The sequence below is a fragment of the Dermacentor variabilis genome, chromosome 7, assembly GCF_050947875.1.
Source record: "Dermacentor variabilis isolate Ectoservices chromosome 7, ASM5094787v1, whole genome shotgun sequence".
Taxonomy (NCBI): Eukaryota; Metazoa; Arthropoda; class Arachnida; order Ixodida; family Ixodidae; genus Dermacentor; species Dermacentor variabilis.
In genome coordinates this window covers 144,815,960-145,101,345 of record NC_134574.1, presented here as the reverse complement: position 1 = coordinate 145,101,345, position 285,386 = coordinate 144,815,960, and the positions used below count along the sequence as shown (strand labels likewise).

Sequence of the window (285,386 nt, the reverse complement as noted above, 5' to 3'; positions counted from 1 at the left end):
TTTGTCGTCGTCGTCGTCTTCAGACGAGGATGGTTCGAATGCCAAGGTATACATTGTTTCAGGACACTGAAACAAACGTGATGATGACTGAAGTGAGCAGCTGCTCAGATGAAGACAAAGAGGAAATCTCTTAAAACGACGCCAGAAATGCATTTCTGTGGATTGAAATTGACGTGAACAGTGTTCCGCCACTAGCCTTCACTATTTTCTTTTTTTTCTGTACTCTGTAAGAAGTTTACTGTAAGCTTCCCAGCTGAGTTATAGTATACTGAGTGTTTTCGACAGAATGATCTGCTTTTGATGATAATCAAGGAAACCTGTTGGAAAGTGACTGTGTGTAATTCCTACTTTTTAGCTGTACTACGCCTGGCCAAAGCTCCCGTAGTCAAATGCACTTTAGCATGCACAGCTAGTGCGCTAGATACAAGAAATTTCTGTATATATATTCCTTTCAAAATTTGTGTTGATTATTAGCAAGTGGTTGGTGCACTTATACTATGGCATACAATAAATTTCAGTAAGCTACTTTTATTCATTTTATGGGGCGGTTATATTTTCCTACCTCAAGAACCTCCTTTTTATGACAAAGTTATTCATCATCAGAAAAATAAGGCACTTTGCATAAGAAATTTCTTGATAAAACAACATGGCTACGGGGTTAAATACATGTGTCGTGCTTGGAAGCCAAGCACCAACCACACTCCTTTATATATTGTGCTGTGCGTAGCAATAGTACATCACATTCGTCATGAGGCTTTGCGCTTGTTATTAAAACCTGCTGTGAATGCAGTTTGGCATACGATAATGAGGATGAAATGGATATCCAATAGGGCATACTTTATGCCACTATGCTGTTCGCAGTTCTCATTGCTTACCCAGCGTCCATGCGGCGCCCTGCCTGAACCTGCAGGTTCACCCGAATCCGCGGAGACCGGCTCACTTGAAGTTGAAGCACTACGAGTATGCGGGCCGCATTGTCAGCAAGTGCCTTTACGAGTCCTCGCTAGGCAGTGGCTACAGGCAACTAGTCAGGGCTCGCTTCTCCAGGTCATTCCTTGCTCAGCTCATCGGGCTCAGGGTTCATTACAAGGTAAGCCTCTCGTACTCCTTACTCGCACTTTATTTATTTTTTACTTGTCATTTCATGTTCAGGGTTCTTTCAGAAGATAGCACAATCTAGTGCATCTAACAGTTTCTGTGGCTAGGGCGCTGCCGCACAGTCTGGTTCAGTGTATTAAGTGCTAACCTGCACAATGGTCCAGTACAGTTCCAGTACAGTTCCAGTACAGTTCCAGTACAGTTCCAGTACAGTTCCAGCACAGTTCCAGCACAGTTCCAGCACAGGTCCAGCACAGGTCCAGCACAGGTCCAGCACAGGTCCAGAGTAAAGTAACTTGTACAGTGGCCGATGAAATTGCGATACATAACAGAATCCTGTCAGGCCTCCCACACGGAAGTCTTGTTCATGATGAGATTGGGAACGAGTCTCTTGTGCGAGAGCCAAAATGTTAACATTACTAAAACCTTTTGCAGTCAGTGTTTGTCTTCATCTTTCATCATGCATCGTGCCAAGCATGAGGTCATGCAAAGGCACTGATGGAATGCAAAGACACTGATGTGCTTAGGTTAAAGTGCATGTTAAAGAACCTGAGGGGTTCTAAACTAATGCGGAGCCCTCCACTATGGCGTCTCTCATAAACCCGGGGTCACTTTATGAGATTAAACTCATCTAATCGATCAGTGAATGCTTATCCACCACGGTGGCTCAGTGGCTGTTGCGTTTTTTATGCAAGTTTGAGGATTTGATTTCTTGTTGTGCTGCCAGCAGACATGCCAAGTGCCACCGCATTGCCTATACAGAGACGTGTCGTGTATGCATGTGGACTACTTCATGTCATTACTATGTATGATGTGTATGTTCAAATGCTTAGCTCTTACAGTGTGCAAGTTTTATTGCTACATTTCTTTCTTCATTATTTTATTGTTATTCTTTTCTTTATTAGACTTTGCTAGCTGTTTCACAAATAAATGTTTCTTTCTTCCTCCATTGCAAATAAACATTTATTTCTCTCTTTCTCTCATGGAAGCGTAAACACAAGGGCAAAGAAGGAGTAGGCAGCATCAACTAAAGTCAAGGCTAAAGTTTTTTATCGCCAGAAAAAAAAGTAATACATAATAATTAGGTGCAGTCATATCCCTAAAGTTTGTACAACAATTAGTAGTTGTGGTTCAGTGGCTGTGGGCATTCTGCCACTGAGCTGAGCACTAGTGAAGTTTTGATTCCTTGTCACCACAGCCGTACGCATGAATGCTCATGTATAATCAGGCTTCGATGCACGTTAAAGAAACCTAAGACAGCATTAATTCTGAGCCCACTGCTATGCCGCCCCTTGTAAGAACCAATGAACCTTTCCGGGATCAAACCTTGTCAGCTCTATGGACTACACTTTCATGTAAAAGTTGCTAGCAATGCATAGTGATGGATGTGTAACATTGTATGTGTACAACAGCGTGAGTGATATTTACACACCGCATGTGGTGCATTTGCTGTGGTGAGAAAAGCGGCAAGCAAAACTATCACTAGCAACGTCACCATGCATACATCTCTTTGCCATTAAATTCTTCCCTGCCAGTACTTCGAACAGGACGATCCAGACTTGTACGTGACCAAGATAAAGTACATTCTGGAGAACGACGTGAACGACATGGAGCTGTACTTCTCCGAAGAAGAGTACACCAGCTCTGGGCAGCTCTTGAAGGTGATGATCTTTGCTTTGCTTTGCTTTGCTTTGCTTTCGGCACTGTTGGTGAGCAGCCAAGATTGTGACCGCCGACGCATGTCACAGGCGTCTGCCTAGCATACATTTAGGATTTAGGACCGACAGACTGTAGCCCCTTCTCTGGCAAATGTCAACGCCACTCTTGGAGGATTTTGTTTTGGGTCGATCAGCCCATGTGAAAGCGGCGGAACTGAACATGCACCTGAGCCTGCATAAAGCGGAAGATCCAAGACTGAGATGAAGAAGTGCTTCAGCCAACAGTCTGGGAACCCACATTCCCTTCCCTCCTAATCCCCATCAGCGGCCTAGGGCCATCCCCTTCCTTAATATAAAGGCTTTATTCATTCATTCATTTTGGGTCATTTGCCCCACCTGAGATTTGCCACATTAGCAGCACATGTAGCGCTATCCATTGTGCAGTCTGCATGAATTCTTTCATTATATCAAAAAAGCGTTTGCCTAATCTAAATGGATGGTACAAACCATAAGGACATGCATGGCATTTCACCTAGTACAGCAGTAACTCGTTAATACGATCCCGTTACTTAAGATTTCCCGCCGCCAACGTTCGCGATCGAGAATGCAAGAAATGACCCAGTACAGTTATGTAACATTTCGCTTTCGAGGAAAACATTATCTTTCGATCGTCTTGCGACCGTATAGTACATTTTCAAGCTGCTAGATCCCATGTTAACAAAAGAAGGTGCGGGGTGCACGCGATTGAGAACAGTAGCTGCCTCCACAGCAGCTTTCCCGCAGTACTTGCCCACGCGCCCACGTGAAGATGCTGGTGTGTACCAAGTTTCTTGTTCCATCACCAGCAATTTCCTCCCGGGTCGTTGCAAATCGCATTCACAGCTATTGCCACCAACCCTACTGCAATGAGCATCTTCACTTATCTGCTTCACAGCACATGGGCCATAGTGCCGTTGGAAGTGTACTACACACTTTTAATAGGCGATAACCCAAGTGTGCCACTGTTCCCTTCTGTAGGCTGCGTAAAGTGAGTGTTGTGTATTGCTCTGGTGGCGTCGCGGGCACCACATTCCGGTGTCGCCCACCAGCTCGATTTCCTTTTGGCTTCCAGCCGCAGTCTGAAAACACTACGCGACAGGAGAATGAGAATGTGTGACTATGGTCACTTGGGCCCTACCAGCTTTACGTGCATTGGCGTCTCCTGCCACAACAATTTGCACTCAGTAGGCACATAAAAACTTCCTGCTAAAATTCACCACTCGAAGAAGCTGCTGACCCAGGCCGAATTCAAGGAGCATGAACGTAAGCTTGCCGAAGCCGTAAAAACAACCACGCGCGCCTTAGGCCGCTCGTGCCCCACCTGCTCGGCGCGCGTCAACGTCTCGTGCTGCAACGATTCGTGCAATGCTTCACATTACGTAGATGTCAACTGCAGTTGAGTCTGTCAGATTATTTTAGTGACTTCCGAGGGTACGTTTTCTCGGTGAGTGCATTGTTTCATGAGCTTTTTCTTTTTCCGAAAACTTGCGAACGAGGTTCTTCATGAATTTACAACGTGAATATGGCACAACGTGAAATCCTACTTACGTACACTTACCTACTCCATAATTTCCTTTTTCTTGATAAGTACCGTTGTTTCTTCATGCACAGACCACGGAGCTCATCCCTGGTGGCTCACGGATTCGCGTCACCAACCAGAACAAGCTCATGTACCTTGACGCGCTGGCGCAATATCGGCTGGCCACCAGCGTCCGAGAGGAAGTGGAATACTTTCTCAAGGGACTCAATGAACTCATTCCAGAGAACCTGCTCTGCATTTTCGACGAGAACGAGCTAGAGGTACTCATCTTATGTTTTTTCAATTCTTTTTTTACAATAGTTACGCGACCATTACTTTCATTATTTTGTCCTACCCTCTCAAGCAAACCCTTGGGTCCCATATTCCCTGTATACAATAATTCCACATGGTACATGGGAACATACAAGTTCTTATATGGGATCCATCCCTATATTCAATAATTTCATATGATATATGGATGCATGTAGGTTTTTATGAGATCCCAATATGCCTATATGCAATAATTTCCTGTGACATGTAGGAACACAGGGGTTTTATGTGGGATCCCCGCACCCAATAATGCTATGATATATGGGAACATATGGGTTTTATCTGGGACCCCATATCCCTATATATAGTAATTACTTACAATATATAGGAACACACAGGTTTTTATATGGGATCCCCATATATATATATGTTCAATAATTCCATATCATATTGTGGGAACGCTCAACTCACAAGTCCCCTGTTGTTTTCCCCGCATGGCTCTCATGTCTCCTGCATTCGGGCTTCTCGGCATAGCTAAGTGCTGGCGGCTGGTGTGATAGTAGATTAGTACGACAGATGGCATGAGTGTTTTGCAGCTAATGCCACCTAAAGGGGAGGGAAAGGGGGGTTCTCGGGTGTAAAAAGAAGTAGCCTGCCCCTCTTTGTCTTGGAGTCGGCCAGCTTTGTGGACATTTTACGCGCTCACTGGCCCTTTGTGGGACTGTCCTGCGAAAGGCTTCGGAGCAGGACACCAGAATGGACAAACACGATCATTTGAACGCGCCGCATTTCGCGTGACCGTACATGCAAAACATTCGTTGTAGGTGTCCTGCATGGGAGTGAACGTATTCCCTCGCTATCCAGTTACGGTGAGTCATACTTCCATGATTTGTCGTGCGCCCATAGGCATGTTCTATAAGTAATTCTGCTGGCTATATTTGTGAATAAAAGGCGCAATAAATGCCCTTGTGATTGTCTGCACTACTGCATTGTTCCTTTGTACCAACAGCACGTTTGAGAGCCCACAATATATGGGAACATACGAGTTTTTATATGCGATTCTCATATGCTCATATGGGATTATTGGATACAAGTATCAGAGGACATATTGCTTTTGACTTTTTTTTTCTGATATAGATATTTCCATAGAGTAGCATCTACTTGTATGGGCTATTTTGCTTTTGGCTGCCAGACCCAACAGGTTATAATATGAATATCTCCCTCTTGGACATAGTGATATCAAGTTAACACGTTTAGAAAGTGCGGAGGAGGGTGTTTGCGTGAATACTATTTTTACTCCTACTAAATGACCGTGACACTGTATATCAATCATTAAAACAAATTGCACTTAACATTGCTTCAGAGCCTACTGTGTATTTGAGATTGTCTACAGATAAAGAAATGCGTAATGTTACCACAGACATAGCGTAGCTCATATAGTGTAGATATAGAGGCTTATTGACGTGTCACAAGATAGGACATCTATTTTTGAATGCATGCATACTCGGGCTGCTTGTACTATCTGCAACATAGCACTGCGAAAAATAGAAGTATTCTGCACAAGTGCCTGCAGATTGGATGTCTGTGAGCAGGCAGGTAGCCAATCTGATCCATCTGTTGCTTCTGCTTAGTTTCTCCGTACAACATATAAGTGGCAAGAGTCGAAGTCAGCGCTTCCCACTGGCCACACTGCACTGCTTTGCACCCTAGAGCTGTGGCAAAGCTCACTTACAGAAAGCAAAAGTTCTAATACACGTTAGTTGGCAAATGACTCTAGCAGCTGTTCCTTGTAGCGCATGCCGGTGAAAAGTTCTACACATATTTGAGGTTCGTTCAAATCATCCTGCACTCATGAATGAGTTCATTGTGATTTGGTTCTTGCTCGGTGAATTGGTCCTTGTTTGGTCCACAAGCACCAGTTTGGTGCTTGTGCAAGGTAAGTCTATTCGGAACACCAGACCAGGTTGCATTGGTGAAAAAAAAAAATAGCAGGATGCAGCATCTCCTGAACTAGTTCAAGAAGTACAGGCTAATCACTGAACCTCTAAGGGGGAAAAAAAATGAAATAATCAAATATCTGTCTTATATTTTCTCTTGCACACCTCTGTCTTTGCAGCTGTTGATGTGCGGCACTGGCCAGTTCAGCATAGCCGACTTCAAAGCCAATCACACAGTCAGTGGCTTTTCTTTCGAGTTCAGAAAGGTAAGATGCCTTTTTTTTTTTTACTACCCTCATAGTGCTAAGGTTTCCACTACTGTGGCAGGTGGAATGAGCAATTGCTTCGCAACCTGGTTTGTTTGAACCGTAAGTGCGCAAAATGGTCGTTCACTTTCGGTTTCAAGCATCCCCGAGTATTCTGTCTTTCTTAGGATCACAGCGATGGTACACAGTCTTTTCTATTTTTTTCGTGTAGAAGTGTGCACCAGTAAGATGGTTAGAGACCATGAAACAATTATGATCATTTCGAGGCCTTTGTGGTTTAACAGACAAGCAATGAATAATGAAAACACAAATCTCCATTTCTGTTCCTGTGTTTTCTGTGAATCATTTCGCCTTCTGTCATAAGTTGTGTGGTCTTGTCATTTTGCTCTATCATTGCATAAACCTTACCTGGCATAGGCGAGATAGAATTTCAACGGTTAAAGTTGGTAATCAGCACTAATTAGTAATTTGTATATGTACCTTTGTAATTTTCTTTATCATTATTATTATCATCATCATTAACATTATTGTTATTTTACTATTATTATAGCCACAAGTGAATACTAAACTTTCGTAGCAATAGACGGAATTCAGAAACCTACACTGCTTTGCTTGCCTTTGGCAGTGGCCTTGTTGACTCTGCTAGGTGGACATTATTACCAGGCATTCCTCAAATAGAATAGTACATCAAAGCCCACTTTTGGTGTTACGGCAAGTTAGCTTCAACAAAGCACCACAAGTATCAGTTTATCTGTTTCCAGTCCACCAACTACGATTTCTTTCACAGAGGGCTGCGGGGCTAAATGTGTTATCTTCATTTTAAATAAAGCTCTCTATTTACCCCTCAGGCACCAAGCCTGAGCTGTACTTGTCCCAGCTGTTTGTGCCAGTATCACCATAGACAAACTGCACGCGTTTAGGATACAGCTTCTCCTGCTGAAACTTCGAGTTTCTTTGATGCTTTTGATTTCTTTCATTTTCATCTGTTCAGATAAACATTCTCAAACCCTACAAGCGAGGGATAATTTCTTGTTAGTGTTCATCATCATCATCATCATCATATTTATGCCCGCTGCAGCATGAAGGACTGTCCCAGCAATCTCAAATTACACTTGTCTTGCACCACCTGACCCCATCTTATGCCTTAAGATGATCTAATGTCATCAGAACCCCTAATTTTATGCCATCCTGAACTGCGCCTCCCTTCCCTTCGCATCTATTCTGCACGGTTGGTGTGGAGTAGAAGCAGAGAGTTTGGCTTCTGTACTCAGTGTAGATGCTTTTCAATAATTTCGGGCAAACATAAAAGATAAGTTACACTTGGCAATATAGTTTTCAAATTTGGATATGAAAAAGGTTATTTAGTGCATTTTTTTTTCATGAAAGGATTGGGAGTTAGAGGGTTAATGATACAGATTACATCTCCCTCAGATTTTGTTACAAACATTCACTTGACTGCAGATATGCAAGTACACTGTACTGACTCTGAACTTCACTGCTAGACTTCAACGATTCATTACTCCCCCACTACGAAATGCTGTGGGGTCAAACATTTAATTTCTATTGCTCACAGAAGCAGTATTCTATGGGGATCAGTTTCAGAGACTTGCTTTTGGCGAGACTCTACACTGGAAGTGTCGACACGGTCGACAGCACTCTTGACACCATGGAAAGACTTGGCATAGCACCAGAAAAATTTTTAAGCTGTATGTGCGGACACGTCCACTGCCGAGTCTCACGAAAGCGAAACTATCTCCGAAAGTGATTCCCCGAGAATGCCACCCCTGTTGTCATTAAAAAAAAAAGTACTTCGTGGCTCCCAAGAACTTTGTGCCAGGAACAAAGCCCTGCTGCAAACCTGCAGGTGCTGGACTGGTTCTGGACGGCGGTGTCAAACTTCACTGAGGAGGAGATGGCACGCCTGCTCCAGTTCACGACCGGCTGCTCCCAGCTGCCACCGGGGGGCTTTGCTGAGCTCAACCCACGCTTCCATCTGAGTGCGGCGCCCACTTTTGGCAGCCTGCCTACGGCACACACGTGGTAAGTCTTTCTTGGCAAGCTAACAGCTTGAAGGTCAACAAGGGTATGTAAATGGCACAAACACAAGCTTTGACCAACCAGCCAGTGATCAGTCTGGTGCTCTCCTCTGTGGTGTTGTCATAGCCCATTGCGCAGCTGAGAGACACCAAACCCCCATAATTTAATTAGGTTGTAAGTTGCCCCTTACAAGCATGTGCACATGTCGCTGTAACGAAGTTCTTTACAAAATGGAAAATTTGAAAATAGGCCCCTTTCTGTAAAATTTTAACAACCCTCCGTTTATTTTATTATAATCTCCTTTGTTGTATGTATACCACCAGGCTCAGCGCAATGTGTTTGAGACAAAAGTTGAAAATCTATTTTCTTTTTAGCGTAAACTGTAGCTTGACTTGTATTTCTATATCACTGGTTTTTCTTTTTCTGTGCACGTTCTTCTGCAGTGAAAGCGTGATAGAGGCGTTTTGCTTTGCAAAAGCTGAACAAGCGTGATGCCTTTGCCTTGTGCTAGAGTTTCAAATGGATTTAAGTTTCCATTAAGGCGAGTAAATCATCGTCGGCTGCATTTACACACATTCTGTTCCTTCTGGGGAGGAAAACACCACAACATCCACAGACTATGTCCCATCCATGGACCACATCTCGGCACAAGTGTTTAATGTGCTTTTTTATCATGGTTTTAATCGCATATCACTGATGTCATTTGGAAAAGCCATGTAGTGTGTGCAACAGACTATCTTTCTTGTGCACTTTACGTAGCTTATTGTAAGTGGGAGCCTTTTGCAATGTCATTTACTGCCTCAATAATCATTAGCAGCTAGTATCGTTCACCTTAGGCTTAGCTATACACAAGCATTTAAAGTGCATTTTGTCATAGTTCGAATAAAATCTTATTGAGGCATGTTGAAAAGCTGCATGTTGTATATGCTGCCTCTTTCCTGTACACCATGCAACATATTGTCAGCAAGCACATTTTGAAACGTCACTTGCTGCCTCCATAATCATACTAAATACATAACCAGTGCCATTCATCTGATGGCTCACCTGACGCACTCATTGCTTCCACAGTTTCAACCAGCTCTGCCTTCCCGACTACGACTCGTACGAGCAGTTTGAGCGGGCCTTGAGGCTCTCCATCAACGAAGGCACTGAAGGCTTCGGCATGATCTGATCTGCGGCTCAGAATCTCGCTCCGAAGCTGTTGTACCCGCCAAGAAAGCTCAGTGCGTGTGTGTGTGTGTTACCGGTTGTGAATGCGCACGACTTCGCCGCTGCATCACGGATTGCCGTGGTTGGTGCTACAAGAGGAGGGGCTGCAGAATTTGATGCCAAGTGTTGTTCCAACAGCGAAGAAGGCAACCTTGTTGGGTTTTTTCTTTCTTCTTCTTCATCTTCCTTTTGCATTTCTAGTAAAATGCAAGTTTTGGTAGTCAGCGAGGAGCGACGAGATGATGTCATGTGCTGTTATTTTTGGCTGGCACATCAACGAACGTACACTTGTGATGTGCCTTGGTGCTTTCATGTGCCGCACTTGTAAGCATCTCCTGTGTACAATTTTTTTTTTCTCGTTGTGTACTTTTATGCGAGCCCATTGTTGACGTGTCAAAATATGCAACGCACACGGCAGCGCCAACTTTTCGCCACAGTTCATTCATCGCTGCTGTGAGTTACTACGGCCCACTTTGTTTGTGCAGTGTAGTTTGTGGTGTCTTTCTGAAATGATTTCGTTGCCGTCAGAAGTGCAATTTGCACTGGACGGGAAACGGTACGAATGTATGACATCGTTATCTTTATTTTTTTTCTCGAAGCAGCATTTAGAGAGTCCAATAATGACATTCTATAGCTTCGTTGTGTACTTAAGATCATTCATTCTTCAAACACTCGCTGTAGCTAGAAGTTTCATTAAAACTGAAGTCATTAACTTGAAACAAGCACTGCAGAAGTGTGCCAGCTCCCCTAGCTCTAATACCTGCCAGACCTTGGCACATGCCGAATGCAAATGTTTTCAAAGTTACCATGGACTCTCTACAAAGTAGTCTTATAGCTTTGCGCAAGGAACTGTTAATGAACTTTATTAGGCCTCTTGAGAGGCACATCTTTGCAAGGCAGGTGATACTTAGGCAAGTTGTGTGTCATGCTGGACATGATGATGTAGCACATTATAACATGCCTTACCATTCCTTTATTTCTGCCATATTTTATTGTTATGCCATGCCATTGATTCACAATAATTCAAACTCTGATAATTAAAAGTTACGTTTACTCAATATAAATCTCAAAATTTGAAGGGGCTAGCCGTCAGCCTATGCACATTTAAAGTCAATTGATTCAAACTGGGCCTTCAGATAGTTTGAACAATTTGACTTCCCTTCCCAGGGAGGAACAGGGAAGCCAGAAATGGCTTTTCAGAGGTAAATCTTTATTCATAGCTGCATGAATAGTCAAAAGTGTGCTTGCGTTTGATTACCAGGACACCATTCACGGTGAATGGCGCGGCTACCTAGTGGTGCCGCCGACCCAGTCTCCACAATTGCAGCCATGTAATACATATAATAATATGTTAGCCTATGAATTCTAGATTCTTTTTTGTCTGTTCGAAATCTGTTTGTGTATACCTTTTTGTACAAAAGCTTGCGATTCTGTTGATGGATCGCATTTTACTTAGCTACAAATAATTCAGACAAAGGTTTTTGGTCCTTTAGAGCTTGAATTACCATGATTCAACTGCTGTATTTTTGTGGTGTTTGTGTCGACTTGCATCTAGTGCTTCATAGCGCACTCAACTTTTGTTCTCCACGACTCTTCCTAGTGTGGAGGAAGCGATTGCATTTCTGTGAGGGTTGGCCAAATGAAACCTGGATAAAGTGCAACAGTTTGGTCTGGCTTCTCATTCCCACCCAGGCATTTATTTCTGACAGCTCCAACACAGGCACGCTGATCGAAAAACAATACTGTATATTGCTTTTTTTTTTCATGTAGATATCCATATGTGAAACTGTGCCAGTTTTTACTGCATTACTGAAGTCCTTATGAGCTGCAAGTTCAGTAACAGATAACAGTATTGCAAGCTCGACCTCTGCCACATCCAAGTTTCATTTGGTCGGCTCTGATGTGTGTGTATATATATATATATAAAGAAACTCGCTATATTCCATTTTAGACTGCGTTAGGGGGACCACTCGATCGACTTTAACCAATCCAATCGCCATGGCGACCTTGTAGCATTCCTTTTGATGCGAACAAGAAAAAGCGGCTGTCTAGTCATGTTTTGTATGTCACGTTTTGCTGCAACTTCGATGTTGCCTTAGGTAAACTTGCTGCTAGGGACAGCCTTTTTGCGCTTTCTCCGCGGTTCCTTTTCCAAAAGCTATAGTTCCTTGCTAATTTAGTAAACCTCATGATCACAAGGGTGCCCTTTCATTGCTGCAGTGTGCCAACTTGGACAAGTTGGTTCTAAACCGAGACAGTCAATGAAAATTAAAAAATATAGGTAAGAGAAAGGCGGCCAATTTTAACAACATTGTGGACATCGTGCTGACAACAGGCCAGTGGCAAACGGGCAGCACAGATGCCTGCATGGTCCGTCTGCCTTCTGGCTGCTGACCTGTTGATGCTGCTTATATATAATTTCATTGCTGACTAAGCGAAAAAAGAAAAAAAAAAAGAAGTGATGCTGTACTTCTTAAGCATTGCTTCCTGGCCTCTTTCATGACAGATGTAGAAATTAACGCTGCTCAACTGGAAGCAGTTTCGCGAATTGCATTCAGAATTCGCTGAGCTGCAACAAAAGCTTGCTGTTCACAATACTAAACCATGTCTGAGCATAAAGCGTTGCACAAAAGGAGTACCGATAGAAAAGGAATTGTCTTGTTTCTGTTTCTTTATTGAATTGCGGTCAACCCAGTAATCGCAACATGAAGCCTCAATTCCTCGAGGGCGCAACAAATAATTAATTACGTCACCTTTAAATGCGACCAGTTCAAAACGTGCCAGGGGCAGCGCAGGTTCAGCCATCGAAAAAGAAGAAGACTGTTCCACGTCATCAGTACTACGATGTGGCGATCTCGTGGTACTGGACACCACTGAGGAAACGGAAAGAAACTGTCACCCACCCGACAGTAGCACAGAGCTACAGAGGAAACTTGCCCACCGTAGCCTAATGCTACCGTCGGATGAATGGGAATTTTCTTTTTCATGAACATTTCCTCCACCTTGTGGGATTTGGCAGAGCTAACTCGAGGAACACCACTGACTACACACGCGCACACACTACTACGGCCATGCTGCCGAAAGCCGAGTCCATTCAGCATTTGGTGGGACAAAAAGGGAGAGCCGGTTTTCCAGAATTTCCAAGAGAGGCACACAGTTAAAAGGGCGAATTTGCCAGCTTTCGGTGATGGTTTATCATATGGCCTTCAATTACTGTACCAGGCTGACTGGCACACTCTTGAAATGTGTGCGATGCCATGTGACCTCCACATCACCTGTCAGTATGCATGAATAGTCTTTTTTTTCGAGGCCGAAGCCACGCAGCTCTTGATGCACGTTTTGAATGGATTGCGTTGAAAGTGCTGTAATTGATCACTTGTAGCACTTTCGAGAAAGTGAGATTTCGTAAAGTAATCGTGAAGTCAACAGTTACTTCAAAGAGAAATAAAAAATAAGAAAAGGTAGGACACAAAATTCTTTGTGTCGTTATTCCTTGAACAATGATCAACACCTGGCAGACAAGGGAATCCTGAGCCTGGGAGCAGTGTTTCCGACAAGAGTACTTGCTTTCGTCAAGGCCTGACCTGTTTTCTTCGAGGCCTTGCTTATCTTCGTTGGGAATCCCCGACGAAGACCACTCTCCCTTGTCAAAACTACTTTGCTTGTTTGCCTGTCGCTAATCACATCAAGTTACCTGGTTTGGACTGCTTGACAATGCTACAATTACAGCGGGAGCCTCATGAAGCTGTTAATATGGCAGCTTTTTATTCCTACCATAGCACTTCCCTCATGCTTTTGTCTGAAGAATGCTTGATGTATGAAGGGAATACGAATCTGAGCCCTTAATCTACACACCAGATAGCTGCTTATCACTGGCCAACAGTGCCGTTTCATTAAATGCATTCTCTTTAAGACCAGCCTCCAGCTGAGATCACAACCAGCTACACATCTTGAATGTTTTTCTCCCACACAAGGTAACAGTGCGACATTTTCGCAAGGAGAGCTCCACAAGTTGCTTCTGATCGCGTCAAAGCTTTGTTTGGTGGAAATTGCACAACTCACCTGTTGACCCGCGCCATGTGTTGTCTTGTGCAAGTGGGACTTTCTGCAGAGTCGGTACAGCGCCAGAAATTTATATCGGAATTAGCGTCAACAAGCGCTTTAACAATGCTTGTGTGACAGTGGTGTTAGTATTGTTTCTACGTGGGTTACCGAGCAACAAGCCTTTAAATTTAAGCACATGGCATGCATAGTGGGCGCTATTATAAAAGGGGAATGCCTCATTTGCTGCCAAGATCATTAAAGGGACACTTAAGACCAGCGTAAATCAGTTTAGACATTTTAGAAATTATGATTAGGGAATTGGTATTTTTTTTTTTCGAAACTCTATTTTCATCTATTTTGGCATAGAAGTTACTGCAGAACAGTGAGCACCAAACTTCGCTTTGTTGAAGTGCAAGCCAAAAGCTAGGCACAGGTCTAAGCAGGTATGTACACCAGCAGACCCTCCGACTTTATAAAGTTCAAGAAATTGCTACAGTCAATGCCCAAAAATAAAAGATTTTGCTTAAAAACGTTGAAAAAGATGTTTTAGTACTTGTGATGTTGACTATTAAAATAATCCGCCGCCTCTGTTTTGTAGCAACGCTGCAAACAGGCACGCTTCTCAGTGTTGCTTAACAGGTACTGATAGGCTAGTTGACAATTTATGATTTAGTTAAACAGCACAATTGAGAAAAAAAAAAGAAAAACATGGACATGAAAGGGAAAAAAATGACGTGCACACATGTACGTCTTTATCATTTTTTTCTTGTTCGTGTCTTCTCTTTTTTTTTAAGTGTACTGCTTAGCAAAGTTTCACGAATTCTCATTATTCAGAGCTAAAATGATCTGCATCACAGGCGGACACGTTTATAAAATGGTGTGGGTGGCAGTTCGTGTGAGTGCAAGTCGGAATAGACGAGCGGGTCCAAAAAATTCAGCTTCGAATTATTGGTAGAGGAGTGTATCTGTATTTTTTTAAATATGCTGCCCCAGATCGGATGAAAAAAATATTCTTAATATCACTGACATCATACGACATTCGTAAACAATTAGTTTGTGAAAAGTCGCATAGAACGATGGACGAAACGCAGAAGGCAGGCAGGATAGATGCACTGAATAAGGTGTCCTGTCAGCGAATGCGTATTGTACCTTGTTCTGCTTGCCATCTAAAAAAATAAACTAGTATGCCAGCTCATCCAGTTTACTACTATTCTTAACCTGAAAGAAGCTCTTAAAAATCAGGTGCTTTACAATAAACTCGTAGAAGTTTGTCCATTGAAAGTTGGCAGCTATGCATTAGTGAAATGTCCCGAATTTGGAAGTGGGTAGTTTCCCGTATTTGGGTCACTTTTGGAGCAAGAAACGTTCTTGAAACTTGCTCTCTGTTCTTGCAATGCAGTGTAATCTTCCTCTACCAGAAAACAGTTAAGTGGAGGCGATTACATATTGTCAAATTTCGTGATGTCACGCAAGCTGGTGCACGAACTTCGAGGCAGCGTTGGCACCTGTCTATTGTTTCTGCAACTTTTGCAGCTTGCCGAGGCTCGTCTCGCAGAAAGGTCTTGCTATTGTGAACGTGTGGTTCACTAATGCAGCTTAGCTTAGTATTCCCTTTTAATGTCTCTTTAAACATCCTTAATTTTAGCAGTGAATAATTATCCACGACACCCGAATATAAGGGATACTTAGCATGTATCACTGTATAATGTTCCAAAACTTGCGAGATTAGGAGTTTGTATAATTATGGCACCCTTTAGGTTTCACGTAGTTGCATGTAGCCTGCGTGCAACTAATATTGTTTTATCTTGTGCCATTGCTACGTGGTTAGTAAATGATTATGCAACCATGTTTAAAACCACAGGATGTGAAGTGTCAACGACATGACTCACCTTTGTTGCCTGCTGCTTGTGTCGCACATACAGGTGGCTCCAGTGTAAATTATAAATTAAAAGCTTTCTGCTTTTATTTAATCCTGCATCATATGCCTTACACAGAGAGATTGGGTGGTGTTCATGCTGCATTTTTCTTTATGGCATCCACTCTATTACTCCAGATCATGCTTGGGTAAAAGCGTATGTTTTGCATATTAAACCATGTTTTACAATGTGTGTCGGTGTCTGCTGCACAGAGAAAACTCGCACGAATTTCACCATGAGGTTGCAGGTTTCGAGTTCCAGTCGTGACAGCCACACTTTGATGGGGGCGAAATGCAAGAAGGCTTTTATACTTGGGCTTAGGTGCACGTTAAAGAACTCCAGGTGGTCAGAATTAATCTGGAGCACTCCACTCAACTATTGCAAACCCTACTGTTGCATTGGGATTGCTGACGGCACAACGTCAATGTAACTAAAACCTTATCATTTCTATGCCACGTCCCACCCAGGTCATTCTCTACTGCTTCCAACTTTTAACTTGCTATAGGTACCTTTGACGGTTATGAAGAAGCACACTATGAAGCAAGTCTAGATGGAACCGGCAGAAGTTTGAAGGATGCTGATTGCCACAAGTCAGTCAAACGTTGGCACAAGCAATGTGCTGGCTTCGTGTGCTCGATTGATTGATTATGGCTTAACTTGAACGGGGTGTGGTGGGGGTTACTGATAGGCACTGTGGTAGAAAGCCCTGGATTAATTTTTTAACACCTCGGCTTTCTTTTTCTTTTTTTTTTAAACGTGAACCCAAGTCATTTTTTGCTTTGACTGAAATGCGGGGTGCCAGTGCTGCCTGGAATTAAACGAGCAGCCTCACGTTCAGCACCACTCACGTGCTCAAACCACCAATAGAGTACCAGCAAAATGAATCCTCACACCTATCGTTGAGCAATGTAACAGTTTTGTTGCTCCTAGAGGACACTAAAAAAAATTCTTTATGCGTTTTGCACACATAACTCATCCCTATGCATGTATAGTTTGCAGCTCCAATTACAATCCTTGAAAATCAAAACAAGGTAGTTCACAAGGGACATACTAGAGGCGTGAAGGGATCAACAGCGGTCGAAATGCTGGAGCCAATGTGTCGACAACGGACTCCTCTTCGTCAGGGCAGCAACCGCTTTCCTCGGCCGAGTGTTAATCGGCAGTGTTCATGTAAGCATAGCGCAGGCTCTCCTTTCTTCCGCCCCCCCTCAATAAGGTCGGAGGAAGAGAATAAGCTGGTGCAGAGAGTAGGGTAAGGGAAATGTTAAAAAAAAATGGGGCAGGGAGGGGGGGTCTCAGCAAAGTAACTGGCAGGAGTACTGCTATCGGTTCAAGTACGAGTGACAAGAAACAAGAAGGATGCACTGTCAGCACAAATTTAAATGAAAACACGGAAATAACTGATCAGAACATCTGTTACACCTGATTACATGGAAGTGCAACAGGCAATCGCTCTGAAGTCGATTTCCAAGCATGGAGTATACATTTTCGGGTCTGCAGTAATGTACTCTTACAAATGCAGGTGAGCCTGCAAATAGAACAATGCACTGTGGTAGTTTCGGAATAGCTTGCATTTGAAATTATGCTGATAGTACACTTAGCAGTTCAATCACAAACTTCAGTTTTCTCGCACTTTCCCTGGCTTTGTTGTCTACTGGCTTACGACTGTCATTAAAAATCACTCCTCAGGGTTCTGCTTATTCTCGTGTGAATGAATTGACATTTTAGTTCTTTATAGTAATGACGATACAGTCAAAACATGTGTTAATTTGACAATCATGAGTTTAACCAGGCGCTTATGTGCCAAACTAGGCCCGTGTTTCATGAGCGCTCTTAAGCAAATTTCGATGTCTGAAGTGAGGTCAGATATAAGACTTCAACTGTATTGGTGAAATTATCCAAAAACCAACAACATCACCAGGAGCAAAGCTTGGATCTTTTATTTTAAAAAAATGTTTGGGAAGGTCAGCACAGACAAAATATATATATAAATATATACGTCGGTGTGCCAGGTAACTTGTTCACTTGAAAACAAAGTGTCTCTTCAGACTAGATCTTTGTTGACAAAGAAAGAAAAGCTAAAGCCCCAGATATTTTTTGCCTTTCTTTAAGTAGCGACAAGCTTTCAAGCACCGCCGACAAATCTCTTTGGGAAGCGCATTCTGGCGGCCATGTTCTTCTTAACACTGTTCCCCCCGCAGTCACTTGCGCGCTGCTGTGAGCAAACTTCAGGGCAGGCTGAACACGCGCTATAGCGAACATGCCACGTTTCTGTGCGCATTTATCTTTTTGTCTTTTTCTTGTGCAAAGGATATCTTGTGGTTTGCGCGACCGCAACACGGCAGGCATCGCCATAAAGATGTGTTGAGAACGGGCACCGTCGGCAAGTACGGTTCACAATTACGTCGACAAATTTCCTGTTCGGCCTCAGCAGTGCAGTCCTAACCCGCTTTTCGGTTTGCATTTGATTATTTGGCCTCCTGCCTGAAACTTATATTTTACCTGTGCGGTGTGGCAGTGGCCATTGATGGTCTGATGCTATCTACGCGAATACACCACTTGAGCAGGTTAGGAGGAACATGGCAGCTGACAGAGGTAGATGTCGCTACTTAAGGAAAGAGTACAAAATCGAAGGACATTAAGTCTTGAAGGAGACAGTGCTGCACACAGCCATTGCCCCTGCATTAAAAAGAAAAATACTGTTGTTCTTTGACTCTACCGCGTGGCAGCATTTCGCCATAAATACTCGCACATGGAATTGCTTCAACCATAAAAACACTTTCCCAATGAGGAAAGCTTAATACTTTTTTTTGTTTTTGTTGCTGTTGTTGTTCTCGAACTGATATGTCAAAGGCATGCAGGCATGTTACACATTTCTTGCATAGCTGCCATTTAAAGAGATCACCTTGGTTGGCAACTTGGACCCGCATTGCACTTCGGCCCAGACGCGCGTTGGCAGCACTAGTGACTGACTGCAGAAAGAAGGCGTAGCCAGGTCTACATCCACAGCGTTCATTACTCCAGCTTTCCACATCGTTTCGTGCACACACACACTTTCTCTCAAACAACTTTGTGTGGAATGGTACGATTTCACACTGAAGAGTGTAAGTATCCCCCCAACTCCCCATTTCCAGGTTACGTATACAAAAACGACCATACCTTGTGCACCTAATACTACATGCAAAAGGTATAAGAATTCGGTGAACAAGGTTTAAGTCCCGTAGTGGCACGCAGGCTTGATACGTCGAGGCTTGTTGGATGTTCGTGTGGCTTTCTTCAAAGACCGGCTATGTGGAGGTTGGCGTCGAGCTGTTCCAAGTACCTGCGCATGACAGGAGCATCAACCGTTGAATGACTATGTGTTCTTGTGAATAGAAACAAATTCAGCATTTCTGAGCAAGTTTCATCGCCATTCATTAAGGCAGGTCGTTTGGCACGCAGCTTTGCATCTTAGATTAGGTTCACTTTGGACATACTAATTTGTTGTTGCTGCTCCAGACTTGTGAAGTTGTAAAACTTGTTGCATCAATTTTTTTTTTACTTCACCAATTTTTAGCGAATTCCTATAAAAATATGGCTCGTGTGATTACTGAGAATTGCTTTTTCTTATAAAACAAATTTTCGCAGCATCTTCATTGCATATGCATTTGAATGCGGACATCGCTGTTGGCCCCCGAGCTAAAAGCGTCCTCCGAATGGTAGTTGCTTAAGGACAAAGTTCTCGGCAAAGGAAGCCATAACCTGTCTCGCCACAATTGTGTGCACTGGAGCAGCATCAAGCTTGTGTCAGCCAGCCTATTAATTAAAGCCAGCCACATGAGGTGGAGGGCTCACCCACTGCACGCTACTAATCTTTCCGTGAAGCTTCCATTCAGTAGGTGTCGCGTAGAGGATGATATGCATTGGAGGAACACGTCTTCTTCCGGTTAATCTTTTTCTAGTTGGCTAATCATGCAATGCATAGCTGTAGAGGTGCTGCACAGAGTACAAAAACGGAACTGCGCAAAAATAACTTACTTTGAATTCCACTGCTCCACTCTCGCCCTCAGTATGCTTGGTCCGAACAAACTTGAGAGCTGATTCAAACACTGACTTGCCGCGCTGGACGTCAGGGCATTCTCGCAGTTCTGCGCAGATGCGTCATAGAGGATGCTCACTTACGCGCCAGAATACAAGGTGTTCCCGCAAAACTGTGTGAAGTCTTAGAGAAATACAAATATGCATTAAGAAAATTCAATGAACTGAGCATTGCTCACTGTCCTTGTGAGCAACTCGGAGCATTTTTTAACTCCATTAATTAACTAACTTCTAAAGTATCACTTTAAGCGCAACATCTTCAACAGAGAAGTTGTGGAGCTTATTAACAAACATCCAAATATTTCTTTTTTTCCGTATAATGGTAGCTGCTGTGGTTTTAATTTTTCTGGGTTGCAAACAAAGTGCGCGACATTTGAAAAAGTACCATATAACTAGGCGCTCGTGCATGGCGGCATCAGTACCCTCAAACATGCTGCCAGTGAATATATATATGCCCTTTATGGAGCCCTTTAGCTATTCTAAATAAATTCTAAAGATCGGCTCATTTTGAGACAAAATATTTCTTCAAATGCACACCCACCAGGCTGTAGAAAATGGGCTCGAAGAAGAGTTCAATGTGCAACTTGAACACTCGCTTTCCCACGCCTTTCACCACATTGGGGAGCTGTCAAGAACAAATGAGTGCACAAAACGCTGTTTGAGAACTACTTGGCAGTCGAACAGAGTATCGTAAAAGGTAGTATTTCAACACTGCCACATTATATTGTAAGTATGGAAAGTTTATGGTTACACCACCCTGCCTGCCAGTTTACAATTTCTTTCTTTATTTCTGCTTGTTCCAGTTGACCAAAATGTGACCATCAGAAAGAAGCCTACCAGATAAAACTGCAGAGACAGAGATGTTCACTGTCTACTCTGGTAATTGGACCATTCAAGAGCAGGTCCACCTGAACATGATTAGTATATTAATATGCCTCACCGCTCGTTGCTTCCACTTGGTGTGCTATTTCACTCCAGTGCCTCTGTTGTAATACACTTTAAACTAAGTCTATTGTATGCTTCCGAAGTGCTGAAAGTTGGGCAAGTTGGTATGCATTTATATTTAAGAAAGTTCCAAGCAGCATGAAAAAATGCAGACAAAAGACAGAGAAAACAGACTGGCAGCGCAGGTCCGTTTTTTTCCGTCTTTTCGTCCAGTCTGTTATGCGTCTTTTCGTACTGCTTGGAACTTTTTAAAATATGTATGTCTCCTCTAAAACACGCTTTTAACGCCCTGACCACAATTACTCTTACGTATTTCATAGAAACACCTGCGCAAACAAATGCTTTGTGATATGTTCATCGGCAGTTTGGCAAAACACCACAGAATCCTGCATATAATACAAACAACATTTTGAGGTAGCAAACTAAATAAAAACAACCTCTAATACGACTAAAAAACACTTTTGTTTTTGCTCATTCTACGATTAAGAAACACTTAAAAGACCTAAAATTTTAAGTACTAGAACATAATACGAGAAGCAAAATTGACATCTGAGAATTCAGGCCAATACCTTGCATTACATACAAGACTTGACGTACAAGGTTTAAAAGGCATACCCAAACCATCTTCAGGACTCTTCTTACATACAGCCAACTTGGAACAGAATCGCATCACTATAAGAATAGCCAAGAAGTTAAGAAGACTTGCCTAATGCATGCCAACACTGTTTATTTTTCGACCTCCTCCCCTTCTCCATTATCTTATGCTCAAAAAGGCTACATATACTAGTTTGCAGCAGTAAGGTGAACCCCAACCCATGTTTTAAGCCTCACCTGGCTGCACAATGTCTCCAGCAAAACCACGTGGTGTGCGTAATGCCTGTGTCTCGACGCTTCCGACAGAGCAGGCAGGAATTCAGCGACGCTCGTCGACACCTGAGGTACCTGGGACAGCTCCGCTATGAGGTGGATGCACCTGGCAGGGCCAAGAAACAGGAGTGGTAGCCGTCATCACATGCAAATCTCGCAAAGTAATGTCGGGAAGGCACGCACAATCGCGCAGACGTGGAATGAAAAGAAAACCAGAAAAGCAAAATTCGGCAACTGGTGTTGAGGAACGTTCCAACAAAAGAAAGTGCAGCCAACTAATGACAGATTCAACTGGTCAGTTCAGAGTGCTACAGCGGCTTCACGAAGGTTCCGTTAGCGGGAACTAAGCTTTAGTGTTTGCGTAGGCATGCTCCAGTGGCAATGATGAAGCCAGAGTATCTGTGTCCCTTTGGCTTCACCACAGGATGGATAACGTTTTCTTTATTGACGGTACCGTAAAGCTCCACTTTCCACTTTGTTCATCATTTCACGGTTTTCACTGCTGCCCTGTTCTGAGTGTTTGTGCAAGTGGGTTGCGTGTGCACCTTATTATTTTTTTTTCTGTTGTCATTTGATCTCTCGTTACGTATTAAACCTGTACATTAGTAGCACGCCAAACCTTTAGCTCAGCTAACCTCCCTACCTCTCATTAAAATTTCTCTCACCAGCATGCACATATTTTCACTAGTGGTTGATACTACAGTTTCCTTGCAGCACATTCTTGGAAAAGGCAAGTTGTGTGCACGACAGGTGGGCTATGTGGTATGAATAATGTAAAATGTCAGTGCACATTCATGAGACTATTGCTCTAGGCTAGAAGCCTGGCATAACCCAGCACCAACATTCTGAGCAACTTAGCCCACACGATCGAAATGAAAAATATTGTATCTTTTTTGGTCACTACTGTATATTGAAGTAAAGGGCAATAATAGATCTATATAATGAAGTAACTTTTGCTCCTCCCTCCTTTAACTTTGTTATGAGGTTTCAGAGTGCACTATTAAGCACAGACTCGTTGTTTTTTCACTTCTCAAGGCTCCGACACATTTTAAGAAATGTATGGAATGTGCACCATTGTGAAAACATACCCATCGGCCAACTCCCAAGGCTCCGATGGTTTCCTGTAGTTCCAGTCAGTTGGCAGCCCTGCTTTTGGAGTGAGACTTTCACATGAAAAAGCCTGAAGGAAAACGGAAAGGAAGAAGAGGCTGCGGCTAACTGTTGCAGCCAGCTTCTGTAAAGCACGAATTGCTCTATGGTACAGCATCTACAAACCAAGCATTCCACAAGGTGTCATACACAGGTGGCAGTGTACAAGGGGCAGTCAAAAAGTTCCTGGAAAGGTGGTTCAGCGTGCCAGCGTTACGACCTACGGCAATGCTTACCTAATCGCCTTCGAAGTAGGACCCTTGCGCCCACAACACACTTGCTGAATCTCTCCTACCACTGTTCGAAGCAGCGGTAGAAGGCTTGTTTTGGAAGCTGTCGGAGCTTAGCCATCGCATTCGCTCTGATGTCCTCCACGATTACAAAATGTGTCCCCTTGAGGTCCATTTTCAGAGTAGGGAACAGCGAAAAGTCACTTGGAGCAAGATCCGGAGAGTACGGTGGTTGAGGGTCGACTGGAATGTTATTCTTGGCGAGGAATTGCCGCACAACAAGCGATGTGTGGCTTGGCACATTATCATGATGCAGACACCACTTGCCTCGCCGCTTGTCCCGTCACTTCCTTCGAACCGTGTCACATACCCTCTGCAAAACTTGCAAGTAGAATTGGCCAGTAACAGACTATCCAGGTGGTACGAACTCGTAGTGCACCAAACTGTTGATGGCAAATAATGTAAAGAGCATCACTTTGAGTTTGAATCTGACGATGCATGATTTTTGTGGTCTGGGAGACGCTGGTGTGTGCCACTCCCGATGACTACTGTTTCGTCGCCAGGTCGTAGGTGAACACCCGAGACTCATCACCAGTGGCGATCTGTTGGAACAACGTCGGGTCCTGCATACTTATTTCAAACAGCTTGCCACCGACTGTCATGCTGCATTCCATCTGATCCGTGTTCAGCTGCCTCGTAACAAACTTCGCACTGGCGCGTCTCATCTTCAAATCGTTGCGTAAAATGGCATTGACCCGCGTGAGATACCCACTTCTTTAACTCCTCGATTGTCATTATTCGATCAAGGAAATCGGTTGTTCCACCTTGGCAATCATTTCGTAATTTCGGAATATCGATCTCTCACTGCACTCGTCGTCTTCTAACGTTTCCTGCCCTTTCTTAACGTGTGCAAAACAGTCGTGAACTGTGGTTTTCTTTAGTGCATTATCACCGTACACTTGCTGCAAGGCCGACAGCATCTCTAAAGCTGATTTTCCCAATACGCACATGAAGTTGATGTTCGCACACTGTTCGAACTGCGACACTGCGCCGACTGCCCACCACTCATGTCCAGATCACATGGTGCAGTGACACCACTTTGCACTGAAACCTGTCCAGACCCGCTCTGCCCATGCGCAGGCACACCCAGCCCCCTACCCAAGCACGTGTACGCTACCTTATTGCTCGTTCAGCATTAGTGAAGCAATTCCGTGAACTTTCTGACTGCACCTCATATAGTGTGTTATCTACACAACAATGGTACGCATCAAAGAGTAGAGCAACATGGCCATAACATCTGCAAAGCAGATAATACATTTCTGTTATCTATGCTGGGTTGACATGATTAATCTTTTCCAGCTTATATATATATCATCATCAGGCTCTTTTATGTCCAAAGCAGGACGAAGGCTTCTCCCTGCGATCTCCAATTACCCCTGTCCTGCGCCAACTGATTCCAAGTAGCGCCCGCGAATTTCCTAATTTCATCGCTCCACCTAGTCTTTTGTCGTCCTCGATTGCGTTTTCCTTCTCTTGGTACCCATTCTGTAACCCTAATGGTCCGACGGTTGTCTAACCGGCGCATTACATGACCTTATATATATATCTCCACATCCATCCACCATGGCTTCAAGTGATGCTGGCTAACACTTCAAGGGATGGATCTAGTAAAACATAAATACCCAAGTTAGTGGACAGATTGATAGCCATCATCGTAACACAATTGGTAGTGCAATGCACGCATAATGCGGAGGTTGTAGATTCAGCTCCCACCAGCGACAAGTTATCTTTTCGTCCACTTTCATTTGCCTTTTCTTCATTATTTTCTACATTCTAATTTCAACCACAGTTAATTTCTCCAATGATTTCCTTGGCTTCATTGTCTGTTGGCTTTATGTGGTCATGATTAACAAAATCGAGCCCCTCGGTTTCCCTCCTCTCATGTGTATGTATGTATCTTTGTGAGACCTGTTGCACATTATAAGTGCACGTATCTTTCAATCCCCTTCAAAACTATCTTGGCAGCAATTACGCAAGATATGTGTACGTATATAAAAGCAAACATTTGCAGAATTGTATGGAAGCACTTTGATCAGATGCCCGACGTCAGCTTTCATGAATATCGAAATTAATTTGATGAATGTTGTTCAGCACCACAGTCAACAAGAAGCAGTTGTGAAGTGTGCTTCGAATACCGTAACCTGACACAGAAATACAAGATACCGCATCGACATGACAAGCTGCCACATGACGTTACATCTTGAACGGCGTGTTTGGACAAAGAAAAAAACATTTTTGACCATAACCAACACAAGGAAACGGTCACTCACTCCAAGTACATGGAGATTGTACTCTCATCATCCGACAGTGGTATTTAAACAGCAAGAAAATGCTTTTTTTCTCATGTTCGTAATATACCCAGTCGGTAACAAGAACCAACTTGCAAAAGCCATTAGGTTCCTGACCTGTCTTCGGGCCTTGGGAGAATACAACACTCCTTAAGGCAGCGCACCAAGAACTTGCCAGAGAGACCAGAGGCACAAAGCGACTGATTGAGGCAAAGAACGCTGAAAGGCAAGGAATTAATGTTGTGTGCAGCGCATACCGGCTGGTTAGTGTGCAGGGCGGGGTCGTTGTCGTGAAGCTTTTTGATGGCCTTGATGCTAGGCGTACCACTACTCCCGCCGGAGCCCCAGCCCTGGATCTCCTTGTAGTGGATGCTCTCCGCTGGTTGCTTGGCCACGCCGGCAAGGCCCTCCGTGATTTTGGCCTTCACCACCTGAAAGGCTTCTTCGCCTGCAGAGAGTGAGCGCATCGCCAATTTTGGAGCTAAGCCTTTCTCGAGACTCTGGTTAGGAGACCTCGAGAGAGCTGAACAAGCATGCGGGTGTATGGGTGTATGGGTGTGTGCATGTGTGCGCAGCGCTGGCGCTAGAGATGAGTGTTTGACAGATGTCACGTATAAAAAGAACGAGCGAGATGTCTGGGTCAGAAATTTGCTGCAACCACTAAATTTGAATCTGTTGCGAGATTTCCAGGACAGACTAACGTGCAAGTTTTGGATTGGAGGTTGCATTACAATTGTGTATTCACGGTATGCAACCTCCTATTGCAACCAGGCAACACACCTGAGCCTAAGTTCATTATGCACGCAGGCGCGGCGAGTGATGTCTAAGTTTATTATGCACGCAGGTGGCGAGCGATGTGCAAAACAAAGAGGTGGGCACTGATGCTTCTTATAGCACATCGTACCTGTACACATCAGACGCAGACCAAATCCTTCCGCTGTTGCAATTCACTTTTAAGATCAACACAAACAGGATGTTTTTTTCTCTCAACACATTGTATCTTTCTAGCTAACATGTATTCCTGGTTACAATGTCGCTGTTAGAGTGTTTGCATATGTTTCCTGGCTACAGTTCTCTATTCCCGCGGTCTTACAAAATATATGTTTAGAAGCAAGGTTCAAGAACTTAATTATAAGTGAGGTTAAGTGAGGTTAAGTAAGTTTAAGTACGCACCGTAAGCCCTGACAACATTGGCAAGAGCAGCCGCAGCCCCTTGCCGTACTGACGGTATGCAATCTTGGAGGTTGTTAAAGAACAAAGGGTAGACGGTCTTGAAAGATGCCCTGCAGGGAGAGAGTTGTAAAGATGTGGCGGGACACACATTGGTCTCAACTTGTACAGCGGGTGAAGTGACTGTTGATACACTGAAACCCCAAGAACCTCAGCAAAAGTCACTCACACGCTCCTGCATTCTTAAAGGACCACTGACATGACACTTTTTACTTGTCACCTTTCTACATGAAATGGAAGTCTCAATACTATAAACCCTGGGAAAGATGCCGGTAAATGTCACAGCACCTTAAACAATTCGCTGTAGTACTTCTGTCCATAAACCAGTTTTGGTTTTGGTACCAGGAGTAGATGCATCATGATACACTGGCTTGCTCTGTTCATGAGATCCCTACGACTCCCACACGCGAGCTCAGAAAGAAAAAGAAAAATGCATGCGAGCACTCCTGTTTGTTTATTAACTTTTCTCTGTAGCATGACGTCGCGATGATGCCAACGATGCCAGGTGTCGCATTTCGAGACCCAACTTAAATATGAAATTGAAATAACTTATGATTTCCCAGCCTTTATAGTACAGTCGAACCTCAAAAGAGCAAATTTCTACTTGCAGCAAAAAACTTCGTTAAATCGTGACTTTCGTTAATTCGAGGTTTCAAAGTTTCAGCATTAAAAACAACTTCACAAATGCCCAGAGCATTTCTGGTGGATAGTATCTTGTCAGTAAGGCTTATAAACAAGTTGCAAGAAGGTTGGGCTATAATAGCGCGGTTATGAGCACCAGCACGTGTGGTGGAGATAGCGCCGGGAGCAATGCATCGACAGGGCACACAGTGTCAGAGATTTGCATCCACTGCGTCACTTAGTGTCGTAAATCTTGGACACTATAGCTAACCACACTTAGTGCTCGCAGCCGGCGCCTGCAAATTAAAAACGAAAGCATGAAAAGATACGAGTATTCGCCCTGAGCAAAAAAAAAAAAAAAGAAAGAAAGAAAAGTCACTTTTGCCAGAAAGGAGCATTGATGACGATAGCAAAGAGACAACTACACAAGGTAAGGTTCGCAGTTTTATCGGTGTCATGTGTGCTCAAACAAACATCAACAGATCTCACTCGATGACCACGAACTCGCAGTCGCAACGCAAGCGAGCGCTTCACACCTTGTCTTGGAAACTTGAGATTATGTGACTGCCGACACTTAATGCGTGGCAACAACAAAATATGTGTGACGGCACCAACCATTTCGACTCTTACCTTTGCACTTGCCGTGGAGAGAGCCTATGCGTGAGAGGAGAAGATGCACACATTTCTCCTCCCTTCCCCATCGTGTGCTTGATCACGTTACCGTGCGTTCACTCCCTCCCCATCCCTCTTGCGCAGCAGGTACTGTCAGGTCTGGCGTTTCTCTGAGCGCTGCGAGCTGCTGCGTGCCCCGCTACCTCTGCAAGTTGTTTACCAATGTGACAAATGGCGCAACGCTATTTCCTGCCTACCGTGTACCAGCGCAAGCACTTTGACGGCGGCTTTGCTGCTCAAACTTTTCACGCAGAAAGATGTTTCAAGTAAGTTTTGCCTTGGCCGACATTTTTATGGTTTTTTTGCTAGACGAACTAGCCATACAGGCTCCAAGTTCATGCTTGAGATGGCTGAAAACTTTGTTAAATTAAAACCGTTTCAAGGAATTACTTCATTAAATCACGAAAGAACATGCACGGTTTTCAATGCAAATAAGATCCGGAAATGAAAACAGTTCATTACACTGCGAATTTCGTTGCAGCGAGGCTCGTTATATCAAGGTTTGACTGTATTTGCAAAGTGTCTTCCTCTTGTGTAGAGAAATGTGTAATGGAGTTCCCACAACTTAAAACAAATATATATGCGTCGATACTGCTTCAAACACAACAATGTTAACAAGCCTCCACTACCCCTTGTAAGGTCGATACCAACATTCTCTTGCATTACCGACCTTGAAAGTAAGCTGCCTTCAGTTAAGTGAGGCACGAGTATTTGCATTTCAAGCTTAGTGTGGACCGAGACAAATAAATTGCAGTAGCCTGCTCATTACGGAGATCTAACTTCAATCAGTTGGCATCTAACCCTCCTTGAGCTGATACCAAAAAAAAGGAGTGACCAATGTGTCGATTCCTATGCCAGAGGTGTCAAAATGAGGTCTCAAACTTTGACTTCAATGACTAGGATAAAAAAACTCAGCAAGTTGGTGCATATTGATCTTGTGATTCGTGCAGTACTCAACAAAAACGGGGATAACAATGTGTCTTCTGCACTTCCTTTTCTGATGTCTTTTTCATAAGCACTGCACAGACTACAAGAAAAGCTTACTTCTTCCTCAAAACAAAAACGCTTACTTGGACTCTTCAGGGTAGCACAGCATGAAGTTCCCGCAAGCAAGACAAGCGGCTGCAAACATAGAAGGGGGAGGGGGGAAGAAAAAAAGAAATGATAATATATAAGACTGTTGTAGAACAGCACATAAGCTAAACAGGGTCTAGACAAATGCACAAAAGACTAGTGCGTCAAGCATACATACCATCCCGAACTGCCCAGGAAGGGTCTCGGAAGCAAACGAGGAGGGTTTGAAAAAGCCGGGATACATGTGGCCTCACGGCATCGTGAGCTATCTGAAAGAAATTCAGAAGTGGAAGAACAGCTGGTTTTAATTGGTATATCCGAGAGCTGCCACCTAGTGCCTTTAAAGGTGCTCAACACAGGCTCGGACTTCGGAGTGTGTCACCAATGCTCCCTTTTCTCTTTTTTCTTTTCTTTATTTCTTTTTTTTGCCTAGGGCACCAAAACCAAAGCAAGCCATATTACGGGGTTTAACGTCCTGAAGTTGCAGGTGGGTTATTACGAAGGATGCTGTCTCGGGTTCTTTAACATTAAATGTATATTTAAGTACACATGCGTTATTGCACTCCCACCTTTATCAAAATGCAGCCATTAGGGCCAGGACTCGAGCCCACGGCTTTGTGCTGTGCAGCAGAATGCCATAGCCACTGTGGTAGGTTCACCAAAACCAGCACCATAAAATCACAATAAGAGTGCTTATATTACAAAAACATGCACTGTGAACGCCCCTGAAATGAAATGACTTGTAACACTTGTGAGGAGAGAGTGGCGGCGTAAGTGGACGGAGAAATCTAAGTGAGGCGTGGCTGCATGTGCAGTTCTCAGAGGCTGCATGCGATGGTTGACTGTAGTTGCGAGAGAGTGCACCAGGTGGCAGGAGTGTGACGGAGAGAGGGGAAGGAAGACGTTCAGCACACATATACTTCACCACTAAGGGTGTTAATTTGACGCTATTTCTATATAAAAGGGCGACTTCAATAGCAGAGGTCTTTTTCAATGTCAAAGGTGTATTATACTACAAGCATTTCCCTGTACCAATTCTACACATTCCAGATTGCAACATCCATTTATTGACTTGGAATGCTTGAAAACAGGTCAAATATTCCCAACCTCACATTATTATTTGGTCTTTTGATTGATTGATTGATGGATTGATTGATGGATTGATTGATTGATGGATTGATTGATCGATCGATCGATCGATCGAGCGAGCGAGCGAGTGATGTCTCAAAGAAACACAAGGATGATGATGAGAGATGGTATTGGTGGTGGCTTCAAGTAATTCTGAACACCTCGGGTTTCTTAATACAGCTAAATCTAAGCTCAAGAGATAATTTTTGCACGCTGGCCACATCAATATGCAGCCTTGGTGGCTGTTGATCGAACCCTGTCCGTGTGTTGCAACAGATCGCCACAGCCATTTAGCCACCACAGCGGGTACTAAGAGTTCTGAACATACTCTCTACACACTACCAACTACCATCCTCATAGTCGTCTTTTTCCAAAGTGGTCTTGTCCGAGGACATTTGCTGACCACCTGCCGGCTTCATATCACTCACTATTTCAGTTACATTTAAAGTCACAGATATTGCGTGAACTTAAATGACATTTCCAGCTCAGAAAAAGGTGCAAGTAAATGTTTGGACATATTATATATGCACTATAGACATACATGCATATTACATATGCACACATGCTATAATCGGCACCACCATGCCGGTTGGTCATCAGTGAGCTGCTAGGCACAACTGCATGTGCTCTGGAATGACCGGTAAAGTCCATAGCCAATTTATGACTAGCAGGTTCTGGGACTAAAATAATTATCTGTCCTAGTCCATTAAGTTCCTCAGTTACACAACATGGTGGCAGCGGTGGAATCCAAATTCTCATACGCGAAGAGAGTGGCGCCTCAAACTAAGATGACAATGTTCACAAGCTACAACGGTGCAATCGCCACCCACACTCAGCTCTGATGCAGTGACCGTACCTTGGAGGCAAGTTCCGCAATGCAGGCGCAGGCTGCCTCCCGAACAGCGTGGTTTTCTGCAGCTGCCTGAGATATATAATAGTCGACCTGCATAGCAGACACAAAAAAAGTGTAAGGAGATATGCAGAAAGCCATCTCTGCATACAAGGAATGCAGTGTTTCACATTTCGTCAATGATACAATGAAAAAAGGAAACAGAACAGAAATGAATCAACTGCATACTGGTTGACGTCAAACCATCTCAGTCACAGACCTGTGAGAAGGGCTTCATCACTCTGAGCGAGTGCTAAGTGGGACTAGATATGTTTTATGACATTAGGCAGCGCCATCAGTCGGCTATGAAACAATGAACTGTGCACATAATGTGCGTGTTCTGGATACTGGGTTACTCTCAACACTTGGCAAGATAATTTATAACGTACAGAAGTCAAGACTGAAAGGCACTGAGTTATAGGCTGTTTCTCGCTTAATCGTTAAAGAAATTAAGGTTATGTTAGCTACAGTGCTTCAAAAAGTACAAGTCAGTTTATACTCAATGTTCTCCTAACGGCAAGCAAATGCTACCAACAAAATATCTGACACGGAGCTTCCTATAAGTACATTAACTTTTAAAGAAACACTACAGGTAAACATTCAACCTAGCTGGAGTAAGGAGAAATTATGTTAGAAAAAATATCTTTGTATTTGTTCCATGCCACGAGAAAGACTCAGTCCCATTGAAAATCAAAAACGAATGCAGCACCTCTCTTCCTCATGCCTAACAGCCTGCTGAAGGGGCCCTCGAAAACACATTTTAAGCCACATTCTTTCTGTTGCAGGTTGCTTTGACTGGTAGTTGAGAGATGCTTCTAGCACAGGTGAAAGAACCTCTATCTAAATATTTAATATTTTATTCACACAAGCAAATCACTACATCGCTGCCGATTGCATCATCCCCCAGTGGTGTTTGACAGGAGCATTTGCACAGTAATTGACACCACCAGATGCTCGTCTGTGATTTGTTGAGACAAAGCTGCAATAACCACTGCACTGCTGCAAAAGTGTCATAAATTAAAGATTTGGGTCGATTTCTGTTTGCTGTACTTTTTGTAACAGAAGCAGACACGATCATAAAATAAAAATAAAGACACTGCAGCTAGAAAATAAACTGACTCTGCATCCCGGCCCTGCGAAACAGGATGTCCAATGAAGCTGTTGAAAACCACCACAACTCCTGAAGGGGGTATGCAATGCTTTATTGCTTTAGAGTAATGGTAGTAATGGTAATTTAGAGTAATGGTAATTTTGGCGGCACACTGCCACTGATCATATTGCCATTTCATTTCCCCTTTGCCGCTCTTTGTATTCACGCTGTTCCTCAGGAGTCCTATGTGTTGCCTACCCATAGCAGTGCTGCAAGAACAATGAAGTCAATTGCTAGGCTGGTTCTTTTATATACAAAAGGTTAGTGACGTCATTCCCCACGTCGGAAGTTGCCATCGCCGCGGCAGCTTGCACAACAGTAATGTTTACCGGGAAATGTGTGCAGGGAGTGCTACATGCTCCGCACTGTTATCAGGAGCGCTTTATCATCAATTATATGGTTCAGATGCATGTTTTGTGCTTGCTCTTCATTGAAACGAATGATGTTCTGTATGTTGCATGTGTGATTCCAAAAAATATATCCACATTTCACTTCACATTGCTGAGTGCTTGAAGCCTGCTCCACCTCCGCCACGGGTCAGCCCGGTATTGCACCACCTCCGGGATTGGCGCACATTTTTGCCCACGGACATCGACGCGAAAAATGCAGACCAACGAGAGGCTAACAGCTTCACTGTAATACAGCAGGGTAATACTGTAATACTGCCATCTGCTCTTTAGCCTCTGGCCTTTCAGCGTTGCTTTATGTTTAACAGAAGTGCACACACTAGTAGCTTCTCGCCTCGTCACCTTGTTTAACATGCGCAGTACACTCGTGAGTGTTGTTAAGGCAATACAAGTTTCTCAGCTCAGCGCATTGTTGTTGATGCACATTTTTCTCTTGCGTTGCTTTGCCAAGCTGCCTGTGCAGGCTAAGAAGAGACCTTGCGCTGTCCCATGATGCTTGAACGGTAGTGGCAGTCGTGCCTCCAAGTCGTCATCATCGGGGAAGCTCATTACTTAAAGCCACCTTCCCTTCGAAGGTGAAAACAAGATAGCGTGGTGCAGCTCTACCTGGTTTGTTACCATAGTAACATTATGATCAGCGCAACGGAATCCGTAACCATAGAGCAGGCAACCATGGAGTGCCAACTTCTGTTATGTAGGAGCTTGGAGCTCTCACCATTGGCAGCGAGGGGTTATGTCAGTGGGTGAGAGAAATGGGGATGGGAGACTATAAAAAATTTGAGTTGAAGGCATGCATTTTTTTTTTCTTTTATCTTGAAATTTCTCAGCTGAATAACTTTGAACTGCGTGCTCCTATCGCTGTCGTTATTGTTGCATTTATCTCTCCAACAGTCTATCAACGCAACACGTGACCAAAACACGGTGGCTTTAAAAGTGTTTGAGTGCCCCTTTAAAGCAAGAGCTCCAAGAGTGGTTACATAATGCAGGAAACCTATGCAGTGCCAACAATCTCAGAGGCCATGTCCTGCCACCATTGGTGACTCGTAACGTGGTACAAAGAGGGCAGCGAAAACCACCTAATAATACCAACAGAGTGGCGCACAGTACGAGTGAATTCCAGTGGAGGAATATTTATTAAAAGTGAATAAGTTGTCTTTTTCTTTTTTTTTTCGTTTATAAATGTAGCGTAACTCGCTCATTACTGGCTATTCTCAACAAATCATGACACATAAATGAGACTAAAATGACACATATCAGTGAGTGCCGATTCCACACTTCCCGGCGATGCTACTCCTCTCACATTTACTTCTTTTTTTCACTTAGAAAAGTGCCATTTTAACCAAGATTGAAAAATTTTTTGTTTTGATTTTAGAATAGTAATTTGTCAATTCAGCTCGCCTTGTTCTTGGTGTCCTTTTAAAATGTATGACACATACTAACGATCATACCGTGAACTTGCAGCTTACCACACAAGCAATGTGCCTCTGAACCAACTCCCTGCCTTCTGTTTTGGCAATGCGACGCCATGTCTCCTGGGAGTATATCCGTACCCCATCAGCAGTGTAGTACCTGAAAAGCATGGTCAATTATGGCAACTGCAAATTAACAAAGAAAAAGAGAAAAAGTCGTGTTTTCAACAAATGACTTCAAAAAATACTCGTACATCTGCATGGTCCAACAAGTGTAACAATGTCTCACTGTAATGATGGCAGTCCAGCCCATCTAATCAACAAAAGTGACAACATTGCAGCATGCATACAAGATATTACCATGAAGGTTGCTTGGAAAGAAATTTACATTAAAATTTAAATTAAATATACATTAGAAAAGATTGCATGGGAGACAATGAGACTTTTTTTTTTTTTTTTTGGCAACACATCACTTAGGACAGCATTATGCACTAAATTTGCCAGGTCGAAGTCATTGCTTCCTTTCCTGAGTGACACGTAATCTTTTATGATTGGATAACAGCTAACTAGTTCCAATATGGCACAACTAACAAGCGTCAAGCGGTCAGTGTCAGAAACTGATGGTGTCACGATGAGCATGGATAAAGCTTTCAAGGTGGTTTCACCCCCTATCTTGTGGCTTTTGTGTCCTTTTTCACGTACCAAACGTCCACTGACTGTAACACTAACCTATCCCCAATTCCAGAAGTGTGGTCCATGAATCTAGGTTAACATTCCTCTTTTTTGTGTTGCCCCGAGGACAGCTACCTGTTAAGGCACATCTGGGGCAGGAGATCAGGAAAGAAGAGCTCGCGTTCCCTCTCGGAGAAGGACAGCAAGAACTTCCTGGTCGCCTCTGATGCCGCCAGCCGAACCTGCAACGCCGTCAAAACAGATGCTGCAGTTTTCTTCTTTTCCCAATAGTTCCCTCTGTCGAGATCAAAAAAGGAGACGGTGAGAACCACCATTCTCACCTGACTCCAGTTGTCGGCCAAACCAAGCGCAAGGCACTTGCTAATTCGTTTCCCATACTGTTTCGCAGCGAATAGGCTTTTCGATCCTGATGCTGAAACAGTGAACAACATAAGGACTGTTCAATGCTTCGCTGTTGTCTGTCATGGCAGTTCTTCCCTGCTCAACACGTTCAATTCTGACGACCACCAACTAGACCAAAGCCATGTCGTTTTGACATCACGGTGGCAGAAACAAAGTTTAGCGCTCGCTAAGTAAAAACAATGAAAGCATGCATCGGCTAAGGCAGTCAGTTGGTGATCTCAAATGCCACTGTCTTGCACCCGCTCATCTGAGAGCTTAGATGAGTTTTTTCTAAACTCTTGAAAGATTGGTGGGATTCGGTACACTGTGCTTGAAGGGCTTAACTCATCAGAAATCCATTTATTCGATGACAAGCTGAGAAGCAATTCGTTAAATAGGGCAGGTTGTAATAGACCAATTTGCAGTCTCAGTGAAAAGTTCGTGCACTCTGTTCTGGATTAGTTTTATGATGGAAACAACAAACGCTTGTTATACAAAGGGCTGACTTCACTGAACCATACTAGATGTGCTGAACAAATATTTGTTCACTTTAAAAGCATTTTAATTTGTCTATGCCAGTTTGTTATAGCCAGGAGCAGGGCTTATGGGTCGATAATCCTCAGGGACATCAGTTCCAGCAGAGGCTGATCGGCTAAGCCAGCTGAGAGAACGCCTGTCACTTCCTGTGATGGGGGTCGCGCCAGACGTCGGATCCCACAAAAGTGAAAGCATCCCCAAAAGTAATCGGCCGAGAATGCGGCCTCAGGTTTGACTGCGAAACAGATTAGCAAAAAAAATTGCACCGCGAGCGGCCATACCTGAACAACAGGTGACGAGGGATGAGATGACACAAAATGTTGTTTCGCGAACAAAGCGGCTGACATGTTGCACAGTTTTGCAGAGAAGTTCGAGCAGCGTGCTGTCAACGAACTCTTCAAAGCTCGCTCCACAGCCATCGATAACAGATTGGAGGCACCTGAATCAGAAACAGGAGCAAGTAGCATTCTCACAGGGCCTTGTACTAAAGGACATCATTGCGTTTTTACGACACAGACAACACTGTGGCGAGAAAGAGAAACTGAATATGCTGCACTGATATTAGGTTGTTTTAGCATGTCCGGTATTCGAGTAAACGCAAGCGGACTGGGCGTTTTACTGGATGAGTGGAGGTGCAAACGTAAACGGCTTGTGTGGTGCAGCCACCTGATCACGCAGAGCTCAATCAGACAAACACAGCTAATATCACAGTAACCAAATGTATTTTACTTTGCTCCTGGTGCAAATTTTCGGCAGCGGTGTAATCATGTTGTTGCCAAAAATTTATGCTAGCAAAGTAAAATATACTTCATTACTGTGATATTAGCTGTGTTTATCTGACTGAGCTCAGCACCACCAGTTGGCTGCACTGTGCAGGCCATTTATGTTTGTGCCTCCACTCATACAGTAAAACGCCCAGTCTGTTTGCGTTTACCTGAATACCGGACATGCTAAAACTTCCTATTATCTGTTTTCCTGCCATATCTGTGCATCATATATGTCATACAAGAAGTTATCAGTTACTGAAAAACCCTTTTCAATGTCTTAGAACAATGATTTGTTCAATGATGCCAGGAATCAATGCAATTGTATGACATTTATAACAAAAGACATTTTATATAAACGTTATGGCATTTTGGGAAGATCTTGCTAGTGATTAATAAAATGGTGATCACTTCATGATTATTATTAAAGGGTTCCTTACCAGGGCACATAGAAAATTTTGGTTATTAGCTGGAAGTTGCTACGTACCATCTAGAGAGTGTTCTACCACAATAATTTTTCAAACTGGTTTATTAGTAGCTGAGGCAGAAATATTTTAGTGCCAAGAACCAATGATTTCAGGAGGCGAGCATCACCGCCAACATAACACTCTCTCCATTTGCCCCACCTAGCCTCTGCAAGGGAAATTCTTTCCCTGCATTCTCCTATACTGGAGCTCAAAGATCGCGTGATGTATATATGCCACAGGCTCCGCTCCATATTTTTTCCCCTCCCTTTTTCGCTGCAAGGTGCAACTGCACATGCACGTCGCCTCGCCGGCTGGGAGTGCGGAGCCCGCGAGGAGAAGGGCAAATGGCTTTTGATTTGGAATTTCAGGTCTTTCCATGGTGCATAGCGATGTAATACTTAGCAGACACGATTATTAGCACATATTGCATGCACTGGGTTTTCAGCTCAAAATGACTGGACCTGGTGAGGGGCCCTTTCAGCACAGTTCACACAAACACTTCTCTTAATTATCCCTTGACCGACACGTGAAAAAAAAATATTAAGGAAATACACGGCCAGCGGCTGAAGATTGGAACGGCAGCTATGGTCAGTGTGGCAGGTCTGTCCACCTGAACTATGATAGCCAAAAAAATTCATAAAAATATGTTGACAAAAAAAAACGAAATAAAGAAAGAAAGCCTCTATGATGCCATAAATGTCCACTGAACCAACACACGAAAAAGGACAAGAAATACAGCAGGAGCGGAGGAGCAGTAAAATGGAAAGCCTGGCAGTCAAAAGTGCTAAAGATACAGCCAACCACAACTGTTCACGAACCATGAGATATGATAACAAGCTGAATGCCTCCAAGGACACAGAATGCAGCCTGGTATTCGAGGGATATATTAATCCTCAGACACTCACTTTCAGATACGTCCCTTTCGGTGTGCATTGATTAGCCGGATGAGCAAGATCATCGAGTCGATTAGCCGGCTAAGCAAAGGCACTTGAATCATCTAATGAGCCTTGTACTACATCAAATAAAAGTGATATTATCACCAAAAGTGATTGTCCAAAAGTGACCAGATTTCCAGGTCATACTTGTATGTGCTAACAAAATAATGTTGAGTAGTTTTGCTGGATACAGTTGCAAACTGCTTGTAAATTCACCATTTTGTTAGATCCTATGGTCCATAAACTATTGTGGTTTACTGTGCACATGAAACAATATGCCTTCACTTGGATTGCGACATCTTTACACCACGCACGTTATGACGCTCATGACATTTTACCTCTCTGGGCATCGCAAAGTTAGGCACAGCTGATACAAGCGATTTCTTATACCATGAGGCTTTTAACACATAGTTATGTTTAGCAAAGGCTACTAACTTTATGCTTGTCTCCAGGTGCCTCCAGCCAACAGTGTTCAGTAGAACCTTTGCAGCGCTGGATCCATCATGCTGAGCGAAACAGATAAGGTACAGATTTAACATCGAAGTCCAGGAAATTGCGTCAACCTCGCAATCAAATGGCATTCACAATCATTATCCTCAAAGCAACATGCAATACATGACTCGCAAAATGAAAACAGTTGCTTTGGTTACACATATGGGTGAATTAATGCACTAATGGATTTCACGACTCAAATTTCTATTTTTGTTATCGAACTGCAAGTTTTCTCTATATCCGAGCCGTTCATATTTCACTCCTTCAGCATCCCGACAATCCCGCACATCATAACCCCCTCTCGCTCCTTGTTCTGCAAGTACCACCAAGAATCATCGATGAATGGAGTGCCATACCTTTTTGACTTTTTTAACTTTGCTGAATCACTTGAAACTTATGTTTAGAATGTTTCATTCCAAGTTTAGTTCCTCTTTATAGTGATGTTTTATCATTCTTTCATCATTTATTTCCCTTCTAATGTTATACTAGTTTTCATTTTATTGTGTTTTTATATTTGTGCCTTGACCTTGCTGCCTGGGTCACAAAGCCCGCAGTAAAAGCTGTAAATACATTAAACAAAAAGCTGGATTTTGTATGGATGCGTATGCAGTTTCGTTTCGCAGCAGCTGTTTGGACATATTAAAAGCTTATTTTTGTTCTTTTGCGGGTGGGGATAGAAATGTGCTTACAGAAGACATGCTGGTTTCGGTCTTCGCATCCTCCTGAACGCTACCGGACTCCGACGGGTCTTTGTCCAAGAAGGTTTCGATGAGGTGTATGAGGTCCTTATGATATTTCGCGTACAGCTTGATGCCGTCCGCGGCGCAGAGGGTTCCCAATACGTGACCTGGATACAACGTTACGAAAGCACGGTGTTACTAGGATCGCGCGCATTACAAAAGTCGAGCAGCCACACGAAATGCGCGCACGCTCGGGACGACCGCCGATAACCGAAACTTACCGGCCTCCAAACGCACGCTAACGTTGGGGTCCGCCACCAACGAAATGCAAATGCGACCGACACTTTCGTCGAACAGCTCGTTGCTGGGCCGCTGGGCGGAGCGTCGATGTTCCACGATCGCCTTGGCGCCCAGGAGGGCGCCTATCGTCGATTCCCAATTGGATTTGTCGCTCTCCAGTTTGGCGAGCACGGCCGCTTCGAAGACGCTGACATCGGTGCCTTGCGCAGTTGTCAAATACCTCTGCGCCTCTTGATAGCCTCTGTCCCGTTCCAGCGAAGTCGGGCTGCACAGTAGTTTCAGCGGTTCGACAGACATCTTGCAGCGCCAGGGCCAAGGCGAGAGCACTGCGGTTCACTTTTTCCGCGTTTCAACACGTTTCGGGCACCTCAGCTGTTCAAAACTGCGGACCGAGAAGTCATACCAGTCAGCTCTTGCCAGCTACCATAACGCATACTGCGAGCCTACGAGATCCGCGCACCCGCGTACGACACCGCTGCATGCAAAAATATCCTAAATTATATCTTGTAGCTGAAAAAATACTCTATATCGCATTGCGGACGCGTTTGTATGTCATTTTCTTTTTGTTTGTGGACAGGTAATGTTTTATTTTTTTATCTCGAACTAAATGTTCCGAACGTCCGTAAAGCTGGCTGACTCAGCTGGCTGTAGCAGGCTGTAGTTGGCTGCAGAGTGGTAGATGTATGTAGCCTCAACAACTTTCTTCGGTTTTGAAAAATCTTTCGCTGCAGCGGCGCGATTGGGTCCGAGACTTCAGGTGCTATTTGAATCAATGGCGGTAGGCCGGACTTAAGAGGTATGTGTTAATTTTTTCCAACCCTTTAGCTCCTTCTTGGCCGCTCGCAAATCGTTTCAGAAGTCTCGTTAAATGATGGGCTTCCCAGACTGTGGCCCATCCATGGCTGACATCGCAATCGCGCCGCGGCCACCGGTTGTTTTTTCGAGTAACGTCATAAGTTAGGCCTAAGCTTGACGGTAGGCTTAGCGCACTCGTATTCGAATTCCCCCAACTTTTTTTGCGCCTTTTCGGTCGAGTTTTGAACCTTTTGTTTGCCACTGCCTAAGTTTCTTGTCTGGCCCGTTACCGTTACACCTGCTCTGCCGAGCATCGCGGGCCTGTTAGTGAGTTTTGTACCTTGCCGCTCTTTGTTCCGGTTTTTTAAAATCTTGTCTGCGACGGGTTCGGCTGGTTTTGTTTCGATACACGGGTCTACGCCTGTTTTGTCACTGTGCCTAGCCCCTCCTGAATTGGTACGGTCCTCGCTGTGGACTTCCGATGCGACGATTCCCGTTTGGCCTGGCAGTTTAACGCGGTGCGGACATCGACATCGGCCGGTGAGCCAGTGTCCGTTGAAACGTCGCCGTTCGAAACGACCCGACTACCGGCGTTTCGCAGACGGTAGAAAAAATAGTGCCGCGACCTCCTTAGCAGCGAAGTGTGCGCCGGTCACTGCCCTCCCTAGTAGCGCGTCCTTGTTCTCATGATTTATTTACGCAGACGACGTTGGAACATAGGGATATTGGCGCGCTGCGCATCCGTGATGCAAAGAAACGCATGCACCACCGTCGTGTTCGAAAACTGTGGTTGTTGCCGTCGCCCTGCTGACAGTTGCAAGGGTCAGCTTGCGTTCCTTCGGAGCTGACGTATCGTAACTGGACACGGGAGTTTTGATCGGGGGTTTTTCATTCGCGTCACGTTAAGAGCTCGTGCCAGACGCATTCCCGTCATACCGTCTGGGGTCGGGTCCGTTGAAAGGGTGAACCCCCCTTTGTGTGTTGAAGAATGTGTAGCGCTTTGCGCTTCCATCCCGGGCCAGTTAGAATCAGACAAATGTGAATGACAAATGCAGGGCTCGACATTGCTCAAACGGTTTGCCTCCTGATGGGTTGTGTGTTTTCACAGCTCGTTAGTTAAATGTTAAGTGAGACCGTTGTTCACTCCATTTGCAAGATTGCGAGTCTGTTAAAGCTTCCACGTTACGAGACTTCGCCTCTGATCAAACACAAGGGGTTGCGACAACAGCAGGATGTCAACTTGTCAAGGTGCCCCTAATGCATCACTCGCCTGAAAGACGTAAATGTCATGTTTCTCTCTATCTGCAGCATTGTTCACGTCATCGGCCACATACACGAGTTTCAAGTTTTGTTGTTCCACTGGTTTCATACTCAGACGTCCTACTCTAGTAACACATTGAGTGTACTCGCACACAAGTTACTGCGGCGGTAATGCTGAAGCTACAGAGGTAAAAGTGCACGCAGTTAGGAGCACTCCTGAAAAAGTAAAGAAAGAAAAACCCACTGGACCATCCGCATTACAGCTGGGGAAGAGAAACCATAAACATCTTCTGTACAAATAGTGAAATAGGAAAAACAAGTAACTGTGTCTTGAATTTGACTTGTTTTTCTGCTTTTCTTTTCTGAGCTTGGGCAAATGCAAAACCATTACACCTGAGAGGTTAAAACATGTTGGCAGGCTAGTTGGTTGGAATCCATGGTAGAGTGCATAAGCACGACTGGACGAGGACGTAGAGAAGTGCTGTGTCTGTGTATCTGTTTCTTTCTACGTCCTCGTCCAGTCGCGCTTATACACTCTACCACGGACACCTGAGAGCTAGGCTGACTTACTGTCTGCTCCAAGAAACTAAATGTGCCGCCAAATGCTGCCAGGGTACTTGCCACTGTAACGTAAGCGGGGAATCTCTGGCCTAGTAGCTTTCCCTTAAAACCTTAGGAAAGTTATCCATGAGAATGGTTAGCATATTGCCACATTTACCCCCACTCAGCGATATGAAGTTCTCGCCTCATAGAGGAAACAAGAGCAGAATTTCTAGCATGGTCATCACACATTATTCAGCAGTCTGTCAAGCTTTTTTCGATATCTTTCTTGGCTTAGCTGGGTATTAAGGTTGCCTCATGTGGTCCAGTTCTTTTTCCCTACGTAAGTGCATGAAGGCTGGCATTAGCTGAATTTGGTGTTTTCTGTGTGAACTCATTAATAAATGGGTTGCTGCACTGGGGATCTTGTGATTGTGATTGGCTGCCAGAAATGCAATTGCAGTTCTGCTTGGGGAGGATTTTATTCCTTCGTTCAGCTAAGCCTGCTTTTTAGCGATTATGGTCACTAATATGACATTTTGGAGAGACGAGATTATTGAGAACTTTCTCATACTTTTGACTAACCTTTCTGCGAAGTTTATTGTCCTCTAATTGAACTGGCTAAGCAAGTATCTGACAAGTCTTGTTTTTTCTGCAGTTTCATCTCTGCTTTATTCATTGACAGTATCATACTTCTTGGTCAACTTACTATATCGTAGTGTTGTTAGATATCCAGGGTATCTAACAGTTACAGCTGTGTGCTGGCTGTCTTGTGGAGCCTACAAGATCGGTTTTGCACATCAGTGTATAACCTAAGTAAAAAAGACACCAAATGGGATTATTCAGTTCAGTTGTAGCAACAAATTATGCTTCATTGATAACCGGATACCTGCTGTTAACGTGACGGGAGAATTTGCAAGCCTGAAGACATGTAAAGACGGGACACTAGTGGCAATGTCGCACTAATGGTTTGCACCAGCTTGCTTAGTTTATTTTAAGATATGTGGCTCGGCCATAGCTTATTCATCGAGTAGTGGGGACTGTGTTGTTCTGACAGAAACCAATGCTTAGCTTATTACGTTTTCAGAATTTGCACCAAAAGCACGGCCTCAAGTACGAAAATATACTTTGAAATTAATGGTTTGACACCGATAAACCTACATAATGTGAGAATTTCTTATGGTGTATCTTAAACCATAAGAAATTCTCGCATTATGCAGGTTTATTATGCAGAAATTCTCGCATATCTTAATTTCTTAGCACTTGCAACTGGCCGATGATGGTAATGACAACTTTGACAGAGTGCCGCTCACACCTCCGACAAAGCACAAAAAGGAAAACGATTGAAATACAATTGTTAAATTGTCCCTGCCCTGGTATCAGTGTAAAATTTTTTTGAAGTTTGATCTTGAGCTCCCGATTTTGATCTTCCACAGCAATGTTGAACTGCCAATTGAAATGAAGATACTGTTCTGAAAGATTATTTTTAGTTCTAAATTGAATTTACTCCTTTAGTGTCTACCTAACATGAAAGTTGCTTTTGTGCATGCTTGCTGGCTTTCTCACGTCAGTGCTCGGTCCCAAGAAACTTGCCATGTCTCTGTGAAAACACATCGTCTACTCCAGAAGTCAAATTGGCACACAGTAGATACAAAGCAGGAACCTAGCATTCATTTCTTGTGGCAGCTGACAATCCTCATGTACCAGCTGTTGAACCACTATTTTTGTGTAGTCTTTTAAAGGCCTACTGGCATAACATTCTCTTTCATTTCTCTCTCTCTCTCTCTCTCTCTTCGTAAGGGAAGGTCCAAATTCTGTAGACCCTCGGGGAAAAAGACATATGCAGCTGTCAGAACACCCTCAATAATTTACTGAAATGCTCATTTGTATTGACCAGTTTCTACTATTTCGGTGCCCAGAAGGTGAAGGTGTCATGAAACAACCTTTTGCTCCGCTCTTATGGCATACCTGCCAACTTTTACGCCTTTATCGCAAAATTCCTGATATGCATCGCTCATTCACAACTGTCATATTGACTCAAATATTTAACAATTTTTATTTTGCATATAGCTTAGGGCCTAAAAAAATTTAAAGACTTAATCAATTTTATGGCCCATTTGTTCAGGCATGCCTGCACATCAGTGACATCAGCTGATCAAACAAACATATAAAGGTTGTGTAAATATTTCGTTTAGTAAACTTCATAAACATTTCTGCTTAACTGTGGCAGAGATCATTGTTACTGCAACTATATAGATCAGAGTGTCCTTGATCCCTCAAGAACAAAGTCTGCGAATTTAATGAAAAGTAAACATATTGAATGATCAAATAATTTTAGTATTCAAGAATGTTTGGTATTTTTCTTGCTTTCCAATGTAGCGTTTTTCTAATTCTAAGGTTGGCAGGCCTTCTATGATCTCCGTAGCTGCCATGCAACAGCGCATCACGGTCTTTTACTCATTAGAAGCAGCAGCATCACATGTATTATCCTTATTGCTGCACGGTGCTGGTAAACTGCTGTCATGATATCGCAGTGTCAGTGGCACCAAGTCAAACATTTGACATCACATCCTATAAGCATTTCTGAACCTTCGTGCTAAGTGTAATCCTCTTACATGTGAGATGTGGTGAAGTTTCTGCAAGATCGAAAATATGTATGTCGGTACACCTTTAAGGAGGCCTCAGTCAGGGTGTCTACAATGGGTTGGGGGGGATCTGGTAAACTTTGGAACATTCAGCTTGGTTGCGTTGGATCAAGGAAATTGGTACCTGCAGCAGTTAGGGCCATTGTGTTTCCTACAATAACTACTAGGGGGAACTCACGCCCTAGTGTCTGCGGCAGCTGCAGGCGTAGGAAAGATGGGTTGTGCATGGACGTGCCTTTAATCTGTCCAGGCATCAAATAGCTTGGCGAATTTTCAAGCTCATCTTCTGCGAATTTTTGCTTCGTATGTGCCACAGTTTGCTGCGGTTATGCATATGGGGAAAGTCTCGCTGTCTTCAGCATTTCTATGATTGCTTGGAAATTTAGGCCGACAAAAGGCTGATAAAGCAAAGTAAAACAAAGCCCGCAAGAACGTTTGAAGCCACTAGCAGCAAGGTAGGACAAATCCATGTACAAACCGCTGTTGCCATAATAGCTGGACAATCGCTGCGCCCAAGTTCCCTCTTGTAAATTTAGTAGGTAACTATGGTTACGGTGAAGCTACGTAACCATATGCAATCTGCAAATAATGGTGCCCTTCGCTGAATTTCTGGCCGAGCCTAACTGTACGGGTTGTATTATCACGAGGCCAGAGTGCGTATAGATCTGATAGTGCATCCCACCTAATTTACTGTTTATTGGAGCAGTGATTGTATATTTTTTTTATCCATCACTGAGACGACAACCATAGATCCGCGCACCCCCACCATGCAGATCCCATCGCATCGGTCACCCTCGTTCAAGTTTTGCATCCATGAGATCGTAACACCACCTTCATGAACTTCTTTTTTTTTTCTTCTTCTTCTTACGAGCAGCAACTGACTGGAAGGGCCTTCCCCATCATGTCGCTGCCGTAACCTGCCCATCAATATTTTTGACTGCTCTGAACGCCTGCGTATTGTAAGCCCCACCGCTTATGTAACACCCCAAAAGGGGTCTTTAAGGAAAATAGTGATGTGATTATGGGCTGGCATGGTAACTTGGCAAGCCATAAGCCATCTTTTTTTCTTGCATCTGAGCAACCCATGTAATAGACTGCCAAGAAATGTAATTAAAAAACAAAACAGCCTGCAAAAATCCGTGCTACTTGGAAAGGCCAATGTTGTAAGTACACAAGTGCAGCTCCTGTATTTCAGTTTTGGGCAGCTCACAGGTTCAGTAGAGTCTGGTCGCTTGCATAAAAATACTATGATTTCACGATGGCTCTGTCAGTCTTGTTTTTGGCATAGCATAGTAGTGGTGAATTACTATTGAGCTTCTATTAAGGCATTCGTCGTACAACTACTTGTGCTGTTTCCTGTGTTTCAGAGGGAACCAACCAGTTCGAACCAATTTTCAGCTCATTAACTAAGTAGCAATGCAAGTCAATGTAAGCCCAAGTTGGGCTTGCTGGAAATGCTACAGATTTGAAAATGTTGAGAAACAGTCATGACCTTCGAGATTGGGTGGCGCCCACCGCACACATCTCGGAGGCCATCGCCTGTGACATGCATCATATCCGCTAATCACTGGGTGCACACGTCATCTGCTAATGTGCCAACTGCAGGCTGTTTGGTAAAGGAATCGTACAATTAACAGCTCTTCAGCTTTGCCAAGAATGATCGGACACTCTGCACTCTTAATTTGTAACTTATTTAGCCAAAGCGAAATTTCGTTACAGTTCACCTTTAATTTCTTAGTAAACGCAATGCTGCGCATTTCACTTGAGCCAGGCGGATGGTGTTCTCGTGCAGGTCTGGTCCTTGGGGAGTTTGTGAAAAGTACGGAAGACAAAAATTGGTTCATCTTTGAATGCTTGACGGTGGACCGTCGTGACACAGTGTCCGAGTGCCCCAAGCGAACCTTGCAATGCCCAAGAGAGCACCTCCCAGTACTCCTGAGCTGCCGAAGAAGAAAGGCAAGTGTTGTTACAAACTGGACACCAAACCAGAAGTGGGGGGGGGGGGGGGACCAATTACCGCTAATTGAACTGGCATGTTACACAACTCTCTCTCTCTCTCTCTTTGACCAAACTGGATAAAAAGGGGGGGAAGACCTATTGCTTCTGCAATATCTGTCCACCAGTTAATTCTTTTATCTAGTTGTGGCATGAACAATGGTGCACACTTTACAAGCCTTGAGTTCTGGCCTTGTTTGGTGCAACATATTTTTCTAGTGTTTAATGCAGAAGCAGTTCAGAAACAATGGACTAATGTGAGACGTGCAAGGTGGGTGTCTCACTTGAGTTTCTAAATTGTTTGTGCGCTAAGCAGAGCTTCTCTCTCTCTTTCTCATGTACAAGACCCACTGTACATAAGCGCATACTAATGAGATGCATAATCACTCTGGACCTGCTTTCTAAGCATCGAGTAGTCGTAAACGTACGTTTTGGTGCCTGAATCATGCCACTGTTGCAAATGCAAAGGCTAATGGTCTGGCTTGTTTTGGCTGTATTCGGCACATTTGCATTTGAATCTGTGCTCATAATACATGGCATGTTCTGTTCGTAGCTGCGAAGAAAGCACCCAGGGTAGCTGCCAATGGACACCGGTTACCAGATCCATTGCCTGCCGGTGAGGTCCTTACCGACCTCTCCAGAAAGCAGTGGCGGCTCGGCAAAGCGGTGGGCTTGGGCGGATTTGGGGAAATCTACCTAGGTGAGTGCGATTGTCCCGTTGTGGATAGCTTGGGCCACCGGCTCGATTTGCTTGATGCGGAGTGCCGCTGTTTTGTATGGCTGGGAACAGTGGTGGTTCCTTAGATCTAGTGTACTGATATTGTGTAATGACTAAGCAAAAGAGGGTCACCCCCATGGCTGTGGATAGTCATGGCTAGGTTTCCAGCCTTAGACCAGTTGTCATGGAAGAGTGACACCCTGTTGGGTTTGGTCCACCCCCAGGGTGGATGGAGTTCGACCAGGCATCAGCCGCAGGTAGTTGGTTTTGGGTGAGTATGTACCGTGAAAATTTGGAACGCCTGCACCTTGGCACTAACAAAAAGCATAACTTTTGGTATGCCTACTGCTCCCTCGCGGCTGGAAAGCATCTTTTAATGTGGCTGGCACTTGTGTAAGTACGCTCGCCATGCGAAGTCTAGCTTTCACAGACAAGTGGGTGAGGCTTCCTTGCATGTGCCGGGTTGGGGTGACGTTTCTCAAGCTCCACTGTGTTGAACCACTGCGACAAGGCACTTCTGCATCTCCCTGCGCACACTATGGATCTTCCTGGGTTTGGTCAAGTCGCTGCTCTTCCTGTGTGCCGTTTGACCTCGCCTCGCTGTGAGAATATCGTAGGCACACACGGTGTTGAGGTTGGTTGGTACGTTATCCACTGCTGCAGGCTGCATGAATGGGGAAAGGAAAAGCACTTGTTTGTGTAACTGCCTTTAGTTTCCTGTTGTACTGCCAACGTATCCACACGCCCAGTTTTTCCATAACATTTACAGATTTAGGCTCAGTATGAAGTATTTACTGCAATAGTGCGAGGTTTTACGAAATTTGATTAGAAGTTCAGTTCATGAGCTTGCAAACTTTTGTTTGACATGTTGAACGAACCACGGTGTGACATGCATACCGTGTGCACAAGAAGGAAGCCTCAAAGGTGTGGACAGATTGCTGCGGTTCCTTGGGATCACAACGGTAGTGCTGCTGACCATATCGGTTTCACACGGTAATGTAAAACATGAACGGATATTTGCTACTGCAAGACCCAGACTGAGTTTTCTTTGTTGCTTGTCGACCATATTCTTCGCAATCTTATGGTGAAAGCAAACCCAACAGATCTCCTTTGAGCAAGCTTACTTAAGCACGAGATCAAATCCCGGCCAAGGCAGCCACATTTCGATGGGGCAAACTGTGAAAACGCCCATGTGCTTAGATTTAGGTGCGTGATAAAGAACCCTTGGTGGTCCAAATTATTCCGCAGTGCCCCACTACTGCATGCCTCATAACCAACTCGTGGTTTTCGCAAGTAAAACCCCATGATTTAATCCAAACCGAGGTGTGAAAAAAAAAGTCTGATCCACAAAGGTGCTGCATACGTGCTGCGTGTAAACATAAATATTCGATAAATGTCTGTGTATCCTGCAAATGTATGTGTGCTTCCCTCCCCCCCCCACTCCCTCCCTCTTGCTGAATGCCATATCCAGGAAATTTTAATGTATATTAAGTGTCACATGTTGGCAGGTGTGTATTTCTAAATAAGAGCATGTGGAACTTTTGAAACTACCTGTGGTATTCTTACAAGCTTCCTAAAATTGTGACAGTGCCTTTGTTTCAAGGCAGTGCGGAGGGTCTATGTCAGCGTCTGATGTAACAGGGCCTGTTGTCTTCTTGCATATCGATTGTGGCTTTTAACATTTAGCTAACTTAACAGGGGATAGCAAAACACTGAAATGCAGAACTGCTCCGTAGGGGTCCGGGGGAGGGGGAGTATTTATGTTTATCACTGCCCTTGATTTTTATTTGATCACTGCATTTTCTTGTCAAAATACTTTTTTTTTTTTTCTTTTGACAGCTGATGATTGTCATGAACTGTGGGGTTAAATTAACATGAAAATGCATTGTAAGATCGCATGTTTGGTTACCTGTAACCCCAAAGTTGTATCTTGGAATTGTTCTGATTGCAATTGATTGGTTTCTCGGCTCTTGTTCTTGGAGGCTGCTGATATATTTGAAACGGAAGCTCATATCATGTGAGAGACATCCTTGGACGTGGTTGTGCTTTGACCTCGGACATGATGTTGATCAGCTTTTGTCTTAATCGCACATATAGCTTCGGACAAAGCTCTGTATTTCTTGCGTGCTATGCTTGTTCTGAATAAAGTACCTTATTATTACCCATTCGTGTGTTATTGTCTTCTTTTGTCATGGTTCTGAATCGCCTGGCACAGCTGTCAACTGATGCCGTTTCATTTGCCATAAGGGTTTCAGTCCGACTGTTTTCAGTAGTCTTTCAGCTCATTATGCAGGGCTGATGTGCCCAGGCTGTAAAGCATTCAGGTGTTCAACCCTGTAAAAGGCTGACTCTAAAATTGTCTCGTGTGGGTGACAGTTTCACGAGCCTGATCACAGTAGGCAGCCTTTAAAACAAACTTAAAAAGACTGGAAATCTAACATTCTATAAAGCACTTGTAACTAGGAGCACATCCTCATTGGCCATTGTACCAGGCACTTGCGGCAACTCACCACTTGAAGCATGCCGAGATAATCGATCTGATAGAGCCAACCATGGATGGTGCTTACTTATGAGAGGTTTTACGAATACAAGGCCTGTTCATCTTTAATACAAGCAGACCGAGTAATTGGGAAGGCTAAATTATGGTCTTCAACCCATTCAAATTATTAGGATTTGTTTTAAGTGTCTACATTATGCAGATATTTTTATATATAAATCTATAAACTGTCCTCTGTTCTCTTCTTTCCCCCCCCCCTCCCCCCTCAGCATCTGATGAAGTCTCCAAACCTGTGGACGCCAATGCACTCTACGTCATCAAAATTGTGAGTGTGTCAGCCTTGTAACTTTGAGCTACATTGAAGCGTGTTCGTTCGCTAAGTGCAGTGCTCTTTCTCGCAGGAACCTCACAGCAACGGGCCGCTTTTCACAGAGATCAACTTCTACCTCCGTGTGGGAAAAGCTGAACAGAGTAAGTTTTTCACTGCAAAGGCAACTTGTCTTCATACCACCTTCAGCCAGCCTTTTTCTGGAGGAAGTAAGTTTTCGCATTTGCCAAAAGCCTACATAAAGGAATAAACTGTTCGAGCGACCAAATTTAGTGTCACTTTGACTGTTTCTTCACAGGAAAGGAAATTGTCATTTGGAGTTGATGACAATCAACAGCTTTCAAGTGCGTCGTTATATTTATTGTCCTGTGCAATTTCATGGAAGTAGTGCTTTTATATATGAATCAATCAAAAAAAGTTTACTGTTGAAAGTGTTAACATTATAATAACAGTTTGCCCTCCGAAGGGCACTACAGCGGCAAAAATACAAGTTGCAAGGCTCAGGTAAGATGCAATTTAATAAATGTGTGATGTAGGACAGTTAACACATCAATTGGTTATGTTAAAATGCATGATGGGTGGCTTTGCAATTAATTTACAGAAAGTGACTAGGTACTTTAAGTGTTATTTGTAATGCTGTCAAAGACATTCAAAATAAATGTGTTTCGAATGTGTTATTTTTAGGCAGTGTATTTGCAAGCCAAGACAGCATTGTTATACATGGCGAGCAGAAGAAAGACGGCAGTGTTCAATGCAGATTGTATGAGCGTTCTTGTAACATTTGAAGTCGCACAAACAGTTTCATTAAATGGCTCCCGACTGCATTGAGTATTACTGAAGCAGTGTCACGTGCACACACACTTCTTCAAAGTTGAGTTGGCTCTTCAAATGTCCTTGCCAGCAAGCACGTTCCAAAGTGTGTGTCGCTAAACCTTTTCTTGCGACATCCTGCAAATTGCACCAGCAGGGAGGTGCACTCGGCGACGATATGTGTGCCTCTGTGACAGTGGTTTTTAGAATGGAAGTTTCATCACATGAGACTGAGCAAGAGGATGACGAGATGCATAGTTTCACTCATTGCTTTGTGTGCCTTTCAGTTGAGCAATGGGTCAAGCAGAGGAAGCTGGATTACCTTGGCATGCCCCGTTTCCGAGGTTCTGGTTCCCACGAACTTGGTGGAGTAAAGTACCGGTTCATGGTCATGGACAGGTTTGGTGAAGACCTGCAGAAGGTCCTCGATAGGAATGGGAAAACACTTCCCTTGAAGACCGCCTTCAGTCTCGGCATGCGAGTGGTAAAGAAGCCTTGTTTGTTAGCCATCCACGAGAATGGCTGGTATGTGCAATTACCATGCACATACCTGCCAACTCTACCAAATCTTTTATAAAGTTTATGCACTTGGGCCGATTCAGGATTGTGTGGATGTTGCCATCAAATTTTATAGTAAATGAAGTCTGTTCCCAAAAAGGCGTACTAAACTTGGTGCAAGGCATCGTGCCCCAAGAGATGTTTGCTTCAAGCATGCTTTCTTCAGACAAGTTCCAGAAACGGGCAAAATTTGCAACAGCAAAGTCGCTTTAGTCGCTGTGACAATAAAACAATGTGTTGATTGTCAGTCTCTGCTGGTCCAAAGTTGCGACTGCCTCTGTGTTGCATTTAAAAGTAAATCATTGTTACTAAAGTGCATACATATCCTACAAAGGATAAACTTTTTTTTTTTTTTTTAATGCATGCTTTCTCACTCCTTCATAGTGTCCTTACGAATATTGAAGCTCACAGGATTGGCAGGTGTGCACGTGATTCTCGTAAACTTGTGTTCCAAAGTGCCTCAAATGCACATTGTGTCCCAGAGCTCTGCATAGTTGCTGTCATCCATACTTTTTAAATGTGCCCCATTATTGTAAATACAAGCTTGTTCATATTTTGTGTGTAACCCATTGGTATATCTTTGTGTTTGTGAACAATGACAGCGTAAGCGCTGTCCCACACACATAGTCAATACCTTTGCATTTGCGGCGAGGGGTAGTGTTGCACGTTCAGATGCTGTCCGAACGAGGTGTGCCGGCAACTGTGCAAGCATGTTTCTTCTAACACTAAGTCCTGCTTGATGTGCAGTCAACTGCAAAAGTTTGTAAACCGCAGGATCTGAGAAAACGTTGAAATTTCCAAGCACTTTACAACCGTGGCCAGTGAAATTAAGTACAACAGTGTTTGCATATGCTGACACAGGCTGGAAATGTTAATACCAGGCTGTGTTCTAAAACTGCACAGATATTCGGATTTTTCAAATCTAGTTTGTAAACTTTTGTGATCGGCTGTGCAAGATTCATTGTTGAGTTCTTATGGTGTTAGGCTGCTGAGCACGAGGTCGGGGCATCGAATCCCGGCCACGGCGGCCGCATTTCGATGGGGGCGAAATGCAAAAACACCCGTGTACTTAGATTTAGGTGCAGATTAAAGAACCCCAGGTGTTCGAAATTTCTGAAGTCCTCCACTACGGCGTGCCTCATAATCAGAAAGTGGTTTTGGCATGTAAAACCCCATAATTCAATGTAATTGTAGAGTTCATTGTTCCAGGGTGCTCCCTGCCCTCTTGTTTCTCTTTGCAATCTAACGCAGATTCAGGGACTCGCCCTAATAGCACAAGCAGCTATGCTGCTCTACTGCCCAATCGAAGGTGTGGGTTCAATTCCAAACTGTGGCCGCTGCACTCTTACGGGTGTGTCATGCAAGAACACTTCTGTACTTGGCTCAAAAGTTCATTCAAACTGCTCCCACGCCAGCCTTTCATAACACGGGCGTTGCTTCAGCGTGTTCACAGTTTTCAAGCAGTCAATCCATCTTCGTTGACGAGGACAGGCCAAAGGTGTGCAGCGCTTTAGGAGATTGGCTTGTGCACTTGGACTGCCTATCGGTCTATTTCACGTTCACGCACTGCAGGTGTACCAAGCAACCGATGCCTACAGTCTTCTCTTGCTCCTTGCACCATTTTCATCTTGACCAACAATTTTCCAATCAGTGTAGCATAGCTGCACTTCTCTGCACTGAACCTTCCGTTTGCTCCCCGGCACCCCAAGCAGTTCTGACACCTCTCTTTGTCTGCTCTGTCCCGAAACAGATTGATGTCTTGGAGTATGTCCACAACTACGAGTACATCCACGCTGATGTGAAGGCGTCCAATCTACTGCTAGGCTATGGCAAAGGCAACGAAAACAAGGTGAGCAGAATGCAAAGTAACTGCAACACCCAGTTACTAGCAACGTTAACCCTTTGACTGTTCCCTGTGTTGACGTGAACCCGTTATTGGACTAGACATTCTCGTCCCGTCTCGTGGAGAACAAAGCGAGCTACCGAGTTTTTGAAACATTACTATCTACTCTATGACCATTTGAATGGCAAAGCATAGCGGATGACGAAATCTTGTAGAAAACTCAAAAGGCGTTCCCTAGGTAGTAGGATGTCAACTTCACTACTTCCCATACGTTGACATCTTTTGCGTAGAAGCGGCCGCATAAAGTAATCCACAAGAACAGAAATTTGGGCGTGGTACAAAAAAAAAAAGAAAAGAAAAAAATACAATGCAGGTAGTCGCAGGAACTATGAGCATAAAAATTGAGGCAAATTTTGGAGGTAGACTTACCATAAACAGTGCTTTGTCTAGCAAGTAGTGTAAACTTCGAATATAGGCATCATCCCACCAACCATACTTCCTCTGCCCATAAGACCGTGACGCAATGGCAGGAAGCAGCACAATAGATTCCCACGATGGATTTTTTTTTTTTTTCTCTCGCTCCTGGTTATGGTGGGCTGCGTCTGCGTTCTCTTTCCTTTTACACGCAGCTTGTGGAGCTGTTGTTAGGCATTGTAATATTGCAGGACTTGTTTTCATGTTCCTGTCTTAAAAGTCGGACAGCAACATCCGAGTGTTTTGGTGGCTACTTTGCATTTTTTTTTTCTTCGAAGCATGACCTTTTATTGTTTGTCCACACTGTATTTCAAATGACCATTGTCAATTTTTACCAAATAATTACCAAAATTATCTCCAATAGAATAAGGGCAACAATGGACTTTAGTCAACCAAGAGAACAGGCTGGCTTCAGGAAGGGATACTCTACAATGGATCAGATCCATTTCATTAATCAGGTTATCGAAAAATCTGCAGAGTACAATAAGCCTCTCTATATGGCTTTCATAGATTACGAAAAGATATTTGATTCAGTAGAGATACCAGCAGTCATAGAGCCATTACGTAATCAAGGAGTACAGAATGCTTACATAAATACCTTGGAAAATATCTACAGAGGTTTTACGGCTACCTTAATTCTAGACAAGCAGGAAGATACCTTTAAAGAAAGAGGTCAGACGAGGAGACACAATCTCTCCAATGCTATTCACTGCGTGCTTGGAAATATTCAAGCTATTTAACTGGGAAGGCTTAGGAGTAAGGATCAACGGCGAATATCTCGGCAGCCTTCGGTTTGCCGATGACATTGTTCTATTCAGCAACACTGCAGACGAGTGCAACAAATGATTGTGGACCTTAACAGAGAGTGTTTAAGAGGGGTTTTCAAGATTAATATGCAGAAGACAAAGATAATGATGAATAGACAGGCAAGGAGCGAATAGTTCAAGATTGCCAGGTACCCTCTAGAGTCTGTGAAGAAGTACATTTACCTAGGTCAATTAATCGCAGGGAAACCTGACCACGAGAAGGAAATGCATAGAAGAATAAAAATTGGTTGGATCGCAGACATTGTCAGCTCCTGACTGGAAGCTTACCATTATCATTGAAAAGGAAGGTGTGCAATCAGTGCATTTTACCAGTGCTGACATATGGGGCAGAGACTTGGAGACTGACAAAGAAGCTTGAGAACAAGTTAAGGACTGCACAAAGAGCAATGGAATTAAGATTTCCATGCATAATGTTAAGAGACAGAAAGAGAGCAGTTTGTATCAGAGAGCAAATGGGTATAGACAATATTCTAATTGTCATCAAGAGAAAAAAAATGGAGCTGGGCAGGTCATGTATTGCACTGGTTAGATAACCGTTTGAATATTAGGGTTACAGAATGGGTACCAAGAGAAAGGAAACGCAGACGAGGACGGCAGAAGACTAGGTGGAGAGATGAAATTCGGAAATTTGCGGGCGCTAATTGGAATCGGTTCACACAGGACAGGGGTAATTGGAGATCGCAGGGAGAGGCCTTTGTCCTGCAGTGGACATAAAACAGGCTGATGATGATGATGTCAATTTAGTACAAGGAAAAAAAAAACTAAATTGTGATCACAACTTTGCTTCAATATTTTGTGCCGGAACTTCAGCCCAAGCTAAGCTGTAGGTGTCTTGCTTACAGTAGAGCCATTTCCTATGCCGAGCTGTATCTTCAGCCAGACTTGTGAGGCTTGAAGTTGTTAGTCTTGTGCCAAGGTTATGGTTGCGTTTCCTTTGCCCCTGCCCGCACAGTCTCGTTCTCTTCAATTTTGTTATGTGCTGTTCTTTCTTGTGTGTCTGTTGCCTGAAGGAGAATTTTCCTCCTCTGGCTAGGTGTATCTGGTAGATTTCGGTTTGGCCTGTCGGTACAACCAAAACGGCAAACACAAAGAATACAAGGAAGATCTCCGGAAGGCACACGATGGCACCATTGAGTTCACAAGTCGGGATGCCCACATTGGTGGTAAGTGGCGCTTTTTGAAGCTTGGCTAGAGGTCATTGTGTTGACCAAAAGAGATTGTGAAAAAAAGAGCCCACTTCCACTTATGGCAAACAGATTTCAGGTCCGTTCTCTTTAGTTACTTGCAGGATCGCTTTTGTTCCAGTTGTTTTGCAGCTTAAACTTTTGGGCTTTGCTTTTATTTTTCTTTAGTGTGTATTCCTTGCTTTCCTCTGTCTCGCCTTTTAGGTGGACTCAGACTTGTTTGTTGATGTACTGCATTTACTCGCACAGTGAACGCACTTCTTCTTCCAGAAAAATATGTGCAAATGTGGAGGCGCGTTCATCATGTGGGGTAAATTTTGACGGTCCCCCTCCCGTGGCCACCTCTAAAAAAGTCAGTTTCACCCGTAATGTGAACAATCGATTGCGGTTGCAAAAGTGCATACAGCTACACGAAGTAAGGATGGTAGTTTTGCTGGCCGTATAAACTTGCAAACTGAGCGGTGAGAATGCAGAATGCACAAAGGTATAAGCCGCTATCAACTCTGCTTCCGACTCAGATCACTTTGAAAATAGGGCGCACCGCGGCCGTACACTGTGCAGTTTCTGGCTGCCGGAGTGAAACGCCACCCCCCCCACCCCCCTCGCACCATGCACACGACGGAAGACATGTTTCCTTCCCGCTTTCCTCTGCTGTACACAGGAGATTCGGCCGCGATCGTCGGCACCCCTCGGGCACGGTTGTGCAATACACAGTTGCCAACAGAGTACAACGCCGCTGTTCCTCCCCCCTGGGCCTTTTGTGCAATGAAAGATGGCATGTGAGATTGAGGCATGACCGTCGCCTTCCCTTGCATGCTTTTCACTCACAGCTACCCCATGCAGCACTCGGCGACAACAACGAAAATGCACCTGAAGCATCCATATAATTGCTATCGCAATAAAAGTAGGAGACACGGTACGATTCGGCGTCCGACAAGGTGTTGGACACATGTCAGATGCCGAATCGTACTGTGTGTCTCCTACTTCATGGCAGCAAGTTCAGGGTGTGATCACCATGCGAGAAATACAAAAAACACTACTTTACTGGAAAACTGGGGGCTGTGTTCATTGAGCTTACACGCATTGAGCTCTTGGACAGAGGGCAATGCTGAGCATCACACTGGCCAATCTCTTGCTCAAATAGAGGGAATGTTTGTATTACACATAGGTCAGCAAAATGCATTAGGGCTCCCTTGGAATCGCTAGAACCGGACATAACTGAGCTCGCTTTATTAACGTATTCTAGAACACTCCGCCTTGACTCAAGAAAATGAATGTCAGCGCTGCCTCTCAACAAAAATGGTCACTGCACTTCAGTGACATTCTACAGCAATCCTTGAAAAGCGTAATACGTGTTTAAGCTGTGGGGCGGTGCTGTGCTCGGCTCTGTGAAGGGAAGAGCTTCAGGTCGAGAATCATTTGAAAATGCGGAGTTATCAGTCTCGCCAAAAATTGCAGGCAGGGCTCACTATTACGTGTCAGGATGGCCGGTGGCTTCACGCTTGCTGTTGTTCCAATTGGAATCGGAAGCTAGCAGCATCAAGTAATGTTGCGTTATGGCAAGCACGCAGGTGTTCCCTGCTGCCGGTGCTCCTTGTCATGCTAGCATTGTGACAGCAAGTCAGACCTGTTTTTGCGTGTGTGTGCACGCATGGAACCACGCTTCTTCGGGTAGTAAGCAAATGTTTGCTGCAATTTATACTTCCCAAAAAACTGCAGACCTCACTTTGTCCAATAGTATTTACTATTGTTGTCGGTGCATTTGCCTTTCAAGCATGAACTTTTTCCTTCCTATTAGCGCACTCTCGGAGGGGAGACATGGAGATCCTGGGCTACAACCTGCTGCAGTGGCTCTGTTGTAGATTGCCATGGGAGGACAACCTCAAGGACCCCGAGTATGTCAGCCAGCAGAAGTCCGGGTAGGCTATTCAGTCACTTGATTGAAACAGGGCACCAATGAACTCGCTAGCTACAACGTATTCTGTAACTTTCCTGCACTCGCACTCCACCTCAACTTGAACATGCACGAGGACAAGGTTGTGCAGGCACTTCAAGCTTTTTTTTCAACACTGGAACAGATTGGCTGCTACACGTCGAAACGGTGCCCTTATAGCCTTCCGGTGTAGCATGCCGTTGCGTGTTCCCTATGAAAAAATGCTTCCAGCAATCGCAGTCACATACTGTGCGTGACTGTGAGGGGCAACCACGTGTAATCTGGTTAGGGGACACTTTTCCATTTTTGGCAAAGCTGTTCAAATCTTTTTTCAGCAAAACTGTTCAAAGCAGTTATTGAGCCGTGGTGGTGATATGTGGCAGCTTGCTCAGTATCTTATGTTGGCCAGCAAGACAGTCCGCGCCGGAACCCTGAAGCAACAGTATGGCCAGGGCATTGTTACTTGCGTAGTGTACATAGGCACCTCTTACGGGTTTTCCACTGTAGTGCTCAATCAGCTTGGCTTCAATGAAGAGGAATTGTTCAAAGCGAGATGAAATGATGGGATTCTTCTACATGGTGGTCTGATTTGTTTAATAAGCTGAGGCGGGTGGTAACTGATTATGACACGGTTTACTTGAGCTGAAGGCTTGAGTAGTAAGTCCGCAAGTACCATTTGCAGGTTTTATTGTGTCATCGTGGTGCCTAATTTGAACACAGTTGAACCTTGTTATAAATAAGTTGCCACGGATATGGAAATGCATCTTCTATAAGCATACACATTGATATCAAGGGTGGGTAATCTGTAATCAGGCGAATCTGAATCTGCTAGCCAGCTGAGGGTATTCCATTGATTTTTTTTTTATAACATGGCGGCGGTGGCTAGCCATGCCAAAAAATATCTATGCATACAGAATGTGCTGTTCTTTGTTAGACTTGCTGGGTCTATTTTTACTACTAAATGTACTTAGAAGATGTTAACTTTGCTGTAACCAATGCTGTCCCGCATCTCGCAGTTGTTGTAGAGTGTTCATTATGTCTGTGTTGGATGTATCGAGGTTAGACTGCACATCTAAGCATACCTGGAAGCTTCAGTAAAGCAAAATATTTAACAGCAGTTGTAATGCCTTTGGGAGGGTGCTTATGAGCCAGCGTACATTATACGACTGTGTTGCCTTTGCTGTAACCTTGCAGGGGAAAGCATGAGCCAGTCCATCTGATCAAATTAGATTGCTTGAACCTAGTTTTGTGCATTTTACTTTTGTAGGTTTATGGATAACATCCCTCTGCTAATGACCAAGTGCTTCCCACATGGAGACGTTCCAAGTGAGTTGCGACTCTCTTTATCTGTTGTGCTAAAGAGGAATACAGTCAAACCTCGTTAAACTGTAGTTGGCCGGCACACGGAAAAACTACATACTAAACAGTAGTACTGTTTGACCGAAATAGCGTGAGATCTTCCACTTACCTGTCAAACGGAACTCGGAGAGAGTGCGATGAAAGGGCTAAAAACTTGCAGTATTTACAGTTGGCGACCAATAGATCGAACACTGATAGTCCAGAAATGCTCGGTAATTCGGACAGCTTCGCAGCACCACTATAATGACCCCATAGACTTAATGTGTAGAGATGACCTATATTTCGGACAGCCGCTAGCTGTGCACTCGATTATCCGGACTCCGTCCGTGGCTGTATCGTGCACCACCTCTGCTACCATCATCTTCTCTGGCAACTTCGACAAGATACCAAGTATGGCCTCACAGATTCTACACTAAATGGTAATCTCTAATCCCTTGGTCGCCGCCCTACGCCTCTGAGATTTACCTGTGAATGCCAGTCTTGGACACTTTGCCTGAATTGCGAGGTCGCATCAACATCGCAATCATCGGGTCCTTTTCCGGCACCCCCATGCAAGGCTCGCTGTCGCCATTCTGTTTGCATTGTGAACAGCGTTCTACCATGCTGTGCTTGTTTTAGTTTGCATTCCAGACACCGCTGTGCTGGCTCCAAGGAGTCATTCTCAGGAAGTTATAGATGGGCTGCGTGAGATGGCACCAACGGTGCCCTCGCAGTCCACCTGAGCCCAACCCCACAACTGAAGAGGCTGAATTGCCACCTACCACAACAAGCTCAAATGCGGACATCATTCATGACCTGCTAGGCTGCAGCAAGCCGATTCCTGCCGCCGTTAGATTTGAAGACTGCAGACGTCGACAGCATGGATTCGTCGTGTGCCGAACTGAATGATGACGAAATAGTTGAGCAAATTCTCCCACCGTCAAACAGCAACACTGACTTGGATGCTGATGTGCCACATGCTCTGGAGCGTTCCGCATGCAGATCTGACTCAAGCCTTTGCAATCCTTGCATCAGTGTACAGCGAAATTCAAAATTGGCGGAAATACAGGCAGACTTGGTTACACATAAGCGAAGTGCATGCAACAGTACATCGGCCACTTGTTCCTTGCACAGGGGTCTTAAAACGTAAAGATACATTAGTTTTTTTCGGACATTCGATAGTTCGGACTTATTTACATTCCCCGTGGAGCCCGAATTGTTGGTTATAAACTGTATCCACTTCACATTACAATAGTCTGTTATTTTCGTTTGATGCCACAGCAGCCTAGCAGCAACAACAGCAGCCTCAAATTCACTTAAGGGAGGGCGTGGCTTTCGCATCGCGAAAAATGGCAAGAAAAAATTGCTTTTTGAAAGTCACATTTTTAGTTTCTATAACTTTCTTTCTATCTTTTTGCAAAATACTGTCACTCTAAACCATGTAGAAGTGCTCTAAAAATGTTGTGTCAGCCAAGGTGGCAAAAAATTTCGCGGAAATCGAGAAAGAACGGCACTTTTCAAGCCACAATATCTCTGGAACGCCGAAAGCGAGCGCCACCATTTTGGTCTCGTTGGAAAGCGCATTTCCCCGTCTTTGAATTTGACGCTTCAGCTAGCTCTTCCATGCAGACTTAAGCACACAAGAAGCAAATGATTGAAGGTCGTGCCGGAGTCTCCGATTGGTTGCACTCGCGTCATCTGCTTGGCTCTTTGCACCTCGCGAGTCTGGACGTCTCCATTTGCTGTAATCTCGACATGTCAAAACGGGTGCTACGCAGACATCGCAGTAGCGTGGCCGATCCCAACATTTGTGAATGTCTCGGACATCGCGACCAAGATTCGCGCGCGAAATCCTTGTATGCGCGGCTAAGCCTTTCAGCACTCGGTGTTTGGGAATTCTTGACCAAGCACACCGCGCATGCAATCCTCGAACCCGTGGTTAAGCATTTCACGCATAGGAGTCTCCGACTCGGTGATCAAGCACATCGCGCGTGGACTTCTTGGACCCTCGCCTAAGCATTTTGTGCATCGGCGCCTCCAACTGCGTGACTAAGCACATTGAGTGTTGACTCCTCGAGCTTGCAGCTAGGAATTTCGCACGTTGTCGCCTCGGATTGCGTGAATAAGCAAATCCTGCATAACTACATACAGTCAAACCTCGATATACCACCTGGAAAATCGCATGCATTTTTAGTTTATTTCTAACGAGATGGGACGTAAAATGGATATATTGAACTCCACCACCCCAGACCAGGCGCGCTCTGTTGGCAGGCGTTGAGCTTTCCCACAACACCCTCGAAGATAGCGGTGGCACGATGGGCGTTCCCAACTGCTGCACACTATAGCTGCCTACGTCGATCATGCTGAGGGCTCCATTTGAACGCAGCGGTGTATACACGTGGTGGCTTGGCTAGTTCGACAACATCAACAACGCATTGCATTTGCCGCACTTCCTCCTCCTCAGTTCCACACTCTACACCTGCCACGCCTCGCGAGGGCTGGCGGTTTGCATCTGCAAAGGTGCGTGACAGCACGCGCTCGCTGGGCTCATCTGAATGCCTTGGCAAACGGCGCTTAATACTTTGTGATTGACAGTGTTTCAAAATGCTTCGATTGACGGACGTGGAGGTCGTAGCAGAAGTAGCGGCTAAACGAAGAAGCTGCCGAGGTTGATGCCACAAACACTGTTGCTGCCCCGCTCCCAACTTAAAACAGGCTGTAGCTGCTTTGGCCCTTCTACGCTGCTACTACGGTGCAATAGAGGTGCCAGCCCATCGCTTGTGTATCATTTAGATATGTTGAGATCTCCATGTTTAAGGACAAGTTTATAAAAGTTAATTTTCAAAGCCACCTCCCCCCTTAAGCTGCAAGCCAGCTTTTCCCGCCAGCCCCTTCCCTCTTCTCAGCAAACACCGCATGAGGTCGACTTAACGCGTAGCTTCTGCCACTGTCAGGGCTGAATCGCCTGTGCTGTTGCTTTTTCATGTCGTCCTCGTCACTGTCATTAGGCGACGCTCTGGCAATAACAGAGACAACAGTGGTGAAAAGTCGCACCTCGTAGCCGACATATTTTCACAGTCGCAGCATCACTGCCGAGCAACTACTATTTTGCATTCCAACTGCCACGCACCGACACAGTAGTCAACGGTAGACTTTGTGCCACATTCAAAAGCACTAACAATGTCCAATTTTCCTTCTGTGCTTGGCATCCGGTTTTTGTCCAGCATGACGAGAGTCCTAGCTTGCACAGAGCTGAAATTATGTTGATGTGGCCTAACCCCTCCAAGCGCCCTCCGCATTTGCGCTTGGAGGCCGTTCCAATCTCTGAGGCTTGTTCTGCCTGGCGGTCCTACCATCTTGACTGCGTGACAAAAAGTGGAAACTGATACGTAAGCAATAAGCTGGTACGGTTTATGCGGATGCAAAACACATTATGTTTAGCGGCCACTGAGTTGGGGATTTGACTTTACTACTTTTAAAACGAAACTGCTCTGTTTAAGGGGGTACGGGTTAACGAGTTTTTACTGTAATAAGTTAAGCTGTGTTAGTATGACGCTTATTCTATAGCAAAGTTTTGCCTGGCCAGGGCATTGTTTCACCCAAGCTGCCGAATTTTCTATTCTTAGGTATATCGCACCGTACTGATGCAGGTCTATACATAATGCCGCAGTTATTGCACTTTGAGAAGCTAATCTGCTGCACTGCACGCACTATGAGTGTTCGAAAGTGCTCTCCCAGATCACCGTGTCTTGGTGCAGGCGGCATCACAGAGTTCCTGCAGTACGTGGCTTCCATGAAATTTGAGGACACGCCAGACTACAAGCGGCTAAAGAGGATCTTGGAGAAGGGCATCCAGGCGGCGGGTTTCAAGCCCGATGGCAGGCTAGTGTTTACTCCACCAAGGACCCCACGGCGCAACTCGTCCTCGCCAAAGGTTTGTGCCAAGCTGGATTTCCGGACTGCTTTGAAAATTGAAAAACGCAGGCGTACCATTGCGAGCAAAAGATAAGAAACTGTGTGATGACAGCAGTGGAGGGGAGGAATGTGGTGTCACAGCCATGCTGCTGGGCATGGTCGAGTATGCACACATTTTTCACGGCATCATGGGTCCACAAACTCTTGCGATTGTGTGGCGGCTTGTAAGTCTTGTTTAAACGAAACTTAGTCCAGTGCGTGCAGTACTGCTTTGAAGAATGTGATTTGTGGCCTAGAGCCTAAAACAGTGCACTGAGTGGTTGGTGCTTTGATTTGTCAAGCTAGAATTAAGTACCCCATTGTAAGGATACTGTTCATGCCAGACAGAGTCCCATGGTGCATGTTATTGTCACCTCTGGTGGAAGCAAATTTTTCCCTGTGATTGGCAGCAACTCCGTAAATGCAGCGTTCTGTCGCCTTCCATTGGCCTCTGGCATTTCAGTGCACGAAGCAGGCAGCATGGCTGGCATACAGCAACTGTAGCCCTCTGCTGTGGTAGAGCAGGCCAACAGGCGGGGCCCGCAAATGGCTATTTGTGGAGTAACCACGCCAGCAAGGGACTCCAAATGTAGACTACGAAGGATTGCGAAATTCTAGCACCTTTCCAACCAGCAGTTCATGCAAAATAATTCTTCAAAATTAGTTGAGATACATGCGCTCTTTCCATGTCGTGACATTGCTGAAATTTTTTCACGCAGCCTGGCATCAGGGCAGTACAGTGGAACCCCGTTCATACGTTTTTCACCGGACCGGGGGAAAAAAACGTAACAGCCGGGAAAACGCAACAGTGAGGAAAGCTCCGAAAATGAATGAAAAAAAGGGCAGCTTCAACTATAGACAATTTATTTCCACAGAGTGCGCTTAGGACTTAAAAAAGCCTAGAATGATGGCTTGCCGTTTCTTTCGCTCGGTAGAAATCGCCACACGTTTTTCAATAGCCTGGAAGGCCGCATTGCTGTCAGCGTCGCTGTGAGGTGCGACGTACCTGCAGAGGAGGTCTAGAGCCGCGACGGCTTCTCCAAAGCTACGATTTGGCCACTGCCCGGCATCATGCGGCTCGTGCTCCTCGTCGTCACCGCGCCACGGCAATGGCAACGGACGAAGGAATATCCGCGGGAAATTTTGCCCTCTTTGGCGTAATCATGCTAACCTGCTAACGACTGCTTAGTATTGCTGCGGAGCGCGCGCGTCCGAGCAGCCCGGTTGCGCGCGGCGCGGCGTGGGAGCAATGTAAACAAGAGAGGAGAGCTGTCCCGGTAGGCGGAACAACGCCACGAGCAACGCCAACTTCCGGTTTCACTTTTGCTTCACAAAGAGTGACGTGAGCGCCTCTCCCAAGTTTCCTTCATTCGTGAGTCGACCCGTCCAACAACCATGCGGTGACCCTAATCACAGTGATGATAGTGAGAGCATTTTTCACGAATGGCCACTTAGTGCGGCCTCTCGAACTGGCGTGCGGCTTTTTGCAGCCAGTTCCATAGCCAAGCCCGGCCAAGCCCAGCCAAAACTAGTCAAAAGCCAAAATGGCGGTTGGAGCGCGTTGCCTACTTCAGCGCAGGCGGGTTCGGGGCGCTAAGTTGCGACGTATCATGCGGGAACGTTTTCACAGCTACGACGTAACAGCGGGGTTCCTTATACATTGAATCCTATGGAAGCTATGCCGGGACCGGATGAAAACGACGTAGCAGCCGGGAAAACGCAGCAGTGAGGAACGTAACAGCGGGGTTCTACTGTACAATGCTGACACCACCAACCTTTACAATCAAGTCCTGTAGATAATGCATACTGGTAATGCTATGGTAACCATTAAAACTGTTGCATGTGTTGGCGTGGAAGGGAAGCCGCCGGTGATAACTATTTTAACAGCTTTACTCGCTGACGTACTCTTTGTCGTGAAAGCCTATAGTATTCCAAAAGCAAATTTAGTGCATTACTTGCAGTAGAAGCTCTGCCAGCATAAAAAAAGGAATATGGAGAGGGTGCAAATTTTAAAGGAAAATGAGGATGTAGCTGGGAAAAGCAGTTATTAACGTCCCTTAGAGGCATTCAAGACTGGATGTCTGAGTTGCGTTGTGAATTTTGCGGCTGAAATGTCGAAGTGGTGACAACAATAGTGCGCGCATGCGGAGGCTATAAGTTGATTTTGCCAGACACATGTCATGCTGACATCTAAGACCATGTGATGAATATGAGTAGGGGTGTGCGAATGGTTTCGAAGTTATACGTTAACAAATCAAATGCCCCCTGCCTATTTGATTTGCTCATTTCAAACGGGTCGTGTTAGAAATTTCGATTACTTTCCGAGTGAGGATGACGTTAATAATGTGGGAAAAAAGGGGGAACTTTGAAACTTCTATTTGTAGATTGGCGCAGCAGGGCCTCAGTCTCGGACACGCGAAAAATGAGTCTGAAAATACGATTTCTGGGCTGATTTTCAGCCTTCAAGTGCCGCATCTGCTGTGATGATATCAATGTCGTAAGAGTTAGTACTAAAGTTTTTCCTCACACTTTTTTTTTTCTGTGTGGGTGCACGTTTTTCTATCCATGATATAGGTGTGTTTCTGTGCCTCTATGGAGCTCATGGGAAAGTGTCAATCTGTAAGTTTTGAACTACCCATTCAAAGAAATCTTTGTTGACGCTGCTCTTACACCAGCACATTCACCTAATAATGCCCTGGTAGCTTTGCTGCTTGATCTGATTCATTGCGCACTTAGTTTAGCTTAACCGTGCTTTTCTGCTCTCGCCGGTGATGCCTACTGCTAGACAGCTATTCGGCATAACATTGCGTTGTGCTTTTTGCGCGTCCTAACCGACCCCTTTGAGCAGAAGCTTTTGCCTGCTTTCCCATAGCACGGGCTTTCTCTTACTAGGGCTTTTCTGTGCACTGAAACATTTCGTTTCCTGGTTCTTTTTATCTGGGTCTCCATTGTTTATTTGTCTTTCTATCTCAACTGCTTCCCAATTGTTCGTTGGAAATGGCGTCTGCAACTGTCAAGCATGCCAATCAAGCCTTGTTAAAAAGCATTATCGAGCTGTATTCGGCTGTTTCTTTATTCTTCGAGCAAACCCTAGCATCTATGCTTCAATCTACAATTTCAATAGTGTCGCAAAGACAGCCAACGTAGTATACTTGGAACACTTGAATAAAAAGTCTGCCTTGTGTTGGAGACCATTTGAAGAATATTGAATTTGGGGCCATCACTATTGAATTCATGTATGACTTGGTGTCATGAAAACACTTTTCGCACACCCCTAAGATTGTCTGAAGTTGTTACTGTTGTGTGATACACTCCTGTTCAGTCAATTTCACCTTGACAAGGCATCCAAATTAGTCCACCTTGAACACCAGATAATTTGCACTAAGTTTGTAAAAGGCCCTTGTGGAATTCCAACACTAAAGGGTATAAGTTACTGGCAGACACCTGTTTTAATGTTATGTTATGCTGTCTATGTAATTGTGCATAAAAAAATGTGGCTAAGTTTTCTAGCAAGTTTTGTGTCTCGTGTCAGTGTCTCTGCTACACTATTTGTCAAAAGTATTGAAGCCACTGCTTATGTGAAATAAAAGGTTGTTGTGCAACTGAATATGTACCAGCAACCTCATAGAACTTTTGCCATACTTCAACAGTGCGATGGCATGGGGGTGGCGCATAGGTGCAAAATATTAAAAGCCGTAACTTTGACCTTCATCTTCTCTTTTAATAACCAATCTATTACCATGAAATTTGCAAACATAGAGTTGTAAAAGAATGTTATATCAGTCTAAAAGATTTATTGTTTTAGAGTCTTAAATGTATAATGGAATAGAGCAAGTCCCTGTCGATTTGACAGTTCTGGTCTCTCATTGCCCCTTTTTTTTTTTTTTTCTTTCTTTGGTTCTCGCTCACCTTAGAAGAAACCGGTGCTGCAAGAAATTGTCCTCGCCGAAGACAGCGCGGACGAGAGTGAGAGCGAGAACATTGCGGAAAAGCCGCCGGCAGCCAAGGTTGCCCGCGGCCGTGCGGTTCCAGCCCGGAAAAACAACCGCCGGTCGCCTGCGGCCACGAAGTCTGCCTCGGGGCTCAGCAGCCTCGCAAAGTTGGATCCAGAGCCGAAAATGGCGAAAAAGAAAGCGGCTTCATCCCTCTCGGGTAGGACAAGTTCTAAAGGTAAATTTGAGTGTGGCGCCAACAGTCCTACTTTTTTGTCGTCCTAGGATAGCTCGTGTGTTAATTGTTTATGCCGTGTTCACTCGGTCATAATGTAGGAACCTTTTTGAATAAGGAACTGCGAAACAGCAGTGTGTGTGTGTGTGTGTGTTAAAATCAACACCGCAAAGGTGTTCAAAGGTTATCTTTGATTGCCATAACTCTGGTTTTGCTGAACACATTGAAGTACTTTTTTTGCGGTGAGGCATTTCCAAAACGATACAGTTTACCTTCCAATGCATTTCTTGAGTTCAGTAAAAAGAACAAGCTTTCAGGGCCCCTTTAGCCAGCCCCGTCACTGTCTCACGACAATATAATCGTTAGCGTGAACCTTTCCAGCGTTGAGCATTTCCTGCACACAGAGGCACGGTGACACCACAACCGTATGATCCTGTGCGATTCGAGTCCCCCCACTAATCATGTCGTGGTTTTGGCACATAGAACCCCAGAATTTAATCTCTTAATCTAACATGAAATGCAGACTCTCGGAAGAACGGCTTCTGTGAGGACAGCAACAGCATGGGCATGGACAACCCCACTCCAGCCATGCTGGAGGTGCTGCAGCGTAAGCAGGCACTGTTGGCTCAACAGCAGGAAGGCCTGCTGCCTTCGGGCGGCAACGGCCGAAAGCGTTCAAGTACCTCGCCACCTGCGAACCACTGCTCGTCACCGTCCTGGGCAGACGGTCGCCTCTCGCCAGTCCAGACTTGTGACCGTGCTGTGCAAGCTGACAACGGCAATGGTGAGCCGTCCCGTGCTGTCTTTGTTCCAAGCTTAAGAACGGTGCAAACTAAGACACTCACAAGAACCGGGTTAGGGCACCAACTTATAGCTGATTTGGTAGCTTGAAACCTACACAAGTAAACTTTGGACACGCACACATGCATGCCGACTGTTTACACAAAAGACAGCAACCTCCATATTGTATAGACCTTTTCATCGGGCGAGGACGATAGGGCGCGCAAAGAGCCTCTCCTCTCTGGCATGGGCGATCCGGCGCGGCGCTGCTTGAAAGTATTGCTTTCGCGTGCTGCGGAACGATTTCGAGATGTTTTAGATGGTACATTGTGAAATTTACGCCACGTCCGCTCATATAAGGTCGTCAGGGAAGCCTTTCAGTGCATCGGTAACTACAGTAGGCGGAAATATCTCTTGGGGGCGCAAACATGCGACGCGCATTATCAGCCGCGGTGTGTGTATGTGTTGCAAACTATTTTGCTTATATCGATTTTAATTCAACAAAGAAAACCGGTGTCTGTGTATTAGCAGCATGAAATGGTAAATCTGCTCACTATCTGATCGCTTGGCATAGGGAGTAAAACATAAAGCATAAGAGCGCATGCTCGTGCACGCCCAACCTATAGGGCAACCACAAAACATCTAAGCGGCAGGCACTATCAAATATTTGTGATGCACCGTCATCGTTCTCGCGCATTTCAAGTCTAGTAGGCTTCAAATTACCATATGTCTACGCTAGTCTTCCTGCATGAGGCCAATGGCGCTGCTCAACACAGCGATCACTGCGGTTGGTGAACTAGCATGATTATATAAGCTACCGTATTTACACGATTGTAAGTCGACTACTTTTTTTAAATTTGAAAATCTGAAGTGGGGGGGTCGACTTACAATCGAAACCAAAACATGGCACTGCCAAAAAAGTGAGACCAACGGGAGCTACAACGAAGTTACAATTTTATGTTTGCTCTATGGCCCTACCCATAGCTTTTCGCTATCCCGCACACCGTATTTACACGATTGTAAGTCGACCCCTTTTTTAAAATTTGAAAGTCTGAAGTTGGGGGGTCGACTTACAATCGAAACCAAAAACATGGCCCCGCCAAAAAAAGCCATACCAACGAGAGCTACAACGTAGTTACAATTTTATGTTTGCTCTATGGCCCTACCCGTATCTTTTCACTATCCCGCGTGTTTGTTCGCATTTCGGAAGGGTTTTTCAACATTTTTGAGAGTCTTACTGTGCATGCAACACTCATGGGGGGGGGGGGTGTCGATAGTTGATGGAAGCGCCGCTGTTCCCATTTGCGGCGGCACCCTCAGAACGGCGGCGCTTGCGGGGAGTATCGGTAGTTCATGGAAGAGCAGACACCGCTCGCGGGTTTCTTTTTCTCTGTTTAAAGTCATTGGTATTGGTTTGACTAACTTCTTGACGCGCTCCACTTCGGCTACGCGCTACTTCTACGCTTCCCCAGTCGTCATGAGTGCTGCAGGCCCACTAATTTTTCGGCACTCGTTCACAGCAGCGTTCAAGAGGGCTGCCATCCGTTACGCCGAAGAAACAAATCACTGCGCAGCGGGCCGCAATTTCGATGTTTCTAAACGGGTGGTGCGAGAGTGGCGACTGCAGCGAAGCGAAATTTTCACCTGTGTGGCGGCAAGTGAGAAATTTCCCACGTGCCGAAGTATGGACGCTTTCCGGAGCTGTAGGCTAAGCTTGCGGCGTACGTCGCTGAAATGCATGATCGGACCCTGCCAGTGAAGTGCGACGTGGTCATGAAATAAGCCCGGACCTCCGCATTAATTTTAAGGTTCTGCTCCGCCGTGAGTACAACGAGTGGCTGGCGGCGGAAGACTGCGAAATTACGCCAACCGGACCTGTCAAAAGAGCCTCCCAGACGGCTGCGTGTGGTTGGGTGCATTTGGCGTGGGCTGCTGTTCTGCAAGATGTCCTGGTGCGGTCGTTTGCCAAATTTGAAATTTCGCTGGACCACGACGCGCTGTGGGACCGCAGCAACGATGATGATGGCAGCACTGGTGAAGACGAGTAGTCCAATGACCGTGTCAGCTACTAATAAATTTTCGTTATCGAATGCGCCCTCGGGTTTTTTTTTTTTTTTTTTTTCCGGTCAAACGATATGGGGGGGTCGACTTACATTCGAGTCGACTTACAATCGTGTAAATACGGTATGCGCTTCAGCATTGCCTTTTTACCCTGTATACAGCCATAATGTATGAGAGAAATCGCATAAAAAGAATGCGATGCTTATTTTTGAGGACATTTCCATAATACGTGTGAGTGCGTCGTAAAGAACGGAACGAACACAACCGAAAAAAAAATTCGGTTATCATCCTCTTTCTCGAAAAAGCAAGAGAAAACGGGTTAACGCCGCAATACAACCTCGTATAGTCACACCGCACAACGTTTATAAATACATAACCGCTGATGCCGTATGCTTGGACCATGCGGTATATAGAACAAAGATATCTGTAATCAAGCACCTACCACTGCTTAGGACGCTCGCGCAGTTCGTAAACAGTCCCTTTGCTGGACAAGCTTAATTCAGGCTGTAAGGTATGCTGATATTACTTGCCAAAACTATTTTATTCAGGGGCGGAAACCTCATCCATCGAACCAAGTAGTCACGCAATGTAACCTGCAGCGAACAGTTTGGATGCTTGTCAAAGTATAACATCACAGCTCCTATTGTAGCAGAACGGTACTCACGCTGTTACGATCGTCATGTATGTTTCATGGCTCCTAAACTGCAGCTTAGAAATAGAGGATAATACTGCAGTAAGGTCACATTAGTGATTGGAACATTCGGAAGTACACAATTGATGTCCGAAGCTGATTGTAGGCTCAAATATGCGCGCACACATCACGCTATGTGTTCCGTCCACCTTAACGCCCGCAGGAATTCCGACCATGATGCCTTAAACCACTTCAGCACGCCTCACAGAACCGTTTACCACATAGACGACACACGTCATACTAAACAGACCGCACGACCTCGAAAACAAACGCCAGAACCTTCCGCCGAGCGTATACAGTGGAACCCCGCTGTTACGTTCCTCACTGCTGCGTTTTCCCGGCTGCTATGTCGTTTTCATCCGGTCCCGGCATAGCTTCCATGGGATCCAATGTATAAGGAACCCCTCTGTTACGTAGTAGCTGTGAAAACGTTCCCGCATGATGCGTCGCAACCCGAACCCGCCTGGGCTAAAGTAGGCAACGCGCTCCAACGGCCATTTTGGTTTTTGACGAGTTTTGACCGGGCTTGGCCGGGCTTGGCTATGGAACTGGCTGCAAGAAGCCGCACGCCAGTTCGAGAGGCCGCCAATAGATGGCCATACGTGAAAAATGCTCTCACTATCACTTTGATTACGGTCGCCGCATGGTTTGTTGGACGGGTCGACTCACAGAGAAAGGAAACTCAGGAGAGGCCCTGACGTCACTCTTTGTGAAGCTATAGCTAAAGGGAAGCCGGAAGTTGGCGTTGCTCATGGCGTTGCTCCGCCTATCGGGCCAGCTCTCCTCTCTTGTTTACATTTCTCGCGAAACCACGCCGCGCGGACTACTCAGTCGCGCGCGCTCCGCAGCAATACTAAACAATCGTTAGCACGGTAGCATGATTACGCCAAAGAGGGCAAAATTTCCTGCGGATATTCCTTCGTCCGTTGCCATTGCCGTGGCGCGGTGACGACGAGGAGCACAAGCCGCATAATGCCGGGGAGTTGCCGAATCCTAGCTTTGCAGAAGCCGTCGCGGCTCTGGACCTCCTCCGCAGGTACGTCGCACCTCACAGCGACGCTGACAGCAATGCTGCCTTCCAGGCTATTGAGAAACGTGTGGTGATTTCTAGCGAGCGAAAGAAATGGCAAGTAACATTTCTAGACTTTTTTAAGTTCTAAACGCACTCTGTGGAAATAAATTGTATATAGTTGAAGCTGCACTTTTTTTCATTCATTTTCGGAGCTTTCCTCACTGTTGCGTTTTCCCGGCTGTTACGTTTTTTTTTCCTCAGTCCGGTGAAAAATGTATGAACGGGGGGTTCCACTGTACCTGCTATTCAAAAGACCGCTTTCACCCAAGCCAGTATGGCGCTGCTCATAGGCGGCGCCACTGCATTCACAATATAGCGGCGCCTACGAAAAAACTGTCTATAGACAGCTGTATCTAAAAAAACTACAGTTCAACCTCGCAGTACCGAAATCAGCAGGGAATGCGAAAAGAAATTTTGCTTTCGCGAGAATTTCGTTGTTGCAAAATGATATACAGATACATAATGCGTCAAGAAGGAAACGTGACTGTCAAAATCCCGTTAGCTTACTCTGGCAAGCTCGCTGAAGGGTATAGAACCGCAATGCCGACAGCACAAAGTGCGCCGCGTGCGTCTTATCAGCAGTGGCCGCACTGCCGTGGAGCAGTATTCTTGGTCTATTGATTTTGGAGATAGGATCATTTTTGCGAGATTTTGCATAACTCGTCACCGGGCGTAGAGCAACAGTGTTTTCTACGCATGCAACAGCATTTCTCTAGCGCACGTTTGTCGTCTGTAGGCGCTCACGCATCTGGTGCCGAGCGCGAAAGCGATTGTATCTCCTATACTCGAAGGCGATCGATCGAGATTACAGCCCCTTGCCGCAAATCTACGTCTGGCGTCTAGTCTGCACGTGATGCCTGTTCAGTGGCACCAAAATCGGTGTTCTTGAAGCCCGGGATGGGTGTTCCCAAGGATCGCTTAAGGGGGGAGGCTACCCTGGAGACCGAACTTTCTTATTTTTTAAGATATCCGGATGAAACTTTTAGGGTACGTTCACACCAGCGAACTATGAGGAACTGCAAAGTTTCACGAAGATGTGTTTATTAGTTCCAGAGTTATTGAGGTCTAACTAGGTGGTTCATGTATATGCCTGTGGAAGAGCCTAGAGAAATGCCAGGACATCGTAGGAAGCTGTAATTCACTGTGATGATCCGTCGATAGATATCCCAGGGAGCTAAAGAGCCATTTTCTTCAGTTTCCCCTCCAAAAAATTTTAAGACAACTTTGGATTTGATGTAGCCAATAATGACCACATTCATCAAAAATGAATTGCTAATAAGCAATAAGAAATAATAAGCAATAAGCAATACATTAACTGCACCAGCTTTCAAAAAAAGAAGCCTCTTACCCCCTGGCAAAGTTATTCAGGAACAGAATAAAAAAAAAAAACACCATACAAATCTGAAGAGCGGTTCTCGAGATATCGCCATCTCCCGTATCACTACTAGCGAAAAAATCCGTTCCAAGAAAAAAGGCCTTAAAGTTGAACCCGGTGGTTTTTTTTTTTTTAATAGAAAGCTTCTGCGGAGCTTTTAATTAACTCTTGCGGCTCCAGGCGCACTCAGTGTGTCGGATTTTCGACTGGCGACAGCCGACAGCACAGTTCCGCTGCTGAAAAGTGTCTATGCAGTCGGCACTCGCTGTGGAAGATCGGAAGTTCGATGCTCGCACAAGACGTATATCGCGCTCCCGCGCACCGCACATCTGCACTGTCTTGGGCTTTGCCGGCATCGCGTGCAGCAAAGAACTAGCGGGGAAAAAAAAACTGAGAAAATAATGTAAAAGATAGCACAAGGCAATGAGCAGCTCGCAAGCTCATGTCGAGGCGGACGGAGCAAGGGGTAACAACGTTGCGAGCACGGCGGGCGCGGCATCAAAGAGAGCCGCCGCCCGCGCAGCAGCAGCCAATGGCAGGCATGCTTTAGCCCGTGGGATCTAACGCGCTGCTCCGGCCAATCAGTGCTCCAAATCCCATCGCGGGAAAACGCCAATAGCGCCTCAACCGCGCCGACAATGCCATTTTGCAAGGCGGCAAAACAGAGACAAAGAATTCACGGTCAAAACGAAGCCAAGATGGCGCGGGCAGGCCGCATGGGTCGGGAATGGCACGCGCGCGAGGTTTGACTTCGTTTCGGCATTTGCGCGTGTTAAGTGGGCCGCGGTGGCCTCAAAAGTAGCGGGTGCGTTTTTTTTTTTTTTTCCTTTTTTTTTTTTTTTTTTACTTTGCGGTTGAATTAGGTGCTGATAATTACAGAACAGCTAGTTTATGCAACATACAACCCAAAAATGTTTTTTCAAAAACCGACTTCTTCGCGATTTTTTTGTTTTTGAGGGCCACGTCCCCCCTTAATCACAGCCCAGTGCGTGGCACTCCATGCTGTGACCGCCATCTCAAGCACCACACACAATTCCACATCGGCAGGACATGGATTTCCTTGTTTTTGCTACATTTTCCTGGACATGGCGCACATTACGCACTGCACTAGGTGTGCAAAAACCGTCGTCGCATGCTGGTAGCAACACGCGTGCCGCTTCAAATGGGCGATCAACAAACAAGATGGTGGCCAAGATGTGTTTCCAGCGCACGCAATCCCTTTCGGCGCTTGGTTGTTTTTGTAAAGAAAAACGGTGGCGCCCTGTACATGCAAGGTGGTGGTATTTTACACGCAATGGTTAGTGCAAGGCAATGGCATTTGAGCATATTTTGGAGCCTGCTAGCCTTGTGCGAATAGGTAATAGGCGGGGTTACATTCCAGCAAATTTCGTTGATGCAGGATTGTAGTACAGCAACAGTTTGTTGTCGAGAGGTAAGAAATTCACTGAATCCTACGGCCGTTTGCCGGGGATATGAAAACATTTCATTGTCGCGAGAATTTCCTTGTTGCGGGATTTCGTTATCGCGGGTTTCGACTGTATAGGGATATCGAGGGAACACTGACACATTGCGCTCTTCTTTCCTTAATATGAAATTACCGAATAATTCACTGGCAACCTGGTCATGGCTTTTCCCCAGAATTCTTTCTTCTGCGCTGAAACTTCCTTTGCATTCGACAGCTTTTTTCTCTGTACTGCAATGTATCCTACAAAAATTACTAGAGCAAACTCTGGTGTTAGTGTCTGTGCAAGTTTCAGTTATATCAATTCAGCCAGCATGATAGTAATATGTAAAATGTGTGGATTTGCCTCAACTTCGTCCACCTTGCATCAAATTGCTTGGTGACTTTGCAAATTGGTCATGTTCAAAGTATTGTAACTGATGGTCTTTAGACCTTCTCATGTTTGTTTGCTACGGTTTTTGCAATCACTTATATATATGTTGATCGTTTCAATAAACATTTAGGTGGGAGTTAACGCTCGTCCTGTCATATCCTGTAGTCTTCGTCTGTGTCACTGCGCACTGCAAACCAAAAATATGTTACCGTACCGACTCGCCCAAGTGTCTATCCTTTTGTATTGTTACAGATGCAGCTTGTAGCAATGGCCATGTGTATGTGTGGAAACTTCCTTCCTTCCTGTGTTAGATCAAATACGATTGGTTGACATTTGCAGGTAATGTGCAACAAATATCACCACAAACATCACTCGAGATGAGCAAATCTATGTACAGTCGACTTCCGTTAATTTGACCCTGACAGACGAAATTGATCTAATTATCCGGCAGGTAAAGTTAAAGAAGACGCAGACTTTAACGAGATGCAAACAACTGGCAGGTGATGTAAACGGATGGTGTGAGCTACCATTATTACATTGTCTTCTAGAGCAGACCGAAAATATGCATTCCAACAAGAGATGGCATGTGTTCGATGCATTCAGTCTCCTAAGCTCCGACAAGACGTGCTGCCACAAAAGGGTCACTATTGGGGTCACCATAGGGGTCACGCACGTGCATGCTCACCGGTCAGCTTCAAATTATCTGGCAAAGGCCAATCTTAGTATCGCAATAATGAAAGTTAGGGCCCATAGAGATGCATCGGTGCCAGCTACAATGGGAAGTTGGTATCAAAATAACCAGTCAGATCACCCGAAGTCCACTGCCCTTCCGATCATTTCTATAGCAAGTTAACGAGTCCAGCAGCAAAGTTTCTTTTTGTGGTTTTTGTACAAAACTGTGGTGTGCACCAACCCTCATTATCTGAGCCTGTAGTGCCCAAATGGGAAATTGTCAAGGAAAATTGGAAGATAATAAATGTTGAAACTTATTTAGTATAACTGATTATTAAATATTAATTGGTTATAAATTGCCAGTTGAAACTTCACTCCGGCATATAAACACGTAATCATGGGTTTCGCATTGTTTTCCAATTTTACGTCAGCATTTTGAGGCATCAAGCTCTGCACATTGTATTACATACACTGTGCTGAGCCTGCTGCAGCAAAGTTTTACTTTGTCTTTATTGGTTGCAGATTAATTATATGCTATCGACCCAAGCTTGCCATTATTGTTTTAATTTTCTTTGATAGCAGTGACGCTGGTGGTTGCGTGTGATGTAACAAAAATATGACGAGAATGTGGCTTCTGAGATTCTTGGCACGCTGCGAGTGTCACCTGACCTCGTAGGTTACATGCACAGGCATTGCTTCTCAACATTCAGGTTTCTGTGCCATCTCCGGCAGGGGGGCTAACGTCGGCTGTCTTTAATTTGGCAGGGAAGGACTTCACAATCTGAAACTAGGTTAGAGGCAAAGTGATAATTATTGTTAACCGAGGTTCACAGCAGCTGTGGACTTTGCACAATCATTGCCAATAAAATTGTAAAACTCTTAAATAGGTCGTAAAATAAACCGTAAAACGTATTTCACCTGTTTTAACTTTTTAATTGCCTTTGGGAAAATGTTTTGGGCAGAATATTTAGGTTTGATCACTCACAAAGATAGGTTTACAAAGGGACCCCCCTGCTCTAGGTGAACTGTCTGTACGCTTGTTTCTTCCTGCCTCCTATCCTTCCTGCATATGGAGTTTCTCTCTCTCTCTCTGCTTGATTGGTTAGGGAGCCCTGGATTTGGCCGTTCCCTGGGTGCCGTCCTTGATCGGTTCGTCGCTTGGCAGTTCCTAGGCCTCTTCAGTGTTCTCCTCCTATTCGTTCTCGCTGCCATTGAACTTTTCTACCGGATCTCATAATGGGAATGGCTTCCTCATGCATGAGGTTCTTTTCTACTAACAAATAAAGAATGTGGCGGCTAGAATGAACACTTGGCTCTGCACTTCACTTGCTAAGCCTGACACTGCATAAAACATCAGAATGCAGAACACATTGGAAACACACATTATCACTGTGCAACCTTGCGTGAACAAATCCACATTTTTTTTTTTTTTTTTTTTTCCCAGTCCTATGAGAATTTTCTTCGCAAGACTTCTCCCTTCACCTCTGACTGCACGAACTGATGAAGCCAGAGAAAATAGTCATCAAGGGCTTTACTCACTGTTATGGTTTGGAATGCCAGTCGGAAGAATTTTGCAAGATGTTCTGATTTGTGTACACATAAGCAGCACCATTGAATGGCATTGGGGTCATTTTTATTCAGTGGCTGTGGAATTCTGAAGTCAAGGTAAGTTGTTGATTTGGTGTGCTCCATTGTTGGAATAAGTGTAGAATTTTAGAGCATTCCAGAGGCATTGACTTGGCAAGGAAATAACTGTCTAAAAGCCAGTGAGGATTTCTGCTGAAAGTGGCCGCTGTAAATAAAGCAGATTGTTTCCTCAACTTTAGTGCTGCAATTGTGGTTTGTTGTGGGTCGTGCGAATTTCGCCAAATAAGTACATTTTCAGAAAGCCAAAGAGATCCGCATTATCAAGGTATTGCTGTACAAAATAGTTCTGTGCTGCTTTGTCAGTGCTTTTTTTTACATGGCTCGAAAATCGGGCACACTTTTTTTGCTGTGTCAAGCGGTATGGCCACATTTTGTGACGATGAACCCCACTCTGGTTTCAGTGCCACGACCGAAGAACGACCGGGTGGCCCGAAAGCGTCCCGTACGTACCACTGGCTGTCAGACCGAGCCGTACAATGCACTCTGAAGGGAGAGACGGTCGAGGCGGTGCTCGGCACAGAGTCATGGCGTTGCAAGAGGAAAGGTGTGAATGGTTTCCGAGCACTTGTGTGCGAGAGACGTCAAAAAGGTCACCACGTTCCCCGAGGCTTTCATCAACCTCTCCACAGCCAAGTTTCTTCACGGCCACGTTTGCCAGCGTGTACAGACTGTTGTGCTGCTTGTGTGGCGCGCCCGCAACTGTTTTTAAATCGAGGACAAGCGAACCCCATCCATACTTCTTAGCTCCCCAGACCTAGCTCTCTGTGGCAGGATCCTTCCTGACCTTTCTTTTTTCTTTCTGTCACTCTTTCTTCCTCGTCTTAAACGTGTGTGAGCTGTCTCACACCCTTTCCCCTTTTTTTAACTTTATTTTTTTATTTTCCGTGTAGTCACCTGCCATTTGCTTGGGTCGTTTGCAGTGGTCTTGTACAAACGTCTTGCCCGTAGTTGTACATAGATGTGGGGCATTTGGCATTTCATTTTGTCTCACCGAGGCACACCATTGCATTTCTTAAGTTTTTACTTTTTTTTTTATTCCCCCTCCCTGTGTTTCTTTTTTTTTTTTTTGTCAGCGAAGTAGCTCATTTTTTAAGAAAATAAAAACCTGCTAGCCTTGGCATTCTTGTTTTTTGCCTGGTGTCCTTGTGGTGTTTAGTTAAATACGGTGCTACAGAAGTTCTCACGCCACGGTCAGGTAATTGCAGCTTATGAATGTGGGTGCAGAAGAGCCAGGCTTCCGGCCGCGGCAGCCGCATTTGGATGGGGGCGAAATGCGAAAACACCCGTGTGCTTGGATTTGGGTGCACGTTAAAGAACCCCAGGTGGTCGAAATTTCCAGAGTCCTCCACTACGGCATGCCTCATAATCAGAAAGTGGTTTTGGCATGTAAAACCCCATAATTCACCTGAAATGAGTCTTCTAGGTTAGTGCTTATTTCAGGGTCATGAAGTTCTGTGGGGAAAAAAAAATCTTTGCCGTCTCCACTTTGTCTTGTTTCGTGCGTTTTGTTAAAGGTAAGCAAACGCTTGCCGTGGTATGCGTTTGTTTACCTTCAACAAAGTGCCTTGCACCGTACAATGTTTAACCAAACCATGGCTAATCTCGTGCGATTCCATCCATATCTGGCAACTCTACAAGACCAGTGTGGATTTTTTTTTTTAATTATCGGCATCTATCTTGCCCACACTTCATTAAATGCGAGACGCGTACTTCCAGGTTGCGAACGGCCTGTGCGTTTTTGTACCCTGTTATTTTCTACAGGAAGGTAGCCAGCGTAGATTTTTCAAGAAAGGAAAAGGAAGCAAAAGGCCGATGACGATTGTTGGACAAGCCCCATAGGGTGCAAGCTTTAAGAGTTGCTTAATTGACAAATTCATGTAACGTAGTGCTTCCCTCGGATGAAATTCATTCCTTTGACCCAATGGATTAATATTCTGTAACTACACCAGTTAGTGGTGTGTGTGTGTGCGTGCCAAAACGTAGTTCCGAGAGGTGCCTATGTATGAAAGTTTGCCTCGTCGGTGCCGTCACTGAAATGAGCAAATGCAATTGGTTCTTAAAGGGCAACTCCGGTATATTTTTAACGATATTAGGGTAATGTCATTTTCAAATGGCATTGACGGCCCTGTCACCTGTAGGGCGGTTCAATTTGCTTTGAACCTCTTCAGCGATGTTAAATAATCAATAAACGAGACACCGAAATGGGTAGCTGCTTCATGCGACGTTGCGATGAGTCAATGGCGTCTGATCCTGCACTGCCATGATGTAAACATGCAGTTAACGTGGCGCTAACACCAGAGAAGCGAAGCTGATGTCTCCTGACGACGCAGAGCTTTTGCAGAGTTTCTAAACTTGGACGGCGGCGATTTAAGCGACAGTGGGGTGTAGTCTGACGTCGCAAACGCAGGGTGGCCAGTAGAAAGTCTGGAACGCAACTAATTTTAAAAATTCATTTTCAGGAAAACTAAATGACTTGCGGCCATATAGTTCGGCACAGATAATCAGAATGCAAAAGAGAACACATATTCAAAATTTTATTAACGCCAGTGGACATAAAAAGGTCGCTGGAGTTTGCCCCTTTTGACATCTACACAATTTCTCCGATCTCCGCTTTCTCCTTCTCAGAGTTTGACAGTATTGTGTATTTGCTACTGCATTCAGAGACTGCAGTAAGCAATACCTGACCCCTAATGTATGTCTCATAATATTACACTGATTATTTCTTTGTTTGCTTGTTCTCGTCATCCTTGGGTTGGTCTAGGACTTCAATATAACCTATGTTGTCGAGGATATCGCTAACCTGCCATTTATTACTGTGCAAAATGCACGCCGAGATATGTATCTTCCCCCGGATATTCATGCGAAAGCATTACATGCCCCATTGCGCGAAAACCCGTCGGCGGCGGCGCGACCTAACGATGGTACCAAAAGTGGCCGACGTCGAAGAGAGAAACGCGTGAAGAATTGATCGGATTGACCTCAAATTTCTCACTTGGGTCCTTTTGAACAAAGTAAATTAGGGCATTGAAAAAGGAATGGTACGTTTCGGCATTGGTGGGAATCGAACCTTGGCCTCAGTACTTCGAGACGAGCTCGCTTCCCGAACTCCACGGGGTTGTGTCGGCAGCGGCAGGCAAGCGGGGGCCCGCGCCCAGCGAACGCGCGGCGAGCGCCCGACGCAGAGGGAGACGCGGAGCCAACTGCTCCTGATGAAAACCGGACAAAGGACTGCGCCGGCTAGCGGCCGTTTATTACCAAAAAAGACTCCACACGCCAGATGGCACCTCCTGAGTGGTCCAAGCTCGTCACATGACAGAAGGGGGGTGCGCCATCTAGCTAGACGACTACGAAACGTATAACACGAAGATCTCGTAGGGGGAGACACTATACCACACACGGTTGTGGTTGACTAGAGGTGTGTTTAGTGCGTGCGTCATCGGGCGCGTGGCAGCGCAGCCAATGGTGAGGAGGTGGCGCCACGTCACGAGTACAAAATACGCTCGTGACAGACCGCTCATGCAGCGCTTTGTTTTCATGTATGGTATCGACGGACGTGTTTGCCGCATACCTTAACGATGGTGTCATCGGTGAACAGAGGAGTGCTACTCCTGGTGCCATCTCGTAGCGATCGTCGCCGCAGAACACGTGTTGCGCGGTAATACGCCTCTCGCGCTTTCGCTACGTCCTCCTCCGCTTTCCTTGTCGCGCTCTCTTCGCTATCGCCGTCTTTCATCACCCGCTGCGCTCCGCACTCTCTCTTCCATTGTTTGCCTGGTTACGCCGAGGGACGCCGACGCTCAACGCAAAGACGGGCGCCCTAAAGCCCCTGCATCCACGCGCCACCGCCGCTTTCTGGTCGGCGGAAACGTGTGTGGAGGGGGCTTTAGGGCGCCCTAGAGCTACGCACAAAAAAAAATTGAATGTTCAGTAGGGAATGGCTGATAAGAATGGAATGCAATGTACCAGCTAGTCTGTCCTGGCAACTGTTGGATCACAGGGCACCAACTACGGTTACATAGCACGCTTGCAGTATTATTTACCGACATAATGTAGCGCGAAGGCACAATTGCAAAGAATAAACGCAGATACACGTCACAGCGTACCTCTGTCTCTTGTTTGTAATTGTGCCTTCGTGCCACATTGTCAGTAACCAAGCACCAACCCCAACAAGTCCCATGGCACTACCATACCCGATACCGTTCTCCCCAACAGCACTTGTGCATTCGGGTGGAATAATAACGCTGTCCTGACAATATACGTAATCTATTAGCAGCCAGTCTGGGTAGAAATTCGCTTGTTGAGCTCTTGTCTCTCGGGTCGTTGCCACTAGAATAGTTCTGCTGAACCTCAGCATTTCGAACTTCTCTTTATGCCGAACACAGAGGGCTGAAGACTGCCCCTTACTTGACCAATCGGCTTAGCAACTTAGTTAACCACGCCGTCTCTAGCGTAGAATTTCGTACAATTTTAGTGGAAAACTACTGCAAATTTTCAGCGTTTTGTGTCTGATACATCGTTTCATGGAGGATGATGTTAGTATACGAGTAATAATGTGTAGTTGAAATCCGTGTCGCCTGCGATAGTTCGGTAGGTAATCTACAAATTGTATAGTCTGTATTTAGTTTATAACCTGTCTTTGTTTGGAATAAAAGTGTAATTTATTTAGGAAACTTGAAATACTGCTTAATGGTAGCTGGCTACTAGCGCCACTGCCGCACTTCGGCGTTCTTCGTAATTGGCACAGTGCCAGCTGGCGAGTGCTCGGCCAGGCGGCGGTACTGGCGGTACGCCCCAATGGTAGGCCGGTGAGTCGTTCCATGGAGCCGTGTATTTTACGTGTGTGCAGAAACTGAAAGAACAGCTCGTGTTATTAGTGGTTCTTACGCCGCATTTTCTAGCATACTGCTTAATTCTTCGCGTTTTGCGGCACCTTTCCCGCTGTGTTACGAAGCGCTGCGCGAGCAGAAGTACAGACGCGCACCGCTCTCGGCGCACTCGAAAAGCGCTGCCTTGGTGCCAAGCTTATTGATTCGTCGAAGAAGACGTCTGTTGCGCGAACGGTACGGAAATGGTTCGCTTGGGCCTGGTAGCGTGGCTCGCCGTAGTGGCTGCGAGCAGCGCAGTGTCGGCGACATCGGAGTCCGGCAGCGGCGGCAACAGCAACAGCAAGCGGCTGCAGATCGGCGTCAAGCGACGCGTCGAAAAGTGCGACGCGCGGTCCCGCAAGGGTGACGTGCTGCACATGCACTACCGCGGCACCCTCGAGGACGGCACCGAGTTCGACAGCAGCTACAACCGTGGCGAGCCGCTCACCTTCACGCTTGGCTCGGGACAGGTCATCCGAGGATGGGACCAGGGACTGCTGGCGTGAGCGTTTGTTTATTTTCGCGTCCCCTGGGGTTGCGCTGCTCGGGGGAAAAGGCAGAGTCACCAATCAGAACGTTGCCGGGGGAGAATCGGTATTAATGGCCTTCCCGGTTAAATCGTTTTATCCTCCACGACCGCATTTGCTAAGGTGGTGATATATTCGGCGATGTCTTTTGTTTCGGGCAACGTCTTTCTTTAGTATGGAATGACTGTACAGTTCCCGTAGTTAGCAGCGCGTATGTCGAGCGCAATCCGTATTTATGTTGGATCGTTTTCGGGGGGTATCACTTTATTGGACGCATATTCGCAAAGACAGCTGCCGGAACGCCCGTCGCGCCAAAACGCCACGTAACACAAAAGTAAAAGCGTCCCCGAAACGTAAAGGGGCTTTAAACGTAAAGGGATGGTGGCGCCATCTGTCTGAAAAGGGCAGAACGCCTGCCATGGGTGGGTGCTAATGCTGCAGCGATTTTGGTCTTCTAGGGATAGATGGAGCCTCCGTACTGTCCACTGAAAAAATCTTCACCCGAGTATCGCCGAAGATAGTTATGTACGACATTCATTATGTATGACATCCATTACCTACCACACAGGCACATACTGCATCAAAACAGGACGTAAAAAGTACACACAGCCACGTGCCGACTCTGCGAAATTTGATTGTTAACGTTATCATTGATTCTATTGCTTGTCACATGGAAACACAAAAGTTGATGCTCACACATACCTTCCAAGTTCTGACTGCAGGCATCTTGATTTCAGCTGCACAAGCTTGTCACGTGAAGATACTGTCTAAAGTTTGTAGGCAGCATTGTTCACTCTGAATACTTATCAGTACTTGTTGCTGGGCAGTTTGGTTCATACTTGGTTATAGTGCAAGAAAGACATGAAACGATGGGAAGAAATTGCAAGATATGGTAAAGTGTTTTTCTTGTCGATTCCCAAGCAGGGTGGTTGCATATCGGTGGAGGTTAAGTGCAGAAAGAGCTGTTGCACGTCTATTTAGGTGCACATGTAAAGTGTTTTTCTTGTCGATTCCCAAGCAGGGTGGTTGCATATCGGTGGTGGTTAAGTGCAGAAAGAGCTGTTGCACGTCTATTTAGGTGCACATTAAATGCTCCAGATAGTGAAAGATCCAGAGCCTTCCACTACACCATCTCACATAACCTAAGATTTGCTTTGGAACATTAAATCCTATAAACCAATATTTTTCTTTACTTTCTTTAGCATATATGAAATCTTAAGCAACTCTAAATTGTCAAGGACATCAATTAACTATCTGTCAGTCAATAGCAGATATTAAAAATATGACATATAACTGGAGCGTTACGTGAGCCGATGCAAATGTCTTGCACTGGATGTTCTCTCCTGCTTTGTCATTCCTTCAGGTTGTTTCGCACCTTTTACACTGTATCCAAGCATCCAAATCAATCGCATGTCCACATTAGCTTGCACGTTTCCATATAGCAAAAACATTGCAGGTGTGACACTTCAAGCACATATCTGTAAGATCATCTGCAGGCCTTCGTGTGCAAAATGTAAGCCGATATTGGTGTTGGAATAGTGATGAGGTGTTTTCCCTAGTGGTGACAAAACTTGCACACGAAGCCTCTTGCTTTGATTGTCACGAGGAGCCCACCGCAGATTTAAATGCAAGATTGTCAATGTTGTAAATCTTTCAATCGGGAAGTTTGGCGATGAAAACTGCAGACTCCGCGTAAAAGCAGCAGATTTGGTTCTTCTCTTTTCTGTACATTCTGGTGCGTGCCACTTCTTCAGAGCTGACATCTAGGCATTGCTTTTCAGAATGTGTGTGGGAGAGAAACGCAAGCTGGTGATACCACCTGACTTGGCGTACGGTTCCCGAGGTGCGCCACCCACTATTCCAGGTGAGCACGCATGTTGCTGTTTCTGCGGCCGCAAAAAGAAAAGTGAATTGTTGCAGCGTAAATAGATGAGACAGGTTTGTGACTGGAAGGATACTAGGCTCATTGGTATCCTTCTCGCTTGTTCACGAGTTCTCGCAGACCATACAAAAGATGGCTAACACCAAGGGGCTCGTGATTCACGTCTACATTCGGGATCTTTTGTTTTAGGGCTGTACATAATTTTTTTAAATTGCCTGTTGCAAATAGCTTGTTTGTGCCTTTGTTGTGCTCTCTATATAGCATGCTGGGTGTTTTAAGACTACACAATAAAAAAAAATTGCCCGTAGCCGGTACACTTCTGGCACTTGAGCTGGATTACTTGAAGAGGCAGACATACTTTGAAGTAATTAATGATCTAGGAATTAAAAAACCTCCACTACTTATATGATACGGACAAGCAGACTTCGCCCACTCATTGCTGCTAAGGAATGGCCAAGGACGAGCTCAGCTCCTCTATGATATTTTTTTATTTTCTGGCAATGCCACAGACGAGCTGGTTTTGTCTCAGTGCTTTGTCATGGTTCTGGGAAATGACAGCATGCAAAATCCATGGGCTGTGCATGCAGCAGCGAGTTTATTTTAGTTTTGAAAGTAAAATATGGTGGCGGCAACCTTGGGTCTCTACCCACTGCGGTTGCTGTGTGGCTACGGTGTTGCACTGCTGAGCACGAGGTCGCGGGATGAAATCTTGGAAGCGTAGACTGTTCGGCCACTTGGTGCATCATGTAGTGTTGTTGAACTCAAATATGGGCGGGAAGAAACGGAGTGGACAGGGCAGGCACTCTGTGCTGGCCACTCCGTTTCTTCCCGCCCACGTTTTCGCTCAACAACACTACTAGATGAAATCATGGCCATGGTGGCCACATTTCTGTGGGGCCGAAATGCGAAAATGCCCATGCAGACATGCCTTAGGCGCACGCCAAAGAACCCCAGGTGGTCAAAATTGATCCGGAGAACTCCGCTACAACATGCCTCGTAGACAGATCGTGGTTCTGGCACGTAAGGCTCCAGAATTTTATAAGTAAGTGGGGTCTAAATAATTTGACCATTTTTGGTCAGAATTTGGTGATACCATTGTGCATCAGGTACGGGGATCGATAGCCCGCACCTCCACCAAAATGTTACACAAACGAAGGATTAAGAACGGGAGGCTATTTACAAAGTATATTTACAAAGAATAACCGCAGCACTGGCTAGTTCAGCCGATAGCTCGGGAGCCAGAAAGCTTTCGTCGTCTTCGTAGGGGTGCCCGCGTGCATCGTCCACAAGAAACGCGCAATATACATGTATCAATATCAATAGTTGTGATATCATTTTTCATTTCCGAGTTACAGAATTGTGAACTTGATAGTTTTGTTTTCTGGAAATTTGCCATTTTCGCCAATTTTTAATAAAAAATTGGAGGCACAAATCAAAAATTCAAAACCAACAGTCATGAGATTTTAAGTTTTTCTTTTAAATGCAACAAACCTTGTCAAATTTGGTGCAGTGGTTCGCGAGAAAAACGAATTCTCCTTTTACATGTACTATTTAGATAGCACTGGGTTAGGTTCGGTCAGTCTGGTCATCTCGGTCAGTCTTGGTCATCAGTAAATCTCTTTGATGCCAATTTGGGTTACTGGGTATGTGCCATTCTTCAATGAGCAGCACAGGCCTCGTACCTAACTTGTTTCCACGGTGGAAATACATTGTATTGCTATACTAATTCAGTGCTAAATTCATTACCATAGACAGCCATGGTAAGATTGGTTCTGACATTTTTTTCTTTTTTCTTTTTGTCGTTGTAGAGTGGCACATCAGCAGTGCCATATACCTAGTCATGCAAGTTGGCATCGAAGATGTTCACTGAAAAATGGCGCACCTTCAAACTTGCAGTAAGGAGTGCTTTTTACTGCAAGTTTGACAGCGAATGCCTCAGAACATAGTGCCATGTGTGGAATTCGTTCTAAGTTGATATGCCATGAAAACTCACGGGCTACAATTAGTAAATTGCAATTCGATCTGTAAAGTAATGAGTAAAAACCTAATTAGTGACATTTTGTTATTCAGTTTATTATGCATTTCGATATCTCATGCAAGAATACGCAGCACTTTCAAGCACTCAGCTCAAGGACTAGAATTGGTGTTATCTGCTACGGATGATCTGAAGTGAAGGCGCGACGACGGAGGACTTCAGATCATGCTTAATTAACCCGCCCACCTATCCATCCTAGCTGCTACAGATGATTTCTACGAACTTTGCATAGAAAAAAAAAGAAGAAGAAACGCCTGGTGTATGTACTTCAATACAGGGGATAGATGTTGTGCCGAACAAAACTGCTCTTTAGTGTACCCGATGATTTGGAGCCAGCTCTGCTCCTTTTAAGGGGTGACAGACAGGATTAACAGTTCGCACCTAATGCCAACTGCAAAATAAATTTGATGTGTGTAAAAAGCCGAGTTTCAAATAGCATGGATATAGAGCAACCTCCTTGCAAACTTTTGCATTTGAGATATCAGTGGATGTGTTATGAATGGCCTACATAAGTAGATGTTTTTGATACTAAAATTAAACACTGCCATTGCCTCTTGCCAGGCTCGGAACATGTAACTCCTTGGCTGGGCCTCTGAGTTTAGGTGTTGCCTGCGGGTGGCCCACGACGCACTAAGGAAATCTCCGAGGCGATGTTAAGACTTGAGTAATACCGCAAACCATAAGGCGTGTGCGTCGTCTGCTTAGGTGTTATTTAAAGACTCCTGATGAGAAAGTTAGACAGTTACCGGCCATGCAAGTCCGCCAGTATTGCTTCAGTAGTATTCACTACTCATTTATTACCAATTTAGCCAAAGTGAAATTTCGTCGCAGTTAGCGTTTAAACAGGCGACGGAAGCAGGTGCGGGGGCACTATTGCTAAATTGTGAAGCAATTTGGGGGCGCACGTCATGTGCTGTTTTTTGATGATGCCACACAGAAGAAAGGTTACACAATCTTACATACACCATTTCAGCTACTTCCTTATCAGTGAACTAGACATCACGCAGGCATTACAACCTGTTGCCTGCAACTTCACAGAGCTTTGCTTCACCCACCCTACATTTTGTTGTAAGCAACGTCCCCGAGAGGGAGGCCGACATGAAAAAGTTATATTTGTGTCTTTGGCAAATGATTGGCAAAATCCCATAAGCAGGCTTTCTTAATGCATCTGTACTCTGTTTCGTACACAGCAGGCAACACTGCAAAGGCTAGAGAGACTCCTCTCACAGTCACAACCTAAAAGTAGTGTGTCTGATATAAAAGATAGTGATAGGTATGCATTGTGTAATACGATGTTACTTTACATCTCGTACTTTTATGTAACATAATATGACATACTTACTACTTTAAAGGTGTCACACATGTGAAGTTATTTAACACCTTTTGCACTCGCAGCATACTGGAAGCACAACGCTGTGCAAAGAACACTTAATTTGATGTAGCCTTACATCTGCAAATTCTAGTTGTAATATATGAAGTGGTCTGTAGAAAGCAACAACTGCCCTGTGAAATGTGCAGAGTGAGACTTTCTATGACCGTGCCACTTCATAACTTCCGCAGCATCGCCTACTATATGTGAAACGTAGTGTGACTTGCCCCTGCCAAGATAGCCAACCTCTCGCTATGCGTTTTTAAATCTTTGTTGTTGGGAGGGTGACAGAGATAATGGCATTAGTTTCCACGCTGGCCCACCATCTTGGCTCAGTTAGGCAAGATGTCCAAAGAAGCACGCCTGTGAATTTTGCATTATCACCTACAGCAACCTGCTGCCCAGACCACATTTTCTCTGTACATGAGCGAAAAAATTTGCTATGCAGTGCAACATTCATAGTATATGTGCTGACGAAAAAGAAGGCTTATAGATTTAAAAAAAAGAGGTATAATGCCGCAGCAAGCTTCAGTTTTTTAACATGCAAAATATAGTTTGCTATTTCTATGGCTTCATGCCTGTGGTGCAGCTGCAAGTTCTTGATGCCTTAATCTGCAAGCAAACACGCAAACCATCGCACGACGCCTCTGCTCCTCCATCAAGATAGACTGAAAGATAGGGCTGGGACGGCGCCCTGGAGTACACAGTGCTTTTGTGATACGTTCAAGTTTATAAATCAGTCTTGTTTCTGGAGTACACGATTGCACAAACTATGTTTAGCTGTTCAAAACATCAGCCATAAATCATTTGTGCTAACTGAGCTATACCTTGTTCACACTGGGCACTTTCATTTGCAACTGAGCCCGATCAGGGTCAAATTTCTTGATCACGACTCACTCCATTCCACACCTTGCTCAAAGGAGCCAATTGTGATAGGAAATTTCAATCTCAACTGGATTCAGTCATGATTAAGTGTCCCATGTGGCTGGGGTACTAACAACAGTTAGGTCATCTGGGATGTTAACCTAGTCCCGTGTGCTTCCCGGCACTCCAGAACTCTAATTTGTGGACCTTTTGAACTAATGACACTTGAGACAAGCTGCGTTTTAGCTCAGCTCTGTCATTTACACAGCAAGAGGGGGAGATGGGGGGGGGGGCATGAACACTGTAAAAAGCATGTTTCATTCACATGCTGTGGCTGAATTCGTTAAAGCATCGTGGCCCAGTGCCGTCTACTTTCTTGTCTCGTCTGAGGATCTAGAAGCACTATGTTATGTGCGTTATTACTTGTACGCTACATAACTGGCACAGTATAAGCGGCCTAAAGAACATTGCACAGCATGCATCATACAATTTTTGTCTCATGCATAAGTGGTATCATGACTAGGACATGTCCTTGACCCTGGTACAAACAAAAGCACACAAGCATAACCAGATGGCCTCAATAAATAGTGCTCGCACGAACTAGTAAAAGTCTCTTCCGTTACACATGGAGTCCTTTGAGTGTTTACGTCGAATCATGCCACACTTCGCTTCTATGTACATCTGACTGGGGCGTGGGTGCAGTGGTGAGTATAGTGTGCATCCTCTGCATGTAAAGCACCATTAGGGGAGAGATTCCCCACATGGTTCACTTGTGACTCACAGGTGATGCTTCACTTGGCCTCTTGGCCTGTTGGTCCACCTTCTCGCTTTTGTTGGCCTGGAGGTATTAGCCGTACGCCAGCTGCTCATTTTGGCTATTGTACATCCACACGAGTTTTTTTTTTTTTTTCCTGAACTATTGCTAATCTCCGTGTTTCTTTGACCACATTGCTGCTGTAATTTCACTCGCCTGCCTTTGCCTAGCTAACACAGAGCAAAGCAGACTTTCGGGACATCCTCAGCTGGCCGCAGCAGCCAGGCACAGCGTCTAAAGCTTTCGTCTCAAAACACAGGTGATGCAACGCTGACGTTCGAGGTGGAGCTAGTCAAGATAGACCGGAAGACGGAGCTGTGAGGAGCTCCGCCAGAAAAGCAATGTCAAACGCAACACCCTGTCCGTCGATGGAGACGCCTCGTGTGAGAACGTTGTTGGCTGCGTACAGACTTTGCAGTAGCAGGAACGTTCCGATGGCCAGCAGTGCAAATGCCGGCACGTCGTCCTGGAGCCATTCGTCGACGAGCATCCAAATCCCTCGCCAGACAGACACGCAGGCATATGTTGCTGCCAGGTGCCAGAGTTCCTCGAACAGACGTTGCATCCAGGACAGGCCTCTTCCCACTGTTAAAAAAAAATCGGTGATGGAATTTTTTTTTTCTTTGATGCATGACCACATTAAGGACCCCAGGAACTGCCATATCCAGTCATTTCATTCCTTGTATGGAATAATTTCATGTGATCGTCTGGGGTTTGTTGGATATGGGGAAGTTGTGGGGCATGCAGGTTTTCGTTAAGAAAAGGTCAAGAGATCAGAAGAGAGGTGAGGTGTTGTGATGCAATACAGATGCCTTGTTATGAGCTTAGCTTTCAGCAGGAAATGTTAGCTATGCCTAAATTTTTGGGGTGTTCACTGCAAGTGCACAAAAACCATAGTGTTTGCTGTGCCTTTACTGCTGGGTTCTTGTGAACCCTAAAGCCAGCATCAGGCTCCTCCTTTCTGCCTTTTCTGCAAGAGTGAGTGCACAAATTCTGTTCACTTGGCTCCCATTCTTCATTTTTTGTATTTTTCACATAATTTGTGTTATTTGGGGTGCAGCTGAACTTCTGGCCAAGTTTCATCGCTGCATTTGAGGCTTATCACTGCTGGTGGTAAAATTGGGCTTTGTGGTGGTTTAATGGGGCAGAACAAGCATTTTAGCACTGGTTGTACATTTGTTGCTTGCAATTTGTTTACATTACTTTTTTAACCTTCCCTGCACTATTGTTCTTTAAAACATGCCCAAACTTTCGTGTATTTTAGTTAGTCTTTGATATCTTGTGATATTTAAGGGTGCTAAAATAAATATACTTGTCTTTGTTAGAGTGTGAACATGGCTTGTTTTTTATTTAGCTTAGAAGTATAGCATTTCTCGTGAAGTTGATTTAAAACCTTAAAACCGCTGGTAGTGAATGTGCCAGTTACTGCCCATGTCCACCAGTGGACATAATTTGTTAAATAAAATCATACAAGAAAGACTCTGCCGCTCCAGACAATGACTATGCTAAACAGCTGCAATGCCAAACACCCTTACGTATGAAATACCAACCTGTCGTATGTCTCGACATAAAACCTGAAGTTCTGAAGCGAGCTTAAATTACCTAGTGGGACCTAAAACCCCTCCATCCACATTCTCGCCGACCAGGCTAAGTACTGCCAACCTACCCTCCTTTTCCACGCTCCTCTCGCACTCACCTCCTTAGCTTACGGAGCCAAGCGGAACTTGCGAGGCTTCAGCTTCCTGTTCTAAGCGGAAGTATTGCACTAGCCCATGGCTGTCTGCGCTATGTCAGCAAATAGAGACGACAGACAAAGCGTCCAGGCACAACATGCTATCGACAAATGCAGATGAACACGGATGATGCCTGCATGTAGGTGAAGGAGCTAGAGCGAGCTACTAAGGTTAGCGTAGCTGATAAGCACCTGTGAGCACCCAACAGCACTCATGGTGTAATAAAGCAGTCATGGCGAAAATTCTAGCAGCACAAATACAGAAAGCGGGAATGCCGAAACCAGAGATACCAGAACTGGAAATATTGGAACCAGAACTGGTGCGAGGGCAAAAGGCGGCGCACATCAAAGGCTCGCACTACTTGGAAAAAGCGGCGGTGGCGCATGGATGGAGGGGCTTGAGTGGGACCTACAGCCACAGTGATTAGTGAACACTTGCCAGTGCTGTGTGCTTACACGTGTTGCAACATTTTGCAAAAATATGCTAGGAAGCATTGTGCCATCAATGTCTGCTACAATCTGTGCAGATGTTCCTAAATGACCTATGGCACTGCTATCAAAAGGGGTTTAAGTAGGTGTGGGTGATGTACAGATAAAGCTCGATCTAACGTAATCCGATTTTACGAAGTTCCCCATCTAATGAAGAAATTTCCATTCCCCGGCAGATCCCCCTAGGGTTCATTGTTGTCATCAACCAGAGTTAATGAAACTAACTTGGCTGAACTCGATTAACGAAGTCTTTCTTGAAATAAATTATTTAAAAAGCGGTGATATTATTGTAACTTTGACACAGATGTGTTTTTCCTTGAGCGTATGCTCTGAAGCTAAAGCATTAAAACATCTAGGTGCCCTAATCGTGGGCGTAGCTTTATTTTGACGAGGCTGCACGCCGCGCCCATGCACGGAACTATGGACTCAACACCGTCTCGGTAGGGGCGATAGTGTTTGCTTTCATTCTTTCATGGTTTATGTAATAGACTGCTGGATTATCAGCAAATATGATGCCACAGTAGCTGTAGCGTGTCGCTACATTACAATTTTAAATTTCAAAGGAGTTTTGAATGTATTGGCACAATTTGTGAAATAGATATTCTGTAGCAAGGGGCAGAGCAGGACATCTCGGGGATGAACCTGCCATGGTGGTACAGTGGCTACAATGTTCTTTCTGCTGTCGAGCACAAGGTCGTGGGTTCGATTCCCAACTGTGGCAGCAGTATTCTGTCTGGAGTCGAATGCAAGACAGCTCGTGTATTGAGCGTTGGGTGCATGCTAAGTACCAGGTGGTCATAATTTGTCAAATTAGCACCTTTTGTAGTCCTTCTGCTGATTTAAAGCAATACAGCCTGTCCTACATGTTGCACCTAATACATTATTTGGTTGGGAGACTCTCTCTCTCTGTCGCATTAGCCATTTTGTCGCTATTCACTAGAAATATTGGAGACATTGGTCATAAGGTAAAGGGTAGTCGATATGCCGAGGTAAACCACGTTCTCAATACTTTTCAACCAGCAGTGAGTTTTCATTCCAGACAGTCGTCGTCCAAACAAGATGCACCCTTTCAGCAAAGCAGAAGTCTTTGCGCAGCAAGAGGGAATACAGCTGCACTGTGTAGACCGGTAATGCCAGTTTATCATGTACCGAATAATCTATAGCAAACATTGATGCCAGCTGTGCCCCGCCCACCCCCTTGTGGTTTCTGTTTTGCAAGAATCAGAGTGGCAGTGTTTTGGGTTACCGTTCTCGGAGGGTCTGGCTTCTCCGTCCAGCATGACCTTGGAAACTCCGGCCTCCCCGTTCAGGACGTTCTCGGGGGCTTTGTGCTCCCCGCCTAGGCGCTGCCACAAGATGCCCGCCGGCGTCTGCGCGACCAGCAGCAACACTCCGGCCGTGGCGCCGGACACGAGCGACGCCGTGGCCGACCTCCTCAGCGCGTCCAGGAGAGCCCAGAGACCCCTCCATCCACTAACCAGCAACGTGTGCAGCACCACCACCGTTAGGGCGCAGTCGGCCACGAACCAGGGCCAGCCGCCTTCGCGGTCCGGGCGGCGGCCGAGCCTCGTCGGCGCCTCGAAGTAGGCCCACGGCACGTCGCTTCCGAAAGCGAAGGGCGGCGAGGCCGCCATCGTCTTTAAGGACCCCGCCAGCGCCAGGCCCACGCTGCCCAGGACCAGCGAGACCAGCGCCGACGGCAGCGGACCGGCTTCGACGAGGTACAGGTCGTGGAGCAGCCAGATGCCGCGCCACTGTGCAATCGTGGCCACCGACAGCAGAGGGGTGTAGAGGCGACCGGCAAACTCCCGCCACGGCCACTGACGGCGCTGCCGGCCCTTGACGTCGCGGGGGGCGACGACGACGTCGTCGTCTCCGAGCGAGCCGAGGTTGTGCTGGACCAGGTGGGCGACCAGCACGAACGCGTGGCCGACGACGCAGCAAAGCCAGCCGCTTACCAGAGGTCGCTGCGGCAGCACGAACCAGTCCAGGAGGAACCAGACGGCGCGCCAGTGGGCGACCACCAGCGGAGTGCAGACCAGAAGGCTCAGCAGGGCGTCCCAGGTCGCCACCACCAGACCCGCTGACGGTGCCATAGCGCGCCGGCACTGTGTGTGCACCCCCCCAAACCCCCCGCGGCACCACACTCGACTTTTTTGCCTTAGTTTGAAAGGGTCTTTAACGCACCGGCCGCTTATCGGTGCGCCGCCGACGTAGTAGTCTTATCGGGGACCTTCTCGGGACCGGATAACGGCGTCGGCGGGGATGGGAGACACTTAACACATACTTGCGTTGCTGGTCCGAGCTCGTGCAGTTGTTCGTAAATGTTTCTTTTGTCTTCTGCGCCGGGGCACGTGTAGGCCACTTTGTGTTGTTGTTCGTCGTTGCTCGGTGACCTGTCGCTCCAAGGAGACGTCGGAACGGAGCCGGGACTTGGCCCGGATTTCCCGAAGGACCGTCGTGTGTCCGCGCAGCGGTACATACATGTATCTGGAGAACACCTCTCTCTCTCTCGCGCGCGCGCGATACGTGTTATGGATGCAGCCGGATAGCTTCCTCGGACGACGCTTTCTCGATAAGTAGGGGTGAGGAGGTGTGGGGAAACAGCACCACCGATACCCGTGGACGACCTGACGCGGCGACGTCGATCGCCCCCCGCTGCCCACACGACACGATGCCGCACGACGTGCGAAATGCGTTATTTTCCCATGCCAATTAGGAAACCTCGGCCGTGCCACTTTGGACCTTTTATGTGTGTGTGCGCGTATGCCTGTAATGCACTTTGTGTAGTAGGCGAAAAAAAAAAACGATCGTCTTTTTTTTTACGCCTTCTGAGCAGTTTTGGTGCCCGTGCCTTGACAGAGCGAACGTACACTCTCCGCACTTCTTTTGTCGTTATATATATGTATGTATATAACCGGTGAACGAAATGTTTCGTTATAGCGACGCATGCGAAGTTTTCTATCGTCTTACCGCAGTCTCGAGCGGGAACGTGGGGTGCGGATCCTGGGGCAAGTCGACGTTACGAGAATGTGATGCCTGTATACACAACGTTGCGTCGGCGTCGTCGCAGTTGGTCTCTTCCGCGGGGCGATCACGCGTCCCCATCGACGCCACAAACATACCCTTCACAGCTGTGATAATCGGCGCCGCGTTTCCGTGTTTACAAATTTGCCCAGCTATTACACTTCGGAGCGCCCTGCACGTACACAACACATCGGCGTAAAAAAGAAAAAAAAATAAACCTGGCCGCGGGTGCGATGTGTGCAGCTATCGGTGAAACTGCGGCACTCGCGCCATTTTTGCTACCGCGCTCCACTTCCGCGGGCCGAAAACTTCCGTGCGACACCGCGCCCGCTTCGCGTTTCACTGAAGTTGATTTTGCCCTCCCAAAACCTATCGATTATTTCTAACATTATCGCAGTGCTTTAAAAAAGAAAGGGGAGAAAAAAAAGGGGGTTTGTGTACTCCCCCATTCGTTGAAGTATAATCGCTACAACCGCAGTCTCGCCACACGTGTGTGCTGCTCCCTTTGTTTTCAGTTGTGGAAATTTTTTGCGCTATGTATTTGACAGACATGTAACATCTCAGAGCGCTCGGAACAGCAATTAAGAGTTTAATTAAAGACGACTGAGCTTTTTCTTATTTCTTTTTCTTGTTTTTCATTTTCTTTTTCAATGCGAGCGTATTGGTGAACTCAAGAATGTCGGTAGTAACGCACGTGCCAAAAGATGTTGAGTCCTTTGCGGCTTACCTTTTACCCCCAGCAATAATTGTCCTCAATATTGCGTTTACACTTCCCTTCATTTAGCATTCTGCGCTCGCATACTGTCCTTTTCGAGGATCGCCATACGTTACGTGGATACGCGTGTGGTGCTCGTGAACCGAAAGAAAATAAATGCACGCAAGATAGGCGACGGCTCATTGTTGGGTGACGAGGTATAGGCCTCCGAGGGCGTGCAATATCTTTTCCTTTTCTTTTTATCTGAGGGTGCGTATAGAACGCTATATAACAACTTTTACGGCCTTCGAGGTCAACGTCGAACAATAATCGTTATCTGCTTGCATGCGTTACAGCTACCTGTTGTCGGATGTTTGCTTGCGTATGCCTTTCTTGAAAACCTCTCCGCTCGCTATATTTTCCCACCAAGAACGTCATGTAACGCAGATATAACGCATATGCCGTTCGTGATCGGGAAGTGCCAGGCGCGCTGCGCGCACCTGTGATTATTGTCCGATGACAAGACGAGCCCCGAGGGTGCAAACTTTTCAGTGTTTCAACCCCTTATTAGAAAATATAAAAAGGTGTAGTTCGCAGCGTATTGTATCAGTGTCTGAAGTGCCCTGAAAATGACCAGAATATATCTGCATTCAAAAAAAAGAACAGTGGCGATTTAGCGGTATAAATGCTAGAGAATTACGTCGCACTTATTCTTTGAGGTCTCGGATCCATGACTTAAACCAAGTTTGCCACATCGCAAAAGTGTTGTTCAGGAGCTGACTCGACAAGTCTTGCCACTTGGAGGAGCGGAGTGCAGCTGACGGTGGTGCCACCGGACCACTGTCAGTTGCGACGCATACATACATACATACATACATACATACATACATACATACATACATACATACATACATACATACATACATACATACATATGCATACATACATACATGCATACATACATATGCATACATACATACGCACCACACACATACACTTCCGATTCCCACTTTGACACTCCTAATGTTAGCGCATTAGAATGTCTGCAATAACTTGCGAGAAGTACGTTTACGGTACCATTCAGTTAGTGCCCGCTTTTCTTTCTCCCCTCCCCCGCCCCCTTCCCGAAATTTATCGATATAGCGCTCTTCTAAATTTGTCAAGCGCAACAACGTTGACGAACGACACAAAGGTCGCGTACAATAACACGAACCGTTTCCCTATCTCGACGCCTCGCGCTCGCCCGCCGTTTAATTGCAGCCGTGCGTGCCGGATGTGAAGTGGTGGGCGGCGTCCCACGGCCTGTGCGCGTCCGCGTCGCGTTTGCGTGAAGCACGCAGCGGAACGCCTTTTTAAGGATGTTCTCGGGGGCCCTCCGAAATGATTCGTTATACAGGTTAGTTCGTTGTAAAGGTCGCGCACGGCATAGCTCATGGAGCCTGTAGACAACGTTTGCACCCTTTGGTGCTTTACTTGCGGCAATAATCCTCCGACTTGACAATAACTTTACAATAAACCTCGACCCATGGCAATGATCGTCGGCTTGCCCGCATTTCCATGTGGTTCAAGATGAAGCTTTAGCTCGCGCGCCCAGCTCCGATGTTGCGCATTCAAATGCATGTGCAAAATGTGTAAACGCTTTTACGAGGCAACCACTGGGCTGATTTTAATGAAATTTGTTGCATATGATAGGGAAAAGTGAATTCTAGTACTTTTGGAAGCGGAATTTTTATTTAAAGATTTTAAAATAAATTTAAATTTCTAAAAATAATTTTCAAAAATTTGTAAGTGTGGAAAAGAAATAGAAGCACGAATTTTACAAGTTCGTAGTTCTGCTCTAAGAACAGATGTCGCAGTTCTGTGAACTGCATCCGTTCGAGCATCCAAAGCGGACAAATCTGATTTACGAATTTATATCTTGCATGATTTGTTTACATTGCTTACAAGGGTTTTGCGAAATTCTTACATATTAGTGGTCTACTTGAGAGCCGTGTATAATGCATTACTTTTATCCGCGTTAGATGTGTTATTAGATGCGCAATTTACAGAATTATGATATCGCTCTTCGTTGCAGAGTTGCAAATTTCATAGTTTCGTTTTCTCAGTGTGGGGTTTTCAACAATTCTAATTTAACAATGGACGGCCTAAATCAGATATGTACTACCGAGAATCACTATATTTTATCTTATTTTTCTTTAAAATCCAACTTCATCAAATTTCGCGCAGTGGTTGTCGAGAAAAACGATCTCTCCTTTCCCGTGTATTTACGTAGCATCCCCCGAGCTAAAGCTTCCTCTCAACGCTGCACGCCTGGTGTGTCCATGCCACGAACGGCATGCGCGTTATCAGCGTGCCATAGCATTCTTGACAGGCAAGTAGCAAGCACAGAGTTTTCAAGAAAGGAAACGCAAGCAGGGCAGATGGTCATCATTGTGGGACGAGATGCGCCCCAAAGGGTGTGAACTGTCTCTTTAAGTGATAAATTGTAACGTTGGCTCCAGCGATATGCGTTATTCCACCACTGATTACTGTCCCGCCATAGCAAAACGTACTCTTACGTACTATCAGAGCACGCATTGAAAAAAAGTCGCAGTTTCGGCCGAAAGGGAAGTATCAATTGTGATAGCAAATTAGCAGACTTCCATGGAAAATAAGGATAATAGGTTTGATCGGCTGCATAAACTTCATTCTTTCTAAATTAACAAGCACGGTGTCACGCGCGCACAAACATGGACACATGCCCCTCGCTGACCCCGCACACTAGCTGTCAAAACGCTGGAGTAAGGAAGTGCGGCAGCGAGCTGATTGACCTTCGTGCTGCCTCTCGCTTCAACGCGAACGAGAACAGAGCGTACACGAAGCTATCAGCACTTGGAGCACACTATCCTCATCGCAGATCGCTTTCAAGACGCAGCAGCCACCGGAGTAAACTCCCCCTCCGCCCCCTCCCCCCCCCTGGGAAGTACCGAGCTGGCGGCGTTAAAGAAAGGAAACGCGGGCAAGACAGATGGCAAATATTGCTGCGTGGCAAATATACACCCCGAAGGGCGCAACTGTTTTTAGAGTGTGTATCCGATTCTCCTAGCGCACACTGGCTTTCAACACGCATTCACCAGCGCAGCCGGAAGCGTTATGACTGCGACGGCGCCACGACCAACGATTCCTTTTGCTTTCTTCTGCCGCCCTGCACGTTTATGTAGCCTATATTATATTGCATGGTGAGCTCTCTTTCTTGCTTTCCTCCTTTTTCTGTTATCGACGGCAATGCTCTTCTGAGGTTCCCCTAGGTGACCTCCTTCATTACTATCTATTCTCGCCTCCTGAGCGCCCGCGGGCCCCCTAAAAAAGAAACAGCGCGACCACCAAGTTGCCAGCCCACTTCTCGTGCCAGACTGTAATTGAAATGTATTCCGTCTCGTTTAAAACCACACCTTCTCACTTCCCTGTTTAATTCGACAACCTCGAAGCCTTTCTTTCGGCTCATTTTCCATATTGCCTCATTAACAGCCACTACGGCTCTTTGTACGTGACTGTCACGTACAGGCACCTCCGGCACCGTGGACACCACCATCTGCACCTGACGGGAGAACTCGCGCAAGTCGTCCACCCCCTTCGCCAAGCGCTGGGCTAGTTCTGTCTCTTTACTATTGGGGCGTCATTTAGCCCACCTGCTACTATGACAAGGTTGCGCACGTGGGCATTTTCCTTGAGCTTTTCTTTTGCTCGCTCCAAGACCAAACCCCGTGCGCTCCCTGGAAATGTCCCTACCGCCACTCTTTTATCGCCTTTCACCCTCTCCACAATTGCTTTTGAGCACCTAGCCAGGTTTGATTCGCCGGCGATAATCACCCTTTCACTTTCTCCTACCTCTCCCTGCTTCCCTTTGTCCTTTTCCGCGTGATTCGGACTCGACAAGGGGTATTGTCCCCGGGGCTCCTGTTTTTCCCGCGTGGTGGCCTCAAGGTAGGCGCCGCTCTTTCCATCTAACGTTTCATCACGCTGCACGCATTCCACGTACTTTGCTGGGACTCCCTCTCCTGTCGCGTCGGGGGTCTGCGTTCCATTGTCACGCACATTCTGTTCACAATGGCGGCCCTGTTCAGCTTTTCCTCGGCTGCTTCAAGTCTCTTTTCAACTGCCTTTCGGGCATCACGCTCCCTCTTTAGCTCATTTTTGAGCTCTTGCGCCTCTTTGACAAGCTCTTCCCGGAAAGCCTCCATTTTCTGCAGCCTATAGTATCGAAATCACATTGTGTGCCGGTTGATTCGATACCATCACCATTCTCATCCGTCTCCTCATCTGCCTTGAGGGACCCCCCGCGCACTGCCTGCTTTCTCGGCTTTTTGGAAATACTATAATAGTATTATTAAGCTACTACTAATGCAAATACTATAATACTATATCAATGCAGAGCACATGGCCTTTTAGCAAAAAAACCGATACAAACAGGATTCAAATCCTCAAAATGTCGCAAAGCAACTCTCACCACTGTTTCAAAAACAATCAATGCCGCGGATACCGAAGGTATGACACGCTCTCGCACGCACTCAACCATGCGGCCACGCTGTCACTTTCCTACCAAAATACTCATAGCAAAACCACTAATAGCTATTAGTCTTGCCACTTCCAAGCTACCATTTAAAGACTACAAACACTCAAAGTCCCACCCGGCTGCATGTGTTGAAGCACGTGGAAGCACGGCGCGAAAGGACGCCCTAGCCATCCTGCAAAACCAAATGTGAGACACACCCGCCCAACCGAAATATGAGATACAAAAAAAGAAAGATAAAACAACCCAATTACTATTTAAAGGCGAAAAAATCAGCAAATCCAAAACAGAAGCAAGCTCAAAGCATGCACAAAAACTTATGATTTCGTCGCCGCCACGAAGCCCCGAAAATTTCAATTACACGGATGGCGCCATCTAGAGAGAGTAGGAACAAGCAAACATTTGTAACTTTCGGCCACTGAGATCCGCTCGGGCCGCCGCAACAACATCGAGGCCATGTTCAGCCAATACAGCCACTCTAAGCCTACACGCCGAGAATCTGAGTATGGCTTTCGGAAACGGTGCCCACTCATTACGAATACTTTGCTGTCGAATGGACACAAATTTAAACCAAATACAAGCCTCAGTTTGAAAGTTGCGGGCCACACAGTGGACGACGACGACTTGACAGGTTCGAGGCAGACCGCAGTTAGCCCCCCTACCGCAGTTGCTTTGGGCGGTGCCGCCATCTTTATTGTTCCGGCGCGGTTGGCGCGGTCGTCTGCTCACTCCGTCCGTCTTTGCACAGTGGCAAAGAAAGGTGCTGCTTGGAGAGCAAGGTTTTCATTCGCAAGCCAACGCACTGCAGTCCTGTTTCATGGTGCGAGTCAAAGCAGAACACCTGCTGACACGGTGAGCAAGCTTGTGCGACGAACTATTAAAAAAGAAATTTTAATTATGTAGGCATGGTTTCCAATGGAAAGAAAACTTTTAGGTAAGGAACTCGAACCGATTAGTGTACTGAAATCTTAGTAAAATGGAACTTATATTCTGTTCACATCCAGGGGCAACTGCAACAGCAAAGGACACTCTAGCTTCCCAACTTCTGAATTCCTGTCAGTGGCTGTGATGTTGGTTACCTGAACTAGGGTATCTTAAGGAAAATGAGTTTCGTTCTGGTTTTAGTTTTGCTCCACTTGAAAAAGTTCCGTACTGGTACTGCGCCAGAACAACACCAAAATTATAAACGAGAAGATAGGAGGTTAACCGAGGTGCCCGATTTTTTATTAGTCATATCATGAGAAGCCAACAAACACTGACACAAAGGACAACATAGGAGAAATTACTTGTGCTTAATAAATGAAGTAAATAAACGATACATTAATGGAAATTAAAGTGGATGAAAAAACAACTTGCCGCAGGTGGGAACCGAACCCACAACCTTCGCATTTCGCGTGCGATGCTCTACCAATTGAGCGCTACCACCGTATCCTATAATTGTACATGCAATAACAAGTTCTCATAGTTAAACAAAACAGGTTTTTTGTTTAATAATAAAGCTAATACAGCTTTTTTACGTGCAGTTTTAGTGGGAAATGAATCATTGTGACAGACGGAACGGTGCTTGCCTGGCTCTCCTAGAGCGATGCCAACCCGAAGTCACAATATACCGGCATTCCCATGCGTACCACAGCGCAGCAGCGCCAGATTTCCCTCTAGGTGTTTTGGTGAGAAACTCTATGCTACAGTCACTGTACCTATGCCGCGCTAAACGTAAGCCAAACGCGGCTGTCCTCAGAGAGCCGTAGTGCGCTTAGCCATTGGACTCGTGGCGGCACCTCGCGGCGGCCGCGGTGTAGCCGAGCGCAGCGACCAATAGCAGCCGCGTATTGGAGTGTGCTTTATGGCGAAATGAAGCACACAGAAAAGAGCGAGGAGCATGGGGTTTTTGAAACGAGAGCATTTGAGAAAAAGGTGACTTCGCGCTCCGCTTGCGAGCTCCACGGACCGCGTACGATAGCAGAACTTGGCTGAGATGTTCTCAACAACGTATATGCTACCCGCGGACTGTGTTATTTCACCAAGCCCGAGGGGTGGTTCAGGGCCCCTGTAAACACTATGCGTGGCTTTGCCATCGCAAACACCAGAGACCAGCGGAGCTGGGGGAAGGCCAGTAAAGTAGTGCCAAACCGCACACTTAGTCAGAATTTTGCTGGGCTTCCCGCAGCTCCGCTGTTTTCTGGTGTTTGCGATAGCAGAGCCACCTACAATTTTGTTTTCTACTGCGAGAAAGAGGACCGCCGAAGCGAGCACCAGGTTTTTTTTTTTTTTACCGGGGAGCAATGATGTCACACCACCTGTGTCCCCGCCGCTCCTTTCCCCCGCTAGGCTCCACCCACCCTCGCCGCGTCGCTTTGCCGCACCATGGTTTTTATACTCTGCTTTCACACTCAGCTCTCTCTCCCTCACCTCGGCAAAGCTGCGGACGTCAAGAGAAACCGAGCCAGGTTCTAACAGCTCCACTGTAAAAGAAAAATTAGTTGATAATTCAGTAATGTGTTGTCTTCGTCCCTTCCGCACCTGCCGTGGTGGCGTAGTAGCTTTGGCGTTGCGCTCGAGGCGACGTTCTGCTGACGTCACCTCCAGGGGGCGCGGCTTCGCACTCGCTGCGGTCTCGCAGTTTTGGTTTCGCGTGCTCTGATAGCCGAAATTTGCCGTGCCACAGTTTCGTGGTTAATCGCATTTTTCCAAATCCCAAAGTTGATATGGCTTGTAGGGAGAGTTTGCTTCAGAATCTCAATTACAATGCCGACATGTCTGCGAAGGAACCGTCCTCTTGATTTGCAAACTGCTATTTTTAAATATTACTTATGGTCTTTGTAGAAACACCCTGTATGTACATACATGGTGTCCCTTCTAACTTTAGGCAATGTGCTCAACGAGGAAAACAAGAAGAGATTAAAAAAACAAAGAAGACAGGGCGCAAGACAAAATTTTAAGACATGGTTTTCGGTCGTCAGAGGTCTGACACCGAGCACCGTAGGTCTTAAGATTGTTATTTTGTACCATGATTTTTTTATTTCGTTGAGGAGCTTGGCTAAAGTTATAATGTATGTTGTAAAAAAATGAACAAAAATGAACCTCAAATAAGCGCATGCAGCCCTGCGTGATGCGGATGCTCTAGCAATGAAATCGACCTTTCTTGCCCGTAATCCAACGGGTACAGATCTTTGGAACATATGCGCACTTTTGTTTGCCTCCCCCCACGTTCCTAATATCCTGAGTGGCAGAACGCAGTCACGGCGGCTGATGTATACCCGCCGTAGACGCAGTTCCAGGATTGTCAGTCGTTAGAACCCGCCGTGGTTGCTCAGTGGCTATGGTGTTGGCACTGTTGGGCTGCTGGGCACGAGGTCGCGGGATCGAATCCCGACCATGACGGGCGAAAACACCCTTGTACTTAGACTTACGTGCACGTTAAAGAACCCCAGTTGGTCCAAATCTCCGGAGTTCCCCACTGCGGCGTGCCTCATAATCACAGAGCGGTTTTGGCACGTAAAACCCCATAATTTAAGTTCAGTTGTTAAATCCCCAAGGGTCGGCTGACAGCGCCCCAACCCGAAGTCTCCGAACACAAACCCGGGAGAAGCTGCTCAGTCGAGCACCAGCGCCTTCTACAGCTAAATGGCCTGTATAACGAAGGAATGATTATGTATCGGTAATATTGAGCCATGCGGTGTGCGGTCTTTACAACGAAGTAACCTGTATAACGAATAATTTCGGAGGCCCCAAGCAGTTTCGTTATAAAGCCGTTCGAGTGTACTGTGCCCACTGACTTTTTTGTGTAGTGTTTTGAGGTTAGCATACGCTGTTTCCGACAGCGTACACTCTTTCCTGTTATTTTTCTTTTTCGATAAAGATCCATCAGCGGTGCTTTATCGGGTTCGGGTTTTGGTCAGCATAAACGCATGCTTTAGACCGATCAGCTTACTGTCCGTTGCCTACAAAGGATTTACTAAGGTAATCGCAAATAGAATCAGGAACACCTCAGATTTCTGTCAACCAAAGGACCGGGCAGGATTCGGTAAAGGTTGCGATAAGAACAAATGGCCACGTTAGCGCGATATGGGAGAGTTTTTCTTGCAGCAGTAGATAAGGATGCACACAAAGGTAAACACACGAGGAGCGTCCGTGTGTGTACCTTCGTTAACGATGAACAGATTCGCGGAGATTCCTTGAAACTCTTGTGCGCAGACTAGGCGCCATATTTTCTGCCGTTAGCGTGACGTCACCATAGCTTCGGGTCTCCAGGCGTTTCGGCATGCCTCTGCAAACTTGTCGGGCAGCTCTCAGCGGTGGAAATTTGTGACATATATTTCTGATATGATTTGGTGGAAGTAGCAGTTCGAAGGAACTAAGTGTCTTCATGACATATCAGGGCATGCTGCGCCAGATGACGGATTAGGTGCGAGAACACTGGAGTACGCATTCTCGTGACATATATCTTGCGTTGACATACATACATACATACATACATACATACATACATACATACATACATACATACATACATACATACATACATACATACATACATACATACATACATACATACATACAATATACGATATAAAATTACAATACGACCGAACACGTTTCATGCATTACAGTCGTCGCTGTTGGTGTCATTCGGCATATTCGATGAAAATGGGGCTGGGATTGGCCGTTAAATTGATGTATTATTCCAAGTTATAAACGGAAATAATTTACAGACATGATATGCAGAGCAATTGTGCGGAAATACGAAATGACATGCTAAGGTGATAAAGAAGCAACAGTAAAAATCAATAATCATTAATTGAAAAGTACAATGAGAAAGAGTGAAAACAAGTGATGATGGTGATCCCTTGTATAATCGAACAAACCGTGTAGCAATATGATACACGAAATTAACAGAAAAAAATTGTAATCGAAGATGTGAAAGAGACCGATATTGGGGACGAGCTCCACCACTGCAAAACCTGGCGCCACCGTCGGCGTACGTGGCATGAGGGATCACGTGGACAAAGCGGCCGCGTCGGCTGCTTCGGAAGCGCCGAAGCCAGCTGAAAACGAAAGTTTAAATTCCCACCTGCGCCGCGGTTCTGATTAAGTGGTGAGGCTTTACTACTTTGGGTGTCTGCTTGACAACATTTGAAAGTACTATAATAGGTAGGGCTGCCTTTGGAGGCGTGCAGCATGGTAGGCTAGTGCTCGGTGCCGCAGTGCTGGACGCACGCAACGGAGCCCGGTGTCAGCCTTATTCACACGTAGCCGCAGGGCAAGGAGCTATGTGAAGCTTGGCTGGCGAAACTTACCTGCAAGCAGTCATCGGCTACAACTCGGGTATGCAGCAAGCATAGACGCGAGGAAGATTTCTGCTACGGCGCCGGGACTGCGCGATGTTCGGTGAGTAGCAGAAAGCGCGCACTGAGACGCTCGCCCGCGCCCGCTGCCAAGCTAATGTCATGACGGTTTGGTCGATGAACTTGTTGATGCTAGATACTGGCAAGTTCACTGGAACGGAAAGGGAGCGGTAAGAATCGCATTAAAAGAAGGCATGGCATATGGTCATGTTCGTGTGATGAATAAATGCATTGGATTACGAAAAAGAAGCGGAGGCAAATCGCACGCTGAGAAAACCGATAAACATTACAGTGCGACGCAACTTGAGAAATAATATTGAAATGTCCAATAATTTAGAAGACAAAAAAAGATTGAATCGTCGCGACGGCACATCACAGTTGAAGTCTCTATATAACGGAATTATTTTTTAACAATTCTGATAGCGACCACGCAACAATGGTTGCTAGTGTGCTGTCAAATGCTCACATGCTGCGGCCTAAAGCTTACGGCACGGTGCGAAAATGCGCTCACAGCGAAAGCAAAACACTGTGCGCGAACATGCATGCATACGCACAGTCGGTCGCTGCGAACCCGTGCTATCGCTGCATTGGGGCTTCACTGTGTTATGCCCCATTTGGTTATACAGACAGCCCACTATAAGAACATATTTCACATAGCTTACTCTCAGCGTTTGCCTACCTTTCATGCAAAAAGCCGGTTCAGGAGACTCCATCGCGGCGACCGCGCGCAGTGGCGTTCACTGTACATATTCGGTAAAGAGATAGCGTCTGTAAACGATTCTGTGCTTTCAGTTTGCCCAAGATTATTATATAGAAAGTTAAAAACTTCCTTTGTTTTGAGAGCACCTACATAAATGTCCAGGAAGGCTGCCGCGTGGTGTTCTTATTGAGCGCCGTAAGCGAAACCTATGATATGGTGGTGACCTATGAGGAGCGCGCCGCGTGATCCCTCGCAGACCGTCTCGTATCCCTCGCACTAAGCAAGGGAGGCGCTTCCGACAGATGGCGACTCCGTAACTCCTCGCCCCCAATACCGATGCGAATTTCTGGCACGGTTCTGGTAGTTGTTTCCCTCTCAACTTGTTGCTCATACCCACTTTGGGGAATTGACCAAGAATTGGATAGGCAAAGCTAATGACTAGCACCGAGCGCCTGCTTTTATTTATTTATTCAGTTAGTTAGTTATTTTCACAGCTGCTCGATCCGAAGTTTCCCCAGCTGCCCTTTGCTTGGACATGCTGTGAAATCTTGCGCTGTACACCGCAAAACTAAACACGATTGCTGCAATGTTCGAGCTAGCCGTTTTACATATCCACAAGCTTCGCTGCACGCCTGAATCGCTGCCAGGTCCCCGGAAGATAAATATTTATGCGTCAGTCGACCGAGACCGCTTGCGGATACGCATGGAACAATGCCTTTCTTGTGCAGATGTGGGTCACCGGATGCGCCGATCACGTGGCCGAGTACTCACCTTCTGTCTTCGATACTAACGTGTGGCTGAGATAATTTAAGCGCGGAGCCTTTCGATCACCCCCGATGGCTAAGCTTAAATTCGAGTTTCCCGCCAAGACCAAAGCACAAGCTGCGGTGCAGCTATTGTTCGTACGAGAGAAAACTCTATGCCACTCTATGCTGTACTGCTGCTCTTCTTCTTTATTTGATTTTCTCGAGAAACTTGACGCGCACACTGCGATTTACGCTCTCACATGCAAATCAATGTGCATGATTTTTTTTAATGCATCCAAAGCATCCAGTCAGGGTGGCCCCTTCTAGCCACCCTAATCCAGTTCGTAAATTCAAAAATATGCCAGTGACAGATTGTGGCGTCATCTGTGTTCAAATATTTAAACTATAAAATGATGTTTGATTGCGCTAGAAATTGCAAAATTAAAATTGTTATTGCACATACGTGGAAGACAGTGTCAGTAGATTGTTGCTTCGTCCGTAGGCGTTTCTAAGCTTTGGGAAGGCTTCAGCACAGAACACCTATACAAACTTAGAGAAGGGAAACTGTACCTTCCACAGTGCTACGGAAATAAGCGTAGCGGTGGCGTCGTGAACTAAAGTATGCGACCACGGGTGGCGCTGTACAACAGGAAACGGAAACGGGGTTTTGCACAGTTTACCAGGTGTTCTGTGGCTTTACTGGGTTTCTGGCTGCTGCGCCTTAATCGTGTTCCCGCGAGTTTAGTTGCTGTGTGGCAAACGTAACGCCTACATATGTAGTATGTAGGCGCTACGTTTGCCACACAGCAACCAAACTGGCGGAAGCACGATCGAGGCGCAGCAGAATACATGTAGCACTGAGTCATATCGAGTTAAGGCACACCCTCAACTGACTTTTAAGGGCATCCCGAGCGGTTTTTCGTTTATTACGCTGCCGTTACCCCGAGTTGTGCCGCCGCGCTCCAGCTGTTGCATTTCGTGTAGGGCTACTGACAGAATGCGGTTTCCAGGTGGCACGATGGCCTCGACTGGAATAAACGCTCACGACACCAAAGATTGAGTAAGCCTGAAAATATTTTATTTGCAGTTTACAAGTACAACAATAAGCACACGTCTACGCATCCACACAAACGCGGTTACATAGTCAAGAACATAGTCAAGAAATGGCTCATTAATAAGGGTAGCACAAACGCACAAGAAAGAAGACCTAAGCTACAAAACGTATGGTCGGCTGCTAAGTATAATAATTTCCCTGTCACCGCGTGTCACTTTTATACAGCATCTTTACAGCACTACCAGGCCGGGTAGTTTGGCGGAAAGAACGCAACAGCTTACGGCCGTCAGCTGCCTCTTCCTTACGGGTGTCATAATTATCCTAATCTCCGCATCAACGTCGTGCAAGTCCGCATACAGGTATCTGTATCTGAACCATATGTGCCAGCTTAATACATGTGAAGTGAAATTATGATAACCACTGCGCGTCTTATCAAAGGTATTGGTTTTGCAAATGCGCATTACAGCTGACGGAACGACATACTGTAAGTGAAGCACAAGAGAACAAGGACAAAAGGAGAATACAACACTTGAAGAAGAAATGAAGAATTAGTAGGCGTACAGCAAACAAGCGATGACGGAGAACACACAATGATGCATCGAGTGTTCTGTGACATCGGTTTGCGTACTTACGGTGTTATGGAGATCAACGGCATAAAAACGTACCTTCAAGCGTACTCCCTCAACCTCCGCCGCATTCATTATGATAATCAACGCCTAAACAAAATGAGGCACTATTTTTTGCCAAGAGTAGACCTCTTTACAGCAAGTCTATGTAGTGACTCGCAGACGAAACCAGCATGCTTTCGAAAATGTTTTACCGCCGTAGTATTCGAACGCCAACGGCCAGGAAAACACATCGATACCAATAGGCTGTCGGCTGTCGGTGGTTAATCAAGTACAAAAACCTTGACGCTATGACTAAAAAGCAGCTTCAACAATCAAATTTAAAAAAAAATCAACTGCCTATTTGCCTGAGGTAAAAAAGCATCCTTAGACACCTCGATTGTTTATGTCAATGGTTTGTGTAAAGTAAAAAATTCAGCATGTTCAGCGCCCCTAGCAGAGAAAGCACAAATTAAAGTATTCGACCAAATTACAGTAGCTCCACTTGCGCGCTTACGCTGAAACGCGCCTCGATTGATTTTTCGCCCTCTGTGGCCATTTGTTGAACTTGAGAGTGTGCGGGGCCTGGCTTCAGTACGAATTCACTCAAATGTTTACACAACTCCGTAGAGCGCAGATCGCACGTGGGTCGCTGTAGTCGCTCGCGGGACGCGTGTTACGAGCTGCCTGCATTTGTTGGCACGCGCAGCAGACGGCAGACGTAGAACGCACACGCGGACTTTCTCGTGTGGGGCAACTTGAAGACCGCGATGCCGTACATGTTGATCTCAACCCAGATCCGACTGGTAAGTGGCACGCTGTGCGGAGTTCCTGCTCGCGGCTGTAACGCTGCTGTCGTGTTCATCTTGCCGCAGGAGAACGGGCCGACCATCGTAGGGGACCGCAACAGCGATCCAACTCTCATGGAGCACCTCTGCGCGCGCAAGATCACCCAGCCAGGAAACGACTTGTGAGTGCGCCGTCTTCCGACCGTCGCTTCCCTCGGCCTGTTCATATTTGCTCGGGATTCGTACGCGAAGCAAGCGTTATCGCTGGCAGCTTTGTCGCTATTTGGGAACCCAAAACGGAAGCAGTGGGCATGCTCAGCGGAACGCCGAACGCTCATCTTTCGTCGAAAGTGCGCATGGTTTAATTGACGGAGACAACCGGCTTTTGCCTGTTTTCCTCTGCCGACATCACTTGCCGACACCATTAAATATTTCTCTCGAGCTAACAGCATGTTGCGGACATTTCGAAATTTCGAAAGGGGATCGAGGGCGTGCCTCACATCCCACTCGGAATTGACTCTCTCAAGTTTTAGGCGAATGACAGCTGTGACTAACAGGGAGCACTTCATCACGCGTAAATGCCTTCTGTTCGATTTTGTTCTTAACTACGAAACGCGCTGTTCTTTTTTTTTTTGTTTTTTTTTTAGTTGAGGCACAGTGACAGTGATTGAGCTGCTGCAGTGATTGGCGTGTCCGTTCGCGGAAGAAGGTGGTGCGCTTTGGCCTTTATCCGCGCCGGTCGTAAAAAAAAGAAGAAAAAAAAAAGAAACAGATAAAATTCCCGGTGGTTGGTGAATCATTTGAAACCAAGGTCACTACTGGAGACGACGGTCATGTGAGACGGAGTTGCAAATTGTCGCCTCTTTGCGGCGGCTTCGCGGTCTGTCGCTGCCGTACGTTCAGGGCACTCTTAAAGCCGAAGCCGCGCGTTAACTTCGTGCCGTGACTACGTACAATAATCGACCTTGTGTCAACGCCCGATAAGAACTTCCTGAACGTAACTGACGGCAGTAATCTAAGGAAATTGCATAACAGATAAAATGATTGTGGCCCGATTGTGGCGCGAATGAACACCGATGCTTGTGTGTGCTCGAGTATAATTATACCAGCTTTTCTTTCGTTTAACGTATTTTTTTTTTCGTCACCTGTGGCAATAGCACAAGACGGACTACTCGAATTGGCGGACAGTATACTCGTACGAGAAATCAAGATGCGTAGTTGCAAATAAATGCTTTACTAAATGATTTTCAATTATTAGGCATTATTTAATCCCTTTACTTATGCATATGGTAATTTGCGTGTCGTAGCTGAAGAGACAGTTCTTATCTCGGAACGATGGTAACATCAAATTTCGTTCAAGTTGTTGTGGCTTGAGAACTCACTATATATAGCTTGAATTCAGTCATATTTTCCCTAAAGTAACCAATTAAATGTGAGTTTGAACTTGTGTTAATTAACCATTTGTGTGTGTGTGTGTGATTTCTCGTGCAAATAATGTCCGCCTCTCTGGGTTATATGCCACTGGCAATGTTTAAAGATCCTGTCAAGAGTTTTTAAAAAAAGAACTTCCCGGCTCGTATGCTGAAGGCTATACAACCATTTAAGCGAGCGTGCAAGCTTGCAAAGATTCAAATTTTAGAATCCAAGGTCACAGATGTTACTGACGCTGGTACTTACACATGAACACCTACCACCACGGTACCATGCAGGACATCATTTAGAGTACCCAGGTGTCTGGGCCACCTTAGGGTTGGGGCAACTGTTAAACTGCATTCACACACGGGGGCAGAGTCCACAGAAGGCGCATTCACTCGGCTGGAGCGTGTTCTAGGGATCCGCATGCTTACTCCAGACTCCAATTCTTGTGCACATTGCCAAAGCATAAAAGGCTAGAGCGTTCTCTAGGCCGCTCTCATGTAGGCTATGCAATCTATCGCACGCCTGCTTGTAGCCAACAAACCAGCAAAGTAAAAACTCATGTTTGCTATCACAAACACAATTCCACACCAGATAAATAGCCATACCAGTCCAGTCCATGTTGATGACTGTAGAACGGATGGCCAGAAATACTGCGCCACATATTCCATCTGGCCTGTGAGCGGAGAAATCCGAACTCGGCAAGGGCAGCAAGTCATCGCGCATGGGTCAAGTGATACGCTGTCTGCTGCGAAAATTTCTGCTCCTGTTTGTCATGAATGCACCTTAAACAGTACTAATTGCGCATGGATCATGTTTGCTGTTTCAGCCCCGAGTACCGGACGGAAGACCCACCCCGCACTGTGCTGAACAAGCTAGAGCTGATGGGCTACCGTGTGGTGGCAATGTCCGGCATTGGCCAGACTTGCATCTGGACTTTACACAAGCCGTGACGTCGCGCGTCATGTCTTACAGCGTTTTGCATTTACCGCTCTGGCGCCACTACTAGCATCAATTGCTTGTCTCATGTTTCTATTTTTACACCTGCTTCGTCTCAAACTGCTGGCCAGTCACTGGGTAAAACAGCCCACTCACTTCACCACGGGTTCACTTAACGATGGGTTATTATTCTTGGTCTATCACAACCGTGATATTTTGTAAAACTCAGCCCTGTGGCGCTGCTCTCCACCCCCGGACATGCCAACGCCTATGGGCAACAGCTTTCCTCGCAGAGCGCCAGGTATGCTGTCTGGGCGCAGTACCTTGTTATACGTAGTGCCATGACCAAGGGCATTTATTTTTCTTATACATTTTTTTCCTCAGAACCAAGATATAAATCTTGGCACAGTGTTAGGTATGCTGTTGCCTGTTGGCGTTGTGCCGAGTCAGGCAATATCCCGCACGAGTGACCATATCCACAGAAGTTTATATAACTTGAATATTGCTCCCGGAGAGCTGGTCTCTTTTTCTGTATTCCAAAGGAGAAATCACCAAAAAGAAGTAACTTAGCCCCAAGTGAACAGTGTAATGCTGAACCAACAGTTCAGATAAATGGCAGCTGATACGTAGAACTCAATTATGGTCACGCCTTCTTCTTTAGGTCTTGCTTATCTGCTTGCCTCACACTTTTATGGGTTACAATTAGCTGCCTTCTCAGCTTACCAGTGCAGCTTGCATCTACTCCTGCTCAGGATGAATGTATTGTGGTAGACGTATTGACACAGCCATCATACCTCACGCTAGCACAAGAGCCGCATGAGGCTGGGTATAACCACTGCTGCTCTCTTCAGTAGATTGTCAGGGAACAATGTTAAATTGTGAGTAGAAGAACACATCTAAGAAAGGTTGAGCATCTACAACTTCTTCAAGTGGCTGTACAAGGTATGGCCTAAAGCCCTGCCATAAATGCTTCCACATAGGTACTGCCAGCCTGCCCTCCTCCTCCATGCTTCTCCCTCGCTCATTCGCTCAGCTTGCGGTGTCAAACAAACTGACGTAGTCCCAGCTTCCAGTTCCAAGCATAAGTGACGTCACTGACACCTGCTGTTGCTGCATAGAGATGCAAGCGTGCAACAAGTGAAAAATGGGAACTTCCGGAAATCCAGGAAGCGGAACTACCGGAAACGTAACATAGGAATTGGAAATTACGGAAGCACAACTGACACGTGATCGATGAATCAGAACAGCGGCACATCAAAGGTTGGCGCTACTTAGCAAAAGCAGTGGTGCACATGGATGGAGGGGCTTTAGTATGGACTAATTGAGGAACAAAACCCTGATCCTTTGGTGTATCCTGCCACAGCAGCAAGGCATTGTTCAAAGTACTAAAGAACTTACTGTGATTGTTGGCTCAACTGGCTTTTGTATGGTCGTTGCTTGATATAAAATTATTTTTTTGTTGCAGGGTGTGTGGAATAAGTTACTGCTCGATACAGGCATGTTTTATCATGTCTTATCACCTGTGAAATTGGGTAGGAAAGAAACAGTTGTCAGTGCGACAAAAAGATGGCACATGAAAGCGCTTGTGTTTGTGATGTCTGTCTGTAGTTCTTTTGAAAAATTCCCAAGTATGAACCGATTGAGCACTCTGGTATTGCTAAATTGGTTCTCAACTGTAGTTTGAGAATTTACTGACGGAAAAAAAAAAGACTCTGCTCTCAGCATCATGATGTCACAAGCTCTCATTTTTTTCCGTGGCATAGAATTCGACTTTCCATGTTGACACCTTTCAAAGACTATTCTTGCCAACATTTTTTAAAAGCTAGCGAGTGTCACAGTCAGTGCACAACCTAAGATGTGGCGAAAGCACATTGCAGGTTGTTTAGAGCAAGAAACTTGCACTGTGGCAAAAAAAGTGCTGCTCGGAGAGCAATGTTTTCATTCGCAAGCGAACGTACTGCAGTCCTGTTTCATGATGCGAGTGAAAGCAGAATACGTGCTGACATGGTGTACAAGCTTGTGCCTATTAAAAAAATGATTTAATTATGCAGGAATGGTTGTCAATGGAAAGGAAACTTTTAGGTAAGGAACTTGAAACGATTAGTGCGTTCAAATTTTGGTAAAATGGAACGTTTGTATTCTGCTCAGATCCATTTGCAACCACAACAGCAAAGGACACTCTAGCTTTCCAACTTTTTAATTCCTGCCAGTGGCCATGATGCTGGTGCCTGAACTAGGGTGTCTGAACGAAATGGTTTTCATTCTCGTTTTAGTTTTGTTCCACTTGAAAAAGTTCCGTAATGGTACTGCTCCAGAACAACAAAATTATCCGTAATTTATAACAGTTTTTGTTTACATACAAAACGTTTCAAAGCAGAGTAACAATAAAAACATAGTATCAATTTTTCTCAATAAGTTAATGAGTCCCGAGATCATGCTCGGTGCCCCGAGTCAAGGCACCGAGCATGATCTCAGCAGCAGCACGTCATTGAGTATACTCATCGAAATACTGCTGTTCGAATAAAATCAACTTAAACATGAAAGAACAATGAAACAAGCCCTCAATGAGCAAGGCCTGGATTTTCCTACAATGCCGATCTACTAGCGCACTGAGCTACAGGCTTAGATTAGTGGCGCACTCGACCGGCTACCATTTGTGCTGTTCCCGTGTGAGATACGCACTAATACTGACTTTCCCCTTGAACTGAAAACCGATCAAAAATATTTCGGTTTCTCTCCGAAACAGTCTTTGTTCTGGTGAAAAAAAAAAATTTTTTTTTTCTGTTTTGTTTTGACACACTGACTTGAACAGAGAGACGTTGCAACCCAACAGCTTTGGAACACATTCTTTTTTATTCGAACGGCATGAAACCCCCCCCCTTTCTCTCCTATTTTCCATGGCTAGGTGGGCGAATGTGGAGGCGAAACCGAGCACCAGTGGTTTTTTCAAGACTGGTCGGCTAATGTTCGGCTTGCTGTGTGTAAGGTGGCCTGGTTTTACTTGCAACCGTTGTGACTGTTCCAGCCAGGATGAAATGCAAACATGCTTTCTTTATATGCCTGGATATGGTTGCACACTAAAAAGCCAGAAGCCAACAAAATTAATCTTAAGCGCTCCACTATAGTGCTCCAGAAAAGAAAGTTTCACCCGCACACTTGGCAGCATAATGATCGAGTTTCTGTTGTACGTGTCTTGGACCATGCTTGATCAGTGGCAGTTGGCGCCCATTATAGCTTGAGCTTAATTTTAGTTCATGCTTGACCTTTGTGGTGATTGCAGTGCCCATTTTTATGGCTAACTTTCAAAACAGTCTTCCAATGTCATTGGGGGCTGCGGTTGGTCCACCTAATTGTCAATATGCACCATCAAGACATTTCTATTTCATGGCAATATGCCAGGCAAAATATAAGGATTGTACATGTCAACTTAAGCTGGTATCAGCACTACCATATTTAGTCGATTCTAAGCACCCCCTTTTTTTCACGATCGTGATGCCCAAAGTGAGGGGGGGTGCTTAGATCAGAAAAATCTAGAATGACCCCACCCTCCCTCTTTACGCTGCTGCGACATCATACGAGACGAGACAGGTGCGAGAAATAACATAAACAACGGCGCGAGTCCGGCTGTACGGCGTACTCGCGCCGCAGACGCCATTCTACCTCCGGACTCCGAAAGCTCCGGCTCGATGACAGAGTGAGCAAGCACGCTTGGCGGCCTTGGCTACGCGCTCTTCTAACAAATAGGGGGGTGCTGAGATTCGCATGCAAACTTTTTTCCAATTTGTTTGTGAAAATAGAGGGGGGGTGCTTAGAATTGCGAAACTACGGTATATTTGCCAGATATGACTACATTTTGCCATACTAGCTAATCTTTGGTGCTCTGGTGGATGGCTATTTGTTGGCCAACGGTTCGAACCAACCTCAGATAATGTAGAGGACACTTCTGCGAAAGACTTTATTAAATTTGCCATAACCTCCAAAGAGGCCTTCACGGTTCATATTTCTCGTCCTTTAATTGTATCCAGATTTTAACTTGCAGCCGAGTTACCCGTGATGACGAATGGGCCATGGTTCTCGAATTTCGCCCGTAACTATATATGCTGGTACCATAAGATTCTGATAATTTGATTTTGCATTCACAGTCATGTTTTGAACTATAAACAATATCATGCACACTTTGCATTTCTACCTTTGGTGATGCTAAAAATTTGTGTCTTTCAGATTCATACTGTAAATGTGAACTGCAGTCCCTTTGGTCACAGCTTGGCTACCTTTGGAACTTGGCAGTTACATTTTCTGCGTTGAGACCTAGCAACCCTGGTACTAATAAACACTAGTGCACTTGTACAACCATGTAGACATTTTGAAATAGGCCACAGGCGTTTTATTTCAAATAAAACTTTCTGCCGTGATGACAATGGCTATAAATGGTTAAAGGGCCCCTGAAACGGTTCGGACAAATTTTGTAGACTCGTGGGGTACAGCTTAAGTAGAACATTCGCACCACAATTTGAGTGAAGCGTTACGTATTAATGGAGCTACAAGCGATTAGAAGTTACCCTCCTCCCCATCCACGCTTTTCCTCCTCAACTCGTTCGCCGAGCGAGCGGGGCTACGCTCCGCCTTCACTGGTCCTGCGTCACGATGCGACGTCACATCGTCCACTTCCGTTTGTTTTGGAGCCCGCCACCGCCCGCGCGAGACCTCTCCGCTAGCCGCTTGGCTGTCGACCCCAAGCGAGAGCTATCGAAGCAGCGTGCGTTGCGAGCATTCTGTCGTAGCGCCGAACGTGTCTGGTATTCCGTTAACCACAGGCAAGCTGGTCATTTCGGCAAATCATTGGAGGCATAAACTCAAGCTGATGAAGGAACTTTGGCGTAGACGTACGTGAGTGGCCTGATCGGTCTACACGGTCCAGACACTTGTTGGCGCAGCGCTTAACCAGCCAAACAAAGCGCTAATATTGCTCTAACCAAGTGTAAAACATTTTAAACATTTATAAAAACAACGTGTCGATGATTACACTCCTGCGAAAAATACGCACCAGCAGCAAAGAATACGCTTCGTTGCTGCTACTGTGTATGGTTGCGCTCTATGCCACCAGGTGGCTGCACCGTGCAGACCATTCACATTTGCCCTTCTGCTCATCTCGGCTCATCCCGTTACGGCACAGTCAAGCGGCCAGACCCTGTCCCCTTGCGCTTACGTTTGCCCTAATACGGGACTCGCGAAACGCTGTTGCGTTAGTAATCTTCCGGTGTAAAGTGACGGCCACAAACGCGCAAATCCTGGCGCCGATCGGATAGCGGTAGTCCGATGCGCAGCAGCCAGTTCGCTCGTACGCTGCCTTGCAGAGGGACACGATGTCGCAGCTTAACATATTGCCAGTCGCTACGTTTGCAGTCCACAAGGCAACAAAGTCGAATCATAGTGCTCGCGAAAAGACTGAGACCAACTGTGACCGCGGAGCTCTCGTCAAAATGGAGTACGTTGTAACACAAGCAGACGACACTTGCTGTGTGCCGGAAGTGCTTAATGTACTGAAAAATTGTTCTTGTGCATTCTCTTTATGTTACTTTCTTTTCATAAAAACAAATTAACTAACATTCCAACTATTACAAAGATTATTTGTTTACCATAAAGTTGGAAAAATTATCGATCACGCGCCCTTGTCAGCCAATCGGATAGCTCGCCCCACTGACGTCGTGTGGGTGATTTCGGTCATATGGGTAGGGGCGGCTTAAAATTCCGCCGAGCAGTGCGCTGCGATCGGCAGCGATGTGCATTTTTAAAACCTTATAATAAATTACACGCTTTACGCAGAGCACTTAGATGTGTCAATTAATGATCAGAAGGACCTACTCTAACGACTCAGTACGTTTGTAGAAAATCGTCAAAAGCGTTTCAGGGTCCCTTTAACTGAGCATCTGGCACCACTTGGCCATTTCAAGGCTGCATGCCGAAAGTTCTTGCAAGGCACGAGACTTCTGAGGCATGTGTGATGCCAAAGCACAGTGCAACCACGTTTGTGATGGCTGCGAAGTGGCGGCGGATCGTCATCGTCGTGTGGTGTTCACATCGGCTGTGGCGGTGGTGCAGGCAGTGTGCTTTAGTTGCGTCTTGCATCGCCCAACTGGTGAACAGTCAGTGGGCCTTCATCTGGACTCCCTTTTTCGAGCTGGGATGCCAGGTGCTAGTGCACTTGTATAACCATGTAGACGTTTTGAAAGAGGCCACAGGCGCTTTTATTTAAAATAAACCTATTGCCACAATGACAGTCCATCTGCAGGTCTAAAAGGTCACCAGGAACATTCACGTCACAGAAGATCGAGATCGTTGGTGCAATGTGCATGAGCACAGTCTCTACAGTACACATTAACTGAGCATCTGGCACCACATGGCCATTTCAAGGCTGCATGCAGGAAGTTCTTGCAAAGCGCCAGACCTTCTGAAGCATGGGCGATGCCGAAGCACAGTCCAACCACGTTTATGATGGCTGTGAAGCAGCGGCAGCCTGCTGCAGCTTTCTTAGCACCAGGTCCTCGTAGTCGTCGTCGTCGTGCAGCGTTCGCATCGGCTGTGGTGGTGGTGCAGGTGGGGTGCTCTCGCCGCCGCTTGCATCGCCCAACAGGCGAACAGTCAGTGGGCCTTCATCTGGGCTCCCTTGTTCGAGCTGGGATGCCAGGCGCTGCAATCCGCAAAGAACCGGAAGACAGTCTCAGTGCAACAGTTTTACCGTCACCGATGGTTAATTTAGAAGTCCTCTGGCAACTGTTGGATTCAGTGTCATGCAAAAATTGTGTAGCACAGTTTCAAACATACCTGTTCAAGCAGCAAGGAAATATAATGGAAAATATAGTTAAGTGGTGAGCATTGGGCTCCCTAGAGCTTCCTAGTGCACTGTGGCTTGGAGCGAGTGGCAAAGCATGATCTCCATGACCATTGGTGCAGTTCTTAACTCTGCTGACAATATATGATGCCATGTGCCGGCACAACATACACACTACGAGGATGACAAATATTCCTGTGCTAGAGTGTAACTTAAGAAGAAAAATATGGGATTTTTACGTGCCAAAACCACGATCTGATTATGAGGCATGCCATAGTAAGGAACTCGGGAATAACTTGGACCACCTGGGGTTCTTTAATGTGCACCGACATTAAGTACACAGCTGTTTTCTCATTTCATTCCCATCAAAATGCCAAAAAATGATTTGGCCCCTCACACACACAATCTCGACACTAAGGTTAATCTTGGCACAACACAAGCGATTCTGAACACAAGAAATAGCTCTTGTGCAGTTGCTGCTATTCAATGAGGAAGGCAGCAAATGTTAGTGCATCAATGCCACATGTAAGTAGGTTTACACTTGCACCTGGAAGGAGTAGGAAGTGGCTCACTTACGGCTGCGGATGGCCGCTCGAATTCGACAAGAGCCGATCCATTGCGAAACACCAAGCAGCAGATAGTTCCATACTGGGAAAGCCGCTGTCGCAGGCTTGTCTCGGTGTAGCCCCTAAAACCAGGTTGCTGCTTCCAACGAACCTGCAGTAGTCGTGAGCGCTGTTAGTTCCAGACAACTGTTATAATTGCCTCAAGCTCAAGCGCTGATCTCAATGAATCTGTACTAATTAGTGTGTAAAGGTTGTCCATAAAGTCTATGCACAGTTACTGAATGGGCACCCAGACTTCTAAAGGGCAAATTAAGACTCCAGATTGGACTAGTTGGTTTGGATTCATGGTTAGTAAAAGAACAGAGCACTAAGACAAGGGGCAAAGAAACAAGGGCATGACATGAGCACTGTCTTGTACGAGTCCATTGTCTTAATGCTGAGTTTTGTTTGTAACTACGATTCTAAAGGGCTTTTAGCCAGGCCTTGCTAAATAGAGTTCGAAAGGTGGTCTGCAACTTACCTTTACCCTTGTCAAATCGGCCTGCTGTTGCTCCCTTTGCTGCGTCTGTTGCTTTTCCATTTGACGTTGCAGCAGCTCCCGCTCTTCAGCCAGCTGCCGAGATCCCTCGCGACGTAGCCTCTCCACTTCTTTCTTGAGTCGTTGCTGGGCCGTTAACGCTGCCGCCGCTTCCTGCCCTGGCCCTTCGCGGGCCTCCAGCTCTTCCTTGAGCTTGCGACGCTTGGCGTCCAGCCCCTGGTGCCGGATCTTGGCGGCTTCGCGAGCCTTGAGCACAGCATCGTATGCACTCTGCAAGTAAGTTGGTCATATGGAATATCGTGGCCCTGCTGTTTAGCCTTGACTTAGGTTCAGCGGCTTAGGTTCCCAACACTGGGACTTCTAGGCATGCTTCTTGCACACATATGTAGCTGTTGAACGGAGATTCTAGCATGCGTGGTTCTTCACAGCATGCTAAGGTGATCTTACAAATACAGTTGTATTCTAATGTTACAGCCTAACCCTATAGGGCCTCCGGCATTCCGGTTGCATCAGAGCTCTACAACTGCTTTACAGCATGCAATGGAAGAGGCTTTGTGTGATTCGATTCAATGCAAGTTATCTACCAGATACTTCTGGACGGCTACCTGAGCTAAGAGCTGTATAAACAGCTTGACGGGGAACCAGGTAGCCGCTACAAGGCAGGTACAGCAAAACAAAGCTAATGTGACGCCGTCTGCATCTTCACAATGACGACTAAACGGTGCATAAGGTCTGGCAGACGTACGCGTACCGTAACTCTGGCATGGCCTAGGTCTTCGGACAATTATAAAATTGTGAGCTATTATGTCTACGTAAAGATGGTTTAATATTGAAATATTGATAAAGCTCGCAAATGTACCGGTACTTACCCGCGCCGCCGGATCGGTGAGCACCTCCAAGGCACGGGACAACTGCTGAAAGAGTTCGGCTAAAGTGGCGCCGTCGACGCTGCCGCATTTTATATTCCGCCTTACCTGCTCGTGGGTTGTCGGGATTCTTGTCCGGGTGGCATGTCAGCGCCTTCTTTCGGTACGCACTCTTGATCTGCGAGACGCAAAAATCAAATCAGAGAATCAGTCGAGAAGCACTAACGCTTATGTGATAAAGGCCCGGGGGGGGGGGGGGGAACTGGCGTTCCATAACACATGCAAAGAGGCACCAAATACACACTTTGATGAGCTGCTGTTCCCTGTGCACTGTGTGAAGGAAACATCAGACAAACAAGGAGGCGCAAATGTATGAGCAACTGGCGTTTACGCACAACCTTGATCGTATCTTCTCATGGACGGTCACTATTGCTTAACAAGAAAGTGTAGGAGAACTAGTGAGCCAAGTCTAACTCACCTCTTTCTCGTCAGCACCGACTGCGATCTGCAAGAGTTCGTAGAGGTTTGTTTGCATCAGAGAATCCATGGTCGCGGTCCAACCTCAGTTACACCTCCGTTGAATTCTCAGCGGCTACTCGCACCGTCCGATGTCCACAAGTTCTGTGAACTACTGTGATGGCTAATTCTTGAAGGGGTAAAAACTATTTCGTAAACGGGTGCACAGAAACTCGTAAAAGGTCTCATCCACACAACGCAAGGCTAGCAAAGCGCTGCCATGGCGCTGCAGATGCTCCGTAGACCGGTGACTTTGACTTGGATTGGCCGAAAAACTTACCTGAGCCCTGACTTGGCTTGCTTTGACTTGCGTGTGACTAATGGCAACATTTGGCACGAGAGCGCGAGTGTGTGCGTGGTCATTAGCGTGGTGTTGTCTCGTTGTGCGGTCGATCCGCTTGGTCCCGATATCGCATCAAATGTCATAGTTATGTTTCGAAACTTGATCTTAATGGCTGGGCGCATAAAGTTACAAACACACTGGAACGACTACAGCCACTAAACGCGGTTATATCCGCCATTGCTACATGTAGCTCGCAGATAAAGCGTTGCGCTATCTGAACTCGTTTACCGAAGTTACATTTCACGTGTTCTGGGCAAAAACCAACGTGGCTTTAGTTACTGCCAGTGTTGCCTAGACTTGTACACTTAACCCTTTTGCTGAATAACAGCTGCAGTCAGAACATTTGGTATAATTCAGTGAAGGAGCACCTTTAAAATGAAAAGTAAACAGCGGTGGCAGCACGTCCTGGGCCACCCTCCCAACATCGTGCTGTGCACTGTGGTACCAACTGTGGTATGGCAAAACTGGCCATGTAGAAACATTTTATAGCAATTATTGGACACGCCAGGCACATTTGCGCCGTTGGCATCGCCGTGATGTTCCGTATAAAGTAAAAGTGCGACAACACCATGGCCGCGCACCGCATGCTGTAGGTACGAGTGAAAATGCGCGAGGGTGAACTGAGGATGGTGGCTCGATCTCGCGCGAACCGAGAGGCGTTCTACTCCGGCGGCAGCCGTGCGGGCCCTATCTTGATAGCGATCTGCGATGAACGCAGAGTCTAGGAGCACTAGGGGCTGATAGCTTCGATCTTGTGGACTATGTTCTCGCGGCTTAGTTCGCGTGGAAGCGAGAGGCAGTACGAAGGTCAATTCACTCCCTGCTGCTGCCACTCTTCCTCATGCCAGCATTTTGACAGCAATGAGCGAGATGTATTTGCTTGCCTGTGCACGTGTGATACCATGGTTGTTAATTTAGTTATTAAGCGAACGTTTAAGAGTGTATGGCCGATGTAACCACTATCCTAACTGCATATAGATGTTTACTAATTTGCTATCACAATTGATGCTTTGCCGTTTGGGTGAGACTGCAACTTCTTTTGTAGAGGTGCGAGACCATTTAAAATATCAAATGCTATAAATTAATAGTTTTTGCTATTCAGTTCGAGAATGCACTATTCCAACTTGTTGGACATTCGCTTCTGTACGAACATAAGGTGTATCAACTTACTTATTGGAGTCTTCATGGAGGTAGGCAGATGAAAGTGGCGACACTTCCAAACACGTGGGGTAGCTAAATCCTGCTAAATAATTGTCACAATAAGGATGCCTCGCCTTTAGGCAGCTTACTTATTTTTATTACGGCAATTATTATTTGGATAATTTCAACCTATTTGCATCGCATTAAGATGATGTGCGGCGCCCTAGAATCACACTTTGTTCCTTCAACAAATACGACATACTGCATTCATCTGGAGACATGTACCATGTCATGTTTCATTACTGTCACTATGATGGTGTGCTTCGAGATATGATCACCTTTCAGTTGCTTCTCATCTACAAGCACCCAAGTTGACCGGACAACTAGTTCTCAATGTTTTAACATGTATCAAACTATTCAAATAAGCTTTCTATAAATGAGCTGTCGCACAACTTTTACACGACACTTTTCTTATATGTGAGGAAACATTTTGTCCATTTGACATTCAGCAGTACTTTTTCTTAAAGATTCTTGGTCAATTTGATTTTAAAAATTTCCTACTTGAACACCTCTAAATATTTGTACTTCTGTTAAGCATGAACGCCTGGTAGCTCCTGGGCACCTTACATTTGGATGAGCTGTAAATACAGGGAAAGAAAACCTGAAGCCATAGTTCCAAGAAACATTTACAGGTAGAAACTAAGATCAATGCAGACAAGATAGCAAACCAACTGCTCAAAGACAAACAGAATGACAGCGAACCGCCTACACATGACGACTAAATAGTATCCTACTGTTCGCAGATACAGGCGCAGAGAGCACCGCAACAGCGCATTGGAGGCTTGACTTATTCCCTAGTTTTGGGTAGTTACCACAAGCAAAATACAAGACTTGAAGAAAGGGACAACACAAAGCGGTTCACTGCTTCGTGTTGTCCCTTTCTTCAAGTCTCGCGTTTTGTTTGCGGCAACTTCCTAAAATTATGAATCACCAACTGGCCTGCACCCACGCTCTGCAATGTTATTCCCTGCCTTCATACTGCATCAATGGGTATGGCGTCCAAACGGAAACCTTTAGGATAGGCGAACATGAGATGTCATTCATCATAAGTCATAATGAATCAACAAGGGTCACAAGTAAAGGGTGTTCCCATTATTTTATTTCCATAAAATGAGCAAATTCAATGACAACCTGGTTACACTTTCTCTACTGCAACCTTAGCAAAATATAAGACACACTCACAGCAATCTCACAGGTGCAGTGACTCGCGAACCGAGCTCAATTTCAGAAGGTCACTATTTCGTGCGCAGCTTCATCGCATTTTTATTGTATGAAGACATAGATCGTACAGTCGGCCAAAAGTGCAGCTTTAACAGCGTGATTCATTTCTCAGAATGTGTGTCCCAAAGCTACATGAGAGCCAACAGACTTCTCTGTGGAGTGCTCCAGCTTTATTTTGAGGGCTCGGGGTATTCACCTAAATCTAAGCACACAGTTATTCTTATACATTTGGACCCCACAGGAATGCAGCCACTGGATAAAGAAACAGTGCAATGGCAAATTTCATTCGCTGTTGCACTTTTATTAAAATTAGTGTTAGCGAAAGTTTGTTTTCCTTCGATTCACCCTCTGAACGCGGGGGAAGTCCTCGCACTGGCTTTTCAGTTCCTTATCCAGAAAGTGATTAAATAATTGGCAAATGCCACTCAGGATGTTGAACGAACAAGCACCACAAGCACAAAAAGCCCCCACTGCTTCTCATGCTACAAGAATGGCTGTAACGTGTTAGCTATGGCACCTCTTTCACTCCCACTAATTTGCTCTGCCGCTTCAGGTGCTGACTCCGCCCGATCATGTGACCTCTGACATCACCACCTCTCCTCCCCATCACTGGCAACTCTTCATTCTTGACATGCCAAATACTGAACTGGTTGCGTGAGCACCTGAATTCCGAAGGATTAAACCAGTTGTGCCGATTGTAAGAAAGCCAGATGGCAACCCTACCTGGAATGGACTACACAAGAGTTAATGTCAACGGTTTTGACAGCACTTCATTTTTGGCTGGCTGTACATTTTAGCAGTTTATGAAATTCACGAGCACACAAGGATGCTACTGTCACTCATAGCACAAGCCCACCCCAATTTTCTATGTGTATTCCACCTTAGTGTCACCGGGAATGTAAAGAAATTATCAGGTCACAGGCATTAGGAAAGGCAAGTCAGGCAATATTACGCTACAATTGCTTTGTTCATGTTTCAGAGAAGCAAGACAGCTGGCACTGCTTGATGTTGGCTGCAGCAGTGTTGCTCTTCTATTTAGGTTTGTTGAAATGTTTTTCTACATCATTACCGAGGTAGAATCCGTTACAATACAGTAAGCAGATGATAACAAGCTGGAGTGTTAACCTTGAGATGCAGTCACGACATTATACTGATAACCCAAGTGAGCTGCACATTTAGCCATGCAATATCAAAGAGATGCTTATGCTCAAATGTACACAATGTGTCCCATATAGCTGACTACGTGTAATCAATTGCACATCTTCACGATTTTGCAATAGACAAATTTTATGCTTTTTAGACTTTATGCTAGAAGTATGTTGATAATATTTCACTGTGCTAGTCGATTAAAACTAGCTTTATCACGCCCAACAAAACTACACATTTGGCGATAAAATGTCAAAGAGCTGCTTATGCAGACACTCAGCATTGTACACAATGTGCTACATGTTGTTGATTACATGCAATCGCAAATCTTCGCAATTTTGTAATGGGCAGATTTGATACTTTCTCCTTGCAGCATTCTGACAATAATTCTATCACATGGTACTCATCTTGATAGTCAACCAGTAGTTACATTGAAAGCAACGCTATTCTGAACACATGGCAGCACACAATGCTGACAAAAAAGGGACACGTCTTTTGCTACATCTCACGGTACAGCCGCGGAGAAGTGCTACAGGTGAGCATATGTGGATGTGCTGGCAACAAACAGTCAGCACTATTTCCAATAAGTTTTGAAAGTGCAATACAGGGAACAAAACTGAATTGAACCACACCATTCCCGTGCAACGTCATGACAAAATTTGAGATGCAGAGCACAAAATCTGTGTGCATTGATGTACCCTTCATAGTGTTGTACCATGTCCTTAGAAGGAAATCTTGAAAAATGACCATTGGGAACTCCCAAAGGTAACACATCTAAACAATTGAGCATAAACGATAATGCAAGAAAGCACAATGACCAGCTCAGTCACATCCGTGCAATTCTCACAAGGACGGTGACATTACCTAATTTATTAATCATGGAGCTTTACGTGCCAAAACCATGATCTGATTATGAGGCACGCCATAGTGAGAGACTCCAGATTAAATAAAATTGAAGATTAAATTAAAATTAAATTTTAGAAACTGTGACAGGCAACATAAATGTCATGAAGACCTGGATGTTTCTGTAGCTGCTCCATTACTATTTGTGAGGCTATAATTGTAATTGATTACAATTCCATTAGCAGGTACATGCTACAGTAAGTGATTTCAACTTTTGTTAAACTACAGTAATTCTATTAGCATAATTTGTGAAGACTCATTTCAAGGGCGTAATCAAACGTTCACATTTAGCAAAGAAAAAAGAAAATGTTCTTGCGACAATGACAGCAGAACGAAAAACGCCAAGTGAACCAGCACCCAGGTTACTTCAAAAGTTTTCACCACATTCTTGTCCAGCAATTGTGGTCCATACTGCAGTACGTGGTGTAACAATGGTCTCTCCTCTTTTCGTTGTATATGTATATGTGTATGTATCCAGAGTGTATAAATATAAGCCTAGATAAAGTATAACACGGTAGCTTCGGTGTAACACAAGATGGATACGTAAAGAAGATCATGACAGAAAGTGCTACATCCAACTGTTTGTGTTGACCAGTTAAAGGCAGTGTCTTGCGTTTCTGCTCTGGACGTATTCATCCATGTTGTGTTGAAGCTAGAACGTCGAGCGATATGCACCTACTCGCCGAAGTCCATGCATTAATGAACATTGTGGGCACACTACTACTGTGGAAATTTGCTGCTCTTTACGCCTCAGGTGGCACAAGAATTTCAGAATGTGCCCAGCAAAGCGACATCCACTTGGCAAAATGCAATAACACAATCTAAGACAAGCACGGCATCTAAGCTACAAGTTGCTTAAGAAATATAATCCCATATAAACACGTCAGAAATATAATCCCATACCTCAGCTAAGCAACAGCTATTAATATATATATATATATACATATATATCGTTGACTTTTCCAACACCATGGGTCCAAGCCGTTGGTCACGTAGGGACAAAACTCGCATCCCACAACAAAACCAGATGTAAGATGTGCCGCAACGCAGATGTCGAGGTTCATCTCTGCTAGCTGTCTCAGCTCCTGCGCACGTGGCACAGACCTCAATAGGGCTGCAATGTTCTTGGTGCGACCACCGGACTTGTGAAGGGTAGTAAATAGCGAGCAAGTAGTTTTACATGAAAACTCTCCAGGTGCAGCGCGTAAGTTATAATACGCCAATCGCACCCTTCCTCAGCTACTCCCGAAAGTTAACTTATGGTTGCATATCAACAACAGGATGTATAGCTCCGCAGAACGGCTAACAGGATCAATGCCTCTTCTTGCTGGAGACTTTCACTTTCAGTGCGTGGAGGCAACCACGTCCGCGGTTGAACAGGGCATACGTTCCCTGATGAGCCTCGTTCACGGCCGGTATCGTTGATACTGCTGCTGCAGGTTTTCCACTTCCTTTTGCACGGTGTCATCCTGCACGACATTCAAGTTCACCTTCGGTCAACCGAAAGGCGTTTAGGACTTGACACTCCCAGAGTGACATTTGTCATCATGCACCATGCAATGGCAATGTACACACTATGTAAGAGTCAACAGGGGAGGGGCGGGGGCACAGGTCATTCTCGAAAGCCAATGTAAGTGAGGTCAAGATTGCCTGTTAGCCTAACTACAACAGCTTCTGCCATGATCAAACAAGTCATTTTGCAAACCTAAACAAGTAGACACCCTGCATGCTCACCATGGTATTCATTGTAGCTGTATACTTTTTTTCCTTTTCAGCGAAATGATGGTATTAAAACTGTTATCAATGGTACTGTATATTGGTATTACATATAGCTTTGTTGTACTTTACTAGTACTCTTTTTACTGTACTACTACTGCACCACTCTGGTTTTTGTTCTGGACTATGATTTCTTTTTCAGAGAACTGCAGGTATTGATGTTAGACAACAAATTAGTTATTATATACTAAACTGAGGGAACTTTGCCGATGCTTTACTTCATTTTATTGTGTGTAATATATTTCTTGCTTCAACCACCCCATTTACCCTACAGGTCTCGTGGGAGGCATTGTGTATTCTTAGATAGATTAGATTAGATTAGACAGACAGACAGACAGACAGACAGACAGACAGACAGACAGAGACGGACGGACGGACGGACGGACGGACGGACGGACAGACAGACAGACAGATAGATAGATAGATAGATAGATAGATAGATAGATAGATGGGTCATCATGTAGAGTGAGCTAGGAAAAAACAAAAAGGCAACATACAGGAAACATCCATTAACTTGAACAACCTCATTACTTTTACCTATTATTTATCCTTGCTTATGATAAATTCCTGTGCAATTGTCATAAATAATGAGGCAGGTGATAAAGGGTGAGCTCACTCTTCATGAAAGTAATCATTAAACTGCATCGATGGCCGACGTAATGGCAGCAGTCGGCACACTAATGCTGGAGGCTCTAAGGTGCATCGATTCGGCTTATGAGGAAACAATGCAGAAAAATGTGACTAATTAATAAAGGGAAAATGAGACATCCAACCCATTGTAGCAATTGCTATAAAGGAAACCCTTTGAAGACCTTCAGAGACCTTAAATATGATCTCTGAACTCGGCTATTTGTCATGCATTGTTGTAAGCATCGTGCAGTGCAGTCCTGAAGATTATGTATAAGGCCACCAACACTTGAACCCACTAATACCAACATTCAAGTGCAAAAAAAAAAAAAAAAAAAAAAAAGGATGTAACTGGGTTGCACGGAGACAAATGGAAACAAGTACAGTTGTACCCACATCTATTATTACTGCTTTAAACAATACCTTGTGTGTGTTCCGTGGTAAAATAAACCATTAACTACAATGATCCCATACCACATTTCTGGCTATAGCAATTAAACCCGTACCTCCCCCACCCCTTTGACGTTGGCGCTTCCGATTTGTTTTTCGGAGGGGTGGAGGGGACATGAGTAAGAGGTGTGGGAGGCTGGAATGCAAGAGGGTGTGGCACATAAGCGGATGCCGAGGCTGGCATATTTTTTTCTTTCGTTTGAAGAATATTGTGTTATTTTGCCTTTCAGCTCCCAGATGCCCAACAGCAAGATTTAATTATTAATAGCCAATACCACAGCATGAGAGCATTCCAGCGATGGGTTTAATTTACCACAGAAAGCAAACAAAAGTTTGCAGTCCAGGGCCTTCTCATTGTTATATTTGCCAAAGAAAGACGTACACCCACCAAACAAAACTTTAAAAGCAAGACGTTTTGGCTTCACATGGAAGCCAAAACGTCTTGCTTTTAAAGTTTTGTTTGGTGGGTGTACGTCTCCCTTTTTCATGTTTCATCCCGACCAGATGGGCTTCTGTTGAACTCTCGATTACATTGTTAGATCTGATATGTTGTTAAAACTGGTATTGTTATAAGTGGGTTGGACTTTACAACGATTCAGTGGTGGCTGTGAGATGTACGAAAATTCTCTCAGCTGTCTAACTGAAACAACAGCCTTACAAGTGCACCCTGTTGACTCTATTCAGATGCACTAGGGTGGACTCACCGAATGCTTTCTTTTGTATGTGGCCAGACAAATGGCATTCTGTGTTCAAAAATAAAAATGTACAAATGGTGAAAATATGTTCACCGTACGCAGACTTGGCAAGGCATGTGCTTACTGCGAGCCTATTTTCACAACTAGCGCTTCCTGATAATGGCTGCGGCCAGTTTTGGGGGGATTTCGAGACGTATCCATGCTACCAAGAGAAATGGACGGAACTTCTGGAGTCTCGGAAAAATTGGGAGAGTTGGCAGGTGTGCTTACGCCGGGATCCACGCAAGGAAGCGCCGCAGCACGGTCAATCCATGCCATGGCAGGTCCATAATGCCCTTCGCATATGTACGTCTGCAAGAGGACCAGAAACACCATTGTTTCTTGCAACAGCAATGACACTTCAAAAAAAATTTTTTTTCTTTCCAGAACATTCCACAGACACCAATGCAACCAGGTTTACCAATTGTTGCAATTCACAACCACAGAAGTGTTGGTATCAAACACAAACCAAACAGCTTAAAAAACACTATGCAATTAAATTAATTAAATTCTGGGATTTTACGTGCCAAAACCACGATCTCATTATAGGGCATGCCATAGTGGGGGCACTCTGGATTACTTTTCCACCACCAGGGTTTTTTTAACAAGTGTTTTTTGCCATTACACTCCCACTGGAAAGCAGCCAGGATCGAACTCATGACCTTGAGCTCAGCAGCTCAACGTTACAGCCACCGGGCTACCGCAGCTGATAAACAAGTGTGGCCAAACAACTATATGCAGATTAAAGCGCAACACATTGGGCATCAAATTTCGCTTGCAGCCCTTATCTTGCAATCTTGTATCTTCCCATGATGCGTGTGCTACTGCAAGTGATGATGATGTGCGCTACTTGGCTCACACCAATGCTGCGCGATACCAGTCACGCCAGGCGCAGGAAAAACCCAGGAATGTGCGACAAACACTTAACAGGGTATTTGCCGTTAACTATCAACAAGAAAGGCTAACAGAACAGAGTTAGCGAGTGTTCGCGATGCCAAAGCACGAAAGTAGTGACCAGAAAAATTACGCTAGTGTCGTGACGGGTCCATGATTCTTTCTTCTGTCACATTCTGTGGCCACTCATTGTTTTTTTTTTTTGTCTCGAAGACGAATAAAACAGTTTCTGCAGGCAACACTGCAGCAGCTGTGCGTGTAGCGTGGTCGTGCAAGTCTTGCTCCATGCGTTTTGCAATGCAGTTGTGTTTCACTTGTAAGGTGTTTCTAATGAACGACTACTTTGTATGTCAGAACTACGACTTGTGGACGTAAGGTATCGTGAAATCACGCAGTATTTGGGCAACGTTACGCTGCCTGAGTGCGACCCGCTATGTTTTAGTCGGACTATAGTGCGCCGTGACAACTGGTTGCAAGAACGTGTCACTCCGGTGGTTCGGTGGCAAGTTGGTTCAGGTCTGCGACGCCTTCCATAATATTACATCAAATTTTGCTACATACAAGTATGGAAGTTAATGTTACATCGAATTACATGGTGCATACTACCTATGCTTCCCCTTTAATATGTAGCGCACTAATATTTGCTCGCCGGATGAAGTCAGTGAGATAAGTCTCTCTAGGCTTCTTAGCGTCGTCTGCTACGTACGAAATGGAGCATAGTAGGGAGCTTACCTTGGCAATGTAGAGAAGGTTTTCCTTCCACTCGGGCCTCAGCTTGTCAGCCTGCACAGAGAAAGATTGGTTGTTTGATTTATTCTTTATTTATAAGCTAATGTCCCAGAACAATGTGAAGACAGTGAATTGAACTGAATTCTGGGGTTCTTGCGTGCCAAAACCACAACTTGATTGTGAGGCACGCCGTAGTGGCGGACTACAGATGAATTTTGACCACCAGTGGAACTTTAATGTGCCCCCGATGCATGGGACACGGTTGTTCTTTTTTACATTTCGCCCCCATCTAAATGTGGCCGTAGACCGGGATTGCATCCCGTGACCTCATGCTCAGCAGCGTGCCATCACGGCGGGTCCGACTATGAAAGATGACTGTGGTGGAGGTGCCTAGATTAATGCCCCCAATGTTCAGTAAACGAGCATTTATGCGACTGGGAACCAAACCTGCCACCTCACACTTAGCAGCAGAATGTCACAGCCACTGTGCCACTATGATGGGTGGCCTGCACAGAAAGAAAGGATACCCCAACAGATGCAGTTTACAGAATAGCTGTGTATGTTTTATGTTTTTTGGTGTCGGAGTTAACAAATTTGTAGTAAAACTTGTGCTTCAGTAATGCTAAGTGTTGGGCTAGTTGGTACATGGCCACCAAAGAATTCAACCAGCGACTAGACTAGACACATGCACGGTGATAAGAAGTGCACAGGACAATGCTAGACTATCAACTGACTTCATTATTTACAGATACCTGCAAGGTCCTCAACAAGTGCACACATTTGCGCACTTTGGGCATTTAAGAATTTTCAACAATCTCCAAAATATTAAGGCCTAAATAAATGAACAAACCCTGCTTGTATCAGTTATTAAAACTTCTTTCTGTACAGGCAACGCACTTCACTGCAACGAGAACTCCGCTGTTCCTTGTTGAAAGTGTTTCTGGTTTCACAGGTACTTGAATACGGAAAGTGATCTTGGGCCCGAGCTAATACTGCCATTTAACTAAAATCGGTAACCCCCTCCCCTCAACCTTTCCATGCCACTCCAGTTCCGCAGAACAATCCTGCATGTCCATGCAAACACTGCAACTGTACTATTTCAGCAAGTGCTGGGGAAATTCACTAGCTGGCTGGAGTTTCATGAGCAGAAAAAATTGGCATCCACCTGAATTGCAAAATGCTACCAGTGTGGCATCCTCAAAAAAGCAAAATCCTGAAGTTGGTATGTCTGGCAGCAGCACCCTGCTATGGCCGTGTGGGTGGCGGCTTTCCTCTTGAGTAATGTACTCGGATGGCGCACGACTCACCGCCAGAAGGTGGGCTCGTGCTTCCTGCGAAGTCGAGTCCGGCGGCCGGCTGTATAGGGCGGCAGCCAGCTTGCGCTCTAGCCAAGACAGCGTTGCAACCTCGAGGCTCCAGCGGCCCAGCATGTGATGCAGCGTTGGATCCTGGGGCTTGAGTCGCACCGCTATATCTACGTGCTCCTGCAAGCAAAGTGTGAGACTCTTCAATGTTATGTACAGTCATAAAAAAGAAGCTGCAGTTGTATGCACACATTGTGTGCATTTCCACATAAAGGTACTGACCGTAAGAGCAGTGCACAACTAATCTAAGCACCCATTACATGTTTTATAGTAATATATATGACTACTGCATGCTCAGTACATTAATTTGTGTACCTATTACATGGCCAGCATGTTTACCTATGCACTGCATTGAACATAAAAAATTTGGAGGACACTTAAGCTTTGCCTTCAAAAGTGAAACACGATAGTATTCAAAGATCCCCGACTGCTTCTAACATTTCCCAGTAATGTTTACTGGGAAATGCCGGCCACGAACACTATGCACAAAGGCGAGCTTTCTGGTAGAAACGCAGCCTCTTGCCGGGGACTGCTAAGAGGCAGAGGCGAGCGCCATCTGGATGGTGTCGTTGCAAGGAACCAAGCTCAACACGTCGCTCTACGAATAGTAGAAACACTGGAAAAGGGGTTTATGTTTGAGTTTTCGCGCAACAAAATGACGTTTTCTCATATATTCAAATTACAGTCCGACGCTATCGTGACTGTAGGTTACGTGTAAGTCGCACTTTACAACTTTTAGAGCGCAGCTCTTTGGCGTCCGTTCCTGGGTTTCGCGTCGTCGTCGGCCTCGTAACCAGCTCCGCCCCCCTTTCATCCCCCCAGCGCTAGCAGCGACGACTGATACCGCTGGATGCCGCTGACGCCGCTAGAGAGTCAAGATAACGTGACTGCATAGAACACCGTCGCCGCCATGCAGAAAGAGGAGGAAAGGGTTGTCCGCTTGCTGCGCGCGCTTCTGCCCCCATCGTTTGCCGCTGGGTGTACACGCCGCCCCCCTCCCCCCTCTTCCTGCGAGTCTCCGGTTGTCAAAGCGCCGGCTCGAACTTAATTCCTTTCTTCGCTCCTCCTCCAATGCAACTCCTGTGCGGTGGCAATCAGAGAGCCAGATCGGTGGCGGCGGATCTGTATATGTGCACCGCCCGAGCCGAAATTGCCGCTGCCGTTCGCCCTGTGCGGTGGCAATCAGAGAGCCAGATCGGTGGCGGCGGATCTGTATATGTGCACCGCCCGAGCCGAAATTGCCGCTGCCGTTCGCCACTGCGAAATTATCTGCCAGTTCTTTCTGAGCCATGAGCGAGACGACCGATGGAAGTCCTCCGTCTGCTGCTGCTGCTGCTGCTGCTGCTGCTAAACGCTGCGCTCAAATTTGCTGCGCTCAAATTTCGCATTACGAAGTAACGTAATCGTCGGTAATTTTTTTTTTATGCATTTCACTTCAACAAATTCAATTAGTTCAGTAACGTCCTTGCGCTACACGAAGGGCCTGCGTGGTTGGGTATGCATCGTTCGGAGGGATTTTTTCACTCAAAGATGGTCCACGCTGGATGCAGCACACTGGATTTACTGCAACACGAGGCCCATAACGCTGTCGCACTAGTATGTGCCCACCAATGCCCCGTATGTTTATGCACCAACTGGCTTGTTTGCAGACGAACCCCTCCTCCATTGAGGGTGTGGGACAGTGAGCTATGCTTACATATAACACTGCTAAGGGAGCAATGTTTTAACATGAGCCTCTTTGTCCAAATGTTGGCTTCAGTGACATTCCTTGTTGGACTAGTGCTCACCAAATCATGCCCTCATCTTCCCATAAACTTCTGTCTTGTTTGTGTGTACCGACTAGGTATGACAAGTACATTTACTTATGTGCCACTATATTTATAGTACTGTAGTATTATATACTTCAGCGCAGACTTAAGTAATTCAGCGTGCACGTGAAGTACTATAAGATAACACTACAAAACAGAAGCTTTGTTTGTAGCCATATAAATGAAATAAAAAAGCCTTGGATGCAAAAGGAAAATGCTTAGCAAGTACAAAGGCAGGGAAACACTTCCAGTAGAATCTCGACAAACAGAAATAGCTTAAACGGAATTGCTGGTTAAACAAAACAACAGCCTCTATAATTGGTTGGTTTCTATTTGGATAATGCAAAAAACTCTCGTTAATCACAACAAAACATTTCGCGGTTTCATGGTTCTCTGGCATTTGCCAGTATTCTTTTCTAAGGTTTTGGGGGCAAGGACCTTCGTTTAACACACACAAAAAAAGAAAGTGACAAGTAGAAAATGTCCATGTTGGTATTCCTTCTACTGATAAGATAAATCAAGGGGTGTGGAGTCCTACAGCAATTGAGACCTCCCTGAACTCTTTAAAAAGATCATCTCCCTTTTCACTTAGGCTCATCTATATTATTTACGTCTATTTCATTGTAACTTTCCCCCTCTGCTATCTTTTCTCTTAGCCTGTATCTTTCTCACGGCCAAGGCACATTGCAGGTGTTTGCTGGGAAGTGAGACAGTCACGATGCCCATGACAGTACATTTCTTTTCTCCTTTTGTCCCCAGTACAATAAACTACTACTACTACTACTACTACTACTTCTGCCGACTGCCATGGGTGTTAAGTGGCTTTGCATCTGGTCTGGCAGCCATGAGTGCTTTGGTCAGAGAACGTCTGCAACAGATAGAGCATGAAAAGTGCTAGCCTGATAGCAGGAGATCATGGGTGTGCAGAAAAAACAGTGGCTACCTTGAAGCGGTAGCCATTCTCAATCTTCTCCTGGGTGCCGACGTACTCGGACAGCGCGCCGAGCGTGATGGCGTACCATTTGTGCGCCTCGGGGCTGGACTCGTCTAGCCGCAGGGCCTGCTGGGCACGGGCAAACGCTGCCGACAGGGTGTGCCACAAACCACAATAAATACAAGAAATCTCTCAACCATGAACAAGGCGACGAATCATGCTGAAAGGCACAATGTTGGCACGCCAACAGTGCTATGATTATATAAAGCACAGGGTATGGGATATGCAAAAATGACAAGCAATGGTATGTGTGTGTGTGGGGGGGGGGGGGGGGGAAGAAGTAAAAAAGAAAAAGAAAAGGGAGAATGGAAACGAGTTAAAAAGGTTATGGCACAAATTTAAAAAAAAACTAACTAATAATGGCATTAACTTGACTGCAGACAGACACAATTGTTGTTTCAAGCTATTGACTTTGCCTTGTCTTTTGTGCTGTTTTCCTTTAATTTTCCAGTATTCGAGCTGAAATATATGGACCGAATATACAGGAAACAAAAAGTATGCATACAGTATAACTTATCAGATGATTTATCACAGAGTACCACACCACATGAGCAAACTTAATGGCATAAAAACTACACCGTTCATTAACGGTGTTCCAACAACTAACAGCAGCACAAAACGCATTTTCTCAGCCCCAATGCCTAAACTGACCAGTGAGCTTATATGATTAAATGTGCTGCAAGATACCCATGACTATTTGTTAAAAGAAATTTGATTTGAAACAACTTAATTCAACAAGTTGTTTTGGATTCTTTTAAACATAAGTTTAACGAATAAGTGTTTTAACATTTAACCAATAAATAATGTTTATTTTTGCAAATAGCAAGTATAAACTCACATGCTGCATCAAATGCAAATATCACAATGGTATGTAATGCTATTCAATATATGTGACTGACCCCTAGACATTTAATGCCATTGACATTACCCATGTGACACTCGTTGAAGCCACCAGCGATGTCAATGCTGAATGCCAGCAAGACATAAAAGCTACCTGACAAGAGAAATACAGTACTAATTATACTGTGCTACTAACAAGTATCTAACATATCTAACAAGTTGTTCATATCTAAGAAGTTGTTCATGGCATATCTAACAAGTTGTTCTGTAGAGAGTCATACCCTGCTATCCCTTAAGTATTCTCTTCACAATTGGCACAAGATGGCCTCAGTTGCCATTGTGCTACTTAACATCACACATACACACAACACGCATGCACTCTTCACAATAGCCATTCTGTGCTGCCTGCCACGAGGTACCCTTTAGACAATGGGAGGAAAATATGGTCTAGCCTTTCTCCATAATTGCCTCAAACCTGCCTCCAGCGTGCTTATAAATGAAATGCGAGCCAAAAAAATTTCCATCTGAGCAAAGCTTTTCCATGACCAACCTTCGGAGTGGACAAGTTTCTGCAACACTGCAAGGCTACAGCAAGCAGCAGAAAGTACCCAAAGGAAAAGAAGAAGAAAAAGAAAAACCCCTTTTTACAGTCTTGTGCTTCACCTGTTCAGTCGCGTATGTTTGCGTTTGTCCTCATTCAGGTTGCTTCCTCAAGCTCGTGCAAGAAAAGATGGAACTCCACTAACTAGCCTTTTACAGTCGGCGACACATGAAGAATGCAGCGGCAAATGTCGCAAACAAAGAGGACACATATGCATGCATCAGCAAAAAATGCACCTCGCCTGATTATACGCGTCCTTCATTCTGTTTGCTATTCATGTCCCTCCTCTCACACTATACAGGTGCTGCCATGTTGTGAAAACTCTGGTAGCGATGTTGCTTGTCGGATACAAACAACGCAAACGTCTGAAATCCACCTTTTCATGATGCACCACGCTGCATGCAAGGAGGTTCTCTGGATGCCAAGCAAGGTCAGATGTGCCTCCCCTAACCTCCTATTAGAGATCCTCAAGTACCAGTCAAACATTATCACAACAATCACAAATGTAACAAATTATTACACGTAACAAAGTAAGTCTACAATTTGGTTGGCCATGCTTTACTTCAATGAGTATTCTACTGCCATAACGAAACCGAAAATACAAGATCCGAGACACTATCGGTAACAGAGCAGTGAATATTTGTTCACCAACAGATCAAAATGTGTATCCTGGTGCAAGGCACATTTTGTAAATTAGCAACTGTTCAAGTGCCGAAGTTGCCAACAGGCCATCAAAGCTGACAGGAGACCCTTTGCTGGCCCATCAGAGCCATCACAATTGTTTTGTTTCACACAGGGCCAATCGTCAATTTTTCGTTTTGCCGACATCGAAGTGTACAATCAATGCGGGATATATTTCTTGTCCAATGTGACAGTGCTATGTATGACCACGGTCTGTTTGTTGAACCAGTGGGTGCTTCTGAAATGTGTTTCTTTCTTCACTTATAAACCCTTTTAATAATGATACCTGATTGGTGTATGCTTAGTTGCTTTCTTCAAAATCAGGAGATCTGTCGCTGGCTTTGTACCACTACAGTGTCTGATCCATTCTGTCATTGTGTAGTAGTGCATTTTTTTTAGCATTACACACCAAATCTACCTAAGCAGATTCTCAATCCAGAGGCTATATTTATCATCGTCATAATTCAAGTCCACTGCAAGGAATGGGTGTTGCCCAAACGTCCACAATTACCCGTTTTGAAACAACTGAATACACCTTGTGCCTGCTAACATCCCAATCTTATCACCAGAGTGTTGGACCAGAACTGCTTTAATTTTCAATCAAGCAAACACCGTTCATTTTTGGTTCAAGAGAGAGGAAAAAAAAAAAGACTACATAGAATCTCTTATTGACGGAAAATAGGCACACTGGAAGACACACACAACAGCCGAGAAAGAAACAGAATCTCTTATCTATACTACCCATCTTCCCATCTCATTTAGCATTATGCATATAATTTTTCTCTGTCTTGCTCATTACAAGGCCATCAGCTTCCTTTCAAATTCTTTTATTACTGTCCTAGTTTAGCGCTCCTAAATTGCTGTAAAGCTACCTGTGTGGTATTTTAACAAGCAGACTGATATGGAAGTTCTAGCAGCAGGTTGTCTTTTGGGCAAGAGAACCAGCTCATAAGTGGTTTACAACAGCATCTTAACACAGATGTTCTTTGTGTATCTACACTTGCCTAGTTCCTCATATTTTCCAGGTGCAACCAAGCATTATTACAGCAATTTACATCATCCATGGCTGCTGCATGGTTCACCACCCAAAATCTTTTGACATTTATGAACGTCCGCAAGCAACAGTGGGGCTATAACAGATGCCATAGCAGAAGACCTAAGATTAATTCCGATTACTTAGGCATTCTTTGACATGCACCTAGATCTAAGTATGCAGTGTCTTTTGAATTTCGCTGCAATGAATTGCATTGGCTGCGGCCGAGTTCGTACTGAACCCGTGATCTTTGCTTAGCAGCAGAATATCATAGCCACTGGACCTGAGGCGCAGGTACCCAAATCTCTTCTAACACATGCCCAACTTTTCAAACAGGTGAGGCATAGCAGGGGAAACTATACCTTGACGAGCGAGTTCTTCCTTAGCACGTCCGGGCTTCATCTGCAAACCGCACAGGTGTGATGCCTTGGCCAGCCGCCAGAAGAAAGCTGCCGAACGGGAATACTGCGACTCGCGAGCCAGCATGCTATCTAGAAGTGCTTGCTTGTCCCCAGGCCGGTCCAGTTCGGCATCGAGCGTATCGAGCCACCCAGTGTCTCCGGCCTCACGCAGCCCTGTCCACGAGGCATCCTCACTGCATGCGACAGGACGTCTCTGTTTAACACGATACTGACTGTTCATCGTGAGGTGTCGGAGCATGAAATAGTAACAATTGTACAGTTGTGAGCAATGTGGGAAAGAATACCCAATTTATTCTTAAGCAACAATTACATGGAGATTAATAAAGCCTGACATGTTAATATGCAACAAGTAGCTTACCCCTTGAGCATTTAGCTGCTACAACCTCTTGAAAGCAGTTCGCGTGTTCCCTTTCACATTGCTTGACAAACTACATAAAAAAGCAATACGCTAACGTCATAGTAGTGCTAACAATACGCACTAGCTAACTTCAAGCTATGTTTGAAGAAGCTCTTGAAATGTCTTGCTGATTGGCATTGAGCGACTGCCGTTGTGAGACGTGCATACTATTTCTTTGAGTTTCATCACCAACCCAAGCCACGAGCTGGTTTATGGTAGGTCTATGTTGGGCTAACATAGTCCAGTGTGGAGCTCACACTGACCCAGCTTTTCACGCTCCTAGGGAAGGTTTTTGGAATGTCATGTGTGGCTGAGGCTCTTGCTGCATATATCCACTGTACTTCAATGCCTATCATGCATTTCGAAGAAATTACATTTATCAGTAAATGTAACATCTATGCCTTAGCAATGCTAATTCTGGCCACAGAGCAGACATAGAATGAGCCTTAACACCTTTGCTGAAGCTTTTTATAACGTTAACAGCGCATGTCAAAAAAAAGAATTTAAATTTGTTCATAAAGTACATTTCATGCAGGTGTCACGACTCCACCAATTTGCGCAAGCGCATGATTTTGCGCGGCTGTCACGCTACAATCCTTAAAATGGTTTCTGCTGCCTTCTATGCAAGATACTTGTGCTCACTAAGGTGCATGCAACCGCGCTTTGTTTTTCACATTCTTGAAGCTTGAGATTCCTTGCCGCTGAAATTACCGCAAAGGTGCGGTTCAATCCTGACAGCGCCGACCCACTTATTATATCTTCTCGGCAGATGGGCGACAATGTGGCCTTTTCAGGCGTGGCTTATTTGGGGCACCGACGAGGCAACAGCAAGAAAAAACAGGCTGACGTTGCTGCGCGCCATTGTTCATGGCAGACAGTAAAATCTAGCAGCGGTTGCACGACACTGCCGGTTCGCGTGAGCTGTCGTTGCCCGACGTTGTAAAGCACCAAAGCAATATACGAATTGCGGCGGCTGTGTATAATCGCGTTTCGTTGACAGCACCTACTTCCTTCATCGCGACGACAATTATCCACGCGTGAGGCCGGGCGTTACGCTCTGGCTATACGCGTTATGCGCCCTGCACATCGACGCCAGACATGCCACAGCAAACGCGTGCAGCAGCAGCAGCCGCCGCGGCTTCGTTCACTCACACGTCGGTGAAGTCGTAATACTCGTCGTCCTCTTCGTCTTCACGCAGGGAATGCTGCAGGGGCAGCGATTCGGACTGCACGGGCGTCTCGCCTCTCTCCGCGGTTCTCAGCTGCTCAATCTCGCGTCGGAGGTCGGCGATGCTGCACGCCAGACTGCTCAGCTCGCGGCTGACGGTGCGGTTGAGCCGGTAGTAGAGGTAGATGCCGCTGATGCCCACGACGACGCCCGTGCCCAGGGCGGCGAGCATGGTGAGGCGATCTCGCAGCAGGCCGTCCATGTTTTTCTGTTCAGGACGCCGCGCCGCCTTTCCTCGGCAGCTCCGGATGACACAGTTTTTTTCCTGCGCTTCTTTCCTCTTAGGCGGTACAACCCACTAGAGCAGTGGCCGCGCAGCTGACCGAGACCTCCAAAAGCTTCTCGCATTGTACATGCGGCCTCGGATCGTCTTGGCCTGGCCTGACATTGGCCTAGAATCCAGTTGATGAACAGATCGAGCCTACTCGTTAGCCGGCTGCGGCCGGCAGCTGCACCATGCTGCACCACGTGGGTTTGTTTTGGTTGGTTCCCTTGCCGCAGAGCGCCCGGTTTCGGAAGCGCGCTTTGAAAGCGTCTTAAAAACCTGCGTTGCACGCCAACTCATTGGGAAATCTTGGCTAGACTTAAACTGCTTCTAGTGCACGTACGTTGAAATCGTTCAATCACAGCGTTTTTAAATACCCTGCGTACTTCTGTGTTCATCAAAGCGGCTGACATGAAAGGTCTCGTGGCTAGCGCGTACGTAGTGCTTTGGCTGCTTTATGAACCCATGCGGTCATGTCTAGTCAGTCTGCTTCGTACGTCTGCTTTCCTTCTGCATTTCGTCTGCCAGAATTCGTAACCTTTTTCTTCTTCCCTTTCGTTGCAGTCAAATCGCCGTTATGACATGCACGGCTGTCACTCTAGCGTGGAGGCGAAAGAAGAGGAAGTCCGTGCGCGCTGCGTTTCGCCGTTTTGCTCAGTATTCCGGAGTGGGTACGTGCCGATATATCACGAGGATCTTCATCTACATCTGCGCCGTTACGCCATTTTTCTTGGCACCAATCGACCAGCCGTTGGTCCTGCTGAGCGATCGAGAGCTCTCCCTTCAAAAGGACAAGTTTGTTGAGTGGCTCCTGACCAAGTGCGCCCTAGGTAACTTATATATACTTGTTATTCGTTATAGTGTCGGATCTAGAAAAAATATTTCCCGGTTACCTCGGAAATGCGTCTGCACATTGGGTTGTTTGGGCCGTTCGTTCCATACGATAACAGTACTCGGCGCACGAAGTCTTTGGCCATAAACTAGTTGGCACTGCCTGGAAGCAATGAATATGCTAGCAAACCAGTCATTATTGCAGGGATTGAAAGGCTCATAGTAAATTATTATTCTCGCATTATTTCATTTCGTCTGCTGATATGCATCAGTGGCTACAATTCTACATTTTCTTTCTTTTTCAGTAGTACGATTATGCAGGTTTATTTCATATAAACGGACAGTTCCGATATAGTATAGATTGAGCTTTGAGATATGAGCTGTGTAGGCTGTGTATCTTTTAGTTCGCAGTCTGCATGCAAAATTTATTGTAATTATAACCATCCGTTTATGTTGTCTTTTGAAAACTGTGACCTATGGGGATCTTTAGTGGAGGGTTGATTTCTTTTGGGTATTTTATCATATTAGGCAAGGCTATCGGCTTAGCTGATTATGCACCTTGAATTTGGGAGTAAGACGTCGGCCACATCTGCCTTTGGTTTCATGGTGACATATATTTTAAGTGTAAGTGTCAGATTTGAAGTCACCTGCATACTGCCCATATTTGAAAAGTAAGCATGCCATTTGTTCATGTGCCCTTGCCGCAGGCAGCTGAATCCCGACCATGACTCAGGTTAGTGCCACCTTACCATCAGAAGCACCAGAAGAGCGCGCTGCCCCTCCTGAGCCGGAGACCAAGGGGTAAGGCATTCGATTTTGGCGTTAAAAATGCGATACAAATGTTTTCCGGAGAAATCTGCTAGAGGAAGCGCTGGAGGGTTTCCGCGAAAGAAAAGTTTGTCATCCATCTTAATGCATCAGGCTCTTGCGAAGAAAGACATTCATAGATATTTTGAAAATCCGTGAAAGTCCATGGAAAACTTGGAATGTTTCAGGTTGTAGGTTCCTCTTTGCAGCTGTCTGCTCCAGTAACATGGACAAGAGATTGCCTTTGTTGAGGATGTAGAAAAATGTAACTGGCACATATACTTTTTGGCGCTACTGTTTTAGCAGACTACTGGGAAGACCACCAAAGGCAATACTAATTGTGATGCTCTGCTCAATGAAATTGTGTGATGGCCTCTCTCCCTCATGTAAAAAGGTTGTCGCAGTGATGCAGACGTACATCTCCAAGAAATTTCACGCATCGGAGGGACATTACGTCGCATACTGATCTGAACATGCTGCGACCAGATATGGCACCCACCATATGCAGTGCGCACCTTTTCATTTTTGTCCTGGTGTTGTGCCAAACATATTGGCTCAATTTTTGCACGGCTATTTGGCTTGTCGTTGCTGCAAATGGTACCAGAGAACACGAAGGATAAGCAAAGAGAAAGCGCCTTGTCATCGTCTCGTTCCCCTCACGTTCTCTGGCGCCATTTGCAGCCATATCGGCTAGAGCTTTCTGCTGGTGTAAGTGCGTTCCTCTGCATTGCACATTTGCCCAGCTCATGGTGGTGCACCACTTATGGTTAAAAATGAAGACAAAATGCTGCAGGCTGGGGCTTGTCTCTTGCACATGACTTCGTTGCGGGAGCGATGTACATGTTTTCCATGTTGTAAGACAAGCAAACGGTACCGCACGTTCATGGAAGAGGCACAAAAAGTGGCTGCACCACCAATTCCGTTGCAAACTGAATCATGGGAGGTTAACTTTAGCTTTACAGTTATGAAAAAGGTCTGGTCGTAGAGGATCAGGAGTGTCAAAGATGTTGATTTCAGCAGGGGCCCCAGACATGTACGAGGTTGTCCGTTAAAGTAAGGCGAGAAACGATGCTGATGTGTGGCTTTTTTGTGTGTGTGAGTGTGTATGTATATATATATATATATATACGTAAAATGCTTGTTGTCCAGGGTCATTCGATTCTTGCCAGTAGCAGCGGTCATCGGAGTGGTAGTCTTGGTGGCAGGCCTTGCCTTGTTGCTGCTGTCCACCCGTCAACCCCCAATGAGGCTGCGGACAGTTGCCTCAAACGATAGTGGCCCCACTGGCAGACACACCACCACCAGAAAGTTACCCTCAAAAATCCCCCACACCAAGCCTGCACACAAGGTGATTAAGCCTGCAAGTGTCCTGGCGAAAGTCAGCAGGCCCTACTTGCGTCGTACGCTCAGGTTTGTCGTACTTTCTCTAAACCTTTCTGAATTTGTTTGGAATGATAGGCTTACTGGTGTCTGTTGTCTCCCCTGTGAGCCATGCATTGGTGACCCCAGTGACAGTGCTGGCTTTTTTCCCTTCTTTATATCTTTAATGCCAGGAGAAGAAAAACCCAATGAAATAGTCATAGTGTACCATGGAACATTAGCTGTCCTGGTACCATGCCCTGGGAATGCTGTCAAGTTAGTGGGTGGACAAGATGAGTGGCTTTTGTTAGGGCTAGCATATCCCAAGATGGACAATGTAACGCCCCTGATGGCGCATGTTGGAAACTGGCGGCAACATTGCGATGAAATAGCCAACAGGGTGATGTGCGCTTCAATGCATGATAGGGCCATTGTGCTTAAAGATGAGGCTTGAGAGGCCAGGAATTTAGTAAGAGTTAAAAGTTTCGATACCCAACTCTGCTCCCGTTTGTAAAAATGTCTGTTGCAATGGAGAACCAATAGCTCTGATAAAGCCGAAGAACTGCACGCAGACTACATGGTTGAATCTTTCTCTCGTGAGCCAAGATAATTGTTCGTGCTGCTGGAGAATTGGTGCTCTTTTTCTTCATTCCGTTATCATGCTTTTGTGCTGCTTTCTGTTCGTGCAGCATTCATGTTACTTGCTTTCATCCGCCAGTTGGCAGACGTCCAGTTGAGTGTCGGGTGAAAGTGTTACTGGAAGTCGTGAAGACTTGGCTGATTTAAATTTCAACACTTCAGGTTTCTCTCTGGAAAGCCCCACCTGTCCGGCACAAAGTACAGCGAAGAAAACATTGTCGACTTCATCGTCGGTCAGTTCCGCAAGCATGGACTGGACACGGCCGAGAAAGTGCCCTACCGCATTCTGCACCAGTATCCCGACCTAAAGAATCCAAACAAGGTAGACCATCGTGTCTGTTCGTCGAGATATTTTGATGTGTTTCTTGGGGCTGATCATGGACACTACACACAGTAGTGCAGTCACACGAAAAGGGCATCTCCGCATTTTGTATACGATAATGCCAGGTGGCGCTTGAGCAACATCTCTTGTCATAGGCACATAACTACTACACCAAATCCTGCAATTTTGTGGGCGTCATGTGGTGTGGGAAACTGAATGCCGGGAGATGCAAATGTTTTGTGGGAAAGAAATATTAAGGGATGCGAGGGATGCCCCCTCAGTTTTCTTTCTATTTTTTATTAGAATGGTGTGTATTCAGTGGGACATTATGAACCACTCTGCAGGAGGCACCAGTGGAAGCTTTTTCTTGCAGTGCGAGAATTTCTGTGTATCCCATGGCTCTGATCGTTACTAACACGCGGCCGAGTCTTGTTTCCGTTCAGCGCATTCCTTGCATGCATGTCTTTGCAGAAAGCTTTCAGACTAGTTCAACAGACAAATGTACCGATAAAATTAATCAGTGTAAGGCATCGTTGTACTCCATTCAGGTGCAGTTGGTGGACGCCGAGGGAAAAGTGCTGGATGAGGCAAAGTTTCAAGAAGACCCTGTTCCAGGTGACCACACCCACACTGTGGTGCCTGGCTACCTTTCATATGCACGTCCGGGCACAGTTGAGGTGGGTGCCTGCTGAAGTGTCTGACAAACCAGGCCTGAAACACTTTGTAGTCAAATTTCTTCGGTTTTGCCCACGTAGGAGATGCAGAACTGCTTCTAATTATGCGGTGTCCCATTTACAAGAGCTTAATGTGTATAGGTGCCTTATTCTTTAAATTAATGGAGGTTGTAGCGTCATCTGCATTGCCAACTACAAGCTGTCATTATCGTTTCTTCGACTGTGTGGCTTGGGTCGCATAATAAAGGACAATGTGGTCTTGTCACTGGCAATGATGGGACACTGTAGCTATTGCTCTTTTGACCCACCTCTTTCTTAAATAATTATAGCTGTGACACCATGCTGCACCAGCCTCCATTGCTCCCTTCTGAAGTTAATTGTATCTCTTATTGCCATCGTTTAGAAGTGGTACTATCATTAACATTTGCTGGCATGAAATTTGTAAGCAACAGTGAATTAATAAACCTGATCATGCAGTAGGAGGCATAAAGACAGGCTCTACTTTCAAGAAATGTGCCAGTCCTATGCAGTCCACAGAAGATTCGCAGTAATGACTGTGACATTATTGGCTTGAACATTTCTTTTTTTCTTTAATTTAATCTTTCTTGCTCGCGTTCTGCGTGAGAAGTTATTGTTCATTGTAAGCAGTCACAAGCATATTATAATCGAGGGCAGATACCCGCAACATTCACGTAAATAAAGTGTCATATGTGAGAAATAGTGTGCCGACCGCACTGTTTAGTTGGTTTGTACATTTCACGTTTTGCACACCAGGGAGCATAACGGGACTCACGAATTCAGGTGACCCATGTGGTTTTACATGGTGTATTTAGAGCACCTTCTTTAGCTCCACAGTTGAGCATTGAGTGCAGCTGATACCGGTTACATTCAGCATAGGAAATAAATCTGAGGCAGAAAAGAGCTCACAGCAGCTGCTATTGCAAAGGCTGTGATCTTGGATCGTTCACATGTGCTTGAAAGTAATGGTGGATTGCCTGATACCCTGAGAGAGCACAAACAGGCCGATATGGCCCATGTGCTTTGGGAATGCCAACGCCACGAGGAAGAAGGACCAGGAGGAAGGGGGAAGACAACAGCAGGACCCTCTGAAGTGGGGCGCCTTGCTGAGAGATGCCAAGGCGCCCCCCTCAGCGAGGCACCCGAAAACCAGGAGTGAGCCGTCCAACGGGCCAGGGCCGTTGCCGAGGATCTCGGAAGATTTTCCTCGGGTGATGGACCCCTGGCAGCCTAGCCCCAGGCACCAACAGCAATAACCGTTGGACAAATAAAGTTTATTCCTATCCTATCCTATCCTGAGGCACGAAGTAGCTACTTTTGCTGGCCAACATATTGCACATGCAAAAAGGTGGGATTCCCATGCCGACATGTTGAAGCCTTGCACACACAAAGCACATGCCTGAACGTCTCTCTTGCAAGCAAAGCATTGTTCATGCTCCACGAATAGGCGCTCTTTTTCTTCGTTGCACTCTGACGAATTTGTGGGAGGTGGACGAGGGCATCTAATATCTGTGCTAATAGCCGGTGACTTTTTGCAGGCAGATGTGGTGTACGTTGGCTCTGGCACACACAAAGATTTGGACCTGCTGGAAGCCAACAATATATCCGTTGAAGGTCGCATCTGCCTGGCACGATACGGTGGTGGGCATCGTGGTGGAAAGGTATGTGCTTTTGCGTATACCGCGAGGGAATGTTTCAACACGGAGTCCCCCACGCTACTTACTTTATTAAAGGTAATTTAAAGCACAGTGCTTTCTTCACCATCTGTGCCATGCATTACTGCCCCTATAGAGGCCTGGCTTTCCGACTGATGGTTCGAAATCACATAAATTTTTTTCTCTTTCATTTCTTTTAGCCTTTCTGCACGATTACATCCTGCTTAGTAAGCTGTACCTCAGTGTAATGAACGTGGATATAGCAAACTAAATTTAAAATGTTTCTTGTTGATATCAGTGCGATGACAAATATATGGTTACAATGAGTATAGGATATAACGAATATAGTTTCATGTTGAGGATGACTTCGTCATCACAAGGTTTGACTTGCATGCTTTTATACATCAGTGGCACAGCATGGTAAAAAGCCCAGTGCGATTATGATGTCGCATACTTACCTGGTGCAAGAGCGTTATTCTCGGCTGTTAATTTTTGAGTACATTCCTTTCAGTGGATGCTGATTGCCTGAGCCAGCAGGCGGAACAGCCATCGCTCCAGTGAGGCATTGCGCCTACTGACGTATCAGGCATAAGTGAAAGTATTCCCAAAAGCAATCTTCTGAGAATATGGCTCCTGGTCCCTCCTGTGACCATGAACGCCGTGTGTACACTCTGCACCAGTATGGAAAAGAATAGCTAGTGTTCAAACACCGATCCTGGCAAACTTGCAAGGCACAAGATCACTCACTGCTGTTTGCTACGTTGCTAGTTTTCGTGTCGCAGAATCCTGCTTCTTTGCTTCTTTTTACTCCTAAGAGCATTGCTATGGCATTGCTGTGGACGTGCGGTGAACGTGTGTCGCCATGGTTGCCGTGACAGATCACCGTGTGCCAAGAACGTGGCGGCGTTGGAACCATTCTCTTTCTGGAACCCTCCTTACCGAACACGACAAATTTCTACCCAAACTCTACTATTGTGGACGGCTCGGCGCTGCAGCGAGGGGCCCTGTTCACATTTGCTGACCCCGAGACGCCTGGCTACCCGTCAGTTGGTAAGCCTGCACCCGTCTCGGAGGCCTTGTACAGGTGAAACGAAAATTGTAAAAGCGTTTGTTGGCCCACTCAACCCACTTCACGGAAGCTGGGCTTGTTGCCCGTATGCGATGCTAGAACCCCGTAAGTGGCGGCACATTGCAGTCTGATGCGCATGCATTGTGTGTTTTGGAGCAGTGACATTGCACGATGATGCTTGATGAAGTTGATGGTGACCTTGCGATGTAAATGTTGATGACAGTGACGGCGATGCTCATGATGATGAGTCTTCTTTCAAACGCTCTTCGCATCAACAGCCATTGCTAGATGGTTCTACTGAACATTTTTTGTTGAAGTGGTTTTGACATCCATTTATTGCAAAGAGCATAGCATGTACGGGGAGATTGAATTATGGATATATACCTAGAAAGATACAATGTGACCCAATAATACAATGACTGGAAGAAACAGGAAGTAGATGATGTGCATTTGCGTAAGATACATGGGGCGGTCAATTTTAACCTTTATGGCATTTTTAAAAATCCCCTGTCGGGGATAACATAATTCTAGTCCCTGGGCTGGATTTTGCAGGCATTATTTGCACAATAAATCGAAACACATATTCAACTAATTAACAAAGATTTACTAATTATATCCCAAATTAATTAATTCACAGCACATATGCAAATTTATGAATTGTAGCTGGTGTGCTTGCAAGGTGTATTGGAATTAATTTCCAGAATGACACCAGTTTGGAGATATGTGCCATCAAACGTGCCTTAAAAATGCACTGTTGTTTCACTTGCTTCTTTAACAAAGTAAATCAAAATGCATTTTGTTAAAAAAGTTAGTGGAACAAGCACGAAAGTAACTTAACGCCCATGTATTTTGTCCCACTCTTGGAGAAATAGTATCTAGAAACTGATGTTGGTCCTAGAAATTCATTTCAAGTGGATACGTCTTTAAAGTAATTGAGATGTTAATTAGCGAATTCTTATTAATTAGTTGAAGATATGTTTCGATTTCTTGTGCTAATAATGACCGCCTCTTCAGATAATCCAGCTCAAAGAGAAGAAATATTTCCTGTCATAGGCGACTATTAAAAATTCTGTAAAACATAAAGATTATCAGCCCATATATTTAAGATTTAAAAAAATTATCTTCAATTACTGTAAAAAAAAAAACAATCTATGTTTTTGATTGCAATGCAGCAAACTTCTTTCTGGTGGGCTCTCTTGAGACCACATAAGGATCTCTCCATTTTGCATGCAGTTGAACCTTGATATAACAAACACGGATATAACAAATTATTGGATATAATAAGTGAATGTAATGTTTTCTGCTTACATTGGCATGCAATTAATATATGCTTACAGCGAATGTCGGGTATAACAAAGGCGTTTTCGTGCTGGATGCACCTTTGTTATACAGTCAAACCTGAATATAATGGACCCGGATAAAGCTAATTATTTTCCGTATTGATGCGTAAAACTTATTGACTGATACTCACGTAAGGTAACTTTCTCATGATGAACTGGACATTAGATATCTCAACTCGGGTGTGCCCGCTGCCAACGCCATCAAGCCCTTGAATGTGAGGGACCGCCTCACTTGATGCTTCAGGGCGCTCTGTCTGGACTGGACGGTAGAAGGTATACACTGTATACACTGAAGGTATACACTTACCATTGACCGTGATGGCGTCGTAAAGTTGATACAGACCTCAAAAGTTTCTGCATGCAGTGGAGTAGATGGTATCAACACGAAATTTCTTAAGGGAACTATTACTTATTCATCTATAATTCTGAGCGAAATCTTTGCTCCAGTCACTTCAAACCACCATCCTTCCGAATGATTGGAAGGCAGGGATGGTGATCCACGTGCATAAGTCTGGCAGTCGGTACTCCCCACTTAATTACAGACCTATATCCCTAACCAGCGTTCCCTGCAAATTAATGGAGCACATAATTTACTCACACCTTGTTTCATTTCTCAAGTCAAACTTATTTTTCACCCCCTACCAGCACGGATTTAGAAAACACTATTCCTGCGAAACACAGCTTTTGTCATTCACTAATGATTTATTCCAGGCGATGGATGCTAACGTTATTATTGACTGCATTTTTTTAGACTTCGCCAAAGCATTCGATACTGTTTCACACGAATTACTTTTAACTAAATTAAGTAACCTCAACATTGATCCTAACGTGCTTGCTTGGATCAAGTGTTTTTTGTCTAACCGTTCCCAATTTGTTTATGCTAACAAATACTTTTCTTCCACTGGTCGAGTAACCTCCGGTGTACCGCAAGGCTCGGTTCTAGGACCATTATTATTTTTAATTTACATTAATGACCTCCCAGACCAAATTAAATCATCAATTAAGTTATTCGCCGATGACTGTGTTCTCTATCGTGTCATTTCTAACTCTGGCGACTGCGATACTCTTCAATCAGACACTGGCATAGTAACATCATGGTGTGCTAGATCCCAAATGAAGCTCAATTTTAATAAATGTAAGGCGATGCGTGTGTCCCGTGTTGCAAGAAATACCACCCTTCCTACGTACAATATTAACAACATACCTGCAGAAAATGTATCGTGGTATCATGGTATCTTGGTATCTACATTACACACAATCTTACATGAAACATTCATATAAATTACATTTACGGTAACGCTAATCGCATGCTTGGGTTTTTACGGCGTAATTTTTCATCGGCAACTGCAGCTGTCAGGTTATTTCTGTACAAATCCTTAGTGAGGCCTAAACTTGAATATGCATGCTCCATTTTCGACCCTTTTACTCTAAAGCTAAAAAACACCATCGAATCCATTCAAAACCAAGCTGCTCGTTTTATTCTTTCGAATTATTCTCGTCATGCAAGTGTCTCATCAATGAAACTAACCCTTGACTTGCCTAACCTAGAGTTACGTCGTAAATACTTTCGCCTATGCCTTTTTCACAAGATTTATTACTCTAACGAAACACTTAAGGATCTCCCCGCCATCATATATATCGTCACGCACAGATCATCGTTTTAAGGTTGAAGTTCCAACTTGTCGCACCAACGTTTATTTTGATTCCATTTTACCAAGAACGACGAATGACTGTAACCGCCTCCCTGCCTCCACCACTGCCATTTCTGACGCCACAAACTTCAAGAATATTGTTGTTAACGAATTTGTTTGTAATAATCACCACTCCTCTCTGTAATGCCCCCGGGCCTTGAGAGTATGACAATAAATAAATATACACAATTTGGTTCATCGAGGGCACCAGCCTTACGGCATCCTCGAGAAACCGAACCGGTGTGCCCTGGTGCAAAGATGATTGGATAGAATGGTGCACCACCCTGGTGCACCATGTGTACACCGGTGCGGTTTGTTGAGGATGCCGTTTAATGACGCTGAGAAGCAGTTCAACACAAAAATAAAGTAAATATTACTACCTACTGTACATTGTTTCGTATTCATTAAACGGATTCCTCTCTTGCTTCTTTTCTCCACTGGAAATAACAAATCTGCATATACTGACCGCATCGCAAGACTTCATTTAGGTTCATTACAGGCAAGTTTGGGTTTATCAAGTTACCTGGTATATTGAACTGTCTTTAGCACATAACCCTGTGTGTTGTAACCAGCTTTGGCTCTAATAAGGTTTGACTGTAGTCGGATAGGGAGCCAGAGAGCTGGAATTACCTGTTAAGACTTTCATGCTGTGTTAGATCGCATTCCCATTCGACACAATCTGCTTCCAGATGGAGTTTATCGTGACACCAATAGCAGTGAACTGCCCCAGATCCCGGCCCTCACAGTCACCTACAACTTTGCTAGGAAACTGCTGGAGTGAGTACTAAATTGCCTGCTCAATGTTTTTTTTTTCAACATGGCATTTAGAGGGCTTTCTTGGCGATTTTAAACCAGGACTAAAATGACTTGTTATGAAGTGTTGCTTTCAGTAATCCAGACTGACGAAAGCAGTGTGGAAAGAGCATATCATTTGAGACAGCTAACGGAAACATATGTGCATTTTTTTTAACATTCTGGTTTGTCCTTCGAACGCACACACTCACTACGTGGTCTTGGGAGGCGAGACTTCCCGAACTGGACCTGGGAAGCTAACTGGCGACCCTCGACCAGGCCCGGCGAGCCGCGATCGCCAGTGGAGCCCTGTCAGAGGGAACCACCCAGGAATAAACCGCGCAACGGTTTCTGCAATAATAAAGTTCCTCCTCCTCCTCCTCCTCCTCCTCACTCGATGCTATTTCCCAATTTGTACTGGGTTTTTCTATTGCATTCTTGCATCGTTTAAGCAAAGTATAAGCCTCGTGACCCCTTAACTGCTGAAGAGGAGTTGTCCTGGCATTGTAATTTTGACATATAAATAAATGTTACACATGTTACACAATGCCTTTTGCTAGTTTTTCTCAACAAGAGCATTCCTGGTATCACAGAAAGGCAGTGAAATGCTGGCTAGAAAAACGAAAAAAGAAAAAGGATCTGCACTTCTTTTAAATTTTTATGTAATTTCTCATGGCAGTTGAGGGGCTAAACTAACAATGCAACATTATATTTTCAAGCAGCTGTCCATAGAAGCAACAGAAGCAAAGAGCAATCTATGATGTCATGTTCTCTTAGTCGAGAAATATGGTGTAGAGTCTAGAATCTAAGGAAAAGGTGGTTCTTGCAGATACCGTTGTAGGCTGTTGGTACTTGACAAAAATTGAGTCGTAGTTGTTTTAGACTTGCTTATAACTTGTGTTAGCCAATTCTGCAAGGAAAGCACTTAAGTCCACGTGAGGTGACAACAAAAGCTCGCACACCGTGTGACGACATTATTGTAAATGCCGGTTTGCTCATAATAAGAACAAAAAAAAATTAGGCCTGAAGTTGTAACTTTAGGGTGAAAGTGTCTATCAGCTATGGTGCTGGTGCACTTGTATAATGTATACCATACACTTTTATAGCGTGTACTGCCTCAGTTTCTTGCTGTATGTCTGTAAAACCTGCTTTGGCAGGGATGGACATATTTTGGGACAGCACTGTTGAAATATAAAGGCAATCTACATTGAAGGTGTGGGTGCATTTCACCAAGTGTATGATCTACACTAATGAGCAAACTAATTTATTACAGTTGAAGTTATATTTAACGAAGTGATGACCACGCTCGAATTACTTTGTCAAATCGGGAAGTTCGTAAAATCGAGAAAGGGATTGTTCGGTCCTTCGAAATCTAAAATTGTAACGTAGCAATACCCAAAAAAGCTACCACAGCATTGTATTTGCCGCTAACGCACGCCTGCACATGTGAAAAGTAACGTGACACTATGGCAGGCTGCCGATATGCAAAGAGGCAGAGAACGAATGCAGTGATTGTGCGAGCAGGCCAAGCAAGAAAGTTGCGAGGAGACAATTAGTGCCATTTGTTGCATAAACCATGAAATAATGAAAGCAATGACTGCCATCCTTAGCGGCATCTTGTATGTAAGAGCGCTACCAACTGTTGAGTCCACTGTTCTGTGCATGGGCTCAGTGGGCAGCCTCGTAAAAATAAAGCTCGGACCCTAACTAGGATGCGTAGATGACTAGGGCGTAGATGTTTTAATGCAATAGCATTAGAGCACACACTCAAATCAAAACCCGCCTATGTCAAAATTAGAAAGAAATCACCCCTTTTTTTACCAATTTATTTCACAAATATCTTTTTTTAAATGGGTTTGGTGGCCAAGTTAGCTTCGTTAATTCGGGTTGATGACAACAATGAACTCTATGGGTACCTGCCAGGAAAGGTACCCATAGAGTTAGATGGGGAACTTCGTAAAATCGGGTTTCGTTAGATCGAGTTTTAACTGTGCCTAATATATTTGACCTTATTGATAATTTTGCCGCAAATGTAAATATATGACATTAAAATCGGCTGTTGTTCAAGCATTGTCTCATTGCCAGAAGCCCTTAGCAACAGCCTCCAAATTTTGGTCCTCGCATGTGCCGAGTTTTACTTGAAGCATTTTAGAGCAGTGATGGTACATACTAGACTACATGTACAGTGAAGTTTAGAGAAAATCCGGTTATTTCGAACATTGACGAAGTTGGGAATCCATAGAACATGTCAAGGTCACTACTCAGAGAATGAATTGAGGCATGTCGGGCCTCCCACCCCTTTTTGTTTGCGCCATGCAGCCAGATGGAGGGAGAAGTTCTCAAACTCAGTGGCGGCGCTCGGCGAACTGGACCCATCAAAGGTGGCAGGTGAGCTGGTTGTTTATAAGTTTACTTGCTGAGGAGACGTTGCTGGGATAGTTGATCGGTTGCTGTTGTTCCAAACGCAGCATACTCGTTGGCACATGGACGATCACAAAAAGCAGACAAACATGAGCGTTGAACTGAAACTGCAAACTCACTTACCATTTATTCTTTTTTTTTTTTTCAGTGTGATAGCACTTAAATGGGAGCTCTCTGGAAGTTTCAGTGTCGGTTGTTGGCAGCGACCGCTGTTTATTCCTTTTCTTGTGTGGTTGTATTAAGTGGGAAAGTGAAGGTAGTGCGAAACAACAAGGATGGAGAGGAAGAATATTTGGCACCACACGGCACTTACTCGTTACTAACAGTTCATGCAAACAAACAAGTATTTAAAAGCAAGCAGAACCAACTACACAGTTGCCGCAGCCCACCAAGAGCCACTTGTTATGTGTGAAAAATCGGAAAAAGAGACGAATACCAAAGGGAAACGAAAACGACACACTGCAGACATCAAAATGCTAAAAGTGATGACCACATCACTCATCTCGTCCTGTCATTCATCACTTTCAACATTTTGACCGTGGATCAGCGACAGCTCGCTCAAATGTCAACCTTGCTATTAAATGGGAGTTCTCCTTGCAGCCTTAGCGTCTCGTTGCCAGCATTTAACTTGAGATTAAAAGTTTTGCAGGGGGAAGGCATTTGGAGACAGATTTTAGTGTGAGCTGCCAGAACTTGAAGTTGAATGAGAGTTAGTTTTTTATACGAGGGCAGGAAGACAGTGATGAAGTGAATGACGAGAAGTGTCAAAGCACAGGTACCGGCTGCTTGCTAATTCTGTTGAATCTTTAAAATGCATAAAACTTGAGATATCTCAAGCTTGCTGTGTTGCTCTAAATGGATGGCACCTTTTCACACCCAACGTAGTGCCTCTTGGCCACCCACGATTGCTATGCATTGCTATGTCAACTATGACTGGATTTTCTGTTAGTACTTCGTATGGTAGTGGCTATGTGTACATCTGATTTTAGTATTTCTTGTAGGCTAGTTGTGAAAATGGGCGCACAGGTCTGGGCTTTGTTGAGTGCTCTGTGTGACTTGCATTGACCTCTCCTAGGAAACTGCGGATGGTCGTGAACAACAAGTGGGCGAGGCCCATCGTCTACGATATCATTGGCACCATCAGAGGCCGCTTGGAACCTGGTGAGTATGCCAGTATTCTGGTACTCAGCGAAGCGTGCAAAATGTTCATATTAAAAGAACTGCTTAGTACAAGTTCCCTTACTTGACTCTTGTTGAATGCAGTTGCTTTAAAAGACATGTAGAATGAATTGGTGTCAGTTCGAACAGAAGTTGATTGTATGAACTGCAGACATTACGTAGAAGTGTTCCTTTCAAGGTCTTTCTTATGCATTGATGTTTTCCCTAATCCCATCTGGTGCAAATGAATTCTGTGTAATCAAAATTCAGTTTCACCACATTAAATTCTTGCATCTTCAGGATCATGAAAGGTGTACAGCTGAAGTGATTGGGCATTTTCAATTTTTCAGTGAGTTTTGTCAACTTTACAGAGTGCAGACTCCTTGCAAGAACTCTACAGTAAAGTCACATATGAGAACATCAGCTATTTCATGTCTTGCTTACTTGGAAAGCACTTATCCAGCTGCCTGAAAAAATATGACTGATGTGAAACATCATGAAAAACGAGCAAAGTGAACCCACTACATGAGGACATAATGATGCCAAGAGCAAATACTTGGCCATCTTCCTTTCAGCTTGTTTTACTAACAGACTTTACATATATATATATATATATATATTCAAGAAGTGTTTCAAGATGTATGCAATGCATTTTAAATATCGTTATTTTTATCTGTGCTTTCAATTTTGATGCACCATTTTGGCATCCGCAATTGTTCTTGCAGCACCTGAGCAGCACCTAAGCCTACACCTAAGTGTTGCGCAAACATCCACAGAAAGGCAGTGTTTATCAGGCATTTTTCAGTAGGCTTTTAGGACGTGTACAAGCACTTCTGAATTTTAGTCTAGTTGAAATTAAGCAGAAGTACGATCAAATAATGCAGAGAATAGATAACCAGTTAACAACAGGTAGAGTGCCAAGGGAAGGAAAACTCTGTCAAGTGTGGCAGAGAATTGGATGCAGTGATGAGACCACGAAATTTGTGGGTACAGTCAGACCTCGATACAACGAGCACAGATATGTAACTAATTATTGGATACACGTAAGAAAATATCAAATTGTGTTCACCGGTGTCATATAACGAATAGCATTTAAATCAAAAGTATTTTCTGTGCAAGATGCAAGTTTGTTTATAACATTGTTTTGACTTATAGAATACACGAAACCCTTGCAGGAAAGAGATAACAGAAGATAGTGGGCAGATGCTCGTAGTCATTTTGTGGCCATAGCCAGTAAACCTGTACAACACTCTGTTGTTGGTATGTAGTAGCAAAGGATGTAAATCCAAATACCAAGCTGCTTGCTGAGGCCGCGGAAATACTTTTCTTTTTCTTGGATCTCATGGTCCACTAATTTTTGACGCCATCTGTGCAAACTTTTTCGCTTAAAAAAGCGCCCTCATGAATCTATAGAACTCCGATTAGGCTGCTGCTGATGATCACGTCAGACAAGCACGTTAGCCAAGTCACTGTACAGTACGGAGCGGGCTTACGCAGATCGGTACAGCATCACGGGTACCCATCACGACGCCTGGGGATTTGGCGCCATCGACCCGTCGTCGTCGACCGCCAACATCCTCGAGCTTAGCCGGATCATGGGTCAACAGCTGCAGCGCGGCTGGCGGCCACGGCGTACGGTGGTGCTGGCGATCTGGGCCGCTGAAGAGATTGCCATCGCGGGATCTTGCGAGTGGGTCGAGGTGAGCACTGGGAGCATTCTGTCAGTTGCACCAGATCCCACTACGCTCTTAAACTTGATATAAGCATCACTCAGCGCCACAGTACGCCACCATCACGAAACTAAGCGAAAAAAAAAAAGAAATTGTGCATGTTGGCGGCTGCATGAAAGTGCATTTCTCACTCTGTATTAGGTTTATTGAAGATATAGGTTTTTCTTTTTCATCAAAGTTATACAGGAACTCAAGTCAATAAGAGTACTGTTTCATTTTTGTAAAGTATACAAACAATTTTTGCATTTCTATAAGTTAATTAACTGTAACATAATTAGGCTGTATTGTTAGTGTAATGGGGGCCATGCGAAATGTATCCTTGCTCCATTGTCGTTCTTGTAACTAGAATCTCGCAGTGGATTCCCTATGACTTGGGAGATAAAAAGGAGCACGAAATAGCAGGGATGGGAAAGCACACAGGAGAGGTGCAGGAAGTACCGCTTAACAATGAAATTTGCCAAGACCCACTACTTGCCAGGTGACTGTAGTTCTTAGGTTCAGACACGTGTACGTGTAAGACATAACTTTATTGCAACAATCAAAACAGGTGTTATGAGAGAGCAAAAACGCCTGCTTTGTTTGGAACGCCCATCAGGTGGCCAGGCTTCCATCTGCAAAAAATGACACTTAAGTGGTACTGCAAGCTATTTTTATTCAAGTTTCCAAGCACTGCATGCGTCATTCTCTTCTTTTTGTTTTGCTTTTTATTCTTTAGGAGAAGCTGCTTCTTCTCAACCGCGGAGCTGTGGGCTACACCAACGTAGACAACTGTGCCTCTGGTCAGTGAATCGCTTGTGTAGCGTACAGTCCTGAAATTCCGCATTTTCAAGAAAAAAATGGTTTGCAGATGTGTGCTATGCTGGGCCAGTTGGTTCAAAATGGTGACAGTAATTTAGCGCAGGAAACGAAGGCCGACTTTTTTTTTTTCCTTTTGTTAAACTTTATTCCTGCTTAGTTTTATCATGGGCGACAGGTGCTCGCAACAATCAGCTCTTGCTGACACGTGTTTGGTTATTTTATCCTATTTATTTGCTCTCGTTGCAGTAAACCCTTCAGTTGTGAGTCGGCGCTTTGCGGTGTGCGTTCTTTTCTCTGTCACTCTTCCCTTCTTGTGCTGTTTTACTGTCAAAAGTTGCAGGCGTGCGCTTGCCCAAAAGATGTGGAATTTCGGGAGCCCGATGTTTCGCATGCATGGCCTCGTCTATCATCCTTTCCTCGCTTTACCTGGAGCTTTTAAGTAACTTCTGTCGACTGCGCAAAATAAAGGTTGGAATGTGTGCATGAAAGGAACAAGCAATGCGTGCTGTGATGACTGGAAAATCACGCTTATCACTGAGATTTTGTTTGCATAGCAAAGAAGCGTTCTTGTCCCCAAGTGGGGTAATTGTTTTTGTATTAAAATGTTTTTTTTTTTTTAGCCTGAAACGGCGACATTTAAGAGTTGGAAAGCTCTCAGTCTATGTGCACCTTTATTTTTAAAATGTAAAATCTCTCCCACCCTCAGAAAAAAAAAATCATCCTAGTATAACTTCACAAAAAGAGAGAGAAAGAGAGAGATGTTGAAAGTGTTGGATCTAATCTACAGTCCAACGTGGAAGCTGCTAATACCGTGTGCTTTCACATTCTCCAGGGATCATGTTCTTTGCCTACGCCTCGCCTGTGCTGAGAAGCTTCCTCGTGGAAACAACCAAACATGTGCGTATTCCTTGTGCGTGAATTCAACACGAATAATTTCAGCGGGAAGCATGCCTGTGAGGACTCGTTAGGAATGTGCAGTGGCTCATATGGAAGAGAGAATGATCACGCAAATGAGGTGACAGTTCAAGCGCTGTGCCGATCCGTGCCAGCATTTGACCAATTCGGTTTGCATGCTGCTTAGTGTCCATGCCTGCTATCTGCCAGCAGCGTCTTGCCATCGTTGCGTTATTAACCAAAAGCATTTGCCTTCAGATTCAGTTCCCATAAATTTAGACTGCACGGGTCTTTCTGCAAACAGATTGGATCTTGCAGGTTTTTGTTGATGCCACTGTTGTGATAGATAACTTGAACATTGTTACCAGTGTTGAGGCACGTTATGTTAATGTGGATCCGTGCAGACCTGCTCGCGTAAACACAAATGCGCCTCTTAATTTGACTGTAATGTTTGATCTTTGGTGATGACTGAAGCATCTGCATGCAGGTCCCATTCAACGGTACCCAAACATTGCACGACTACTGGTATGACTACGAGCATAGCATCTCGAAAACGACCAAACCCCAGTGAGTACTTATGTGGGGACCAGAACTGGCAGTCTCTGAACATTGACAACCTATGGCTTGCACAAGGCAAAATTGTGGCAGCTCTGGTAGTGGCAGCAGAATTATTACTACCACAGAGTGATTTATTATTGCGTGGAACAGTCTGGCATTGAAATGAAAATCGATCCATTGATTGATTGATGTATCAAGTGGGCCAGTACTGTACTGGTATACAACTGATAAAAGTAAAATTTTGCACTTGCTAATCTTTGTAGTTTTTCTGTGCTGCAGCTGTAAATTATATTTGAAATCGTGAATGCAACAATTGAAGGCCAGTCTTAAATATTTATGAAAGCAGCAATAGCAGCCAATGCACTTAAAATTAAAACACTGTTTCATCCACCCCTGTTTCCAGGGTGTACCTGACCCATGGAGGAATGGACAACTCTGCCTTCAACTTCCTTGCTGGCGTTCCTTCAGCTATCTTCACCTTCCGACCCGACAAGGTGAGTAGTTTTAAACCGTAAGGGCTGCTGCTACAGTGTTCATTGAATGATTCCCCGATGACGTGCTTGCAAGAAAGAAACGGGTTGCAAAGTATATTGACTCGTTGATTCGCCCAGTTGGCAATTTATCTAGCAGATAGCATCGTGAAAAAGGCAAAGGGCATGCTGAACGCTCTGTCAAGAGCGGAAGTACGAATTTATTGTAAACCCTTAGTAGCATCTACCAAACCTACGCTGAAATTTTTTCAGGAAACCTTTCGTGGTTCCACTTGACTTACTAATCTGTGCCCACTAATGGACCCACTAGTCCACCTTCTACTTATCCCATGAAATGCACACTTCTAATCAAACACTATCAAAATGTCAGACACTATCATTCGCTTAGACAAGTGCAAAGGCCTTCCTACATGGAGTCTAACGTCCTGTAGGAAAAAAGTGCAGTTTGCTATGTAAATAAATAACTGCTCAATAGGTGGTGTCATTTGACTCTTGCCAACAGCTGCCTCTACCACTACCAGCATGCCATAATATATTTTCTTTGTTTAAGTCTTAAAGTCTTATTGTGATGCCACATGTTGGACACATTTTACAGCACTGTCTTGAATAGTGACTGTGCTTTGAATTATGCATGCTGACCAACTTCACTTCTTATGCATAATCTCAACCATAATAAAATCTACCAACCACTTGTAGATTTTCTAGAACATTAGCAAAATATGCCTGACAATGCTTGCTTTCCCCTGCGACCGATGAAAACGGTCATATTCGTGTCCATTGAATGGTGACAGCCTCTGACCAACAAGAAACGGTTATAATTAGTTAACGAACATTTTTCTGTGCTTCCACCTTGAGAATAGGTGGGGACAATCAGATTCGAGGAACTGTACTAAATTAACCAAATTGTTGCCAGGTCAGCAGCTCTCTAGTGGCAGTGATCGTAAATGTAGAAAAAAAGAAAGCTAATGTACTTATTAATACAGTGCCCCTCTGCAGAGAGTGTTCAAACTGGGCTCCTATTCATCCTACCACACTGCCTTCGAGACGATTCGCCTGTTTGAGACCTGGGTCGATCCGACCTACCACTTTATGGAGGCGTGCACTCGATTCAATGGGATGCTGACGCTGACGTTGGCCGAGGCAGAGTTGCTGCCCTACGACTTCCGCACCGTCGCCAAGGAGATGCAGAGTGGCGTCTCCAAGCTGTCCAAGTTCCGCGAGCAGCTCGATGCTCACGGGGTGCCCCTCGGTGAGCCGGCAGCGGGGTCTGGTGCGCCGGCGTTGAGGCCGTGTCATTTGCCTCTTTAAATTCCGGTGGAGTTTGCCTCATTGCCACGCATGTGCATGCCAGATGAAAAAAGTTTTATGCATCCTTTGAAGTCGTGTGGCCACAAAACCGTGGTGCAGTTTTATGAACGAGAGCCGGTAATGCACTGGTGGCAGAACAGGCGTTGAACACCGCCAGTGTAATGTGGAATGACCCCGATTGTGCTATCGTGTCATCTGTGGGCATCGTAATAATAAACAAAAAGACACTACACATTAAGATGAACATAAGGAGACTTTGGAGAGCTCGACAATGGCTGGCCATCTGTGCAGATCATAGAATTCGTCTTGGCAGAGAGAAAACTGACCAGCTGTAAATGTAATGGCGATGTGTAAGCTTGTGTTTTACCTTATCCATGTGCTTCTTCTTTAGAAGATTCACTTCTCCATTATTGGTTCTTCGTGCTGGTTCTTAAGATGTGCAGTATGGTCTACTATTAAAGAGAAAATCTCATTAGTATTCAACCAACGTTAACTTGAACGTATCATCAACTTCACCAGAAAAAAAGTTGGTATGATGCGTTTCGTAGACCTCCATTGGCAAAAAGTATTGCCGATACCCTTGCGTCAGAGCCGAACTGTAATCTATGCTGAAATATTAATTTGGTGTTCCATTTAAAAATTGCTTATCATTTTTGGTTTCATTCATACATGCTGCATGCAATGTAATGTGTACTGAACTACCTGGGCTCTTCCACAGCCTACCACATGACCTTCAAGGGCGATTCATTTAACCTTGACTGATTAATCCTCTCAGTTTACTGAGATACGCACTTGCTTCGATGGGATGCTAAACTGATGGTCACCTAAACTGACTAGTTATCTCTCTGTTGCCATGCCTCTGTACTGAAAATTTTCAGAAAGCTTTCTTAAACCTCTTTCCTGTTTTTTCAGTGATCTTTCTCATATTCTCTTCCATACATTTTTCTTTCTCTCTCATGCACTGTGCAACTCTGCTTCTGTGCTGAAATGACATTGTTCTGCCATGTTATTTTCTTTTGCAATCAATTTGAACCTTCATGTAGCACATATAGTTGAACCTCCTTATAGCAAAATCACATATCTAATATATTCATTAACACATACTCGCCGATAGTGTAAAAAAAATGCAAATCTTCTATTCATTAAATTAGATAATTCATTATATCAGTGTTAATGATGTTGAAGTTCAACTGTATAGCAAAATATTCTATACAGCCAAGCAAATCTAAATTGTTTGCACTGACATCACCTGCACGTAACAAACATATGCTTGTAACTAATATTGGGTACAGCTAAGGTATTTCTATGTTTGCCTGTTTACATCGCCTTCCTGTGATACATTAGTGCTGCAGGGCAAGTCTGTTACTCACTCCATTTAAGTTGCACTAACTATCTGTCCGGTTTATTTCCGATCCAGACTGGCTGATCGAGGAGAGCTCTCTGTACAGCAAGGCAGCTCAGAAGTGGCACAACTGGCTGGAAAAAGCGAAACTAGGGTGAGCGTCCCTGTCGTCAGCTGAGCCGTGTCAAGTGCTGTCTCGGAACTGATTTCTTGTTTGCAGTCGTTGGTTTTACATCTGCAATGAGCTAGTCTTGCGCAGTGAGCTTGAGCTAGTCTTGGATTTCTGCTAACTGCAAGTTAGCAGAAATCCCAAGACTAGCTCGAGATTTCTGTCCCCTCGAAATTTGCTACAAAACAGACTGGCATTGCAGTTCCCTAAATGTTCCCAGAAGATACTGTGGAATGAAAGTGTGGAATGAAATTGAGCAATGTGCCAATTTATTTCATGGCAGGTTTTAGCTACGGATGTCTGTGGACTGGTTTCTGCAAAGCCCTATTTGAGAATCCGTTTTGGGTTTCCCAGAACCTTGTGCCTTTTAAATCTCAATGTACTCAACCCTTTCTCTGCCATAGACGAGTATGGCTGGCACTGGAATTTGTACGAATACAAATAGCCAACACGAGTACAGTCGTTATAAGGACGAATACCTTGCAGTGTGAACAGCTGACGAGTGTGCCCGTCGACTTGTTTCTAGTTACAGTTTTCGACACTAGATGGTGGTGCTCGTCAGTGTAGGTTAGAGTTTCTGTATATACTACCAAAGATACTTTTGGTAGCACATACAGTAATTCTGATGTCGATGGCATTGTGTGTAGCCTTTCTTTTTATTAACAGGCTGCTTGAGCACTTGCATTGAAAACGTGGCGGGCCTGCATGCCATAGTTCTGGGAAATTTGGTACACTTTCTTCACATTTCGTATGGTACAAAAAAGGTTAAAGGAATACTGACACGCATTTTAGAAGTTGTAAAAATTCCACCACATGGTTTTTGCACATAAAAAAAATGACACTTGGCAAGTAGGAAGTTTTGAAGACATTTCTAATTTGATACAGTCGACTTCCGTTGATTTGACCCTGACGGGACCGACAAAATTGATTGAACTATCCGGTGGGTCGAACTAAACAGGATGCAGAAAAAAAACACGCAGCAGAACCAACGTAACCTGTTGGAATCTACACACAGCGAAGCTTACGAGGCAGCGATCACGCGCGCCTTCTCATCTGGCTCAAGGATGCCCCGGAAGAGGATCTCTGCAATGCGGTGCACCTTTGAATGTTACAAGCATTGTAAGGGTTGAAAGAAGCAAGCTGGCTTGTGGTGCCATATTTTTGGGGTACCCGACCTCCCATGCTGATTTAGTATTGTGTCCGATTGCACTGCGCAAGAAATTTTTGGCCCAGTTTTCCTGAAAGAAAAGAAGCACTTTAGAATCGGGTAAATACCACAATCAGGCACTATGAGCTACAGTTGTTGCTTGAAAAATCCTCCAAGGGCAGGCCAAAAATGGCCATTTTTGACAGGAGATGGCGTGCATTCAATGCAGTCATCGTCCACTAAGCTCCACCAAGACACACGCTGCCACTAAAGGTCACCGAGGTCACCGAATGGTTCGGGCACAGGCCTGTGCTGACTAGTTAAGTTCGAATTATTCGGCAAAGGCCAATTTTAGGATAGAAATAACAAAATGTTTGGGCCCATAGAAATACATGGGCGCCGGCCGGGATCGTGTTAACCGAAGTTTACTGTACTAAAGTTGTTATCAAAATGTCGGACCTGGCATCATCAACATTATCACGACATCATGACAGGGAGTGAAATTTGCCGACGTTGTACAGCAATAAAGTTGTGAAGATGTTGCTTGTACGAAAATAGAGTGCTCCTCGTGTTTCTTCTGGAGCCAGAGTGATGACGAGAATGGAGCGACCCATTGTGTCACGAGATCATCCACGACTTTGGTGCCATAACAAACTGGTTCATAGTCAACTATAACAGTAAAGTATTTAGTATGTTCTGATGCTTGCCAGCATTCTTTGTAGGGTTTAGACTGTTTATCCTTCGCACAATGCAACAAAAAAGGAGCCAGGCTGAGAACATGACTTCGTATAAATGGTGTAGAAGATGCAAAATGATAGGACACGTTTCAAATGTAAGCCAACAAGCCCAACTAGGTGTAGTTAAAATGACACGTTAGGTACTGCCAGATGACCTTTCGAGATTTTCAGGCCATCTGCTTAAGGAGTGCATGATGCCCTATTTGCGGCAGGGAGGACGACCGCCGGCGGGTCAACGACCGCATGATGCTGGTGGAGCGTGCCCTGCTGAGCCAGGCGCCCCTGGAGGGCCGGCCGACATTCCGCCACCTGATCTTCTCACCCCAGCTGGCCAACGCGTATGCGGGCACGGGCTTTCCCGTGGTCCACGACCTCGCTTACCGGGCCAGACGCCTGCCCGTCGCGGAGCAGGAGCCAATCTGGGCCCGCGTGCGGTCCTACATCAACAGGGCCTGCATCGCCGTGCGAACTGCCCGCAACCTGCTCAACCCCGACATGGCAATACCCACAGGAACTCATTTGAACAATACTCATTTGAATGAAACGTAAACAAAAAGGGAAAAATTCTTTTTGGTTTGAGCTCACTATGTAATTTCCTCAACATTCATTCTTTCAACTCGCTTTTCACAAGAGGTATTACTGTTCAGAACAACCGTACCATATGCTTCCAGGTGTGTGAATGTTTAAATCTCGAATTGCTTGTAAGGTACTTTAAGAAAAGAAAAAAAAGGAAATAGGCTGAGCTGTGTTGGTGAATTACCATTCTACAATACCAAGAAAAGCCACTTTACTGCAAGAGGAAGTTCGGCAACCAAGAAGGGATGAAAAAAACAACAAATATGGATGGCAACATCCCCTTGAAGGTCTCGCACCACCTTATCATACCTCATGACATGAATTTTCATGGTGGCTGCTAGGGCTTGTATAACTTTAAATGCTATTTGCATTTTTTGGGGAACTTCCCCCAATCTGCAGCATGGCAGCGCCTAACCTCTCTCCCGCCAACTTGGATCTCTAGGTACGTGCTACTGGGTAAGTATGGCTGCTCTTCAGTGACCCTCTATCATGTCGCCTTCGGTCAGTGGGTATGTGCTGCTCTTCACTAAACCTCTCCGACGCCATCTCGGGTCACTGGGTATGGCTGCTCTTCGATGACTCTTTCGTGCCAGCTTGGGTTAATCGGTATGTGCCACTGTGCATGTGGCATGGATCATCTACAACCTATAAACTACAACCTTTGTCCGTAAAGTTTTGAGACTGAGTCCATTAAAAAAAGATGTGTTTAACATTAAAATCATTTGTGCAGCACCCCTTCAAAATAGTCTCCCTTGCAGTCTATACACAGCTTCCAACGCTTCTTGAGGTCTTGGAAACAGTTGGAAAACGTCTCTTTTGGCAGGGCTGTCAGCTCCTTTGTTGTGGCATCTTGAAGGCGTCCACGCTCCCCATCCAGCGACCTTTTAGGGCTCTTTTCACACGAGGAAGCAGGAAAAAATCGCATGGGCAGAGGTCAGGCGAATGTGGCAGATAAGGAAGTACAGTAATGCTGTGCTTGGCAAGAAATTTAAATTTTGTCACGATGAGAGCAGTGTGAGGCCTTGCGTTATCGTGGAGAAGGCTCCATTGTCCAGATGCCCATAAGTCAGGGCGACGGCGTCGCAGTGTATCACGCAAGTGTTGGAGCATGCGGATATAAAACTCCTGATTCACCGTCTGCCCTTGTGGGATGAACACGTGGTTTATGACACCTCTGGCATCGAGAAAAACTATCAGCATCGTCTTTGCTTTGGCCTTCTGTCGCCGCACCTTTCTCAACACCGGAGAGCTTGTGGACCGCCATTCGGCGCTCTGCCTCTTTGTTTGAGGATACTGAAAACAGCATGTTTTGTCTTCAGCAATGATGCTGTCGATGAATGCAGCATCCTTCTCTGCCTCGGAGAGCAAATCAGCGCTCACTGATGCCCGCGTGTCCTTCTGGTCCTGTGTGAGGGAGTGCGGCACATGAGTCTGGCATTCAGCTTTCGTTTCCCCAAGTTCTCACGCAAAATTTGCTGGAATGTTGTCTTACTAATGTCGAGACCATATGATAGCATGCGGACTGTAATGGTGCGGTCTTGCTGTATGATCTCCCTGATCCGAGCTACGTTGTTTTCATTCCGTGAGGTTGCAGGGCGCCCCTGCCTTGTGTCGTCTTCCACCAACGTTCTCCCCGAAACGACCTTCTTGTGCCACTCGAAAACTCGCACCCGCGATAATGTCTCGTTGCCGTAAGCGTCACGGAGCAGCTTATACGTCTGTGTGGCTGTCTTGCCAAGCTTCACACAGCATTTTATGTTTACACACTGTTCGAGGTGGGCGTCCATCTCTCCCCATTCACTCACAGTAGAATGCGCAGACGACTAGTGACAACGTATTTTTCTACATGTAGCACCATCTAGTGGCTGCCACAGCAAGTAGCGTAAATAGGTCAGGTTAGCCTGAAAAGATGGCACTACTCCTACGCACCAACATTTGTTTTGGGGAATCCTTTTTAGAAAAGAAAATAAATCAGCCTCGAAACTTTACGGACAAGCTTTGTATATCCTGGCCAAGGACATCCTATGTGGTGGTATGTGCTACAAAAATATTAGAACAGTACCCATTTGAATTAAACATCAGGAGGGCACTCTTACTGATTTTGCTTTGAATTTGTTGAATACAAAACATGAACCTTTTATTTCATCTCCCCACGCACTTGAACAACCTAAACAAAACTCCAGCAGCCATCTTTGCACTTGCTGGCCTTGAATAGTTGCACACGTCAAAACTCGTGAGATAGCTGTCATTTAATTGAAACAAATAATAAAGGCACTTTTATACTGAGCTTGGTTCGGGCTCCTCTGGAGAGAATACAAAAGCGCATTCATTCTTTAAAGAAGTCTTTGTCCACGATCTTGTTGTTGAAAATCTCGATCCAGTAGCCGTCCGGGTCTTGAATGAAGGCAATGTACTTCATTTTCCCTGAAATTAAAAGAAGTGTACATTAGAGTTTTCACCACAACATACGGTGGCTGCATTCAACCCTACGTACAGTGCTGCTTTTAAAATGCCAATCAAACGGCTCGGCTAAACTAACTACGTGATGAAACTTGCAACAAAATATCTAATTGAGCTGGTAGCCAAATCGTTCACTTTCGGTAAAGTCAACTGCAGCACGACTGCGCAAAACAACCAAACTAATTTTGCTGTGAATGACTATAATGACCAGCACTTTGATAACTTTAAGCTGAAATATGTTTAATGTGATGCTTAGAATGACAGAAATCTCAGCATGTTGGTACACTAGAAGAACAAGGCAGACAACACACATGTTGGTTCTTGTGTTGTCCTTGTTCTTGTGTCCATGTTTTGCACACCTGCCTTTGTACCACCTTGTAAACAATGCTGACGTACCAATAGCCTTGAGTTGGTAATTTTTGTTTTAGGTGAATTCGAAGTTCCAAAAATGTCAAATTTTAATTTCATCAGTAGCTAACGAAGTAGTTTCTGCCAGTGCAGAAACCTTGTCTGTACCAGCAAAATGCTGCAATTGCAGAATGTTGGTGCTGAGGTATACAGGGGGTTTCACTGTGAATAGAAGCTGACTAGCCTTAGAAACCTGACTTGTCCAATAGACGCTAAGATGGATCTTCAGTTAAGAAATACAGTGTGATGTTATTCTTACTTCAGTGCAAAACGTTACTTCAGTGCTTTCACGTTTGTCCACCCTATACATTTAATGCCCCGCATGGCACCTTGCATATAAATAATCTGGAGCTGCAACTGTTCAGGCACCGTAAGAAATGATTGGTAGTACAAGGATATGCCTATCATTTTGCTTGTAGCTTTAGACATTCTTGTGGCTGTATATATTACACTTTATAGACCAGATTTTTTTATAGCCTACTTGCCTAACTAGATTTCTCTTCCTCCTTTCACACAATATGTGTGGCTGCTTTAACTGCCACAATTGTGCGACTCTTGCACTCAGCCAAATGAGAAGAATGTTCAGCCATTCTTAACAGAACTGGTGCCCCCTTCAGAGATGTCGTACAAGAATGCGCAAATTATTGTGTGTTCTCTGTTGACTGTGAGGGAGAAAACAAGCAAGCACCTTTAACCGGCAGCACACGCGATATAACACGTAATGCTTTTGTCTCGTGCACAATGCACTGGCCCACTAATTGGTTATGTTGCTGAGTGTGCCCGCTGTCAGTGTGAAATTCTGCTCGTACTTGCTTCATGCAGAAGTCTTGCGTAAACATGTTGGAGCTACAGCTTTCCCCGTGACTGTGTACAGCTTGCATAACATAGAAAATAACTTTATTGTACTCGTCCATCGTGGTGCGCTGAAACCACATGGTTTCACCGCACAAACATGACACTCGTCTTTAATATTACAAGGTACAGCTTACTAGATGTCGTCTAGTATCTTTCATACAGTGCCTCAAGCCCTTTAATATGTGAACAGTTGGGCATATCTCACAGAAAAAATTCGGCCATGTGCAAAATGTTGCAACTGCAGTGAAGCAAATGATGTAGTGTGCTCTCACTAAATTATCTCTGTGGTATATTTATTGGAATCTAAAATGTGATTGCATTAAAGAAGACACACTTACTGGAATTCAGAGACAAGAAAGCTGCAGTGCTTACGGAAGCAGCCACCACAGGTGACTGACAACCGCAAATGCACCGTTCCCGCAGTCTCCCTCACCATCATCATAACAAAAACATGGCGGATGCCTACAGGTGCTAGATATCCTGATCTAGAAATTTGCAAGCAATCATATCCTCGTGAACACACGAAGAAGGCAAATATCTTCCATACATGCATAATTGCAAATTAGTGCACTTGTAACACGATATCTTGCTTAATATGATACAATTGCAAAGGTGCTGGAAGTCAGAAGGACAAAGTTCAGGCATATCTATGTTATTAACCATCATTCTTACACTGGCTGAATTGCAGCTCCCGTAGACAAGCGCCAGCTTCTAGGAAACAATATGGCAATGACCGCTCACCTTCATGAGGCTTCTTGACAAACTTGACACCAAGCTTCTCAAACCGGGCACACGCTTCTGCAACATTGGGCACCATGATGCCGATGTGGCCTGCACACCCAGTCAACAGACAGGTTAACAGTGTCCTTGATCAACGTGCCCTGCAGCCGCCCAGATACTGTCGCATTGCAGCAAAGCCTGAAGTGGGGGCAACACTGACGACAAATTGCTTCATGTCGATACCTACATCATACAAAGAGACCAGTTTTTCACCTTCACTGTAACAACTTGACGAAAATTATCTAGCTATGGTAAGCACCATGTGGAAACTGCCCACAGTTTGCTCAGTTTTGCATTTCAGCTGCAGTGCCTTCTGGGATTGCACCTTGGCACACCGCTGATTTTCTCGGTGCACGAAGAGGCAAGCGAAAAGTGCCTGGTGAGGGCATGCCTCATTTATCGAGGACTGCTGCTGGGCACCAGTGTAATTTGTCGAGGATGAGGAGACTCGCCAGTGCTAACTGCGGCACACTGGTGTAGCTTATTGAAGATTTTAAAAGTTGGTTATCAGGAGTGAGTTGCATGAAACATTTCAATTTGTTCACAAGCCTCGCAGGCTGCGGTATACTATGAAAGGTGGGGGAGGGTAGGCTGCAAATTGTATTGATGGGGCAAGTTATGGACCATGGAATGTGACCACTGCAGCTAAGAGTCAAACCCACATCATGTGTTAAGCTGCAGAACACTATAGCCACTGATCTACCGTGGCAGGTTAGTTTCTTGAGTATTGATCAAGTTTAGTGCTAATTCTGGGTACTGTAGGAGCAAAGAAATCATCTGCTTTGAAAGCATATTTCACTTTAAATGATACTTTAAAGAAAAAACGCGCAAGACGGTTACGAGTGTGTAACGCGAGTATTTAATCGCTAGCTGTGGTGCGGGCCCGCTGCTTCTGCGACATTTCTGCATAAAAGACTTTTTACAGTGTTCTTGTTCAAAACTACTATGCTCCTCTCCAGTGCTCAAGCACAGGCAGGCTATCCAAGCATACACTGGTGCAGCCAAAGGCACCATGATGACAATGGGATGACAATTTCTAAATGATGAAGTAACTATAACGACAGTGGGATGACAACAGCATCAAGATGTAGCGATAACGACGAGTGTATGCTGATGGTGGCATGACAAAGAGTGCATGACGACGGTATGACAAGAACACATGACAACTGTGTGATGACGATGGCATGACAATGTCATCATAACCGCAACCTAATGATGACAGCATGCTTACAATGTAATGACAAAGGCGATGCGGCGACAATGGCATAATGAGTGTATGATGATGATGACTGCATGACGACCGTATGATCACAAAAGTATGATCACAAAAGTATGACAGAATGCATGACGACTGTATGACAACAATGTCACAACAACGGCATCATAATCATGACCTACTGATGACAGCATGTTTATGATGGAATGACAAAGGCAGTATGACAACAATGACATGATTAACACGACGGAACATACCCAGTGGCGTGGCGACATACGAAGCGGCATATATCTATGGAAACTTTGCACTGCACTATCTTCGGGAGCGGTCCGCCACTGCAGATGGCGCAAGACTGAGCAACGAGCTAGGAAAAGCTGATGCTTGAACAATGTAAGTGATTAATAAAGGGAAAATGAGACATCCACCCGTTCGTAGCAATTGCTACAAAGGAAACCCAAACGGGTTCCTCGAAAGAAAAGCCTCATAGTTGAAGAAAAATTCGTCCTGGTCCGGGACTCGAACCCGGGACCACCGCCTTTCCGGGGCAGCCGCTCTACCATCTGAGCTAACCAGGCGGCTAGCAGATGGCAGAGCGAAGTCGAATTTGTTGACAACACGAAGCAAAGGCAAGAGTTTGACGTAGTAGTTCTGCGGAAACCCGCAAGGTGGAGAGAAGTAATGAATAAAGGGAAAATGAGACATCCACCCGTTCGTAGCAATTGCTACAAAGGAAACCCAAACGGGTTCCTCGAAAGAAAAGCCTCATAGTTGAAGAAAAATTCGTCCTGGTCCGGGACTCGAACCCGGGACCACCGCCTTTCCGGGGCAGCCGCTCTACCATCTGAGCTAACCAGGCGGCTAGCAGATGGCAGAGCGAAGTCGAATTTGTCGACAACACGAAGCAAAGGCAAGAGTTTGACGTAGTAGTTCTGCGGAAACCCGCAAGGGTTTCCGCAGAACTACTACGTCAATGTAAGTGATTACAGGAGCCCTGTCAGTTACATTATTGTATATGTAAATATGTAGAAGCACACAAGAAATTTCGCTTATCCATGGCAGCCACTGACACTAAAACAGGACTGTCAGACATGCGTCAGAAATCTTGGAACCTTCGTTCAATGTAGTTTGAACACATGGGATCTTCTAACAGCACTCTTTAGAACAGAGCCAAGTTCAGAACTAGTTCTGAAATAGTGTCATTAGGAAAGTGTCCCCAATTTTAATGATGTCTTTCAAAGATGTCACGCAGCGATCATGCAACGGTAGACAGGGACGCACTTACCAAATCCTCTAGGAGCGGTGTTTCCGTTGTGGTAGCCGCCCTCTGGGTGATCCTCCCAGTTGCTGTGGACAGAGTGTAGACATAACGTATCAGAGCAAACTCTTAATGTATTTTAATTGCCACAGTGGTTCAACAGACTTAACAGTGGTTTAATGACATTTTCTTTGTGCATCAAACTAAAGAAGTTCACCAAATGTTTTTATTTTCTTTGAAATGTCACTTTTCTGGTGGTGAAACGTGGTGAAACTACAGATAAAATTTGATTCTAAAATCTTTGGCAGTGGTACAAACATTGCGGAAATGATATTTGTTGGCTCAAAAAGTTAAAGGTGCGGTATACTTAACGATCAGGGGCTTTCTTTTTCTTTTTTAAGAGGGAGTCAGGTGCCTAATTTCCAAGCAAGTTGATGCTGAAGTGTACAAGCAGCTTTTTACAACTCATAATCCGAACACAATATCTCTTAAGTAACTCTTGTCATAATAAAAGTACCATATGATTCCTTTGTTGGATGACAGAAACAACATAAGTAAAATGACGTTTTTAAGCACAGTCAACAGTGCTACTGCTGCATGTCAATTAGTCTATTCCAAGGGCTTCAGTCAACTGCTAGATTCTAAATGTTTCTGCTCTACACAGTAAGGAATGAAATTTCAGCATTCTTGTAAAGACAAGGAGCATCACAACCGGGAGGTGATAAACTTTTCCGCTTCCTGGCTGCTGCTTTGCTCACAGCTCATGTGATTGAGCTCACATTTTTCTGAGTGAGCAATAATCGCAGAGAGAAGTGTGGGAGGGCTAGATTGTCTGCCAATACAAATGGGTGAAAGTCTGACGTCTTATCAAAGTGACCAGCCAAACCTACGACTAGTTACTGGTCCACAAATTATGCCAAAAGTTCTGCAAATAGAACCGAGATGGCTATCTAGGACCACTCTTGGCCTCAATGTCTTTAGCTCGGACAAATGCACTTTAGGACGAGACAAGTTAGGGAATCAGCCCTGCACCACCAAAACCTTGCTGGTGTTCACGAAAGGCAAGCTCACGTAAGAGCATTTCCTGATTGGCCAGCGTTCCACCACCCAGCAATTATAACAGGTAGGTGTGAAAAGATAATCACCATGGTAATGGTCAGTTTCAGACAACAATTATGTGAAATAAGTTTTGTGAACACAGGTCTTGATGGTGACGAGTGTCACACAGTTGGGCAAAATGGTTATTAGATGAAGCATTAGATGTGTGGCACACACTGGCAGAACACATAGCAATAACACGCTCGTATCGCTGATGTTTGTGCCTGTCTGACAGCAGTATTAGAAATGTGTGGACAGGCACTAGCAAGTGATTTCAAACTGTATGAAAAAAAATTGCACTAAGTGCTTATTTTATCTTTGCAGAGCGCAATAGCTACTCTCATAATGTTGTGCGATTTACGTACACCGGTACAGAAATGTACGTGTAGGCACAAACATTTATGTTTCAAGCATCACATTAAAAATAAGTTACCGGCCTTGTGTGCGCATGTGCTCAGAAATTTCATAGTCCCGTGTGTTATCTGTTGTAAAGTCTTGAGGACCTGTGCACAGTGACCAGTTTTAGCATACACCCTGATGTAGCTATATTGAAAAATTTGCTATAAGGAGGCTGAGGAGCTAAGCTAGTGTCCACTGTAACACTATTGTAAATATATCGGTTTCGTAACCCGTTTTCGTGGCACTCGTGGACCGTACGTGGCAAAGACGGTTTACGGTCGGGTTGCGTGCGATATCTTTATAGCCCACATTCCACGGCTAGGACAGCCACTGTTTCAAATAACGGTGTCCTTGGGTTTCATAACTGTGTCCTTAGAAATTGTTATCGCCACGCGCACTACGTGGTGCATTCCGCGGCCGGACTGCGTATATCTTCATGGCCCACATTTTTGCGGCATTTGTAAGCGCACGCGCGCTGCAGCTATAGCCTGCCGTCAGCACCGTCGGCAAACTTTGCACAACTCCCACTCACAGGGCGCGATATCGAAACGAGCGCTCCGGCTCGACAACTCTCCGTCAACAGTGCCTGACGTAACCGAAGCGGTAGTTTTCCGCACCTCCGAGTGCTCCCAAACTTTGGCCGCAGCGGCAGGGCGAAAGAGGGTGGGTGAGTCTATACTGCAGGACACACAAACTTACTGCGTCAATTCAATCGTAGCTTTGCGGCTGAAGGCCCACTCGGCGCGCTCTTGACGGGAGCTAGTCTTTGGCACCGACTCCTCGAAGCCCATAAAGTAGAGCGAAAACTTCATCTCGGGAAAGTCTAGCTTCTGCAGCAGCCGCATGCCGAGAACGCGAGTGTAAAAATCGAGCGACGCCTTGGGATCCTTGATCCGGTACATGGTCTGCTGCATGATGAAGTCTCGCGTCGCCGGGTCCGGCTCGGAGCAGCATTTCTCCGCCTCCTGATCGCTCAGGCAGCCCGACATTTTCTTTTTTTGCGGAGAGGCAAAGGGAGCAGGTATCAACACTTTGGAAGGAAGCAGCAGAATCAGGTGTAGCGACAAGACCCGGCAACAAGTTCACCGCGGGCAGAGCGGAGGGAAGTGCGCCGACCGCAGCCCCCTCGACCGGAGTTCTGCGACAGCATCAGTTGAGACACTCCGTTTCAATTTCAAACTGTGTAATGAAACCGCTTATTGAAAACTTACAGAGCTTAGCGCCCTCTATGTGTAATCTAAATGAATATTTTTGCCGAATAATTGATAAATTACGCAGCCTTTAGTTTTCTAATTTGCAGTAGGTGCCGCGACAAATTTTGAAGGGTCCAAGTGGAAGTAATTTTGTTGGTTGCTAAAACACGGATTCCATGAACGCTTTTGCTACTAGCACGGCGCTGGCTCCGACGGCTTCCTGCGCGAGTCCGGCCTTCGCTGCAGGCAGCGGATGGATGTGCGCGCAGTGGGGCATTATGGCCCTGCTCGCTGCCTTTGCCGCCGCGCTCGCCCTCGCTACAGCTGCGGACCCGACGCTGGCTCTCCAGGTGAGACGCGGGTAGCGACACCTGGGACTCTTCGTGCACGCAATCGCAAAACGCGCGCACGTGCTGATCCAGCGCGCTGACGAGACTGCGTGCCGCCTGTGCGTGTGTTGGTGCGTGTGTGTTGTATACGTACTTGCTTACCTGCTGCTGCGAGCGCGCTTCGTATGGTACGTGGGGCTCGGGCCTCATCACGACAGTTGTCATTTCCTCTCGGCGTCGCTTGACACGTGACATCGGGTGTGCGGAAGGCGGCTGATTAAGAGCGTAACCGCAGCCCAAGTGGTGTTTCCGACTGGCAGGTGGTTGAGCGCGGTTTTCCAGCTCGGCTCTCTTGCTCTGCGTACGCGAGCATCGGCCGTGAACGGTCATCAGCGGTAGAAAACAAACAAAACAAGAAAAGTTGTTTCTTCTGTAAAGCCACTCGCGGCGAGCGGGTTCGCGGTTTCGTAGCTCGTATCTGTGCGCCCTTCGCACAGGTACTTACAATCGAAACAAGTGGAGATCCCTTCGTCCACGGGCTGTTCTTATTTCTTTTTTCTACGTTCGGGCTTCTCTACATGTAAACAGTTAGCGACGGCTCTTCGGGGAACGAGGGATGTCGGTGCCCGGCTGGAAGTAATTAAGGCGATCTGCGTCGTGGCTGCCGTACTCTGAATGGGTTCATATTGTGAGCACGCGGTATCTAACCTTGAGCCTAGCAAGCGCGGAAACCGAGATATGTTTTGAGGTTGACACATTGCCAGCGATGCATACCGGAACGAATTGACAAGTGCCCGGCGTGCCTTATGAAGTTAGCGCTTGCTTCTTATCTATCGCAGTTTTCGTGATTGTCGGCTGTTACAGATTCTTGAAGTGTCATTTGTACACTTGTATTTATCGCCCATTAAGGCTAAAAGTACTTCAGATATCAGTTACAATGTAATATTTAAATTGGCTTCTTGCATTGTGCTATTTTCTAATGCTAGCTGATTTAATTTACACTTAACTGAATAAACGCGCGTGCTATACATTACAGATCTTTCTCTTTGTGCTTAAAATCATGTAGCTGTTTCTTAAGAGGTAAGCATGTGAGGGATGCAGCCATGTCAGCTGTAATATATATATATATTACAGCTGACATGGCTGCATCCCTCACATGCTTACCTCTTAAGAAACAGCTACATGATTTTAAGCACAAAGATATATATATATATATATATATATATATATATATATATATATATATATATATAATGTAGAATGGCAGGCTATTAACAACACACATTGCAACATGGTGTTGGTCTTAAGGGTTCATGAATGCTAATTTTAGGGATCGAATAGAATATTGAATATGTTTGAATAACGAACAGCCGTTCTAGCCATCAATTTCCATGTCCTAGTATATCAACAACATTCGCAAGTTTCTGTTGTTACGCATCATGAAGCGTTCTTTATTAAGAGAACAAATGGATTATTAGAAGTAAACAAGCACTTTATTTGCACACTCGGGACTCATTGGTGAATGACAACAGTTTAGTCAAAGTCGGGCTCCCTGAGTGTGGTTACATACTCCACTGCATAACTCCTAATGCTTTATGTTTTCTGTGGCTGCCTGGATGGAATTTAGCACACATTTGGGGATTCACAGTATTCTAAGACTACTAGAAAAATATTGGTGTTTACGAATAGTGAGTATTAAGTTCGAAGACCAAAGCGAAAAGGCGAATATACTTAGTACGTTATTCAAAAGTTCCAGATACTTGCACAACCCTAGTTGGTCTTGTTGGTTTGCTTGACAAAGTGGTATGGTGAATTTGCGAAACGAGGGGAGATGGAGAGTTGGAAACGACTGTGTTGAATATATCCAGCTTATCCTGCAGACACATGCTGCAGACAAAACTTGGATGTTTAATTATGAGACAATGTTAGCTGTGACAAGTCTGCTATGTTTGTTGTCTCTGGATTATTATTATTATTATTATTATTATTATTATTATTATTATTATTATTATTATTATTATTATTATTATTATTATTATTATTACTTGGCTTGAAAACATGTATTCATTTAAGAGAGAAAGATAAAGAGCAGTCTGGCTCAATAAAACCTTGGAATCATTATCACTCAGTTCAACAAGAATATTGCTTGCAAAAGTGTGTCTGTCATTTTATTGCAGCTTGATAAAGTTTATCCCACTTACAATGGCTTCACTTAAAATTACTTTGCGTGATAAAATTACTTTGCGTGAACAGTTTTCCATGATCTGAAACATTTTACAAAAAGCCTGTGGAATGCACTAATTTACAACTACCTCGCTAGATCAGCTAGTACTAACGAACCAAATTATGGCACAGCAGTCGCAACTAACTGACCTCTAAACGAAGATGCAGAAAGGATGCCTTGCCAGCTCACACACCCTAAAAGTTAACAGAAGAGCACGTGTGGTGCACAGAGAAGCACAAACTATGATCTTGCCAGAAATTTTAACTTTCAAAGCCACTTATCTTGTGCACCATACATTCTATGTCAAGAGTATGCTGAAGGAACGGGCAGCATCGTTCATCAAGCTGTTGAAGGCAGCCTATACTGTAAGCACGCTATAATGTAATCCTCGAGAACAGTTCTGCAACGAAATTTACGCAGCAAGAATGGAGCACTATGGGCAGCCACACATTCACAGTGCTAGGTTACGTACAGCAAACTTGAGTATAGCCTGTCAAAAGTTGAGACTGCACTTGCTGGATACGTGCCAGTGAAGCAAACCTCGACACGTTTTCTGGCACAACAACAAGGGTGTCTGTACTAGGTATTACTATTGTAGGTGGGAGTTCGACGGAATACTGTCTGGTCATGGAAAAGTTCTCAAGTGTTTTTAACCAGAGCAGCTCCACATGGGGGGATCTCAAAGCATCATTTTGTATAAGAAGCACAATGGACAGATCATCTGGCACCCTTAATCGATTAACTGTGCTCCCAAACTTTGCATTGTGTGCTCAAGGTTACTTAACACACTTTTGTGTAGCAGGCTTCCCATTGTAAAGAAGAGATTTATATAGATCTTACAACACCATGCTGTTTTGTCTAGGGACAGTGACCTGCTTCTTCTCCTTCAGAGATTGTTTTGAGGGCAAGTACAGTAAGAACTAAATTGTCTTACAACAGAGGCTTTTTACACCTCAGGACAGTTCCTTGTAAGTGGGCTCAAGTGTAGTTAACTTTAGTGATTGTTAATAAATGTTTTTGTCAAGCAGTTACATACAGTTTATTGTAGTTACAGGTAACTCGAAAACTTGCATCAGGAACATCTTTGTTTTTTTGTTTACGAAAGCTCTGTTCTCAATCGAGGTGGCCCTGATGTTTTGCGACATCAAAGGGTAACTGCAACAAAGATTTACTTTTATTTATTTTGTTAAATTTATTGTTTTGCTTCACTCAGGTGTTTCTTCTCAAATACCTGCCATACCTTGTATACCGCTACGGATGTGTTTTGCTTTTCACTGTTGACCCCATTCCCCTAGTTATCATTGTTATCACTGCTTTGTTTCAGTGACAGATGCACTCTCTGTATCAGATTACATCACCTGTGTTATGTCGCGATCACTGCAGCTAGATGGGACAAGTCTAATCAGATTGCACTCCTTTAGGCAAAAGTGTATGGACCAGTTGTGACCAGCTGCGATAAAGCTGATTTTCTTCTTCACCGATGAATATAACTTGAAATTGAGCATGGTAGTTCCAACTTGGCATTGCAAACTTTCCAGTGCACTTGTCAATGTCGCTTTGTGCCTCTGGATTACAAATAAATTCAGATTTTTTGGCAAGCCTCTTGTCAGTATACTTTTGCTGACGGGTGCACTTACATGTGCTGTAAATGCTTTTGTGCAATCTAAACAATTGACATATAAATAATGTCATAACAGCTTCACATGTTCAAGCTGGCACAGCTGTGGCACAGCTGTATCCTGACGATGTCAGGAAAGGTTTTCCCTGTGCAAATGTTGGCAATATTATGTAGGCTACTTTATGTATATGTTGCACTTTACATTATGTTGTACGTCTAAACTAGTTAACATTACTGTTCTCATTTAGGCTGCATAGTGTGTTTCACGTAAGTTGTAGTAATGTACGTATTTAGGATGCATATCCCTCATTGTGACTTCATCTTTATATACTAATTGTGTTCGTTGTATCTTCCTCTCGCTTTCTACTACGCAGGTGGCAGAGACATTGTCAAGTGGTTCACCGTTCTTATTCCCACATCCTTTGTTAATAGTAGATGCACTGATAAAAAATAATAACAATTATTATTATGACCACCACCACCACCATCATCATCATTATCATCATCATCATCATCACTGCCACCACCACCATGTTCTGTTCTAAGCTTACAATCATTTCTGTCCCCTCTGCAGACGGCAGGATGCCCACCTCCTATGCAGAACTGCACCGGGGAGCCTCTTTGTGGCTCAGATGGGCGCACATACACCACGCGTTGCGACTTTGAGCGTTCCCGATGCGAGGGGAATTTTGTGGAAATACGCCATGCCGGCCCCTGCACCGAGCCAACACAAGCCGCAGGGGTGGCACGGTGCCTGCTCCAGCGCAAGCAGCAGAAGCAGCAGCCAGGCTCGTTCGTCCCAGAGTGCGCGCCGGACGGCGCATTCCAGCTTGTCCAGTGCCACCAGCTGACGGGATACTGTTGGTGCGTGGACGCCCAGGGCAGGCCCCTGGTGGGAACCTCTGTTCACCAGCAGAAACCCAACTGCACCACCCGGCGACAGGGGTCGTTCCAGCGCAGGGCGTCTCACCAGGCACAGGCCAAGACAGGTGAGGAACATTGTGTTAACTGCATTGTTCTTGATGTTGACTTCTTTTCAACACGGCAGCACACTCACGAGAATGTTACGTTAGTGTCCAAATCACACCTCAAGGGAGGTCTTCCTCAGAGTAACAGAAGCCACGGAAGCCAATCTCAGAGGCCATGCGTTTGTGCTTCACAAGAGCTGGAAGCGCGTCCTGACGTTGACGTTCTGGATGCCACCTGTTGACCTCCGAAATGAGAAATTAAATGGGTGTCTATTAGCAACAAAATATTTAAAAAGTATAAGAAAAGAAGCTTATTTTATGATAGTGAAATTTAAGAAATAGTAATTCAAGGGACATGTGAAAAATGCGAGGAGAAAGTCTTTGCCCCTATATTTTATTAGCCAAAATAAGGTACATACAGGTAATTACAATAATGCGTACTATTCTACATACTTTACACTATTTTCCCACGTAGTCGCCACACCGGTCCAGGCATTTGTTCCATCACAGCACTAAATTTGAGATGCCCCTGTGGTAGAATTCGTCACGTGGCCTCCCTTAACGCTCATTGTCATGGAGGTCTTCACGACCTTTTATGAGCTCACAACACCACCACCTCACACTTCTCAAAGTGAGACACCTTCCCCCTTATGTAAGCTGCATTTCCCTGTAAATTTCGAGGCCATTCGTCCCTTGCTCCATAGAAAACGAATGGCACTTCGCTGCTCGTACGCCGTGGATGCATGGAGCACAACCGCCGTACTCAACAACTGACAGAAGTGCCATGCCATGGAGATACGGGCAGATAAGGCCAGGCTGGATAAATTTCAGAGCAGTGTATAACACATCAATTTTGTTCATTTCAAGTGTATGACCAGGTGAAGTTCACAGGATTGTGATATCATTTTTCGTTGCCGAGTTACAGCGTTGCAAACTTGATAATTCAGTTTTTTTTCAGCTTTTCAGTTCTCAACGAAATTTTTTAAAAAAGATTGACAGGCCAAATAAATAAATCTGCTTCCTGCAGTAACTAGATTATAACTTTTTCTGTTAAGTGCAACAAACTTTGTCAAACTCCATGCCGGTGACGTACCAAACCGAGAATATCACTATTTATATTTGATTCATGCAGGCTGAGCCCGATTTATTGAACAGTGCGCTGTAAGGTGCCTGAAATTTCAGTCATCCTTGAACAGTGGTGGTGCCACGAAACAGTCCGAATAATCAAGCACGTCCAAATAATCGGTCGACGACTCTACATCCATGTTGTCCTCTTTAGACGTCACGATAACAACTTACAGAATTGCAATGTGCTTTTTATTGCTGCGCTAACTTGATGCCTCAGTCAGTCAAAATTTGTGCAATCCTCAGCAATTCTTGTTTACAGCCTAAATAGAAAATCTACTTGTTACTGTTGTCGTTCTGTTAACCGGAACAAATCTCATCAAATTGGGTGCAATGGAAGTGCAAAATTATTTCTTTGTTCCCATGTACTTATGACGAGAGCTTCTGAGGTAAAATTTTCTTGTGACATACTTAGCGCCCTTTGTTTTCTTCTCACAGGTTGTTCAAGTGTCGATCGCAGTCGGTTCAACCTGAACTTGGTGGGCATATTCCAGAAGGAGTTTGACAGGCTCCCCAAGCCTCCCACTGCCAATGCCACAGGTACACCCCTGTTGTGCACCCATATCTGTGGCGCCCCTATTTATGCACCTCGGTGACACCCTTAGTACATTCCTAGTACACCCTCAGTTGTAAGCACAGTTCTAGGTTGTCCCCCTACGCAGGCAGTAAATGTCCTAAGCGTTAACGAAAGAAATTGTTTTTCAACACCTTTCATATTTTTCTTAGTGGTATCACATTATGAGGATCATTTAAGGGCTCTTGGCTTTGTGGGTTATCACTGAAAGCATCTGGGTAGAGGGAACTCACTGTTAAGTCAATTTTGCATAGTGGGATTTTACTTGCAATTTCGCACTTGGGAATTTGCAAGTGCAAAATGATTTGCTGTGTGGATTTTTAGCAAGTTCGCGGAAATATTCAGCTCATTTTGGATTAGAAAGGAACAGCGCCAACTAAGGCGATCGCGAGAGGGATCCTGCAAGAAGTGGGAACCACGGTTCCGAGAGATAAAGATTTTTGGCAGAAGCAGGGAAACAAAGGCACGTGAGGTCTTGGAAGCATTCCATATAAAGAAGAGAGGAAGAAACTGTGTTAGTGATACTTCCACGACCTTCTTCAAAAGCAAAATGTCGTATCTAGAACAGTTTAACAGATGATGCATTATGGTCATTGTGTGCATGTCTGTGATTTTCCTTATATTTGCTGATTTTTCGGTGAATAAAGATAGATGAAGTTGGCGCTTGTCCTGTGCCGTTCTCCCTCTCGTGATTGTCTTACTTGGCGCTGTTCCTTCCTAATTCAAGTATCCACCATCTAGCCCAAATGAATGTTGTCCTGAACCATGATTCAGCTCATTCTCATGGATTTTACATACGATTCTGGCACAATTAGTTGTGCCAATAATCAAACTACTACAAAACTTATCTGTTGTTTTGTTTGTTCTGCACTTTTCCTAATTAGCTTTTTTTGTTTTGGGGAGGATGGTGCAGCAATCTTGCTTTTATGATGCCTCCATTACACGATGCCCTGAATGGGGTCTGTAAGGTATTATCAAATAATAAAATGTTTGCAAGCAAAAGAGAAATGGCAGGGCAGCACTGCTACCATGTGCAATAGCGAGGCGATTGCATCGGCAGCACAGCGCCTTCGCGACTGTGGCATCCATCGAGGGAAACTAAGGCAGCTTTTATGGCGGCACAACAACGCAGGTCGTGTGCCGGCGGTGCTCAGGTGGAAGTTCTCCGAGCTGGACATGGACAACGATGGACACCTGCAGCTGCACGAGGTTCGTGACCTGCGACGTCTGGCACGTCGCATCGTGGAGCCTCAGGCGTGTGCCCGGGGCCTCGCCCGGTACTGCGACGCCAATCGGGATCGGCTTCTGTCGCTCTCCGAGTGGCTATACTGTCTTCAGGGGAGCCCTGTCCGCGTGGACAGTAAGCACCTTCTCTTTGCATGTTTGCGGGGCCGGATTAAGTGACTTTGTACAGTGACCTGTGCTTTTTCCTTTAAAAATTTTAAAGAGAGGGTTTCGCTCTTGCTGTTGCTTCTATTTTCGCTCAAGCTTTGCAGTGAGATTGCATTTAATAAAAAGTTATGGCAGAGCCCATCTCACGATTGCTGTTGACATTAAAGTACTAATGCATTGTAGCGACACTCCCTGCTCTGCTTCACAGCCATTCGAGAAGCACGTTCACATGGAACTCGAAATCACTGCTGGGAAGTCAACCCACATGTCTTGCGCTGCATGTCAAATTGCACTCCAGCATAATTCTCATTGTGCTCATGTCAAATATATAATGACATATATGTCGTGTCCTGCATATCCTATATATCCAGTGAAAGAAAATTGTGAGTTCGGAAACAAGCAAACCGCGTTATTTCCACGGCCCCGTTAAACTATCAATGGAAGGCCCTTGCGCCAATAAAAACCACACATTCATTCAAACTATCAATGGAAAGAAGGATAGCCCCACTGGCGCCAGCCCAATGTGCTAGAGCAGGACTGTTCAGATTGTGCAGGCAGTGAGTCATGTAACATCGGGGCTTGGGAGTGGGGTCCCTCCAGCTGAATAAATATGTCGTTGTGCACAGAAGACAGTTAGAGACACAGACCGAGGAAAGTGGGTGGGGTATGCTAAGAATGCTAATTGAATTAATAAAGTCTGAATAATTCAGTGTCGCTCTTAGTGCTATTACTCGCATGGTCTGGTGGTAACCTCTGCCCGCACCCCTTGCAATACTGCAAAATGATTTTGTGTTTACTGCTGCTTTGCTTTCACTCAAATCTGGCAGCAAACTTGCATATTACAGTCCAAATCGTTCAGTGTAGTACCAGAGTCCTTCCATGTTTTTTCTGGTCACGAAACTGCCGCCTCAGTTTCATATAGCGCCAGCGCCCGCCGCTAGAGGCGCAACCGTGCATGAGAGGGCATGCGAACGCCGCTACCGCTGTGGTTGTGTGTGGGGCAGCCTCGGTATTCTAGCTTTCTCAACTTCCTCAACGATCGCTTTAGTTTCACGTAACTATTTTTAACATTGAATATAATTAAATTACTGCCTGAGCGTGTCTTCTGCGATGATATGAGCGCACGGGACGAAAAAAAAAGCCGCTCATAACATGGAGCTTGCGGCGGTCTCAGACCAAAAAGAAGAAAGATCTGGAATTTTAAGAGCCAGAACCGCGATACGATTATGAGGCACGCCGTAGTGGGGGACTCGGGATTAGTTTTGACCACCTGGGATCCTTTAAAATGCACCTAAATTTAAATAAACGGGTGTTTTGCATTTCGCCCCCGTCGAAGTGTGTCCGCTGTACACGGCCGGGCGGTCCCGGTCCGGATTTCTTCGTCATCGCCATTCGCCTCAACGCTTCGGTGGGCTCCGCTTTTTAATATTTGCCTTAAATTAAGCACCGCGCATTCGCGACAAAACGCCAGTGGTCCCACTTATCACCAGAGGAGTAAGCGCCAATTCTCCGTTGCGCATAGCGCCAGATTGTTCGCCGAGCACAGCTGTTCAGTTTCTGTTAAACTGTGGCACAGAAGGACTCTGTGGGCAGTATCTTATAACGAGATCAAAAGAATGAAATTGCTATTGCAAAGGGCTGCTACCGTAGAATACTTAATGACAAAGACAAGGGAACTGAGCTGCTCCATGCGCTTAAGATTTCTTGCAAAGCGATGTCATTTCTGAATAAAATTTAGGTAGAATTAATGCAAGACGAACTTCGCTACTAAATGTCTTCCTAGACAATCACATGTAAGAAGACAGGACAGACAGACAGACCTGTCCTGTCTTCTTACATGTGATTGTCTAGAAAGCGCAACCAATGTTTCCTATTACAATGAACCAGCTTGCCCAGCAACGCATCCTGCTAAATGCCTTCGGTGCGGCTTTTAACAACGGATTAAGGCGAACCTGAAGTGTTAGTACCTGCACAGTTGAAACTAGCTGTAATTAGGCAATTGCCTTAGCAAGCAGTCGTTTAGAAGCATCAGTAAGCCCAGCACTTCACTGCTCGTGGTTTCGACGCAGAAACGACGAGACTAGGTATTTTGGTTCTTAATTCGGAACTATTTACAATATGTTAAAATGTTGCAATCACCGGTCCTGATATTCTTATCATGGTCGAAAAATGAAAAAAAAAAAACTTTATAATTCGATTAAGAAAATAAATAAAACGTGTTGGTGCAAAAACAAAATACAAGCACGATCATTTATTTATCATGTAAAATAAGCGGAGCGAAATACAGATAGCACGGAGGCGTCCGGTCACAAATGGTCCACCATTCACAATGCAAGAAGTTTGTTAAAAGCATGACACTGATATAATACGCATAAAGAAATAAGATCAAACGTGAGAGGTATGCATTGGGAGGCAGGAAACAAACACCAGCAAACGAATGGCAATACTGTAAGTACACAATGCATAGTCGATTGTTTCTATAAACAAGAAAGTGTAAAGCATAAGCATTTCATAACACACGGCTAAAGAACTCTTAAACGAACACAAGTAGCCACATCACAAATACAGCAATTTTTTTTAAATGGCTTGTTAGAGATACCACCTTTCTACTTCTTCAGCTGTTACTTAAATATGCAGACAAAACTTGCTCAGCAAATCATAATACAAATGTAGCTAACAGTGTGCTAATAACCTTCTTACTCATAGCAGCTTATAGACTTAAAAATACGTGCAATTGAAGAATTGTAGCCCATCATTAGCCAAGACTAAAGGACAATGGGAAATAAAACAATGCATATTATTCTGTTTTAACACTTGCATTTAAAGGAATTCTAATGCTATACCTTTCATAGATGGTCGGGGTAAGGGCGCTATTGCTGTGAACTACTCTATCCTGGTATAACACAAATTGAGGTTGCAACAAAGCATAAAGCAAATGTGTTCAGCGTCGGCTTCTCACGCTCCAGGGACACGTCGTCGCCGTTGATGTTGAAATTGTACGCAGTGACGATGTCCGAGGCGTCAAAGTGTTTCGCGCACACACGTGTATACTTCGATTCGAAATTAAAACCGCCACTTTCCTGCCGCGGTATGGCCCGCTTCCATTTCTCGCGCTGCTCCTTGTTATTAGGTAAACAGAACAACGACACCTTTTCGGTCGTGCCCTTGTAGCCGGAACGGCACCCAGGCACGCAACACGTGTTCGGCATCGTTGTCCCACCCCACCACTTCAACCAAACAGCCCAACACTCGAAAAATAGCACAGCACATGCACAGAACGTACCCAAAAAGTCAGCTCGCCTCGCACTGCGCACGCATTTCGGTACGCGAACGATGCCCTCTGTGGCACAGTGGCGCCGCGTCGCGGCACCTTTGGGCAGCATATGAACCTCTCCCATAGCGTGACGGCGGAGTTTCGTGACCAGAAAAACATGGAAGGACTCTGGTAGTACTTAGCACTTATTTCCTAGTTTGGTAAGAAAAAAATGCAAATTGGCCTTAGTCTGCATCTCCATTGATGTCCACAACGCACACCCCAGTTATTAACAGAAGCCAACCTTGAAGGCCGCGCTTTGCCATGCAGCAGATTATGAAAGCAACCAGGTGACATTATATGACAGCCATATTCTAGATGCCACTTGTGGCAAGAAGTTTAGACGAAGGCAAATTTGCATTATTTTCCTGACTGTCTAGGCAGCTAGCACTGCTACGTATTATATTTAATGATTTGGACCATAAAATTCTTATCTTTCTGCTAAACTCAAGTGACAGTAAGCTTTGCAAATGCAATTTTCTTTTTTTAAATTCTCATGGCAAAATCACAGGTCACTGTACACATGTGTCTGCAGTTGCTGTACTCTGCCAATACTAACCTGTGGCACTGATTCTTGAAGGATAGCAAAAGAAAAAGCTTGAAAGAAAGGTGAAGAGTGTGCAGTGAGCGATATGAGAAAATGGTAAGTGCAGTGTTGATGGTGTTATTTACTCTCTCCCTCGCCATCTTCATGCAGTATAAAGCGACAGATGTGGCTTGTGTCAGCCAATCAGTAATGAGAGCTGCTTGCATGTTCAAAAGGGGGAAGGTCCAGCCAACTGTGCATTACTGACCATTCTATAAAGCTTGCATTCAGTTGGCATCGCTCAGGGGCAATCGGAGCTGGACATTAGAGGAACCCTTCTCCTGGTTAGTATCTTTTCTGGTTGGTTGATGGCCCGAGCCGTATCTTCTGCTACACTGCGTAGAATTGGTGAGGCAGAGTGTGGTGATCAATCACAAGTCATCATTTTAAGTTGAGAAGTGCAGATGAGATGGGAGATGCAAATGAAGACAACATGCCCATGGCACTCTCAGCTGAAGCTGCTTGAGTCACAGATGAGTCATTACAAACTGTACTCGCAGACAACTGTCTGTGGCAACAAAAGGAAAGATACGGAGTCATAGTGTGCAAAAGTAAGAGTGCTCTTGAAAATAAGTCACACATTCGTATCCATCTTAGTTTCAGCTGGGAAAGAAAAAAACATAAGCGTCTCATTTACAATAAAACTAAGAGAAAATGCGCCACTGAGTGTTAAATTGGACAATCTTTTGTTTTTGTCTTCTGCATTTGGGCAAATTCATGTCGCACATGGAAGGTATGCTGGTTCAGTATCTGTTTACAAAAAGGTTCTCAAATCTGTTCATACCTATTGGAGGAGATAAAAGAAATTAAACTGTCTTGTTTCTGTGCCACCAGGGACGAGCTCCACTAGACAAAGGGAAAGAGCGTCTACGCTCTTTCCCTTTGCCTAGACTAGCGTCTGCAAGCGGCATTCCTTCCATGCCTTCTTTTATACCCGAGCAGAGGGACCGCGTAACATTCACATGATGAGCCATGCCTCTTTTTTTTTTTTCCCCTTCTCTTTCTTTTTTGCTGCACAACACATTTCCTGTGGTGGCATTATGCGTTTGGCAATTGGATGAGTAACCGAAGTCATGGACTATGGTTGGTGACATCGTAAGCAGCGCGTCTTGCATAGAGGCATTTGTGCCGTGTGACCTCGACGCTCAGGAGGAAGGGTGCGCAGCCTTCTGTTTGAAAGCTTCAACCGTTTTCACACCACGCAGCTGTTCCGCACTTTGCAGACACGATCACCGCCACACAACCTATGCGCCACGCTTGTTCGTTTTTAATGGGGGGACCTTTTGTGTGATGCATATTATTTCCAGTTCCATTAATTGTTTGCACAATCCAAAGCTTCCTTTCAAGTTTCTTTGTTGTGCTTCGTGAACATGGCTATGGTGGCAACAGCCTTCCTTCAACACCTGTCACTGCTGCTTGCATGCGGTACCAGCGAGCACGCGCCAAACATTGTCCGTGCTCTGGCTGCATGACGGGTTAAAACATCTGGGACCATATGCCGCTGCTTGGGAACATTCACTCTATACACAATGTGGCATGGCTGTGCAGGTATTGAAATATATGCGAAGTTCTGTTTACGGTTAGGATATGCACTTAGGCATACAGCAGCTAGATATTTTTTTAGAAGTATATGTTCACAATTAGACAAAAAGGATCGCAGCGCTGAACAGATGCGAAGTATTACATGTTCATGCAGTTATCGTTTGCTATTGAAATTTTGTGAGATACATTTTGATATGGTACTGCATGGTTATATGATCCATGGTGAAGCTTAAGTGTACCCAAGAAGGGAACTGGAGATATCCTGTGGCTTCTGCCATCTCAGCACTAAAGAATCCTGCACCGCTGTTCAGCTTGATAGTTTAGTCTCTCTGTGTTCTTGTGTTCGTTACGAAAACGAAAGAGGTGAGAGGAAGAGTGTAGATTTCTGAGACGTTAACAGCCATCCAGCGCATGAAAGCTGTCGTCTCGTTACAGCACTGTGAAGTACTATAATTCACATGCAGCAAATGCACATTTCTTCAGTACTAGCTTTGTCCACGATGTCCGGGAGTCTCATTTCACTTCTTTGTTTTTTAACTTGATTACATTACCACTCTCTGCAAGTTCTTCAATTGCACAGAAAGGCGCGTGAGAATGCCTGACCATTGCCACTTTATTTTTTTGTACCATTCTACGCTTTTTTCGTTCTGAACTTTGTATATTTCTGCCACCTTCCGGGGTCACGTGGGAACGGAAAAAAAAGAGAGAGAGGACTTCCTTGGGAAGTGTTGCACGTCAGCTGATCATGCAGTGGCATCCCCGGGGTTGGTTACAACCCTCTTAATCCGGCCCTGCATGGCAGCCTGGGGTGCATGTGCGCGCACGCACGGCATGTGAGGGGAACGCAGTGGTTTCCCTGCGCGTGTTCATGTCGTTGAACTCAGAGGGGGGAAACCCGGATGCGGCGGCCGTCCTGGCCGGAGCCCTGCGACCAGAGAACCGGCCCACAGAGGACGAGGACAAGGACAGCCAGGAGACCCAGGAACCGGGTGAGTGCACGCCACCCTTGGTTGTCCTGAAATGCGGTGCACAGTATCCTGCAGCACGCAAAAATCGCGGAGCGTGGTACGGCTAAACCTCAATATATACGGTTGGAGCACCGACTTCTAACGATGTTCAAGTGACAAAAAAATCCCATTGTGGTAACCGATAATCGTTTTAACTGGGTTGCACAAAAACGCAGAAGGAGACAAACACCTAAACGCTTTGATTTGACTTGAAGTAGTAGAGTCTAACCCGCTTTATAGCATCACTTGTTGCGAGATACAGGGAAAAAAAGAAATGCCACTCCACCACACCCGCCTTTGTGCAGCGCACCCCGCACAGCATGCCTTCATCGCTCCTTTCAACCCTGCAGCGTCGTAGAGAGGGGTGGAAGAGAGATGATGCGACGTGACAAGGTGGTGCAAACCCAAGATGGGTGTGTCAAAGCGGCTGCATTATTTCTTGACGTTCTTTCTGTTTCTTCTTTTTTAAACAATTCGATGAAGCCTGCCGACGAAGGCATGTACAAAGGCGGGTGTGGTGAAGCAGTTCGTATCTAAAGAACAAACACTTTCGAGGATTATGCATTCTTTTTCTTTTCAGCACGCACACCCAGTAGCTAGGTTTAATTATTATAACTGATAATGCGGCATGGGAGCGTTGCAGTAAGCAGTTTATTTTACCATAGAACATGCACGAAAGTTGGCGCCGCAGTGGCTGCTCATTGTTATATCTGATATGTTGTTAAAACGGGTGTCGTTATCAGTGAATTCGACTGTAACGAACTTCAATATAACAAGGTATTTAACTTTTTTAACTTCTTGTCCACAGAACAGCATGTATTTTGAACCTCAGTATAACGAAGTGTGTTTGTAGACTATTTCAATATAACAAAGTTTCACTACTACCACGAAGGAATACCGAGACGGTAAATGGAAATTTGTGTTCACACAGGTGGTCCATTGGTTGAATTACATGCAGCTGCTTGCGAATGCACCTCTCAAATTGCATGTCAGGCGACTGAGAGCGACCATCGAAGTGGAGTCACGTCAGGTTTCGAATGAAGTCTGTCTAGTAAGATCCCATCGTGTCCCACACGCTGTGGTGCGAGTGAAAGCGTGTGAGGGTGAGCCAAGAAAGTGTGAGCTCACTCTTCCCATGCGATGAAGGGGAAAGGGGGAGGGGAGCAAGCTCACAGTAACACGATCAAGTACATGTGAGGGCGGGAGGTGTGAGGAGGAAGGGGTGGGGGCAGGTTGGTGCGCATTTCCTTTTCTAGTACGGTCATGGCTTCGCATGCCTAGCCTTCAGTGTGGCTGAGCAGCCCGCATGCCGTTTTAGAGGTAATCTGCCGCTCCAGGCCGACCTCTCCTCCTTTCTTTTAATTATGATCTCCCTTCTCCTGCTCCTCCTCCTGCACCGTGTGCAAAGTCTGGACGAGCTGAGACGGAGTGGCAGCCGCGCGCTGTCTGCCCGCACGTGTAATGCTGGAGGTTGGGTAATCTCTAGTTTCGTAGATGCCTTGAAGCGAGAGGCAGATGAAGCATTCGCTCCCTGCTGCCGGCACTTTTCATGATAGCATCATCCCACTGTGAGCCACAGTAGTGGCCTTTGGGGCAGAGTGGACGCTAAAGCGTGGCTGGCTTCACTTTGCATCAGCAATGTGAAGATATTGTCAACATGGCACGAAATGTGTATCTTCCTTGCCATCTCTCAGATTGAACATAATGTTTTTCTCATTCAAATTTGCTTTTTCCGATTGCCCCATAATTCCGCAAATTTTGCTGCCCCTTCCATGTAAGAAAAATCCATTGGCAATTGTGCATCAAAGATAGAATATTAATGTGATGAAAATTCAATATAACGAAGCTAATTGCCAATGTTTCCAACTTTGTTTTATCAAGGTGTAACATTAGTAGTAATTGGTGGCTTATTTAGTGAAGACATAAATCATAAAAACTATGTAAAAAAGGAGGTGAGGAAAGTAAATTTGCTGCCGGCTGTGTGGTAACTGTCTAGTGCAGATGGCTGACACCTGAACAACGGTCAGCAGTGGAGGTGGGATTAAGGGGTGTAAAGAACAGAGAGAGGATAACAACAGAGAGGAGAGAGTATATAAGAGAACTAGTTACATACCTACAACATAGCAATTAGGTCAAAGTTACCCATAGTTCACTTGTGGAGTGACTTCCTCGAGAGAGTTTATTGACCGGCCCCGCACACCAGTACCATCGGGCCACGTAGAGCAGCCAGGTGGCAAGGCCCAACTGCTCGAATAGTGACGCAGTGTATTGTGAGACACCTCCGACATGCGAGAGGGATCGCGTGATCGGTTGGCAGCCCAGGCGCGCGGTAGCAGCTGGAGAGTTCCTCCTGGAGTGTCTGGAAAGCACTACACCCCAGAAGCAAGTGATCTAGAGTCTCCACTTTGCCACAGTTATAGCACTTGTCCGTGGTGACTAGACTGAGGTGTTGCCTGCGCGCTTGCATCTGCAAGCACCCGGCACGAATCGTAGCAACGCCAGCCTTTATTGACGTAAAATATCTGAGCAGGCAATTTGTATGGATTGCTTTCGTGGACATTGAATTGAGCTCTCTACATCTAGCGTGTTCAGCCGGCTTGATGACTTCCTGCGCAGCATAAATTAAAGAACAAAAGGTGACTGGTCACAGCGCTTTGAGAAGCCTCGGCGTGTATTGCTGACGTGTTATAAAAAAAAAGATTTATTTCAAGAAATAATAAGAATTTTGCGAGTAACAGTGGTGACACAACACCACTAGAATTATACATATACAGCAAACGTGCACTTGCCTACATGGCTGGCACTCACAAATGTTAGAGCCCATGTGCGCATATACGTTGCTGCTTAGACAAACAACAGGGAATGTGAAATCACTTACACGTAATCTATCTGTCATGATACATACGTTATGTTGAATCTCAGTTAAGTATGCGTAAGTGTAAGTCTTTCTTTCACACTGCCTTGAGTGGCACTCCCCAGCGTTCCCAGAACTAGATTTAGGTATATATATACACATATACCCAAGAAAGTGCACGTTAGTTGTCTTTTTGTCGCATTTCAATTCCGTATTCTTTAATATTTCTGCATTTTAATTTAAAACAACAGTTACTGTATGTTGCGAGCACACATGCCACATCAAAAATGCAAAAAATAATGTAACAGCAAAGTCGAGGTGCAGTTTACATTTGAATTAAAAAGTTATCCACCATCCAAAGTTTTTTTATCTGCTAGGCATCCCTACCCTTTCACATCTCCGTACCTTGAAGCTTTCTTCCCTCGTTTATGGTCGCCCATTCTCTTCGTCTTTTTGGATCGCCATTCTGCACTTTTGGCTGTGTTAGCAGTTAGCAAATAGTGTACATAGTGCCGGTCAACCAGAACTTAGCTGTGCTCAACAGCAGTCCCTTGTAGCACAACAGAAGCTGAAGTTTATCAGCATCGCAGTCGAGGTGGCGAACAGAGCTGCTGGCCAAATATACGATGTGCATGAGTCGGGCATCCGCAAATCAAGACTGTTTCTATATGAAAGATTTGAGCATTGTTGTGCGCAGTTATTTCCATGTGTTATACATAAAGATATCTTGTTTTCTTTTTTCTTTCTTTCTTTTTTTTTTAATTGTACAGTATCTTCCCTTATGCTTTCCTTGGCTTCATTGTATGTTGGCTTCATGTGGTTGTAACCAACAAAACATTTATTGTTTCGGTTCCCTTCACTTAGGGTACTTTATTACCAGTGTGTTTGTTTTTTCCTCTTCACGTGGCAATCGTCTCTGTTCCATGTGTCGCAGGTGGACCCTGGCCTGTAGGGGCTGGGGAGGACTGCGGTGTTGCGCGGCGACAAGCACAGGAGGCGCAGCGGGATGCACCGCGGATCTACGTGCCCGAGTGCCAACCAGATGGCCGTACGTACATGCCGGCCCAGTGCCACGGAGGTCTGTGCTGGTGCGTGAGTGTGCGCACCGGGCGACCGCTACGCGGGACAACGTCCACGTCTCGGCCTGACTGTGCCACGTTACTCGGCGACACATTTAAAGGCGAGTGGTCTGCATTCTAGACTATTTGTGCATTGTTATTTTACCCTACCATGCAAGGTTCCTCATGTATCGACTGGACAATCAATAGGTAAGATGATGATGGACCTAAACCTCTGCCAGCCACGTAGGTGATCTTCTTATGCGATCTTCTTACTTTAGTTTGTTAGGTTATTGGGATGCAGCTGCTATTTGGAATTCAAGAAACCACACTTTAGAAGAAGCCAGTGGAGGGATAAAGAGGAAACATTCAACAGATAGTAAAGTTGATAACAGATATTATTTTAACGAAAACGTTTTGTACCAGCAAACAGCACAGTGCATACAAATGCATGTAGTAGCACAATGCATAGTCATTATAAATGACTCGATGAAGCCACTCATCAAGTGTCTCTCTAAATAAGTATTCTCACGACCAGACTGATCAGGATCGCTTTTTTGGATCACTGACTCCTTTTGTAACAGAACTTATGATTCTTGAAGTGCTCCAAGTGATTTGAGCATTGTCAGGCCCAGTGTCATTCAGGTTAAATTTATGACCATTCCTGCGAAACTTGAATTAATGAGCTTTTTACTTCACAATGTGCTTTAGTCCTTTGTCTATTGCCAGTTGTATGTACGTTTGCATCAACTGTATTGACCCCATCCCCATTCTAAAGTGCTCCTTGTGTGTTTGGTACTCTGATGTAACTATGTGAACGAATTAGATAAGAAGGGGAGTACAAGGGGACTTTGCTTGTGCAGGTTGCCCCTTCAGGAAGAAGCAGCTGTTTTTGGCTGCACTTCTGCACAGCTTCGAGAGGGAGCGGGAGCAAGCTGGTACCAGGTAGGACCTGCCGTCAGTGTGTTCCCCGAAAAACACTGGCTTTTTCAGACGCGTTGAGCGAAGTTGGAGTGAACAGTGAAAAAAAGCACTTGGAGGTTCATCCAGACGTAAAAAAAATATGCGAAAAATATGAAATACGAAAAAAAAAAAGTAATTTGAAAATATGTGCTATGTCAGTACTCTTTTAAAGGAGTACTTACATGACGTTTTCAATTTCTCTCTCTCTTTTTTCGTTCAGTGAACTTTCAAACCCTCTGAACCTTAGAAAAAATAGTGGGTCAAGCATCAGTGCGCCGTAAATACTATGAGACTCCGTTTTACAAGCCGGTCTTTTTTTTTCTTTCTTTTTCGTCGTATAGACTCATGTTTTCTCTCTCTCTCGCTTTCACTCCCCATTCCCCTCTTCACACGTAGGGTAGCAAACTGGACTCAGTCTGGTTAACTCTCTCTCTCTCTCTCTCTCTCTCTCTCTCTCTCTCTCTCTCTCTCTCTCTCTCTCTCTCTCTCTCTCAAAACCCCTTATAAGCATTTTCCAGATTTTATACTGGCCAAGTGTGATGCTTTTATATGCAAAGAGCACGTGCTAGAGTGTTTCCAACTTTGAATACATTAGAAGCTTGTTGATACATTCCTGTTTGTTGCGCCTACTTGGCTCTCACGCTCTAAGGCACCGGTCGTAGTTGTTGCGTTCAAAAGCTGTGACGGCACACCGTCAGTGCGGCATCATTCCGGCGGCTGCCACATGTCGCCACTGAAAACAGGCACCTCATAGAACCTGCCCTGTGACACTGAAGCATTGCCATTGCCATGTTCAGACTTTTGGCAGTCTCCAATCTCAACACAGCTCACCAAATCAAAAGTCAAGAAAAGCTGGATGTAGATGCAAGGAGTTGTGTCACACTCATCTTTGTGGATGCTATTTCATGATCTTGGGCAGTTACTTCGACATACAAGGCTGCCCAGAAACTGGGAAAGGGCTGTGAGTGCTCGAAAATAGGCTGTTCTTATTGTAGATATGACCCAAGTACTGTATGGAAATTACAAGCCTTATTAAGTTAGATTTATGGCTACAACCACTGCAAAAGGGCACTTAAAGTTTAGTCTAACCATCATGCAGCAATGTCAAGCTTTACTGAGCAGGTTTTCAATAGTTTTCTGGCTTCCTATTCAATTTAAATAAGATTTTTTGTGAGCGTAGCTTTCTTTCTCTTGTCAGTTGTGCTATTGTAAGCGTTATCAGGTGTTGCAGTTTCGTGGGTCGCATTCTTTTTTCGTGTTCCCCTAACAACATATCAGAAAGGTTGTACTGTACATTTGTGAGTACCCCTTCATGTTGTCCAGCTATGCATAAGTGCTTTGGCTCTAGCCAGTGGCAGTAACTATAACATGAATCAAGCAGTCAAGCCAAACAAATTCAGTGGAAACCTACAAGGTGTGGCTTTCGTGTACCATAAACTTTCTCTCCCTTTCTGTGAAGGTGAACAGTCAGCAACTAGCTTAAATACCAATTCAATTTGGCTGCAATAGCAGTTCATTTTATTGTGTGTACTAGAAATTCTATAGGTACAGCCAACCGCACATGTTGCAGGACGAGAGTTCTGCAACAAATTGGAATGTCTGCTGTGTTAAGGCTTTACGCTTCTAATTTAATGGGTCATATTATGTTGGTCACAAGAGCTGCTTCAGAGTAAAACTTTTAGCTTGAAGCTATGTGCCTAGACTTTGTGGTAAATCAGCTTTCTTTTTTTCTTTTTGCAAATTTCATGTCCCGTACACTTCTTTGATTGACTGTTCACAAGGGAATGCGTTACCTAGTCTGGCATGAAGAAATCTTTTGCTGTACGAATGTAGCATGTTCCCATCATGTTTTGCCGAGTGGCTCGAAACACAGAATACCAGGCGAGTTGACTAGCTCACAGTGTGGCTGAGAAAAACACCATTTCTTGCAGCCCTTCAGGGTCGAAGACCATGGGAGATGACGTGCTGCGATGGAAGTTCTCCGCACTCGACGTCAACCATAATCAGGTACTACTGGCCCACATTCCTCAATGCAGAGCTTTAGAAAAGTGTGTTGGGTCATCAAGTCCCCAAATTTTAGGTATGACCTCCGATCCCCTCATCTTCTGTTTGTAATAGCTAGGGAGTGAGGCTAGAGAGAAGTGAATAACTGCCAATGCCAGTTCTCCCAAGTTTTGCACAAAGTATGTGAATTGGGGCTCTTTCTACAATTCTGTGAGTGCTACATCAAGATTTACAAAAGAAATTTTACCTCCAAGCGTACCCTTAGAAGTCTTCTGGTGGGGAAAGCGAGTAAAACATCTTTATTAATAATATTTGGATGGCGAGAGCAGTGTGGGAGGAACCCTCAGAGGACACCTGATGGGTACTTGCTTTGAGCAAGTTTATTAAGCCCAATTCCTGTAGCATGGAAAATTGGCAACATCAGGGTCATTGAAAAAAAAATCACTTGGAGCTAAAAACAGTATGTTGCTTGTCAGCCTCTGTTGTTCCAAGTTTTCTGCCACTTGTGTGCTGCTTTTAAAAGTAAAAGTAAAAGTGCAGTTGTGTCCCACAAAAGTCGCATACGCGGGGAAAATTCTGTAAAAATACAAGGATCACCAGTGAGTATTATTGAAGTGCAACAACTCCTTCACTTGAGGGGCGGTGTAGCCCTTCTTGGCAGAGAAGCCAAGGAGAAGCACTGATTGAGGGCATGTTTGTGCATGTTGCAGTGAACGTTGGGACGTTGATGTGTGCAGGTGTTGGAGCGAAAAGAGTGGAAGCAGTTTCGGCGTGGCTGGGCAAGCTTCCTCAAGAACGGTGGCAGGAAAAAGTTACGCAAGTGCTGGCGCAACTTTCTTCGCTTCTGTGATGAGAACGATGACAGCCGAATTAGCCAGGACGAGTGGTTGAAGTGTGGCAAGCCAGTGGCAGGTACAGTTTTTTCTCGGCCCATTGTTCCACGTTCTGCGTTAACGGGGCTTTGAAACCCTGCTGTAACGGACTCTCGACTTCAGAGTTTGAGTGTCCATTTCGTTCTTGACAGTAGAAATATGATGGGTTAGTAAAGGGTGACATATAGGATTAAGAAATCTGTATCTGCCATATTTTTTTATAGCACAACATTTTGTTGAACGTTTTTGGTTTTACTTCCTCAAAGCAAGCCACTCAACATGAAAACATGCATTGAGTCCTGAGTGCTGGAGTGCAGAACTTATGCCATAGCAAGACACACACACACACACACACACACACACACACACACGCCTCAACACAAGAACATGTTGCTGCACACGTGATAGCATGCTGTACTTCAGGGTCTCCCACCCCATTTATGAGCAAAGCCGAAGCTGCTTAGTGGTTGCAATGAATTGTAGCCTACCCATGCAGCATGATAGGCCAATGGGCCCAAATGTTAGCTGTTGCCTGTCCATTTTATCATACGGCTTTGCACAGCTGCAGTTTGTGCAATACAGCCAACTTCCATTAATTGGACTCTGACGCGACCGATGAAACTCATCGAATTATCCGGCGGGCGGAATTAAACAAGATGCAGGGAAAACGCCAAAGCGCACCACTAATTCATTTGACAGTACGGTATTTGCACGATTCCAGCACGTCCCCGAATCAAACACACGCCCGCTTTCTATGTGTCCAAAGTGGAAAAATAACGTAGAAATGACATTAAAGCTCTTGAACAAAAAAGGCTAACTGGCACCCGACTTTTTAGCAATAAAGTTGGGCAGGTGTCTAATATATATTTCACAACAGTGACCGGTTTCTAAAAGTCAGCTTCACCGCAGGATTTTTAGTCAGCTTCGCCTCAATACATATCTGTTATGCGGTAAAGCACACAAACGTCCCGAAGGTGGTTTTGGTATCGTGTCCAATTGCACCGCGCAGGCAATTTTCGGCCCATTCGTCTTTTAAAAAAAAGAAATACGCATGTTAGAATCGGGTAAATACCGTATGGGTTTATTAACCAGTTGCCTTCATCCAAAAAAGATCATGTACATGTGACGCTGCGACAAGAAAGGATATTCCATATCAGCCATCAAGACCGTGAGGTGTGGCGCTGGCTAACACTCCCAGGTTTAGTTCTAGTAGATAAACATAAATACCCCACCAAGTGCACGAGATAACGGCGCCGCGGTAGCTCAGTTGGTAAGAGCGTCATGTGAAGACGTGGGTTCGTGCTCCACCTGTGACCAGTTGTTTTTTCATTCCCCTTCATTTCCATTAATTTGTGAGCTATGGTTATTGGTTGAAAATCTTTCTAGAGCAGGCCGAAAATAGCTGTTTTCGAGGGGCAAAGACTTTCTGATTCGCCCTTGTATTGTAGCCACTAATACTTTTTCAATAATGTAATATTATATGTTGCTTGTTTTTTTTTTCATTGTTCTTTTTTTCTGAGACCACTACTCTTGCCTGGTATTCATTGCTGCATTGCTTTTATTGCATGGTGAGCCCATGACACCCGCATATATATGTTTTTTTTTTTCATTGGTTACTCGCATTTTTTGTTCTTATGCTTAAATGTGACATATTGTTTTATGATATCAGCTTATGTATGTTGTGCATTACTTGCCTTTCTCTTAATTTTACATGCGTGTCGAATTATTGCTGCTACTGAGTAATCTTAATTTTTTGTATATTAGTGCCGTGACATTTGCTGCGCATCCTTCCCTGATGAAATGTCAATAGGTATCTTTAAAGGATTACATCACTTTCAGGTTTGAGCACTGATATCATTTTGTACTTTTAATATTTAATAGTCTCGAGAAGGTTTAAGATAAAAGGTGTGTGCTTTGAATCTGATGTTTCGTGGCATTCGTCAATGAGGAATAATCTGAGGAATAATTTAGTCAAGAACTTAAGGCCTGGTATGAGCAACTTTAGTGATTGAATAGCGTAGCAATATATAACCTGCATATGCAACATGGACGAGCATATTATGTGCATATACCTAAACATAGGCGGAGCCTCACGGCAACGCCGACAGGGGAAATTTGCTTGGAGTGTCCGCATAAATTCTGTCACAAAAATTATTAAAGTATTAATGCAATGGCTCTTGCTATGGTGTCAGATCTTGCCTTTTAGTCATTGTTCTGTGACCTCTGTTTCAGATTCTGCGCGGCCCAGCAGTGGGACAAGAAAAGGGCCCAATCCATTTTCGACCATCCTCATAAGTAGATGAGGCTAACGAAGTGAAGGATGCCCTTTGAGTTTGCCCTCAGCTCATGGTGGGGTTGCCCAGCTGAGGCGCAATGGCCGCATGCGCTGAACTGCGTGATGTTTCTGCTCGTCAGTCCTTCGATCGACAACCCTCGTACTAGACGGGGTCGCACATTAATTGGGAGTTGTCGTAAGGCTACCGGAAGTGAAAGTTCCCAGCATTTGTTGTTTTCTGTGCTTGTGCGATGACAGATGTGCCATTGCAGAGCATGGAGCACTTTGTGTGGAACTTGCTGAAGTGTTTCGGAGCCGTGGCTCGCATAGTGATTATTCTCCGATTCCATTCTTTATGCTTTGCATGCTATCCTGCGCTGTAGTTATTGTCCTTGTGAACTATTTGGCCCAACAGGTCATAAAGAAGGAATGGGAACGAAGGACGAGAATCATTTGATAATTTCATAATCTTTTTTTTGTCTTCTTCTAGCTTTCCAGCTAAGTGGGTTCGATTTTGCTTTCTTGAAGGCTGGTGCCTGCGTGATGTCACATTCCCAGAACCCAGAACAATGTGTGTGCAAAATTTGCGCAGTCCTTTTTAGTTCATTCTAAAAAGCCATCTGCCTTTTCTAAAAGCAGACGTTTCCATTCATATTTCCTGGTGCCATCGAAGTTTCCACATCTGCACAATTTCTGCACGATTGTTCATGTTATGCAGCTTTTAGTAATGTTTGAGCCCCATTGTAAAGAAATCCTGACACTGACCTAGTTATTGCTTGTTGTGTGCATAATCTTGCTATACGACTCATAATGAGTAGTCATTGTTTTAAAGAAAAATATTGAATCAAAGTTTTAGTACCTGCACACATTATCCATTCGACATCATTATCATTTGTGCCATTGTGTTAACCAAAACAAGCCAACCAATTCCATTATGCAAATTCTTTGTTGCACTAACTGTCAACATGGTAATGCTGTTATGATGTTTCTCATGTACTTACTCAGTGGTAGAGAGCATGTCATCTTTGCCACCATTTCAGCACGATCACTGTTTTGTTACTGCATTCATGTTTATCGCAGGCCTTTTAGCGTGTCCATCTATTGACATTGACCAAAGTCAAAGCTTGCAGTGGTTGCTGAAGAGATGTATCAATGAAAGCGAGTATTTTAGGCTCGTTTGCCGTTTGGAATGCATTAGCGCATTGTTTGTTTAGAGCAATGTCTCTCAAATTGCAGGTTTCAGTCCTGGTAAAGAGATTCAACATGCCATCATGCTGCATGTAATGCCTGTTGCAAACTGTGCTTAAACAATATCGCATCGCAAACGTTCAGCCATAAACGTTTGAGCCATTAGGCGATCTAAAACGAGAGTGAATAGTGTATCTGTCTGCATTCTTAAATCTTGAATGAAGAAGGCATCCAAATTTTGGCCTTATTCACAAAAAGCTTGATTTTGTAAAGAAAGCTGATTTCAGCTGTGAGTCTAGGCATATAATTTTTTATTATTTTTTTTCTTAAGGTGACTTTGAACCCCATTCCATTCGCCGTGACTATAAGTTGTTGAGTAAAATTAAAGCAGCGATCTTCTTTGCTTACTTGTTTGTGGACTCAAACTTATGGAGCTGTGAAAGCTTGGGGAGGGAATAACTGGGGTTGTTGACGCAATGCAGTGAAGCCATTCTTCTGCTGGTGGGTTCATTGAAGGCAGCATGCAAAAGGATGGGGACGACTAAGGAAGAGCACAGGATAAGTGCTGACCTGCGCTCGCCTTGCCTCAGGACTTGTCCTGTGTTCTTCCTTAGCAGTGAAGTGATGCTTTGCATTGCTGACTATTCACCCAACATGCATTACGATCAAGATGTTTTTTAGGTTGCTCCACAGACTCAAAGTGTCTTGCTTTTATCATCTCTAGTGATGTTCAGTGGCAAACATTTTATTTCCTTTCAAGCAGTTTTATTGTTTCTCAGATCTCTCGTACAAATGTTGAGCGCTTGGATAGGGGAGGACAGCACTTTTGCCTCCATGTTTGAAATTTACCATCGTGAACAAAACGAAACCTGAACAGGAAAAACTCAGCCGACGTTGGCAGAATCGGAAACTTGTTTTCAACTTCGAGAATTGTGGAATGCAATTGACTTGAATGTTGATGTACCCTGCGACTTGCTTTGTAATTGTAGCCCTGGCAAAATGAATTGCAGCGTTTTTATACAGTGTTTCAGTGAAGCTGCCATATTTATTCATGCAAGACTCGCCTTCATGTTAAACTCACACCCTGAATTTGGAGCTCAGGAATTCTGAAAAACAAACAAAAATGTTTTGCCAAAGGGTAGTTACACTAATGCCTGCATCAGAACAGATTGTGTTTCATGATGGTGGTCACAAAAATAGTACGTCAGCATTGATTTTAATGTGCCCCCACTGGTTTTGTATAACAACCACATGGCTTGCAATGGGTGTTGGGAGATAGATGTAGGCCTGACCCATGTAAGACCCTGTCAAGACTTCTGATGTGTGTGTCTTACGTGAGTTAATATGGTGTGCGTGTGTTCAAACTGACCTGTCCACAGTTCATTTGTCCATGATAGTACATTTTTTGCTCCACACTGACATTTTTTTTTCAAAGGTCCCACGGCCGACCTTTCACACACCCTCTCAGACCAATGCACATGTTGTGAGCTCATCAGTGGAAGAACGTATACTCAGCTTTGTCAACTCTTGTTTTGCCATGGTTGGTTATAGCATTGTAGAAATGAGCACTGGCTGCCTCAGGCTCATGTTTCGCACGACATTGTGTACTGTGATTTCATTCATAAAGGAGCAGTTAGATGCGAGACATCAGACGTAAGGTCACCAGTAACACTTTGTTCAGCCACTGTCTAATGTGATGTATGGCTGAAAAGGTTGTAATAAAGGTATTCACTGAGAGTCGATTCATTTCTGCCATTTGTTCCCTACGACGAGGAGGGAGCTTAGATGATTGTCAGATCAGCTCTGCTGTCCTCCCTCCAGCCTTGCCAAAATTTGCTGTGAATATTAAAGCAGCGGCATTTGCCAGGCTTCTGTCACCGTAATCGAGACTTCTCGAGAGTGTGTGTCCTGGGAACACTAACATTGCTTTCTTCTCTGTACTACAACTGTAAAAACACTGAAAATATTTTTGTTTTGTGGATGTCAAAAAAATGCCCTCAAGAAGTTTTCTCTGTGTTTGTTACTCTTTGATTTTTTTCCCCTCTGTGCATCACAAGAACTGCTTAACCGAAATACTTATAACGTGATAGAGTTAAAATCGTCAGCATAACTGAAGTTGGTTCTATTTCATCTCGGTAGAATAGGAAATGGCATTTGAGGAACTCTACGTGACACAAGGGTGAGGCAGGCATCAAGAAATGTAAGTGCAGTCTGCTTGAAGTGTGTCAGTATGACAGAAAATGTAATGTAGTTCACACCAATCATCCCAAAGACACGGATGAAGCAGCCACGTGATAACTGAAAGCCGTGCACGTACTGGCACGGCCAGCGAGCGGATATAAAAGCAGAGGAAGTCTATATACATAAACGCTACTACATCAGAAAAAGAACTGATTTTTTTGCGCATGCAAGTCTGACGACGTTATGACATTTGATGGAAATCACGAAGTTCATTTTGACGTAAAATCGAAAATAATCGGTGCTGTAAACACACGTACGGCCCCCGCGAAGCGCACACGTGCGTCCGATCTCCAAGATCGCATCTAATGAACTTTGACGCCGTGCAGCCGTGTTAGCCACGCCAGCGCTACTGTCAACGAGCCTGCTGCTTTGCTGCATGCGACGTAGCCAGTTAACTAGCAACGCAACGTAGCAGCTAACTGAAACTGCTCGAACGGCTCAAACGAAGGCGGGGGCGTGGTTGCCCGACAGAGGCAGTTTCGGTCGAAGGCCGCAGTCGCTCTGGCAACAATGCCGCGTGGTACAAAACGTCGATGTCTGGCAACGCTAATCGGCAGTTGCCAACGGAAGAAAGCAGTCGGCGTAGTGGGGGTTGACCGTGCATAGTAGTGATTCGCATGATTGAGCCAGGGGTCTGAGAAAAGAAGCCAGCGATCGGTGGGAAGGACTCGCCAGTGTAGCTTGGCGTACTGTCGCCGACCCAAGGGAGCGACCGGGATACCGCTGGACTGTTTTCGATGGCCGCAGCTGGCGTGGTGCGTAACACTGTTTCTTTTTCGGCTCTCCCGCGTGCATGTATGGTGTAGGGCCGGTCGCGGGTAAATCCGGCCGCGAGAAAACGGTCCCGCTTACCGCGCAAATTAACCGCACTAGACGATGAACAGGGAGTCCAGCTTCTGTTCTCCGCACGTGCTGGTGCATATAGTGGGTCTTCCTGGTTAACTGCATGTTTCGAGGAGCTTGCCTCTACAAACGTCCGAATGTTTTTGTGCCGCCTCTGGCCTAGCAAGCTCTCACTGACCGCAAGTTGTGGAGAAAACTTTTTCTTCTGGGGTCCACGCTTTCCTTAGGGTCAGTTTGATCAAAGCACTTGGGAAAGTGGCTTTCGCTTTCTTTTTTTTTTCTTTTTTTTTTTTGCTTGAAGCGTGGCTTCTTGTGTAACATCGCGTGCGGCGCAGTTCTTGCTGCCTAGCAAAAGTGAGTTCGATGAACTGGCCGTAACGAATCGTTTCGTGTGGTCCCTGTTCTCGCTAGACTACGGCGTGCACTGAACATTTGCCGCTTCTTTTTGCGTGGATATTTTCGAATCGTTTGCTGTGAACCTTGCGCTGAAGTGGTGGATATATAGTTCTGGCAGCTCGGCTTCTCCTCACTTCAATCTGTCGCAGCTCAACCCACAAAACACAGACACTAAAGAAATGTGACTGGTTTGAGCCAGTAACCATATGTAATTTGACAACAGTCGACATAATTCAGTGAGTGTGCAGATGGGATGAATTGTTTGCATTTATATTCAGCCTCGTCGTATTGCACCGTTGGCGCCACTTGTGGAGGGCCTGACCGTCGAGCACGATCTGTTCGTTATAGCCGAGCGTTTGCAGTAAGCGAACCCGACAAATAAATAACGAAATTAGTGCGTTTTAGCCAAGCGTTCGCAATAAGACCACCTCCCAATAAGGTGAATAGTGTCACAATGTTTATTTTCGACGGCACCGATCATTGTTGCAAGTCTATTCTAACATCGACATAGGAAATAGGCTTTCGAGATTGTTTAGAGTAAATGTGTCCATCTGGGATAAATGTCGGGGACTAGAAATTTCAGTTGCAACAAGCAGGTGATCATGGTTTATACTTTTGCAGTCAACAACAGCATTTCAAATTTCAGCAAAGCATGTCTTTTTCTTTCTTGTGCTTAGTGAAAAATGGCAGAGTCTGCTAAGCTCTCTGACACCTTCTTTTCAAAGGCAGCAATCAAGGACTTCATTTATATCCTACGTACTGCCAGCCTTAATGTCATGCCTTGGTCAGGAGTGGGTATTCGTAGAATCAAAACATCGCACAGCGATAACACTAAACAAAGCAATAGGGAAGAGAGAACAAGAAAGACGTCTGCAAAGTGCCATATTCAGTATCTTAGCGCTCACTGTACGTGGCAATACCTAGTACTGTGCATAAAAAAAATGTAGAGGCATTCAACTTGGACACAAATGTCAGCTTAGAAAGAATAATTATGATGACGAGAGATGATCCATACAAAGTTTGAAACTGCTGACCAGTTCGATTTACAATAAGCTCCTGTTATAATAGGAAAGTCATCTATGCACTTCTTTGGCATGCATAGTGTGCTTAGCATGTGGATGGGCTAAATATTAAAATTCAATGAGAAGTGAGGGAAAAACTAGTTTTGTGGAGTAAACATTATAAACAGGGATAAGATGCTCGGAAAAAGCTGCCAACTTTTCAATAGGAGGACCTATCTTTGTCAAAGGCCTTTAACAAAGATTTGATGAAGATAGGTCCTCCTATTGAAACATTCGCCAGCCTTTCTGAGGCTCCTTATCCCCGTTTTTAACCTTTATATTGCATGTGCTACTCCACCTGTCAGTCACATTTTTGATCTCAGTTTTGTGGAGGAGAAATCATTGTATTGCACAAGTGACAGGTTAATGCATTCCCTGTAACACATTTGTCAGCCCCCATGCATATGTAATAGCTCATGCGGTGTCAGCACATAAAAGTGAATCCTTTCTTTCTTTTTTGTTAGTAGCCGAGTGTTTGTTATGAGATGGATAAGTCATTCAAAAGTCCATGATGTGTGTGCTAAAACAAAAATTTGTAGTTGGGTCATGTTCATCTTCCATGCAAGCCTCAAAACACGCCTTTTCTTGGTGGGCAGTCGCCCTTTATTACAATTTTTTTTTTGCTTGATTTTTATTTCGCTGTTCTTCAAATGTTGGCAAAGTATTACTGATGTTGAGGCCTGGGCTCAGGTTTTGTAAGGCAAGTCATCTATAATTCATGCTTTCGCTCTTGGTCGCTCTCTCTTCTTCTGACAAAAGGACAAAAGTCAAAAATGGCACGCCGTCAAGGCAATGAGGTTTATGCAGATGACTTCAGCCCCACACCTACTTTAAATACACACAAAAGAGCCTAGAGGGCTAGAAATATGTTGAAATAAAATATTTTATGTGTCTCTTCCTTGGCAAATCACTTCTATGAAAGTCCACAAGTTGAAGGGAAGTTTATGAAAGGGGAAAAATTGTCATCTACCTGACTAGCACGATGCTAGTCATGTTTCAATAACCCTTACAGGTATCTTGAAAAGAAAGCTTTTGCAGTTGGAGAAAAATTCATCTACAAAAGAAAGTTTCCTTACCAGGATGAATTTTTCCTGCAAAGCTTTGTTTCCAAGAAAATCATATGGGTTCCTTTGTTGCTTTCTGCTGCATTTGGGTGGATGATCATATTTCCCTTTTATGTGCAGTCTTTTTTTTTCGCATTTCTTGCACGGTGCCCCACCTGTAGTTCCAGGAGGATCTTTTCTTTCTTTCTTTTAATTCTTTTTTAAAATACTACAGAGCTCTGAGGAGCCTTCAAATATTTTTCATTCAATGGAAGGTGTCTCTATACTCACATTCACTATGCAAAAATTGGGTTGGGCTTTTCATCCCGTTCCTTCTGCAAAACTGACTCCAAACAGCTTTTCTTGTCATAACCTCTTTCCAACTGCAGTGGTGCAAGGAACTTTTGTGAACCAGTTGCACTGTGTGCAATAATGTTGTAGAAGTACCAGGGATGCTTGCATGCTTAGGCTTATCTGGGCATTAGCATCGATATGTGAAAATTATGGCTTGTTGTGATGGAGAACAGTGCCTTAGGCACAGCAAAAATTAATTTGGGTTCCATGGCGTTGGTTTCCATAGGTGCCTGGCACTTTTTATAGACCATTCCAGGCACATGAATTTGGGTTGGCCATTGCCAATTCCAGCTCCAAGTAAGCGATCTCACGTAAAGGGCAAGATAACTTCAAGAAGACGATGAAAAGGAAGCCTAGCTTCTGTTGTTCGTGCATAGTAATACACCTTGAGTGTCCTAGAGACCTGGAAGTTTCAGTGAGCTTGCTTACAGCTGTTTCTGGGGATAGTGCGCTGAATGTACATAGCAGCTTCTTTCTGTGTCACCCGTTTGAAGCGCATTATGCACATATGTAAATTGAATGGGCGCCTCTGAACATCCTGCACTGTGCCCCAGCATCGCAAGGTATCCAGTTGAGAGAGTGGCGGAGAGGAGTAAACGGAACAATTGGGAAATTTGCAGGCGTAGGATGGAATCGGCCAATATGGAACAAGAATAACCAGAGATCCCTGGGAAATGCCTTGAGCCCGCCGTGCTGTTGACTTAAATTAGACTGACGACAACAAACCGAATAGAAAGTTCAGAAGTATCAAGTAAGATATTAGGTGCTGCGTGCAAGACTAGAACCTGACAGTTGAGCAGCATTTATAATGCTTGAGTAGCACTACCGAAACAGCTTGTGCTACGCACAGAGCATAAGAAGGCAGGCTTAAGGTTATGAACATCGATATGGTTGCTGTTCCAAGTCACTGACACAACTGTCTTCAAGACATTGCATGAATGAATATATGAAAATCAGTTTTTTACTAATTTTTTTTTCATCAGATTTGTCTAAGCAAATAATGCATTTATGCACGCATCCATTATGGTCTAATGGTACTGATAGTGTGATGATAATGGCGATGAACAGCAGCCATAATGACAATGAATGAATCAATACGCTCTTATTTTATTAATTTGAGATTCTGACATGTTTTGTGTCGCAAAGTGAGTGGAAAAATACAGCATACTCAAGTATAACAATATCAGTTTCTAGGCCGGTAATTTAAAGCCTTGAGGGTTGTTTTGTAGATTGTGTCTAACATAACCCGGTTTTTGTAACTCATCTGTGGATACTTGGCTAGAGTGTATGTGTTGCGGTCGTAGAGGTCAACTGCAACAGCATTTCACTTTCGCTTGATTGGTTAAAAATGAACAGTATATAATACCGAATCAATTTTTCCGAAGGTGCGGTACTGGTAATTGCCTAATTTTCTTATTAGCAGCCTCATAGCAGCACAGAATCAGATGATGCATGCATCTGCATCTGACGATTGGTGGCTGTGACGCAAGTTCGAGCATGTCGCCTGCAAAATTTGTCAACGCAATGCAGGCAGCTGCATGTGGTACACTAATCTCTTGGCTCTTGTTCAGCTGAGTAGCCATGCTTCCTTTACCATAATTCACTTCTAGTGGGCGAAAATGGCAGCGGCATTCTTTTTCTTATTTTTTTTTTACAGTTTCGGCATCAAAAACATCTGCTTTTGTGAGCCCTTCGTGATGCATCCACTCGTATTTCTAACGCGATTTTGCACGGAGCCTGTTCTACATGTACAATACCTGAAACTAGGCTTCCTTTGTGGCCCAAAATTTCATTGTAGCTGACCTTGAGGCTGTGTGGCTTTGATTGCAACATATTTGAACTTGGCAAGCCTTTATTTGTTCTTTATTCTGTCTGCAGCCCAAGCTGTACAGGAGTGTCATCGAAGATGTCATCAATGGAGTGAAAGACGTCTTCCTGGATGAAGGCGTCGATGAACAAGCTCTTCAGGAGCTGCGTCAGGTGAGTGTTCTAACATGAGCATGGCCGTCAGCCACTGTGTGATATTAGCCACTTTCAATGCTAGTTATTAAATTTTTATGCATATTTTTTTTGTGGGGGGGGGAGAGGGCTACAAAGTGAGGTAACATAGCGTGTTACATGGTACAGACCACGCATGCATCATACATCATGCATGTCGCATTGTGTAGAATGTGATGAGAAGCTTAAAAGAATGCAAACCACGACAGCAGTGTGTCCTAGTGTGAGCTTTAGACATGGATGTTGGATTTGTAAATATTTGTGGGCATTTCTGAGAATATAGTGGACATTATAGTTTGATGTTATGTGCTATGATTATAAAGGGCACTTTGGGACATTATGGTGACCGGTAGGAAGCAAGGGACACCTCGCATGTGCTAGCCATTCAATTTGCTAGCCATGATAATCTAACACAGGTACTAAGTAATGTAATATTCCATGCAGTAAGACTTTGCGCTGCTCCATTCAGTATTGGTTGCAGAAAACATTTGCAGCAGCATGTGAGCAATATGCTTTGGGAACTGTAGCTTCGTTTTTTCTTTGCTCTCTGTTTCATATTTTGTCTTTCACGTATTTCCAGCTGCTTTGTTTCTATCTTGTGCTCGATAATCAGGGCCTTGTGAGGTGGGGCTTCTCCTAGTGGTGACACTTGTCCTCATGGTACATGCAGTTGGCACATCAGTTTCGGTAGTTAAGGTTCCATGTTCACTGGCTTAGTGGAATACCTTCTTGGCTGCGTTTGTATATCTTGCTTAGAACTGAGGTTGAACAGCACAAATAAAACAAGGACACGAAGAAACAACTACCACAGACAGCGCTTGTCTGTGGCATTTGTTTCTTCGTGTCCTTGTTCTACTTGCGCTGTTCAACCTCAATTCTAAATATGAACCAACTAGCCCTCATCGAGATCTTACTAATGCATATATCTTACTCTCCTGTTGGCTTGACCTTGGAATTTTGATTGTTATCCGTCACCCTCACAATGTCATGATCACCCTTATGATGTCGTCAGATCCTATCTGCCTGCGGTGATGGCCTACTCTACCCATGTGGCCTGACATTTCCTGTACTATGTGTTGCTGTAAAGGCTAGTTACGGAGAGCCTGCATGAGTGAGTTGTGGAGTGGTTGCAACGGTGTACCAACATGGAGTGTCTCGTTGCTGACACACTGTCTGCTGACGCAGATCTGGGAGAAGAAGCTCCTTGAGTCAAAGGCCATCGACCCACCTGACCACCCAGTGCCTGCCCCGGCCAGTCGGCCACAGGCTACAGCGGCTACATTGCAGCCTACCCCACAGGGTAAACTGTCTTGCCCTGCTAAAGATACGATGAGGAGTGGGGAGGGGGGGGGGAGGGGGTCAGTGCCAGGGAACGCAACAGCACAGACTCGCATAACAATGGTGATCAGGCTTTGATGCCAGCAAGGTGCTGATATTCTTGCAGCTGTGTACGGGAGTACCCAGCTACAACGGATACGGGAGTAATTGGTTGTGATGCATGCATACATAGGCTTTGATTTCGTTGGCGTTGTATCACATTCGGGTTGCTTTCCATGCATTGAAATAATGTCTTTCCATCTACTCTTTTGACGATAAAGAGCTGCCAGTAAGTGCTAGTGCCTGCTGACTTTCTTTTTTGTTTGTTTGTAAGGTAGATTAATGTATTGATTCTTTGCCTATAGAATAGCATGTGTATCATTGGCACTGATGTCCGTGCGATTTTAATAGTTTGTTCTTTGTAATAGACTTCACTGAGACATTTACTGATTGGCTTGTGCATTTGTAGCGTTTCCTCATGCATCTTGGATGGAGCAGAGTCAGCTTTCCAGTAGCGCTTCAAAGATGGCCGACTTTTACCCACCGCAGTTGGTAAAAATTTAGTTGTTTTGAGCAGTGAAACAGAAGGCTCATTATGTCAATGCCTTATGAGGCATACAGCCCAGAAAAACAAGATGGACAGATACACAAAGTGCTGTGCACGTTTGCAGCGAGGAAGGATCTTGCTGAACAAAAGAGCAACGTGGCCAAGCACTTCGTGCGCATGCATCTCATCATCCACCTTCATCGTAGGCAGTTGTAGTAACTCAACAATGTGACGAAGCCAAGCCTTACTGAAGGCACTCAACAGCTACGGCATAACACATCGTAATAAAAATATCACCCTGCACCTTGCTCACGATTGGCTGTTATATTCTCACATCATTGGGAGTGTAAGGTCTACAAATGGGCGTTGCTCAGTCATAATTTTTCTAGCAAGACACACACAAAAGGGCGTAGGTGCGATGAAACATGGTGTAGATGATAAAAGAAATATTAAATTGTGTTTGTAGTGATCCCTTTTTCAAAAAAAAAAAGGGAAATACCTGGTGCCTGTTGGATGCACTTCACTTGTTGCGTCTTTTTCCTTTCTTTTAGCCTTATTGGAAAAGATACCGAGACGCAACCCTGCTTTTGCAGCCACCGCCCAACCGCTGACGATAGGACCCAATGGCCTGGTGCAGCCCACCCTGGTACAATACCACACACCGATTCGGGCCTCGGGTCTGGTGGACCAAAAGCTGATCATCACTCAGCCCGGCCAGACGGTCATGGTTAGTGGCCCACTTTTCTGTCCAGGCACACACATTCGCGTTTGGGTTACGCACCTTGTAATCTGCACCTCTGGCTTCTCTTTGTTGCTATGAAGCTCAACCACATGCACATGATTTTCGAACGACGCCGACAAGTGACAGGTTTTGCCATCGCCAAGGGTGATCTGTTAGCATCACTTGTCGTTTAGTTGGTTTTGGGCAGCCAGAAAATTTTGCTTGTCGCCTGGAAGCCTACGTGGTGGCTTGTGCTGGTTACTGCATGGTTGCGTAACAACATGACATCAACCAGTACGCCTGCTTATATCCAAATTCGCTCTCTCTACTTCCTCACTGCTATTACATACCCGCTGTGGTTGCTCAGTGGCTATGGTGTTGGGCTGCTGAGCACGAGGTCGCGGGATCGAATCCTGGCCACGACGGCCGCATTTCAATGGGGACGAAATGCAAAAACACCCGTGTACTTAGATTTAGGTGCACGTTAAAGAACCTCAGGTGGTTGAAAGTTCCGGAGTCCCCCACTACGGCGTGCCTCATAATCAGAAAGTGGTTTTGGCACATAAAACCCCATAATTTAAAAAAAAAATCACTGCTGTTACATCAAAACATAAATGGTAATATTAGCCTTCACTTCGTCTCCTCTCATGTGGAGGACATAGTGTTGGTGATGTTCTGTCTACGGTGGAAAATTATGAGAGGTGTATGAACATCGCGATGGATCCGTAGAGGAAGTACCTTCGCAACTTGCTATACTTTCTGGTGTGCAGCCGGTAGATGACGCGATTAGTTCGGGGCCCATGAGGGGCGGTTCTTTACATTGAGCTAATGGAAAAATGAGAGCACGTGGTTGTTCTGCGCACGCTTTCCCACCAGTGTGTTGAGCTTTCTAGTGCACGATCGGGAAAAATGCTTTGTCCCACATTGTAATATGGGGTACAAGTCATGCAAGGAAAAGTTTTTGTTTTTTGTACCAGACCGTAATTGTCTGAACAGTGTATGCAATCCCACGTGGCTCCTTCAGCCGACAGACTATGTCTGCAAGAAACATTTCGATAACCAATTAGTGTGCAATGAATGGACAGCGCAGTACAATCTAATGTACTGATACATTGCGTACAGGTATTTTCACGTGTTTTACTGCACCAATAAAATGTTCTTGTACTTGTTCTGCAGCTCTCTCTCTGTAGTGTCTGCACGCTGGGTGCATCTGCAAGCATTCATATTATCTATGTTCAGTAAATGCCTATAATCTCATAGGTACTCCCGAAACAACCATGAGATTTAGTGGTTTTAGGTCGTCGGATCAAATCACGAACATAAGCTCAATTCGAACACTATTGATACTAGTTCCCTTATTGTGAGTACACTCTTTGCCATGGATGAGAAAAATTCCTGAACGGGCTAATTTCACTGCTATGTTCTCAACCTCCTAAAAGCTGCGGGAGTAACCATGCATGATTTTAAAAAATCCGAGGACACCTAAGCACTTCTTCTGAGTTGTGAATGTGAAAGCATTAATGTCTACTTGAAGGCCGCTGAGTGGTCCTTTGAATTTTGCGCTTTGAGTATTGTACCATAGTGGTACATCATGCCCAAGCCAGCAAGCAGGAGCCTGCAGTGTCACCGCCGTTTGCCACCGACGTCCACCGTGACACATGAGAGACTGAGGAAGCCACAGTGGCCAGTAAGGGTGGCTGGCGTATGCAGCAGCTAAGCCCAGCTGGGGTGAGAGAGAGAGATACGGACCACGCACCGGCTTTCGAGAGCAAGGGTGATGTGGCGTCATGGCAACGCCCTCTTTCACCTGCTCTGCTCTGTCAAGGCTCGCACATGGCGTGGCGTTGCAACCAATGCGAATTGAGGTGTCGTTTCAGTGCTACAGACGCCGCCTTTTTCGCCCAATGGGCTATTTGATGCTTTTGTATCAAAAAGTTGGACACGAAAGTGGCTAGCGAAAATGAAAATTCACAACTCAGTTGATGACAGGGAATATTTATTCACAACTAAAGACATTTGACCGGGGTAGTTGGAGAAGTATGGGAGAGGCCTTTGCCCTGCAGTGCACGTAACCAGGTTGATGATGATGACAATGAAAGACATTTGAGCCAATGCCTTGTACAATAATGAATGTGGTTTTCCCAGAATTCAGGTGGTCGCATCAAGGTGACACTACAGAATAGACTAAGGGTATGATACTGAAAATCAATAAATGCCAACCAGACTCCTTCTAAGTATTTAACTCTTGTCGTACTGGGCCCATTGGACATAGTTAGCCAGCTAACGACAGAGTGAAACGCCGCTTTCGAGACCTTGCATGCCACTCATAGACACACTGTGCCATCGTATGTGAAGGAGGAGAACTACATTTTTTGTTTTCTAAGCAGTTAGGTTGTTTCACACCAGGTAGTAATTTTTCAATGCACTCTGAAGTTCCGCGATTGTTGAAGTAGTAAGCAAAGATGGCCACCTCCGGGAGCAGTGTATGCGCTTCGAAAGGTCACAGATGTCGCGATTCCCGTGGGTCTGTGGCTGATTTTATCGATAGTTCAAGCGGCAGCGAGTCTCAGGATGCTGCCTACTCGTCGGACTTTGACTCTGAGAGCAACGACGACACAAACCAGCCCGGAACATCTGTGGCTGCAGCCCGACACACTCTGCTGTAGTGGTTGCTGTTAAATTTTTGTAGCGGAATACCTGTTCAATGAAAATTTTCGATTTTGTTTTTTTGAGATAGTGCCTATTAGACGGTAATACATTTTGTATATCTCATAATTTTTGTTACATATTTTTCTTAGTAGATAAAGCATGTCTTCACAAACTTTGTTCAGTTTTATCCCGCAATCTTGATTCTGGCACTTTGTCTTTTTTATGACATACATCTCGTTAATAAAACTTCTATACATGAAAAGTGCATTCATTCTGCTTTTTGTTTATTACATAAAATATTGAGTGCAGTGTTTCCTTCAGAAAAAAAAACAAAGAAATCTGGCATAACCTACAAAAAACAGCTATTTTCCCCGTAAGCCGCGGCAACCGCTATTTAACCCAAAAAGCAAAGGCTCCATAAAATTGGCTGTTGCATTCCTTCAAGAAAAAAAAAATGAAGCCTTCACATCACATAAACAAATGCGCAAAGAGCCTTCTACTTCATCTTGCATCAGTACATGATCACACCAGAGACAACATAGGTGTGGGATCTGTAATGTGTAAGAATGTGTCTATCTGTATTTCCTCGGCACTGTCATGTGACTAAGGGTCTCGCATAGGCATTTGAGGGCCTCAAATTTGTGTTTGCAGCTGTCGTTTGCTTCATTTTGCAGTTGTCATTATGACATCCGTGGATAATTTTAACACATTACAAACTTCTAAATGTAGCAGCCGCCTTGATACACATGTTCTTTTGGTGCCCATTTATGCGTGCCTACATTCGCCTCAACGTTTTTCTGAGGAACAGTTCATTACCTGCCCTCGGGAAGAAAGACAATGGTCGAAAATAAGCTTTCAATGCATTATATTACTTGTTACACTTGGACGTGCTTGCCCAATGCATGTAGTCAAGTCGGCAGGGCCCCTGCAGATGGCCCCCGCTTTCCCGTGCCGTCTGTCGCAGAAAGCGTGCAGCATTAGCGACTCTTCTCTTTCGCTTGGAGGCCTGTTCATACACCTCTCATATTCTTCCACCATGGTGTCGTCGTAATTTCTGAGATCACTCTTTGTTTTTTGACACTGTTGTGCTTAAGACTCCACTGAGCTACAATAGTGTTTTCATTTTTACCCACCAGGTGGTGCTGCAGCATTTAAGCTGGTAACATGGAACAAATTTTTACTGGTGATGGCGGCATATTAGAACTAGATCTAGTATTTTATGGTTAGAATGTTGGCCTCTCGGAACATGTGCTATTTTTCTACGGATGTACGATGTTATTTTTTTTTTTTTTCGGAAAGTAATGAAAATTCGTCAATGCCTTTCTTCTTCCATGATTTCGCGTCTATGTGGTTGTCTCTACACTTGCAAGCAGCTTTCTAGGAGCGGTGAAAGCAGGCATTCCACCAACAGATTTTTGGTGTTGCTGTTACTGTACTAGTTGTCACCGCTTGCTACCACATTCGAACCCGAATAGTACACAGAATCCGAAGGGGATCACAAAAAAGTTCGATATATGGGTAATTTGACATATGAAATAGAAATTTTATACAAAAAATCATGAGCCATTCTACTCTGCGAAGGTGTGTGACCACGACAAAGGGGTGACACAGAACTTTAAGCAAAGGCACAAACACATTTATTCTCTTGATCGGTGGTCATCGTGATAAGAGGTACGCACACACATTTATTTTTGTATACATCTGCGTTCATTCATGTTATACATTCGTTTTATACGTGCGTGTTTTCATTTCGCGATATATCGAGGCAAGGAATTTGAGATTGGAATCACCGCACCGACTGTCAGTTGGCCAGTGCCGTCCGCGCCTTCGTAGAAGAAGGGGCAGCGTTGGAAGGCTGGCATGATGGAGCCAGCTGTGGAAGAAGACGACGACGAATGACACGAGCGGTGGCACGAGCCATTGCTGATGATAGTTCTTGCTTACACAAATTTTTTGACAGACGCAAAAAATGCTCGGAACCCTAGCCATAAACAGCCTCACTGTAAAATTTTCAAGGGGATTTTACAGCCGTTCATCCTACACGATAGTTTGTTGTATGTGGGTTAGATATATCCAGGTTCCACTGTACATACAGACAAATTAAGTTATGCTTTCTTTTTTCAGACGAAACCAATCGTAAATTGCTAGCAACATCCTGGAGAAGACTAATATTACTGCTCTTATTAACACTTTTTGATTATTGACATTGGGGCCACAATGTCAGTAAGAGGTTTACTTTCAATTGTTTGCGATGCACTGCCTTTTCTGTAGTTCTATTCTTTTTCTTCCTTAATTGAGAAGGAAGCCCAGTGAACTTTTAAACTTTTCGTTGTCAGTGCTGTTTTTAAATATGGTCTACAAACCTTGCATGGAAACTGTGGCCATAAATTTATAACAAGCCTGTTATTTAACAAGCACTAATTACACTATAAATAAGACAAATTATAATAGGGGCTTCTCCAAAAAGTTGCTGGCAACTTCTGCTTCATCAGCACAGAAGGGGTCCCTCCCTTTTTAAAGCTTGTTCTGTGTTAGCTGGGACACCCTGTGTTCTGCAGCTGCTAATGGAATCAAACCACCTTGGTATAGTAAACACAGATGTAACAAATGATCATATGTAACTAAGTAACTCAAAAATTTGCTTTTTTTTTTTTTTTTATACGGCGGCGTCCATTCTTAAAACTAATATTGGATATGACAAAGGTATGCTTGTGTCGAATGCGGCATTGTTATAACATTGAAGTTCTGTAATTGTCCTGTGTTAGCCTTCTGCAGTGACCAACTTCATTACGGCGAAGTTGAGTGTAGAATGGTAATAATTTTAACGAACATTTTTCAATTCGGTTGTAAGGAGGTAGAAGAGTGAGTGCGGTACTTTTTGCTGTTTCTTTGCTCTTCATAAAACCTCACTCTCGCCTCGTTTGTTGCCTGCGCTGCAGTCCTCTTCAGCCGCAGCTGCCGCCCTGGCCCTCCATCCCGACGTTGCTGCCAGCCTGATCCAGGGGGGCGTCCTCAACATGGCTGAGCGCCAGACAGGCAACCCTGGGGCCCCACTCCAGTTTCATCCCGTAGTCACTCTAGCGGGCGAGCCCTACACCACCACCACTGCTGCAGGACAGGTGTGCCCCACAGGCTAATTTCAACACCCGTTGCAGTGCATTCGCATTGCGCGTCTTCATTTTGTCGTGACAGCCCTGGACTGCCCGACATGCCGCGTACGCTAATGCTCATTGGCTGAATTCAGTGCCCAAGGCAGTCCTGGGTAGTATGACAAATTGAAGAGAGCTATTGCTTCTGGCACAATGCCAGAATTTAAGGCAACGTTGCCTCTATGCTAAAGTTCAGGCACCTCGGGATTAAAGTCTGAAGTTCGCCTCGGTGGATTTCGCCAGTCAACTTTCGTAGTGTTGGTGTACACCACTGCGTTAGAGCGCCTTGGTGGTTGAACCTCATGCGCTTGGTAATATTTGTCTGTAGTTCTTGATGGGTACTGCATAAGTGTCATAATGGGCGTGATAAGATGGCACAAGTTTACATGCAGTAAGGCGCACTCCTAACTGGAACAAATAATTGGTAGTACGATCAAACCCCATGATAACAAAAGCCAGAGACGACAAAATCCTCACCACAACGAAACATTTTCGTATCCTTAGTGAACACCGACAGGATTCAGTGCATTTTGTATCTCTCAACATCAAAGCGTACATTAATAAAATCTGTGTGAACATTATACTTCGTATTGTTGCGTGTGGAAAGCCCCCCCACCCCCTCCAAAAAAAGAATAGAAGCTTGTGCTTTTGTGCAATATTATGCAACTTGGTCACTTTCAAACACCTTGTAAGTTTATCAGGAGCCGGCAGTCGCACGTGACCCAGTCTTGCCGCATCAGCAAGGTTGGCGGCATTCGCTTTCATGGGTAGGCTTATCTCTGTATTCCACGCCTTCTGTCATCTTCAGTGCTCTATGTCCATTTGGAACTTTTCTACGTTTACACCTGTCAGATCCGCAATACACGCTAGCTTTGCCACCGCGCAGAAAAGTAAACAGATTCCCATATCTTATGAAAATCATGTCCTTATCACCATCAGGTAACAGCGAGGAGGCAGCAACAAAAAAAAAATCGATATAACCAGGCAGATAGATCTTGATATGTTTCCTTGGGACACACGAAGTGTGCAGCCCGCTGCTGCCAAAATGTGCGCGAAACAAAGCGTGCCAGTGATTCAAATTCACGTTAGCCAATAGTAGCCCTGCCTGCGTGCCACATGACTACAGTAACGAATCGCAATGCTTGTTTTCCCTTCTTGCTCTCACTCTTGTTGATTTGATATCTACATGGAGAAATAGAGTGCTGTATCAATCTGAATCTCGCATCACGTGCTTACAGCTATATAAAGATGGCGGCGCTACGTCAACGGATAGCCGCGCTCGCGTGATCAGCGCTGCCTCCCATTTCTTTTCCCTCAATGTTGAAGACAACAAACTAAAGAAGTGCAATTTTCTAAAATATTTTTGTCTATTTTTCCAAATATTTCGCCATTAGATAAAGGAAGGTCTTAGGATTCCAAAAAAACAATGAATTGAAAAATTGGAAACTCAGCAAGTTGGCCATTTCGTTGTTTCTGTTTAATTTCCTTTTTTTTCCTTTTCTTTCACACACACACGCACGCACGCGCACACACACACACACACACACACACACACACACACACACACACACACACACACACTCACTCACTCACTCACTCACTCACTCACTCACTCACTCACTCACTCACTCACTCACTCACTCACTCACACACACACACACACACACACACACACACACACACACACACATGTATATATATATATTGCGTGATATGGTGTTACAAAATTTAAACAAACTTTTGCTCCATCCCAATAGATTTGTATCGACATTCAGCTGACAGGTGCACGGCCGAGCACATTCACACGTGTTTGGCAGAACAAGTGCCACATTTCCATACGGGCTGGTTTGCTTCCATGCTGAGTCCATTTCTGCTTTATGCTAAATAAAAATACAGAAGAAGCATTTTGATGCAACTAGGGAGCACCACCGTCTCAAGGCCAGATGACGTGGGCTTTTCGGGTTAGCGTTTCAATCAGTATATCGAAGACCGCTCTGCAATGCGGGCAACTTCCAGCACTCGTGTGCAATAAATAACTCTACTTTTGTGTGTTCAGCACAGCCTTGGAGAAGGAAATCGTTAAATTCTCGCTTTTCACTGTCTTGGCGAAACTGCGTCATACGGAGGTTTGAGATAAGCTTCAGATAGGCATATTTAGTACATATTGAGAATTATCAATGTCAAACTATATCACCATCCCCTTTGGATTCTAAGTATCCAGGATTGACTGTTGTCTTCTTGCAAAATCCAGCATGCTACTACTCTGTTTACTAGTTACTTCAACAGGTACTCAACATCGTTAACTAAAATGCCTTTAAGTATTCTGTACAATTTTGTTAATGATATCCACATTCTCAGGTGCCTACGCAGGTGGTGACGGCCGCATCTGCGCAACCTGGTGTGGGCAACGTTGTCCAGCTGGACGGGGCGCGAGACACGAGCGATGAGGATGACGACGAAGACGAGTTCAACGAAGATGAGGAGGAGGGCAATGAGGACGGGCCTCCGGAGGATGAAAATGAGGACGGTCCCCAGGAGGAGGTAGAGCCACTCAACTCGGACGACGACGTCTCGGACGAGGAGGCCACTGAGAACTTTGAGATTGACAATGTGGTCGTCTGCCAGTACGACAAGGTGAGGGATCAGTCTAGAACTGCGTAACCTAATGGCAAATTCCAGTGACAGAATTGGAACTCTCTTCTTCTCTCTCCCACACTTTCTTTTTCGTTATATTATTATTATTATTATTATTATTATTGTGTGACTTTTATCATCCTTCCTGCGGAATATATAGGGTGTTCTGTTCGTGGCAAATTTTAAAGATATGCGCGTGCCATGTAGCTGGACAGAACCAAGGTAATACTATTTGCCATTGCTTGGAGCAAGTCAGACTATCTTTTGCTATTCTTTTGTGAACCCTAAATCAGTGTAAACTGATTTAGGGTTTCTCTTCAGAGTTTATTTAAATAAATGAATGGAGGCCTTCCAAGCGTAGAAATTGCAGCAGTGGCTTTAGAGTCGCTGGCCAGAACCAGAAGTGGTGGTGAATGTCCACTGTGGGATCTGGAGCAGCAGCACACTTTTGGGCAGTTCCTTGGGTCTTCAGGTGTTGGTGCCCAGGCCCATGTGACCCACTGTGTAAGGGTTGCCCTGTCCCGTGTTATAAAAAAAAAAAAAAAATGAACTTCCTCCACTTGAGGACGATCGTCTAACCCACTATGCAGTTTCTGGGCATTAAATCCCACAGTTACATTTGAAATCTTTGTCGCCACTTGCTTCTGGTGCATGCTGTCTTTTGTCGACGTCAAGGTAAACTGGGTACCAACTCATGTTTTACAGTTAGCTGCTGACTGGCCACACCTGTCACTTGCTAAAATTCTCTTCAGTAGAACGAACTCTACTCTTTCATGCACTTGAATTCGTGTCCCGCATGTTTGGCTGGTCTGAGGATGAGCGGAAGTTGATATACGGCGCGTTGAAAGCACGGCCTTTGAAATTATTAATGTGTGCCGTAATGCTGCAGCAGCCGAATGCTGAAACCTGTGAGGCGGCACAAAATTTAATTCACAAGCGGAACTTTAACCTCACCTTGGAATACTAACATAGCACAAACAAGGCAAGCACAATGAGAGAGCACATGAACTGCGCATCGACCTCTTCTTTGCTCTACAGTAGTGTTCCAAGGTCGCGTACCAACAAGCCTGGATTGCAGCACCAAGTTAAAACCCCATATGTTTGAATTTTTCTTGGCCCTGTGCAGATATCACGGAGTCGCAATCGATGGAAGTTTCACTTCAAAGATGGAATAATGAACCTCCAAGGGAAGGACTACGTCTTCCAGAAGGCAGTTGGAGACGCTGAGTGGTGAAGCCTTCCTTCATCCGAGGCGCTGGAGGCCTTGGTGAGGGCAAAGCGAAAGAAAGACGGGAGAGGGGGGGGGGGGACAATAAACTGCCAAGGGGGATCTGTGGCTGTTTCTTTAGTGTTATTATTATAATTTTTTTGTCATTACATTTGCTGAAAAGTACGTACATGAGGGTACCCTTCTGGGCTGGTTGGTAACACGTTGTAAATATTTAACTAAAGGCTATAAGACAGAATGAAATAGATGTGAAACCTCTCCCGTATCTTTTCGATCTGTCTGTTGATGGACCAGTGAAACAAAGAATAAAGCCTACTGCAGACTCCATTGTCCATTTGCATTTGCGGTGCGTTCTTGCTGTGCTCAGTCATCAGCCTGATGGAGTATGTATGTGTTGTCATAAAATTAAGGAGTGCGTATGTTCTTCAAAAAAGGTAGGGGTGTGTAAATATTCTATAGTTTCATATAACGAATCAAATATGGTTTCATTCGATTCGGTCCTCAAATCGAATACTCAATATTGCCGTGTGCATAACAGTCGGCTGTGTTGGGGATTGGCTGCTTCTGCAGTAGCCGAGGACAACGAAGCAAACTGGGTGTTGACGACGAAGGCTCGCTCTCGGTGAAGGTGTCGGACGAAAACTGCGTGATTCTATTAGATTAAACCCAATAGTTTTTGACATACTGTACAGAGACGGCAGTATATATTTAATTAGGTCCTAGAGTCGAATAGTCGCTATTTAAAAGTCCGAATATTTTTTAAATAGTTATAGAATACTTCATGTCATCGATTGTACTCTATCAGACAGGAAATTGAAGCAAAATACTTTTATCTTATCAGCTAACCGCAGTGAACATATCGTACGAGCACACGCTCTGTTTCTATTAAAGCCAGACTTCCTGGCTAAACAAGATCACTGTCAATAAAATGCTGTGTAGATACGATGTTCGGCAGTGGGCATAGATGCAGCATCTGCGTCTTCTTACCGGATAAAATATGATTAAGTTTCGTCGCAGTATACTTTATGCAGTGGTGGGCCACGAGCATTCAAACGAGGGACAAGGTGCCTTTTTTCGCTCTACGTTGCCACAGGTGGCACGCATTTGTAATTTGGTCGCAAAGGTGCGTACAGATATCAGTTGGCTAACAAAGCTGCCTTTAGAAACTTGATATGAAAATGCATAACCCTGTACGCTCTGAAGAGTCCCGAGTTTGCGAGCAAACTGCTTAGTTGTTCCTAATGCTCCCTTTGTCCTTTTAATAATTAAAAGCACTCTTTGTAATGTGCAGTGTAATGACAGAAAGTTTGTGGCGTTGTGAATACCAGGATGTGCAAATTGTTAACAGCAAACTATTAGAAAAATATTAGATATTGGATCATTTCTGACAATGTTCGATTTGTATTTGATTTGGTCCCAAACGCTACTGTATTTGCACACCCCTAAATTCAGGCATGCAGAGTCTAAATCACCGTAATGCTGCGATACTAGTTGCACATACTGGTGAGCAGTACAGTGTCTGAACTCCAGACTATGTGTCAGAGCCCCTGACCTTCACAGAGGCTCAACTTTGTACATCATGCAGCTCATGCACTTTTACTCGAGGGTAGAACTTAGTCGCACTGTTTTGACTTGCATTCCCTAGGCCTGCGGCATTTTGCTATTGAAGTGCGTGTTTGCACTTGCATCAACTATTTCTGCAACCAGGAATACCAATAATTTGTAAGGAATTATTTGTTGGTCTTATTAAACGGTGTTGCCATTGTAGTTATTTTGTTGCTAGTTTTAACAACTTGTCTGTTTAGCCACAAACTTTTCTGTCTAGTGACCAGTGACTTGGGACATAACAAATCAACTGGTGACATTTTAGTGACTTTGAAGTTTGGAAAGTTGCTTATAAAAGGGCTTTCTGGAATCCACCTTATTATTTGAAAACTACAAGTAAACGACCCAAATTGTCTGTTGTGCATGTGAGCTTTGTGACCACGATGAAGCAACAGTCGCTTTCAGATCAGTGATGTTCACATCGCACGTGTGCTTCACAGCATGGTCGTCTTGACAGGCTTCACATTATGCTTACAAAATACATGCTTTTTAGATTTTTTTCATAACTGATTTGAATGGATCTTCCTGCTGCAGTTTCTGCAGTTTCACTAAATATGATGAATTAGTGTACATTTTGAACTGTAGTCTTCAAATTAATTTACAAAAATTAATTACAATAATATCTGTGGTGAGATATCGAATGGAGCAAATGCTAATTAGACAGATGGACTGTAGAAAGGTGTACATATCGAAGCGACTGGACCTGTTCACGTGAATGTGAATGCATCATCATCAGGTACTGCATGAAGCTCTCATGTGGATAAAGAGGTGGAAGTGCCTTGATCACCTTGAACATGCAATAGCCATCGGCGCGTCAGTGTGCTAACAGGCGCATGTCAAAGGATTTTGTTCTGCTTTCACAGGCGCTGACAAATAAAGGAATCTGCAGGGATAACATGGTCTCAGTGCCTAAATTTTCATGCTTAGAGAATTGGTCTACTTGTGCTCTTTAAAACGTCCTGGATTTGTAACCATGCAATCTGAAGATAAGTGCAATATTTCAGCTTGCGTCACTCGTTATGTAGATATAGTAAATTAGAATCCCTGTGCACCCTGCCGGTAAACTTACTGTTTAAACCTCACCTGCACGGACACTAGACAAACATGAAACACTTTGGTTGATGATATTTTTAGCTTATGTTATAGTGCTCCAAGATGCCTACATTATTTCAAGGTCACTCGACAGTTTTAGTGACCTTGAAGCAAAATTGAGAAATTTAGTGACTTCTTTGTCTCAGTTACAAATGTGTGCCAACACTGGTCTTAAACATGAAAAGAGGTAGCTTTTGGTAGACCTAGACCAGCCTATTTAGTGTTGCTGAAATAAGCTTCAAGTCCCAAGCTGATAGTGCCTCATGAAGAAGATGATGTCCCTCAGTTCATCAGTGTCTCGCATCTCGAGCTCAGATTTCCTCACATTTCTGCATTCTTTTGAATGCACAAGGTATCTTTGACTGCGTTGCACGTGTATTTTTTTCTAGTATCTGCCTTTAACTGTGCATGAGCCAGCAAGAACAAAGTTTATTGAGATGCCCTTGGTGTATGGCTAGTAAAGGGGCAAAGGACGATCATGGAGGCAGTAATGAGAAGCTTTTAAAGCAATAGCTTTCTTTGGCTAGGTCGCCCACTCTGGATGGTTGGATGGCGATCTGACCCAACACATTGGATCCGCTCTAAAAAACTGGAGAGGGTAACGAGCTATGAGAAGAAGCAGAGAGAGAGAAAGTGCTGGTGTGGAGAAAGAAGAGAGTAAGGGGTGGGGGGAGGATGCACGCCAGCTGCAAGCACTCGATCTGCAACCAACATTGCTGCAGTCGAACACTGCTGCTTGACAGACAGCCATTGCAACAAAGTTGCGCTACAGATACTGGGGGTTACTATGAATAGGGTGCTGCGATTACGCGAAGATATGCTGTGTCATGGTATCGTTAGGCATTATGGTTGCCAGCGAGCTTTCCACTTCGTGTATATGCTGACGTGCCCGCAAGGTTTCACAATTCATGGATGCCACGGAGAAATGATAATGCTATCCGCTGGCTCTGACAGTGATGGTCCATAGTTTCTGCTGTAATGTTTGTTTATTATCGGAGTGATCAAAGATGGGGTGGCGTAGGTACCTCTGCAATGAGAGTGTCCTAGAACGAGCATGTGACCTCTAATGTATTGTCAACCAAATTGTATGGTGTTGACATTTGTATACCTTAGTGAGGACGGCGATATCATCTATGATCCTTTTACTGAAGTGCGATAATAGTGGATGCTTGCTTCAATGTTTCGTGATGTGCTGCGTACTGCATGGGAAGTAAAATTTTAGCTGCCGTGTGCTAACAGCATTACTGCATTTATTATTTAGTTAACTGCATGCTTGGCAGCTAGCTCTGCTATTACAAGGAGGTGCATCAGTGGCTAGGAAACTTTCTTGTCAATGTGCAGTCCTTCGGGCATTGCGTGAACATTCACCAAAAGCTGCAAAACCTGCTGGTGAGGCTGCTGATAGTTGCTTTGGATTTAACTCGCCTGCAAGCACAACAGTAGCCTTCCAATACATTACTAAATGTTTGGATTCCTTCAAGATTGGTTACTACTGGGCAGTGGATGAATATTTCATGTTAATAAGTTCTACACATAGAAGAAAGCAGATGTATGCAGTGTATTGAACATGCAATAATGCAAAACATACCTGGTCCTGTGAAATGTCTTGCAGCCTTTCCTTGCTGGCTCTATTGCTTTTTCTGTGCATGTGATCCCGCATCAGCAAATAAACTGGGAAACAGACTGCCACTGACTGCTTCCTAATTCTTAATAGTTCAGTTGAGTAAGCTTGTTATTCTCCTTCTTGTATTTCTTACTACCATTGTTAAATGACAATAAACATGCATTATGTAAATTTGGGACAGCTGTCAAGTTCCTCTGGAGAGGACACAATATGTGCATTGATTTGCGACATGTGGTCAAACTGCACTCTTCGCAGGCTAAAACTATGGAATAAGCCTCATTGAGAGTATTTTTCTTTCTCTTGTCTGAAGTGGAGGGAGGCGACTATGAAACAGTGATGGTTGTTCACTATTTATTTGCAAAATTTTTACGCATATACTAACGCAGAATTAAATTTGGTAATGTCGTAGCATATCTTCAATATAACCCTTCCAAGTTAAGCCACATGTAGGTGCAGGCAGGCTAAGCGCTCAGCTACTTCAAAGAACTAAGTGTGCACATATGCAGTGTCATCCTTTTCAAAAAAGCTGCCCTACCACGTGCAATCTTTGAGACAGCCTGTAACAGTTCAGAACCTGTGCTCTGGATGCGGCATCAGCCTGTGGATTCAGGAGCTGGAGCACATTCCTCCTCCTTTCCTGCAGTGGGTGCCTGAGGTCAAGATCATTTGGCAAGAGCCATGCTGGTCAGCGCGACTCACTTTTAGGATCTTTGCTAAGGACAAAGTCGTACAGCATTTATGCAGTATGATTCGCGAAAAGCATGTGCAGCCCGGCCCATTGTTAAAGGGAACACGCTGCAGTGTAGAGCATGTGCAAAGTGTCTCATTTTGCAAATGTACAATTGCCCGGCTTTACAATAGGTAACTTGAACGCGGCTATAGTGACCACAGCCAAATTTCTACATGTCTGCAGTTGATGAACTTCAGCCGACACTTGTAGCTAGAGAGGGCCAGAAATGTAGAAGCGGCAGATTAGTGTACTTTTTTAACAGTGGACCGCACTGCACCCCCCCGTACTACATTGCAGCGGAAAGAAGGCTGAGTGCATTTTGAAAAAAAAAAGAAAAAAAGCTTGCCTCTTTCGAATCAGTTTTCTGTAAGGATTCTTTTCGTCCGATTCTTTGTGCATTCAGTTCAGCCGCTCAGCGGGACGGATCATTAGATTACCTAGTCTAATCTAATCATCTGTCCCGCTGAGCGGCTGAATTTGGGGATAGCGGAGCTTCGTGTGGGAGAATAAGAACAAAGCGAAGGGAAAGAATCGCTATAAAATACAGCGCAAACCACCTTGATTTATTAATCTTCAATGGCATGAGGTGTGTCTGCACAAGTTTGGTCGGGCAGAACATTTTCCATGAATGTGCCCACACAATGCGAGAGAGAGAGAGAAATTTATTTACAGAAAGGCAGAGAGGTCGGCCTGAGCTATAACTTGCTCTGGCCTGCTACTCTACTCTGGGGAAAAGGGACGGGGAGGGAAAGGGCTGATGAATGATGATGGTATAAGGAAGAGATGCGTATATACAAATTCACAGAGTTGTGGTATCTCTAAAGGCGTGCGTCCAGCCCAGTGGCTTGGAGAAAAGCTACAGCGGCTCTTGTTACCTGGGCTGCGCTGGTTGCATTAGGCCAAGGACCTAAAAGAAACTCGTCCGATAGCGGTCTCTCATGGTTGTTTGCTATGGAAGAGACAAGTTGCTGTCGTTCTTGCGCGTACGCGGGACACACGCAAAATATATGTTCAAGTGTTTCTGGCACCTCACAGCATTCACAGTTTGGGCTAGTATCACTGGCACCTATCATATTTCTATAACGGTTGGTGAATGCGACACCAAGGCGAATCCGGTGCACCATGCTCGTGTGGTTTCTATGGAACTTGTGAGGCATACGAAATCTCATTTCTTGGTCCCATTTGTGTAATCGCTTGTGTCGTCGATCTGGTTGGGCCCAGTGTTCCAACGTAGAGTTGCGGTTTACGCGACGAAGTAGGGCGTTTGTGTCTGTTCGTGAGAACGGAATGCGTACTTCACAAGCATTATCTAAAGCAGTTTTTGCTTCAGCGTCTGCCTGTTCGTTCCCTATCACGCCACAGTGTGATGGTATCCACTGAAAGGTGACATTGTGGCCATTTCTTGTTGCGTGGTCGAGATACTCTGTAATTTCTATAGCCATAGAATAATACGGGCCCCGTCTGAGGACACAGTCAATCGTTTGCAGAGCTGGCTTGCAATCGCAGAATATCGTCCATGCGTGAGGACGCTCCTCGGAGAGAAATCGAAGTGCTTCCCGGATAGCAACAAGTTCTGCGGCAGTTGATGTTGAGCTATGGTCTAGTTTAAACCGGCGAGCGATGATCATATGTCGAATGACGAAGGCTGCAGTGGAGGCATATGGTGTGACAGAGCCATCGGTATACACATGTACAGTATCTCCGTACTCTGTAGAAATGTGCAACAGGGTGAGTTGCCTGAGGCCAATAGGTGCAACGAAAGACTTTTTAGTAATTCCAGGGATCTGCAATGTAACGACAGGTTTAGGCACCCACGGGGGTGTTCTCGGAATACAGTCGGGAGAGAATCTCGTCGGCAAAACACTCTGATGCCGCGATATAGTCATTGAAAAGCTGGAACCTGGGTGTGTGGTAGGGAGCGATGACAGAGGATGGTGCCTGTGTCGGGTCAACACGCGGAGGTACATTCGAAGAGGCTCGCAGAGCAAGTACACCCGAATAGGACAAGCACGAGCTTCCGCTATTGTTCCATTGGTTGACGTGCATCGTGGGAGGCCCAAACATGTGCGCAATGCTTGAGCTTGAATGCTCTCCAGCGCGCGCACACAACTAATTCCCATGCTTGAGAGCGCCGGCATGCTGTACCGTATATACCCTACGAATAGTGCTCGGTACAATTGGAGTAATGACGACTCCGAGGGGCCCCATCTTGTTGCTGCCACGACGCGAAGGACGTGAACAAAACTCTTCAGCTTTGACTTCCGTGCGGCGACGTGTCTTGACCAAGATAATCCCCGGTCTATGACTAAGCCAAGGAATCTGTGGTGTGTAACCGTAGGTATCGCTACGCCGTCAACAATGATCGGATACCTGGTCATTCGTTTTCGCGTGAACGTAATCACAGTACATTCTTATTGCATGAATATCGACTGTAATTTCTCTCTCTGGAAGTATAGACGCAGTTCCACGCTATGCATTAGACTCAAATTTCCCGCTTCTTTGATTTCAATCTAGACGTACAATTTTTATTGTTTAATCTAGACGTATTATAACTAGCTTAACGCACGAGAAAGTGGTTGCTGCTGCCATCTTGCAAAATCGCTGTTAAAAGCACACTGCTCACATTGTAATAACGAAAAGGTACAAAAACATTTTTTTTATACTTTAACACAAACTTAGTGCAGTTTTAAAGGTTTTTGTTTGACAATTGTAAAATGCAAAGAGCACCGCCACACCGCGGCTCGCTCAATGGCTGCGTACGCGCGTACTCTGCTCAAGACGACTTCCAAGTCGGCCGATACAATGGCGGGACCGCCCGAAGAGGTCGACGCCGTCGACTTGAAAATGACATTGCTCGAGTTTCGCCTGAGCGCTGGTCTGTCGAAGGGCGAAGCGAGTCGGAAGCTGGCCAGCGCGTGCCGGCGAGCGGCAGCGATCGGACTTGCGGCAAACACACTTTCGGAGCCGCCGCGCCTGAGTCTGGGCTGTCCCGTGTTGGACGAATACCTCGACGGCGGCCCAAGCACTCGCGGCCTGATCGAGCTGTGCGGCGAAAGTGGCAGCGGCAAGACGCAGCTGTGCCTCCAGACGTCCCTCGCGGCCACCGCCGTCTGCAACGACGCGTACGTTCTCTACATATGCACCGAGGAGCGCTTTCCCGAGAAGCGCCTGCGCCAGATGGACCCGAGCGCAGTACGCGGAGAGCGCGTGCTCGTGGCCCAGCTGGGGGAGTGGCCCATGCTTATTCAGTGCCTGGAAGGCTCGCTGCCGGGTTTACGTCGCACGAGGCGCGTCACGCTTCTGGTGATCGACTCGGTCGCTGCGCTCCTGCGCGCGGACCCTGAGCGCGCCCAGGGCCTGCGGCGTCTGGGCGCACTTCTGGACGGCCTCTGGCGATCGGGTGTCGCGGTACTGTGCGTGAACCAGGTGACGGACGTGCCCGGAGGTCGCACGGCGCCCAGCCTGGGGCCCGGCTGGGCGAACCTGGTCACCACTCGCCTCGTGACCAGTCGGTCGCCGTCGGGAGTCCGAGCCCTGCGTGTCGCCTTCGCGCCTTCGATGTCGCCGAGAGAGCCGTGTCGATTTGTCATCACTGCGGATGGCGTGCGGGGAGTGCGGTAGAAGACGCGACGATTCGTTTGTACCGGTGTCGACGTTTGTACCGGTGTCGACCGCTCCCGTGAGGCCAGTTCGACGGCCCGTGAGATGGGGAAAGTGCAATGTTTGTGTGAGTGACTGCGCACGGTACGCCATAACCGTGTCTAATGTGGCGCGAGAAGTGGGTCGAAACCCTAAGCGTAAAATCTAAGTGAAAGTATCGAATGGACTACTATAGTGCGAAACTAACTGTGATAAAGCTGTGAAGTGTGGTTTCCACTCTGCTGTGCATCCTAATGTTTTTGTAGGTAAGCGCACCTCTGCATATGCTTCGTGAAGTAGTGTACAATGCAGTAATGGAGAGGCACGATGATGATCGTAGTGCGACACCATTGCACGGACACCACATCCTTGCGGAAGGTGGGAGCAATTCGTGCATGGCCAAAGTGCAGCATATTGTCTCTGAGGGCACCATGAAGAAACAATACACAGTTGAGCTAATAGTATTAAGGCGTCAATATTATTACGAATGTTTTTACCAATATATTTTCAACAATGTTTTAGTAAACAAGAAATTAAGGTAAATGCAGAACACGATTTGCGACTAACCAGGGACATTCGAGTACTAGCCCGATGACGAAGGCACTCCTCATTTTATTTCTGTCGCTAGTACTCCAGTTCTCGTTATAAATGGTTAATTGCATTCCATTCCTTGTCCAGTTCTGTTCGATGTTTAGAAAAGAATAACTCATTGACGTTGCCCTTGACAACGACGCGGGCGGTCGAAAGGTTTCGTCTTCGCTCGACTCAGCATCGCCCGCGCCTTTGAGTTTCAGTGGTTTCGTTATCGCACAGCGGTGCGCTGGGTTTGCTGGCTCGCGAAACTACCCCGAAGTGCAAGTAGCAGAGATTTCCACGTCCGTGTGACGTCGCGGGATGCCTGAACGGTCCACGCCAAATGAGCAAAAGTAGCTTAGTTTCTTCGTGGCCGTATGTCTGCGTTTTGCGCAATATTGTTCTTGTGTATGATACAGCGACACCTTTCTCTATGGCGACGCGACACTATTGCACAAAAACCGCAGTGCCGTCTGTCGGGCGCCATATTACTCATTACTCCCCCCCCCCCCCTGCTCGGGGCGGGCGATTTGAATGGCGCTAAGGGTACCCGCACCGCTCAGACGCAATTTTCTCTTAAACCAAGTCTTTTCTTGTCACGGAACAATCGCTGCGAGGTTTCTGGAATAGTATTTTAACAGTCCACGTAAACACTAATGACTGATTTTCAAGGGATATTTATTCCTTGCAAAGATTAAAACAGTTATTCTGTCGTAGGTCAGCTGATATTGAATTTAATATCCTGAGTGGCACTGGAAAGCGCTGCGCGAGTCATGTTTTAGATGGTTGGCCTGCTGAAACTGCCCATGTTTGAAATAAGCAAGTCAGGATTAATTGAGCCATTACACCACCGTCCTTAAAAAGTACTCAAATGTTTATGCCACATTAAGTACACCACCTTTGCTTGCAAATGTGCGAGATGTGTGCATATAGGTAAACATATCTCAAGTATTCTATGCTCTACATACAGCTATTTGTGCTTTCTACATCTATTGAAGCAGTTTGAATGGCTCTAAGTGGAAAAGTCATAGTAAAAGTGTGCGACCAAATTAGCTGAATCCAAACAGCGGCTCACAGGAAAATTGAAACTCGAACTTATGAACAGCGCTCAAACAAAAAACCAAAGCCAACATTTTCGAGGTGACTTGTCTTATTCAGGGCGACAATAAGCAGGTTGTTGCCCTCGTCGAAACGTTGACTCCAGGGACATCTGTCATATGACCACTGTAGATTGAATCAACTAGATGTTTTGCACGAACAAAATGGTCTTGGTTATAAAATCGTTGCTGTGAAATAATGGAAATGTTTAACCAATTTACGTAAATATTAGCAACGAGACGTAGCCTATGAATTATGTTATTAGGAACTTGCACATCTAGCAGCAGCAAAGAAGAAGCCTACCTGTAAGCATGCTGTACACGACATGTCTTGTAGTTTTCTTCTTGCATTGTTAGGTGTATCCTCCTTCCCTGTACATTAGTAAGACACTTCAGCAGTGCACACAACTAAGCATAAGGTCAACAGCCGAATGTCTACGTTGCCTAATAAGTATACAGACTGGTACAGCAGACGCTGTTCGCTCACGTAATTAAGAATGCAGTGCTTAGGCTATAGAATGCACGCATAATACTGCCAACCTAAAGCACGCGGTCAGCATCTTTCAGTGAAGCGTTTGCTTTGTAGCCACAAGACGAGCGTGAATATCTCGGAGAACTCGCAGTAAACACTTGAGAATGAGCGCGGAAACTAATGTATGCTGTCGCGTTCGCTTGCAACACGCGCAACGGTAGGCGGAAAACCCCATCGCTCCCAGCAATGCATGACGCGCGACGACCTCGGCAGCCTAGCACAAAGGTAGCTGAACTCGGTCATTGTAGCCGAGAGTGGCCAAATTTGACACACGCATATATCGAGCTCGTTCAACGAACGATGCCTTTCTTAACGGCCCCGCGCACGTACTACAATCGGACATTGTCGGCCGAAAAAATGCGCGTGTCGCCCAGAAACGAGTAATGGAGATAGTGGGGAACGGAGGGAGGGAAACGTCCATCGGCTTACGTCATTCGTGGCCTGACCACGAGTGACCGCTCTCGTTTCTCCGCCGGGCCGTGCGTGAACGGGACGGCCACAGGTGCGAAGCCAGTCGTTGTCATGGTAGCCGATCGGTGAAACGCTAGTAGCGTCTAAACTCTGCTCTGTGCCGTCGTGTTTTGGTCGACCCGTGGAGGTCCACGCTTTTTTTGTTTGTTTTTTGGTTTGCCGTCTGCTACATCTGGCGAACGTCAACCACCACGTCGACGGCGTCAACCAGCGCGCGTGACGTCAGCGGCCAAAGGCACGCGAAGGGTGGGGCAACTGGTGGAAGAGGAGGAGAGAGCGTACGCGCCGCGCGTTCAAAGCAGCGTCGGCGGCAGCAGCCACGATCATCATCATCGTCGTCGTCGCGGCGGAGGTGCTCGGCGGGGGGAAGTGACGTGTGACGCACGCTTCGAAGGGGCGGCAGCGGAGCTACTGGCAGCAAGCAGCAGCGGCAGCAGCAGCCTGGGGCGGCACAGCAGCTGCATCGGCGGTGGCTGGGCAAGATGTTCAGCTGGCTGAACAACGATGACGGCCGAAAGCGGCACCCCGAACTCTACAACACGGTCGTCGAGGGCCTCAAGAAGATCTACAAGGCCAAGATACTGCCGCTCGAGGAGCACTACCTGTTCCACGACTTCCACTCGCCACCTCTCGACGACCCGGACTTCGAGTCGAAGCCCATGATCCTGCTCGTCGGCCAGTACTCGACGGGAAAGACCACCTTCATCCGGTACCTGCTCGAGCGCGACTTCCCGGGCATCCGGATCGGGCCCGAGCCGACGACGGACCGGTTCATCGCCGTCATGTACGGCGACCAGGAGGGCGTCATCCCCGGCAACGCGCTCGTCGTCGACCCCAAGAAGCAGTTCCGTCCGCTCGCCAAGTTCGGCAACGCGTTCCTCAACCGCTTCCAGTGCTCGCAGCTATCGTCGCCCGTGCTGCAGAGCATGACCATCATCGACACGCCGGGCATCCTCAGCGGCGAGAAGCAGCGAGTCGACCGCGGCTACGACTTCACCGGCGTGCTCGAGTGGTTCGCCGAGCGCGTCGACCGCATCATCCTGCTGTTCGACGCGCACAAGCTGGACATTTCGGACGAGTTTCGGCGCAGCATCGAGGCGCTGCGCGGCCACGACGACAAGATCCGCATCGTGCTCAACAAGGCCGACATGGTCGACCACCAGCAGCTGATGCGGGTCTACGGCGCGCTCATGTGGTCCCTGGGCAAGGTGCTCAACACGCCCGAGGTGGCGCGGGTATACATCGGCTCCTTCTGGGACCAGCCGCTGCGCTACGACACCAACCGCAAGCTGTTCGAGGCCGAGGAGCAGGACCTCTTCAACGACATCCAGGGGCTGCCGCGGAACGCGGCGCTCCGCAAGCTCAACGACCTCATCAAGCGTGCCAGGCTGGCCAAGGTACGTACGTGTGGGCGCGCCCACGTCGTCTCATTTGCGTCGTCCTAACGAGCCCCCCTCCGCGCGACGGGGTCCCGGCGTTCTCGTCTCGCAGTCTTTTTGGGCAAAAGTTCAAATTGGGGGCAACAGGTGCACCGCTCAGCCGTCACTCACTTGGCATAGTTCGATGATGTATGCGCTGTCATTCGTGTCGCCCAAACGACGAGGCTCGGCTGTTGGTCAAGGTCGTAGTACCCTTCGCCGTACCAATCCACTGCAAGATTGAAAAGTTGAGCCACAGTAATTCCCCGTGCATTAATTTAGATGTATACCGCGAACCATGTCGCTTTCTGTTTTGCGCTAATTTGTGGAGGGTCTCGAAGAAACGCTACTCGACTTTTGAATGAACATTTGACCGTCTGTGACTCTGTGCTGCTGTTGCCTGTGTGTGGCAAAAACAGGCAAAGCTCCGATATGTAGCTTTGTGTCTCAGTGCACATGTTTAAATTATGCTTGCATAATACCACCGCATTCTTCTGCCGTCACTACACCAAACTGCTGCAACAGGTGCTCATTGTAAATGGTTTTCGGTGAGCGGTAGTGGAGTCACGTCGCCATTTTGAGATTTAGCATTGCCGCTCTTGCGAGATTCAGTTTGCACTAGTATGCAGCAGCATGTGCTGAACTTTGCACGACAAGTTTAACTTTCCAAGAGCTCAGCATTGGCCTGGTACCTCACCTACCTGTCTCCTAGTAGTGCTCATTGGAATATGAGCTCTGAAGTAAGCTCACAGTGAAATGCAGATATGACAAGCGGCTTTATTCAATTCAAATGAGGCTATGTGTTTGTGGTTGCAAGTTGTCTTTTTGTATCCTGTAACAACAGATTGGTTCTGCTGGGAAAGAAAATGGTTTTCTTGAAAGCGTCATTATGCTGATAAGACTTTTGGTGGCCTTTACATGACTGGTAAGACTTGTACCACGGAATTTAGATTTGCAAAGCATATTTGAGGGTGGTGCATCAGGGGCAGCACCGTTAGTGTTATCGCCGTCAGCAGCATTACACAATGGCTCCTTACAGGCTTCAGTTATCACTTTGTTTGGTGACTCTGTTCTAGGAGAGGCCATACATTTAACCACTGCTAAATAATTCGATGCCATTTTGTCCTTATGCAATAGTTGTTGGAGGCTCACTTGTCTGTCTGTGGCCAAAAGTGGTGCACTTTCTGTTAAGGAATGTTTAGGTGAGATGTCCCCATAGTGAACGAATATAACGCTTCCACGTTGTTCAAGCTCCTACCATCGCATTTTACTTTACATTGTATAAGCAGCGCAGGTTGTGCACTTCAAGTTAACCTACTGTTTCAGCTTGGGTTGTATCAATGCAGGAATAATCTCACTGTAGCACAGCAGCATGCAAGACCTTGTGAAACAAGCAAGAGTGGTTGGATATGTCTGAATGGGAAAAAGAGTGTTCATCACTGCTAATGAATTTCGTGGAGGCGAACCCCACAGCCAGGTTAGGAAATCATCTGCTGAACGAATGAATGGAATCTTTATTGGTTTTATATGGAACCACTAGGTTAAGAAGCATTAACTCCTTGACTCCGCTGGGGAACTTTCCAAGGCACTTCTTGGTGTAGCCCACCAGGTAGCGCTGACATTGCTGGACCTGCCGAGTATTGACAGCTGGGGTTAAATTACAGGTGACGGGCAGTACCGCTCTAACCCTAATTCCTGCCATTTGGCTGTCAGAGCCAGCTGTAGTTTAGAAACGTTTGTTATAAGAGAGAAATGCATCAGTCCTTCCCCGACATCTGAAGTGACGTCATACTTTCTTTTATGGTATTCTAATATGGGACGTTAGGCTGTTTACCAGGGATGATACATTTCAAAAGTTACGTCACCTTTTGACGGTTGAGTGTGAAAGAAATATCAGTACAGTGAGCGTAAGTCTCTATTTTGTCGCATAAATAGATGAAAGTGACACAGCAGGATTTACTCTCTGGCTAATCGGAATGTGCATCTGGTTCTTACCCTGTGTTTCTGTCTTTGGCATTATTGAAACATTGGCCTATCCCTCCAACCCACCCTTCTGGGAGTCGTATGAATGGCATATAAGCTCACTTTAAGTTCTTTTTCTAATATTTAGAGACTAATTGTTTCTATATCCCCTTCAGGTGCCAGTAATTTCTGTCCATTGAAAACTTAGTTTCACCACATTTCTTGCATCGTCAGAATCATGAAAAGCATAGAGCTGCAGAACAAATAAAGAATTTTAGATTTTTCAGAGAGTTTTGTTAGGTTTACAGAATGCTTACTCCATACAAGAATTTGCTACAGGAATGTCAGATATGAGCACATCAACCATTTAATGTGTAGCGATAATATACTTGGAAAGCATCTGTCCAGCGACTTCGATACTTGGACATAAATTGTTGTGAATAGCTATGAAAGAAGTGAACCGACTACTTGACAACATAGGCAGGCCAAGAGCAAACTTCTTGTCGTCTACCTTCCAACTCGTTTTACGAAAACACTATACGTATGTTGTTCAACATTGCAGCACAGGTTCAATTGAATACATTTCAAGTTGCATGAAACAAGTTTTAAATGTTGCTTTCTTCATGGCTTTTGCTCATAATATTGCACTAGCTTGGCATGCACAACTGTGAACACAATGCCTGAAGGGGATGTCACATAAGTGTAGGCTCTATAGTATAAAAGGCCAGCGACCATTCTTCGATCAGGCTATAGTTATCTGAAATGCGGTACATGAAAGTGTTTGTTTCATTTCATCATCATCATCAGCCTGGTTACGCCCACTGCCGGGCAAAGGCCTCTCTCATACTTCTCCAACTACCCGGTCATGTACTAATTGTGTCCATGTTGTCCCTGCGAACTTCTTAATCTCATCCGCCCACCTAACTTTCTGCCGCCCCCAGCTACGCTTCCCTTCCCTTGGAATCCAGTCTGTAACCCTTAATGACCATCGGTTATCTTCTCTCCTCATTACGTGTTCTGCCCATGCCCATTTCTTCTTGATTTCAACTAAGATGTCATTAAGTCGCATTTGTTCCCTCACCCAATCATAGGTTTCATTTCATAGGTTATGCTTATGGTGCAATTCTCACACTGTAAATCTGGGAATGTTTCCACATGCACTGTTTCCACACATACAGGTCCCCCAAGGAAATGGCGTTACATGCCCATATTCAAAGTGTAGCATGTAGGAATTCTGCACTGTGTGCACTTTGTCATAGCTGATGTTTATCTGTAGTGCTTACTTCTGCTGAAATAATTGAAAAATCTATGTTTCATGTGAACGCGTGTTGACCTCTTGAACAGTACAGTGGTTGGAAGGCATATCTTTGGCGTGACCAATTGGCCTACTTCGAGGTCTCACAGATATCCGTTCACTCAGAAATGCGAGATAAGGCTGCGGCATCTGGGAACAATGACTGTACCGATAAGCAGGCCGCAAGGACATATTCCATGCATGTGCTGTGCTTGAACTTTTCAGCAGAAAATGGTAAAAAAGGAAAAAAAGAGAAAAAGAAATGCTTACAAAGCAGCATTTGTAATGGGGCCATATACGTCAAGCTTGTAACTTGAATACCCTACTTAAGTTCCTGTAACTTAATTGATCTTGTGAGTTACTCAGTAACTTGCAGTTGCTTATTTGAGTCAGAAATTGGTACTGTAACTTTCTTACTTTTTGGTGGTAACTTATACTTAAAGAGTTTGTTACTTGTCAGTTACTTTTCTAGGTTAGCACCTACCTCTCTGCTGCAATTTTTAAGCGACAGCTTGTCCATGAAAAGCAAGACCAAGCTGTGCAATTTGAATTTCTGAGTGTTTCTGAATGAATGAGTGTCCCCTGGGAATAGCTGACGAGTTTAACGAGTTGCTTTTCCCTGCAATTAGTACTTAGGTACTCTTTAACACTTTCTGAGCCAGTGATTCTTGTAGGAATCATAATGTCTTCCAGAAAATATCCTTTGTCAAGAAAAACAAACGACACAAAGCTATTCCCACAAATTTGAGTGTCAGGACTGCAACATCATTTGTTGACCCTGTGCTGCATATAAATATGGCTCTCCCTGAAATTTCACAAAAGTCCATGCTTCGCATCATGCTGTGGTTAGGCCTCGGTATTGTATCTTTGGAACCTGCTGCGTAATGCTAGTCACTCCCTTTGAGTAAGCTGTGGCCATACTTCGCACCACAGTGATTGTGAACTGAAAATTCTGAAAATACGTGCTGCTCACACCACCTTGAGTTGTTGGAAGTTCCTGAGAAAAGCCTTCCATTCATTGCCGAAGATGCCAGTGGAAATATTTTTCTCTGTACTTTGTGTTTCCCAGATGCACGTAATATAACATTTTCACTTTGTCCAGCAAGGGTTAAATGCAGCAATTAATACTCTGCTCAGTTATTTTTCTGCCTTATACTTTGTAAATAATTTAATTGCTTTCTCTGAGTAACTTGTACTTGTCCAATTCGTGTCGCAGGTTTATTGAGTGTGAGATGCAACCACACTGAGCCACATTTTATTTTCACGAAGGTCAGTAACTCATCTGCACTTTTCGAACTGGAGCTGTAACTGCATTCGGGAGTTACATTTGCTTGCCAGAAATTGTCATGATCAGCCCACTTTGCACGCCCTGCAGGATAAAGACCTCTGGCAGCTGCCTCCGATTACCCTGTCTGGCGTCTGCCGAGTCCAATTCCTATAGGCCTCCAAATTTTGTGATCTCATTGCACCGCCTGACTCTTTGCCGTGGATGGCTTCGTTTTTCTTCCCTTGATACCGCATTCTCTTGGCACACTACCTGGTTATTGTCCTTTCGCATTACACGTCCTGCTCTCATTCATTGCCTCCTTTTAATATGAGCTAGACTATCTGCTAAACCTGCTTGCCTTCTAAACCACACAGCCCTCTTCTTGTCTTGTTAATGTTAAACCTATCACTTTCTCTTCCATCGCTCATGGCATGGTCCTTTGTTTTTTCTCATATTTCTTGGCTGACCTCCAAGTTTCGACCCCAGGGGCAGCATTGTTGGAAGGAACTGATTGTGTAAGTTTTCTCTCCCGGGATAATAGTTAGCTGCCATTTGTTATTAGCTGATTGGGAAAAAGGCAAGTTATTTTACCTTTGACACTATGCTGGTCTTGCTGCCAGGCAAACCTCTTCAGTTTTCATCAAAGAACCTTTCTCTCCCTATCCTTCAGAGACTTGGTATGTGATAATATTCTCGAATCCATTGCCCTGATAAATATGCTTGCTTTAACTGTTTGTCCCTTAATATCACTGCAAGCAAAAGTGCTGAACATGTTTATATCTATGCTTTGCTAAGGAACCAAGATAGATTGAAGTACATATAAGGCCAACTACAGGCTTATGGAAAACCAGAAATTCACAAAATGTGTGAACACCAATGATACCGATGTGTTAGGCTGTTGCAAGAAACCTACCTATTAGTTGCATTCAACTTGGTGCGAGTAACTGCAGAACTGAAAATAAATTAGTTCCAAGATACAGAATAATCTTAGAGGCCCAGCGTGCATCTTAATTTAGCTGTTAAGCAAGCTGTGCGGTTTTCTTTCCTGTTGGGCTTTAGTGCACGTGTCTTGTTCACGATGTGAGGATTTCGTAGAAAGAAAAGCTATTGGTGAATTGGGCAGCTATAAATCCATCAGTGTTACCGAACACGCAGAAAAATGCCGGCAGCTTACCTCATCTATGCATGACGTATTCAGCAAGGAAACTTACCAGCTGTTCCAGCTAAATGATGACTAGAATAAATATATCGGACGGCTCTCTGCATATAAAACCAACTGTTTTCTGCTACCCATTGTCTGCCTTAGCCTTCAATACTTCATTGCGCTAAAGCAGTTGTTTTATAATGACTAAACTACTTTTTAATTGTTCGCTTTGTTACTGAGGTGTCATTGACATCCTCTTTTATTTTTGATGCAGCAAAGTAAACTGGATTTTGTGTATGAAACATTGCTAGGGGGCATTCTTCATTATTATGATGTATTTCTTTTATACTATTGTTATTACTTTCTGCATTTCAAGGCTTTGTGTTTGAGGCCTATGTGTCTGAGCAAGGTAGCTTGCCAGAAGCTCTTGACACCTCACTCATGAAGTGGCTGACTAAAAAGTTTAGTTTTTGAGAAAGGACAAGGCAAAATGAAACTGGTACAGATGTTCGGTGGCAGCACATCATTCTTACAGAGCCATTTAATTATTTCTCTGTAATTTCTTAGATCCTAGCCATGTCTTGGTGGACAGCTGGTGTATATACAGGGTGATCGTTTTCAAGCTTCATGGAATCTTAAAAAATCGCTTGTTGCAGATAACATAATTCTAGCCCTTGAATTGGATTATTCAGGGAGGTAGACACTACCTGCGCAAGAAATCAAAACACATATTCGACTAATTAAGAATATTTGCCAATTCATTAATTGCTTTATGGTGAATATTGCAATTTACGAATTGTAGCCATTGCATTTGCAAGGCGTCTCTATTTGGGATGCACTTCCAGAATGACACCAACTTGAAGATATGCGCCATCAAACTTGCTGTAAAAGTGCACTGTTGTTCCACTTACTTCTTTAACAAAATGCTCTTTTAGCATTGAATCACTAAATGAATGAATTGAATTATGGGGTTTAACGTGCCAAAACCACTTTCTGATTATGAGGCACGCCGTAGTGGAGGACTCCGGAAATTTCGACCACCTGAGGATCTTTAACGTGGACCTAAATCTAAGTACACAGGTGTTTTCGCATTTCGCCTCCATCGAAATGCGGCCGCCATGGCCGGTATTCGATCCCGCGGCCTCGTGCTCAGCAGCCTAACACCATAGCCACTGAGCAACCACGGCGGGTCGAATCACTAAAGTAACAGGAATGTCCATGTATGTCATCCCACACTTTGGGAAATTCTATATCGAAGCTGTTGTCATCCTGGAGATTCATTTCAAGTGGATATGTCTTCCAAACTCAGTGGCTTCAATTCGTAAATTGCAGTACGGGCCCTACAGTAATTAAGAATTTAATTGCTGAAGTTTTGTTAATTAGATGAACATGTGTTTTGATTTCTCGTGCTAGTAATGTTCACATCTTTGAATAATCCACCTGAAGGACAAGAGTTATGCAAGCTGGCACTGGTGATTTCTTCAAAATTCCGAAAAACTTCGAAAAAATATCACCCTGCATAACCCTAGGGGAGATGCAGGGTAACCTTGAAGTCAAGGGCGTGAAGGGGGAGAGGAGGTGCTGACCTCATTAAACTAGTGAACGAAGAAGGGGTGAAGGGCTGACCCGGACTCTCGATTTCGTTTGCGCAGAAGTTCCGACGTTCGTTCTGAAAGCATTCCAAGCTTAGTGTCTGGCTCCTTCGGGGCAGTCAGCCAAATTCGAGCGGACGGCGTCAAAACCTGTGACGTCACGACATGCCTCTGAGATCGGGAGACAGCATGCGCCGCCCCGATCTCCGAGGCCGTGGTCACGACTAGCTGGTGTCAGAACACGTGTCCTGTTTTTCGTCATGTCACTTCCCTTCACTGTAATTGGGGCTATTTCTCCATTGCAGAAGCTGCACTTGCACGCAACTTCACTTGATTCCTCTCCCGTGTACTATTGACGGACTCGCGCATCTATTGACACTTGCGAACCTGTAAGACGTTGAAGCTTTTACGCAGGTGCTATACAGCTCACCGAGCTGCATCGACGTCGAAATTGTATTGACCCTGGGAAGGGATCGATCGCATCTTGTATGGCTGTCCCGCTTTTTTTTCGTGGTGGGTGGGTGGGGGCTGTCATCTCGATTAGTATGCTCAAGCGTGAGTACAAACGCAAAGGCCATTACCACGCGGTTTCCCCAATATCTGTGTGAACGGCCTAGCGAGTAACTCGGAACGTCGAAAGCTTGTTCCGCGAGCGTTCCATTCTCGCCATTTATAGTGCGTTCAGTATTTCCCTTGGGCGCCTGTTCAGACGGTGGGTTCGTGTTTTCCCTCGCATTCTGCAACTTCATTCAAAGGAAAAAGAAAGTAATAGAAGGGAGGGGTAGGGGTGGCGAATATCAGAAATTTCGAACACAAATGGAATGCTGTTTCGAATCTTCGACGTTCGATTTCGTTTGACATTCGATATATATTAAAGCCGCCATAAGGCGTATTGGCTATATTAGAGCCTGCCTGTCATGCGAGACGGCTGGCCAAATCGGCGAGTTTTCTCGCCTCATTGACGAACTTCCAAGCGGAAAGACCTACAAATGTCAATACGTGACCTTTTGTCAAAAAGTGAGCCCTTTGTCATTTATTTATTTATTTACTCGTATTCGAAAACTTCGCTATTCAAACACACGTAAGAAACAATTTAAAAATAGAAAATAAACATGTAGGGCCGACTAGCGCATGACCAGTCGTCGATTTTATAAGAAAAAAGACAAAAATTAGAAGAACCGCTCAAGTTTTGTCAGGTTTTCTTCGCCAGCTCGCGAGACGTCGAAAGTATGCGGCTGCTGCGACAGTCGCGGAAGAGTCTGTCACGGCTACACCCGTCGCGTTGCGTCATCCTCTCCCACTTGTGGGCTTGACGTCTCGTTTTTTTTTTTAAATGTCCGTCGCGAATTCGTTTAGCGCCGGCTGTTTTTGTTATTTGTTTGTTTGTTTTTTCGTCTCCGCGTGGCGCCCGATACGCAGTTGGTTTTCGTTGGCGCATTAAAAAAAAGAAGAGCGCACGCCGCGCCACTTAAATGCATCCGACGCGCCGTCACGTTATTCGTGACGTTGAAGCCGACGCATCCCCGTCCCTTGCCTACGTAGATGTGTGGTATACTAGATAGATGCCTGGGAGAGGCGCCGGCGAAAGTCCCCCGTAGCAACACACCATGGTTTGTCACGTAGCGGCTGCAGTATACTGAAAGGGTATCTGTATAGCGCAACAAAACAAGGACACAAGAAGAAACGAAGACAATCGGTTGTCTTCGTCTGTTTACTGTGTTTAGTACAAGCCATTTTAACATATTTTGTCACTCCAAACTGATTGTGAGTAAAGAAATAATTCTTCTGGTCTTGGCCATCGATTTTTTTTTTTTTTTTTTTTTGCGTTCTAGGACGTTCAACTGTCGCGTACGTAACACCATGCACGTGTATCGATCTCCCGTCCACTTTGAGAGGGAGAAAGACAGAGGAAAGGGGAAAGGCAGGGAGGTTAACCAGGTGGGTAGATCCAGTTTGCTACCCTACACTGGGGAGAGAGGGGCGGAGGAGGTAAAGTGATAGCAAAGTAGAGACAAAGAAAGAAAGGAGCATAGACATTCACCCACAGTCAAATACTGTCGCCGTATACTGTCACAACACAGCACAGTAGCACTTGGAGCACTATCTGTTCAGGCTACAGCCGCTTGTCCAATTCTGTTGCCCTTAGAGTCCAACAGTGCCCTCGTCGCCCTCCGCCGCGATTTTTTGCGATTTCGGCACTCTAAAATAAGCTCCTCTGTTAGAGGTCATTGGTCGAACTGCGCAATGGCGATTTCGAGCGATCGTCTATGTAAATTGTAGCGAGGACGGTCACAGAGGAGGTGTTGAAGAGGCTCCTCGCCCTTCCACTTTGAACTTTTTATGTAATTTAGCGACCCGAGGACTACGAGCAGCGTGTTTACCGCTGAATGAAAGGACCGAATAGCCGGCAGGTTGTATGCTGATTACGCAATGGCGCACGCTACCGTTTGAACTACGTGCAGGCAGACAATGGCTCGATTCTGTTGCCAGCTGAATTTTTATTGCGCATAAAAAGCGAGCTTCGCACACGGTGAGTGAACGGCGCAAGCACTGTTGAAAAGATTCCAGGCAAGTGCCTATTGTGCTTGCGAACCTCCAAATACGTTGTTGTTAAAGCCTTTCGAAATTATTTTAACAGATTACTCATTAAAAAAAGAACTTTAGCGGGATTGTTTGCTGACTTTCTTGTCTCGCGAATGGGCTTCGTGTCGCTAGGTATAGGCGATAAGTTTGTGTACGATGAATTATAAGACAAAGAACATTAAAAAAAGAAACTTATTCTGTGGAAATGACTTTTTAGTTGGGAAATGAGATGACATTTACTGACTTCCACACCGCGCACGAACCTCCCCCGCCCTCGTCCCTGAAAAATTATGGTTACGCCACTCGTTCCCCCATGCTAACAGATCCGCCTTGCTTGTAGCTCACGTAGGCACTGGTGTCACTGTTTCATCTTGTACGTTTTGTCGAAAACAACTCCAGATATGCCCTGTACTAATAATCTCGTATGATCCTGTCGCTTTAAAAACGGGAATGAAAAATACCTGTTTCTATAGACGATCTCATATTATCCTCTGCTACAACAACCTGTATTTAAATGTATACTTCACTGTTGTATAACGCACTATGTATACCCTCGTTGAAAACTGTTATCCTCGCATGTCTATGCAACCCACACCCTCCCCTTTTTCATGTAGTGTCTCCTGGCCCTTGAGGAATCGATAAACTAAGTGAAAGATCAAACCAACCTGATCCTCGGGTACAGGGCATATATATGGAAGGCGATGGTTTCCTTTCTCTGTTCTGGTGGCTTGGCACGCGCATGAACTTAACGATAAGAATCGCTGACGCGAAGCGTGAATCACGGCACTTCCTAAACTGGGTTCCGCGCGGCGTGAGCGTCTCTCTCTCTCTCCTTCCCACCCTGCGGCACCCGCGCTGTGTAACTGCGTCCCTTGTACGCGTCACTGAGCTGAAGCGTTGACTCGGCGCCTGTTTGGCATTGGAAGTTTGAGCACTGCTTGATTGCGGTGCGGCGCAGCGCGAACTATCAACTCTTGCGTACGATTACGCCTGATGTGACTCTCTACCTATAGTGCAACTGACGGTCGTTGGCTCCTCGAAGAATCAGCACGTGTACCGAATGAGCTCCCGAACAGCAGTTTGCAACATCGTGATAACGCGGTTTAAATCATGGGTTGAGGACTTGTATTCACAGAGGGGCGACTTAACGCCGACGCGTTTCTCTCGCATTTGCCGCTAAATCACCGAAGTTTTCTGTCAATCAATCAATCAATCAATCAATCAATCAATCAATCAATCAATCAAATCAATCAATCAATCAATTTTATCTCTAATTTGAAAGGGATGTGTATTCACACAATAATTATCCTGCATACGTTCGATGTGGAATGTCATTTTATGTTTACAACATACGTGTTCTCGGGTTTCTCTCTCTCTCTCTCTCTCTCTCTCTCTCTCTCTCTCTCTCTCTCTCTCTCTCTCATCGCTGTAAGGATGAAGGACATTTAACGGTCTGGAAGGCAGATCAGGTGGTGGTTCCTTTCCATCTTGGTTCATCCATACAAGAGTGTCGCTCGACTTTCACGTTTGTTCGTTTTATAATTACATCGTTCCCGCATTTTGTTCTTCAGCAGGTTCCCTTTCTGCGGGCGTGTGGAGAGTGGGACGAATATGGTCCGACATACAGGCGTTAAAAGCGAAATCGCCGTAAAGGCAGAGTTATGGGGGGAGTGGGGAGGACGCGTTTCATCAAGCTGTACGCCGCTTTATTCTTTCTGTAACGAAGGAAATTAGCATAACTGTTTCAGAAATGAGCTTCGGGGGTCGTCCCACCCCTTTGGCGGCTGCGTCGTCCGTGGCCACGGCGCCGTCTTCACCGCCTACGTAAATTTTTGACGTTGTGGTCGCAAGAGCGGGTCGTAAGGACCACGGTGAGGCACAGGTACAAAATGCGGCCCGTGGATTTCGCCGACTTCTTTCGACTATAGCAGTCGGGTTGCTCGGTAATACGCTCTACGACACTTCATACATAGTGACGTGTTCGTCGTTTTCTCTCTTCTTGCGCTTCATCATTTATCTTCTTCTTCTACTTACTCTTCTTCTTCTTCTACTTACTCTTCTTCTTCTTCTTCTTCTTCTTCTTCTTCTTCTTCTTCTTCTTCTTCTTATTATTATTATTATTATTATTATTATTATTATTATTATTATTATTATTATTATTATTATTATTCGTGTTAGATCTCTTCATCTTCGTAATCATCTTCGCCCTCCTCTTTCTATTCAGCCTTTTCCCTCTTCCTTTCCTCGACCAAGCTGTGCCGTTGGCCGTTCCCAGACGCTGCAGTGCAATTAGCATGAAGGCGTGGCTTAACTTAGCGTTGACTCAGAATGACTGCTCGGGGAGCGATGCCGACGTGAGCTCATGACCGTTCCTCCGATCGGCCGCGTTGTTCGATTTGCATTCCGTCGGTGCAACGAACCTTTCTCGTCTGTTTGTTGTCCGTGCGTTCGAGTGCCGCTCGCGAAGACAAAAGTATTTCCTCGAATGTCGTTTCGGAGAGAGCGGCACGGTGGGTGAGGGGTGCTCTTTGCCGAAGGCCGAACAGTTCGTGCAGAGCTGTTCGGTGCGCACGCGCAGTTATTTGCGTGCTTCAAAACGTCACCTGCTAATGTGCGGGCGGTTTCGAGTTGACCTTCATGTTGTTCTGTGAACCTTCTCGAAGTGTTTATTGGCATCGCATTTGCGAGCGACGACGGCTGAGCAAATGTTAATTCTGCGAAAGTTTGTGTGTGTTGGACTTTCCCCGTGAGCAAGGCTGTTGGAAAGCGTCTCCGTTTTTTTTTATCGACCGCCACAGTTACGTGGGAATTGCCTCAACTTATTGGACATAAATTGGAATGATATTTTTACGGCAAAAGGTGTATTTATACCTATTTACAAACGGAGATAACGCGGACAATGCGGTAACCAAGATGGCGACACCTATTATACATGTCGTCCTCATCTGAGGAAGCCGCCGCCACGTCTCCAACCATGAGACGTTTAATATAGACATTTCATTTTGGTTTCTAATTTGATAATTAATTACATTTGAATGGTGGCGTGAGGCTAATCCGGGAAGTGGGTGAGGTAACGCGTGGCCCGTGTTGTCTTCTACGTGTCTTCCTTTTGTGTGTGTTTCAACTTGCGGCAAAAAAAAAAAAAATGTCTTTCAGCAAACACCAACTAGGCCAGCAAGCAGTTCTGTTGCTCACTATGAAGTTTCACGTGTGGATTTGCGTAGTGTGCTAAATGCCTAAACGTTAGCCCCTGGGCCAGACCGAGTCGTCTTTAGAGAAATAACGGGAACGATAGAAGTGAATAGAGCTTTTCATGACCTCCCACCAATTGCCCGTACTTGTCGTTGGTATAGTTTCTGTTTACGCCTGATAGTAAAGTGCTTCGTGTTAGGGATTTGTACGCGTCGATGTGAGAAGTTGTCGGTCGCATCGATTTACGAAGCTGAACCAAGTGTTCCCGACCGTCAAACTTTCGCGGTGTAGCCCCCTTACGCGAGTCACAAACGTATACGTTGGGTTCGGTTCGCGTGAACTTCGCTCGCCTGCTTTTGCCTGTCTGTATACTAACTCCTTCATGCACGGGAGTTAACAGGGACGAGCTGTTTCCATTTAGCAACTCGAGTGCTCTGGGCTTGTCAGCACATGTAACCATCGTGCTGGAATGGTTCGAACTTCCCATTAAAATAACGCAACAAAATATTTTTTTCGATATATATATATGCTCTTTCTAAGCTCTCCCACGTGACCGGGAGCTTCCCGCGCTTCACACACAAGCTTCTTTTTTTTTTTCTCCACTTCGACACTTCCTAACACTAACGGTTTGAAAGGAACGCGAATGTATGCGCAGATCGTTTTGCCGCCTTCAGACGCGACACGATCTGCGCGCACATTCGCGTTCCGTCCTATAACACGGCCTCCCGCGGTCTCGGTCGATCGGTCGGTCGGGTTCCTCATCCCGAGGCGACATTCCGGGAAATCCGTTATCTCGGGAGAATTCGCTTGCGCGTCGCGTCGGTATCTCTCTTTCCTGCTGGGTGACGTACGACTCCGAGGAACGCGGCGGCGAAGAGCCGTACGTACATCGGCGGAGAAGGCTATGTAGCTTCGCGTATACACTTCGCGTTTCTCGGCACCGATAAACCAGGGGGCTGCCTATTGGGACACGTATGTAGCACGTGTGGGCGACCCTGTGCTCGCCGTGCGTTTGGCGACGGTGCGCGGTGGTGTTTCGCGACCGGAAATGACGCAGCGGGATTTGTGGGAGAGAGGGTGTGAGAAGAGTCTGCCACCTAGAGGGTGTTGCTGCAACCCGCCGCCCCCCCCCCCCCCAACCTCTGGTGTACACTATCTCTCTCGCTCTCTCTTCGCTCGCCTATTTTGAATTCGCGAAGAAACCGAAATGTGACGCCATTCTCCATACGAGGCGACGTTTGCAGTCGTCGACTTTTGTCTTTTTACTTTCTTTCTTTTTCTTGTGCTTGCCATATTTCCATTGCTTGACGGATCGACAGTGACAAATAGTTTTTGAATTAGCTTCACCAGATGGCTTGTGTGTGCTAACGGGGTCCTGACATACTGGAAATAAATAAATAAATAAATAAATAAATAAATAAATAAATAAATAAATAAATAAAAAGCAATGTAGGGCGGTTCGAATAGCGAATTTTTTAAAGATCAAATCGAGCAGGAACCTTAGAGAAGAACTACAAAAGTGAAATGAAAGATTACGTGGAGCCTGTGTGGCAACAAAATGATTGTTTACGTTATTTTGCACCCATAATGTCATTGTCAACTGAATGTCAGGATAACCCAGAAGCTTTTAAGTGCGTAAGGAAAGTACGATTGTCTGTTGCATCAGGACGATGACAGTTAAAATAAAAGGAAAGAAAACAGCACCCGGTCCCTAATTGAATGTAGTGGAGTGTAGTACCCGTTCAAGTAGCTAAGGGCAAAACTACAGCACCGCGCGCCGCTTTAAAAGAATCCATGCATGGTGAGATTGGCCAAATAATAGATTGCTTTGTCTAAATCGAGACAGCGAATTTGTAGGATTCCTAAGGCGATACGTATGCTTTGCTTACCCAGCGACCGGTAACTAATGCGCATAAGCCACGACCTCCTCCACGTGTTCTTTCTGGAACTGAATCCTCTGCGCAACAATCGTGGTTCTGCAAAGTTAAAATCATTAGCGCGAGTCCCCATTTGCACCAGGTCTGCCTCCGTGCGACTGACTGCAAGGACTGACTGCGTTGTCTCTCGCATTGTTCGAACGAAACGGACATTCGACAACTTCGAATAGCGAATTATCGAATCGAGTACGAGTCAAACAGCATACAGTGTTCGATTCGTACTCGAAATTCCAAATATTCGCGTTCCCTTAATGTTTTTACAGTTTATATTCACGTCGTAGCCGCATAACCCGAACTCATTTGCGTGCCGAAAGAAAAGACTGCGCCCCTTTTTAGCACAGTTCCTTAAACTGCTTGAAGGAGTATACCGAGATTACGTTATCGATTTGTCACTTTTCTCGCTAAATGAAAGTCTAAACCCTCTAACGCCTGGAAAGTATATCGGCAAGCTCCAGAGCTCCCTAGACAATTTACCGTAGGAATTGTTGCTACGAACGAGTTTCGGTTTCGATACCCCGGAAGCGAGTGCGTCATTCGTGACGTCATGCCGCACTGGCGCGCTACGTTCCTGCAATCGCTGCAGCTGCCGCATTTCTTGAGCACAGCTGTAGAACGAAGTGTGTGCGCGCAGCACTCGATGTGTATTCTTTATGTGTAGCTTCAATAATGTTTATTAGCCTTGCTAATGCACGACGTCGGCAGATCTTGCGCGGTGTCGTGACGTCACGATGGTGACGTTGACGCGCCAGGTTCGACCTTTTTTTGAGAACCGCATTTAGTGTATCCAATTAGAATAGCTCGTGTTTCCCAACAAGCTTCGTACTTGATAGGGGTCGTCCTGTTACGTGCGATATGAACGTGTACGTGGTAGTTCTACAACTTCGGAAAAAAAAAACATCTGTCAATTCTTCTTTTGATGGTGCTGTGTTACATTCCAGGATGTGTTGTAGCATATTGACTGTTCCCGAGGCTTACCGTTGTTCGCACGTGCAGATTCTCCAACATGCGCGCACATATTTCTTTGCTTGATTGATGCGAAGAAAAAAAAGTATACATACCCATCTGCAGGATTTCATTAAAGTTTTACCATACCATACCCAAAGGTATGGGAATGGGACACGACATTCCTTGACTTGCAAGTGTTCCTCTTCTTTTTTTTTTTTTTTTTTTGCTAAAGTTGCGATAACAAATAGGAAGCTTTAGAAATAGCGTCCCCCAGCAGGCTTTGCGTGCCCAACCTCCCCTCTCTCCAACTTCGTTGTACGCTTTTTGTACCCTTTTGTGCTCCCGGAACAGTTAGCGTTCCCTAAATTTGGGTGCCCTCAGTCTAAAACATTTCGACGTCACCGCACTAAGTCGTGCAACTGTCCTTACAATGCATTACGTATGCATGCAGGACGAGCGTTCACACGAGCGCTTACGCTGCAACGCATATGCACGCTATATGCAGAAGCAGAAGCCAAGTTTTGTCTTTGGTGTACGTTTCGCTGCCATACACTACGTGACTGGCGCTATCTGATGGCCTCGTGTTTACTGCCTGGTGGGTATATATGTCCAAGTTTTCGCTTTCCTTTCTTTTTCTTCTTCTCCTGCGTGACGATAAGGGAAGAATAAATAGAACACGGGAGGGAAGTGAACTGGTTTTTTTTTCTCTGTCCTGTTTCCTTCAAGGAGCCTGCTCCATCTGAAACGCTGAATAGCGGTTAAAAGTTGGAACATCTTATCCGTCGCTCTTCGCTCGTAGGTTGAGGCTCTTTGCTGCCGAGCGGCGCGATGGTGGGGGGGACTTCGATTTCCGGTCCACAGCATGGCCGCTCTCCAATAAAGGCGGAATTAAAAAAAAAGAAAAAGAAAGCTCGTGTGTACTTGGGTTATAGGTGTACGTATTAGAAGTGCCTCAGGCTGTCAGTATTATTAACCCCGTAGCTCTCCACCGCGCCGTCGCTCGCATAATGTGGTCACGTGACTGGACGCTAACGAACGCCTACGTTCCCTTAATTATTCACGCAGATAACGGGATGCACCAAGGGGTAATTCATTTACCCACGTATTCTGGAACGACCCTGCGCTCAACACTCCCACCTCGACTCGGATGGATGGATGGATGGATGGATGGATGGATGGATGGATGGATGGATGGATGGATGGATGTATGGATGTATGGATGTATGTATGTATGTATGTATGTATGTATGTATGTATGGATGTATGTATGGATGTATGTATGGATGTATGTATGGATGTATGTATGTATGGATGTATGTATGGATGTATGTATGTATGTATGTATGTATGGATGTATGGATGTATGTATGGATGTATGGATGTATGGATGTATGGATGTATGTATGTATGGATGTATGGATGTATGGATGTATGGATGTATGTATGTATGTATGTATGTATGGATGTATGGATGTATGTATGTATGTATGGATGGATGGATGGATGGATGGATGGATGGATGGATGGATGGATGGATGTATGGATGGATGGATGGATGGATGGATGGATGGATGGATGGATGGATGTATGTATGTATGTATGTTATGAGCGTCCCTTTTGGAACGGGGCATAGCGTCGTGCCACCAAGCTATTGCTATTATACTGCCTAATGTCCTATCCAGGTTAAAGAAAAAAAAAAGTTAATGGCAGCTCCGCGCTTAGACAAAAATGGTCAGATTTTTTTTTTTTTTTGCCCTCCGCGTCGATTCTTGAGAATCGTAGTGTCTTTTGCAGTCGAACGGTGGCGCTGTGCTCAACTTTATGAAGCTTGGTGGTGCAATTCACCGCCCTGTTTCAAAAGGGACGCTCATAACATCCATCCATCCATCCATCCATCCATCCATCTATCCATGAAGTGGTGGAATAACTTCGAATCGAAGGTGGTTTGAGAGTACGGGGGGTTTTAGTCTGAATTTGCAAACCATTCAGAACAATGTAGTGAAAAAAAAAAGGTTGATTATTATTGAAAAAAGATTTACGAAGGCCAACCTTTCATTTCTTTGAATGTCTTACCGAAAACTCAGCGCTTGTAAGTTCGTGACGTGCCGCTGCAGTGCGACACGAATCTGTGACGTCCGTGTGACGTCACAAATTTGAAAGCATCGTCTGTTATTTGGCCTGTTTTTGGTGCAGAAGAGGTTCTCGAAACTTGCGTAGGTTAGTTTCCGTTTTCATTATAGAACGCACTGTGATCCTTGTTGAGCAGACGAACAGTTAATTGGTACCCGAGCAGACGCTGTCGAAATGCGTGACGTTACGGCATGGTCTCCGAGATTGGGCGGCGCGTGCCTCCTCGTCTCGGAAGCTATGGTTACGGCGAGCTATATAGTGCAGGAACTTCACAGAGCGGCGTCGCGAGCCGCCTTTTTGTTTCTTTTTTTTTTGCGTCTTTTTCTGGCTCACAATGCGACCCTCTCAGTGTAAAGAGTGTTCGCTTTGCTGTTGCACTCGTGCAGTTTACTTTCTTACTAAAAAAAGTTGTTTGGAGGAAAGAAAGTCGCTTTTCAAGTTCGACCGACTTCGCTTGGTCGCGTAGCTGTAGGCGTGTGAGACCCTCTTTCGGAGCAACGGTAACTGTGCGTCCAAGTGGGCGTCGGAATGCCTCCGCAGAACGACGCAGTGACCTTGACCTCGCAGTATCCGATGGCGCAAGCATGCAGACGCGAATCTGTAAGTCTACGCTTTCTTTCTTCGGCATATACTGTGTATGCCCCTTAATGTTCCCTCCATAGATGCATCCTCACCGTGAAAAACAGTCCTACGTGAAGGGAAACAGTACAGTCCCTTTAATTAAAAGGACTGCCTACCGTCCGGAACACGTCGTTGGGTTGTGATAGGAATGAGATGATTTGACGGAAACGTGCACGCTTGTATCCCATAAACTAGTTATCTTTCATCTGCCTCTCAAAGTGGTACAGGAATGACGTGTGTCGTCGCTCGACGGTGAAACAGTGCGACCAATCTGTGTACCGGTCAGGTGACCAAAAAGCCTCGCAGATAGTGTTGTTTTGCTTGGATGCAATATTGTATGAGCCTGAAATTGCATTTTATGCGCTTCTGCCGACTCTCCTTCGCGTTGAGAGAGAGATTTCTTCCTATAGTTCCCAGCTGGCGCTTGCTGAACAGTGGAGACAGACCATATAAACGTCGAATCACGTGGTACGCATGCCAGACGTAATTACGGACGTGTCTCGAAAGATCACTGGTGGTGACGAACTGTGACGAGTCATTATACTACATAAACTTTATTGAGTTCGGGGCGAAGAAATCTGTCTATATAGCTAACTAGTTGGAGAGATGAGTAGGTGGCTAGCCAGATATATCGATAGCTAGCTATCCATAGATATACATCGGGTGCGCAAAGCCTGTCGTCTGCGACGGACTCGTCCAGACGGCCAAGGGAATTGTGACGAAACCACTCCTTGACCCGGCATTTACGAAAGCTAAATGTAGGTGGCGAGAAAAATGAAAGGGGATCCGACTAAACCTAATTTGATTTTTGATAATCATCTTTACCTCTTATAGGTGGTTGTCGTGAAATCGCTTCATATGAATTAGCGTGCGCAAATGTTTTGTTCTTTCGGAAACGGGCTGTATAATTTGAAATGTTCGTGGCTACGTGGCCCCTTCTTACACCAGACGCAGTAAAATTTCACACAGAGATGTTACTCCTATCCCTTTAGGAATTGGAACGTCAAATTCGAAATCACATTCGGAATGATGCTCGAAGATGTTTTTTTTTTGTTTTCAGATTTTGCATATTAACCATTGATTGCGTGTGTGCGTGTGCTTGTGCGTCAGACGTTGCCGAGTTACTCTTTGGACAGATTTCGCAAAGTGAAAGTGATTTGTTTTGATTTGTTTACGCACGTTGAGTCTGTTTTCTTTTTAACGTTGTCTATACTTCCGGTGAAACGTTTAACTTCTGCTGGACAGTATAGTATATGTCGACTATACCGACATCGGCTTCCGTAACCGCGTTTGAGCGCTGGAAGCTTCGGAGATTTACGGATCCCGTTGCCCCTTCTTTTTGAATGGGGCAATTTGAGGTCCTTAAAGAACCGCGACGCCTTGAATGGCAAAGGAAGGCGCGGCACGAGCTCGTGTTCCGTGTGGGCCAAGGTCAGTTTGCGTCGAGACGCCGTGCGAGTTAACAGCTCCATGGATCCATAATTTGGTTTATCATCCTGTTGACGTGGGGTCGCACGAGTCTCCTTGTTGAGGGCAAGAGAGAGAGAGAGAGAGAAACAAAAAAAAAACTTTTCGTATAAAACTGACTGCAAGGGCCTGCGATAGCTAGCTATCGCAGGCCCTCAATTGCGACACGGTTACGCCGACGTACGTCTTCCTGCTCAGGAGTCGCCGCCTCGGGTGCACCATTTGATGAACTTGGTTTCATCATCATCATAATCGTCATCAGCCTGTTTTATGTCCACTGCAGGAAGAATGCCTCTCCCTGCGATCTCCAATTACCCCTGTCCTGGGCCAACCGACTCCAACTAGCGCCCGCGAATTTCCTAATTTCATCGCTCCACCTAATCTTCTGCCGTCCTCGACTGCGTTTTCCTTCTCTTGGCATCCATTCTGTAACCATAATGGTCCACTGGTCATCTATCCCTACCCATTGCATGGCCTGCCGAGCTCCATTTTTTTTTTTTTTCACTTGATGTCAATTAGTGTATAGTCTATACCCGTTTGGTCTCTGATCCAAACCGCTCTCTTTCTGTCTTTTAGCGTTATGCCTAGCAATCTTCGTTCTATCGCTCTTTGCGCGGTCCTTAACTTGTTCCCACTTGGTTCTCACTTAACTTGGTTTAGCAAGACGCAGTTGACGCGGCGCGAAATTGTGGCGCCACGTGATCTATGTATACTCGGTGAATGACAGCTGTTGCCGCCGAGGTGTCGGGGCACAACGTCGCGCCCTTTCAATCGTCGTTCTTTTTTTTTTTTTTTTTTTGCGTGATTCGGACGTGGCAGACAAGATGCTCCAGATAAATTCTAGTTTGTTGTGAGCAGGCACCGCAACACGGACACAGGTGTAGAAGTCACTTGAGGACAGGCATGTGTCTTCTGTGGTTGAATCGTTGCGTCTTCGCTACGACAAATTAGAAGGTGACTTACCGATGATTCCATATAGCCACCCTCATCGGCTTCAGATGAGTGGCTCCACGAGCCAGTGTGAAGGAGGCATACCTATAGTTTTTTTTTTTTTTTTATGATCGTACTGCAGGTTGCCCGCGCCATGTTTGTTCTTCGGGAGAAATGCTAAGTCAGCTTAAACTAGCAAAGTATTGATGAAGTTATCGCAGCACTTTTCCAGTGTTCTCGCGAAGCTCTGTTCGCATTTTTTTTTTTTTTTGGCAAAACAAGTGTTAACTATTCGTAAAGCGAGTGAAGTATACGTCTGTCGAGAACTCGCAGGCTTCAGTTCCTCAATCTCAGCACGTGCCCTGGAGCTCGTGATCGGTAAATAAAAGTTAGTGAAGATCTTCCTACTCAGCTAAATACTTCGTGAAATTTCTCCGCCTCCTCATGTATATATACACCTCCTCAGAAATATATACCTCATGCATCAGACATGCAACGTCGCCAGGTGCGAAAAATTGCCTTGTCGTATCTGGGGCAGATACTTAAAACGAACGTAGTGCGAATAAATTCTCATCTGGGTCGCAAGTGTTCTGGAAGGCAAACCCGAATGTGGCCCTCACCGCTCGGCTGTACGCATTTCTATTCGACTCGCGAGTGTACCTGACGCACGTGTAGCCTTCGGGAATGTGTGACGCGTACGGTTTGCGCGTTCCCTTGAAGCACGGAAGCCGCCACGCCAACGGTAACGTGTCGATTTCCTCTTCGTGCGGCTGCGTTTGTGAACGCTTGGAGCTCGTTAGCGAAAGTGGCGTTGACGTACAGGATATATTGAACGAAAAGATATGATGCTGGGTGGCTTTATCTGAAAGAAAAAAATAACATTTAGCTACGTTTCTAAGTTGCAAGTTGCTGTATTGCTTTTTTTTCTTTCTTTCTTATTTTTTTTTAATTTTGGATATTGTGATACAGGATATGTAGAGCTGTATACCCTGTAATTATACCCTTAAACGTGAGTAAGGGTGTAAGTTAGTCAGTAACTCCCATTATAGACGCAAAGGGTAATTACACCCTTAAACGTGAATAGGGGTGTAAATGGGTCAATAACTCCCATTACATACACAAAGGGTAATTACACCCTTAAACGTGAATAAGGGTGTAAATTGGTCGATAACTCCCACCAGTAAACACACAAAGGGTGTCGGTGCGTGAGTTAATTATAGACTGATTTACACTCTTCTAAAAGTGAATAAGGGTGTGAATTGGTTTATAATTCACGCCGTTACACACAAAGGGTATAGTAGCGTGAGCTTTGGAAACCGATTTCCGCCCGCACTCGCTTTTGAGGGCGTAAATAATTTTACAGCGTAGATCCTTTTATCCGCGGTGCGGTAGCGGTGTGTTTTATGACCCCGGAAAACTACCGGTCATCAATTTTTTGCCGCTACTTTATAGCCAAGAAAGAAAAGGAAAAGTATTTGGTCCCGTAGTTTGCTACAGGTACAATTTCTGGACGTGTTGCAAATATAACGGTAATGTGCCTCACACGCCGAGCTCGTGTATCTATAGCCTTTCTTGTTGTATACTTAGCAGTAAAATTAATTTGTCAAACATTATAACTCTACAGCGAAACTGCCGTGGTGCCAGCTGGAGAGTTGTGTATATTTATAGGCTGTCGTAACTTGCGAGCTTCCAGAGGGCTTCGCCAGAAGTATTTTGACACCTGTGTGTGCAAACGTAGAGAGTGAGAGGGTCTGCGGAGATGGGTTACACTGTGTTTATCGCCGGTGCCATATATATATATAGCTTCACTTTCTAGAGTTTGGGAATTTTGTTGCGCTCGTATGTTTGCTTATACATTTAAGTTTTTTTTTTTTTTACGACACTTGAAACTGTGCTTTCTGTGCCTGCCACGCCGTTGTCGTTGTCGAGCCACCGTCCCACCCTTCTCTTCGCCCTCGACGCGGAGCAAAGAGAAAACGGAACTTTGCCCGCTGCCGTCGGGTATCGAACGCGGGACCTCGCAACAAACGTTCCAGTAGCGCTATAGTGTGTGTGTGTGTGTGTGTGTGTGTGTGGAGGGAGAGGGGGCCATCGTGCTCATCTGAATGGACAACACTTGGCTGCGGATCTCTCGCGTCTGCATGCTTAGTCACAGGGATGCGGGGGGGGGGGGCACTGCTTACGTTTGGAGGTACGAGACACTAGGAAAGGCGTGTTTATATACTTTTTCGAGTGTACACCGGGTGTACACCGAGCATGGGCGTGTGTGCTATCATATAGCGGGTATAGGGAGTGCGTGCACGCTACCGCACAAGCCGCAACCTTATTATCATCATCATCAGCCTATTTGTATGTCCACTGCAGGACGAAGGCCTCCCTCTGCCATCTCCAATTACATCTGTCCTGCGCGAACCGGTTCCTGCTAGCGCGTGCGAATTTCTTAATTTCATCACCCCTTCTAGTCTTCATCATCGACTGCGCTTCCCTTCCCTTAGCACGCATACCGCAACTCTAATGGTGTACCGGTTATGTAATGGCCCTACGCATTACATGTTCTACCCAGCTCCATTTCTTTCTCTTAATGTCAATTCGAATATAGGCTATCCCTGTTTGCTCTCTGATCCACACCGCACTCTTCCGGTCTCTTAAAGGGACACTAAAGCTTAATATTAAGTCGACGTGGACTGTTGAAATACCATGCCAGAAACCTCGAAACGCTTGTTTCGTGCGAAGAAGAGACTTACTTTAAGAGAAAATGCGTTCTGAAGCGTCCGCGTACCTCTAGCGCAGTTCAAATCACCCGCCCTCCGATCGAGGAGTATTGACGTCATGGTCTCATGGTGACGTTGCGCCGTCGGTGAGTAAAACGGCTCCCGCAGACGGCGCTACGGCTTTTCTGCACAAAACGCAAACGCGCGTCCAGAAACAGAGCCAAGACAGAGCCGAAAGCAAAGCGAAAGCGGAACTATGGTGGTTAGCGGATGGGAAAGCGCGCGAGGATAAGCTTGTTCTTTATGACGCCAACTTCGACGCTCGTTGCAATGGACGACCCTGACAACGACACATTGGCTCGCGATGCTGGGCTCGAGTTCAGCGATTTAAGCACTGGTGAACGTGACCTGCTGCGGAGGGCTCGCGCTGCCAGCGTCGTTGCGTACTACTACGCCGGCGGCCTGCTTTGAAAGGCACTCCACGCGACTTCAGTAAGTCGGCGTTGAACTCCTCTGGACGATAGTGCAGCGAGCACACTATGTGACTTTTCGGCTCTTTGCCAACGCGCAGTGGCAGAGGTACGGCAATTAACCATTTCTTACGGAGAGGTTCACTTGTTGGCACATAGTGATGAGTAACGTTGGATTCGCCGCTGCAACTGCCCTTGGCCAAGTTCCGCAGACCGTTCGCGCATCCCACGACATCACATGGACGTGGCATTCTCGCTGCTTGTTCCTAATGCAAGTTTCGCGAGCCAGCGAGACCACCTCAGCACGACGCGATAAAGAAACAACTGAAACTCCAAAGCGCGCGCGGCGCGAAGTGGAGCGCGCAGAGTCGAGCGAAAACGAAACCTTTCGATCATCCGTACTACTTAAGGGTAACGTCAAAATCTTAATTTTTCTTAGAATCAAATAGAAGTAGGCAAGTCGCATTTTCTTCCGTCTTATAATCTGATGAAATGATAATATTAATACGAGTAGTTGAGTACTAGTGACATAAATTGTGATGAGGAGTGCTTTCGTCATCGGGCTAGTACCGGAATGTCGCTGGGGGGTCTCAAATCGTGTCATGCATTTACCTAAATTTCTCGGTTACTAAAGCTCTGTTCGCGATAATATTGACGCCTTAGACGTTCTAGAGCATTGCTTTATCACTTTAACTTGACTCTCTGGTAACCTTTAGTGTCCCTTTAATGTCACGAATAACATTTAGTTCCATCGCTTTTTGCGCGGTCCTTAACTTGTTTTCGAGCTTTTTTGTCAGTCTACAAGTTTCTGCCCCATATGTCATCACCGGTAGAATGCATTGATTGTTTACCTTTCTTTTTAAATATAATGTTAAGCTTCCAGTCAGGATCTGCCAATGCCTGCCGAATGCGCTCCAACTCATTTTTTATTCTTCTGTAAGTTTCCTTCTCATGATCAGGGTCCCCTGTGAGTAATTGACCTAGGTAAACGTACTCCTTCACAGACTCTGTGGAGGCTGACTGGCGATCCTGAACTGCTGTTCCCCGGCTATTGATCACTATCTTTGTCTTCTGCGTATTAATCTTCAACCCCACTCTTATACTCTCTCTGTTAAGGTCCTCAATCGTTTCTTGTAACTCGTCCCCACATTTGCATCGGAGCGTTCCAAAAAAAAAAAAAAAGAAAGAAAGAAAGAACGCTTAAAGTTGCCGATTTCTGTAGAATTCGGAGCGCACAATGAACAAGAGGAACGAACGGGAACTAATTTGAAAAAAAAAAATTTATTTATATATACACAACTGGCTTGTTGTGTCAGCAATCGTGTCCGACTCGCTCGAGCTCGTTAAACGCCCCCGCCGTCGCTGGCCACCAGCAATTGTGTGTACTGCGCGAACCGACTGTAGCCGATGCACAATACTCTCGAGACACAATTTGCTTTTTTCGACAGCGCCGCGTTACTGGCTCGGCGCGCCTATCGCATTGCAGCTGCGTCGAATGCGGCAGCTGCGCCCGCGCATGCGCACGGGCGCGTTGAACCGCAACTGCGCGCCTGTTTACCTCGTACACCGCAACGCAGGATGGGGTCGTCTCTTGCATCTACGCCTGAAACGCTAACGGAAATGCGAATTTGCGTCGCGATGCGGACTCTACACGTGAAATAGGCCTGCGCAACTTCGATATAGCTTCGCTGCGCGGTATAAAATATGTGTAGTCGGTGCGACTTCTCAACAAGCGAGTTGATGCGCGCTCTGTGTGGCGACGGGGCGGCAAGTCCCCCTCCTCCCCACGTTCGCGATTACACTCTCAAAAAGGTTTACACCCTTTGGGTTGTATTTTGTCCCCAAACGATAATCGTCATCCGTCTTTGCCCGCATTTCCTTTCTTTAACGCTGGGAGCCAGGTACTTCCTGCACTTTTAGGCAAAAAATACACCCTTTGGGGTGTATGTTTGCCACACAGTGATAATCGTCATCTGCCTTGCTTGCGTTTCCTTTCTTGAAAACGCCGCGCCCGCTACTTCCCTGTCAGCAATGCTATGTCATGCTGATAACGCGCGTGCCGTTCGTTAATGGGAAGTACCGGGCTGGCAGCGTTAAAGAAAGGAAATGCGCGCAAGACAGATGACGTTTATTGTTGTGTGGCAAATATACGCCCCAAAGGGTGCAACTTTTCTTACAGTGTACACTCTTAGAAAAATGTACACCCTTTGGGGCGTATCTTGTCCCACAACAATAATCGTCATCCGTGCTGCCCTCGTTTCCTTTCTTTAACGCTGCGAGCCCGGTACTTTATAGTCACGAACGGCATGCGCCTAATCAGTGTGACGCAGCATTCTCGACAGGAAAGTAGCGAACGCAGAGTTTTCAGGAAAGGAAACGCAAGCAAGGCAGATGACGATTATCGTTGTGGGACAAATATACATCCCAAAGGGTGCAACCGTTTTAAGAGTGTAGCGAACGTGCGAACACCTTTCGTATAGGGTATTAATTCTTTCGTTAGGTTTTTATTTTTATTATTTCATTGTATTTCTTTTTCGCACACACCCTTACTATAGAGTGGTGTCAGTGAAATGGGCGCTAACTGGGTATAACGAAGGGTGCAAAGTGAGAGAGCACCTTTTTTTGACACTCTTAAGGGTGTTAAGTGGTTTAACGTGTAGTGTTATCGTTCTTTACCTCCCACGCTTGCGCCCAAATGCGCATGTGCAGTCGGTTGCAGACAGCGTGGGTAACGGTGGAACGGTATAACGTTATGCTAAGACGTTCTATTTGTCTGATGTTGGACCATTTACGGCGACTACGTTTCTTTATTGCAACTCTTTTTCCGAACACATTTTTTTTTTTTTACTCAGTTCGAGGGTCCCTTCAGTTGCACTATGGTAAATTGCGCATTCGCCTGGTCGCTTTCGAGTGCTCCGGAGCGACCGCTCTGGCGGCTCCCACCATAGTTTCTCACTATGTTACCTATAGGGAAATCTGGCACTGCTGCGCTTTGGTATGCATGGGAATGCCGGTATATTGTGACTTCGGATTGGCATCGTTGTCGGAGAGCCAGACAAGCACCGTTCCGTCTGTCACAGTGATTAACAGTCTACTAAAACAGCACCTAAAAAGCTGTTTTAGCTTTATTATTGCACAAAAAGATGTTTCGTTTAACTATGAGAACTTGTTATGGCAAGTACAATTATATGAAACGTAAAAAGTATCAGCGGGCATCTAAAGTTGGACAGACGACAAGATTCGTGCTCGCTTTAGAACAGTTTGTCGTCTGTTCTTGCTTTTTTTTTTTGCTTTGTTATGCATTGTAGGTGAATAAATTTCGCTGGAAGATGTAATACGCGTGAATGGAAACATTTTTATGAAGGTTTTACTTTAAGAACGCGTTGTTTGTGTAGCCATGTCCACGTTTTAGGCGAAGCCTCTTACAGCGCCAGCCAACACAAGCCTCGCAGACACATATACCGTCATTCCCATCACGGCAGAGCGCCCCTTAGGAAACTCCCATAGACGGTGGCGCCAGATTTCCCTCTAGGTGTTATAGTGAGAAACTCTATGGCTCCCACCTTAGGCTGGAAGCACTCGAGCGCTCGGAACACATTCGGCTGGTTCACTCAGAGCGCTGCGCTCCAGCAGAAAGGCACACATCGCGTTCGAGCTGGAAGCGCAGCCGAGATACGACACAATCCCTGGGTGGCATTTCGAACGTCGTCGAATTACGCCGTATATGTAGTATATGTAGTGTTGCACTCATTTGCGCGTGAGTGCAACATGAATTCAAACTGTCTTCATTAAGTGTGGGGCGATCACCTGCTGGTTCCACTGTAATCTGTGTCCACTGCTGTAATCACGCTGAGCATTTTTTTTTATGCCGTGCTCGTAAATTTTTGCGTTTACACCTGTATAACACCCCCCCCCCCCCTTACAACAATGCCTCAAAGCGGATGTAGGTGTGTTAATAAATAAATAAATAAATAAATGTCGAATCCCCCATCTTACGAGCTCTGGTTGATTGGCCCGGCAGGGTTTTTTTGTTGGCTCGAAAACCGGCCGTTAAAAGAAAATTCGAATAGCACCTTATAGTCACGTGGCTCCTGCGACTGCTCTGGAAACGTATACATAACGGCCACTTCGTGCAGCCTTTCTGCGACCCTAATCTCGAGAGGTATCCGCATCGCTGCAGAAGCAGGTCGGAGCGCGGTATAAGAACCGAATGCGTGCCATAAACCCCGTATTCGTAAATGCACCATGGCTCGAAGCTCGCGCTTGCCTTGCTCAAGATAACGTCCGACGCGAGCGTGACCAGGATGCTCATCGCGTTTCCCTGCTGGGCGCGTTCATGTCAGGCGTTATCTCGTTTACTACTACTACTACTGCTACTGCTACTACTACTACTGCTACTGCTACTACTACTACTACTACTACTACTACTACTACTACTACTACTACTACTACTACTACTACTACTACTTGACCAAGTTAAGCGTGGGTCTGAACTTATAAGGCGCATTTCTGTGTATACGGGGTAAAGCACGTGCATAATACTTGCACGACAAATAGGTGCGTTCACTTGGGCAATATTAAAATTCCCATATACCAATTAACTAATAAACCAGTTTCGAGGTATCCATCCTCAAAATGTGCTGTTAAGTACATTGGCGCTCTAATTTATACCCCCCCCCACCCCCCGCACACGCACAAGAAAGCTCCCCTTTCCCTTAGCGCGGTTACCCATCTTCTCTCCTTTAGATTTTTTTTTTTCATTTTATTTGACGCGCTATTGCTTATAGTGGCTATGGCATCGCGCCGCTGAGCTCGAGGTTGCGGGTTCGATGCTGGTCGTGGAGTCCTTATTTCGAGGGGCACGAAATGCAAGAAAGAAAAAAAAAACAAATGAATAGCGCTCCTGTACTTTGATTTAGGTATGCACGTTAAGGAACCCGACGCGGTCGACAATAATCAGGAGTTCCCCACTACACGGCGTTCCTCGTAATCAGATCGAGGTTTTTGGCACGTAAAACCCCAGAATTAGATTACAGATTAGTTCTTTTAATGATCCTTTATAAACGGTATCCTAATCGACGCCGCGTCTCCGACACCAGGAAGTGCGTCATTAGTCTCGTTTATAGTACTTGCGATGGGTAATGCGTGTGGGGGGGGGGGGGGGGAAGGGGGCTTGTTACAAGGTAGTTAATTGCTAGTGTATAGCTATTGCGTTTCTGTGTTTTTCCTTATTGTCCTGACCTTGCGCTGTCATGCCGTCGGTTATATAAGACGGCGCACTCTGTGTAATTCCTGTGCAACGACTAATAACGAGTCGTCGGTTTTTCCCAAGATTGGCGGCTCTCGATTTTGCCTTGCACAGCGCGAAGCGTCTTTTAAACGCGGATTCCACGGCCGGCCGTCCTATACACCAAGATGCTGCGGTGTGCCTTCCGCACGCACACGCGTGTGAATATATGGACAGCGCGTTTTCTCTTCCTTTTCTTTTTTATTTTCATTTTTTACTTCGGACAGATATTCTTTTTCTTCAAAAAAGATCGGATGAGTGCTTGCACAGCGACTCGCAATTCGCAGGTCGCCAATTAATAGATTTACTAAGCAAAAAAAAAAACAAATTTATCTCAAGGGAGATTTCGTTGCAGTCGGTTTTTAGAGAGGTAACAGCAGGAGGTAATTATGCAGTAGAACTCCTCTGTAACGAAGTGCTTGGGACCTCCAAAATTCTTCGTTATACAGGTCACTTCGTTGTAAAGGTGGCGCACCGTATACTGCTCGCAATAGTGCAGCGTAATCACATTCAGCCAAGGGAAAAAATTTAACAAATAAAAGCGCACACACACACACACACACACACACACACACACACACACATATATATATATATATATATATATATATAGCACCATCGTTTCAAGTTGCTCTGCAGCGAGTCGTCAGCGAGTAGCCCTCACATAGCGCTTTGAAAAAGCCGGCAGGGCGCATAACAACAAGACCTCACATTGTGCGGTGGTCTTTCTTTCTTTCTTTTTTTTTTTTTTTGCAAGCGAAGCTTTTTTTGCAAACCCTCCAGGACTTGGTCGCTGATCGTGAGTGCTGTTGTCTTACCAAATGGCTCATGCGCATGGCGGCACTGATATAACGAAATTCGGCTTGTACTTATAGTCCCATACCTATCCTATCCTATTGTCTGTATGTGGAATTACGCACTTTAACAACAGACGGTACCTCAATATCCTCACTGCAGCAAATAAGCGCCTTCAAGCGTGTATTTTTTTTTTGTTAAAGAACATTAAGCTTTCTATTTCTTTCTTCCTTTTTTTTCGCGAGGTTTGGCGCGTCTGCTCGGTTGGCTTCTCGCCGGGTAGTGTCAGACTGGGGCCGAGACCGGAGGGAATCTAATGCGCGATCGCCTGCGATGACGCGTGGTGGGCTCTCCACGTCTTGCCGTATTGGCTGGTACAGGCACGTAATCGCCGCTACTTCGAAACGCTGCGCTGACGAGTGTCAGTTTCATAGCGTTTAATTAACCGCCTCACGAAAGCATCGCTCCGTTGTAGTCGCCGATGTCATCGTTGAATATATATATATATATATATATATATATATATATATATATATATATATATATATATATATATATATATATATATATATATATATAATATGTGTGTGTGTGTGTGTGTGTGTGTGTGTGTGTGTGTGCCGCTGCTTTGGGTGGAAACTTAGGACTCACCTTTGATTGGCTCTCTCGACAACTTTATTTGAACTTCCAGAGCGCTTGCATATGACTTAGAGTGCTTGTACAATCAGTGATCTGCGATTTCGGTGAGGGAAGCAGATGTTCTTTCTCGTCCGGCCTCACAGCCTTGATACGCTCCCGTCTCTTCTAGTAAGCCGGCCTTCGCTCTGCGCCCGATGCCTCACGCATTCAGCCATGTACGATTGCTGGTTGCGTGTTACGACGTTTGTACCGCAGAACACTCGTTGAATTCGTGCTCACAGTCGCCGCTGCCGTTCGCGTAGAACATCATACGCCGAAAGCAAGCCTACTAGGAACGCGTCAGGGAATTGCGTCGCACCTCATCGAGATCCCTGATCCGTGGTGTAAACCGCGTGCAAGTTGTTGTTCAGAAGCTCACTCGACACACGTCCTGGTCCTTCTACAAGCGAAGTGCAGCTGACGGTGATATATGTATACCACGTGACCGGCTTCCCGTAGCTTCACGTACTTTTCTTTTTGCGCCTTGACACTCGTGATGCTAACGCATTTAAAAAAAAAAAAAAAAACAAAGTACGCGCGATGTATGTCACCGACCCGCAGTTCACGCCTTGGACCATTGTTGCATCGGTGAAACCCGGAAAAGCTCTTTTTGTTTTTCCTTTTGTTGCCGGCTGCCGCTCGTATGTTGCTGTGGAAGGCGTTCCGGTGTGCTTCTGTACCAACATGGGCGTGAACCGAGCACACACGTGTCGCAGAGCAAAGAAACGCTGATTGGCACTTCCTCCTTTTGTACTGCGCAGCGCCAGATCCTTCCTCACCCCCCCCCCCCCTCTCTTCTGCCGCGTTTGTGCATGCGTAAATACGGACCCGATCCCGTTTGTGTTTATCTACGTCCGCGCGCCGGAGCCGGTAGAGTTGTCGAGCTTTCGCTGCGTCGTTACAGAGATAAGCTTTCTGCTAACGTGCACTCTCTCCCTTACCTTTCTCGCCCCCCCCCCCCCCTCATTTGCTTGTGTTATAGCTCTGCGCGAAAAAGGGCAGGCCGGAGATGGACGAACCACGATGGGACATCGATAGTCGTGCGCGTACGTCGCGTACGTGAGCAAGACAATTGCATCAGGTCCACCATGCTGTGTAATTGAGCGATGCCATACAAGGGCTATCTATATAAGACAGATACGGAATGTGACAACCAGCTGCGCTAACGTTCATCTGCTCGTTTTCGTGGTCGTCCGGGGCCAGAGCTGCAGCAAGACGACGGCTGATAGTCACTCGCACATACGGGACACCGAATCACTATAGAATTTGGATTATATAGTCGATCTCTTGTGCAAAGACACTGAGTGGATCTGTACGGGGACTAAGAAATATGTATACGTAGTCTGACAAAGCAGGGCGCTAAATTTACAACTTTTTTTCCCGAGGAAAGTACACATTATTTTTACGCGTGCGCCTACCCCGCCCTCTGCTCTTCTTTGTATTCAAATGCAGTTAGGCAGCGTGTAACGCTTAGAGCACATAAGCAGGGGCCTACTCGGAACGTTAATTAATTATGGGGTTTTACGTGCCAAAACCACTTTCTAGTTATGAGGCACGCCGTAGTGGAGAAGTCCGGAGATTTCGACCACCTGGGGTACTTTAACGTGCACCTGAATCTAAGTACACGGTTGTTTTCGCATTTCGCCCCCATCCAAATGCGGCCGCCGTGGCCTGGATTCGATCCCGCGACCTCGTGCTCAGCAGCCCAACACCGTAGCCACTGAGCAACCACGACGGGCCTATTCACAACGTTTACCAAGGGAACGGAAACGCAGTAGAGAATGCGGCAAGGCATTAGGTGGTACAATCGTATTATAGGTGATTACCAGGCGTGTAACACACGAAGTCAGCTGACTCAAAACAGGGGTTTGACGAAGTAGTTCTGCGGACACCCGGAAGGTGGAGAGAAGTAATTGATAAAGGGAAAATCAGACATCCACCCGTTCGTAGCAATTGCTACAAAGGTCCCGAGTTCGAGTCCCGGACCAGGACGAATTTTTCTTCAACTCTGAGGCTTTTCTTTCGAGGAACCCGTATGGGTTTCCTTTGTAGCAATTGCTAAGAACGGGTGGATGTCTGATTTTCCCTTTATCAATTACTTCTCTCCACCTTGCGGGTGTCCGCAGAACTACTACGTCAAACACTTAACTTTGCTGCGTGTGTTGTCGACAAATTCGACTTCGCCCTGTCATCTGCTAGCCGCCTGGTTAGCTCAGATGGTAGAGCGGCTGCCCCGGAAAGGCGGTGGTCCCGGGTTCGAGTCCCGGACCAGGACGAATTTTTCTTCAACTCTGAGGCTTTTCTTTCGAGGAACCCGTATGGGTTTCCTTTGTAGCAATTGCTACGAACGGGTGGATGTCTGATTTTCCCTTTATCAATTACTTCTCTCCACCTTGCGGGTGTCCGCAGAACTACTACGTCAAACACTTAACTTTGCTGCGTGTGTTGTCGACAAATTCGACTTCGCCCTGCCATCTGCTAGCCGCCTGGTTAGCTCAGATGGTAGAGCGGCTGCCTCGGAAAGGCGGTGGTCCCGGGTTCGAGTCCCGGACCAGGACGAATTTTTCTTCAACTCTGAGGCTTTTCTTTCGAGGAACCCGTATGGCTTTCCTTTGTAGCAATTGCTACGAACGGGTGGATGTCTGATTTTCCCTTTATCAAAACAGGGGTACATTGAGATCGCCGCAAACACGGGCCTTCGTTCTGCAGTGTACATAATATAGAACGATGGTGGTAATTCATACATGTAATCTTACATACTTATCAATCTATCATCTTCTCTACGGCTCCCTAATCTTGTCAATCTTTCTTAAAAGAGCTCTGAAATATATACCATGTGCCGCTATCTAAGTCTGTAACGCATCCGGTCCTATCATTCTCTTTCTTTCCTGCTTTTGTCTCCGCCAATATACTCTTGAGTACACGTCTCTGCTTATCTCGACTGATAACCGTTTGTATAGGCGTCCATCCGCTTTGAATCCCAGCGCTTCTGGAAGGTGGACGTTACCTATACGAGTGTCTCGCTGAGTGAGATAAACCTTCGCATTCCGTTGGGATGTGCCGTGTTGTCCCCCGATGTTTGCTGCATGCCGACCACACGCCTCATCCTGCATGTTGCGATTGTTTGCTCCGGTATGGTTCTTCTTTCTTTTTCTTTTTTTTGGTCCACGGGCAACCAGCTGGGCGGGCCTGAAGTAGCAAGGCACTGCCTTTGTGTGTTATCGTACAGAGTTTTTGCTGTCCCGTTTCTTTCCTGCCGTTTCTTGTAAATCTCTCACGGTCTGTATTGTTTCGCGTCCTTCGCATGCAGTTTACCGTCTCTGTTCCTCCCACTTTCTTTTTTGATGCATGGAACTTAACACACGTGGAATGGAGCTCGCGCTGCCCCCATGTCTGAACTGGTCGCTGCGGTCCAGTGACTCCACGGCTGTTCCCGAGCGAAAAAAAAAATGCTTTCTTTGCAACTGGGCCCCTCTCGGACGGTCCCACTCGAATGCAATATAGAGCGTGAAGGATGTGCTCCGAAATGCGCGTTCGCCTCACAGCTTGCGGCAGGTTATCTTTTCGTCCACTTTCATTTCCTTTGTGCCTTGTCATTTTTTTTTTTTTTGACGTTTAAACTAAACGCATCGATCAATTTCCACTTGCTTTATTCGCCGTCTTCGTTGCCTGTTCCTTCGTATGGTGTTGTGTGACTAACGAAAAATTTAACCACTCGGATCCCCCTTCATTGTTCCCGCCCGTGAGTCATAACCCAATGCGCAGTTTGTAGCTGTTAAGCTCCGTCAATTTGAATTTTCAAAACTTTAGTAAGCGCGATCGTTCACTTGTATATACGAGTCAAGCGTCTGATGCAGCAAGCATGCCTGGAATCTCACTAACAGGGCCAGGTGGTGGCGGCGCGGACACGTTTACAATTATTTCTATTAAAGGGCCCCTCACCTGGCCACATATGAAATTGGATAGCTCTTTCCATTTGCTCCATCTTGCCTTCGCAAGCGAAATTAATTCTTCCGTGCGTTCCTCCCATACCGGAGCTCGAGCATCCCGTGACGTCTACGTCACAGGCCCCGCCTTCAATTTTTTCCCTCTCTTTCTTTTGCTGCGCTGCGCACTTCCGCTGACGGCGTCGCGCGCGAGTTCTCGCGTTTGTCTCGTTTTTGCGCGCTGTGCACGAGAACGACTGACTAGCGGTATAAGGGCAGTGCTATACACGAACACTGAGACAGATACAGACACAAGCGGATCACAGAGCATGCATGATCGCGGCGCAGGAACACGGTAGAAAATGACATAGTTTCGCTCTCTGCGCGCGCGACTGCAAGACGTGGGAACAAGCAGACGAAACGGAAGTACATCTTGTCTTCCTGCGGTGCGAAGTAAAACAAGAGCAAGCAGACATTCGGTTTGTGTGTTTTATTATTTCTCTAAAAAAACATTAATTCGTCCGCTGAAGCAAGAGATTTAACAAAGAACTGATGTTGCCTCGAATAACTTTTCCCTAAATCACGTGTCACTATGATTGACGTCACTGCACTACGTCGCATGTAGGCGCACTTACGCGTTCGACGTCGACTGTCCGGCTGGGAGAGCGGCGCCCGCGAGGAGAAGGGGCAAAGATTGCGTTTGGTTTGAGATTTCGGCAGTGCGTTCAGTGGTGCTGGTTGGTTCATCTTTCGAATAAAAACAGGAACAGCGCAACACAGGACGACCGAGTAAGGAGAACAGGGCAGAGAACTGAAATTTACGCCCTTCTTTCGCGACGCGTAACGGTGCGCGCACGATCGTTAGCGCGCATCGTACGCACTGCGCTGTTCAGTTCGAAATGGCCAGACCTGGCGAAAGGCCATCGCCTCTTGACCGTAGTCGCACGGACGAAAGGTAAAAGACGCGCTGGGGGGTAGAGTCAAATACAGTGTGCGAGGTTGCTCTTACGCGTAAAGAAGGGGGAAACAAGGCTACAAGAAAGAAAAGGAAAAACCGGATCTGCACGTCCGGTTCAAGGATACGATGACGCCAGGTGTTCGAGTCCGGCGGCCGAGCGAGAGACCAGGGCAGGTCCGCACGATGTGCTGCAGGTCGGCTGGGCCGTGGTCAAGGAGAGCGCTGGGTTATGCATAGGCTGTCGACTGCCAAGTGTGTCATTGTGAAACGGGGTATACATTGTTTCACGGACGCGCAAGGTTACGCATCGCCCGACTGCTCGAGAATGTGTCGCAAGCCGTACATGCATATGTACGGCGATTGCTCTTTCAACCCTTTTCCTAGGAAGTATAAGTACGTGTACTATCGGCACGCCCGCGCGTATAGTGTAGTACGTGCGAACTTTTTGCCGGGGAAAACTTCGCGCACCGGCGCGGGTCGCGTGGACTCAACGGACGTGGGATCATTCATTTTCAATGCGACGGCGGCGTGGTCCCCCATCGCTTTGCGGGCGCGTTCGTCCGCCGTGGTCGTTGCCGCGCCCGATTCGAGCGGGCATTCGGGGGCTCGAGAGAGGTGAGGCGCTCGCGTACGTTCCCGCTTTTGATTTAAAGCTACGCGCTTTCTTTTCTAGTGAATTACCTCCCGGGCTTCGCTGACCGTTGCTGCTGTTGGCTAGCCCAGCCCCCCCCCCCCCCCCCCCCCCCCCCTCTCTCTCTCTCTCTCTCTCTCTCTCTCTCTCTCTCTCTCTCTCTCTCTCTCTCTCTCTCACACACACACACACACACACACACACACACACACACACACACACACACACACACACACACACACACACACACACACACACACACACAAAACAATATAATTACTGCAGGGACTCCGGAAACTGGGGAAGAGGGGTGACTTAAGTGACTTTCCTGTCCGACACTTCCAGGTCACGAGCGGCGCATGCGCGTAGTCGGCACGACGTAGCGTTCATAACAGGAAAGTCGGCGAACGCGGAGTTCACGAAGGAAACACGCAAGCAAGGCAGATGACGATTATTGTTTTGGTACTAAGATGTACACCCGTGAGCAAGAAGTGTGCGGACCACGGGGTCGCAGGATACGCAGAATTTCTTCGTAATTAACGCGCATAAGCGGAAACTGACGAGGTTTGGACGGCACTATTTAGTTTCCAGTTGCAGTCACAGAGGAGAAAATGAGTTTTGTCGCGCAGTCCCTGGTCCGTATACTTTTGCTCACGGGTGTACGTACGTCACAAGGGGTGCAAGCTGTTCAGTTGCAAGCGGGTTATACCGTTTGCCACAGTCTATGCACGTTTTATGCATAACAGTACTGGAATTCTTTGCCTGGTGCTACTCGTTCTCTTCCTTTAAACTTATTCTTGGCGGCCATTGAATAGTTTTGGTTTGTGTTTGTTTGTATTTTTCGTATTGGGCCTGTATTACTTACTATTCTCATTTCTCTGCCTTTCACACCCACTCCTGCAATAGCCCGATAGGGCTGCAGTATGTACAAATAAAAATAAATAAATAAATAAAAATGTACTCGTTCAGTGAACGTGAGAACAAACAAACAAGAATTGGCTTAGCCTTAACAGTGCAACAGTGGTGCAGTAGTAGTAAACAAAAGAACCCCCCCCCTGCCTCCCCCCCCGCTCTCTCCTACATTTGAGGTTCATCCATGAAGGCCCTCCTTGCGCGAACAAACGTCCAAGGTCCATGTTCTAGCTGTTTTATCTTCTGGCGTGCGTTTCCCATGTTTGCCAATTTCTCATCATAGGTATAAGCACAATCGGAGGTTTCCCGATGCGTACGCAATACGTTAAAAAAATCGTCAGCACGTTACACTCCTGTACCAAGCGAAGGCGAAAGCTTGCTGCACACGTGGTTACACGTGATGGCACACGTGATGCACATGTGCATTAAGATACACGATCGGAGGGGGTCAGACTTCTTGCAAGACATAACGAGCTGCATGGTAATGTGAACGTATTGCGCTGTAGGTCATTCTCCTCAAGGACACATGCGAGCACCTAATGCATATATCTAAAGGTTCTTCCGTTCTCTCTTTACGTCATTTTCCATTCTTTCTTTCTTTGTTCCCTCTTTTTTGTTGCTTCTTTCTTTCGTTCCTTCTATTTCTTTTCGATTCTTTCATATTCAGCATTGCATCTTTGCATGCTTACAGGAGTATGAACCATTTTAGGTTCTTTTTTTTTTTGCGGGTGTGAGCCATTGCAACGAGCCACTTAAGGCTTTCGCCTTAATGCTTGCTTAGCGGGTATGAACCGTTCCAGATTAATTTTTTTTTTTGGGGGGGGGGGAGGTGGAGGGGGTGCGGTGGTTTGAGACATTGCTGATAATGATCGTTTTTTTTTTTTTTTGCACCACGCGTCTTTTTTTGTATGATTGGACCAGACGCCGCTTTTTTTTTTTTTTTTTCGGGTATGAGCCATTGCAACGAGCCACACAAGGCTACCGCCTCACATGGGGGCGAAGTGCGAGAACACCTGTGTACTTAGATTTTTAGGTGCACGTTAAAGAACCCCAGGCGGTCCAAATTTCGGGAGTCCCCCACTATACGGCGTGCCTCATAATCATATCGTGGCTTTGCCACGTAAAACCCCACAATATAATCTTTAAGGCTTTCGCCATAAAAAAAAAAGTTATCGCTTTCATCGGAAGCTCTGATACTGAGTCTTTATCTTGACCTGCGCAATGTGCTACGCTCGGCGCCTGAAATGTATGCGAACCGTGCGACCATTATCATTACGCTGCAGACGGCGAGTACGCCAACGACTCTGGACGTATCCGATTGGCCGTATAGTCTAAAGCTCACAACGGCCTATCTCACGGGATAACCTGTGGGATGTAAGCCCGGCAAAAAAAAAAAAAAACACACACACACACACACACAAAATAAAACACGAAAGAACGAAACGTAAGAACAGGGAAAGCTCGAACCCTTGACATCACGAAGCGTATCTATAATGAAGCGTTGGCGCTACCATGTAAGCTCTCTCGCCTCGCACAATAGCCAGGCTTCCTCGTCGACATCGCTTATGTAGTTCTCGGTTGCCCGTGAGTTAGCCTCTCCAACCCCCCTCCCCCCCCCACACACACACACACACCTTCTCTCGCATCGTCTTTGCCAAGGGAATGCGATGAGTGCTTAGCATGCGGAAGTGCTTCGTGCTGTCAAGACAAACATGGCGTCTCGCGATGACTTCTTGCCATATATATATATATATATATATATATATACACGACATGCATCAGGTCGCGGTCGTTTCAATGGCAGTCTCCCGTTCGAATCGTTGGATCCATGAGTCTGAGCCGAGCTTTCGTATTTGCCGACTTTGAAGACGACGGGTTGATGGGCCAAGGTTTGAACCGACGCGGTCGGTGTTGAGGCGGTAAGAGGCATGAAGGCATTGATTACGTAAGGGGGAACATAGATCCTAGTTAGATTTTTTTTTTTTTACGAGAGATTTAACAAGAATGTAGAGCTATACGTAAGGGTCCCATGAACAACAAAACAGCGCGGAAAGCAGGAATAACGAACGAGTGTGCCGCGTAAAAAATAAACAAACAAATAAAAATAAAATAGAACTTGACGTGAATATATATAATAAGGCTGGATCTATATCGCGCGGCAGGTTGTCCTGTTAGCGTAAACTCACGTGCTAATACTCACGGAGAAAGTGTAGCGCTAAAAGGCGGGGACACCGCAGAAGAGTTCGTTATGTGTCTTGTGTTTTCAACATGCTTCCACATCGACTGAGCCAGTAACGAACGATTCTCGCGAACACTTCTGTTGCCGTTAACGGGACTAGCTAAACCGGCTCGAACGAACGTTGTATTGTAACGCCTTCTTTTTTAATTCGGCTATAGGAACGGTAAGAACGCGGTCTCTAGTACAGACGCTGTAACAATGTGCGACACGTCAACCCGTGTGTCTCATCGTTAACGGAAGTCTACAGTTGTCATTTACAGTTATTTGATGTGATCCAATTACGTCGGCATCGGGCGGAGGTTGTCGGTTATGGCTTTCTCTCTCTCGACTTGGCGCTACATAGGAATGGTGATAGCGTGTTGGTCTGTAAGGGCAAACGTTTCAGTGTCCGTACCGTGGAGGTGTGTCTTACGGTTAGTGCGGGCCCTGGGAAAAAGTTGACGTAAGCGTGCAATCAGTCTCTCTCTCTCTCTCTCTCTCTCTCTCTCTCTCTCTCTCTCTCTCTCTCTCTCTCTCTCTCTCTCTCTCTCTCTCTCTATGGCGTCGTGTTCCTTCGGAGTTTTTTTTTTACGGATGTTAAAGTTCACGGGTTGGCAACTATGTATGCACTGAGGCCGTCGGCTTCCAAGTGAAATTCGCGACTTTAGCGAGACGTGGAGTTTGGTACGGATGGTCGCGCCCTTCCTCCCCCTTCTTCCCATTCCGCTTCCTCCTCCCCCCTCCATCGCCTCCTCCCTCGCTCGGCCGCGTGCATCATTCTGATCATTCTCTCGAGCAAAGTTGCATCAGCGCCCAGCGCGGCGACCGGTTCCCGAGCGAGATACGTACTTAACGCCGCTGTGCGGTGCTTGGACGCCTTCCAAGCCGAGGTGCACTTCTTCCGTGTGTGTTGCAAACCGATGGAAGTTAGAGAGAGAGAGAGAGAGAGAGAGAGAGAGAGAGAGAGAGAGAGAGAGAGAGAGAGAGAGAGAGAGACTGTGTACGTGGAGCGCCCTTAAAGGCTGTTGCACGTGCAGTGGGCTACCCGGGAAGTTATCCTCGATCTGGCGCGAAATGACTTTTCTCGGAAGAACACGAAGAAAGAAAAGTATACGAAGAAATGCTGGCGCTTTTGTGTGCCCAACTATGTGCGCCCGCAGAGTCCCGGTTGGCTGGCTAATCGAAATGCGTTCGCTCATGTAGAATGCAGGTTCGCTTGAGAAATCCCGAACCTTGCTGAGTCCTTTAAGAAAAAAAAAAATCAGTAATTTTTTTTTTTCGAGAGGAGTTATCAGGAGGCGTGGCAGACGCACTCTACTTCATTTTAATTAAGCCATTCCGCGGCTGCACTCTGTGCAACAGCGCGTTCATTTCTTTCCTTTTTTTTTTTTTTTTTTTCCTTTCTTCCACGCTGTGCTTTCGGCATCTCCGTGCTATGTACTATCCGGTTGCGAAACGTGGGGAACGTATTATTGTACTTACGCCAAAGGCGTTGGTGCTCGCCAGTTTGGCAGATTGTGGCTGAATTTTTTAATTAGCAGTTAATCAACGTTAGCATACTTAGTCCGAAGCAAATTGTTCGTAACTAGCTTTGTCCGTGAGCGTTCTTGGAAAAAACGTAAACGGCTGTGTCTGGGCTCCAGCAGCGGTACGTTCGCGTACCTTATTCCTAAAGGTTACCGAAGGAGCTGAACAAAGTAGCCCGAGAACAAGCTAAGTACCGCACAAAGAGCGATTGAACGAAACATGTTCGGCATAACGTTAAGAGACAGGAAGATAAAGGTGAGGATCATAGATCAAACGGAAATAGCCGATATTCTATAGTTGACATTACGAGAAAGAGATGGAGCTGGGCAGACCATGTAATCCATAGGGCCATTAGATATCCGGTAGACCATTGCAGTTGCGGTATGGGTGCCAAGGGAAGTGAAGTCGATGATGGCAAAAAACTTGGTGGTGTGATGAAATTAGGAAATTTGCCGGTGCAAGTTGGAATCAGCTAGCGCAACATAGAGGTAATTGGAGATCGCAGAGAGAGGTCTTTTTCTAGGAGCGGACGTAAAAATCGGTTGATGATGATAATGATTATGATGAGGACCTTCTTAGAGAGCTGCACATCTGTACTTTGCTTATATGCCCTCCAGTTTGCGTGGCTCTCGAGCTTTCAGGGTAAGAAAGTTGCTGGAAAGTTGATTCGGCAGTTTTCATGTAAAACTTCGTGGAGTTGCCACCTCCGGCGAGGTTCTCGTGCAACCTAATAGTACGCGCGCGAGCTCGTTTCAGAGTTTGTGTTCAGCGCGATGAAGTTTTAGTTTGTCCCTACACGTGATTGCCATTCACGGAATACTGTGTTGTCACCGGGCGCGTAAATTGAGCAGCCGGGTTGGTGGCACCATCTTGCGACGCAAAGAATAACCGCAGAGGACAGTGTTGTTATTGCTGTAACGGACCATATGTGCTGCTTAACAGCTGATGTAAAGCGTGGGCAGCGGTGCAAACGACAACATATGCAGTTCTATTTTGTATTGCTTTGGCGAGAACAGCCCAAGCACCACAAGAACGTTTCACATGTTGTTGTACGAAGTGTGGCAAGATGTCTCAATCTGCCGTCTACGTTTACCGTAACACGGTGCAGTCGAGTTCCTCTACAACGAACGTCTCTACAATGAAATGACCTATATAACGAAGGAATAAATCTATCCCAATTCTATATATTGTGAGCTGTGCGGTGCGCGACTCTTAACAACGAAGTGACCCGTATAACGAATGATTTAGGAGGCCCCCCAAACTCTAAGACTCTCGAGTGATTAGTTTCAACGGTTTGACACTGTCTCTTTCTCTCCTTGCCACTCGCAGGTTCACGCGCACATCATCAGCTCGCTGCGCAAGGAGATGCCGTCCATGTTCGGCAAGGACAGCAAGAAGAAAGAGCTCATCAAGGGCCTGGGCAACCTGTACGCCGAGATCCAGCGCGAGCAGCAGATCTCGCCGGGCGACTTTCCCGACCTGCGCGAGATGCAGGAGAAGCTGGCGCAGCACGACTTCACCAAGTTCCACGCGCTCAAGCCGCGGCTCCTGGAGACGGTGGACCGCATGCTGGCCGAGGACATCGCCCAGCTGATGGCCATGATACCGCACGAGCAGACCGAGCAGCGGGACGACGCCGTGGTCAAGGGCGGCGCCTTCGACGGACTCGAGCAGAGCCCGTTCGGCTACGGCCGCGGCGAAGGCGTGGACGCCGGTTCCCTGGAGCCGGACTGGATCGTGGCCCGGGAGCGGTTCAAGTACGACGAGCTGTTCAGCTCGCTGGGCCCCGTGGACGGCAAGATTTCGGGGGCCGCGGCGAAGGGCGAGATGGTGAAGAGCAAACTGCCGAACTCGGTGCTGGGCAAGGTTTGGAAGCTGTCGGACCTCGACAAGGACGGCATGCTGGACGCCGACGAGTTCGCGCTCGCGATGCATCTGATCAGCGTGAAGGTTGCGGGACACGATCTGCCCACAGAGTTGCCCGAACACCTGATACCCCCCTCGAAGAGGCCCTTCGCGGCCGCTTAGCCCCTTTGTTTTCAAAAAGGAAAAAAAAAAAGAAGGCAGGTCGGAATAAAGAGAAGAGTTGCTATTCGTGTAAAAAAACGGGGGTCAGCTAGGCCTGCGCGGATTCTGCTGTGTCGCCGCTTGCGCCGCCTGGCGCTGTTGGCGCGCAAGTTGTCCGGCTTGGAAGCAGCTCGAGATTGAAAGGGGGAAAAAAAAAGGCGTCGACGTGTTCTTCTGCGGCCTTAGAAAGGTGCGCTCCCTTCTAAACACCCCCCTTTAGCAGGAACGATGTGTCGCGTTTTGGCGATGTAAGATCACGACGTCCGAGTGTTACGCAGCGACCTCTGTTGCCTTTGGGGGGCGCACGTCCTTAACTGCGTGAGCCTTTTGCTGTTTTTTTTTCTTTACTTTAAGAGAAAGGAAAAAGGAGAGAGTTGGCTGTTTATCTGGCGAGAACTCGAGACGGGTAGTGCCAGTCGGTGCCTATGCACGTTTGGGTCCATGTTTTAAATAAAAAGGTGTATGTCACGCATGGAAGCAGTCTCTTGTATTGTGTTGGGCGTCGGAGCGTGCATGCCGTTAAGATCCAGTGCTGGTGTACGCGCGCACCCCATGTGCTTAATTAATGACGTTGTCAAAAGGCACTTAGGATAGGAGGTCACTGAAATTGCTCGCCCAATTTTTTCTTTTCTAGAAGTACCCGGCCGTTTGTACTGTGAGCTGTCTTATCGCGACACTTGCCGAGCTTGGATGATCGTGCATTTGCATGGAGTGCGTGGCTTAGACGTGCTCATTGTTTTCTGAACAGCTGGGACGTTACGCCATCTTGTATGCTGGTGGAATCTGTGCTCCGATGCGTTGAAGAGCGGATGGACGACGGGCAGGTGCAGCACCGCTATTTGGAGGAAGCCTCTCTTTCGTGGCAGGTAGCCAGGAGTGGAGCGGAAGTCAGTTGCAGTATGCTAAAGGAGCCCGCAAACTCGATTGTGAACGGTATTGCAGGCGTTGACATCCATATGAGGAAATAACTCCAGCGGCGTAGCCGAAAAAAAAATTCTGGCTACGCCACTGGAGGGCGCCACAGAATCGAGATAATAGTGTGTGCTTTTGAAGTCTAAACACGGAGCAAGATTAGTTTTGAAGAAAGGCTAAGCAACATGGGTGAAAAGAAATGGCCAGCTAAAGTGCACAAATATATAATTGCGGAGAAATCAAGTTCATAGGACGCTTCAATAAAGTTTTTGTCAATTGTGCCTCAATAGCCATGGACACGGAGTAAAGGAAGAGGTCGCGAAAGTTGGCAACCAAGTACAGGGTAAAAAAGTATATAGACAAGTGGGCGTCATAAAATAGAAAGTGAGACGAATAGAGAAGCTAAATTGGATGCAAAGGAGAGAAAAAGGCCGTGGAGATTTACGAAGACTGTAAGAAATAGGGAAAATCAGTATACGAAAAAGGGAGTGCTTTGCTATTTGAGACTCCCGGTCGAGCTTAAGTGCCCGAGGCCAATAACTTACCGGAGCAAATATGCGCTACTAGATGCGGTACGTGTGTGCTGCAAAAAAAAATCTAGCAAGAACTCTGGGAGTTCCCTCAGTATGCGTAAGCATTGCGCCAGTTGCTAATCTCCACGCAACCCGGTGTCATTGTCAATGTTATGAAACAATACGACTAGTATAAATGACAGCGCTGCGAGCACACGAACTGCTGTGGACGGCGGCGCAAGGCGAATTGATGAGGCAAGCAAACTACTGCAGGTGGCGGCGCCAGGCGCGCTGATGACGTTCCGATCGTTATAAGCAGTTATCGCCCTTTAGCGCCTTATCCATCTGCGTCCTACCGTTAGTAACTGTGATCAGCCATGCTTCAGCGGCGGCTGCGTATGGCGCGGGCGCTATCTTTAAAGAGATCTGCGATGGGGACAGAATGCGCCATGTACTGATAGCTTTGTGTGCGCTGTGTGCTCGCCGCTTCCCGTTGAAGCGAGGAGCGCGGGCCCTGTCTTGAAAGCGATATGCGATGAGGACATAATGCATGGAGTGCTGATAGCTTCCTGTGCTCTGTGTTCTCGCCGCTTAACTAGTTCGTGTTGAGGCGAGAGGCAGCGCGAAGGTCAATTCGGTCGCTGCTGCCTGCCCTATCTTGAAAGCGATCGTTTTACATAACGGAATGACGGATGGTTTTTCCTCGTTGTGTGGGCATAGAAATGCTTACGCATCAAAAAGAAAGCCTGGGAAGCCTGGGATATTGACACAGCAGTGAAACTCTTAGGAAGTGTCGACTTTCCACAAGCATTAGGATTAAAGATGCAAATATTAACTGGTCAGCAGTCGAGATAAGTAAAAGACGATTAGAGTATCCGATGGAAGAAAGGCAAGGAAGATATTCATAAAGCCGGATCCCTTGCAAGCGCAGATGTAATAGTACAAATAGAGATAGAGGTTTTAAATGCTAAATTCAAGATCGATATCAAATAGGAAATATTTGCGACAGAACCCATCTCATGATGTCTGTCGACGGTAATGCGTTAGCATTGAATAAATACAGAGACGCAGCGTATTGCCACCATCGAAACGAGTTATATGTATGAGCTAGTACTGCAGCGGGACTCTTATTTAGCGCTTGCCTATGAACACTCAACGTCGTCTAGCGCCGCCGCTACAAAGCCTGCGCGTGGCTTCGGAATTTCATGGCCCGCCAGTGCGGGCGGACGCTGAGAAACGCGTCATGCGACAACCGGGTTCTTCTCGCTCTTCTTTCCGGGCACGCTGCGCCATCTAGTGGCACTGCCGAGAACTCCGCGCGTGGCCTCCGAGACGAGAGGCGTGGCGTGCCCATGTCTGCGAAAGCTAGTTGTTACCTTGCCTGCCGCACACTCAGTGAAACCTACCGGGTGAAGTTGGCGAGAGGTTCGTTGAAGAGCGGCACATGCCCAGCACAATTCATGGCGCAGCTCGCTGAAGAGCTGGCGTCAATGGCGTTTGAGAAGTGGCACATAGCCAGTGAATTTGTGGCGCAGCCTTGTTATGCGTCGGGTTACATTCCTCGAGGAACCCTCGCACGTAGGTTCGATTCCGCGCAGCATCGGACGAATTTAAGGGATCCTTTTCGTCATCGTAGAGCGGCACATTCTCAGTGCCACATACCTAGTTGCCCCGGGTTGGCATGAGAGACGTTCATTGAGGAGCGGCACATACACACACCTACTGGCGCATACCCAGTGACACAAGTTGGCGTCAAGGAGATTCGTTGAAGACCAGTGCGGACGGAGTGGCACGTATTCGGTGCTCCAAGTGTTTTTAAGAGTGTGCTGGCTGTACACTGCAAGTTGACACCCTTTGAGTCGTATCTTGCCATACAACACTCTTCACTCTTAGAAAAATTTACGCCCTTTGGGGCTTATCTTGTCCCACAACAATAATCGTCATCCGTCTTGCCCGCGTTTCCTGTCTTTAACGCTGCGAGCCCAGTACCTCTCAGTCACGAACGGTTTGCGCGTTATCAGTGTGACGCAGCATTCTCGACAGGAAAGTAGCGAACGTCGAGTTTTCAGGAAAAGAAACGCAAGCAAGGCAGATGACGATTATTGTTGTGGGACAAATATACACCCCAAAGGGTGCAGCCGTTTTAAGAGTGTTAGACAAAGGTACACCTTTTGTGGTGTACACCGTGTGTGGTGGCGTGGTCCCATTGGATGGGAAAGTGGGCAAGGTCATTCCAGTTCCGAAAAAAGGTAACCCATCATCACCTAAAGATTACGGTCGAATATTCCTGACAAGTGTTTGTCGCAAACTGATGGAACACGTTCTTTATTCTCCAATTGTAAATTACTGCCTTTCAGTAATTTTTTTTTCACCCTAACCAGCATGGTTTCCAGAAAGGTCTCTCGTGCGACACCCAACTTGCACTCTTTATTAACGATATCTGTTCTAGTCTTGACACTAACACTCCCGTTGATGCGTTGTTCCTTGACTTCGAGAAGGCTTTCAATAAAGTACCTCCCTACCGATTATTTCGAAAGCTTTCGATACTAAATCTTAGCCCCCATGCATTTGGTTGGATGCGTAGCTTTTTAACTAACCGACAACAATTTGTATATGCTAATGGTCACTCTTCTGCCCTTTCCCCTGTAGATTCTTGGCCACCTGCTTTTCCTTGTATTTATTACCGACCTACCGACTAACATTTCATCAGAAATTTGCGTGCACTATCGGCAAATTAATAATAATGATGACGTACTAGCTCTTCAAGCTGATCTCTTTCTCATCAAAACTTGGCGCAAAAAATGTTAATGAGCTTGAATACCAACAAGTCATCCCTTTTATCTTTCCACCGCAGTCCCTCTTATCCCGTCCGTGAATATGTAATAAATGGTTTCATTATTTTCTCAGCGCTTACAAATGCCTTGGTTTCAATCTTCGCTCCGATGTGTCATTGTTGTCGAAGTTGTAGAGGTCGATGTCACCGCTGCCACCAGTTGTAAGGGTTGGAGGTCGTAGGGAGGAACCTGGGGGGACAGGACTAGGCGAGCAGGCTTTATTTACATATTTTTACATTAGAACATGAGATTCATTCGACACTCTAGCGTGACTCCCAAATGGAGCCCGCAAGACGAAGCATTCGGCATACGAGCACGATCACAGAGCACACAGCTCACGAGCACGATCACAGAGCACCCTGACGAGCACACCCTAGCAGGCGGCAAACAGCCGCTTATAAACACTCCGTGCTCCCTAGATCCCTAGGTGAGAGAACCGTTCGACCAGTCCTCGAAGCCGAGTCGCCTTTTTGGAGGAGGAGGGCTCACAAACACACGTACGCACTTTGGATTCCCAGAACCCGATTTGAGCGCGTCCTCGTAGCCAGGTGGTCACGCCTGACCCCAGCCGGCGCCTCTAAATTCCAGAGCTGCCTTTCTCCTGTAGTCGTCACGAGTGTCAGCAGACTGCGACGAACCCTGGGGCCCGAGGAAAACGTACCGCAAAGCACCCTTTTGTTAGGGGAGCTCTTCTCGCTGCAGAGAGACCATGAAGACCCGGCAAATCAACCAACCCATGCATTTAACCGACAAAAGGTATACGGGGCGCCAACCGTGGCCCGCCCTGCTGCCATCGCCGATTCTCCGAACGAGGCGCAAGGTGGATGAACGCTGCCGTAGCCTGCAGTTTTCCGAAGGAAGTTCATGGTCGGTTAGCGCTGTCTTCCTCACTGGTTCTCTGAAGGGCGCCACCACCGGGGGTCGATCGAAGCACCTGCAGCGAGCTGAGATAGTTTTGCAGAGCAGTACCCCTGCAGGCTGATCCTAACATTGTTCCCATTTTAACAATATAACTAATGATGCTAACCGCATGCTTGGCTACGTGCGCCGTAACCTCCGACTTGCTGCCGCCGCTGTCAAACATCTAGCACATTGTACTTTCATCAGACCTAAAGTCAAATACGCATGTCCTATATGGAACCCTTACCAAGCGAGCCATATTAACATGTTAGAAGGAATTCAAAGTCGTGCAGCGCGGTTTATTGTGTCTGATTATTCTTTCACTTCCAGTACTACAGAACTTAAGCCACGGACTAACCTACCTAACCTTGTGCTTCGCCGAAAAGCTGCCCGTCTTTTTCTATTCCACAAGTTCTTCCACGCATGTCCCCGGTCGATCCTTCAACATTTGGCCAGTTTACCGCCGCTCCAAACGGACCAATCACAACAAAGACGCGTGTATCCTCCTCCAGCCCGAACCACCACACATCTGTCTTCATTTTTTTTTTTTTTTTGCTCGTAGCTCAAGAGACTGGAGTGACCTTCCAGCTTCAGCTGTTCTTCATGAGAGCGCTCTTCATATTAAACGCATCATCTAAGAAATAACTTATGTTAAATAAAATGTACGCGCCCACACCTCATGCAAAACCCCTTGGGGATCGACCTTAGAAGTATCGGAATAAATAAAGACTATTGTATGTTTTATTTATTTTTTTTTGAGGCTACACAGAAATTTTACAAATTTTATGTGGCAGATAGCACGATTCTAATCCTTGGACTGAATTGCTCCAAAGGCGGACATTATACTTGTACAATAAATTCTGAATGCGTAATTGACTGCGAAAATTTCATACAAGTTTATTTGTAGCACTTGCTACGAACGGGTGGATGTCTGATTTTCCCTTTATTCAAGTTTCAGCTAATTACGGCACATATTGCAAATTATGAATTGTAGCGCCCGTGTGTTTGCAAGTCATATCCGGTTGGAACTAATTCTGAGGATGACGCCGCCATTTCGAGGTAAAGATGCACCGTAAAGATGTTCCGCTTATCTTACAGAGCGCCGTTTTACGCATCGAAGCCAGCATGCATTTGGCGCCCACTTTGGGAACGAACGTCTCGGACCTGGCGTCGTCCTGAGAATTCGCTTCACGTGCGTGCGCCTTGCGGAATAGCCGGCTACACTTCGTAAATTGATATGTGACGTAAGGTAATTAGTTTTAAAAGTTCACTGGCGAATGTTTGGTGATTAGTCGAATACATATTTGCATTTCGATGTCTCGTGCAAAGTTATGTCCTCCTCTTCGAGTAATCCAGCTCAAGGACTAGAATTGTGTTACCTACCTGCCAAAGGCAATTGGAAAAAAAGATGTATAATGAAATTAAATAAATGAAGTAAGAAAAAAAAAGATATTCGGTATGTGACTGCATACATAGTCAAGCTCGATCAGCTTCTGGGGTCGGTGGGGCAAGTGAAATGCTTGCTGCATACGGGACGTGGTAAGTACAGAAATTCTGAGCTCGGCGTCAACCTGCGTTGCCTCGGGTCTGAGCTATGAAAGTGATGTTTAAGTGATTGCTGACACCGACCAAAAATAATAATTATGCTGGACTGCTGGAAATTCCCCTTGAAATAGTGCAGGGTAATCTTATCGAGAATAGAAGTTGGTGTGCCAGATTACTTATGCACGTACATGTAAATTGTGACATCATCTTGAATTTCCTGCACTAGCTTCTTGTGACCTTATAGCTGCGACAATTATTTTTGTGATGTTACTTATTAATAAATGGGTGATTAAATACGCATTGTGTCCTAAAATGAGCGAGAATTGAAAGTGGTGCAACTATTAATTGTGCATCCTTTCTTTGCGTTAACGAATAAAACACGCGGAAATTGCACGAAATCTAGTAGAGAAATTCTGAGCTCGGCGTCAATCTGCGTTGCCTCGGGTCTGAACTATGAAAGTGATGTTTAAGTGATTGCTGACACCGACCAAACATATTAATTATGCTGGACTGCTGGAAATTCCCCTTGAAATAGTGCAGGGTGATCTTAGCTGACACCGACCAAAAATACCCTTAAAATAGCGCAGGGTGATCTTATCGAGAATAGAAGTTTGTGTGCCAGATTACTTATGCACGTACATGTAAATTGTGACATCATCTTGAATTTCCTGCACTAGCTTCTTGTGACCTTATAGCTGCGACAATTATTTTTGTGATGTTACTTATTAATAAACGGGTGATTAAATACGCATTGTGTCCTAAAATGAGCGAGAATTGAAAGTGGTGCAACTATTGTGCATCTTTTCTTTGCATTAACGAATAAAACACGCGGAAATTGCACGAAATCTACGACGCCGCACAGTAAATTAAGCGTCATCGCTGACGTCACAATAATTTCTAGTCAGTGGGCAAAACGAGAACAAGGTGAAAGCAGGAGCCAACGTTTTGACAAGTGGACTTGTCTTCTTCAAGTGGCCTTGAAGAAGACAATTGGCCACTTGTCGAAACGTTGGCTCCTGCTTTCACCTTGTTCTCGTTTTGCTCATCGTCTTGAATTTCCATTTCCCGCCTTTCCCGTGTTTTCCCGATTATTTCTAGTGTATCGCGAAGTGGGGCATTCGAGGTGTTCCTCATGCAGTTGCATTGTACTGACATTTTGCAATTCAGAAGCTATTTAAATAAACCAAATATCGGTGTCTATAAGACGCCACAGTCTTTTAAAAAGAGCTCGAACTGGGCAGCCTGTCTGCTTGGGCCAGCTCTTTTGGTCGGGCCCATTATTTTGGTTATCTTTTTGCTCTGCAACATCACATCATTAAGAAAAAAAAAAAAGCTCTATACAGCCAGCCTTCGGGTGGGTCAGCTGCCATTATATGAAAGAGCCGGTTCAGTCCTCTGCCTGTGCCTGCCAGCCATTGCGTCTTTTGATTATATATCTACGGCACGAGGCCCCGACTGCTGAGCAGCGGTTTAAAAGCAGCCCCCGAGCTGTAAACATAAACAAAGAGGGATCGAATAATAATAGATCGCTAGCGCGTGGACAGAAT

General features: G+C 45.4%; 14 protein-coding genes across 22 annotated transcripts in view; 9 read left to right on the top strand and 5 right to left on the bottom strand.

The window, feature by feature from the left end:
* Positions 1-16,185, top strand: part of LOC142588087 (apoptosis-resistant E3 ubiquitin protein ligase 1) — a 95,214-nt gene extending 79,029 nt beyond the window's left edge. The window contains exons 15-20 of the mRNA XM_075699548.1: positions 911-1,090; positions 2,634-2,759; positions 4,407-4,595; positions 6,701-6,787; positions 8,652-8,827; positions 9,893-16,185. Of these exons, the coding sequence (XP_075555663.1) occupies positions 911-1,090; positions 2,634-2,759; positions 4,407-4,595; positions 6,701-6,787; positions 8,652-8,827; positions 9,893-9,995 (861 nt within the window). The 3' untranslated portion in view covers positions 9,996-16,185. The remainder of the gene's footprint in view (positions 1-910; positions 1,091-2,633; positions 2,760-4,406; positions 4,596-6,700; positions 6,788-8,651; positions 8,828-9,892) is intronic.
* Positions 16,186-17,916: 1,731 nt separating this feature from the next.
* LOC142588086 (uncharacterized) lies at positions 17,917-39,885 on the bottom strand. The gene is made up of 17 exons (XM_075699547.1): positions 39,420-39,885; positions 39,148-39,305; positions 38,402-38,472; positions 36,082-36,239; positions 35,203-35,294; positions 34,997-35,103; positions 34,247-34,349; positions 31,191-31,277; positions 29,385-29,475; positions 29,203-29,254; positions 26,783-26,892; positions 25,867-26,057; positions 22,971-23,062; positions 21,847-21,988; positions 20,612-20,695; positions 20,011-20,120; positions 17,917-19,315 (listed from the first exon to the last, which is right to left on the bottom strand). Exons 1-17 carry the CDS (start codon positions 39,733-39,735, stop codon positions 19,270-19,272), a joined length of 2,010 nt encoding a protein of 669 aa, XP_075555662.1. The 5' UTR covers positions 39,736-39,885; the 3' UTR covers positions 17,917-19,269.
* Positions 39,886-40,098: 213 nt separating this feature from the next.
* On the top strand, positions 40,099-78,557 carry LOC142588082 (serine/threonine-protein kinase VRK1-like). 2 transcript variants are annotated; one of them, XM_075699543.1, is made up of 15 exons: positions 40,099-40,234; positions 46,471-46,634; positions 47,227-47,373; positions 50,158-50,213; positions 50,290-50,359; positions 51,314-51,510; positions 53,335-53,433; positions 55,762-55,891; positions 57,711-57,831; positions 59,113-59,171; positions 62,942-63,117; positions 65,712-65,756; positions 67,052-67,307; positions 67,828-68,088; positions 77,839-78,557. In XM_075699543.1, the coding sequence occupies exons 2-15, from the start codon at positions 46,586-46,588 to the stop codon at positions 77,922-77,924; spliced, it is 1,752 nt and encodes a 583-aa protein (XP_075555658.1). In that variant the 5' UTR covers positions 40,099-40,234; positions 46,471-46,585; the 3' UTR covers positions 77,925-78,557. The 2 variants fall into 2 exon arrangements, with proteins under 2 accessions (XP_075555658.1, XP_075555659.1); XM_075699544.1 differs by lacking the exon at positions 65,712-65,756.
* A 3,633-nt stretch (positions 78,558-82,190) lies between these two features.
* Positions 82,191-91,126, top strand: LOC142588085 (peptidyl-prolyl cis-trans isomerase FKBP2-like). Its single transcript, XM_075699546.1, has 3 exons — positions 82,191-82,804; positions 84,611-84,693; positions 90,053-91,126. The coding sequence occupies exons 1-3, from the start codon at positions 82,506-82,508 to the stop codon at positions 90,112-90,114; spliced, it is 444 nt and encodes a 147-aa protein (XP_075555661.1). The 5' UTR covers positions 82,191-82,505; the 3' UTR covers positions 90,115-91,126.
* Positions 86,764-94,674, bottom strand: fusl (transmembrane protein fuseless). Its single transcript, XM_075699545.1, has 2 exons — positions 93,261-94,674; positions 86,764-90,378 (listed from the first exon to the last, which is right to left on the bottom strand). The coding sequence occupies exons 1-2, from the start codon at positions 94,108-94,110 to the stop codon at positions 90,086-90,088; spliced, it is 1,143 nt and encodes a 380-aa protein (XP_075555660.1). The 5' UTR covers positions 94,111-94,674; the 3' UTR covers positions 86,764-90,085.
* Positions 94,675-109,350: 14,676 nt separating this feature from the next.
* LOC142588080 (GTP cyclohydrolase 1 feedback regulatory protein-like) lies at positions 109,351-113,341 on the top strand. Its single transcript, XM_075699542.1, has 3 exons — positions 109,351-109,540; positions 109,610-109,704; positions 111,768-113,341. The coding sequence occupies exons 1-3, from the start codon at positions 109,505-109,507 to the stop codon at positions 111,889-111,891; spliced, it is 255 nt and encodes an 84-aa protein (XP_075555657.1). The 5' UTR covers positions 109,351-109,504; the 3' UTR covers positions 111,892-113,341.
* Positions 113,342-117,798: 4,457 nt separating this feature from the next.
* LOC142588079 (dnaJ homolog subfamily C member 17) lies at positions 117,799-121,452 on the bottom strand. Its single transcript, XM_075699541.1, has 6 exons — positions 121,155-121,452; positions 120,785-120,854; positions 120,680-120,738; positions 119,793-120,080; positions 119,283-119,423; positions 117,799-118,565 (listed from the first exon to the last, which is right to left on the bottom strand). The coding sequence occupies exons 1-6, from the start codon at positions 121,221-121,223 to the stop codon at positions 118,365-118,367; spliced, it is 828 nt and encodes a 275-aa protein (XP_075555656.1). The 5' UTR covers positions 121,224-121,452; the 3' UTR covers positions 117,799-118,364.
* Positions 121,453-123,812: 2,360 nt separating this feature from the next.
* Positions 123,813-140,785, bottom strand: LOC142588078 (regulator of microtubule dynamics protein 1-like). The gene is made up of 7 exons (XM_075699540.1): positions 140,508-140,785; positions 138,899-139,131; positions 135,331-135,467; positions 132,523-132,699; positions 131,219-131,269; positions 129,824-129,904; positions 123,813-127,474 (listed from the first exon to the last, which is right to left on the bottom strand). Exons 1-7 carry the CDS (start codon positions 140,783-140,785, stop codon positions 127,412-127,414), a joined length of 1,020 nt encoding a protein of 339 aa, XP_075555655.1. The 3' UTR covers positions 123,813-127,411.
* A 131-nt stretch (positions 140,786-140,916) lies between these two features.
* Positions 140,917-167,270, top strand: LOC142588077 (N-acetylated-alpha-linked acidic dipeptidase 2-like). Of its 3 annotated transcripts, none has more exons than XM_075699537.1 (19): positions 140,917-141,051; positions 141,413-141,678; positions 142,387-142,480; positions 143,636-143,896; positions 144,647-144,806; positions 145,355-145,483; positions 147,037-147,159; positions 148,032-148,203; positions 151,943-152,030; positions 154,365-154,433; positions 155,542-155,627; positions 157,122-157,324; positions 158,070-158,133; positions 158,985-159,049; positions 159,534-159,613; positions 160,008-160,098; positions 161,092-161,344; positions 162,821-162,899; positions 165,011-167,270. In XM_075699537.1, the coding sequence occupies exons 3-19, from the start codon at positions 142,404-142,406 to the stop codon at positions 165,345-165,347; spliced, it is 2,337 nt and encodes a 778-aa protein (XP_075555652.1). In that variant the 5' UTR covers positions 140,917-141,051; positions 141,413-141,678; positions 142,387-142,403; the 3' UTR covers positions 165,348-167,270. The 3 variants fall into 3 exon arrangements, with proteins under 3 accessions (XP_075555652.1, XP_075555653.1, XP_075555651.1); XM_075699538.1 differs by lacking the exon at positions 140,917-141,051 and adding an exon at positions 141,080-141,187 and having other exon boundaries at positions 141,413-141,519; XM_075699536.1 differs by lacking the exon at positions 140,917-141,051 and adding an exon at positions 141,080-141,187.
* A 335-nt stretch (positions 167,271-167,605) lies between these two features.
* Glo1 (Glyoxalase 1) lies at positions 167,606-174,975 on the bottom strand. The gene is made up of 4 exons (XM_075699535.1): positions 174,545-174,975; positions 172,376-172,437; positions 169,839-169,928; positions 167,606-167,798 (listed from the first exon to the last, which is right to left on the bottom strand). Exons 1-4 carry the CDS (start codon positions 174,832-174,834, stop codon positions 167,701-167,703), a joined length of 540 nt encoding a protein of 179 aa, XP_075555650.1. The 5' UTR covers positions 174,835-174,975; the 3' UTR covers positions 167,606-167,700.
* A 92-nt stretch (positions 174,976-175,067) lies between these two features.
* LOC142588074 (SPARC-related modular calcium-binding protein 1-like) lies at positions 175,068-202,672 on the top strand. 4 transcript variants are annotated; one of them, XM_075699532.1, is made up of 10 exons: positions 175,068-175,388; positions 179,784-180,198; positions 181,741-181,842; positions 183,009-183,236; positions 189,594-189,698; positions 193,505-193,750; positions 194,492-194,573; positions 196,523-196,598; positions 197,333-197,507; positions 199,700-202,672. In XM_075699532.1, the coding sequence occupies exons 1-10, from the start codon at positions 175,215-175,217 to the stop codon at positions 199,768-199,770; spliced, it is 1,674 nt and encodes a 557-aa protein (XP_075555647.1). In that variant the 5' UTR covers positions 175,068-175,214; the 3' UTR covers positions 199,771-202,672. The 4 variants fall into 4 exon arrangements, with proteins under 4 accessions (XP_075555647.1, XP_075555646.1, XP_075555649.1 ...); XM_075699531.1 differs by having other exon boundaries at positions 189,558-189,698; XM_075699534.1 differs by lacking the exon at positions 175,068-175,388 and adding an exon at positions 175,406-175,498 and having other exon boundaries at positions 189,558-189,698.
* A 1,040-nt stretch (positions 202,673-203,712) lies between these two features.
* TfIIA-L (transcription factor IIA L) lies at positions 203,713-221,438 on the top strand. 3 transcript variants are annotated; one of them, XM_075699529.1, is made up of 7 exons: positions 203,713-203,926; positions 208,747-208,848; positions 210,052-210,166; positions 211,282-211,457; positions 217,040-217,219; positions 219,620-219,883; positions 221,010-221,438. In XM_075699529.1, exons 1-7 carry the CDS (start codon positions 203,909-203,911, stop codon positions 221,115-221,117), a joined length of 963 nt encoding a protein of 320 aa, XP_075555644.1. In that variant the 5' UTR covers positions 203,713-203,908; the 3' UTR covers positions 221,118-221,438. The 3 variants fall into 3 exon arrangements, with proteins under 3 accessions (XP_075555644.1, XP_075555645.1, XP_075555643.1); XM_075699530.1 differs by having other exon boundaries at positions 203,714-203,926; positions 211,324-211,457; positions 219,608-219,883; XM_075699528.1 differs by having other exon boundaries at positions 203,714-203,926; positions 219,608-219,883.
* Positions 221,439-228,575: 7,137 nt separating this feature from the next.
* spn-B (X-ray repair cross complementing protein spindle B) lies at positions 228,576-232,608 on the top strand. Its single transcript, XM_075699527.1, has one exon. It carries the CDS (start codon positions 228,911-228,913, stop codon positions 229,781-229,783), a length of 873 nt encoding a protein of 290 aa, XP_075555642.1. The 5' UTR covers positions 228,576-228,910; the 3' UTR covers positions 229,784-232,608.
* Positions 232,609-232,800: 192 nt separating this feature from the next.
* On the top strand, positions 232,801-277,608 carry Past1 (putative achaete scute target 1). The gene is made up of 2 exons (XM_075699526.1): positions 232,801-233,871; positions 276,399-277,608. Exons 1-2 carry the CDS (start codon positions 232,957-232,959, stop codon positions 277,095-277,097), a joined length of 1,614 nt encoding a protein of 537 aa, XP_075555641.1. The 5' UTR covers positions 232,801-232,956; the 3' UTR covers positions 277,098-277,608.
* The last annotated feature ends 7,778 nt before the right edge of the window (positions 277,609-285,386 follow it).

Excerpts from the sequence above, each read along its gene's own strand:
- LOC142588086 (XM_075699547.1), bottom strand. The coding sequence starts at position 39,735 with ATGTCTGTCGAACCGCTGAAACTACTGTGCAGCCCGACTTCGCTGGAA. Across the intron at positions 20,696-21,846 it reads TGGAGACATTGTGCAGCCAG|CTCCCCAATGTGGTGAAAGG; the intron begins GTGAGGCTTAAA and ends TGTTCTTGACAG. Across the intron at positions 19,316-20,010 it reads GTGGAGCAGTGGAATTCAAA|GTACTTGGAACAGCTCGACG; the intron begins GTAAGTTATTTT and ends TGTCATGCGCAG.
- LOC142588082 (XM_075699543.1), top strand. The coding sequence starts at position 46,586 with ATGCCCAAGAGAGCACCTCCCAGTACTCCTGAGCTGCCGAAGAAGAAA. Across the intron at positions 50,214-50,289 it reads CACTCTACGTCATCAAAATT|GAACCTCACAGCAACGGGCC; the intron begins GTGAGTGTGTCA and ends TCTTTCTCGCAG. Across the intron at positions 59,172-62,941 it reads CCCACATGGAGACGTTCCAA|GCGGCATCACAGAGTTCCTG; the intron begins GTGAGTTGCGAC and ends GTCTTGGTGCAG.
- LOC142588085 (XM_075699546.1), top strand. The coding sequence starts at position 82,506 with ATGGTTCGCTTGGGCCTGGTAGCGTGGCTCGCCGTAGTGGCTGCGAGC. Across the intron at positions 82,805-84,610 it reads TGGGACCAGGGACTGCTGGC|AATGTGTGTGGGAGAGAAAC; the intron begins GTGAGCGTTTGT and ends ATTGCTTTTCAG. Across the intron at positions 84,694-90,052 it reads TGCGCCACCCACTATTCCAG|GTGATGCAACGCTGACGTTC; the intron begins GTGAGCACGCAT and ends CTCAAAACACAG.
- fusl (XM_075699545.1), bottom strand. The coding sequence starts at position 94,110 with ATGGCACCGTCAGCGGGTCTGGTGGTGGCGACCTGGGACGCCCTGCTG. Across the intron at positions 90,379-93,260 it reads AGCCAGACCCTCCGAGAACG|TGGGAAGAGGCCTGTCCTGG; the intron begins GTAACCCAAAAC and ends TTTTTTTAACAG.
- LOC142588080 (XM_075699542.1), top strand. The coding sequence starts at position 109,505 with ATGCCGTACATGTTGATCTCAACCCAGATCCGACTG. Across the intron at positions 109,541-109,609 it reads TCTCAACCCAGATCCGACTG|GAGAACGGGCCGACCATCGT; the intron begins GTAAGTGGCACG and ends ATCTTGCCGCAG. Across the intron at positions 109,705-111,767 it reads ACCCAGCCAGGAAACGACTT|CCCCGAGTACCGGACGGAAG; the intron begins GTGAGTGCGCCG and ends TTGCTGTTTCAG.
- LOC142588079 (XM_075699541.1), bottom strand. The coding sequence starts at position 121,223 with ATGGATTCTCTGATGCAAACAAACCTCTACGAACTCTTGCAGATCGCA. Across the intron at positions 120,739-120,784 it reads TCCCGACAACCCACGAGCAG|CCGAACTCTTTCAGCAGTTG; the intron begins GTAAGGCGGAAT and ends GCGCCACTTTAG. Across the intron at positions 118,566-119,282 it reads TCGAGCGGCCATCCGCAGCC|CGCCTGGCATCCCAGCTCGA; the intron begins GTAAGTGAGCCA and ends TGCGGATTGCAG.
- LOC142588078 (XM_075699540.1), bottom strand. The coding sequence starts at position 140,785 with ATGGACGGCCTGCTGCGAGATCGCCTCACCATGCTCGCCGCCCTGGGC. Across the intron at positions 132,700-135,330 it reads AGAATGGCTACCGCTTCAAG|GAGCACGTAGATATAGCGGT; the intron begins GTAGCCACTGTT and ends CTTTGCTTGCAG. Across the intron at positions 131,270-132,522 it reads CACGAGCCCACCTTCTGGCG|GCTGACAAGCTGAGGCCCGA; the intron begins GTGAGTCGTGCG and ends TTCTCTGTGCAG.
- LOC142588077 (XM_075699537.1), top strand. The coding sequence starts at position 142,404 with ATGACTCAGGTTAGTGCCACCTTACCATCAGAAGCACCAGAAGAGCGC. Across the intron at positions 154,434-155,541 it reads GGACCCATCAAAGGTGGCAG|GAAACTGCGGATGGTCGTGA; the intron begins GTGAGCTGGTTG and ends GACCTCTCCTAG. Across the intron at positions 160,099-161,091 it reads TCACCTTCCGACCCGACAAG|AGAGTGTTCAAACTGGGCTC; the intron begins GTGAGTAGTTTT and ends GCCCCTCTGCAG.
- Glo1 (XM_075699535.1), bottom strand. The coding sequence starts at position 174,834 with ATGTCGGGCTGCCTGAGCGATCAGGAGGCGGAGAAATGCTGCTCCGAG. Across the intron at positions 169,929-172,375 it reads CACCGCTCCTAGAGGATTTG|GCCACATCGGCATCATGGTG; the intron begins GTAAGTGCGTCC and ends CTGGGTGTGCAG. Across the intron at positions 167,799-169,838 it reads TGTCAAGAAGCCTCATGAAG|GGAAAATGAAGTACATTGCC; the intron begins GTGAGCGGTCAT and ends TTTTAATTTCAG.
- LOC142588074 (XM_075699531.1), top strand. The coding sequence starts at position 175,215 with ATGAACGCTTTTGCTACTAGCACGGCGCTGGCTCCGACGGCTTCCTGC. Across the intron at positions 181,843-183,008 it reads TCCCACTGCCAATGCCACAG|GTCGTGTGCCGGCGGTGCTC; the intron begins GTACACCCCTGT and ends ACAACAACGCAG. Across the intron at positions 189,699-193,504 it reads CCAGGAGACCCAGGAACCGG|GTGGACCCTGGCCTGTAGGG; the intron begins GTGAGTGCACGC and ends CATGTGTCGCAG.
- TfIIA-L (XM_075699528.1), top strand. Across the intron at positions 211,458-217,039 it reads AGCCCGGCCAGACGGTCATG|TCCTCTTCAGCCGCAGCTGC; the intron begins GTTAGTGGCCCA and ends CCTGCGCTGCAG. Across the intron at positions 217,220-219,607 it reads CCACCACTGCTGCAGGACAG|GTGCCTACGCAGGTGGTGAC; the intron begins GTGTGCCCCACA and ends CCACATTCTCAG.
- spn-B (XM_075699527.1), top strand. The coding sequence starts at position 228,911 with ATGGCTGCGTACGCGCGTACTCTGCTCAAGACGACTTCCAAGTCGGCC.
- Past1 (XM_075699526.1), top strand. The coding sequence starts at position 232,957 with ATGTTCAGCTGGCTGAACAACGATGACGGCCGAAAGCGGCACCCCGAA. Across the intron at positions 233,872-276,398 it reads AGCGTGCCAGGCTGGCCAAG|GTTCACGCGCACATCATCAG; the intron begins GTACGTACGTGT and ends TGCCACTCGCAG.